At 42.4% G+C, this 208,245-nt stretch overlaps 1 protein-coding gene across 4 annotated transcripts; it reads left to right on the forward strand.

The window, feature by feature from the left end:
• Positions 1 to 13,310: 13,310 nt before the first annotated feature.
• Positions 13,311 to 190,481, forward strand: LDB3 (LIM domain binding 3). Of its 4 annotated transcripts, XM_033942036.1 has the most exons (9): positions 32,446 to 32,522; positions 32,620 to 32,750; positions 91,276 to 91,427; positions 116,804 to 116,879; positions 138,851 to 138,873; positions 148,689 to 148,892; positions 161,757 to 161,926; positions 169,952 to 169,988; positions 189,991 to 190,481. In XM_033942036.1, exons 2-9 carry the CDS (start codon positions 32,658 to 32,660, stop codon positions 190,085 to 190,087), a joined length of 852 nt encoding a protein of 283 aa, XP_033797927.1. In that variant the 5' UTR covers positions 32,446 to 32,522; positions 32,620 to 32,657; the 3' UTR covers positions 190,088 to 190,481. The 4 variants fall into 4 exon arrangements, with proteins under 4 accessions (XP_033797924.1, XP_033797926.1, XP_033797923.1 ...); XM_033942033.1 differs by lacking the exons at positions 32,446 to 32,522; positions 138,851 to 138,873; positions 148,689 to 148,892 and adding exons at positions 13,311 to 13,368; positions 132,096 to 132,532; XM_033942035.1 differs by lacking the exons at positions 138,851 to 138,873; positions 148,689 to 148,892 and adding an exon at positions 132,096 to 132,532 and having other exon boundaries at positions 32,391 to 32,502.
• The last annotated feature ends 17,764 nt before the right edge of the window (positions 190,482 to 208,245 follow it).

A 208,245-nucleotide genomic window follows, 5' to 3' on the forward strand; every position in this document is an offset into this window, starting at 1 on the left:
GCCAAAAAAAATGATGGGCCCCGGGTGTCACATATGCTAGGTACGCCACTGCAAGAAGGCAGTGCAGGCAAATCTCTCTTATGCATATTCATTGTGAATATCCTGAAAACCTGGCCTGCCAGTAGATCTCGAGGACCGGACTTGGGCAGCTCTGGACCTTTACTCCATGAAGTACACCTTTCCAACCTTGTTTTAATATGATATACTACTGCATTGCTGATACCCTGAGTAATCTACTATGCAAATAATAACTCATAGAAATGATTTCATAGGAACATTTTAGAAGATCATACCACAGATATTTTCCTACAAGAAATATAACAACTGCACCTAATCCTTATGCTAGTGAAGGCATGTGGCAGTAAACACAGTGGAATTCTGGCATAGACAAACCAAGGATCAAAATGATAGTATGATAGGGGAATGGGTACACTGGATATGTTGCTAGAACTAGATGTCCTTAGCATTTTCCCCATAAACACAAAGCGGAAAGAACCTTGTAGTTCAGTTAGGCTTAAACAACCTACATAATAAACATTGATACTGGAACGGAATAATTTATGATCTACATGTTAAAGTACTTAGGGGTCCTTTTACTAAGGCCCGCTAACCGATTTAGCACGCACCAATTGATTTAGCGCATGCTAAAGATTAGCGTGCACTAAATGCTAAGGCGCCCATTATATTCTATGGGCACTTTAGCATTTAGCCCACGCTAAATCGGTTAGCGTGCCTTAATAATAGGACCCCTTAGTGCAGGGGTGTCAAAGTCCCTCCTCGAGGGCCGCAATCCAGTCGGGTTTTCAGGATTTCCCCAATGAATATGCATGAGATCTATTTGCATGCACTGTTTTCATTGTATGTTAATAGATCGCATGCATATTCATTGGGGAAATCCTGAAAACCCGACTGGATTGCGTCCCTCGAGGTGGGACTTTGACACCCTTGCCTTAGTGGGATCATTCACTAATTCAAAGCACTAATGCCTTTAATACATGGTATTTATGAGGGGCTGCTGAAAAATGCTCACCCCAGGCAACAAATTTGGGGCAGTCTTCATCGAGGGCTATATGCTTAGTCCAGCAATTTTCTACTTTTCTCGTTCCGCATTTTTCCGACAGAACAAAAAATAAAGTGGAAAATCACTTTCCTCAATGGAAACTGCCCCAGCTTTGTTGGCTGGGCTGAGAACGTTTCAGCGGCCCCTTCTACTGTGGGGCCCACTGCATAAAATCATTCCTATGATTGCATAAAACAGGCTCTCTGCTATCATGCAGTAATGGTTTTAGTGTATGACTTTCTTGTTATTGTTTTAAGGAGCTTATAAACATGCCTGGGTGATAAGTTATTTTAGGCTGAAATCTTTTTTATCGGTGACATTCTGCTCAAATAGTAGAACAGATACAATTCCATTGAATAATATGAATTTTGCTAGAACTTTCATCAATGTACACAACTTGACATTATCAAGATGCCTGTTTTAACCATCCTGCTCACATCATTCTCTTCCCATCCCTTCTTTTCTCTCCATCCCACAGCAGGAAATGTGCTTCAGTTTGAGGCCAGCTCTTGTAATCCTCTAGCTAGCATATGTGCCAAGATGAAGCCTTATTCCTTAGCCCTTGTTCCCTTCCCCCAGTATTTTCCTCTCCCTCTACCCTGCTTCCCATCCTGCACACAGACCTCTACACCACCAAGGTGTGTATCATGTTGGGCAGACTAGATGAACCACGCAGGTCTTTTTTCTGCCATCATCTACTATAGAAACATAGAAACATAGAAAATGACGGCAGAAAAGGGCCACGGCCCATCTAGTCTGCCCACACTAATGGCCCACCCCCTAACTACCTCCATGAAGAGATCCCACATGCTAATTCCATCTTTTCTTAAAATCTGGCACGCTGCTGGCCTCAATTACCTGTTGTGGAAGAATATTCCAGCAGTCAACCACCCTTTTGGTGAAGAAATATTTTCTGGTGTCGCCATAAAATTTCCCACCCCTGATTTTCAACGGATGCCCTCTTGTTGCCATGGGTCCTTTAAGGAAAAAGAGATCCTCTTCCACCTCGATACGGCCCGTGACATATTTGAACGTCTCGATCATGTCTCCCCTCTCTCTGCGTTCCTCGAGTGAGTACAGCTGCAACTTACCCAGTCGTTCCTCATACGGGAGTTCCTTGAGTCCTGAGACCATCCTGGTGGCCATTCGCTGAACCGACTCAACTCTCCGCACATCTTTTTGATAATGCGGCCTCCAGAATTGTACACAGTATTCCAGATGGGGGTCTCACCATGGATCTGTACAACGGCATTATGACCTCGGGCTTACGACTGACAAAACTTCTACGGATACAGCCCATGATTTGTCTAGCCCTGGATGAAGCTTTCTCCACTTGATTGGCAGTCTTCATGTCTTCGCTAATAATCACCCCCAAGTCACGTTCTGCTACAGAACTTGCTAGGATCTCACCATTTAGGGTGTAAGTCCTGCATGGATTTTTGCTGCCAAGGTGCATGACCTTGCATTTTTTGCCATTGAAACTTAGTTGCCAAGTCTTTGACCAATGCTCCAGCAGGAGTAGGTCCTGCGTCATACTGTCGGGCATTGAGCTTTTGTTGGGCACTGTGCTTTCATCTGTTGTGCGGTTGCCTACTATGTTGCATAGTTTGGCATCATTGGCGAATAATGTAATTTTACCTCAAAGCCCCTCAGCCAAGTCTCTTACGAAGATGTTAAATAGGATCGGGCCCAAGACCGAGCCCTGCGGCACTCCGCTGATCACCTCCATCGTATCGGAGAGGGTACCGTTTACCACTACCCTCTGAAGTCTACCTCTAAGCCAGTCCCTAACCCATGTGGTTAATGTTTCACCCAATCCCATCGAACCCATCTTGCTCAATAACCTGCGGTGTGGGACACTATCAAATGCTTTGCTGAAGTCCAAGTACACGACGTCCAGTGACTCCCCTATATCCAGCTTTCTTGTTACCCAAAAAAGCTGATCAGATTTGATTGGCAGGACCTTCCCTTCGTAAAACCATGTTGATGGGGATCTCGTAGATTCTTCTCGTTCAGGATCGTATCCAATTGGCGTTTGATTAGTGTTTCCATAAGTTTACTCACTATCGATGTGAGACTCACCGGTCTATAATTCTCAGCCTCCGTCCTGCATCCCTTTTTGTGGAGTGGAATGACGTTAGCCATTTTCCAATCCAACGGGACTCTTCCTGTACTTAGGGAAAGATTGAAGAGCGCGGATAATGGTTTCGCAGGACGTCGCTCAACTCCCTGAGCACCCTGGGGTGTAGTTTGTCCGGTCCCATAGCTTTGTTCACCTTGAGTCTTGATAGCTCCTCGTAGACACTGCTGGGCGTAAACTTGAAATTTCGAAACGGGTCTTCCGAGATTTCCCTCGTCGGCAGCTGAGGGCCGGATCTCGGCGCCTCGCAAGTGAAGACCGAGCAGAAGTATTCATTTAAAAGTTTGGCTTTGTCGGAGTCCGATTCTACATTGTTCCCATCGGGTTTCCTAAGATGTACTATCCCATCTTTTTCGGTCACTAATATACCGGAAGAAGGATTTATCGCCCTTCTTGATGTTCTTCGCAAGGTTCTCCTCCATTTGGAGTTTGGCCTCCCTGACTGCCATTTTGACCGCTTTTGACTTGGTCAGATAGTCTTCCTTGGATTCTCGCTTCCCTGATAGTTTGCAGAGGATGAACACTCTTTTCTTCTTTTTTATGAGGTCTGAGATCTCCTCAGAGAACCACTGCGGTCTATTGTTTCTACGCCGTTTACTTACTGATTTGACGTAGCAGTTGGTTGCTTCGTGTAACGTTGATTTCAGAGTTGACCACATTATCTGTTTCAGCATGGTTTTGCAGTGCCCGATGGACGAAATCTCCCATGCTTTCGAAGTTTGTGCCCTTAAAGTTGAGGACTTTGGTTGATGTGCTTGACTTAGTGAAACCTTTCCTGAGGTTGAACCATATCATGTTGTGGTCACTGGAGGCCAACGTATCGCCTACCGAGACCTCTGTGACACTTTCTCCGTTGGTGAGTATTAGGTCTAGTATCTCCCAATCCCTAGTGGGCTCTAATACCATTTGTCTGAGTCTCTCTCCCTTTATAGAGGTTAATAGCTTCCTGCTGCCGCTGGACGCAGCGGAAAGTTTGTTCAAATCCACATCAGGCATATTGAAGTCTCCTAACAATACTGTGTCTCCACGCAAAGTGATATTCTCAATGTCTTTGACTAATTCTAACATGATTATGGCAGATAAAGGCCAAATGGCCCATCCAGGCCCTCTTTTACTAAGGTGTGCTAACCGATTAGCGCGCACATGTTAGTCTATGGACGCGTTAGCGTTTAGCGCGTGCTAATTCGATTAGCATGCGCTGATCAGTTAGCACACCTTAGTAAAACAGGGGGTTAGTCTGCCCATTCCCAGTAACCATTATGCTACCTTCCTCCGCTCCCCAGAACTCCCATGTTCTTACTTTTAACTCCTTTTTGTTTTTGGTTATTTTTTATTTTATATTTATGAAATTTAGAAATACAAATTAAATGTATTAGTTGATACAAACTTCAGAAATCAGAAAAGAACAAAGGAAAGCAATTCTAAAATAACAGACAGAACATGAGTTTTTATAAAATTATACAATGACGTACAAATGAGGCCAGATTCAGCAAATGCCAGAGAGGCAGAAGTGCTGTTGGGAAGATGTAGAGAACAGTAACTGACAGCATCTGAGCAGGGATGGTATTCATGGTCGCAGTGGCAGAGGCTTAGGCCCAAATTCACTAACCTCCTTTTGCGATCCGTGGCTGTGTGTGATCCGTGGCCGAGTCTTCCCGGCCAACTGATCCACAAAGCGTCCTCATGCATATGGGGGCGATCGGAGGCATGCCCCACACCGACCACACGGATCGCTGCAGAGCGATCCCGACGCATGCGCAGACCATCTTCTTTACCTGTAGTTGGTTGGCGCATGCGCTGGCCCTCCGTGAACAAGCACTTTAGTGTGAGCCTTCTATCTTAAGCCCCGGCAGAGAGCAAAAGTGCGGCTGTGCTGAATTATTGGCGCGAGGAGTTGCTGTATAGTGGCCAGTTACCGCTTTGGTGACAAACCAAACCACTGTTGTGTTAAATAATGCAGCGGGAGTTATAAGATCGGCACCGATGCTAGTCGCATAGGTCTTCCCTCTTTTTTTTTATTCGCATTGGTTTTTACAAGTAATTTTTTGGAGGCTTTACTTTTTGACTCTTACTTGCGAGCCCTTGGTTTTAACCCGCCAATTTAAAACAGGGCTGCACTGCGGCGTGTTCTGCCATAGTGCAGCCCCGCTTTAAACCCGTGGGTTGGGTTAAAACCATGGGCTCGCACTGCAGGGAAGGGCGGCAGAGTGCAGGAGAGTCGGCAGGGACGTGAGCGACTGGTCCTTAGCAGTCGTTTCTTTTTGGATCGGCCAGCCCAATCAGTGTTCCTTCTTCTTTTTAGTGAATTGCTGCCTTCCTGTTTGCATGCTATTTCACCTCATTTGCATGCACGGATTGGATCAGGTGCGGATCGGGTCAGGAGGAATTTTAGTGAATCGGGTCAGGGTCGCAACGTGGTCGCATACTGGTTGGGAAACGGTCGTTGGGCTTAAGGCTAGATTCACAAAGCAAACCGATCGTGTACGGCATGCAAAGTAGGCAGGGACCCGATTCACTAAACAAAACCCTGCAACACCAACTGGGCTGGCCGATCAAAAAAAAAAGCGACTGCTGAGGACCAGTCGCTCAAGCCCTTTGCGACTGCCCTGCCTTCTGCCGCCCTGCTTTCTAACCTGTCAGCCCCGTTCTCCTGCAGCCCCGAACGTGCCTGCCTGCCTGCCTACCCCGAACACGCCCCAAATTTTATTTTATTTTTGTTGTTTTTCCTTAAATAATTTATTGAAATTTTTGAATATACAGAAACAAAACAAAACAATACAAATAACAATAATACTAATAATACAAGATATTATAATTAGTCCTGGAATGTTATACAAGATCATAGAATTTTTTCCCCACATATTGTGAAATTTTGATATTCAAAAAGGATGCCATAAGTTATGATATTTCTTCCAGCTTCCACACCTAATAGCAAACATGTTTTCATATTTGACATATAACCGCAATATATTCCACCAATTAACATAATCCAATTTTGAAAAATCTTGTATAGTATAGATTTAACAGTTATCATTATTAAATTTGTTAATAATTGTCCTTTATAAGCTTCTAATTCAAAACGCAAACCATGAGCACCAAGAACAATTATATGAAGTGTTAAAGGTTCAGATATTGAGACTATTTTACTTATAGTTGACCATATTTTTCCCCAGCAGACATATAAGGACATGAAAAAATCTTGTGCTCTAAAGTTCCAACTGCTGACTTACACGACCAGCAAAGGTTCTGTTGCTTGGAATCTATTTTTTTGAATTCCCTGCATTAGAATAGATGACAGGGACGTCACGCAGTGGCATAGTGAGGGTGAGAGGCGCCTGGAGCAGTGACACCCCTACCCTGCCTTCTTTTCTGTCCCCACCCCATCTGCTCCTTCCTCGCTCCCTCCTGCCACACGCGGTGCACCCCTGCCCTTCCCCCCGTACTTCTTTAACGTTCCTGGCATGAGCAGCAACCCCAATCTGCAGGTCGCACTAGCGTCGGCTCTTCCTCTGATGTCATTTCTTAGGTGCAGGCTCATGCCGCGGACATTAAAGAGGTACAGGGAAAGGGAAGGGATGAACGTTCGCGTGATAGTGGGGGTGGGGTGGGGATGAGTGTGGGGTGTAGAGGTGGACAGGTGCTGGTGCCCCCACAAAGATGATGCCTGGGGTGGACCGCCCTCCCTTACTACGCCACTGACGTCACGTACAAATCTGTCAATGTTATGAGTGTCCGCACGCGTAAGGATACAACTGCTCAGAGAAGCATCATTCTTTGACGTGAAAGCTGAACACAGACAAAACAAAATTCCTGCTGCTTGAAAAAGACAAAACTCCAACCACAACAGAAATAGAAATAAATGCCATCAACTATCCCATACAACCCACCCTAAAACCTCTTGGGGTGATGATAGGCAGATGATGCACCATGAAACTACAAATCAACAAGACCATCTAGAAATCCTTCGCAATTATGTGCAACCTAAGTCAAATTTGAAAATTCTTCGACAGGGAACAATTCCAACTCCTAGTCCAATCCCTAGTCCTGGGACTTCTAGTCTACTGTAATGTCCTTTACCTACCATGCCCCGCAGGCATGATAAAACAATTACAGATCGTACAAAACAGCCCTCAGATTGATCTACACACGAAGCAAATATGACCACATCTCCACTGCATACCTAGACTCACACTGGCTCCCAATGCAAGCACGAATATTATTCAAATGTTACTTTCTACTATTCAAAGCCCTATAAGGTGCTGCCACCATCTATCTGAATGATCGCTTCATCCAAAACAGCTCAACTAGGCCAAGAAGAACTCAGACTCCATTTACTCACCCCCCAATCAAAGGCACACTGTGCAAGAAGATGTAAGATGGCCTACTAGCAACTCAGACAGTGAAACTTGACTACCACCTTTCCAACTTAATAACAACGCCTGATTACAAAACCCTCCGAAAGGAAATAAAAACCCTGCTATTCAGAAAATTTTGTCAAGACAAGCTAATGCAGTACCTTAATTATCTCAGGTACTGATTACAGTACCTAACTCCGTATCTCTCCTGGTAATGTCCAGTTGACCTCTTTTGTAATCTGTCTAGAACTGCAAGGTTAAGGCGGAACATAAGTCAAGCAATGTATTGTAATTGGTCCTTGAAAACTAACGGTAAGTAATTTTGTTTTTATTTTTTATGCAGTAGTTATCCTAACTTGAGCAACAAAGGAACACGCAGTGCTCAGTCATCTTTAACATTGAGACAGGTGCAGGAGGAACTAGCGGCGTGCCAGCAGCTCTGTGGGTGTTGTGGATGCTTGAGCAACCCCACTATTGATCAGACTCCATTACTCTGACAAGAGAGCAATCATTTGCGTTGTGTGTAGCACCCACAATCATTTTGAAAAGTTGGCTCCTATGGTCAGCAGTGGACCAGAAAGGGGAGACAGGGGATATGCTGGATGTGGGATGTTAGGGAAGGGGAGATGAGCTGCTGCTCATCTTGGAGGGGGAGGGAAAGTATATGCAGAAGAGGAGATACTCTCCACAAAAGTGGAGGGGGGGGGGATGAGAGAGAAACGAGAGATGCTGCCCATGGTGGCAGAAGGGGCAACTATGGGGCATAGGAAGGAGAAGGGGAAAGGAGTGTTGGTAGGGCCTTTAGTTGCCCCTGTGGGGGACAAATGTCTGATGTTTTGCCTGAGATGTCTGATACCCTTGGGCTAGCCCTGTCACAAAATTGTTAAAAAGTTATTCTCTTTAAATTATATCAAATGCCCATTGAACCCAATATCATGTCTCTGACACTGACCAATCCAAATCATCAGTAAGCACTCAGCAGAGTCGATAATCCTATGTGTGCAAAGCATTTATGTTTCAACCATAGAAGTAATGCATGTAATTATGTGCTTCAATTTCAAAATTTCCCTGTGCATCTTTTTTCTTAATGAAAAAAGGTAATTTCATGAAGATGACATGACATCTATGCATATAGAAATGGAACATATATGCACTTGTTGTGGCTTACACAATTAGATTAGGGGGCACACATATAGGCCAATAAAGAAGAAGGGTATGGAGTGGGTATGTACAGAGCAGGGCACATAGGGGGTTCTATAATTTAGGTACACATTCCATGTATAAATATTTAGAACACTAGCAATATGCACATACATATATGCCAAATTTTGCCTAAGCACTGTTCTGTAAATATGCACCTATCTTGCACAGCCTCTACAGCCCCATGATTCACAGCAGTCAAGTCTAAGGTGACAGAAGATGAGGAAGTGACCCAATGTTCAGCGATTCACTTCCTGTTCTTCTTCCTGCAAAATCTATGCAGATATGAGGGAAAGGCATCTAGGGGAGACCTGATGCTGACTGCATATGTGCTATGGCAATGGCAAGGGGGGGAACAAGGTGAATATGCCATGGCGAAATTGGGGGGGGGAGCAAAGCTTGCATGTATGGCTTGGACATTGCCACCGTTTGCTGAGCTTAGTAGGAGTTTTGGCTGCTGATGGACGAGGTCTTTAGCTGGTGGAGCTTGAGGATCCCTGGCAACTAAGGCATTTATATTTTGAGTTGGGGGGGGACACAGGGGGCAGAGAGTGAGTGAAAGAGAAACTTTTGTGCCCACTCACTTTGGGCTCAGGCCCATCCACAGCACTGCTGGACAGATTTGAGGAAGGTCTTCTGCACCACCCCAGCAAAGTCTTTGATATTTTCCTGACCTGCTGTATGCTCTATAATCTTGTCCAGGCCCACAGCCTATATTCCCTCTAAGCAGATCACGAGAGCAATTGCTCCTACATTCTAGGAGCATCATAAGAACATAAGAATTGCCGCTGCTGTGTAAGACCAGTGGTCTATCATGCCCAGCAGTCTGCTCATGCGGCGGACCTCTGGTCTAAGACCAGCGCCCTAACCGAGACTAGCCCTATCAGCATATGTCCTTGTTCAGCAGGAACTTATCTAACTTTGTCTTGAATTCCTGGAGGGTGTTTTCCCCTATAAAAGCCTCTGGAAGAGCGTTCCAGTTTTCTACCACTCTCTGGGTGAAGAAGAACTTCCTTATGTTCGTACAGAATCTATCCCCTTTCAACTTCAGAGAGTGTCCTCTCGTTCTCCCTACCTTGGAGAGGTTGAACAACCTGTCCTTATCTACCAAGTCTATTCCCTTCAGTACCTTGAATGTTTCAATCATGTCCCCTCTCAATCTCCCGAGGGAGAGATTGAGAGGGGACATGATCGAAACATTCAAGGTACATAGATTTTACATGGTCGCTCACAAAAATACTTGCAGATCTGGAAAATTATTGTTTTCTAGAACTTGTTGCTCACTCAAATTTTTTTTTTCTAGAACTAGCAGCTCATACGAAAAAAAATTTGCACCCACCCACCCAATCCTTAGAGGGAGTACTACCCACAGACTTTTTTTGGACAAGCTTCAGTTAAATACTCAAGAAAGAAGCTGCCCAGCAGGAATCCCAAAGACTCTAGCAGGCAGAGGCAGCAAGAAAATACTTGATTTTCAGTCATTTCTAATAAATACATCAGAGCTAATAAGGGGGCCAATCCACTCAGCAGGAGATTCAAGGTTGTCTCCCAGCCTGCCCCACCCTCTGTTCCAACCTGCCCATCATTCTGCCCAGCTCCACCTATTGCTCCACCCCTGGCATAGTCGATCGGCAGCCAGAGGCAAAATAAATTTCCTCCCCGTGCTTTTATGAAGGCCTTTCTTCCTGCCATGGCATGGGAAAGCAAAGCAGAGGAAGATCCTGGTCCATCGACGGGAGGGCGGGAGAAGACCCACAAAAGCAGGAGACTTGGCAGATCTGTATATATTAACATTTTCATGTGCAGTCTGGTGTCACAAAGCTGATGAAGACCGCCGCAACCTTTACATTCAAACTCTGCAGCAAAGTGGGATTGCATCAGGTCACTCTTGCTTCAAAAGAGGCCCTATAATTTTTCTGCCACTTCTAAGACCAGCCTTGTACCTCTAGAAAAGCAAGAAAAGACATGTAAGCTGGATATTCAGCAAATGAACTTAATTGACAGCTATTATAGTAATTGGACACAGTAAAAGAAAAAGCCAAAAAGTGGCTGAAGACAATTGTAGCTTTAAATAAAATTCCACTGCAATAGGCACTCCAGTAATGTACAAGTATATACAAAAGAAGAAGTATTAAACCAGTGAGACAGTCCATAAAACACAAAGTGAGGTAATTGCCAAAAGAATCAGATTCATCAAAGTAAAAGCTCTGGGTTTCCTCTGAACTGCATTCTCCACATCCAACTCAGGGGAAGATTCTCAAAACTTAACGTTGCCTGTAATGTGGTCGCTAAACCTGCTCTAGCCGGTTTAAATGTGCATGTATTTTAGCAGCAGATTATCAAAATGGCTTACCATGGTCTTTTCTGAGCTTCCTAGCAGTCTCTAATTCTGCCATGCAAATGGACTCATCAATATTTAAACGAGCACTCTGGGCAATTCTTCATCATTGCTGAGTGATTCTCCAAGCGTGGTGGCAGCTTTTAGTGACCAAAAATCTGCAACTGGTCCAGGGGTGCCGGCACTGTGAAAAGGGCATCTCTGGCGTGTCTTTTAACAGTAGTATAGTAGTTGAGCTTTTTTGGAGGGGGGAACTAAAGCATGCTTCTTGAGTGTGTGCATTATAGGCATGTCTTATGTGCCCACTCCCTCCCACAGCCAAGCAAACCACCCCAACCCCCTCCATTTGCTGTTTTTCTCTCCTTCACTTATCCATTTGCTGGTTTTCTCTCCTTCACTTTCTGCCATACATCCATTTATAGCATTAACTTTTAAAATTTAACATGGAACTTTCTTCCATTTTTCTGCTTTCTTCGCAAAATCTATCTACTTTTCCATGTCTTCCCTTCCCATCTATCCTTGTGTAACATCTTTTCCTCTTTCTTCTCCCCTATTCCATTAGAAGCATTTCTTATTATCTCTTCCCTGCCGCACCCATTGCTATGTACCATCTCCTCCCTCTGTCTCCCCTTCCCCTCCATTCCTGTGCACTATCTTTTACCTCTCCCGTAGTCAGACAACTTTGTCTTCCTTCTCCCCCCCCCCCCATATGGTCTGGCATCTTTCTCCTTTCCTTCCCATAGCCTGGAATCTCTCTCCTCTCCCATGGTCTGGCATCTCTCTCCTTCTGTCCTCTCCTTTCTATGGTCTGGCATCTCTCCTTCCTGCAGTCTGGTATCTCTCTCTCCCTTCCTTCTCTTTCAATCCATGTTCCGGCATCTCTCTCTCTCTCCTTCCCATTCCAGTGGTCTGACATTCCTCTTTCCTTCGCCCTTCTCCGGAATATGGCATCTCTCCCATCTTTGAGTCATCTCTCCTCCCTCCCAGTGTAACATTTCTCCCTCCCTCCTCTCCACCATTATCATGTCCAATAATTCTCCCTCTTCCCCAGGTATACCACCTCTCTTTCCCTCCCACTCCACACCTATGTCCCCAAATTTTATTTTTCTCTTCCCTTACCCACTGGCAGCATCTCTCTTTCTCTCCCTTCCTAACCCCCAGCCCATGCAGCATCTGTCCTTCTTGCTTTCTCAACCCCCTCCCCCCCACAGCCCGTGCAGCATGTTCTTCCCTCATTCCCAACCTCAGCCCTCCCCTCTCAGCTGGATCCTATGGAACGACCTATCTGCAGTTCCTGACTTCGCCACCTACCACCTCCCTGCCACTGAAATTTAAAATCTTTGGGCAGCTGATGGCGCAACGAAACCAGTCTCCCGCTGTTGGCCTGCCCCAAAAGAGTTCTTTCTGCAGCACTTCCTCCTCCCAAGTAGGCAGGACACTGCAGAAAGAACACTTCTGGGGCAGAACGACAGCGGGAGGCTGGCTTCGTTGTGCCATCGGCTGCCCGAAGATTTTAAATTTCAGTGGCAGGGAGGCGGTAGGTAGGGGAGTTGAGACTCAAAGAGGTTCCTGGAGAGGGTTACAGTACAGTGTAGTGTCAGGTGCACAGTCACCGCAGGCTGCATATAACGCCCAGGCAGGCCAGATTCGGTCCGCAGTCTAATGGTTAGTGCAGTGAGTTTAAAAACCAGAGGAAATGGGATCAAGTCCCACTGCAAGTTCCTATTTCCCAGGTATAAAAACATAGGCCCTCTTTTACAAACCTGATTGCGACTGCGGCCTGTGGCAATTGCACTGAAGCCCACTGGGAATTAATGGGCTTTAGTGCTGTTGCCACACGGCAGTCGCTAGCGCAGCTTTGTGAAAAAAAGGGGGTTTAATTTCTGAGCTCATCCGGAACAGAAAAACAACTACATACGTGTATAATAAATGTAAGAACTGCTATGGTTGAACCACAGAAAGGCTGTACATCAAATTCATTATATATGAACAGAATGGCTGAAGAGAATGGAATGGGTGGATATCTGCAAGCAGCTCATCTGAAAAAAAAAATAAAAATGGAACAGATTCATGAGGTCTGGTCTTCTTAATTACTGTTGATGAACAAGAAGTATGAAAAAGCAATATCCCTTTAAGAAGACCACATTCAGCAAACTCCCCCCCCCCCCCCCCAGGAGGGTGATGTCACTGGGGATACAAAAAGCATATAAATTTGCAGCCGGAGCGACAGGAAAGCTACAAGGGCACAAGAGAGGACCCGCTGAGCTGCTCCCAGGTAGAGACCGTAAGCTTACTATTGCCATCTGTCTAACAGTATTAATCCTGCTCCTCCTAGTAGCACTTTACTACTATGCGAACTTCTTGCATGCTTCGGTTTTGAGAATCTTCTCTCTTTTCTAGGTTTTACTGTGCAACTCCACCCCTAGAAATGACCATCCCACTGTGGTCACTGACACGGCTGTCAGTGTCATGCTGTTTCTGTTTCATGCCTGTGCCCGCTGGGGATGGGGATTAATAGACCTGAATACGTCAGCTAGGACTTCAGACCATTTGTTCACTAATCAATCAGGGTCAGCTGTTTTTACAAACTGCTCTGGCCATGCAGAGTTCAACATGGGCTGGTGCAACTAGAAACTCATTTTCTGCCCGCACACTGTTCCATCTCCATCGCTGTGTGTCTGCTTCGTTTGAATTCCAGCTACGTGTAATGCGTTCAGACTTCAGGGTTTTTTGTTTGTTTATTTTAATTTGAGGCTAATGAGCTGAAATATAACTATAGTATTTTTCTGTACATGGATTCTGTAGTTTGAAAAATTATTTTCACCATTAATCATTGTACTAGGGTTCTTCAAAAGGTTTCCACACTTTTTTTAAAATTTTTAAACACTGTTTATTAAATATCTCAAAAGCAAATTACATCACTTTTCCACATAATCACCCTGTTTTGCGATACATTTTTTCCAAGCGTCCTGCTAACTTCTTAATGCCATCGGAAAAGAATGTTTTGGATGAATGTTTAAAAAAAAATAAAAATAAAAGTGCACAAACTTTTAAAAGATCCCTCGTGTTAGTTTTGTGGAATAAGATCCTTTAAAAAAAAAAAAAAAAAGCCAAAATCTAGGGCTCCTTTTACGAAGGCGCATTAGGGCCCTAACGCGCAGAATGGAGCGCGCTAAAATGCCGCATGTGGTAGCCGCTACTGCCTCCTTTTGAGCAGGTGGTAGATTTTCGGCTAGCGCGCGCTAATCCGGTGCATGCGCTAAAACCGCTAGCTCACCTTCGTAAAAGGAGCCCCTAGTGTCATTCTTGAAAAATACAGAGGTGCTTACTTAGAACACTATTCTTGGATTTCTTTTTCCAGTATGAAGGCTAGTACTAGCTAAGACTTCTTTCCTCCTCTTATTTATTTGTCACAATAATTCTAGGTTGCTGATTTTCTTTATCTCAAGCCTCAGGATCTTAGAAAATAACCCCTGGATTCCATAGGGTACCCAAAATTGGGTGCTGATATTTGATCACCGATCGAAGATAGGAGCCCAACTAAATTTGACTAACAAAGCAAATGTTGCCAATAATTGAGAGCTAATCAGCATTAATTGTCACTAATTAGCACCCATTTGGATGTGTGTCCATATCTTCCTATGCACTATTCTATAATAACAGGCGCCCAAATCCCTTGGCTAACAACTCAAAAATGGGTGTGGCCTTACGAGATAAATGGGCAGATAAGGGGCATTCCTAAAATTTTTCATGCAGTGTTATGGAGCACCAGAGATGTGCGCCCAAATTGGCTGCTGGGAATTAGACCTGGTTTCAGCAGGCATTGGCACTGTGTGCTATTTTGTAATGGGCTTATCCAAAAATTAATGGGTGTAGATATAAGACCTTCTTAGATAAGACCCTAGCATTTCAAGCTGGTAGGCAACAATCTTGGTTAGGTAAATGTATTCAGCAAGCTATGTTATCCTATTGCTTTTTTCAGAAATTAATTAAGACCACTTTGTTCGATAAGTTTATTACTTAATGAGAGTTTTATTATTGAAATTCTATTTTACAAATATTTGTATTTTTTACTGCATTATTGAATTTCGCCGATTGTCCAGCTCTTTTTAGTGTAAACCGCCTAGTACTTTTGGTTATGGCGGTATAAAAGAATAAAGATTATTATTATTATTATTATCTTTCAGTGCCCATTATAATATAGCAGGGGCATAGCCAGAGACCTGATTCTGGGTGGGCCAAGGCCCAAGGTGAGTGAACAGAAGAACCCTGCCTCACCCCACTCCACAGGCGATTCAGTCTCTTTTCCCTCTCCCTTTCCTGCCTACCTGCAGGCCATCTGGTTTCTCAAACACCTGCTACCGCTGCTGCATATTTTTTAAACATCAGCTCGTCATCAGAGCGAGCAATGATTGCAACACACTGCTAGTGCCAGCCCTCCAACCTTCCTTCTGATGTACTCCTGCCTATACAGAAACAGGAAGTTGCATCAGAGGGAAGGCTGGGGGCGGGCACAAGCAGTGTGTATCAATTGCTGCTGGCTGCTGACAAAGATCTGCTATTTAAAGTACAAGGAAGGGATAATTGTTGGGAATTTTCAGCTGGCGGGAATTGGAGATCCCCTCTAGCCACATCATATGGGTGGGCTGGTGAAGGGGCAAAAACATGCGAGACAAACACGCGCCAACATTTGATAGCGGACAATTGAGCGCAAGACTTCAGCGTGCCGCTCTAAAAGCTTATTTTAAAGGGCTCTGACGGGGGTGTGGGGGGGAACCCCCTACTTTACTTAGTACTGTTCGCGCTGCCATGTAGGGGGGGGTGTAACCCCCCACATTATACAGAAAACTTAACTTTTTACATATTTTTCGGGGAAAAGTTAAGTTTTCTGTATAATGGGGGTTACAACCCCCCAAAACCACTCCCCAACGGCAGCACCAACACTATTAAGTAAAGTGTGGGGGAGGTTCCCCCCACCCCCCCTCGGAGCCCTTTAAAATAAGCTTTTAGAGCGGTGTGCTGAAGTCTTGCGCTCAATTGTCCACTCTCAAATGTTGGCATGCGTTTGTCTCGCGCGCTTCTGACTGTGAACTGGGTGGGCCTGTGCCCAAACTGGATATACCAATATTGAATAGCATTGAGCACCATGTACTGAATCTGGGCCTAGATGTACAAGTTATACCTATTAACCTACGCGATTTTCATGTGGCTAAGCCCTTGTCCTAGTCCTAAATCCCATGAAATCATTCCATAATTTACTGGGCAAAAGGACCCCAAAGATTACCATTTCATTTTAAATGCCCTGAAAAGGAATACTAACCTTTTTAATTCCACATAACCTTTACTTTGTTTTCTTGACCAAACATACCGTACTGGACTGGTCCTCATAACCTATATAGCATGCTCCAAATATACCTACCAATTGGCACTTCTACCTCTCACCAGCCATCTTTTAGAGGATGAGGCTTTCTGCCTTCTCCTCCTCAATTTAACGGAAGAATTTAACCATGTTCACTTCAAAGCAGCTTTAAATACATTTACCTTCACTTTAGCCTTTGGGGAAGCATAGGAGATTGTCTCGGGAAGGAGGGATCCAGGATTACACCAACATCATACCATATTTTTGGAACCTGCTTTTATTTTAAGCGGGCTATGTCTTTTATGTACATTAATAAATAAATACCTCTAGCATTATACAACAAGTTTATTAAAAATGTGATTAATCGCTTATCATGAGCCCTAAGCAATATACAATAAAAATAAGGGAAATACATGTAGTCATAGAAAACAGACAAGATGACAAAGACCATAACAGACATACTGGAACGCTGGGAAGAGGGTGAACTACAATGTTTTGAGGAAAGAAACATAACAAGGGAAGGACAGCAGGAGGAGGAAGAAAATGTAAGATATTTAGAGGTCAAAAGTCGAAACAGGAGAAAATAAAAAATTGAGAGTTTGAAGGCTAGATGGAATTAAGACTCAAACGCGTCCAAATTTTAAAAAATTGTTTTGTTAATCGCTTTTATGATCTGCTTATTCATAATTTGTTATTATTTGAAAATTCTAATAAAAATATATTGACCTAAAAAAAAAAAAGACTCAAACGCGTAAGGGCTCCTTTGAACTTATCTTTCTGTTTGCTATACTGTAATTTATTTTTCTTTTGCTATTAACTTCTTATTGTAAGTGACCTTGATATGTCCTGCTGGATGTTGAAAAATGGTATCACAAAATCAAAATAACTTTATTAAGGAGTCGTTTTATTAAGCTGCATTAAGTAGCTAATGTGGAATTATCAACGCAGTAGACAGTTGCACAGGCCCATGTTGCTATCGACTGCGCTAAAATAAGAGCCTTTGTAGTAAAAACACCATGCCTGCTGCCTATCATGGGAGTAGACCAGATCAGGACGTGACAGGGGTAGAAAAAGGTATGGCCAACTGTGACAACTGGCGCACAGTTCTTTCCCATACACTCAAGAAGCGCCAGGGTTCGGCCCTCAGCTACAGACAAGGGTTGGCTCAGTTGACCCGTTTAGTAACTTTGAGTTTATGCCCAGCAGTGTCTACGGTGAGCTGTCAAAGCTCAAGGTTAACAAAGCAATGGGGCCGGACAACCTGCACCCCAGGGTGCTTAGGGAGCTGAATGATGTCTTGGCGGAGCCACTGTCCGCGCTCTTCAACCTCTCCCTTAGTACAGGCAGCGTCCCGTTGGACTGGAGGACGGCTAACGTCATTCCACTCCACAAGAAAGGCTCAAAGATGAAGACAGCAAACTACAGACTAGTGAGTCTAACATCGATAGTGAGCAAACTAATGGAAACTCTAATCAAACACCAATTAGATAAGATCCTGGATGAGGAGAATCTACGGGATCCCCGACAACATGGATTTACTAAGGAGAGATCCTGCCAATCCAACCTGATCAGCTTCTTTGACTGGGTGACGGGGAAGCTGGATATTGGGGAGTCCCTGGACATCGTATACCTGGACTTTAGCAAAGCATTCGATAGCGTACCACACCGCAGGTTACTGAGCAAGATGAGTTCTATAGGATTAGGTAACACATTGACGAAATGGGTTGGGAGCTGGCTTGGAGGTAGGCTCCAAAGGGTGGTGGTGAACGGCACCCCCTCTGAAATGACGGAGGTGATTAGTGGAGTACCACAGGGCTCAGTCTTGGGCCCAATCCTATTCAACATCTTTATAAGAGACTTGGCAGAAGGGCTTCGAGGTAAAATAACATTATTCGCCGATGACGCCAAACTGAGTAATGTAGTGGGCAAATGCACAACAGACGAAGATTCAGTGCCCGACAACATGATGCACGACCTACTCCTACTGGAGCGATGGTCTAGGACATGGCAACTCAACTTCAATGCCAAAAAATGCAAAGTTATGCACCTGGGCAGCCAGAATCCATGCAAGTCTTATACCCTTAATGGCGAGATCCTAGCAAAAACGGTAGCAGAACGAGACTTGGGGGTAATCGTCAGTGAGGACATGAAGTCTGCCAATCAAGTGGAGCAGGCTTCGTCCAAGGCAAGACAAATCATGGGCTGCATACGAAGGGGTTTCGTCAGTCGTAAGGCGGAAGTCATTATGCCATTGTATAGATCCATGGTGAGGCCCCACCTGGAATACTGTGTGCAATTCTGGAGGCCACATTATCGCAAGGATGTGCTGAGACTGGAGTCGGTGCAAAGAATGGCCACCCGGATGGTCTCGGGACTCAAGGATCTACCATACGAAAAACGGCTTGACAAATTACAGCTATACTCGCTCGAGGAGCGCAGAGAGAGGGGAGACATGATCGAGACGTTCAAGTATCTTACGGGCCGCATCGAGGCGGAGGAAGATATCTTCTTTTTCAAGGGTCCCACGACAACAAGAGGGCATCCGTTGAAAATCAGGGGCGGGAAACTACGAGGTGACACCAGGAAATTCTTTTTCACTGAAAGAGTGGTTGATCGCTGGAATAGTCTTCCACTACAGGTGATTGAGGCTAGCAGCGTGCCTGATTTTAAGGCAAAATGGGATCGGCACATGGGATCTATTCACAGGGCAAAGGTAGGGGAGGGACATTAAGGTGGGCAGACTAGATGGGCCGTGGGCCCTTATCTGCCGTCTATTTCTATGTTTCTATGTCTATGTATATCCCGACTGGCTGAGGGAGTGAGACTGTCCTTCAAAAGGAGGCAATAAGTATATCTATATTGTTGGTAGTCATTAGCAAAGCACATTCAGTGGTAATGCAGTGGTACATCCCCAATCCACTCCTATACATGACCCCACACCTCCCAATTAGCTTCCCTATGAGCCTCTCACCGCTGATTGAATCTTCATGTCCTCCTATATCCCCAATAGCATCACCAAGTCCTTCCCTGCAACACTCCAACCACCTGACACACATACCCACCCCCTACCAGCAAAATCCACCCACCTGAGCCCAACCCTCCACCATCCCCTTCCAACCTGGGACTTACCTGGGAGTCAGCATTATTGGCAATTGTGGTCCTAGATGACAGTACTTCCCCTTTGCTGCTGCCCAGGTTGGCATAGTCATTCAAAATGGTGCCAATGAACCCTAATGACAGTCTTTCATTTCTACTGCTAGGTGTCAAGGATAGAGAGAGGGCACATACTGGATGGGAGGAGGGGATAAAGAAAAAAGGGCACATGCTGGATTGGGGAGAATAAAGAATAATGAAATACTAGAAGGGGTGGCAAGCTTTAGGTCAATACAATGAAAAGAGGGAAATTGAGGACTGGATAGTAAGAATGAATTTAATCTAGATAGAGGCAGAAAATAAATTGAGAAGAGAGACCAGAAAAGGAAGGGGAAAAGAGAGGGGAGAGAGAGATGCCAGAACATTGGGGAGGGGGGGGGGAGGAGACAGATACCAGATCTAGAGGCCTGGGCAGGAAAGGTGGAACGAGACAAATACCAGATCTGCGGGGATGAATGGAGGAGAGAGAGATGCTAAGGGAATAGGAGGTTGGAGAAGGCATGAGATGGGAAATGGGAGAGCTAGAGCATGAGAAAGGGAGAAGGAAAATTGGTAAGTAGCTGAAAAGTAAAAAGGACAAGGGTGAAATTTGAGTGGTCGGAGAGGCAGAAAATTAAAAAAAGACAGGAAGATCTAAAAAGGAAAGATTGGTATATCAAAAACAGAAGTAGTGACGGAATGAAATAAGACAGGAGAGACGAGAAAAGACATATGGACAGCAACCACTAGAAAGGGAATTAGAAGACATAAGAAAGCAGAAGAGACAAAATGAGACCAACATGATGGAAAAATAAAATGTGCAGACAACAAAGGTAGAAAAAAAGTGTTTTATTTTAAATGTATTACCTGGATATGTTAGCTTTGGGATAAGTGCATCACAGATATTTGTATTGTGTTCAGTGACTTACCAGACAACTGATGGGGAGTAAGGGGTGGGGTTGGGCAGTGGGCCTGAGCCCAAAGTGGGTGGGCACTAAATTTTCTTCCCACCATGTCCCATTCCTCCTACCAAATGCAAAATATAAATACCTAAGTTGGTGGGCTTTCCGAAGCCCTACGCAAAAGAGCTCTTTCTCTTGTTCGGCAAACCAGAACTCTTCAAGCTCTGCAGCTGGTGGCAGCTCAGAAACACTGCCACTAGCTGAAGAGCTTAGAGATTACTGGCTGCCAGACTGGGGGAAGTGATCTTCAACTGGCAGGGTTTTGGGATCCAAGGGAAATGGCTAATGTTTGGTAAACCTGGGCCTGGGTCGGGGGGGGGGGAGGGGGGAGGGAAATGGCTAATTTTTGGTGGACCTGGGTCTTGGATCTGGGGGTGGGCTTATGTGTGGAAGTAATGGGAGTTGGGGATATTGGGGGGAATGTGCAGAGAGAAGAGAGGATCAGGGACCCTCTCCTTAATTTCCTCCCTGGGTCCAAGCATGTCTAAAATCGGCCCTGGAAGAGGGAGAGTGCCACTCCAACAGAACATTTGCAACTGGCTCTGCAGCATATCACATGTAATCTGTGCCACGTGGTACAATCAACATCTGCCCTGTACGGTAACAACAGGACAGACGCTGGCTACTTCTTTTGCGTTTACCACAACGGCTTTGCAGTTACAACACACTTAGGGCTCCTTTTACAAAGGTGCGCTAGTGGTTTTAGCGCACGCGCTAGCCGCTACTGCATCCTTTTAAGCAGGCGGTAGTTTTTCGGCTAGCGCGCGCTAATCTTGTGCGGGCGCTAAAAACACTAGCGCACCTTCGTAAAAGGAGCCCCTAGTTTTGTGGTATATGTGCAGTAACCGCAAACCTATAGTGGTTCAGTTAAAGGGCCCCTCAACTAATATTATTATTAATTTTATTTTTAGTATTTATATACCACTAACATGGTTTACATTCAGATATTCAAGCATTTTTCCCTATCCGTCCGGGTGGGCTCACACTCTACCTAATGTTCCTGGGGCAATGGAGATTAATTAACTTGCCCAGGGTCATAAGGAGCAGCATAGGATAATATAAATATCCTTCTCACCCAGGGTTTTATGACATGATCACATGCGCCGTCCATTTGCAGTGAATTCCCTATGGCCTGAATTTTGACAGTGATTTCCAAATGCCCATTTTCTCACAGAGCTTAGCTAGAACTCACCTCTTCATTCTAGTTTTTGATTTCATATTACAGAAAAAAAAACCATGTTAGAATGTCCGAAAAGAACAGCTGATCTTTTGCAGTCACAAACTGCAGTAGGTTTTCCTGTACTCCAGTGAGCATACCTCCTAATGATCTATCTTCAGCAAAGCACATGGCATAGCAAATATGTTGTAAAATTACCCCCTTGCTATGTAACTGTATAATGAGCTGCCTTTTAAGTGCCAAGAATGTATGCAAATGATATGTGGCATTTCCATGCATAAATGACCTCTTGCAAAATATCGATCAGCATAAAAGCACACGCATTGTTAGCATGACGCATGCTTTCACTGTGGGTGTGCACGTGAGTAGTGTGTGGGTAGAGCATGGGTGATGTAAGTACACATGTTAATTATAAAATAAGGGATACGGACTTGTATACTGCCATTTTGTAGTTATACAATCACATTCAAAGTGGTTTATATACAGGTACTCAAGCATGTTCCCTATCTGTCACGGTGGGCTTACAATCTATATAATGGGCAGTGGCATGGCAAATGAGCTTCAGCGTGGATAAGTGTAAGGTGATGCATGTCGGTATCAAAAATCCCATACACGAATGCAAGATGTCCGGGGTGGTACTTGGAGAGACCACCCAGGAAAGAGACCTGGGAGTACTGGTTGACAAGTCAATGAAGCCGTCTGTGCAATGTGCGGCGGCGGCGAAAAGGGTGAACAGAATGCTAGGAATGATCAAGAAGGGGATTACGAACAGATCGGAGAAGGTTATCATGCCGCTGTACCGGGCTATGGTACGCCCTCACCTGGAATACTGCATATCCAGCACTGGTTGCCGTACATGAAGAAGGACAGGGTACTACTCGAAAGGGTTCAGAGAAGAGCGACTAAAATGGTTAAGGGTTTGGAGGAGTTGCCGTACTGTGAGAGATTAGGGAAGCTGGACCTCTTTTCCCTTGAAAAGAGGAGACTGAGAGAGGACATGATAGAAACATTCAGATAATGAAGGGAATAGACTTAGTAGATAAAGACAGGTTGTTCACCCACTCCAAGGTAGATAGAACGAGAGGGCACTCTCTGAATTTAAAAGGGGATAGATTCCATACGAGATACGAACATAAGGAAGTTCTTCTTCACTCAGAGAGTGGTGGAGAACTGGAATGCTCTTCCGGAGCCTGTTATAAGGGAAAACATGCTCCAGTGATTCAAGACAAGGTTGGACAAGTTCCTGCTGAACCGGAACGAACGCAGGTAGGGCTGGTCTCGGTTAGGGCACAGGTTTTTGACCTGGGGGCCGCCGCATGACCGGACTGCTGGGCGCGATGGACCACTGGTCTGACCCAGCAGCGGCAATTCTTATGTTCTTATGTACCAGGGGCAGTGGAGGATGAAGTGACTTGCCCAATGTCACAAGGGGCAGTATGGGGTTTGAACCTACAACCGCAGGGTGCTGAGGCTGTAACTCTAATTTACAGGGGAAATTCTATAAATGACATTGAAAATTATGCACCAGTAAAAACTGGCATTCAGTGCTATTCTATAAAGTGTGCTCTGGGATAAGCTCTCTTTGGGGCTCATTTTCAAAAGAGAAAAACATCCCCAAAACGGCATAAATTGGCACTTGGATATATTAATCACCAAAATTTCCAAGTGCTAATTTTTGAACTAATTTTTTTAGACATCATGCAGGGCATTAACCCTCCAGTATGTCTAAATGTTAAGGGGGGGGGGGGTGTAAGAGGCATGTTTTGGGTGGAATTTAGGGCTACTTAGCACTTTGACATCTTGCAGAGATAATCAAACCTTTCTCGAGACATCCAGGGTGTGATTTAGGTGTTCAGAGTTAAATCTGTTTTAAAAGTGAATAAAGGCCAAAAAGATACCCAAACTGATCAGATGACCACTGGAGAGATGAAAGTATGCTCCCACCCCACACACACACACTTCCCCAATGGTCACTGACCCCCCCCCCCCACCCCCCAAAGTTGTAAATGAAACAGTACATACCTGTCTCTAGAACAGCAGCACCTGGTATGGGAAAGCCTAGTAGAGACACACAGGTGGCTTAAGTAGCCTGGTGAGCAGGCTAGTGAACCATAGAGATGACCCAGGCCCATAAGCCACTCTACCCACTGCATTTATGTGGAAAGCATGAATCCACCAAAACCCACCCAAAACCTACCATATTGCCATATAGGTGACACCTGCAGCCATAAGGGCTATTGGAGCGGTAAACAGGTAGATATCACAGGCTTGGGGGTAGTTTTTGAGGGCTCACCAAACACTAAAAAGGGGTTCTGGTGAAATATATACAGTACCTGGCACCCTTTATGTTAAGTTTGCAGAAATGCCCCCTAAGGTGCCTCACTGCCCTGTTGGGATGTCTGCGTGGCCAGTCCATTAAGATGCTGGTCCCTCCCGCATCCAAATGGGCTTGATTTGGATGTTTTGATGTATTTGGATGTTTTGATGTATTTGGATGTATTTTAAAATGTCCAAAATGTTAAACATCCTGAGGGCCAAGAAGTCCAAAAAGGTCATAAAAAAAAGAAATAAATTGGATATTTAATGGATTTCAAAAATGGATGTTTCCCTGCCCCGACTTTTGGACGTCTTGTGGGAAATATCCCAAATCATACTTAGACACACTAATGAAACTTTCCCTCCACATAGAATAGCGTTGAGCACTGAATTGCATACTCAACTTTCGGCATAAGGACTTTCAACAGTCAATGAAACCTGGCATAAATCCCGGTGTGCATCTTGGGCATAGATACCCGCAATTTTGTAATACTGCATGCCTCTTTTGTGAATGATCTTAACCTGCTCATGCCTCTTCCATGGCCACACCCCTTGTGAGTTGCATTCAATCCAATTTAAGTGTTCATTGTTTCAGAATAGCATGCAGGCAGGAGCCATGCACAAATCATAATCAGTGTCAATTAAATGCTTGTTATCTCCAATAATTAAATCATTGGAGCCCATTAACTAATTATTTTGTGTGTGGATTTGGGATTCATGCCCAATTTGGTTGACTTTTATAGAATCTATGAGTATGTCTATATTTGCAAAATTTAGACATGCTTATTTATACCAGCTTTAAGTCTGCCGCGAATGTTTGTGCCTTATATTATATTACATTACATTACATTAGAAACTTCTATTCCGCCACTACCTTGCAGTTCAAGGCGGATTACAAAAGAATTATGGTTGGTCTGTTACAGAAGGAGATCAATTGACATGGCTAGTGAAGGTAGTTTTGGGGAGTCTCGGGAGGAAGAAAGGAGGAAGGAGGAATTTGTGATGTTAAGACTTATTCAGGGATTTCTTGAAGAGTATGGTTTTTCTTTCTTTTCTGAATATATTAAAGTCTGTTCAGCCACATTTGCTAGTATTTTATAAGAAAACTAGATGCCTACTTTTCTTTATAAAGTAAGCTTAAAATAGTTGTGTTTTGGTGCCTTAAACTGGGTGCCTGGTTATAAAATTACCTTCTAAATGCATATACTGTACACTGTTCTTGTCTGGTTGAAGTCATTGAATCAAACGGTTTAGCTGCAACAGAGCAAATATCCAATTTAATGAAATGAGCAAACTACAAATTATTTTTATTATAAGCAGAAGCTTTAATCCAAGAAACTGAGACACCTGAAGGTTTATTACAACAATCAATGGACATTGACTGGGGTCGGGGCAGCTTATCCTGTTTCTTTAAAGATACCCAGTTGCACAATGGAGATATGAGTAGCAAAACCTATTCATATTTGGAGGAATAGGCTGCACCTTGATTTAACTCAGCAGAGGCATCTAGCAGGCTGCTGGAAGCTCCTTTCTCTAGAGCAGGAGAAGGGAACTCCGGTCCTCGAGAGCCGTATTCCAGTCGGGTTTTCAGGATTTCCCCAATGATTATGCATGAGATCTATGTGCATGCACTGCTTTCAATGCATATTCATTGGGGAAATCCAGAAACCCCGACTGGAATACGGCTCTCGAGGACCGGAGTTCCCTACCCCTGCTCTAGAGCTTACGATCATGTGGAACATAGGCCTGCCATGAATAGCAAGTCCCGTTGGTAACTTGTTTCAGGATCATCTGGCCACTAATTCATATGCTCAAATCTAAACAGATATGTATAGAGCTGGACCTCCAGATGTGGTCTAAACCTAGGCCATCTCAAGGAACTTTACACAGGCCAAGGCACTTACAATGGGCAAACAGAGCAACTCAGCCAACATACTTTCATATTTCTTACCCTTGAGCTAGCATACCTCCACCTCCATTTGACAATTTTTAAAAATGAGATTATAATTCACTGTGAATGTACTATACAGTTTTATACTCTTTTGTTAACTGATCTGAACTGAGAGGTAATTGCAATATATAAATGAATTTTTATGTTATGTTTATAAAATACTCATATACATGGTAATTCTGCTCCTGTTCCACCTAAACCACTCCCTCAGAATGACTGTCTGCTGCACATATGAGTGACCTTCTCTATACCCATAATTGTATGCCTATATTTGATTACCCAGTTTCATAGGATTCCTTTCTGCATTCCTTTATTTTTTTACTCCTTCAATATATATTTTTTTAATCCACATTTTCTTTAATATTACATTACATTACATTAGTGATTTCTATTCCGCCTTTACCTTGCGGTTCAAGGCGGATATCTATATATTTATTGTTTGAGTTTGATTATGCTTTAATTTATCATTAATGTATGTTTCCATATGATCTGTTGTTGACTCCTGATGCAAGCTGCATTTTAAAAACACAGCCAAATCGAATTGCATTTATACTGCATGACCAATTAGAACTGAATAAATATTGCTTGCTGATTGGAAAGCTGCCTAGCCTCACTTTTTGTATCTTCTGTGTCCATATCTCCGGGAGGTCCACATCTCCTCTTCTTTTCACTCACATGTGCTAATATTGCCATTGGTGCATGGCCATTAACAAAAACACGGCTTTCTGTGTGTAACAGGGAAATAAAGAAGTTGGGATAGCTACCTTGATGAGTGACTTTTTGGCACTCATACACATTGTCAGTTGCTGTATCTTTCTCTTTCTCCTCAGATCAGGTAGCGGGAGAGAGAAATTCTGCTTCTCCCAGCATGCCTAGAGACAGGCATCACAGCAAGCTTCAGGCACTGAGAACAGCATGAATGCCTATACAGGCTACTCAATGAGAAGCACAAAAATACAGGATATCATTTCATTCAAATATCTAAACTTGAAACACCATTAAACTTATATCCAGCAAAGGCTGTCCTCAAGTAGTGGCTTCGCGGTAGTAATGTGAAATGGATAGCAGAAATGCTTTTAGCTCTCTGCATGGATAATTCACCCCGATCCTGAGGAAGAATTTGAAATGTGTCGGGGGGGGGGGGGGGTCTGCTCCAGATCTTGCAGTGCAAGCTAAGTTCCAAAAATCTATGAACCTTTATTAAAAAATGTATGAACTTTATATAATGAATCATAAGTAAAAAGGAAAAAGTTAATTGCCAGTTTGGCTGTGGGACTAATGAGGATTGCAGCCGCAAGGTGTTAGGCTACACCACTGGCAATCTGAGGATCCCACTAGAAACACGGCATTACTGTGTAGAATATTGCCATTAGATATCTACGCTCAAGAGTGAGACTTTTTGTTGTAATCCCATGCAGTGAGGCCAGCAAATTAGTAAAAGGATACATTAGTGTGCACTAACTCAGTTTTGTGAGTAAAAAATAATTTAAAGTATAAAAAAAAAACAACTAAGCAAAACAATATGTATTATCTACATAGCCAGATAATACATATAAGCCTCTTGGTTAGTTACACTTCTTTGGCAATTTGAGGAATGTAGCAGTGTATCATCATTCTTTTTCAAGTTCTATTATACCAATATTACTGGGGTGCCCTGATTTGGGGCACTTTATAAAACTAAATTAAATACAAAGGTCCTTCAAAAAGTTTTTGCACTATCTCATTTTTGTGGGAACTGTTTGGGGCAGGAGAAATGGTAAGAGGGCATGTGTCATAGAATGTCATGTGACTAGTCAATCAGGAAAGCCAGCTCACCTTGCAGGTAGTGATGTAATTTGCTTTTGAGATAGTTAATAAATAGTGTTCAAAATAATAAAAGTGTGGAAACTTTTAGAAGATCCCTTGTAGCTATTAGAAGAACTGCGGTAGCAAATTTCAGTGATGTCAAAAGCATTGGTGCATGAGAACATTTTTTTTTTTTAACTAGATGGAAAACAGTGGCCCTTTCAAACATGTTCAAGACAAAATTAGAAATATTTGCAATTTGATTTCAAATAATCTTTTGTAGTGTAAGATCCAGAACTGTGAAACAATCTATCCTTAGATCGTCATCAAATCTATGAAAAATTTAAAATATGTTTAAAGTCATGGATTTATGGGGCTAGGAAGGGGTGAAGGAGATTGAAAGGGGTTATTTTATGGGAGAGAATGCTATTCTCAAGGGCTAGAAGAAGCATAAAGGATATATTAGGGAAAGAGAGGCTAGGTGATGGGGACTGAGGCTGGGAGGGAGCAGTAGACTTAGAAGGGTGTAGGGGACTTAGAAGGGTGCAGGGACTTACTGGATGAAAGATAATACTGCTCTAAAGAGCTAGAAGTCCAGAAAGCAGCAGTAAAGGGAAGATGGGCTGGGTGATGGGGATAGGGCTGGGAGCAGTACGAGAGGAGAAGAAACTGGCTGTGAAAGTGAGAGAGGAGCTGAGAAAGGAGACATGATTTGGGAGATATGAAGAAGAGCAGGCAGAGGGAATACAAGCTGCGGAGGAAGAGAAGCTAGATGAGATATAGACTAGATATGTGTATGGGAAAAGGGACTGAGAGGTAGCAGGAGAGGTCTTGATAGACAGGAGAAAAGAAGGTGAAAAGGATGAGAAGTAGCATGAGGGGTTAAGACTAGAAGGAAGTGAGATAAAATAAGGTATAGAGCAGGGGTGCCCAATAGGTCGATCGCGATCAACCGGTAGATCGCCAAGGCAAAGTGAGTCAATCGCTGAGCCCATCCCGGGCTCTGTGATAGACTCACTTTGCCTTGGTGATCTACCGTGCTGATCAGCCTTCCTCTCCCCAACGTCAATTCTGCCATCAGAGAGGAAGTTTGTGCCAGCCAATCGCTGCCTGGCTGGGCCGGAACTTCCTCTCTGAAGGCAGAATTGACGTCGGGGAGAGGAATGCTGGTCGGCCTGACGCAGGGAAGCTGGGAGAGCTTGGGGCGGCGGCAGCTTTGGGGACTGTTACCTGATTGCGGCGGCGGCTTGGGGGCATGTTCCCCGAAGGTGGCAGCAGTGGCTTGGTGGAGGGCAGGGAGAAAGAAGGAAAGAAGAGAAACAGAAAAAAAGAAAGGGGTATGAAGAGAGAAAAAAAGAAAGGGAGGCAGGGAGAAAGAAAGGGCAGGGAGAGAGGAAGAAAAAGTTGGGGGAGGGAATGAGGTCTGGAGGAGAGAAAGCATACAGGCTGAAAGAAGGGAAGAAAGATTGGATGCACAGTCAGAAGAAGAAAGTGCAACCAGAGACTCATGAAATCACCAAACAAAGGTAGGAAAAATGATTTTATTTTCAATTTAGTGATCAAAATGTGTCTGAATTTATATTTGCTATCTATATTTTGCACTATGGCCCCCCTTTTACTAAACCACAATAGTGGTTTTTAGCTTAGGGAGCCTATGAGCGTCAAGAGCAGCGCTGGGCATTCAGCGCAGTTCCCTGCGCTAAAAACTGCTATTGTGGTTTAGTAAAAAGGGAGGGGGTATATTTGTCTATTTTTGTATGGTTATTACTGAGGTGACAGTGCATAGAGTCATCTGCCTTGACCTTTTTGAAAAAACCCTGGAATAGGAATGATAATTAACATTTTCTCAGCGTACAGTGTGCTTTGTGTTTTTTTTTAATTTTATTGTTGGTAGATCATTTTGACTTGGTCGTTTTAAAAGTAGCTCGCAAACCCAAAAAGTGTGGGCACCCCTGGTATAGAGGTTATGGAGAGACAAACATGGAGGAAAGAGAAATGAAAAAATGAGAGGAAGACTAGAATACAGTTCTTAAAAGAGGAATGTGAAAACAGAGAGGAAAAAAGAGAAGTCTAAGAATAAGCAGAGACAGAGAATAAAAAACTATAGACACAAGGTTGGAAAATTGTTTATATTTAAAGATTTCTGTACTAGCTGGGCTAGGTGAAGGGTAGAGAGTAGCTGGTATTTTGCCCTTCTCCCCCAGCCCTACAGTCACCAGGATAAATTAGTTGTTTTACTGGATGGACATGGTGGAATAGGTGGATGTCATGTGCTCTGAAAATCTCATTCAAATTTCTTCTCTTTGGCAGCTCTATAATGGAGAGGATGTATAGACAAGTCTCAATTAGAAAGAGGAAACCATATCCCTTTTTCCACAAAAGGGGGCAAGGGATACACTATCTTCAAACTATGAGTTTCTTGGTTTCATTTCCTGCTTGAATCAGCTATTGAGTCCTGGCTTCCTTTCTCACTCCTAGTTCTGCTCTGCTGATCACAGAGCTGCCAGAATGGCTGACTCTCTTGGCAGGAGATTGAGGGTCTACCTCCAGCCCGCCCCACTCTGCCCATTGTGCTGCTCAGCTTTGCCTGTTGTACTACTCAACCCTTCCCATTGGTCTGCTCCTGGCACAGCTGATTGGTGGTCAGAGTCAAAAGAAGTAGTCTTCCCATCCAGTAGAAGCAGGAAATGCCTTCATAAAACATCATTTCCTGTTGTGGGATTAGTGGTAGCAGGAAATGATGAGAATGCAGGAGAAGGCCCACATAAGTAGGAGACTCCCACTGAAAGTGAGAGACTTGCAAGTTTGTGATCAACTCCTGACTGAGTTTTGGAGTGTGTGAATTATGTGGCTACCCAAAGTACCATGAATGAAGGGGTAATGCTATAGTGATGCTCCCTCCCATATCCTTCTAAATCACAAGGGTAATATATTATAACAGGGTACCTAACATAAGAGGCTAAGTAGGTACCTATCTCAAGCCTACTTTTTTTTTTTATTTTTTTACAGCATAAGTGGCAGAGAATACACATACATGTAAGCCCTATGGTATAATGCTCACATCTAGATGTTATCCAGAACACACACAAATTATAGAATATTATAATTTACACACATGCTTTATCCAATCTCCACCCCACACCTCCTGGGAAATTACATGCCATCTAGATGTGGTAAATACTTTTATGCTAGTTGGTATTCTATAAGAAGTGATTTAGGTAGTTCCTTATAGAATGTGTGCTGCACTGAGTACCCCCAATAATTTTGAAGAGTTGGCTCATATAGATAGGATTGTTAACTCTGGATTTTTTTTTCATGCTGTAGAGATTTATAAAATAACTGTCCCAAAGCCAGATGGATGGTTAAAAGGTCTGGATATTGTCCACAGTGGAGCTGTCTATGGCTCTCCAATCCTCCCCCTCTGCATTTTTTTCTCTGCTGCTTCTGGGGAGATGACATGAGAGAGAGAAAACACCATACATGAGAATTGGGGATGGGGCAGGGAAAGCAAATGTGGCTTGGGCCAAGTAGGGTTACCATATGGCTCCCTATGGGGGGGGGAGTGAGGGGGGGAGAGGAGATGTGAGAAAAATAAATGGGACTTTATGGTTGAAGGTCCCATGAATATATTGCAAAGGGTCCAATATAGTGTTAATCCACCCCTGGCTTTACACGTGGGATTAAGAGTCATTCTGTTCAGTCCCGTATATTTTATGTTTACCTCATAAATGAAACTGCTGAAATTGTTCTCACTACTTAACCAGTGGCTCTTACATGTGTAAGATTTTAAAAACGTGGCAGCTACAGCTACATGTGGAAGTTGCAACATTGACACGTCCATGTGGAAGCTCCCAGATGTGTGCCATTCTTTTTTTTTTTTAAATGTTTATACTGTATTTGTAAAATGGCTGCTCCATCTGCATAGGATGGAAATACTGTACATGTGCGCTTCTGCAGGTAGTTTAGAAAAGGATCTGCATCAGCAGCAAATCTGAGCAGTTCCCAACTTTATTTCGATTCCTATATTCCATATAAGATGGGGCTTACCTTTTTATTTTTATTTTTTACTTTTTTCCCAAGTGCCTCTTCTCATAAGAAATAAAACATAGTAACAAAACATAAAACATAGTAACAAAATGGCTTCAGGGCAGTATAGCAAGATATAAGAGTAGAGTTCCCCTTATATATCAGACAGAAAGACTAAGCTGTAGTGGTTCTGAACACAGCAGTTAGCAAACATGAATAGCACAGCCAGTACATAACAGCCAGCTCAGCTGATAACATGACTACTGTGCTTATCTGTTGCAAAATAAATAAATAAAAGTTCATAATTAATAATAATAAATAAAATTTGGTAGGATCAGTGTATCAGAAATACTGTGTTCATAAGTTGTGATCTAAGACGACATGAAAGTAGGTATCGGAAATTGTTTATAAGGAGAATATTTGTTTTAGCTCAGTGGGGTTTTTTTTTTTTTTGGGGGGGGTTTATCTCTACCCCCAAAACCATTTTGTTCTGTAGCTGTAAGCTTGAGGAGGGGAGGTGTAACAAGCCTGGAAAAAACCTCTGGTCTCCCAAGGGGCTATATCGGATCTCTGAGTCATGGAGTCCTCACATAGTAGGTGTTTGGTTACATGCCTTTTATGGGCCCAGCTCAGCTAGGATATCGGTATCTACATTATAGCTCTAATCTATTCTTAGGTGCCACTTCAAGCAGACACAGCAGGCAAGGCAACAATTATCATTGTGTGTTCTTTGTGCTTTTTTTTTCAACCTCAATTTCTTTTAGTTCTTTTATTTTTTTTTAAACATCTTTTATTTTTCCCCTATCTATTTTTTTTAGAGGCCTTTGGTGGCTGGTGTGAGAGTTACTAAAAAAACATGTCTTACTCTGTAACTCTCTCTGGACCTGGACCATGGGGCTTCCGACTGCAAGGGGGAAAGGACTTTAACATGCCCTTGACTGTCTCCAGAGTAAGTGCAATGACAGCAGTACCGTGTGCGAGTTATTTGTTCAGAACCACTATGCTATGTGTTTGGGAGCATTTAAGTGCTTGATATTCCTCTGGGTCGTTGGTGCTGAAAGGCTGTTGAGGTCAGTCGCTGTAGGATAAGATGACCTTTATGACAAAACTATTTCTCCTAGTATCAGCAGTATTAGCCAGTGCCTCTGAGATTTTGCACAGGTGGCAAAGCCAGGATAAATATTTAGGAGAATCATTGTTGGTGAGGACTCGGGAGTATGCAGCGTAATATTTTATGAATTATACAATTTTCTCAATGAAGTCATTTGGCTGCATAAGATTCTGCTTATAGATTTATGTTTTTATGGCCACAAAGGTTTTTGTTGGGGTTTTTTAACACGGAATCCAGTGAAGTAGAATGTTAAAACTAGTTTTATCATAATGCCAGAAGGTGGTAAATGATTATAATATTCATATTACTTAGACACACAGAACTGTGTGGGTGCATAGATCTATATAGGTATTATCCTTATTTGACTTTCTATATAATAACATACATTTTAACTTGGTGTTAAAATAGGCAAAAATCATCCCATGGTACCTGAAAACAGATCAGTTTGCTGCTTATAAAAAATGTTTTTACATTAATAGCAGGATTGTGGGATAGTAGAAGAGAGTGGGGCATAATGCTATCTTTCCTGACTCTCTAATAATATTTAGGAGATGCTTCTAATAAAGCAGGCTACATTTGCACATCCAAAGAACTAACCCCCCTTTTGCAAAACTGCGTAAGTGTTTTTTAGCATAGGCTGGCGTTCTGAATGCTCTGCGTTGCTCCCGACGCTTAAAGGAACTCTATGAGTGCCGGGAGCAGCGCAGAGCATTCACTGCTTCCGCGGTTTTGTAAAAAAAGAGGGGGGGGGGGTAAATTATGAATGAACCTTTTGTTTCTAAGCAATGTCAATATGCTATACTCCAGTCAGTCTCTGGCTTTTTAAATTTAGACTGCTAGTAAGTTTTACAAGATGGCTAATCCACAGGGTCAACAGTACTTTTCTCAGCCAAGTGACTTCAGGGGTAACTGTTCTTCATTAAAATCTTTTTATGCGTCATATAGCAAGAGATGTAAGCTTTAGAGAAATCAGTTCTTATCAGTCTATGGATGCTTGCTTCAAAGGCTCAATAATTAATGGACGGTAACACAAAAATAGCACAGTATTTTCATGTATTCCATGTCTGTTTTATGTTAGTATGGAGACAGTTGACTTTGATAGTTGCAGTGTGTCCTAAAGATGTAACCAAAAGTGTTACGAAAAGGTCTTTTTCTCCTTCAAAATTATATCTAATATTTTTATTTTATTTTTAATTTTAAAGAATTTTTTTTTTAATGTGTCTTATCGTGGCTACCAGGTATCCTTTCTGCAATATTCAAAGATCCTCTCCTTGTAACAGAAATCTCTGTGACTGTCCCCTTATCTCCTCCCAGCATCTGTCACCACCCACTAAAAGGGGCAATCAAAGCCCACATATGCACATTTCAAAATGGATAATATATGGCCATATCTTTATTAGATGACCTAACAAGGGAATCTAATCCTTCTGCTCAAGCCTCTCTCTTTGCAACTTCAGATGTCATCCCAGGTCTGAAAGGCTTCTTGCCAATTGGTATCCCAGGGTCACCACCATAGCAAACCTTGTTCCAGCAGCACAAGCCTTTCTGATATGTCTTAAGTATGCAGTCTTGCCTCTGCCCCAATGCAGGTTTTCTCCAAGGCCCTCCTTGGATTGCAAGGCCTTACTGACAGGATTCTGCATGAACTTGGAAGCAACCTAGATGAATTGGCACAGACTGCCATCCAATCTGTGGTCAAGCTCATGCTGGTCATTTTGGCCTCTCTCTCGTCATCCCTCAGGGCTCAAACACCCACCCCAATAGGAAGAATAATAAAACATTACATGCGAAGCCCCATTCCTAAGTTAGCTAGACAGAGAAGATCTACCAAAATACACACTAACCCATAGTCTAATAAGGTTAGGTAGGTGGGAAAGAGCCATCTGCTCTGGAAAGGGCAAAGGCTGAAGGGGAAGGGGGGATATGGGCCTCTCTGTCCTTTAACCCCATAAGTCTTTGCCTTTACTCCTCTGGAGCCAGCCAATGATAGTCCTAATGATTGGTCACATAATCAGGCTGATTAGTCACATAATCATACATGGCATGGTCCTTCCAATCAGGAAATTACTGGTTTGGCCATGTGTGCTCCAGCTACCATTTATGGTCTTCTCCCATCCCCCAGTTGGGTATTGTTTTTATTATGTGGCTGCACAACAAGGGACAACTTAGCATTTCAGTCTGCCATTCTCCTGCTGCTGGGTGGGGGTATCATAATGACTGAGTCATGTAAGCCCTAGGGACCTCTCTTGGGGACTGTTCAGGGCCATGGGAGCCCCATTACCAGCGATCATGGAGAGGCATGTTGAGCAGCCTGTTTCTTGCTGTTTAGCATATAGGAATCTCCTTGTATCCTGCAAAAGCAAAGCTACAAATTAAAACAATCTGGAAAATGCATTAGGGGCTACATCTAGACTGGGTCCTGAAACATTATTCTTCAAAACAATTTGCTACTGATTCTGAGAAACAAGAATGCAGAATTAATTGGCCAGAGGTGTATATGGTTATTGCTCATCTCATTCAAATTCAACCAGACATTACAAAGTATTGGATAGAATTGTTCTGTTTACTTCAGCACAGCATTATATATGTGGATCTCTAAGAAGCTCTCGCTGTAGCTGCAGAGTGCATGCTTTTTGTCCTTTTTGTAAATTCATTTAATTTATACACAATCAAAATAAATTGTTTAGGTATTTTTACAATTTGTACAAAGCAACATTGTATACAATAATTTCCAAAATCCAGCCTACCTGTCACTCTCCCCAATCCAATACCCTCACCATACCAATTGAATGTCAAATAACAACCAACAAAGTATTTTCATAATCATATCCCTCAACTGCTCCCCCAAATGGGTTTTCTGCTAGTTATAGTGCTCATATTTGGGTTTGCTGGGAAACAATGATCATAACATGATCAAATTTGAGCTGATAACTGGAGTGATGTCACTAAAGAAATCTACTGTATCTGCATTTAATTTTCACAAGGGTGATAAAATGAGGAAAATGGTTAAAAAGAAGTTAAAAGGGTCTGTGTCAAAGGTCAGAAGTGTAAACGAGGCGTGGATGTTGTTTAAAAATACCATCATAGAAGCACAGACCAGATATATTCCAAGTATTAAAAAAAAGGTGGAAAGAAGAGAAAACGAGAGCTGGGGTGGTTAAAAGACGAAATAAAACAGGCTATTACAGCCCCCCCCCCAAAAAAATATCCTTTAAAGAATGGAAAAAAGATCCCAATGAAGAAAATGAGAAGAAACATAAGCACTAGCAAGTTAGATGCAAAGCAATGATTAAGAAAGTTAAACAAGAATTTTATTAGGTACATTAAAAGCAGAAAACCTATAACGGAGTCCATAGAACCGTTAGATGATCAAGAAGTAAAAGGTATTCTCAGGGAGGTTAAAGCCATAGTGTAGAGTGGAGGGGCTTCCTGTAATAATAATCCCTTATATAGCTTAGTTTTCCCCCATGCGCCCCTCTCTCCTACCCTTAGGAGCTTTTTTTTTCTTACATTGTTTCAGGCGCTTGCAGATATTTTATGGCCTTATATTGCATTAAATCCTTCAACTGACCATATTGGAAGATCTTTTTGTATTCTAGTCTAGTTCATATTCCTCCATTGGTTCTGTGAATTCTGCTACCTTGAATGCATCTAACAGCTGCCCTGGGGTACAAAGGCCCCTAGATTCCCATTTCTTATATGAGTAGTCTTCATGGCCCAGTTGGAAGCACGCAGCATATGTTATCAGGATTGATGTTAAAAAAAAAAAATAAAAAAGCCTCTATCCTGCCGTAGCTTGGCTCGCAATGGTTCCTTGAATGTATGATTGGTTAATTTTTGTGTTTTGTAAGTCAAGGACTGATAATTATGGTATAGCCCAAAAGGATCTATCCCCCATCATCTTTTGCACTTAGTCCACCTCTTCATTGCCTTCCTTTTCTTCCATTGTATTTATTTTAAATATTTTTAGCTCGCTTATCCAACAATTCTAGGCAGGTAACAACATGACATATATAATATTGGAAATTGACTATTGGAAATTCGTGAAGATATTGGCACCGCCATATGTAGATGCTCAAGAGGAGTGGTTTGTTCTTTGGAAGAAATTACTGTATGTGCTTGCCTGTCTGTTTTAATATTATGATTGTATTTTATAAACCGCCTAGGAATAGGCGGGTAAGACATTTTTAAAATAAATATATAATAACAATAAATAAAACATACAGTAAAAATATTCAAAATAAATTTAATAAAATATTTAATAAATTTAATAAAAATATTCAAAATAAATTTAATAAAATCATCAAAATAAAATCTTTTAAAATCATGCCCACTATCTCCTCCATGTACATCTCCTCTACATACCCGCTTGTCACTTGACAAAACAACGCTCAAAGCTGTTTTCAGAATACTCTACCATATATGAGGTGCTACCCAAATGTTCAGGGAATTCAATTGTTAAAAAAAAATTTCTTACTGAAACTCCTAGTTTCTACCGTCTCCTCCGAAGTAGTCCCCTTGAGAATGTATATAGCGATCCTAGCATTTTTCCCATGAGTCCATGCTTCTGTGGAAGTCATCTTGGGTGAGTGCCTTGAGGACCTCCTACGATTCTGCCTGGATCTCTTCAATTGTGTTAAAACAACGCCCTTTCAATCAGTTTATAGTATGTTAAAAACCCCAGATAAAGCAGGCCCCAGATATTCTGTAAAACATTGGTAAAATTTATTAATAAAGTCGAAACTGGGAGCCTTGCCATGTGGTATGTCTTTAATAGCCCACATTGTTTCATTCAGACATCAGTTGGGAGAGTCAATTCGTCTCTCCTGGAAATAGGTGGGGTAACCTTTTCTCATAAGTACCCCCAAAGTGCACATGAGAGCCTGAATAATGGACTCCTGTTCATAATCTATGTACTGTACAACACAATTGAAGACAAATTTCAAGGCTAATGGAAGTGAGAAAGTATAATCACAGTCTTAAGAAAAGCTCAGTGCTCCTAATTTTACATTTTTGTGCTCTTATTTCTCCCTAGCCTGACACATACACCTTTAAATCATTGGTCTCACTTCTGATTTCCTTTTGTTCCCTTGGTGTTATGGCTTCCCTCGCAGTGTGTTAGTTTAAAACGTGTGTAACCAGGCTTAATCAATGGGAAAAATCTCATTTTTGGCTTTCCGCACTTCAGAAATAAGCATTACCCTCCAACTTGTATGGCCCAAATTACTAAGCATGGGCTAGAACAGTGGTCTCAAACACGCGGCCCGGGGGCCATATGCGGCCCGCCAGGTACTATTTTGAGGCCCTCGGTATGTTTATCATAATCACAAAAGTAAAATAAAGCAGGTTCTTGATCATATGTCTCTTTAGCTATAAATTACAATATTATTATTAAGACTTAGCCAAAAGGAAAGATTTATAAACTATAAAGAGTTTTCTGTCATGCAAAATTGTCATTTCTTTAATAAGACATTAACTATTTTTTCTGAGGCCCTCCAAATATCTAGAAACCCAAAATGTGGCCCTGCAAAGGGTTTGAGTCTGTGACCACTGGGCTAGAAGTAATTTAATAATGTATCAGATCTACTCCCTTCCCTTACATCCATGACCACCATTGCACTGACAGATTCTTTACTGAGCTGCACTTGTTTAAGACTTCTGTTAAATTTATTGCTTTAAAGTCTTGGTGAAGTTTATCTATTCTGATCACTGAGTCAAACAATGTGCTCTGCTGTGTGTTATAAAATATTTAGGATAAGAGTTCTTCCTGGCAAGAAGTTGCAACTGCAACTCAAAAGCTTTCATTTGCTTAACTGTTCCTTTTCACACATGCCCTAAGCCAACTATAAGGAATTCTGTCTGAGACTGCCCCATATTTAACCCTTTCAGGACCAAGGGACATATTTGTCCCATAACTTTAAAATCCTATAAATTTTGATTGGGATAGTCTACAGTTCTAAATTTGATATGTACGGATTCCATATGATACTGCCTTTATGTAAACAAACTGGTTCCGACATTCATTCATTAGCGTCGTTGCCAGATTGACGAGAAGATTCACTTGCCACACTGTCCATAAGCCAGAAGTGTGATTTTTTTTTTTAAAATAATGATATTTCACAAAAAAAATCAATTTTTTGGCATCTGCAAGCCCTTTTTACCATAAAAATGTCGTCAAAACCACAAAAATTGGCCTACGATCCTTATGGTCCTGAAAGGGTTAAGGGTGTTCAATCATTTCATTTTTGCTTCATAAGTATTTTGTGAACATCTAGCAGACATACTTGGCAGAACTTTGTGCAAATTGTCTAAACCAAAATGTAGAAACTGGCAAAATGTTGGCAGTTTTTCATTTGGTTTAGTTATTTTTAGGGCTGTATCCAGTAAGTGTGATTTGGGTTATTCTTCCCAAGGTGCATCACTTTGCATTTGTGCCCATTAAATTTCATCTGCCAATTGGATGCCCAGTCTTCCATGTTCCTAGGGTCTGACTGCAATTTTTCACAATCCGCATGCGTTTTAACAACTTTGAACAGTTTAGTGTGATCTGCAAAGTTAATCACCTCACTCGTCGTACCGATTTCCATATCATTTAAAAATAAATTAAATAGCACTGGTCCCATACAGATCCTTGTGGCACTCCACTGTTTATGCTCCTTCATTGAGAAAAATGACCATTTAACCCTACCCTCTGTTTTTTATCCGATAACCAATTCCTAATTCACAACTGAATTTTACCACCTCTCCATGACTCTAATTTTCTCAGGAGCCTCTCATGAGGAACTTTATGAAAAGCTTTCTGAAAATCTAGATACACTACATTAACCGGCTCACCTTTATCTACATGTTTATTCACACCTTTAAAGAAGTCAAGCAAATTGGTGAGGCAAGATCTCCCTCCGCTGAACCCATGCTGACTCTGTCTTATCAAATCATGTTTGTTTACGTGTTCCACAATTTTGTTATTTATAATTGTTTTTACCATTTTGCCCAGCACTAAAGTCAGGCTTACTGGTCTGTAATTTCCCATATCTCCCCTGGAACCCTTTTAAAAAATCAGTGTAACATTGACCATCCTCCAATCTTCAGGTGCTACAGACGATTTTAACGACCTACTGATCACTAAAGCAGGTCAGCAATTTCATGTTTGCGTTATTTTAGTACCCTGGGATGTATACCATCTAGTCCAGGCGATTTATCACTTTTTAACTTGTCGATTTGGCTTAGTACATCTTTCAGATTCACCGAGATTTCTTTCAATGCCTCTGCATCATCACATTTGAAAATCATTTCCGGTTCAGGTAGATCTATTACATCTTCTTCTGTAAAGACCGAAGCAAAGAATTCATTCAGTCTCTCTGCTATGGCCTTATCCTCCCTGAGCACCCATTTTGCTCCTTGATAATCCAATGGTCCCACGAGGAAGGGAGGAGACAGACATGACCTGACCGAACCACAATGGACTGGACCATGGGAGGGATGGAGGGAGGGAGGAAGTAGAGAGAGAGATATGTCCAACCACAGGGGGAGGGAGAGAGGGAGGGAGATACCTGACTACAGGGGGGGACAGGGAAAGAGATATCCAACCGTGGAGGGCGGGGGAGACAAAGAGAGAAAAGTCCACTCACAGGGGAGGGAGGGGGAATGAGAGATCTGACGAGGGGGGAGGAGGAGTGAGGGGGGATGGAGGGAGAGGGTAGGAACACAGGAAGATTTTCTGAGAGAAAGAGGTGCAGATGGGGGCAGATGTTTGAGAGGGCTAGATTCTGAAAATAGGGATGGTAAAACAAGGGAAAATAAAAGAAGAAATATAAACTAGATAAATTTGAAAAGAAGGAAGAATAATAGGAGAAAAGTTGATAATGAAATATGGATATAGGGTAGGAAGAGGAGAAAAAAAAAAGAATGAATAGACGGAGCAAAGGGAAGTGGAACAAGATAATTAGAACGATAAAATCACTAGACAACAAGAGTCAGATTATTTTATTTTAATGAGGGGGTAATGGGATTTGATATACCACCTTTCTATGAGACAATTGTGCTGAAATCTGTCAGTTTTTAGAGTTTATGTTTGCTATGTATATATTGTACTATACAGGAGGAAATGTGAGGGGGCATTTTATGTAATTAATGGTGTGATTAAAAAGTTTAATTGATGTACAGCCTTAGATTATTTTAAATGGTGGAAATGTAACAAAAGGTATGAGCGTTTTGCAAGTTCCATGCCTGGGAGCATTAAAAGGCCCCAGGGTTTAATTTCAGTACCTTATAGTTGTCATGACATGGGCTACCAGACAAAGAGAGAATGCTAGACAATGAAGTGATGCTTTCTGTTAAATTGCAGAGTGTAAAATGAATTTTTGTCCAAATTATAATGCATAAACTCATTAGATTAGCAAGACATTTATAAATCTTCAAACCTTTTTTGGAGTTTCTTTTTTTAAAATTCACAAACATGATTATCATATATAGAAATAGAGCAAAGATGAGAACATGGTTACTCTAAAGCAGCAGTTCCCAAATTTGTCCTCGAGGACTACCAGTCAGTTGGGTTTTCAGGATAGCACTAATGAATATGCATGAGTGAGATTTGCTTATAATGCATATTCATTAAGGCTATCCTGAAAACCTGACTGGCTAGAAGTCCTCCAGGACAGGACAAGGTTGGGAACCATTGCTCTAAAGTGAATTCTACATTTTGTTGGCTTTGCTGATGTTGTCACTTGATGCAAGTTACTCAAATCTGACTTCCAGTGTGACTGCTTGAGTTTCAGGGAGGTCCAGGTAATGTGTTGACACAGGAGGTCTAGTCAGTCAGAGTGACAGGTGAAAACATTTCCATGTGTTAGTGCAATGAACTCTGTAGGGCATGTGTCCTATCTCAGTGGTTCCCAACCCTGTCCTGGAGGACCACCAGGCCAATCGGGTTTTCAGGATAGCCCTAATGAATATGCATGGAGCAGGTTTGCATGCCTGTCACTTCCATTAAATGCAAATCTCTCTCATGCATATTTATTAGGGCTATCCTGAAAACCCGATTGGCCTGGTGGTCCTCCAGGACAGGGTTGGGAACCACTGTCCTATCTAATACTAAGTGGCAGGGGAGGGAGGTGAGAATATGTAGAAGTGTGATTCATTGTTTTAAGGTTATCTTTCAGTTTTATGCTCCTAGCAATAATAACATCAATAGAAGAACTCCAAGTGGATAAAAATTTTTCATAGAAAGTTGTTTATATATATATTGTGGCTTTTAGAGCCTCAGTCCCACCACTCCACCGCCTCAACTAACTTTCATTGCGGTGAGCTTTATGTGGTAAACTGAACTCCTCATTGGCTCAGCTATTGAAAAACTATTTTTCCTTTTTTCAGAGAATTTAAAGTGCACCGTGCTTTGTGCTACAAATTTATATCTCTAAAGTGCAAATGCTTATCAGTATTTCATTTTTCATATTCATTAGTACCAATTTATTAAGATTTCAAGTATAGAAATAAATATTAAATAGTTAGAAACTTAGCTTCGCAGCTGTTTTCAAAGTTATTCCTTTATCAGTCTTCACTCATTATCAGAATAACTCGGCTTGGGAGGGTTAGACCCGACATGTTTTGCTGTTTCAAGGGTCCTCCCAGAACTGCTAGAACGATCCACCTCACTTCAAATTTTTAGATCTACCTCACTTTCAAATCTTTATCTAAAAATTTGAAGTGAGGTGGATCAATCTGCTATACTGGTTTTTGCTTTTAGTTTTTCCTAAATAACTAAATTTAGTAAAGGTTGTTTACAGTAGAGTCTCAGTTAACCGGGACTCTCACACAACCATCAAAAAAATTGCTGGTGGAAAAAAAAATGTCCTCCGAAGCACCAGTGACAGCATCCTGAGCCGCAAATTCTCCCTTCCTCAAACCCCCATGCCCCAAAGCAGCTACAAACCCCCTCCCTCCCGCCCCGAAGCACCAGCACAGCAGCGGTCCTGAGCCACAGAGCCTTCCTCTCTCCCTCCCTCAAGCCACGAAGTGGCAGAAGCAGGCAGCAGTTCTGAACCGCAAACTCCCTCACTTGCTCGCTTCTTCCATCTCTCTTTCCAAAGTGCAGCGGTCAACAGGAGGCACAGGTTGCTTGTGGCCAGCCCCGGCAGGGCCTTTCCTCTGGCGCGTCACTTCTGACACATCAGAGAAAAGGCCCTGCCAGGGCTGGCCATGAGCAGCCTGTTTTGAGGCGCTTCAGGTAAGGAAGAGACAGAGGGAGGGAACGAGGGGGTTCACGGCTTAGAACCACCACCTGCTTCTGCCACTTTGGGGCTTGAGAGAGGGAGCGGAGAAGTGCTTTGCGGCTCAGGACGGCTGCCATGCTGGTACTTCAGGACAGGAGGGGGGATTCATAGCTGCTTTGGGGCTTAAGGGCTTGAGGGAGGGAGGAAGGTTTTTAACACACTCTCAATTAACCAGAAAACCAGTTATTCAATATCCACCAGTCCCCATGGGTGCCAGATAACTGAGATTCTGCTGTATTTTTTTTTTTTTTGCATTCAGGCAAACTGGGAAAATCCCTTCTCTTCAAAATCACAGGTCTTTGGAACGACCTCACCACCCCGCTGCGGAACCTGAGCTCCCTTCAGTTATTCCGCAAAAAACGGAAAACCTGGCTTTTCAGCAAATTGTAGCTCTATCCTTCCCCCCTTTCTCTCCCCCCTTCTACACATAAGTTCATGTAATCCTTTTTCTTCTTCTCTACCCACTATTTTAAGTTCTTGTAAACCGTGTCGAGCTCCATTCTCATGGAGATGATGCGGTATATAAACTTAAGGTTTAGATTAGATTAGATTAGATTTTAGTTCACAGAATTGCAACTTTAAGCCGAACAATATGAAATTTACTCCAAGTTGGGAAGTAACCCTCTTTTTTACTAAGCCCAATAGCTCGGGCCAACACATTAAATGCTCCGCAGTACATAGGGACTGAATGGGTGTTGGAGCATTTGCCACTCAGCACTCTCTCCCGCAGTTTAATTAGGGATGCCAGATTTCCTCTTTGAAAAAAAAAAAAGAGGATGCCTGACCCTGCCCCGTTCTGCCCCCAAGCCCACCCCCTACACGAACCTCCGCGAGCTCAAAGGCCACATTTGGAAGCGTTTGCGCATGCGCAGATGTCGATACAATGACATCACATGCCTGCGCGTGTGTGTATGACATTATCACGGTGATGGCCGTGCGTGTGCAAAGGCTTCCAGATGCAGCCTCTGAGGTCAGGATTTCCAAAACCCAAGCAAACTGCTGGGTTTTGGAAATCCCTCCGGGCGCTCGGACAGTCCTCTAAAAAGGGGAGATGTCTGGCAAAAAGGAAATTTAATTAAGAACCCTTCTCAGAATTATAATATATAGCTCTGCCTTGTATCAGCTCTGAAATCCTTTTGGTCACCATACATCCCTAAATTGTAGCCATCAAATTGATCTAAAAATCCATTTAGGCATATTTATGCCCATAAATATATCAAGAAATGATAGTAATAAAAGCTCCCACAAAATTTAAGTTCATCTTTTTAGGGACAGGCATAGGATTCAAGAGATTGCTGTTTGTTCATTCTCTTTCTTCATCCTTGTTTCTCAATATGTAGCTGAGCTTTGTCTCTCCATGGCCTTATATTTATTTATATACTGCCTTTTCCATGAAGAGATTCACTCAAAGCAGTTTACAATTCATTGAATAGTAATCAGGTGCAGTACTCCCCTGAAATTCACGGGGGTTCCGTTCCAGGAACCCCTGTGAATTTCAAAAAACCGCAAATGCAGTTTATCGCCTGTCAAAAGGCAGGGGAGGCAGGAGAGGGCAGCTGGAGTGCCAGCGGGTGAAGAAAATCACTAGCGGTCTGCTTCGAGCGCCTCTTCCTGTAGTAAAGTCGGGCTACACCAATCAGGAGCTACTTTGACACGCAGCTCCTGATTGGTGTAGCCCGACTTTACTACAGGAAGAGGCGGTGGGAGCAGACTGCGAATGAGCGAGTCAGCGATTCGCAAACCGCGAATTCGAGGGGGAACACTGTATTCTTTTTCCTGGCAGGCTTACAACCTAGCTGTTGGGAGCTGGGGCAATGAAGGGTTAGCCCCCTCTTTTACTAAGGCGTGCTAGCTGATTTAGCGCACGCTAAATATTAGCGTGCATTAAACGTTAATATGTCCACAGAATATAATGGATGCGTTAGTGTATAGCGCATGCTAAATCGGTTAGCTCACCTTAGGTACCGGGGTAGAAGGAGCAGGTAGGGAATGAACGTTCAACCTAAGGTTGCTGAGGCAGCAGTTTTAACCACTAGGACAGTGGTTCCCAACCCTGTCCTGGAGGAACACCAGGCCAATTGGGTTTTCAGGCTAGCCCTAATGAATATGCATGAAGAAAATTTGCATGCCTATCACTTCCATCATATGCAAATCTCTCTCATGCATATTCATTAGGGCTAGCCTGAAAACCCGATTGGCCTGGTGTTCCTCCAGGACAGGGTTGGGAATCACTGCACTAGGACACCTTCTCCACTCTGTTTACTTTTCTCCTGCAGCTCCATGCCTCCCCTTCAATTCCTCCATTTTTTAAATTTTTTAAACCTGTCATCCACCACCTTCTCCTAATCTCTTCCTATATATTTTTTTGCTTCTCAGTCTTGCAGGCTTTAGTCTCCTTCATACAAATGTCTCTTAATTGTTCTCATCGTCTCATGGAAGGAAAATCAGTCATACTAAAAGCATTCAGAAAAATATAGAAATAACAATTTCCTGATACCAACATTTATAACTAGATGTATCGCAAATCTAGGCCTCCCATGATTCACCAAAATGAATTTTCAAAGTGCTCAAGAATATCTCTCAATGACTGTAAAAAATAGCCTGTAACCAAATGGTCAAATTTTTTTTTTAGGTATATTAATCTGTTGTATCAAATGTAAAAATGGAATGCAAATAGCTTCCAGGTCCTTTACCCTTCCTTAGCCTTCATCACTTGCTTTCTCTCTAGCTCTCTTAGACTATGCCAAACTAGTCTGTTGAATACATTAGGCATCACCAGTGCTACCATTTAATTTAATCCACGTAGTGGCAGGGCTGCTATTTATGTCCCTATGTAGGCCAGGATATAAAGAGAGAATACATTACAAACATCGATTGGTTGAACATTCTCCATAACACAGTATATGAACACAGCACTCTGATGATAGAGGCTTTTTCAATCATAGCTTGAAATCTTAAGAAACAACTTTGTATTACAAAAGGATAAGAATTGTGAAACTGTAGAATCATTATATCATAATACTCAACCCTGTTCTTAAGGCTGTTGGGAATTCAGTGAATGCTCTGGTTTGGGAAATCTATAAATGAAGACTCTTACAGGTGTAATTTAAAATTACTGAGAGCTAAAGCACTTTAGCTTTTCCAGAAACATTTCATAGCAGAGAGCCTGTCAGAACATAGAAAGCGCAGATTTGAGAATGAAATGACTGTTTTCGTATGAAAGAGTTGAGTCTCTGTTGGGAGACTAGTTATTACATAGTTGTCAGGTCACGCATAGTAGTTATTGGCTGGATGCGCTCTCACTTGCAGGTTTGAACTTTGATACAGCTGCTGTAATTCAGGGGGCATGATGTCAGGTTTTGGATGAAAGCACAGGATATTAGTGTCCAAGGCTGGAAGACTGCTGGAAATGAGTGACTCATCTTTGAGCGGCTTTATTTATCCTGTTGGTGCCACCAAGACATAAAGGCTGCTTTGATATATAGCCATGTCTCTAGACAGGTGGCTCACAAAATGTCAAACCCTTCCTCCTGTCCATCTCTCGCCATCTTCCCAAACAGAATAATCCATCATCAACGTGTGATTTTTGTATTCCAAATATCTATGCACTGATTGGAAGTATTAAAAGGCATAGCTGTGAATGAAGGCTCTTTAAACCATTAACACCAGTTCTGAATGAACTGGAAATGCAAAGGGGCAGGAGTAAGCTGCTGGGTTTGGGGGGGGAAACACCATGCAGCTAATGTTTTAAAACATCTGATCTGTGTAATTCTATGCCCCTTTCTAAAATTGTGGTAATTGTATTGCATAATATACCTTTCTCTGTTATAGTTTCTCCCATCATTTTACTTAAGAACATAAGAATAGTCTTTCTAGGTCATCAGATCCAGTGGTCCATCAAGCCCAGCAGCCCATTCTCACAGTGGCCAATCCAGGTCCCTAGTACCTGGCCAAAACCCAAGGAGCAGCAACATTCCATGCTACCAATCCAGGGCAAGCAGTAGCTTGCCCCATGTCTTTCTCAATAATAGACTATGGACTTTTCCCCCAGGAAATTGTCCAAACCTTTCTTAAAACCAGCTACGCTATCTGCTCTTACAACCTCTGGCAATGTGTTCCAGAGCTTAAAATATTTCCTCCTATTGGTTTTAAAAGTATTTCCCTGTAACTTTTTCGAGTGTCCCCTAGTCTTTGTAATTTTTGACAGAGTGAAAAATCGATACACTTGTACCCATTCTAATCCACTCAGGATTTTGTAGACTTCAATCATATCTCCCCTCAGCCGTCTCTTTTCCAAGCTGAAGAGCCCTTGCCTTTTTGGTCTTTCCTTATATGAGAAGAGTTCCATCCCCTTTATCATCTTGGTCACTCTTCTTTAACCCTTTTCTAGTGCCACTATATCTTGCTTGAGATAAGGAGACCAGAACTGAACGCAGTACTCAAGGTGAGGTTACACTATGGAGCAATACAAGGGCATTTTAGCATTCTTAATACTTTGAGGGCTCCTTTTACTAAGGTGCGCTAGCGTTTTTAGCGCATGTACAAAATTACCGCTCGCTACACCGCACAGTACGCTTCTAGAATAACGCCAGCTCTATGCTGGTGTTAAGGTCTAGCGTTCGTGGCAATTTAGCGCACACTATTCCGCGCGTTAAGGCCCTAACGCACCTTAGTAAAAGGAGCCCTTCATCTTCTGGCTCACAAATTATTTTCAGTCTTTGGTTAAAGTTTCAGGAGAGCAGACTAGATGGCAACAAACAAAAGATATACTGCAAGATGTGCATGTCATTCAGATATCTCTAAAGCCAGCTGGGTTCTAGCTTTCCATATTTAAAGCACCCTGAAAAAAGACCAGGAAGCTATTTTGAACAAATGTGCTATCTGCTTAACACCACTGGAATGCTTGCTCAGGCCTGTATAATGCTAAAAAAAAAATACTGCCTCCTCAGATTCCATCATCTCTATACTGATATAAGTACCCTATAGATGCACTATCTTTAGTAACCTCTTTCTTAGATCTATAGATCGGTGTTATGAACCTAGATTGAAAGAGCAGGAAGAAGATTCGAGTGTTAACACCAGAATTATACTAAATCGTCTTTAATGCCAAGTGGTTCCTGAATTCCTGGCAGAACCTAATTCTAAAGTGAGAAAGCCCAGTTCAAATCCCACTGCTGCTCCTTGTGATTTTGGACAAGTCACTTACCTCTCCTCAGCTTAGTTTGTAAGCCCTGCTGGAACAGGGAAATACCTACTATACCTGAATCAGTGGCATAGCTGGGGAGGTTAGCGTCCGGGGTGCTGGCGCTTGGCATCGTCATGCCATGTGCCCCTCATGTACCTCCTTAAAATGTTCACCTGCATGAGTAGCATCTTCCACCTACTGCTCGCACTGGCCTTGGCTTTCTTCTGATGTCACATCTTAGTCCCCCGACCAGGAAGTGAATCTTTTAGGTGCCTCCATAGTTGGAAAAATGGCGTCATTGCTGGAGGCACCTCTGTTTGGTTTTTTTTAATGTGAAAATAATTGATTTTAAATGATATGGTCAATTACCGAGCCAATTAAAATCAATTAAGCCAATTAATTTAGGCAGTATTACAATGCCTATCACCAACTAACTTAGTGCGCCATTTGTAGAATCTGGATCTGAGAGGCTAAGTTTAGCAGCCAAATTGTACCATGCACATAACAGTCTTATCTATGGCCACTGACTGCGGGAATTAGCTGGCTTGCCTCTGAAAATCAGCCCCTTGATGTTTAAGAAATAATCAACCCGTATGTTGTTAAGGACCTAAAATCATTATAAACTGTTTTGTCATAAAACGTACTTTAATCTTTCTCAAAAATCTGAGCTTAAGGGCAGTAGTGTAGTGAGGGTGAGAGGTGCCCAGGGTGGTGGTGCCCCTCCCCCACCCTCTTCTTCACCCCCCACCCCTACACACTCCTTCCCTGCCCCCCCCCCACTGCACGCATGCACCGCTTCCCTTTCCCCGTACACCTGTAACGCCTGGCGTGAGCAGAAACCTGCTGTCGTGCCTGCGTGGGCTCCCCCCCCTGAAGTCACTTCCTAGGCAGGGGTCCAGGAAGTGATGTCAGAAGAAGAACTGGCACAGGCACGACAGCAGGTTGGGGGTTGCTGTGCCAGGAACATTACAGAGGAACGGGGAAAGGGAAACAGTGCATGCGGGTGGCAGCAGGGGGGCAGAGAGGAGGACGGGTGTTGCGTCCCTATGAAGACAGCATCCGGGGCGGACCCCCCCCCCCCTTTACTACACTATTGATTAAGGGACATCATAGCATTTGAAAGATTGGATGAAAACATGTGCCTGTATGAGGAGACACTAAAAAGTTGTCAGCCCAACCAAGAAGAGAATGATGTGGAGCCATGAAACTTACAAGTTATTCTTCACTTTTCTTGGCACTGTTCGTTTCATTTCATATCATTGAAACAAAAATTGTCAAGAAAAGTGTGGAATAACTTGTAAGTTTCATAGCTCCACATCATTCTCTTCTTGGTTGAGTGCAAACTTTTCAGCGGCCCTTATATGCATATGATCTGAAAGAATATGTCTAAAAGGAATAATAAAAAGTGGTGATTCCCTAACCTGTCCCAAGGGACTCCAAGTCAGTTGGGTTTTCAGGAGGAGAGTAAACAGTAGAGTGCCACAGGGATCTGTACTTATATATAAATGACCTGGAAATTGGAATAACAAGCGAGGTGATTAAATTTGCAGATGACACTAAAAATTTCAAAGTTGTTAAACTCATGTGGATTGTGAAAAATTGCAGGCAGACCTTAGGAAATTGGAAGACTGGGCATCCAAGTGGCAGATGAAATTTAATGTAGATAAATGCAAACTGATGCACATTGGGAAGAATAACTCAAATCAAAGTTAACAGATGCTAGAGTCCTCCTTGGGGGTATAGCGCCCAGGAAAAGGTTCTGGGTGTCATCGTAGACAATACGATGAAACCTTCGCTCAATCTGTGGCGGCTGCCAAAAAAGCAAACAGGCTGCTAGGAATTATTTAAAAAGTGATGGTTAACAAGACTAAGAATGTTTTTATGCTCCTGTATTGCTTCATAGTGTGACCTCATCTGGAGTATTGCATTCAATTCTAGTCTTCTTATCTCAAGAAAGATATAGTGGCAGTAGAAAAGGTTCACAGAAGAGCAACCAAGATGATAAAGGGGATGGAACACCTCTCGTATGAGGAAAGACTGAAAAAGTTAGGGCTCTTCAGCTTGGAAAAGAGACAGCTGAGGGAAGATATGATTGAAGTCTACAAAATCCTGAGTGGATTAGAACGGGTACAAGTGGACCGATTTTTCACTCTGTCAAAAATTACAAAGACTAGGGGACACTTGATGAAGTTACAGGGAAATACTTTAAAAACCAATAGGAGGAAATTTTTTTCACACAGAGAATTGTTGAGCTCTGGAGCGCATTGCCAGAGGTTGTGGTAAGAGCGGATAGCATAGCTGGCTTTAAGAAAGGTTTGGATATGTTCCTGGAGGAAAAGTCTTTAGTCTACTCTTGAGACAGACATGGGGGAAGCCAGTGCTTGCCTTGAGATTGGTAGCATATAATATTGCTAATATTTGAGTTTTTGCCAGGTACTTGTGACCTAGATTGGCCACTGTGGAAACAGGATACTGCTTCAGTGCTTGCCCTGCGATCGGTAGTATGGAATATTGCTACTATTTGGATTTTTGCCAGTTATTGTGACCTGGATTGGCCACTGTCGAAACAAGATACTGGGCTAGATGAACCATTGATCTGACCCAGTATGGCTATTCTTATGTTCATTACATAATACCCTTTAATGCATGTCAGAAAACAGTAATGCAATAGCCCCTTTCAGCTCATCTAGTCCTTAATTTCCTGAGATCTTTATGGGTAGAACATTGCTATAGAGCAGGTTTGTCCATCCTATAGCCCATGGGACAGAACTTAACCGGTCAAGTGCATTTTCTTGGCCTGCAGAAGCTCGAAATTATGGTGAAATACAGATTCTTACTCTGAGACCCTGCTTCTCTGTTGTGGCTGATCTATTTGTGAGCTTGAGCCGCACAGTACCGGATATTCAGGCTGATCTCCCAATTTCACGTCTCATGAGACTTTAAAATGCAAGACCAACCCAAACTTCCAGTACTGTGCAGCTCAAGCTCAAAGAGAGACCATTTATGGTGGGGAAGCAGGGATCCTGTGATAAGAATTGGCAGCTGAAGCCACGTGAGGGGAAAGAGACTTGTGAAATCAGGGCAGGGAGTTCATGAGAGAGAGGTTGGGTGAAAACTGAAGGAGGCATGGGAGAGAGAGAAAAAGAGATTGTTGAAGGAGAGGGATTTACAAGAGGAAGGAAAAGAGAATGAGAGAGACTGGGTAGGGTTACCATATGGCTTCAGAAAAAGGGCGGATTGAGACGTCCAGGTTCTACTTCCATTGTTTTCAATGGAAGTAAAACCCAGATGTCTTAATCCCTCCTTTTTCTTTCTTTCTTTCTTTCTTTTTTAGATTTCCTTACACATCCAGGGTGGGTAGGGGGAGGGAAATGTATTCTGGTTACTAAAATTACTTAACTATAATATTGTAATTACATAATTTGTCTTCTTTCATTAGTTATGGGGGGGAGGAGAAAAAGATTGTTTATGTATTAATGATTTATTTAAATTGCCTTCTTTATAGTGTTTATGTTTAAATTAACTGTATAAAGTGGAAATGTCCAATCAGAATGGTGCACAAAAAAGTGTCTTTCAACTCATCTGATAAATCCAATGATCTTTATTCATCCAAAACAATTCAAACATCCAAAGCAACTCAATGACTCGACATGATCATGTTTCGGCCATCCGGCCTGCATCAGGAGTCTACAAATTGTATATATAAACAATAATAAGTGAATAGACATAATTATACATGAAAACATAAACAGCAAATATGAAAATATAAAAATACAAAGATATAATGTTAAAAAACAGCAAAGAATAAAACCAAATAACATATCAAAAATACTGGTGTAAATTAACTGGATTACACTGTCAAAGTTTGAAAATTAATAAAGATTAAAAAAAATAAATAAGTAAAAAATTCCTCCTTTTTCTGAAGCCATATGGTAATCCTAAGATTGGGTGAAGGCTGGGGTGTTCATGAGACACAAAGAGAAATAATTTTAATATGTGTGCGCACACACACACGCGCTTTAGCCTTCTGAATGTTACAAAACTTAAAATGTGGCACCCCCCCAAAAAAAAAAGTTGGACAAGCCTATTTTCAGAGTCTGCATTCAGTACTGAAAATACCATAGGAGTCAATGTGCTGTTAAATGAGATCTATGTGTTTATGCACATATTAGCTTATTAAAACTCTAGCAATCCCCAAGCAGCCCCAGCAATTTCCATTGTTTAACCTGAAGCTGCCAACTCATAGCTGTCACTGGATTTCCTACAGCTGTTCATGGGTTACAAGCAAATAATAACTTCTAGTCTTCTATGGTTTTATATTGAGGGAAATAGAACAATTTAGAATCATTTTTGGGATCTTTTTCCTTACGAGCTTTAGGATAAATGTGCATTTAATAAATATTAAATAGCTGTTAAACCCAGTGTGCTTTGATGTTCAGCTCTGTGTCAAAAGGGCAATTGGATTTTGAAATGACTCTGTTTTGAGGCCTATGAATCCAACAGTTGGGGGCTTGGCAGATGCTGGGCTAGTTAGAGTAATATTGGAGAGGGGGGATGCTTTTGACCTGCAAGTATCTGAGTCAGAGAAATCCAAGATACTAACTGCAGTCACATTCTGATATATTTATTAGAGAATGACACGGGGAAAAAATCTGTCCCCGTCACTGCACCGTCCCCGGCCCACCATCCTCTGCACCGCCCCGTCACCGCCGTTCCCTTCACCGCCCCGTCACCGTCACCGCCATCCCTTTCACCGCCCCGTCACCACCACTGCCACCCCATTCACCGCCCCGTCCCCGTCCCCGCAGCATCCATATAAGCCATGAAGACAGAAGAGAGTCCTGCACTGAGAATCTGTTTCAGTGCCTCTGCCCTGTAGTAAAAACAGAACATAAAATAAATCAATTGACTTGTCCTCCCTTGCAATGACGTGTCCCCCATGTTCACCTATACCTCGAATCAGGTCAATTGTGCACACTAAAAATGCAGGAGGATCTGGAACGTGAGCGCAGGCAGGCAGTGATACAAAAACAGCAGACACCCGACCGATTGCAGTGTTCCGCCATCTCTCTCCCTCCATCTCACCTTAGATGTAGAGTATGCCGGCTTTCTTTTTCGCCCAGCCGCACGTGCGGGTGCTCATTTGTTCAATATTCTCCTCTGACGCAACTGGAAACAGGAAGTTGTAAGAGAGGAGAAGATTGATCAACTCGAGCAGCCGCGCAAGCGCGGCTTTTTGAACACGTGCGGCTGGGTGAAAAAGAAAGCCGGCATACTCTACATCAGTGTTTTTTAACCTTTTTACACCCGTGAACCGGCAGAAATAAAAGAATTATTTTGTGGACCGGCAAACTACTAGGACTAAAATTTTAAAACCCTGTTTCCGCCCCATCTCCGCAAGCTCGGTCACCTCAGTAACTATAGAAAAATAGACAAATATAGTGCAAAATATAGACAGCAGATATAACTTCTCAAAACTGACACATTTTGATCACTAAATTGAAAATAAAATCATTTTTCCTACCTTTGCTCTCTGGTGATTGATTTCATGAGTCTCTGGTTGTTTTTCCTTCTGTCTGTGTATCCTTTCTTTCATTTCTTTCTTTCTGCACTCAGGCCCAAGAATTGTCCCTTTCTATTCCCTCCCTCTTTCCTTCCTAGGTCCTTAGTGCCCCCGGTGCCTCCTTCCCATGTCCTTAGTGCCTCCTTCCTGTCTTTAGTGCCCCCAGTGCCTCCTCCCCATGTCTTTAGTGCCCCCAGTGCCTCCTTCCCATGTCCTTAGTGCCCCTTCCTGTCTTTAGTGCCCCCAGTGCCTCCTTCCCATGTCTTTAGTGCCCCAGTGCCTCCTTCCCATGTCCTTAGTGCCCCTTCCTGTCTTTAGTGCCCCCAGTGCCTCCTTCCCATGTCTTTAGTGCCCCTAGTGCCTCCTTCCTATGTCCTTCTCACTGCCTTCTACACTTTGTCCCACCCCCACCCCCGAATCCTGCCTGCCTACCTTTCTCCCTCCCTAGCCAAAGCCAGCCTGCTGCCTCCCTGCCGCTCAAAAAAAAAAAAAGCCTCCTTCCTTTTCCCCTGCTCTTACTGCCATGCTCATGCTGCAGCTACTAAAGCCGACAGGAAGTCTTTCCGACTCAATTCTGAAGTCGGAGAGGACATTCTGGGCCAGCCAGAATTGCCTTATTGGATCAGACCAATGATCCATCTAGCCCAATGGCCTGTCCTCACGGTGGCCAATCCAGGCAAAACCCCAAATAGTAGCAACAATCCATACTACCAATCCAGGGAAAGTAGTGGCTTCCCCCTTGTCTGACTCAACAACAGACTATGGACTTTTCCTCCAAAATATTGTCCAAACCTTTCTTAACACCAGCTACGCTATCCGCTCTTACCACAACCTCTAGCAATACGTTCCAGAGCTTAACTATTCTCTGAGTGAAAAAATATTTCCCTGTAACTTTGAGTGTTCCCTACTCTTTGTAATTTTTTACAGAATAAAAATATTGATCCACTTGTACCCGTTCTATACCACTCAGGATTTTGTAGACGTCAATCATATCTCCTTTCAGCCATCTCTTTTCTAAACTGAAGAGCCCTAACCTTTTTAGTCTTTCCTCATACGAGAGGAGTTCCATCCCCTTTATCATCTTGGCTGCTCTTCTTTGAACCTAGTGTTGCTATATCTTTCTTGAGATAAGGAGACCAGAACTGAATGCAATACTCCAGGTGAAGTTGCACCATGGAGCGATACAGAGGCATTATAACATTCTTAGTCTTGGTTACCATCCCTTTTTAAATAATTCCTAGCATTTTCTTTGCTTTTTGTGGCCACTGCCACACACTGGATGAAAGGTTTCATTATGTTGTCCACAATGCCACCCAGATCTTTTTCTTGGGCGTTAATCCCCAAGGTGGACCCTAGCATCTGGTAACTATGATTTGGGTTATTCTTCCCAATATGCATTACTTTGCATTTGTCCACATTAAATGTCATCTGCCTTCTGGATGCCCAGTCTTCAAATTTCCTAAGGTCTGCCTGCAATTTTTCACAATCTGCATGCATTTTAACAACTTTGAACAGTTTAGTGTCACCTGCAAATTTAATCACCTCACGCGTCGTTCCAATTTCAAGATCATTTATAAATAAGTTAAATAGCACCAGTCCCAGTACAGATCCCTGCGGCACTCCACTGTTTACTCTCCTCCATTGAGAAAAATGACCATTTAACTCTACCCTTTGTTTTCTATCCGATAACCAATTCCTAATCCACAACTGAACTTTGCCTCCTATCCTATGACTCTAATTTTCTCACAATCTAATTATAGTGTCTATGTTAGAAGTATTTAAATAAATGCTAGAGAAATATGAAGAGAAGAAAGAAGTGTACTGTGAATACTACAGGCATACAAAAAGGCAACATAAGACTATGCAGACATATGCAGACTAGGATGAGTTCCAAAACGTAGGGTTCCATAGTGTTGGTAGAACAGAGTTGATTTCAATTGTTTCCAGAAGGAAAGGTAGGGATTTTTCTTCAATGAATCCTTGAAATATGGAGTTCCATAGATTAGAACCATCATATGAAAAGGCTCTCTTTCTAGTTGATTATAGTTTTATATCTCTCAGGCCTAGGATTTCAAATTGGTCATGTTGAGATGATCTTAGAGCTCTATTAGGTTGATATCTGGCCAGTTTCTTGTACAGATACTCAGGAAGATGAAGATGCTAGGCTTTGAAGACTAGACAAAGCAGCTTAAATTCAATTCATTTGGTTATCGGCAGCCAGTGTAATTAGAATAGGGATTTGCTATACCTTTTTGTAGTACATTTGAAGTGGTTTATATAATATGGACCTGATTCTGGAAGTGGCACCTGCTGCGTGTCAATCACCAGCAAACACACATCCAGAATCGTATCTTTTTAAACAACAACAACAAAAATACAGGTGCCTTACATGTTGTCCAGCATTTTAAAGGCTTGCATTTAAGGTACAGGTCTCACGCCTACAGAGGCACATAGGGATGCCTACGGACGCCTAAGTCCACTTCCACAAAAAAACACGCCTCTTAGGTATCTGTAGGAGTCCCTATGTGCATCCGTAGATGCGAGACAGGTGCCTAAGAATTATGCCTGCATTAAAAAAATAACCCATATGTGCCTTTTGATTCATTAGACAGCGGTAGGATGCCTACTGCTGCCTAACTTCGGGATGCCGTATGGAGAATTTGGCCCTATGTGTGGGTACTTTTTCTGTCCCTAGTGGGCTCACAAACTTTTTATGTACCTATGACAATGCAGGGTTAAGTGACTTGCCCAGTTCCCCAACTTCTCAGCCCTATATTAACTGTTACACTGCTCCTCCACTCTGTACAGACACAGAAGACTTAATATTATGAGTGCATTCTGTTTTTGTATATTAGTGTGTTTCCTATATGACAAATGTAGTTCCTTTTTTTTTTCTTTTAATATAAATTAGATTGTAAACTGTTATGCTTGAAGTACTTGTATATAAACTGCTTCTAGTGTGGTTGTAAAACTACAAAAAATCCCTTTCCTTTTGCTATGTTATTTACATTTAAATAGTGGTATAATAAGTACTAAATAAATAAATATAGACAGACCATATGGATCAGAGGTAGGCAACTGCAGCCCTGAAGGGCCACAGTGCAGTGGTATTTTCAAGATTTCCACAATAAATATGCACGAGATTTGCATACAGTGGAAGCAGTACATGCAAATCAATCACATGCATATTCACTGTGGAAACCTTGACAACACGACTAGGTTGTGACCCTCAAAGACTGTGATTGCCCACCTGTAACGTAGATAGAGAAGATGGAATAAGGGTAATTAAATTAAGAGAAGTCAGAAAAGATGCATAAAAATGATCTCAGCTAGGATAGGAATGAATAAAGCAAGTGCTACTACAGCAGTGGTCTCAAACTTTGCAGGGCCACATTTTGAATTTGTAGGTACTTGGAGGGCCGTAGAAAAAATAGTTAATGTCTGCATGTTCCCCCCTTCTTTGCAGCATCCTCCAGCTTCCCCCCTGGCCTCCCAGACTTAGTTTCAGCTAATTATCGCAGCCTGCAGAGAGGATCACCAGTGCTGTAGCGTCCTTGCAGGCTGCCATCGGCCTCCGCAGCATTTTCCCTCTGCCGTGGTCCCGCCCCCTCCTCTGACATCAGAGGCAGGATCGCGGCAGAGGGATCGTGCTGCTGAGGACGACGGCAGCCTGCAAGGATCGCTACAGCACCGGCAATCTTCTCTGCAGGCTGCAGTAATTATCTGAAGGCAAGAGCGGGAGGCCAGAGGGAAAGCTGGAGGACGCTGCAAAGAGCGGGCAGCACTAATACAGACAGCACTAGTACAGATCGTGGGCCGCAAAATAGTACCTGGTGGGCCACAATTTTGAGACCACTGTACTACAGTATGTGCAGCCGTTTTTGTGTGTGTGACTAGCTGTTGCTGCATCCATTAAAGGTCTGGGAGAAGAACCAAGCTTGGTGACTTCAGCCAATTTGTTATACTTTCCTGCCTAATACACTATTACCATAGATATGTTATTTCCGCAGTTTACATGTAGATGTTTGTTTTATGTCTTTTAGCATGACAAAATAAATCGGCTACAAAATTAATAGGCTGCTGTTATTGTTGAAATTGTGTTTGATGGGCGCCTCCTAATATTTTGATGGAAGAGCCTTTGCTTCTGTTTTATTTGAGGTCTGGCTTACTGGTGATGACAGGCGAGTTCTGTTTTTAGCACTGAACTGAATGTCAGATATTTTCCTAATGCAGGAAGCTTAAGATATTGAGTCTTACGAGCCTAATGATAATAAATATATACCATCATTAATCATATTCTTTCTCTAATAGGAGTAACAGTAATGACAGTTAATATGGAAGAGGTCTTATTTTCACAGTGCATTAGTTAAGAGTATGGAATGTGGTGACTCTCTTTGATTTCACTGTGCAATATTCCCTCTGTGTCCTTGACCAAGTCCTTAACTTTCAATGGTAAAATGTATGAGGCATGAGTATTGTATGTGAATTATTTTTAAAATTCTGTGTGCAGTATAACTAATGTGACCATTTATTTTTTTCATCAAAATGGGACATCTATTAATTTTCAGTCCCGCCCTAGCACAGCCCCAACCCCACCCCCAATTTCTTCAATTCATTTTTCATGTACACACAATATCTTATTAATTCATAATGGTAACCATAAATTAAATTTAAAAAACCCCACAAAGCACACTGTATGCAGAGAAAATGCTAATTATCATTTACGAGTCGTTTTTTTTTCAAAGATGTCAAGGCAGATGACTTGAAAATATGCAATGTCATCTTAGTAACTATAGAAAAATAGACAAATAAAGCGCAAAATATAGACAGCAGATATAAATTCTCAAAACTGACACATTTTGATCACTAAATTGAAAATAAAATAATTTTTCCTACCTTTGTTGTCTGGTGATTTCATGATTCTCTGGTTGCACTTCCTTCTGACTGTGCATCTAATCTTTCTTTCTAGCTCCAGCATGCTTCCTCTCCCCCAGACCTCATTCCATTCCCCATCTCTCTCCATCCCCCTTTCTTTCTGTCTCCGTCCCCCCTTTCTGTCTCTCTCCCTGTCCCCCCTTTCTTTCAGAACTGGACGTATGGTCACCTTACTTATGGTCACATTAATTATAGGCTGTATTGACTCTGGGAAAACACAATCTCTCCCCAGCTTTCAACAAATAGGCTTCAATGCACCTACTTATAAGTACGCACCTACTTATAAGTACTCACCTTACATAGTCTCCTAAGTAAGTGTCTAATCTAGGCGCCTATTAAGTAGGAGCCTAGATTGGAGCCTATGTAAGATGCGTACTTAGAAGTTCTTACTTATAAGTACGTACTTACAAGTGCGTACTTATAAGTAATGGAAGGGGGGAAGCTTCACTCCTATGCTACACAGAAACTTGTAGCATAATGTATGGTAATGGTATCATTAGCTCCTATAAGAAATGTAAAGCATAGGACTTTGAGCTCCATATAGGCTTCAAATAGATGTAGTTTAAGTTCCAGAAAGGCTTTAGCACAATACATGCTATTTAGGTCATCCAATCAGCTTTCTCTGGCCATCCCACAGATGTTATTTGAGAGAGGTTTTTAGAAGTGATTCCTTGCTCTAAATAACACTCTTTTTATCATGAAACATTGCTACAATCAGCACATTCTTCTAAGCAAACAGAAAGCCCATAACTTCAATTGGCCAAGCTTAAAAACAGAATAAAACCCAGAACAGACCTGAATGTGACTTCTAATTCATTGCAAATGGAGGTATGGAGCTGCACAATGATGATCTCATTGTGACATCATCAAAGTGCACCTGCACAAGTAAAAGACAGGCCAAGAGTTGAACTCACAACCTCTGGAAGATCAGTACAGCGCTTTTACTCATTGAGCTACAGCAACTTCCACTCCAGTTTTTCTGACTCCCCTGTCATATCATAATTTAGTGATCTGCTAAGGTAAAATCTGCTTAGCTATCATCTCACAGCTAGCCGAGACAAGAGACTGATAGCTCAATGGCTTAAAGCTCTGTTTTCATTGTCCCAAAAGCTGGAATCTCAAGTTGGTTTCAATAAATGTGATGTGGATTCAAATACTGCTGTTTTGTATCACATGCAAACTCAACTTTTGGAATTTTTTTTTCTAATATTGCTAATGTTGTGCTGTTTGAGATGAAAATTAGATGTGATTGGTCTGTAGCTTATAATTTTTATTAAAATGAGCATTTTGTCAGCTGAAGAACATGAGGGAGTCAAACCCAGACCAGGCTCATACCCTAACCTTCATTCTAACCACTGTGCTACAGAATCAGCCATAAAATCATAGCAATTCTAAATGGATTATACTGTGCTGTTTTAGGCATCCTTGGGGCACCCAAAGAATGCAGAATCATTCAGTATTTCTCAAGCTGTCAGGGTAGGAAACTGACTGAAAGAAGCCACCAAGTTAAGGCACCTGGTTCATCCTCTCCACCTCTCATTTAATCTCATGTTCTCAAATATGCTAGTTGCAGGCTGTGAAGCAAGAGAAATGCCAGCTACCCTGTTTGCCACTCCCCCCCCCCTTCGTAGCCTGGGCCTCATGGAACACTAGATAAGACAAAGGCCAATGTGACTAAGGAGCTGAAGTGGTGCTTATTAAGGAAACACTAATGCCTAGCTGCTACTCAATAGAAATAAGCACAAGGTGAAAAATGGTATAAGATTTTTATTGCACAGTCCAGGAAAGCAGCAACTGCAGTTCGATGAGATAGATGACAGGTATGCAGAGTATGGCATTTGTAGGTCCAAGTTGTTACTGTGGTAGAATTAGTAAGGTCCTAGAATCTGCTCCTGGTAGGAGAAGGCAGGCTGAAGAAAAAGGAAGATGGATTAAGACAAATTAAGAGTTGATTGGTGAGTTTTAAGCTGTTTTTTTACAAAGGTGTGCTAAATCCACACATGCACTAACTACTAATGTGTGCATAGGATAAAGTGCATGCGTTAACCTTTATCACACACTAACGGAGCCTAACCCATGCCTAAATGGTGCCGCTTCAGCGCGCGGTAAAATTTCTTTTACCATGTGCTGAAGCGACACCGTTTAGTGTGTGGTAAAGGTTAACATGTGCATGTTATCCTATGCACATGTTAGTAGTTAGCGAATGCATGGATTTAGTGCACCTTTGTAAAACTCACCTATTGACTGTTTTTTTTAGAAAATCTTCTATAACTACACCCTTCTGAAGGAAAAAAGTATGAAAGATGTTAGTATTGTGAAAATGTAGATAATTCATCACAAGGGCAAACCATGGTTTCAGTACATCATTCTTATCTATTCTGTCTTTTTTAGTATTTGAGCTTTGTCCAGGTGCAAGCTCTTGTGCTGAACCCAGTTTGAACAGACCTGGGAACTGGAAATCAGGAGAAAAGGGGGAAAGGTCAAGACATATATGGAAAAATAAAATGCAGCACAGTCTCAGAATAACAGCAGAAGCAATAACAGAAGCAAAAGAAACACTGTTCCTTTTTTTATAATAAGGATACCTAACAATTATGACTCTAAAAAGATTTACCTTTAGCTCTACGAGGAAAAGCACTACTATAGGTTCCACATATTCATGTAACTTGCATATCCATTTTGCTGGCACCAAAGTTTCAAAGAGCATGGGGTTTTTTTCAGCCAAGATTCCTGGAACCAATTATTATCATCACTAATTCTCAGACCTGCTAATGACCCTGTGGAATGGAGAAAATTGTGGTAGATTTCAGGGGGAAAAAAGTTAATGGAGAATCACCAAAAGAAGTCCAAAAGGAGTCCAAAAGATGAAATCAGTTCTGCCTGAGCTCTTATCTAATAAAGACACCTAAATAGCTAGCAATATATCATTCTCACCTAGATTTGTTCCTGGAAAGATGAAAAAGGTTAGACAAACATCAAAATTGCAAATTACTATAGCTGCTAATGGTCCTTTGAAATGGAGAGTTGTGGCAGATATAGGAATGAAAATGTTAAAAAATAATTAAGAAAAGTAAAGTCTCAAAGATAAGCATTAACACAGAATAAGTGTCCTAAAAGAGAAACACTGCTCTGATGGACCTTCTTATACTAAGCATGCCTAAGTAGCATCTGATGTCATAGGCACTGTTTGGACTTCAAACTAGAAAACTTTCAAATCTGATTGGGTGTGCTTTAGGTGTGGTTTGGGCAAACACACCTGTCCTGACTTTTAATCAATTCCTTCCCTTCTCAAAGCTTTTACTAGATGCCATTTGTCATCTGCTTAGTCTGTAGAGGCACTGTTACCAAATTCTAAACAAAGTTCCCTCTATAACTCTATGCCTTAAGGGGCTACTTTTATCTTTCATAGGGCAGGGGTTCAAGTCTTGAGTGCGGTTAGCAAATATTTCATATTCATTTTTCTACCAGAAAACCTTCAAACTATTTGGCCATTCCTTTGCTTAAATATATTTGAGTTGATCTTTAAAATGATCTGTAGCAATTCTCAGATGTCTAAAGCAGCCTGTTCTCTCTTCCTAACCCCCCTCCCCCACCCCAACATACACTCTTCAAGCATGAAACCACAAACAGCCAAGCTGAATATACCAAAAGTAATGTCTCTAGGGTACATCTCAAAAACATGTACCTTCCTTCAATACCTGTCCAAGCCCTCTGAAGTTTTAGTAAACTTTTCTATCTGTTGCCCTGTGCAGATATTGCATAGAAAGAAATCCATTCCTACCACAATGGCTTGCAGCAGAGAGAAGGTGAATGTATCTGATGCACCTGTGCCTGCAAACTGCAGAATGCTGATGAAAAACAGCAAAGTCCACCACTTATGAGAGCTGTTAGGATGCTGTTTAAATGAGTAAAGGTAAGGGTGGGATTTGAACCGGGGAGCTTCAGAAGATGGACAAGGTGCAACAAGTAACATTAACCTGGTGAGCCATAAATGGCATCTTTCTGTCAGGGGAGATGTTTCCTCCCATAACAGCTTAGGATGTCCTAGCCATGGGAAGGAGAAAATAAGTTTGCCTGGAAAGGGAAATGTGCTGCTAAAAATGGCAAAGTCCACCATCTAGACTTTCTTATGACAGCTAATAGGAAGCTGTTAGGAAGTTGAGATTTGAACCAGGAAGCTTGAGATGAACAGAGTGTGACAAGGCGCATTAACCTGGTGAGCCAAAAATACTTTCTTTGTGATGATTGTGATATGATAGCTATGCAGGTCAGTCAACTATTATATGAAAGGACACTGAGATCCACCTGAGTAGAAGCTGATGTAGCTCTATGGGTTAAAGTCCTGTACTGATCATACAGAGGTTGTGAGTTCAACACCCAGCCCATCTTTTAATTGTGGCACACTACCTTGAAGGTGCAGCTTGATGATCTCACAATGAGTTCAGCTTTGTGAAGCTGAAAAGCTCCATTTTGCAATGAGGAAAATGCATGTTAAGGTCTGTATCTGAATTTTCTCTTTTTAAGCGCTGAGAAATGAAGTAATATGTGCAATAATATGATATGTTTTTTTATGTTCTTTCTTTGCTTTCAAGAAAGAGCTGATTGCAGCACTGTTTATTGAGAAAAAAGGGGGTTCTTTTTAAGCAGGAAAGCCAAAGGTGGTGTAATGAGTAAATCATATTACTGTTTGAGCAGAAAAATACTATGTTTTCCATGCAATATGTTTTGTATTGATGTGCTCTATTGATATGGTGGCTTATTAAATCTATTAGGAGGGAGAAAGAGGTAAAAAACTCCATATTCAAACTCACTATAGGAAATGTCATTGCGAAAGCTGAAAGCACGCCTAATCTGTGTCTATAGGAAGTCTCCGACTAAAAAAGCTGAAACTCCATTGAAATGAAGCAAAAACTACACTTAGACCAGCTTTTCCTTCGCTTTAAACAGAGCCCAGTGTCTGATGAGGTGCAGGGGCGGAGCAAGCTCACATGCCATGCATCAGCCAGAAAGTTGAAATTTTGAAAGTAAGCCTAACCTTAGCCTAACTTAAGCCTATCTTAAGCCTAACATATGCCTAACTTAAGCAAGACAGTTGATTTTTCTTCTCCTGCACTGGGCTTTAAGCAGAGCCCAGCATCTGATGAGGTGCAGGGGTGTAGCAAGCTCATATGCCATTCATCAGCAAAAAAGTTGAAATTTTGAAAGTAAGCCTAACTTATGCCTAACCTAAGCCTATCTTAAGCCTAACATATGCCTAACTTAAGCAAGACAGTTGATTTTTCTTCTCCTGCACTGGGCTTTAAGCAGAGCCCAGCGTCTGATGAGGTGCAGGGGTGTAGCAAGCTCATATGCCATTCATCAGCAAAAAAGTTGAAATTTTGAAAGTAAGCCCATCTGAAGCCTAACTTAATTATAACTTAAGCAAGACAGCTGATTTTTCTTCTCCCACGCTGGGCTTTAAGCAAATCCCAGCGTCTGCCTAACTTAAGCATAACTTTTAATAGGTGGGGGGGGTGAATACCTAATATATAAAAGGCAGTTCTCAGTGTCAGCCAAGTTCCCTTTAAAAACCTTGCCTTTTTTTTCTTCTTTCAGCCCACATTTTTCACAAGTGGAAAGTGTGTGGGTTGAGATCCTTTAACAGCAAGCACGGAGATTTCAAAATGAATTTCCTGTTCTTGCCTTTCAGATCTACATTGGCCCCACCCCCAGTCACATCTCTCTCCATAGCAAAATGTATGCAAGCTGTCACCAGTGCACATACTTTTTCTCACTGAAGGCCTAGGGCAATTCCAAAAAGGAGGAGTAGCTTAATGATTAGTGCAGTGGCCTGTGACCCAGGGGGAACGAGGTTCAATTCCCCCTGTGGCTCTGGGTCAGTCACTTAACCCTCTATTGCCCCAGACACAAAATGTAGATTGTGAGCCCAGAAGGAACAGAGAATGTACCTGCATATAATGTGTACAGCTGGTAGCACTTTAGAAATGATTATTATTTACTAGTGTTTTAGCCCATTACATTAACGGGTGCTAGTAAAGCCTCCTTCCCTCACATGTTCCCTTCCATAGTTTGTCCCACCCCCCACCCTCCGAAGCCAGCTTGCCTGCCTGCATCCCCCTGTACAGTAGAATTCTCCCCCCCCCCCCGCTAGCAGCACCTCTTCCCTGCTCCCCCTATCCAGCAGCACCTATTCCCTGCTCCCCTGGTCCCTGTTCCCTGCTTCCCCGGTCCAGCAGCACCTATTCCCTGCTCCCCTGGTCCCTCTTCCCTGCTTCCCCGGTCCAGCAACACCTCTTCCCTGCTGCCCCTCACTGCCTTCCATAGTGTGTCCCACCCCCCACCCTCCGAAGCCAGCTTGCCTGCCTGCCATCCCCCTGTGCAGTAGAACTCTCCCCCCTGACCAGCAGCACCTCTTACCTACTCCCCCAGTCCAGCAGCACCTCTTCCCTGCTGCCCCTCACTGCGTTCCATAGTTTGTCCCTCCCGCACCTTCCGAAGCCAACCTGCCTGCTAGCCATCCCCCTGTGCAGTAGAATCCTCTCCCCCCTCCCCTATCTTCGCCGTGCAGCCGACCCCATTGACCTTCCCACCGTGATACAGAGTGCCATATGGGCTAGTGCTGGGACGGATCCAGTCTTACCAGCATGTAATTTGCATTAATAGCAGCCGGTGCAGGCCTAGGGATTCTCATGTGCCGGTGCCCTGTGCGGAGCGGCATGTGGGGCCCGGAGGAGTTCGCCTATCCATTTCTCCTCCGTCCCGATCATCCGTTTTTCCTCCCCCTGTGGGCGGATTTGAAGCTTCCGTTCGGGACCCTCCCACCGCTGACAAACCTCGGGACTCCAGCCGCGAAGGCAGCACTTTAAACACGCTGCTTCGCGGCCTTCTACTGGCGATTTCCTCTGCCGCGTCTGTCTCCGATTATGTCATCAGAGACGCGGCAGAGGAAATAGGCAGGGAAGGGTGCGAAGCAGCGTGTTTATAGTGCTGCCTACACGCTGGAGCTGGGAGGCGACGGAGAGGGCAGGGGGTGCTAGCGGCCGGCAGCCGCCGCTGGACAGGTGGAGAGCAGGGAAGGACGCGCATACCACTTGTCTTGCCTCGCGTGAGGCCAGACGGTAAGCCGCGCATGCGCACTTCCTATGTGTGCTATAGCTCACGGAAAACGGACGTACGCATAGGAAGTGCGCATGCGCGGCTTACCGTTTTATTATATTAGATTTATTCAATATTCTATACCATTCTCTCAGGGGAACTCAGAATGGTTTACATGAATTTATTTCAGGTACTGAAGCATTTTCCCCAGTCAGTCCCGGAGGGCTCGCAATCTATCTAATGTACCTGGGGCATAGTTCCACAGGTAAATATATCTCAACCTGCAAAAATCCGTTTGAAAATTTCCCCCTATATAAGTCACAACTTTAGCACAATCCTTTTTCTACTGTTTTGAGGAGAATTTCATAGAAAAAAAAAATGGAGCCATGTTTAACCTCCTTGGAAAGATGTGACACACTCCCAAGGCACTAATTCAGTCAGTCTTTAATTTCTCTGCCTTTCACTGAGGGTATTCTAGCAGTTTCTCATTCACTTAAAGCAAGCAAATATTTCTTAATTTCTATTAACTGAATTGTAGATAATGTGGTACACTACAACATCAGTGGCATAGTAAGGGTAGGAGGCACCTGGGGCAGTGGCACCCCCTACACCCCCCACATACCCTCCTCTCTGCACTCCCACTTCTTTCGTGCCCCCCCCCACTCCTTCTCACCCCCGATTCCACACATGCACGCTCCCTTCTCCCCTTAATTTTCACCAGCGCAAGTGGCTTCTGCAAGCAGGCTCCTCGTGCCAACGTGGGATTCCCTCTGATGCCACTTCCTGGCCCTGTGACCCGGAAGTGATTCAGAGGGGAACCAGGCTGGCACAAGCAACAGGTAGAAGTTGCTCGCGCTAGCAAAGATAATACGGAGGTACAGGGTGGGTGGGGGGGGGGAGAGTTGGCACAAAAGTGGCATGGTGTGACAGGACTGGGCGGAGAGATGCCTGCGCTCCCACCAACTAGAACCCCGGACAGTCCGCGCCCCCCCTACTACACCATTGACCATGATACATATCAAGTTACCAGTTAGGGCGCATGTGGAAAATCATTTTCGATGAGATCTATAATTCTCATCCTGAAAATAGCAATTTTTGAACTGAAAATAAATTAATTTTTTTTTGTTTTCATGCTCAGTACATATTTCTTGAGATACTATTAAAAAAAAAATAAAAAAAGCAAAAAGCACAGAAAGGATGGTTGTGTGGCACCATTTCTAGAAAACTGGCCACACAGATATCCCAGCGGAGCAGAGGGGCAACCTGGTGGTCAATGTAGTTGACTTCATATAAAGGGAGCAAGGTACAACTTCCATCTTATTTTGTATTGTGAGCCCTCCAGGAATACCTACAAAACCTACTGTACCTAACTGTACTTGAAACCACTACAAAAGGTCTCAGGTCTGCAGGTATCTCCTGTCTGTAAGAACAGCTGGTATTTTGTGGGGTTTAGAAGGCCTACAATTTCCACCACAAGTATACTAGTCAGAGTGGAATATGGACCTGGGCTGCTTTCTCTACAGTCTATTACACTGACCAGTAGCCTGCTATAATAGGAATGGCCCTAATATCTGAAGCTGTCACAGAGTCTAGTATATATTGACACTGTCACACCTTTGAGGGTTAGGGAGGTAAGTGACCACTGGGGTGTTGAGGGGTCATGGTTTAATCCCTCTAGTAGTTAACAGGTCAGTTAGGGTACCTTTTTATGACTTAAATCATGATAAAAACTGGTCCAGATAAAAGCATCTCAATTTTTGCCCTAGTGGTTTTTATCTTGTTCCATTATCCCAGGAAAATGTCAAATTTATGCCCCTCCCCCAATCACACCACCAACACACCTCCAATACCCACCCTTGTGATTTAGATGAACTGTAGAGAAAATCATTTCAAATCTGAGTTTCGTAAATGACAACTTGGATGTTTTCCCATGAAAATTTGCATCTCACAACCCTCCCACGACAGCGAAAATGGCAGGAGGGATGCCTACTCCCTCCTGCCTGGTCGAATACCCCCACACCATGCCCCCTCCCAGTCATGCCCCCCCATGCACCACCGACTCTCTCGAACCAATCCCCTCCCTTTCCCCCCAAAAAGGCAGGAGGGATGCCTACTCCCTCCTGCCATGCAGAACACCTCCGCGCTGGTGGCAGGAGAGAGTGGGCATCCTTCCTGCTATTTTTTTTGGGGGGGGAGGGTTGGGGGACAGTGGCTAAAACCCTATTTTTTGGAATTGCCAAGCAAAGTTAGTACATCAGTCACTTGGCTACTTTGCATGGGGTTTTAGCTCATTTGCATGGCCAGATCGGAAATTAACGCTCAAGAGGAAAAACACGTGGTGGGCCGTTTTGTGAATCGGGTCAGTAAAAGTGATCAACACAAAAGCTATGAAAACAGGTTTAGCGACGATCGATGACTTTAGTACATCTTGCCCTATATCACTTGGCGCCTAGTTCACCTATGTGTGAAAATACCAATTAAAAGTGCTTTTGATGTGCATAAGTGCCATATAGTTATAGGAGCAAGCTTATAGAATTGTCCTGTTAATGCCTAGCAACTAAGGACTAGATGCACAAAACTCTTTGATCATATACCGATGGTCGCTAAAAGCGACCGACAGAATTTGCCAACCTGATTCTCAAAACGTCTCTCCAAGTGGTTTTCTGTGCAGTCGTACATTCTCCAATTCTGGCATGCAAATGACCTCATTACTATCAAATTGAGGTCATTAATATTAAAACGAGTCATCTGATTGATGGCCTAACAATGCATGCCATAATCGAATCACTAATGCTGACCCGAAAAAGACTACAGGTCTGCCTTTGTAACATGCGCAATATCTGCCCCATAAAAAAAGTCAAGCTACACCCCCCTTGACGCCCTCCCCCCATGACCCCTAGAAGAAAAGTAGAGGCAGGAAGGATACCCACTACACTTTTGTAAAAAAAAAGGAAGGGGGAGGGGTTAATTATTTAAAAAGCTTAATTGGTGCCAATTGCCAATTGGAGCAATTAGCACCTCATAATTGGCTTAAATTACAGTTAATTGGATGGTGGGCTCCTAGTTCAAAGCGCCTACTAGAAAGTAGGCTTAGGGCTAGATTCACTAACCTTCTATCAGTGTCTGATCCGTGTCAGTTTGCAGGCAGGCCAATGAATTCACTAAAGGCCTGCAAATGGGGGCAATCGTTGGCACGCCCCCCACCGATAGCACGGATCGCTAGAGAGCGATCCTTGAGCATGCGCAGATCATCTTCCATGCCTGTAGATGGTCTGCACATGCTTTCAGCAGGAAACTTTTTTTTTTCTTTTTTTGCAAGCCCATGATTTTAACCTGCTCTAAGCCTGTGGGTTGAAACTTCATGCTTGCACTGCGGGGAAAGGCAGGAGAGTTGGGGCAGCAGGAGAGATTCAGAGCGAGAGCAGGAGATCAGGGCAGGCAGGAGATTGGGGCTGAAGGCAGGGCAGTCGGAAAGGACCTGAACTGGACTGGTCTTCAGCAGTCGCTTATTTTGGATCAGTCAGTCCAGTTGGTGTCTCTCCTTTTTTTTTTTTTTAGTGAATCGCATGTCGTTTCCCCTCATTTGCATGCACGGATCGGCAAAGAGGATAGTCTCAAGAGGCAAAGAGGGGTCTCAAACAGATCGGTACACGATCGGTTTGCTTAGTGAATCTAGCCCGTAGTTAGGGGGTGGATTGTGGGTGTGTTTGGTATGCAGGTGCCTGTTTTGGATTTAGGCACACTCATTTAGGCCAAGAAAACCCTGGCAGAAATAGGGTGCACTTAAGGTTAAGATACCTACCGACGCCTAAGTCCAGTTTAGGTGCTGCTAAGCACATTTCTATAAATGGTACCTAACTTATGGTTGACATATGCTATGTGCCACATTCCTCAGCGCTTGTATTGTAGGCACCGTTTATAAAATCAGGGCTTTAGTAACAGAAAAATATAAACAAGCTATTTGAAATGATGTGATATATTTGCTACACTTAACTATATGGATTTTGTAGATTACAGTAGATTCTTTTGATAATGTACAAATGGCCTAGATTCACAAAGATGTGACACCTTAGCGACCCCGGCCTGATTCACTTACCTGTCTTCCGACCATCCTCCGATCCGTGCATGCAAATGAGGGCAACGAAATGCAAAATAGGCAGGGAAGCGATTCACTAAAGAAAACCCTGCAACACCTACTGGGATGGCCGATCAAAATAAAGTGACTGCTGAGGACCAGTCGCTGAAGCCCTTTCCGGCTGCCCTGCCTTCTGCCGCCCTACTCTCTGCCCTGTCAGCCCCTATCCTGCAGCCCCAAACACGCTGCCTGCCTGTCTGCCCCGAACCCTGCCTGTCCATGGTTTTAACCCGCGGGCATAAGAGGGTTAAAACCACGGACTCCCAAAAGTTCCTCGATCGCCTTGCAATGCGGGGAAGGGTGGGAGAGTTGGGGCAGGCAGGCAGGGTGTTCGGGTTCAGGGCTGGAAGGCAGGCATATTCGGGGCAGGCAGGCAAGCAGCACTTATGCTGTGCTCAGTGTTACAAAATAGAAGAACAAAAAACCCCCCAAAACCAACTCCGATGGCCCGGAGGTCCCGTGCATGCTCAGACCATCTACAGATGGTCTGCACATGTGCGGGGATCGCTATAGAGCAATTCATGCCTGCAGATGGGGACATTCCTTTGATCACCCTCATCTGCATGTTAGAGTTTGCAGAATTCATCGGACCTGCCCGGATTGGGCCTGGATCGGGCCCGATTGGACAGGTTAGTGAATTCTGGCCAATGAGGGAGAAGTAAACTTCCATTAAAAGAAGAAAAATGCAGTTCTGTTCCTCAGGACCAGCAGACTTGTCTGATAATGAGGATAACCTTATTATGCAGAATTAATCATTTCTCATTAATTATTTGTTTGACTGCCCTTCTGTCCATCAAGGTGATCTATAGATTACTGAAAACACATCTCATGCATTATGAATCTTCTGCTTGGATATCTAGACAACCAGACCTGTTTCCTGTCTTTGAGAACTGGGTTTGCACACTCATTAAGGCAATGGATTAATGCATCTAGCACTAAAGGATATTAACTTGATGAGATAAATATTTTGTTTAGATTTCCTTGGTTTAAAATGTGAATTTCATGCTTCTTTTTTTCCCCTCTGACTTCTGCAATCACCCTTACTGTTCTTAATCTCCTTTGTAAGCTACTGAGATAAGGGTATCGTATTCCTCTGTTTAATGCATATTTCATGTATTCAATTTTCATCTTTAGATTTATTTCAGAATTTTTGCATGACAGCACCACTAAGAAATTTATTGGTAGTCCATAAAGAAATTGGTCGTGTTCTTCAGTTATAAATATCTCTTAAAATAAACATAACTGAATATAAGAACATACAGCTCCTTATGATCTTAACCCTCCATTGCCCTAGGTATATATCTTAAATTGTGAACTCACTAGGGACAGAGTAACAGCATATGGTATATGTAAACCACTTTGACTGTACCCGTAGAAAGACAGTATATCAAATCTATGACCCTTTACTTTTCCCAATCAATATTCAAATGCCGCCCTTGATGGGTTTGTTTGTTTCTTTTTATACTAGCTACAGATTTGATTTCATCTATCCACCATCTGGATAGTGTGTACAGCAGTGGCCACCTTTGGCTTTCTAGGGAGTGTCAATATTTAATCACTAGCCATATAGCTATGTGGTTTAAGTTAGGGCAGTCTTTTTGTTGGCTTAAATTCAATCCAGATTGCAGTATGACTAGCAACCAATATGGTCGACTATCCATAGGCAGAAGGCCAACACTCTGCTCTCACAGCATCTCAACGCTAACTGGACAGTGCGGAGGCAGTGTGAAAGAATTTTCAGTGGCACTATGTCTGAAAATTGATGGATAGAGCACTTATCCATTTAGCGTAATTTGCTATATAGAGATGTGCTTTTGAATACTGACCAGAGAGCTAATAATGGAGCTTCTTGCTTGGCTGTAACAATAATAGTCTAGTTAAATAACATCATAGCAAGTGCAACCGTACAACCATAAAGTAAACCATCAGAGAGGATAAGAAACGTATCCAAGGAATCTTGTATATTCTGATTGTTGCTAGACACACTACTAGATTATTTATATCATGGTTTTCTGTACGGCAGTCAAAGTGGTTTACGTATTATCAGTGGCGTACCTAGCATATGTGACACCCGGGGCTCATCATTTTTTTACACCCCCCCATCTATATGAAAAATATGATTTTTAGTAACAATCTACATATCGCACAACAAGAGTGTACGTAGGAAAATGCAGCATCTTAAACACTGCAGAACACCAACACATACATTGTAAAACTAAACAACCAGATCCTGCACAGTCAATTGATCCTGTACAGTCGATGCTATCAGAAAGCCATGTCCCTTTCATACACACAGACAGATATACCCTCGCCCAATATGGAATAATCACAAACTAAAAATAGAAATATGTAGACAAAAGTTAAACTGAACTGCCATGAAACCAGACTCTGCATACAATGCAACACCACAACACCACAAAAACAGTAATACATGTCCTCTAATACTGTGCAAAATATAAAGACAGTAGATGTAAATTTGAAAAAACTGATACATAACAATCACCACTTTACAAATTAACAAATAAAAATAAAACAAATAATGAGAAATAAGAAAATACCATTTTATTGGACTAATCCCTGTAAGCTCGGTCCTCATCCCCACAAACCACCTGATTCCATCCACACAAGCCTTGAATTGTTTTATACTGAATTTATTATATTAAAGTATAAAAAGAAACAATATTCTGTACAATTGTCAATTTATAAATCAGCGTCTTCCCACTCTCTCTTCCCCATTTCCCTTCAGCGTCCTCAGCCCACTCTCTCTCCACTTTCCTTCAGCACACGCACATAAAAACAAGCAAGTAATTTATTTATTTATTTATTCGATTTTTGTAGCCCATCCTCCCAAAAGAGCCCAGAACGGGTTACAATGAATTTTCATGTCATTTTCATTCTATTCATTCATAGAAATTAAAGTCTAAATAATGCCAGTCACATAACAAAACATGATTTTCCAAAAATAATTCCCTGCACAGTCAAGCCTGCAAGGATTACTAGATGTCTTTCAGCAGCTCCCCTCCCTCCCTCCCTCCCCCTTACCTTCGTGGCCAAGTAAAAATGATCTACCAACAATAAAATTTTAAAAACACAAAGCACACTGTACGCAGAGAAAATGTTAATTATCATTTATATTCCGCGGGTTTTCAAAGAGGTCAAGGCAAATGACTTTATGCAAAGTCACCTCAGTAACAACTGTACAAAAATAGACAAATATACCCCCTCCCTTTTTACTAAACCACGATAGCATTTTTTAGCACAGGGAGCTGCGCTGAATGCCCCACCCTGCTCTCGACACTCATAGGCTCCCTGCACTAAAACTGCTATTGCAGTTTAGTAAAAGGGGCCCATAGTGCAAAATATAGACAGCATATATAAATTCTCAAAACGGACACATTTTGATCACTAAATTGAAAATAAAATCATTTTTTCTACCTTTGTTTGGTAATTTCATCAGTCTCTGGTTGCACTTTATTCTTCTGACTGTGCATCCAATATTTCTTCCCTTCTTTCAGCCTCCTGTATGTTTCCTCTCCTCCAGACCTCATTCCCTCCCCCAACTTTTTCTTTGTTTTATCCTGTCCCCTTCTTTCTTTCTCTCTCCATGCCCCCTTTCTTTCTGTATGTCTGTCTTTCTCTCTCTCTCTCTCCATGCCCCATTTCTTTCTTTTACCCTGCCCCCTTCTTTCTCTCTACATGCCCCCTTTCTTTCTGTATGTCTGTCTTTCTCTCTCCATGCCCCATTTCTTTCTTTCTGGATCTCTGTCCCCCCCTTTCTTTTTTTCTGGCTCCGTCTCCCCCCCTTTCTTTCTTTCTCCCTGCCCTCCCCCATGCCACCGCCATTGGGAAACATACTGCTGCCACCACCTCTGGGGAAAGGCTGCCACTGGCCATCGGAAACAGGCCGGTGCCAAATTTGCCCTGCTTCTTTTCCCGCGGGCCGACCAACTCTCGCTGCCCGAAGTCAATTCTAATGTAGGAGAGGACGTTCCGGGCCAGCCAGGCAGCGATTGGCTAGTCCAGAAAGTCCTCTCCGACGTCAGAATTGACGTCGGACGGCTAGAGTTGGTCGGCTCGAGGGGAAGAGAAGCAGGAAGGGAGAACTTGGCGCCGGCTTTTTTCTGATGACGGCAATGGCAGCCTTTCCCTGGTGAGTGGCCAGCTGTGCACCCCCTTGGGCCATGCACGTGGGGCGGACCACCCCCCCCCCCCCCGGCTCCCCTTGGTACGCCACTGCATATTATATACAGGCACTTTCTCTAACCCTAAGTGGAACCACAATCTAAGTTTTTTTGTGCCTGGGGCATGCAATGGAGGGTTAAGTGACTTGTCCAAGGTTACAAGAAGCTACAGTGGGAACCATATCCAGTTCAAATATAATACACCCTTCCTTTTCTTTTTCTATTGTTCTTTCACTCTAATTATAACATATACCATGATAATTGTTCATGCAAGGAGGAAAAAAGCCTCAGATCCCCATCCAAAGACAGAACAAATCTTGCTTTAGGACTAGAAAGGGTAAGAACCTCATAGGCTTAAAAAAAAAACCTCCTTGCTTGTAAATTACTTTAAATTTCTGTTATCTTCCTTCCGTATTTATATATCTAAATGTGATTATCTTCGGAATATTATAATAACACAGTTCAGTTCAATGTCTATCAGCCGTTTCTACTAAAATAATTATCAGAAACCACAGGCAAAAAAACTTATCTTGATGGTCTGCAGCACTCCTTCTTTGAGTCTTGCTGCTACACTGTATAACTTCTGAACCAGGTAAGCATCCTTCAATAACTTCCTCCGATGTTGGCCAGCCACCGTTTCGCTGTGAGCTGCGTCAGGGTGGATAAACGTGTTCCTCTGAAACAGAAATTCTGCTTTATTAAATCTGGTAACCACAAAATTTTTTTTCAATTCTCTCAAGGTGTAAATTAAACTTACTACACTTTAGTGCTCAGTACTGTGGCAAAGATGGCCGCATGGCTTACCAGCCTCAGTTTACATGTCCTGTGATGTCAGATATCTTGACTTCACTGGTTCTCCTGCTCTCTCGTTCGTATCTAGTTAATCGTCAAAAATATATGCCATCATCTCTATTCAGCTGTTCTAATGGAGACTGTCGGTTACATGTTACTGAACTAAGTTTCCATAACAGTTTCAATTCTGATGTTAAAGTGATTTTTTTGGTCACAGTTTGTTGGTCTAGATCACTGAATTCTAGTTAGGGGTTAACTTAAAAAAAGAGATGCCACTCAACTTTCAAGTTTAGTCCATCGAGTTCCTCTATTTTCATATGGTAAATCCACTCTTGTTCCCTTTCAATAGTGAAAACCATACCCAGATTCCCAGGTGCACAGCCCACTTCATTAACCATTCAGCTACTCCTCCTTCCATTAGCAAAAGATAAGTCAATAGAGCAAAATTAAGGTCTAGACTTGGCCAAGTACAAAAGTCAGTAAGTCCAGGCAAGATAGGTTGCAGGAAAAAGCAAGTCCCAATCCAAGACATGTAACACATAAAAAGCTACAGGAACATGGCAAAGTCAAACCACAATAGAAATTACTGTTGAACTTAGAAATAGGACCACAATTCAGAACTGCAGAATTTCAATGAATTGAGCACACTAGCATAGAAGGACTGATCTATACTCAATTTCCCTGTCCTGTCCCTGTTTGTTTTGACACTGTCCCTGCCCCATTCCTGTAAGTTCTGCCTAAACCACACAAGCCTCAAACAAATGATTTTACAGTGTTTGAGGCTTTTGCAGATGAGGACAGAGCTTGCAGGAATGGGGCAGGGACAGGACGGGAAAATGAGTTCCTGCGGGGATGGGGAAAAATTTGTCCCCGTGTCATTCTCTAATCTACACCAAGTAATCAGGGCTGGGCTTCCATTGAATCAATCGTGATGCAGGATAGAGCAGAAACAGATACCTAGATCCAATCAGGAAGCAGAAGGAAAGACCTACCATATAGATAAAGAGATCAGGTACAATTCAGTGGTTTTCAACCAAGTCTTCAGGCCATACCTAGCCAGTCAGGTTTTCAGGATACCCACAATGAATATGCATGAGAAAGAATTGCCTACTGTAGCGGTAATACCTACAAATTAATCTCATTGTGGGTATGCTGAGAACCTGCTGGTGGGTATATCCGAGGATTGGGATGCGAACCACTGAGCTAGATGAAAGGCACTTAGCAGTAGAAGGCGGATAGCTCTCTGAGAAAAAGAAGAGCCTGAGCTTCAGTTCTGGTGGAGGCTGCATCCTGCCAGCTCCACAGACATCCAAAATACCTCAACACTCATTCTGAAACAAGCATAACCTTATGCCTTTGTACTATTTATGATTAATACACATATATGTAGCCTTTATTGCACTATTATTTATATTGCTGTGTTCATTCCAGTAAATATAGGGAATTTGGAAAGCAACAAAAGAAAAGCTATCCAAGTTTTTTTTGTAGGCTGAAATAATCAAAGTCCATGTTTACAAGTTCAACAGATGCCCTGAGCTAATAGTACAATGTCTCCTAATGTAGCAAAGGGTGACCCGTAAAATGCGCGCAGTTCAATGGCACGCCAACACTTCCACCCTGACATTTGAGCGCAGGAGAAATGCGTGCCGCCCCCTATGCCTTTCCATTAGCGCTCTGAGGGGGGTTGGGGGGATCCCTCCAACACACTCGCATTCCCATTGAGAGGGGGTGGGGGAAACCCCCAACTACATTTAAAACTCCCGATCTCCTCCCAAAGCCTTCCCGTTTCCGCTCTTCTGCTCTGAGGGTGTGTGTGGGGGGGAACCCCCCACCCCCACTGCAATCCCGCTCTCGTTCAGGGGGATGCCGATCTTGAAAATTGCCGCTAAACCCCCCCAACTACACTTATAATTGCGCCCCGTAAACCCCACTCCCTTCATTCGCGCACTTGTCGGTACACACATTTGATGGAGCTGAATTGTCAGGGCACAATTGTCCTGTGTGCTATTGACGATGTACCGTAACAAAGTGTAGAAATTCTGAGAGAGTGTGCACATGGAAATTCAGAGAGTGTGAATGTGGGATTCTTAATGGTTTTTCAGTGGTTAGAGATAAGATTTCAGGGAGAAAGGACCTGTTTTATTTCAATGGAGTCAAAAGGGAGTTATTTTGACTAATTTTTGGTTTTTTAGAGTAACTGAATCTAGTGAAATTGATGGATGTGAAGTGAGAGAAGGTATTTTAAGTCTATTGGCGAGATTGTAAAGCAATTTCTGAGTTTTTAGAAAAATGTTTTGGTGAAGAGTAACGTTTGAGAAAACTATAAAAAAGGAATAAGCATAGAGTTGTCAGAAAGACTTTCTGCTGATCCTGGTTCCAGTGTATTTTGACTGCGTGGTGGCTTCCAGCGTTAAGACTACAGCCCAGTGTCAACTGCTTCCGGTGCTATCTGCTTCAAGAGTCCAGTTTATAGAATTTAGAGATAAGTTAAACAAAAAGGTATAAGAAATTTTCTGAGAATATTTACCTGAATAATTTCTAGGTTAAATTTTATGTTATGCAATAAACTGTTAACTTATATCTGTTATTTAAAGTGTCGGTCTCTTTCCTTGCTGGTAGTTTGCTAGAGAGTATACGTACCTTGAAGTTCCTAAAACCTCAGTAGCAATTTGGTGGAAGTGAGCCTTGTCTTGGGGATTTCAACTCAGAATAATAGACCATTGTGACATATTTTCTAATTCTGTGTGATAAGACAGGGTTGCGCTGAAACTAAGGGGTGCTACACTAACTTAGGACCAGAAGAATACATTTTTTCCAACCCTCTCTGGTTCCCTTGAGCTGTAATTCATATTACTAAATCACTCTACAGAGAACTGTTGCTAGGTTAATTTGCAAATGGAGAGCAGAAGAAGATTATGGGCCAAAGTGTTTCAGACAATGAGATACTGGTCATGTCCTTTGGGAGGCCTCTTGTTCCTTTTTATCATACATGACCCTGTAAGAATGTGCAATGTGATCACCCAATGAGAAATTGCTGGACTTTTCCTGGCTGCAATTCAAAAAAAGATACCAAGTCATGCTTTTCTTATGCAAGGACTGATAAGAAGGCAGCAGACAGATTTTACTATGTATGCACTGTCACAAAATAGCCTTCTGCTAACTGTACATTGACAGTTATCCATGGTACAAGGCAAGAATGCAAAACAGGGTTACCAACTTGCTACCCAGATGCCCCTAAACCTGGTATTTAGCCCCTGTCTCTTGACTTGCTGGATGTGGGGAAATCTGTGCCCTTGAATCAGCATGAACCATCTCTAGTAATTTCTCATAGAGCAGCTATTAAGCTTAAATCCATGGGGGGAGGGTCTGGAGGGTAAATGGAGAAACATTACATTTTCTTTTTTTCAGATCCATCACATCCAGAAAATTTGCAACTCAAGCCAATCTGCCTTGTCTATTACACTCAGGTAGCAGGGCCTGGGATAGGGAAACATTCTGTTCTGTAAAGAAAGGAAGAGAAAGTGTAGGCCACTTACTTCTGGAAGCTCTGACTTGGTTCTTATATCTGGCTCAACATTACCCCTGGTACAAGGTAGAAGCAGTCATGTTGGGTTCCTTTTTTTTGCCAAGTTGGTCTGAATGCTGGACATGGACAAGCCAGTGGGGTCTTTGAACTCTGAGGAGAGGCAAAATAAAAAGATGGGGAGGGATGCCTGGAGCTCCATCATGCCTAAACTGAGGAGAGGAAGGAACATTGAGCCTCAGGTGGATTCAGGACCTAGGCAATAATCCTGCCACCCATTCAACCTAACACAGCTAGGTCTTGAGAACTTGCTCAAAGAGCCATAGGAACGGAATGCTTTTAAGTTGAGGGGGCAAAAGCTCCGCCTCTGACCACACCCCATAATAGTACTAATTGTAATACAATTTTTTCCATTCATTTTTCAAATATACACATAATATAATCTTATTAACAGCACATAATGGTTGGTTAACCACAAAATTAAACTACACAAAGCACACTGTATGCTTCTCAACATGCATTCCTACCAGAACACCTGGCCTTGATCACACATGCAGAACACAGTTAACCCCTATGCAAATACAGGACCACAAGCTAAAAGTACTAATATACACATATGAAACCCTATGATGCCAGACTCTACATGCAGTACAACACTAGAGAAATAGAAATTAATTTCTTCCTGAACAGTGCAAAATATAGACAGCAGATAAAAATTCTCAAAACTAACATTTCAGTCACTAAATTGAAAATAAAATCAAGTTTCAAGTTTAATAAGAATTTGATATACCACCTATCATACTTCTAGGTGCATCTGGTAGTGCTTTAGAAATAATTAATAGTAGTAGTAGAAAAAAAAAGGGTGACTAACAGGACTAACTGGGACAAAAGGGTTGGAGGTAGGAAATCCATCTTAAGATAGTAGAGCAATCCAAAAAAGGGTAAATACAATAGGAAGGGGAATCTCATCTGAAAGCCGGAGCAAGGAGGATTCGTAATGATAAGACAGGATAGATTTAAAGATTAAAGGCATCTTTGAAGAGGAATGTTTTAAGTTTTCCTTTAAATTTTTCTGGAGAGTTTTCATTGCGTAATTCGGTGGGTAATATTCCTTACCTTTTTTGTCTGATTTTATTTTTATAATCATCTTTTCCTTTTATCTGTGCTCTTAACTGTGTATCCAAGGTCTTCTTATCCATTTGCTGTTTTTCTCTCCTTCTTCATTTTCTGCCCTACATCCATCTTTGTTACAAAAGCATACAGGGACTTATGTATATAGACATTAGTCAGTAAAATAATTATGATATTAAATGAGAGACTGACTGTAATAGTAATAATTACCAGTGGGGAGAGAGCAAATGACTTCTAGAAAAATGATCAGAGAAGTGAAACTCTGAAGGGGAGGTGGAAACCTCCCCTTAGGGAAAGAGTTTACCGTCCAGTCATTGCACTTGCTTTACAAAACATCACTCTCTGACCACTGGTAAAAACTTAGTTGTTTGAATAATGCTTGAAAAATCGACATAAAATGTTCAAAATTGTGTTGCACAAGGATCTCTTGTTCATTTGAAAAATGATACCATACACTTATCTGTGCAAACTTTAAGGCTTGTGGTTGTTAGGACTCTTGGGGGTCTCAACGTGGCCCCGTTTCGAATATCTGCTTCAGGAGACCCAATATTCCACCCTTTTTAACCCTCTGTATAACCGTATCATTCCAAGAGATGATCGTTTACCAAATTCAGTTTGGAAGATCATTTACCAAAGTCGTTTGGAATCTTTGAATTTGGTAAACGATCATCTCTTGGAATGATACGGTTGTACAGAGGGTTAAAAAGGGTGGAGTATTGGGTCTCCTGAAGCAGATATTCGAAATGGGGCCACGTTGAGACCCCCAAGAGTCCTAACAACCACAAGCCTTAAAAGTTTGCACAGATAAGTGTATGGTATCATTTTTCAAATGAACAAGAGATCCTTGTGCAACACAATTTTGAACATTTTATGTCGATTTTTCAAGCATTATTCAAACAACTAAGTTTTTACCAGTGGTCAGAGAGTGATGTTTTGTAAAGCAAGTGCAATGACTGGACGGTAAACTCTTTCCCTAAGGGGAGGTTTCCACCTCCCCTTCAGAGTTTCACTTCTCTGAGCATTTTTCTAGAAGTCATTTGCTCTCTCCCCACTGGTAATTATTACTATTACAGTCAGTCTCTCATTTAATACTACATCCATCTTTGGCATTACTTTTAACATTCAAATGCCTTCCATTTTTCTGCTTTCTTCTCAAAATCTATCTACTTTTCCATCTTTTCCTTTCCCATCTATCCATGTGAACCTTCTCTTCCCTCTTTCTTCTCCCCTATTCCTAGCTATCCATAAGAAGCATTTATTCTATCTCTCTTCCCTGCCATACCCATTGCTGTGCACCATCTCTTGCCTTTATCTTCCTCTCCCATGGTCTGACATCTCTGTCTTCCCCTTCCCCCCTCCTATGGCCTACCATCTTTCTCCTCTCCTTTCCACAGCCTGGCATCTCTCTCCTCTCCCAAGGTCTGGTATCTCTCTCTCCTTCACTCCCTCTTTCCTTGGTCTAACATATCTCTCCTTCTCTTCCTCCCTTCCTGTAGTCTGGTCTCTCTCTCCTCTCCTTCCCACAGTCTGGCATCTCTCTCCCTTCCTTGCCTTCCATTCCCTGGTCTGACATCTCTCTCTCTCACCTTCCATCACCCTTCTCTGGAATCTGACATCTCTTCCTTCTTTGAGTCATCTCTCCTCCCTCCCAGTGTAACATTTCTCCGTCTGCCCTCTTCACCATTATCATGTCCAACAATTCTCCCTCTTTTTTCCTTTCCCCATGTATACCATCTCTCTTTCCCTCCCACTCCATGCACCTACAGTATATCCAATAATTCTTTTTCTCTTCCCTCCACCACCGGCAGCATCTCTCTTTCCCTCCCTTTCTAATCCCACAGCCCATGCAGCATCTGTACTTCCCTGCCTTCCCAACTCCCTCCCAGCCTGTGCAGCATTTGTACTTCCCTGCCTTCCCAACCTCCTCACAACATGTGCAGCATATGTTCTTCTCTCCTTTCCCAACCCCAACCCCCCTCAGCAGGATCCTGTGGCATGACATCTTCAGCTCATGACTCCCCCACCAATTGCCTCCCCAGTCGCTGTAATTTTAAATCTTCGAGCATCCAGTGGTGGCAATGAAATGAGCCTACTGCCATTGGCCTGCCCCAGAATTTGTCATTCCAAGCATACCACCTATGCGAGAAGAGGAAGTCGCTGCAGAATGATGACTTCCAGGGCAGGCTGATGGCAAATTACTACAGAATGCTACATAGAAAATTCTAGCTAACAGAATACTTCAGTGACATATGGCAGGAATAGTGTTAGGGGAGTGCAACTAGGGCAATTGAACCCTGGTCAGAGAGAGCCCAAAGCCACCTGGAAGCTAAAGAAGCCCAGCCTGGGCTTTGCGGTCCCCAGTTATATGTAACACCAGCTCTAGCAGGATACATATTTCAAATCTGATATATTCTAATCACAAAATAGAAAATAAAATTATTTTTTCAACCTTTTGTTGTTTTGTTATTTTATTCTTCATATCATGTTCATCTCAGGCGCAGGTTTCAGTTTTCTTTTGTTATCTCTTAACTCACTTGCCAGGTTTTCCTGACCATTTGACACGTCCAGCACCTTTCTTCTGCGTTCTTATTCTCCCCCATGTCTAACCATCTTTTTTCTGTGTTCATATACCCTCCCATGTCTGGCATTACTCCTCTGTGTCCATATACCACCCTCATGCAGCATTTCTCTTTTTGTCCCTGCTCCTTTACTCCTATTCACGCCCACCATCTCCCCTCTTTTTGTATATCTCCCTGTGTCCAGCTTCTCATCTCTCTTACTCCCTTACACTAATGTGCCACTCACACTCTTTTTCCTCCCTTCCTCCACTATGTTCAATGTTTAACTCACTCTTCCTTCATCCCCTTGGTTCAGCTGTTCTCTTTCCCTTGCCTTCTTTCTCCTTCTCCCTGCAGATCCTGAACCTCTCTGCCTTCCCTCTAGCCCCCTTCCCATGCGTCTAACACCTCTATCCCTTCCCTTCAGCATCCAGGTGTGGGTCTGGTACCTTTCTTTTCCCTCCAGCTCTAGTCCCTCCACCACATGGGCCCAGCACCTCTTTCCCTTCTCACCCCAATCCCCAGATGAGATCCAGCACCTGCCTCTCTTCCCTTCAGCTTCAGCTGGTTCAGCAGCCCAAGCAAACTACTTCCCCCTTTGTGGGTGCAGCAGTAGCCCCCCCCCCCCCCCCCGATTTTGGGTCCAGCAGTCCCCTCTCACAATCGCGGGTTCAGCAGCCAATCTCCCTCCCTATCATGGGTCCAACAGCTCCCCTCCCTCTGGATCGCAGGTTAAACAGCAAAACCCACCCAAAAAAACCTGCAACTCCCCTACCGGATTGGTCCCTTTGCGCCTCCCAGCCCCGGGCCTACCAGCATCTTAGAAGCTTCATCGACCGAAGAAGCAACATCGCAGGCCTGCTCCGAGACCTTCCTCTAGCTGAGTTCCTTCTTCTGATGTAACTTCCAGCACTGGACTCTGAATTCCTTAAGTAAATCTTTTTTTATACAAAACTCAAAACAAAGAAGATAAATGAATTTACAATTCAGTTGCTTTTAAGGAATCTTGCTTTCTACAAACAGTCCAATACACTACCAGCACGTCCCAGGGACTGGATAGCCAGGAATGCATTCAACATATGTTGAAGATAATGTACACTCCTCCCTCCGTATTTGCGGGGGTTAGGTGCAAAGCCAGCCCACAAATAAGAAAAATTAATTAATAACTTTAGAGCCAACTCTGACCCACCTCCGCCTCCAGGACCTCTCCACACTTTACTTTTAAAGCCTGGTAGTCTACCGATGAAGCAAGACAGGAGCTGCTGCCCCGTGCAGAGCCATGAACAAAAATGGCTACCATGAGTTCCCACTGTAGTTTCCCTTAGCTACGCCCACAGTGGCATTAGGCGGCCTAAAGCGCCTTTGGAGGTGGAATGCACATCAAAGGTAGGCACTGGAAATGTTGGCCTGGAAAACCTTGACCTACATTTCTGGCTCCTACCTTTGCCAGAGGTGCCATTGTGTGATTGACACGCGATCAGTGGCCGTTAACAACAGCACCAGTTACAGAATCCAGGCCTTATTGTATGTGGTATATTATCCTTCTAGAATAGACCAACCAAAGTGTTTGTTTTACAATTCTAGTTCTATTTTGAATGTTAAAAAAGCACGCTATTAATTTGCCAAGTAATTTATATATGTAATTGGCAGTATTCTATAAACCTTATGCACACTTTTATGTACAAAGTGTGAAAATCTGTGTGAAGGATTATAGAATGAGGGGATGGTGGCTGAATATTGCCAGCTGTCATAATAGCAGTGGCTTTTGCTACTTTATACATATTTCCAGTGTTAACACTTCTACAGATAACATTAAATATAAATGAAGTAGTTAAATATCACAACCAGCTAAAAAAAAAACAAATAAATAACTATGACTATTGGGTTTAAATATTGTACCAAATATTGTTTCGTTTTTAGAATGAGCAGCAATTACTCCACAAGTGGGTAATTCAATGATTGCTTTTTAAATCTTGATTCAGTATAAATCATTTTTCTAGGAGTAGCAATCAATTACATACAAACAACCTACCTATGGTATTTCTTCCAGTGCTTGTGTCTGAAACGACATGTACAAGAACAGATGTTCAATGGACTTATTTATAAAATGAGGCTTTCCCTCTTAAAATGGATCAGATAAAGCCGATTCAGCAGAAATTTAATGGAAGGGGAGGGAAGCATATGATCTTGTTGAGAGATCTGGAAAAGTCTGCGTGCTGTTCTCATGTGGAAAGCTGGTATAGCTTTACAGTGGAAGACTGAGCTGTGTTACACTATAAATACATACAAGTTATAGAAAAGCACTAAAATAGATTAAGCCTGAAAGATTCTTAGTAAGGATGACAAGGCCCTCCCTCCTAGGATAGCAAGGAAGGTGGAAGTTATAATGCATGGCTGAGTTGAGAGAGTAATTTTCACAGTGTTTTATATGGGAAATAGAGACTTATTCATGTAGAAAGGACCTTTAAAAACTGATCTTCCCTCCGTCACTGCTGTTCACAGGAGTGTAAGGGTTGAGTTTGGTCAGAGGAGAGTAGATTTTGAAATCCCTGCACATGGTTTCACATAGATACTTTGTAATTTACATTCGTAAGAGAACACATACATGCAAAAATATCATTAAAAATTGCACCTAAGGGGACAATTCTTTAAATGGGTGTCTCCATTGAAGCTCCCCGATGAATACCTAGTAGAAGCACTTATCAGCACACCCAATATTCTTGCCCCTGCAGTTATACCAGCTATTGAGCTGACATAACTACAGGTGAATAAATGCTGCAGAGACATGCATAACTTACAGTATTCTGGAGATTATGTGCATAAATGGGAGACCCACCCATGTCCCATGCTTCACCCCTTTGTATGCCCCCCCTAGTATTTACACCCTATGGGTAGGGTTACCAAATGGCTCCACAAAAAGAAGGACAGATTGAGATATCCAGGCTTCATTTCCATTGCTTTCAAGGGAAGTAAAAGCCAGATGCTTCAATCCATCCTTCTTTTTTTCTGGAGCCATATGGTAACCCTACCTATAGGGTTCATTTTCAAAAGAGAAAAATGTCCAAAAATGGCATAAAGTGGCATTAGCTAAAACATCCATTTTTGAAACACATTTTGTAGATAAGGGAAAACGGTGTCAGGTCAAAAGCGCGCGGGAGAAAGGCGCGCGCAGACAATTGAGCGCAGCGTGGAGGCGCGCACCGCAGAAAATTACAGTTTTTATGACTCCAACGGGGGGAGGTGTGTGGGGGGCGAACCCCCCAGTTTACTTAATAGAGATCGCGCCGCATTTTACTGAAAACTTCACTTTTTCCCTGTTTTTAGGGAAAAAGTTAAGTTTACAGTAAAATGTGGAGGGTTACAACCCCCCAAACCCCCCACAACGCCGGCGCGATCTCTATTAAGTTAACTGGGGGGTCTCCCCAACAAAACCCCCCGTCGGAGCCCCTAAAAACTGTAATTTCCTTCGGCGCGCGCCTCCGTCTTGCGCTCAGTTGTCGGTGCGCGCCTTTGTCTTTAGCGGGGTTGTCTCACTCCTTGAGGGACGCAATCCAGTCGGGTTTTCCCCAATGAATATGCATGAGATCTATGTGCATGCACTGTTTCAATGCATATTCATTGGGGGAAATCCTGAAAACCCGACTGGATTGCGGCCCTCAAGGAGGGGCTTTGAGATCCCTGGGCTAGACCTATTTCAATAATGAATATGTGCCAAAAAGATACCCAAACTGACCAGATGACCATTGGAGATATGAAGGCATGCCCCTCCTCCTTACTCCCCCCCCCCCAATATGTGAATGAAACAGTACATATCAACTTCACATGTTATGGCCAGTTCTATTAGAGCAGCAAACAGGTCTCTGGAGTAGCCTAGTGTAGTGGACTGCAGCGAAGGTGACCCAGGTCCATATCCCACACTAGCCAGTACACTTGTGATTGAAAGTGTTAGCCCACCAAGCCCAGCTAAAACCTACTGTACCGAGATGTAGGTGACACCTGCAAGCAGAAAAGCTATTGTTGAGATACACAGTTAGGTACAATGGGTTTTGGGAGAGTTTTGGAGGATTCCCTATACAATGTAAGGGGATTATGGTAAGACTAGTCTTTAAGCCCGTTACATTAACGGGTGCTAGAATCTCTCTCCCTAGCTGTCTTTCCATGGCCCTCTTCTGTTTCCCCCCCCCCCCCCGAGCAAAGCTGTCTGTCCCCAGCACACCTCCCCCCCAAAGTAGCCCCCTTTCCCTCTCCCTATTTCTCCATGGCCCCTTCTGTCTCCCCCCAGCACACCCCTCCCCCCAAAGCAGCCCCCTTTCCCTCTCCCCCTGGCTCCCGGTATTGATCCCCTTCTTACCCTCCCCTCCATCCCGGCGTCTTCTGGCCTGCTCCTCTTCAAAGCAGCCTGCGATTGTGGTGGCCGGCTTTAGCGAACCTCGCAGGCTGCCCTCCAACTCGGTAGCACGTTCCCTCTGACGCGATCCTGTGCATCAGAGGGAGCGTGCTACTGAGGTTGGAAAGTGGCCTGCGAGGTTCTTTAAAGCCGGCCAACATCGCAGGCTGCTCTGAAGCGGATCGGCGGCAGCGAGTGAGGTGATACGGCGAGGACACGGGCAGGCAGTGAGTGAGGGCGGGCGGTGACGCGCCAAGGCAGGGAGAGAGCACAGTCGCACGCCTTCAGCCCCCGCATGCGCCGTGAGGTTAGAATGTTGCCACAGAAGCACACCTCACAGCGCCACACCGCACAAATTTTCGAGAGCGCATGCGTGCTCTAGCATTTTATTATTATTGATGTATACCTGGGATCTTTTATGTGAAGTTCAGAGCAGTGTCCCCTGCTCTGCTGCTGGTGCTCTGCTGGGATGTTTGTGCAGTCAGTCTGCTAAGAATGCTGGCCCCTCCTATGTCCCAATGGTTAATTTTTGTGCATTTTTAATTTGGACTTCTTTTTCCTCAAAAATAGTTCAAAAAAGAGAGATACACTGAGGACGAACACATCTAGGAAATGGCCATTTTCAAAACAAAAAGATGCTTTCCTGTTTTGAAAATGGCCATTATCTCTACTGGATTTTTGGATGCTTTTCCCAAAACATCCAAAATCGGATTTAGACATCATATTGAAAATGTCCCACCATGCCACTTAAGTATGCCACTTTGCAGGATCCTGACATTAACAAATGTATGCACGCACAGTGTCAGTTTATCAGTGTCAGTATTCCAGTTTTTTGGCCACTGCCAGTATTTTCCCTGGATGTTCAATGCTGGGCTATGTCCGGGCACTGGCATTGAATATCTGGATTTACGCGGCTGCTTATCTCTTATCCAGTTAAATGTGATATTCAGCATTTAAGTGCCTAGCAAAACCAGATAAATATAGGACTGCGTTTTATGCGATCCAGTTTTTCCCGTTAGTGCTGGCATTCAGCAGCACTAACTGGTTAAATGCCTCTGATTATGGATGGATTGGCCTGCAGAAGTGAGTTAACCAGCCAGTAACCTCTCCTGGCCCCTTAATATCAACTCCTAAGAAGACAGCATGACAATGACCTAGGGCATTGTGTATTTTGGTGAGCGTGGCTATCAACTTTTATGTGCTATGGTCCTCGCAGAATCCAACTTGTTGAGGATGAAGTACTAATGTGTTTTCTATACAAAAAAAAGAAAACTAAGAAGTAATTTCTCCAGAATTCTGCATAGTAGTGGCAAATTCGAGGTAGGCCAGTATTCAGAAATTGGCAAGATGAACTAAGGGCTCTTGAGGAATGGTGTCACTATCATGTGCTTCCATACAGATGGAACATACCCCTGAGTGAGACTAGTCTGAAAAAGTAGAAGGAATAGAAGAATGAGATGCAAAATCATTTTGAGGACAAGTGGGGCAGGCCAAGGAAAGGGGAGAGGAGATGCTGGGTTTAAGGTAGAAGAGAATCTTTTCATTGAGAAAGCTCTGAGATCAATGAACATATCCTACAGAGCAGTCAGCAGATAAGAGGTTGCTGAAACAGTCGACAGGTTGTGAGGTTAGGTAAAGAAAAAGATGGGAGAATGTTAGTAAAAATGTGAGAGTATTTTGGGCTTGTATACTACCTTTGGTCAGCAATAGGATTTTGTGGTCTCTCTGTTTCCTATTTTTACAAGCATTGTTTGATGCCCTTTTCTGACTTCCTAAAAAAATAAAAAAAAGTGGAACATTCTAGTCTTTGTTTCCTAGAATCAAATAATGAACTTACTGCACTTCACTCAACAAATGCCCTGCTTCCTAGAATTATTCCTTGACCCACATCTGACATGTCATTGAATGCCCTGAGTTGAAAAGCAGCTGATATATGGGACAGAAATATTTTATGTAATACCTGCATTGTTTAATTTGAAGCTGAATGTAAAGTTACAGTCACAGTTCACAACCCATTTAGTACAGCTACAAAACAGCGTAACAAAGGATTAAAGCCACCTGCTTTTAAGCTGCTGAAAATGTCAGTCCTATTCTTAAATATTTGGATTCTGATTTATATGTGCTCTAATTTCATGTCTCTTTTCAGGCCTTTGTCTCTTCTTAGGTGGCCTTTCTGTATATCACAATTAGACATGACCAAATAAACTTGAGACTGAGAAGTGTTGCTGGATAGTTATAAATTCAGTAAAGATCCAGTGGCTAAACCAAAGGGAGATGTAGAGGAAAGGAAAGTTAACGCTGAGGAAATTGATTTGCAATTGAAAGTAAAGAAATCTTGTCTTCAGATGAGGAACAATATCTCTTTAGCTACCAAGCCAGATTAGCAATAGTGTATGGTGGCATAAAAGAGTGCTAAATCAGTGACTTTAGCAAAAAGGATGTGCTCAAGGTCAAACTAATCTCAATGGCTCCACATGAAAATTAACTCTAGGTCATAGTTATCCTTTGTTCAGTCTATTACTAAGAGTTACATCACAGGATTTAAATCCTAATCCCAGTCATCAGAAAGTAAAGCAAAGTTTGGACTGTTTATTTATTTTTAAAATTTCTATATCGTTCTTTTGATGATGGAGATATGGGGGTTCAGGACTATGTACTATGGCAGGAATTGGGAAAATGGGTTAAAAAAAACAGATTGTAAATTTTACGACTCATAGAGCAGGAAATATATTGGATTTGATCTTTTGGGGAGTGTGTAGTGCAGTGGTTGGAGCTACAGCCTTAGCACCCTGAGGTTGTGGGTTCAAATCCTGTACTGCTCCTAGTGACCCTGGGCAAGTCACTTAATCCCCATTGCCCCAGGTACATTAGATATAGTGAGAGCCCGCCGGGACAGTTAGGGAAAAATGCTTGAGTACCTGAATAATTTGTAATCTGCATAGAATTGTAGGATATGCAGCAAAAAATGAATATGTCAGGAAAAAATGTTAGGTTGGTCTGATCATGTGTTAATTAGTTTTGTGTTGTGGACACATGATAATGGTTTACAGCAGGGGTAGGCAATTCCGGTCCTCAAGAGCCGGAGCCAGGTCAGGTTTTCAGGATATCCACAATGAATATGTATGAGATGGATTTGCATGCACTGCCTCCTTGAGATGCAGATCTATCTCATGCATATTTATTGTGGATATCCTGAAAACCTGACCTGGCTCTGGCTCTGGCTCTTCAGGACTGGAATTGCCTATCCCTGGGTTACAGGATGAAGGAAAGAGAAGATTGATAAAGATTAGATCAGATTTTGAGCTGTGTGATTTAAAGAGAGAAAGGAAGTCTACACTCAGGGTAGACGGACATCAGTCAGTAGAGGATATGGTGGCAGCATGAAATTCCTCTTTTATAAGAATTATTGGATGTAGTTGTCCCAGAAAGGAAAATCTTGGTTACGTCAGGATATAGGTTGTGTCTATGGAAAACAGCACCCCTTAGACAGCTGAGGCAAGAGATGAGACAGAATGAATGGCTGTGGAGGAAAACTGGTGATGTGGATGATTGTGAGAGCTATCAGATTAACGGCCCCTTTTACAAAGCCGCGCTGCGCTAACGGCCCCGAAGCCCACAGAGATTTAAAGGGCTTCGGGGCTGTTGCCACGTGGCAGCCGCTAGCGTGGCTTTGTAAAAGAGGCAGTTAAAGGAGGATATATATGTCCAACCTTCACCAGCCACTGCTTCAGTGTTGATTTATAAGTGATGAAGTCACAGCCTCCTTTTCGGCTACTGATGCCTTCAGTTCTTGTTCATGCACAAACTGAGCATGTGCACGACAGACAAGGAGCATGTGCACTCTTTGTCTGTCTGCTAGTCTATTGATCTTCCTAGCTTTATATATGATCTCACGGGAACACTGCAGATGACAGGGTTCACAGATACACTGCAATATATCCATGGGAATAGTACAAATATATGTACAGTTTGTGATACAAATACTTCATGTGTCATGTGCCAACACCAAGCAGGCAGAGCTCATAGAACAGCTTACTCTTAAGACATCCATCTGTACATACCACTACTCCTGGTACCATAAAAACTAAAAAAAAATATACATCAACTGAGAAGAAAATGACCCAAAACCAAAACAACTTTTTTCATGCACATACCTGGAAAAAAACTGGAGGGCAAGAATGAAACAGGTAAACACAAATAACATACTGCTGCTATAAAAAATATTCAGTTGATTGACTAAGAATACATTATACACTTGCTTTGTTGTTAACGAGCTTACATGATGATTCCTTTGCTATAAGCTTGCCAGGTCTTAATTTTCATTCTTTTACATCTTGTACATAGGTTATAGTATCATCAAACTAAAATATAAATGCTGGTTCTATCTAGTGTGATTCTGCAACCAAAGATATGAACTAGTCAGGTGAGGCCTGGCATTAAGGTTGGATGAGAATGATTTCTGCTGTAAACAACAGATTAGGAATGCTTCAGATTTAGCTTTGGAGAAGGCTTTCTATCCAACCAGCAGGACATGAAATTGTACAAACATCCTAGGGAAATTGGATTGGAGAAGAATTTGGCGATAACTGTCTAATTTATTTATTCCCTAGATCACACCTGGCAGCAAGGCAGCCCAATCCAATGTTAATCAGGGTGACATGGTGGTGGCCATCGATGGAGTTAGCACAGATGGCATGACTCATTTAGAAGCCCAGAACAAGATCAAGTCTGCCAGCTACAATCTGAGCCTCACCCTCCAGAAGTAAGTTGAATCGTTTCATCTGTGAGGAAAATTTCTCAACATAAGGAATCATAGGAAGAGGAGTAGATAATGTTTATTTGTGTGTGAACAATATGGCAATTCAGAGTATATTTCAAGTACACTTCTCCCTCCGTATTCGTGGTTTCCATACCTGCAATTTCGATTATTCGTGATTTTTCAGCCACTGACTCCGCCCCCCAAGAAATGTTATCACTCACTTTTTTTTTTCCGTTTAGTATTCTGCACAGTACCCTGAAATTGCTGGTTGGCTGTCCAGAAATCGCTGGTTGCTTGCCTGCCCTGAAATCGCTGGTTATTCACGGTTTCATTAGTAAAAATGATGACGTTTGTTTAAAATCACAAATAACATATAAAAAAGTTATTCGTGTTTTTGTCATATTCGCACCTATTGGCAGCCCGCATCCACCGCAAATACGGAGGGAGAAGTGTATGAACTTTCCAACTATTTTAGTGAAAATAACTGTATGAAAGTTGAATGCAGTCTGTCAGACTAAAATGTCTGTAAAGTTCCAGTAGTTATATATACCTAGTTGTTGCATTTTGTTGTGGTTGGGATGATTTGCCCATTATGATACTTTTGCTCAATCATGCAGAAACAAAGTTTTGTTTTCTAATTTTGTCTGCTGCTCCCAGTGTAATTTAGTGGGCATATACCCGTGTTTCCCCGAAAATAAGACTAAATTAAACTAAACCTTAAGGGGCTCATAATCGAAAGAGAAATATGTCCAAAAACCGGCCTAAGTCGGCACTTGGACGAACATTTCTCAAATACGTCCAAGTGCCGATACTAAAAATGGGTTTTGGACGTATTTCTGAACGACCTAGGCCTTCATAGTGTCGCTGAACGACCAAAGCTAAATGAGGCATTTCGGGAGGGACATGGGCTGCCTTAGAGGGTGGGAGTTGGGCGGGACATGGGCTGGCTTAGACTTAGTCATACAGCATGTATAACTGAGTTATACACTCGACGATCTACGGAACTTGGAAGTTGTGACTTAGACCATGTAAAACATGGTCTATGTCACAAAAACCCACCTAAACTCACCAGTAAGCACTGAAAACACATAATACAGACTCCCACACACTACCCCAGTGATCACCGACCTACCCCCCACCCCCATAAAAATATTAATCACACCTTTAAAATTCAACCTCCAGACCATCATCACCTGGCCATCTGGCATAGGATAGCCTAGTTGTCCAGCATAGATGTGGCCTAAGTCATTTGGGGGTGAGTTAGGGACCCATAGAGAGGAGGACCCATGCCCATAAGCCCCTGTAATCACTGCATTGATACTTAAACATGTGCACTGTCCTATACACCCCCAAAACCCTTTTCTACTGGCATATAAGTGGCTCCTGCAGTCATAAGGGCTATTGGGGTGGTAGATAAGTGGGTCTAGGGGATTATGGAGGTGGTTTGGGGGGCTCACCGTGACCTATAAGGGAGCTGTATTGAGGAGAAGTCATGGCACCCTTTTTGTGAAGTTCACAGCAGTGCCCTGTAAGGTACCCCATTATTTAGGTGGCATGTCTGGGTGTGCAGTCCATCACTTTGCAGACCCCTCCCACGTCCAACAGGGCTTGTTCTAGGCATTTTGGACTTGGACGGAAAGTTGGACGAAAATGTGGTATAAAGATAGACGATTTAGCAGCTTGGACAATCAGATCGGCAGGACGTATAATTAGACGATTTTCGAAACGAAAAAAAAAGTTGGACATATTTTTCGAAAATGTGTCTTAAACTGTTTTTTACTTTGGACGACTTGCGAGATGGACGTAAACGGACTTAGATGTCCCTTTCGATTTTGCCCCTCCACGTTTGTATACCGCATCATCTCCATAAAGATACAGCTCGACTCGACACTGTCTTATATTAATTTTGGGCCTAAAAAATGCACTAGGGCTTATTTTGGGGGTGATGCCTTATTTTTTTGTGTGTGTACAACTATCATCTCTCACCTTTCATAGCAGTCTTAAATTAAGGGGCTCTTTTACTAAAGGATTCAAGGGCAAGTAGGATGCACACCTTCTCGCAAATCACATTGAGGGATACGAGTAAACAAGGTTTCTCAGCAGGGAACACCTGGCTTGGCCTCCGCGAGTGTGGGTCGCCGGACTAGATGGACCTAAGGTCTGATCCAGCGAAGCCATTTCTTATGTTCTTATGATGTTAAGCCCGTAATGCACAGTTAGTGCATGAAAACAGGCTACCACACAAACAAGTTAATACGTTTTGTGGTATTTGTCCTATTTCCATGTCCTGTTTCAAAAACATTGTTGGAAAGGGGTATAGTGTAGGCAGAGTAATGTGGTATGCAGCCTGGGGGTTCCTGTCCATATGGCAAACCAGGAGGGCTGTACTCAGAAGAGAGCTAATGACTCATCAGGCTTCCAGCTGGACCAATTAGCATTGAGAGAGAGGTGAATTTATTTAGAGAGAGAGAGGAGAGACACAACCAAGGAGAAGAACAGCAGGTCAGGGTTACAGAAAGGCTGAGAGAGGGCTCTCTAAGGGGAGAGAGCAGAGCAAGGAAGAACCATGTCAGCTTGTAGCCATCCGTGGAGTGAGGAAAGAAAAGCTCTCCTGGTAAGGGGTGGAAACTAGAGTTGAGAATTCTCTGTTGCAAGGGGCTGCAGCTTGGAGTTAGGCAAGTAGGGGGCAGTGCTTCAGCAGGTTACTGAAAAGAAGGTTCATTGCCTGGGATAAGGGAGCAGACTTCCCAAGGCAGTGGCTGGGACCAGAGAGTTCAAGCTACAACAGGGAGGAGTAGTTAAGTGTTGTGGGTTCTGCTCCCACTTTACACACAGGAGCTCCATGAACCAGAGTAAGTCTCCAGACCATTTTTAATTTTGAGCAAAAACAAAAAACTAACTGCAGGCAACTATGTACGAGATGCAGGCAATTTTTATTATACCAAATATTTCATTTATGCAGTTAAAAATATCACCTTATAACAAACCAAAGGACCTGACACGGTCCGTGTTTCGGAAAACACTCCTTCTTCAGAGGTCCATGGTTCCTAAGGTATAAAATAAGCTGCATAAAAGATATAAAACAACCGCCTATCTGTAATCCTTCTTCACTTGGAATGTGTGACTCAAAAATAGTCGGTTGTTTTATACCTTTTATGCAGCTTATTGTATACCTTAGCAACCATGGACCTCTGAGGAAGGAGTGTTTTCCGAAACACGGACCGTGTCAGGTCCTTTGGTTTGTTATAAGGTGGTATTTTTAACTGCATAAATGAAATATTTGGTATAATAAACATTGCCTGCATCTCGTACATAGTTGCCTGCATTTTGTTTTTGCTTTGGCTGGCGGTACTGCAGTTTTCGTTGGATTTTGTTTTTGTGTTGCCTAATTTTGAGCACCATATACTGAATCCAGCCCTATTAGCAAATGGTAAGTGGAGAAGAATTTATATTTAGTGAAATAAATATGAAACTTTACCTTGTAGGAGATATGCAGAACCCACTTATCCATGGACAGATAGTTACATCCTAGCTACATCAGGATCTGAATTTATTAAGTGGTAATACAGCTTATGTTAATGCCACCTGTGAAAGAGACGTGGTTTCCACATGAGGTATTACCCTCCATGCCTCTATTTCTGTATGGAATCTGGGTTTGGTGTCACAAAATGACTCTTGGAAGGGGCGATGTAACCTAAGTGCTCAGCTTTCTGCTGACATCAAAGGTCCGTACATGTTTGTGAAATGCCTGGTTACATCTCCCCATAGCAGTGAAGGGGATGTAATCAGATTCAGTGTGGTAGGTTATGTGTTAATGCTCATAGTCAGCCAATCAGGATTAGTTTTACTGATGTGGAAAATTTAATGCGCACTAGTCTTTAAGTACTGCAGCGAAGGAGTAGGCTAATGGTTAATGCAGCTGACTGTAAACCTGAGGAACTGGGTTCAATTTCCACTCCAGCTCTATGTGACCCTGAGCAAGTCATTTCACCCTCCATTGCCCCAGGTACAAAACCTTAGATTGTCAGTCCACTAGGATGGAGAAAGTGCCTGAACACAATATGTAAATTGCTTTGATTGTACCATGGAAAGGCTGGAATGGGACGATTCAGTTCGGCTGTTTTATCGTGGGACGTTTCATTGTAGCTGCGCTGAAATAGCTGTGCTGAATCGATAATGGAGCACTGTGGGAGAAAGATCCATCACAGTTACTGCCCTCTTCTGGCCTCTCCACTCCCTCCACATATGTTCCCTTTTTGAGGTTGTAATGAGATGAGGGTGCGGAAGAAGTTTGGATAGCGAATCTGTGAGCTGAAAGTCATTCCATGAAACTCTCAAACCTTCCAAGTGGTGTGGTTTCTTTTCATCTCCATCTCTTTGCTGCAAAGGTTTCTGTAGGTTTGGCAGAGACACACTGGAAAAAGGGGGTGTAGTTTGAGGGTATGTGGGGGTTCATTGCCCCCCCCGCCCCACATGAGGCGATTGAGACCCCACAGCTTTCCTTACCCAGCGTCCCGTCCTCCAATTCTATAACAATTCATTGTAGCTGATTCAGTGATGAAACTGCCGCGCTGATTTGGCCATGTTGAAATAGCCGCGATGAATCGTCCTAGACCCGGAAAGGCAGTATATAAATCTAAATAAAAATAGCAAGCCTCAATATATAAATATAACATTCCCAGCTAATAGAAATCATGCAAAACAACTCAAAAAAGCAAATTTGCTTTAGAAATCCAGAGTTTTATTTATTTATTTTATTTTAAAAATTTCTATACTGTGTAAAACTAAATGGTTTACGTAATTTACAATTTTATATGGAGAGATAAATTACTTAATAAACTGTGATAATATAATCAAACAAATGCATACTATAGTCACAGTTGTACTCAATAAAGAAATTTTTTGTGAAAATCTCAGACCCTAAACCCGTGACTGGTGATATCACCAAACTGGGATTCATTGGGGGACCATCATCGTTTTTCACTGTCCCCTTACCATCCAACTAGATATTAATATATAGATACAGATTAAAGAAACTTATCTGTCAATCGGATGGTTTGATCCCATTAATGATCCTCAGCGGTGAATAAATTATCGTGCTTGTAGTGTACTAAAAATAACTGCTGTTACTCCTCCTTATTATGTCCATGTCCCCCCGACTCGAGTTTCGAGAAAGGTCTTCCTCAGGGAAGGACTCTGTTAGAATGAGCATACAGAAAAATAAATAAATGTGAAAATACTAAATGTAATACAATTTAAAAAACCTTAACGGGAACCTCAAATATAATTAATCTTATGAGACAAAAAACGTCTACCTCTATCTATTAACAAATATCAATCTCATACCTGTTACTAGCTCCCCATACCAACATGGGGACGAAATCTGGAAAGGAATGAACTCAATACCCGAAAAGCCAACCTTAAATAGAGATTTTAAGAGAACGCCGTCTTAACGGAAATGATGTCATTGGGAGGAAATGGAAACAACTTAATCACACTCAAAGAGACAACCATTCTATCTCATGATTCAATCCGTTAGGAGTCAAGGTACACCATTCGTAAATGAACCTTTGTTCTTTTCTGATCAAACATCTTGAAAGATCACCATTGAATTGTTTAATATGTAACAATACGGTGTATCTTAAATCATGGATTGTATGCGATTTTTCCAACCAGTGTGCAGTGAGGGGAGCTGAAATTCTTTGGTTGCGAATACCGCTGATGTGTTCAGATATTCTGACTTTGATTTTGCGGGAGGTTTGACCTATGTATAGTTTGTGACAAGGACATTTAATGCAATAAACTACTCCCGCAGAATCACAGTCAGTTCCGGATTTAAGTGTAAAATTTTTTTGCATTGCCCCTGGGATATTGATCTGGGAAATATCCCACACATATTGACATAATTTGCATTTACCACAAGCATGATGAGGGAGACCTGAATAATTTTTGTTATATTTTATATTTTAATTTTTCTCCTAGGTTAGAAGCCCTGGAGAAAGCAAATTTGGGTTTATCTTTTAAAACTCTATGATATTGCACTATCGGCCAGTGTTTGAGAATAATGTGTTTTATATCAATGCTGTTGTTAGAATATGGTATTACACATACTATCTGTTGTTGATGTTTAAGTTCCTTATATTCACTGTTGGTTGTCATAACCCATGGGCGATGGCAATTTTTTGCCCTTTTCCAAGCCCTCATAATAATTTTATGAGGGTAACCTCTTTCTGAAAATTTTTTATACATAATGGAGGCTTGAATGTCGAAGTCCTCCTCAGAGGAACATAATCTCCTCAAATGGAGGAATTGTCCTACCGGTATACTGTTTTTCAATGGGCGGGGGTGAAAACTCCGATATTGTAAGAGTGCATTACGATCTGACGTTTTTCTGTGTAAAGTGGTGGATAGGGAGCCTTGTACAATTTTAACTGTTATGTCTAAAAATGAAATCTGATTTCTGTCATAATGATAAGTGAACTTGATATTAGAATCAAGGGAATTAATATCATTCATAAACATTTCTAAATCTTCCAATCCACCACTCCACACAAAAAATACGTCATCAATAAATCTCTTCCAACTTTTAACATATCTGAAAAAGGCAGATTTGTACACCAAGGACTCCTCAAATTGTGTCATATAAAGGCATGCCAATGTGGGTGCAACGGAGGAGTAACAGCAGTTATTTTTAGTACACTACAAGCACGATAATTTATTCACCGCTGAGGATCATTAATGGGATCAAACCATCCGATTGACAGATAAGTTTCTTTAATCTGTATCTATATATTAATATCTAGTTGGATGGTAAGGGGACAGTGAAAAACGATGATGGTCCCCCAATGAACCCCAGTTTGGTGATATCACCAGTCACGGGTTTAGGGTCTGAGATTTTCACAAAAAATTTCTTTATTGAGTACAACTGTGACTATAGTATGCATTTGTTACGTAATTTACATACATAATAAAATAAGCATACAATCAGTCGCTTTTAAGAGTGGAGTGATATAGTCAATTTTTGATGGATATATTTTATATCAATTGTAATCACTTGAGGTCTTTGTGTCTGATGCCAAAGTAGAGGGAATTGCAATAGTCAAGATAACTGATCACTAGGGAGTGAACCAGAGCATTAAGGGCGGTGAGGTGAAGAAGACTGGATAATGAACGGATCATGCACAATTTATGAAAGCAGCGCTATTTTAGTCACTCCCATAATAAATATAACTCCGTAATCCCTGATATTTCCTGTCTGTCGGTCTTGAATAAAATTGTAAACTCTGTTAACCCGGGAATGACATGTCTGTGTACAGTGCTGCGTACGTCTAGGAGCGCTATAGAAATAGGCTGTAGTGGTAGCTGCTAACCTGGTCGCTTGTCAGTGAATTCAGCAGGAAATCACCAGGAAGAGGAGATTTAAATATTAGTTCTAGGGTCCTAACTGCTGTCGATTATACAGTAATATGAGCAGTTGGACAAAATTTTAAGGTTTCAGCAGTGTATTTAGCTCCTAATAAGTTCAACCATACATAAATGAGCAGCTTAAAATATTTGCATGGCAAATTCTTCCAGGGTTTTAATTTTTTTAAGTTTTGAAACAGATGCAGACATGTTTGTTTCATTTCCTTCTGCCCTCCTCTGGGAAATGTTGCACAGGAGTGAGGGTCAACAGTGATTGCTCCATGACTGAAGTTCCACTGTTGATGTCTGCTGTATCCATTAGTACTCCTGGCTCTGCCCTATTTAGCTTCTGAGAACCAGGTTTTGTCGTGTTCATATAATGGAAGACTAAAATCTCAGTAAACACATGGAACTGCTAAAGCAAAAGTCTTGTAAGAATCAGTGCTGTAATATTTCTCTAAACACTTCCATGTCTCTTTGCACATTAGCACTGGAGCGAAACCTTTGCACCTGCCAAAGATGATAAAAATGGAATTTAAAGTATCGAGAGAGAAACACTGTAAACAAACATTGGTACCCCAGGAGACACAAACATCTATAAATGTTAACATAATTTAATGGTGCTTGTGTTGAGGTATGTCTGATTTTACTAGGACATGTGAGGTAGGAAAGGGGTCTTCCTTGATTGATCACAGTGATTGATGACTTGGTATTCTATGTCCAGTCACCGCTCACCTTACTGAAAGATGGTTCTGTTTTTTCTCTGGACAGAGATTAAGATGGTTCTGTTTTTGCTCTGGATAGAGATTTGATTTGTATCTGGTATAAACATTAGTCTAGCTGTCAGCCCCCACATACCAAGCTCCATTGGCAAAGCAGGACATCCCTATGTAAACCAAAGACTGTAATAGTGATACCACATTTGTTGGAGTCTCCAGCTAGAGAAAGCAGCACATAACAGGCTCATGTATGTGATCATTTCCAGTATGTGTGGGTGCCTCCTCCCACCTTGATCTTTTGTACGATTTCATTGCAGCTAACTCTGAAATAATCAAATGGGCCTGGGATAGGCACGTGGGATTTCTCGGAGAGAGAAAGCGATAATGGTTACTGCGGATGAGCAGACTAAATGGGCCATTTGGCCTTTATCTGCCATTATGTTTCTATGTCTTAGTTTGGAAAAGCTGAGAATAATCATTTCAAGTTTTATATCTTTTCTTTGTTTTCTACAAAATAGTTATATTTTTTTGAAAATATGTATATTAGACTATCAAATACGAATTAGAGGGCAAGGGAGTCATATTTGTGCGACCACTGATTCAAATTGAAACGCATGCTGGGTTGTTTTTTGGGGGTTTTTGTTTGCATTTCTTTGTTTATCCTTTCACTGTCTCTATGCACAAAAAACACTGGATGAACAGAAAAAGACCATTTATACTGTAATTCTATATTATCATGTGGCATCTCTGGGAAAACACTTTCTCTTTCTCAGGTTCATCATGTTGATCCAATATCTGCAGGATTTTAGAATTACCCTGTTTCCTCTATTGCTTTTTTTGTATGCTTCTTCAGTTCACTGGTTAAGGATTTTTAAAAAAATGTAATTTACTCCCCCTTTTAGAAAGCCATGTTATGATTTTTTTTAATCACCAGCCGTGGCGGTATTAGCTCCAACGCTCATTGAATTCCAAAGGGCATCGGAGCTAATATCGCCTTGGCTGGCGATAAAAAAAGCCTAATGTAGCTTCATAAAAGGGAGTTTTAGTTATGTTTCGAATAAACCTATTGTACTTTAGCTCAGTGATTCTCAAGCCTCTGCTGGGAGACCAGCAGCCAGTTGGATTTTCAGGATATCCAGGGCATCACACTTAAATTAGCATTTCAGCCTTACCTAGTTGACATCATCAAGGCACTTAAAGAACTACAGATGAAATTGATTGAGCTCTCAGTAGATGACATTTTAAAGCCATTATTTGAAGCTAAGAAAGAGCCAATTGAAATATTAAAAAATGCAGTAGAATACCCATGCCTTCGGGAACGTGCCCCCAAAAATGCTTTTTTGCTTTTTAACCACTTGTTGTTGCAAATCTACATTCTCATACCTAACCCAAATCAAGACACCCTTAAGGTCACAAATATACCCATCTAGATAATCAATTGAAACTGCAGACCTCCATACTTCAACCAAATATTCAAATGCTTTCCAACAAAAAGCAGTCACAACAAAGTCATTAAAAGGTTAGTTAACTTTAAAATTAACAAGTAGTTTTAATTTTTTGAAATTATTAAGTGCATAGTAGGTTTGTTTGTTTTTTTGCAAAATAATGTACATTTTTAAGTATATCTATTTGAAGATTCTTGAATGTGGCCTTATTTGATTACAGTACTCCCCCGAAATTCATGGGGGGTTCCATTCCAGGACCCCCCCCCCCCCGTGAATTTTGAAAAACCGCAAATGCGATTTTTAGGCAGGAAATACAGGAGAGGGCAGCTGGAAAGGCAGGAGAGGACAGCTGGAACGCCAGCGGGTGAAAAAAATCACTCGCGGTCTGCTCCAACCACCTCTTCCTGTAGTAAAGTCAGGCTCCTGATTGGTGTAACCCGACTTTACTACAGGAAGAGGAGGTCAGAGCAGACCATGAATGACCAGGTCCACGATTCGCGAACCGCAAATTCGCGGGGAAACACTTTTCAACATGAAAAGGTTTTCCACTTCTGCTCTTTTTCCCTATTTGTCCCAGAGGACTCACAATTTAATTATGATCTTCAACTCATTGATTTCTACCAGAGATGCTGCCTTGCAACAACCTGATGAAGAAAATCTGGCCCTTTAACTTTCAGGAAAAAAACAGGATGGTAAGAGAGTCGTTTGCATACCACCTGGAAGACTGTGTAGTAGTAGCTAAGGTAAATGACAATAGGAGAGAAGGAATACCAGCTAATAGATGCTGGAGAGAATTTTCTGTTATCACCATAGAAGAAGTCTCTGATCTGCCTAAAAGATTATCAAAAAAATTTTGATACATAGTTATCTGTCCACCCAACATGCTGGAGCATACTCCCTCTAGTTTCTTGTTATAGTTGACAGATCTTATTAATGAATATTTAGCAAAGGGCATATATTTTCTTTTTTTTATGCATCCCAAAGTTATTCAAGGAGGAACGCCCCCCCTCCCCCAAACAATCTAGTACAGCACTGTGAACGTTCAAATGATTACAGTAGACAGAAAACAAGGGTTAATTATCTATTATAAACAACGTACTCTCCTATCAACAGCAACACTGTATATGAATATTACGATCCCCTCAGAAATCTTCCTGGCTCTGTATCAAACTGCAGCTTCTCGGTGAACTTGTTCCAAACCGGCTTCCAACATAATAATAAAAGTGAAACCAGTACGAGGTGAAAGAGATCTTCAAGCAAGGCCTAGAAGAAAAGCTCAGACTAGAAATAGTAAGATTTCCTTGATAGTAGTAGCCAGCATTCATCATAGTGTTAAGAGGCACAAAAGTCATGAAAGGAAGTTTTCGGCCTTTTCTTTACTAGAGCCCATGAATTTGAGCCCCTCGATGGGGATATCTTTCTCCTTTATGGCCTTCTGCACGCAGAGCATATAGGGCATATATTCAACAACAATATCATCCATTGCACTGACTCCCATATCTGAGGCCTTGGGATTAGATTTATCTAAAGTAGAAAATTTTAGACCAGTCACTGGAATACCATGGCCTGCTAAACAGAATTCTGCGTTAACTCTTAATCATCAGACTTCTTAAATCAGACTGCTGCACTTCACAACTCGCAATATGGCTTCAGGACTATCCACAATACAGAACCTTTACTGTTAGAATGAATATCAAAGGCAAAATCATATCTAAGCAAAGGCCAACAAGATGTTTTACTGCAGTTCAACACCTCAGCCACTTTCGAAGCAGTGTAGTACTAAAATAGTTTACAGAATTCTTGGGAAATAGAACGTATGAGGTAAGAAAGAGTAATAGGAAGTCCCAGAGTTGGAATGCCTTCTGTGGCTTACCACAAGGCTCTCCATTGTCTTCTTCTTTATTTAATGTGTATCTAAGAACCTTGGGCATGAGTTTCTGCTTTTCCCAGATGCACACATTTTCTTAGGCAGATCATATCTTCCTTCTTTGTGTAGCCAAAAACTCCTTCAATGAGACCCTACAATACTTAGCAAAACTTATTGAATATCCAAGTACCTGGCCACAGAAGAACTTCCTTAGACTTAAGAAACTGAAGACTAAGGTGCTTTGGTTCGGTGATTATAACTCATTTCCACACAAGGATCTGGTGTTAGCTACAGGAGAAAAAAATTTAAAATTGAAAGAATATCTAAAGTTCTTGGCATTATCCTAGATTCCTACCTAACCCTTGGAGACCAGATTAACTCCCTGGTTAAAAAAATTTTCTTCAGACTTAGACAATTGAGAGCGATAAAATTAGTCTTAAGCCAGACTAGTTTCAGAATAATTGCACAGGCAGTTCTGCTCCCATATTTGGATTAGTGTAACTCCTTGTACTATGGTATCACAGAGAAAGAACATGACAGGTTACAACTACTCCAGAATACAGCAGTTAGATAAATTTACCACCTAAGTAAATTTGAGAGGGCTAGCCAATTGCTGTTAGAATTACATTGGTTGCCAGTGAAAAAAAGAATCCAATTAAAGATTGCTTGTATGGCCTTATATGGAGAAAACTCTAATGGGGGTAATTGGCAGTTTTCTATGTAAAGGTGGGGTTCCACCCCCCCTAACGGGAGTGCAAACATTTCTAAATTTAATGGGAGGGTTACCACACCCACCCACACCCTCAAAGCGCTTACAGTAACTGTTTTAATCTAGCGCATAAGTCCTGCATGTGATTGTTGGCGTGCGTTTGTCTCACGTGGTTATGACTAGTCACCTTAAGGAATAGTTTCAAGTGGGATGGAGAGCAAGGCACTCCTCTCATCCTTGTACTTTATTTTATTTAACTTTATTTTTATTTGAACTTTTGAAAATAACATTATGAATGAGACAACACCTGAGCAATAGTAATCACAAACCAGACACACTCCAGTAATTATGGCACTTCTAGGCAGCTGCATAGCGAGAAAAATAGGTTCACAGATTTGTGGTCTCTAGAGATCAATAGCTTATATCAGAAAATTTTCCCTGAGGGTCACTTCGATTGAATTCTCTAGAGACCTTCCAGATTTCCCGATATCGATCCACAAAATTTCATTTAGCTTTTACTGCAAACACAACTTTTATATCAGAAAGGCATTTCCTGGTCTTTATTCAAGGACACGGTGAGCGAGGCACAAAATCTGTATATCCTCAGATTCAGAAAAGGGTGCAAAAAGAGCCGAACAAAAGACCTGGCGTGGATAACTAAAGAAGTGAAGAAAACGATAGGGGATAAGAAGAATTCTTTCAAGAAATGGAAAAAGGGCAAAACCGAAGAGAACTGGAAAGAACACAGGAAGTATCAAAAAGAATGTCACCTTGTGGTTAGAAAAGCAAAAAGAGAATATGAAGAGAGGCTAGCCAGGGAAGCATGAAATTTCAAACCGTTCTTCAGATATGTTAAAGGGAAGCAGCCGGCTAGGGAGGAGGTGGGACCGCTGGATGACGGAGATAGGAAGGGAGTGGTGAAGGAGGAGAAAGAAGTGGCGGAAAGACTAAACATGTTCTTTTCGTCAGTATTTACAAAAGAGGACACATCTAATATCCCGGAACCTAAACAAATCTTCAAAGGAGACCAAGCAGAAAAATTAACATCCATGGAAGTAAGCCTCGAAGACGTAAACAGGCAGGTAGAAAAATTAAAAATTGACAAATCACCGGGTCCGGATGGAATCCACCCTAGAGTACTGAAAGAACTAAAGGAGGAAATAGCGGAACTAATACAGCAAGTCTGTAATCTATCCTTGAAAACAGGCGTGATCCCAGAGGATTGGAAGATAGCCAATGTTACGCCCATCTTTAAAAAGGGATCGAGAGGTGACCCGGGGAACTACAGACCAGAAAGTCTGACCTCGGTCATGAGGAAAATGGTGGAAGCACTGATAAAAGATAGCATCGAGGAGCATCTAGAAAGGAATAAACTTATGATAACAAGCCAACATGGCTTCTGCAAGGGAAGATCGTGCCTGACAAACTTATTGCACTTCTTCGAAAGAATTAACAAACGGATGGACAAAGGGGACCCCATAGACATCGTATATTTAGACTTCCAAAAAGCCTTTGACAAGGTACCCCATGAACGCCTACTTCGGAAACTGAAGAACCATGGGGTGGAAGGAGACGTAAACAGATGGATCAGGAATTGGTTGGCGGGTAGGAAGCAGAGGGTAGGAGTGAAGGGCCACTACTCGGACTGGAGGAGGGTCATGAGTGGTGTTCCGCAGGAGTCGGTACATGGACCGCTGCTATTCAATGTATTTATAAATGATCTAGAAACAGGGATGAAGTGCGAAGTAATAAAATTCGCAGATCACACCAAACTATTTAATGGGGCTAGGACTATAGAAGACTGCGAATATTTACAAAGGGACCTGAACAAACTAGGGGAGTGGGCGACGAGATGGTAGATGAAGTTTAATTTAGAGAAATATAAAGTCTTGCATGTAGCAAACAGAAACCCGAAGTACAGCTACACGATGGGAGGGCTGTCATTGAGTGAGAGTACCCAAGAAAGGGATTTGGGGATAATAGTGGACAATGAAGCCGTTGGTACAGTGCGCAGCGGCCGCTAAAAAAGAGAATAGAATGCTAGGTATAATCAAGAAGGGTATTACAACCAGAATGAAAGAAGTTATCCTGCCGTTGTATCGGGCGATGGTGCACCCGCATCTGGAGTACTACTCCACAACCTCTTCTGGGAGACTTGGGGGTAATAGTGGACAAGACAATGGAAGCCGTTGGCGCAGTGCGCAGCGGCCGCTAAGAAGACAAATAGAATGCTAGGTATAATCAAGAAAGGTATTACAACCAGAGCGAAAGAAGTTATCCTACCATTTTATCGGGCGATGGTGCGCCCGCATCTGGAGTACTGCGTCCAATATTGGTCGCCGTACCTTAAGATGGATATGGCGATTCTTGAGAGGGTTCAGAAAAGAGCGACACGATTGATAAAAGGTATAGAAAACTTTTCATACGCTGAAAGACTGGAGAATCTAGGGCTCTTTTCCCTGGAGAAGCAGAGACTTAGAGGGGATATGATAGAGACTTACAAGATCATGAAGGGCATAGAGAAAGTGGAGAGGGACAGATTCGTCAAACTTTCGAAGACTACAAGAACGAGAGGGCATTCGGAAAAATTGAAAGGGGACAGATTCAAAACCAATGCTAGGAAGTTCTTCACCCAGAGGGTAGTGGACACCTGGAATGCGCTTTCAGAGGGTGTGATAGGACAGATTACGGTTTTGGGGTTAAAGAAGGGATTGGATGATTTCCTGAAGGAAAAGGGGATAGAAAGGTATAGATAGAGGATTACTATACAGGTCCTGGACCTGATGGGCTGCCGTGTGAGCGGACTTCTGGGCATGATGGACCTCTGGTCTGACCCAGCAGAGGCATTACTTATGTTCTTATGAATCAGTCTAAAAAACTCATGTATATTTAACAGGATTGCTGAATTGAGTGGCAAACCTTTTTTATAGAGAATAGCATACCCTTAAACCTAGAGAATGACACGGGGACTAATTTTTCCCCATCCCTGCAGAAACTCAATTTCCCCGTCCCGTCCCTGTGAGTTTTGTCACTGTCACTGTCACTGTCCTTGTCTCTGCCCCATTCCTGTAAGATCTGCTTTAACCATACAAGCCCCAAACACTTAGGATTTTAAAGTGTTTGAGACTTGTGCCGATGAGAACAGAGCATGCAGGATTGGGGCAGGGATGGGAAAAGAACTTGCCAGAATGGGATAGGAAAATGAGTTCCCGTGTCATTCTCTACTTAAACCTGACTGTCAAATCCACCTTTGTTCCAATTATAACGTGAGCTATTTTAATTGTCTGCACAATCCCCTACAGGACTGTGTCTAGTACAGATTTTCTTTTTCACTGTTATTTCAGATATTTTCTCTATCTGCTGGTCAGAGAAACACAACTTTGTACACTTAACATATAATTAACTTACTTAGCTATCAAGAATTGGTTCTGTTCCATTCTTGCTCACTGACCTTATCATCTTGCAGTATTTTTGGTGACTTAATCATTTCCTTGCCAAGGGCTGGTACCCAAAGACTATTTGTCTGTGAGATCACAGCTGTCATGTTTATTGGCTCTTTTATGTCAGCCAGCCCCTCTAATAAGCTTTACTACAAATACGAACCCGTGACCTTTCTGTGCTAAATACCACGCATGGGGCAGGGGAGACTGAATTACTTTGTACGCCTTAAAATATATGGTCTACACATAGACACAAGCAGAAATAGATACTGTAGCATATTTTTGCTTTATACAGAATATATGCTATGGGCAGTGTTTCTCTATCCTCTCCCAACCTAGTCAGTTGGGTTTTCAAGGTTTCTATAATATGCACACATTAGATCTCTGCAATATATGAAAATGTATCTCATGCAAATCCGATTGGATGAGAGTGCCTCCAGAAAGTTGAGAAGGAATGCGATAGGTTCTTTTCTGAGGTATGCACAAGGATGCAGCATATAGGGTTTACCATGCTCACTTTTTTCTTTTTTTTTTTTTTTGGGGGGGGGGTATTTTTTTATACATTCTAATTGTTTTCACAGGCCTGGCATGTGGCACTGAAGTTTGAAAGCGAGACAGGGACAGTCAGTGGGGCCCGAGAAGTTTGGATGGTGGCTTGGGCCAAGTGGAAGTAGAGTATCACTTGAACAGCAGTGCCTACTCATATACAATCAACTACACACTCAAAGAATGAGTAATGTTAATGGTAGCAGCCCCATTTTCCCCCCATCTTGTCATAGTGTGGTCCTGGGTCTATAGTAGGACAAACCCACACTGCTCCCTGTGACCCTGGGCAAGTCACCTAATCTCCCCATTGACCCAGGTACATTAGATAGATTGTGAGCCCACCAGGACAAACAGGGAAAAATGCTTGAGTACCTAAATAAATTCATGTAAACCATTCTAAGTTCCCTTGGGAGAACAGTATAGAAAATTGAATACATAAATGTTTGAGGACTAGGACTTGGGCCACTCTAAAGTGAGGGCTTCTACCCCTCAATGGCTAATGGGAAAGTCCTCTGAATGTTTTTCTTTTCTGAAAATGAGCCCACTAGTACAGCACATGGCACTGCCACCAGTTCCAGTGCATCATATAGAGATGGCTTGGGGAAATCCACTACTTATTCCTAGGATAAGCAGCATAAAATCTGTTTTTCTACTGGGATCTAGCTAGGTACTTGGGACCTGGGTTGGCCACTATTGGAAACAGAATATTAGGCTTGATGGACCTGGGGTCTGTCTCAGTATGACAATTCTTATGTTCTTAATATGAGACAGTATCCTGACTCAGATCCATAAAGAACACTTAAAGATAAACTTTCCACTTGGGGGACATAAGCACATTAACATATTCCAATGATGAAACACAAACTCACAGCAGCCATTTTAGATAGTGTCTCTGCATGGGGCAGGAGCGTAGGAAGATCGCTCCTGCCTCAATTCACTGCTGGACCACCAGGTCTTTTAAAGGTAGGCTTTACAGGTCTGGAAGGTTGGAAGTTTGTGTTGGCTGGGACAGGAGGCAGGAGGGATCACTTCAGTCCTGGCTCACCACTGGACCACCAGGGCTTATGGCAGGCCCAGGGGGAACCCTGTAAGGCATCGGGGAGGGAGGGAGGGTTTTGTGAATGCTAATTCACAAAAATGTGAATACAGAGGCATGAATGGGACTTGTTGGTTGCAATTGATGCAACCGCAGATAAGTGAATTTGTGCTTCACAAATGTGCAATCTCAGAAACATAATCAGTTTTGTCCTTAACACTGTCAAAATGACTTGTTCTTGATGGTTTGGCTTTTTTTCGGGGGGGAGGAGGGAGTTAAAAACCACTGAGAAATTAAGGGACAACCCTTCTTAATCGCTACAGTGGAGGACTGCTCAGTAGCAGCTGGCCACTAAATCCTAAATCTGCTTGGGAGCAGATGTAACTCTCAATGTTTTTAGGACATAGACATTTATTCCCCTTCTGAAATGGGGACTAAGGGCCAGATTCTATAAATGTCACCACCTAATATACTGGTGCCTAACTCGGATGCCTAGTGATAAGTCAATCACATCTCTGTTGTTAGTTGTTGGAGGGCACCTGGACTTAGGATTTTAGAGGCGTTGCTCTGAGTTCCGTGCGGGACATTATTTGGTTAATTTTTAATTTTTTTCAGTTAACTTCAATGGCATGGTCTGCCATTTAAGCTAATTACACAATTTGAGTAGATTTTGGTTAGGCGTCCTCAATGTAGACACCATTTACAGAATCTGGCCCACAATGTTTATGAACTTGCTGTGCACTTGTTTATTATTGCTTGTTTATTCATTTCTTTCTGTGCCGCTCTTCTGTGGAACAATCGGGCCAGATTACACACTAAAATAAAGTGTGAAGGGAAATAGAATTTTTCTTAGAAAAGAACACCAGAAAAAAATGAGTAAAGAAGAAAGAGTAGGACATAAAATTGGGTTCAGTCCATGATCAGCCTTTGAAAGAGTAGTGGGAACTAGAGAGAATTTTACTGTTAATCTATCCTTTTCCTCTCAAAAATAACTATAGACTACAGCTTCTGAGGTACTCACCCTTTGCCAAACGAAGAGGCTTATGTACTTTTGTGTCAGGCCAATTAGTACTTAAGCCCCTCAAAGTTAGCTGCCTACCAGTTGAGATTAGCCTTGTCTTCATGTACCCTCTAACATAGTGTTCTTCAACCGCTGGTCCGCGGACCGGTGCCAGTCTGCATGAATTTCCTGCCGGTCCACAGGGCCGGCATGTGCATCGGGCCCAAGAAAGTGTTCTTCAGCCACCGGTCCGCGGTGTTATCTGTGGGACAGCTCCCTCTTCCTCACTGCTGCATTGCACAAAGCCGCTGGCAGTGGCTGCTACACGCATCCTGTGCCTGAACCGGAAGCCTTTTCTCTGACGTCGCAACATAAGAAGCAGGCTTCCAGCGCACGAGGAACCGCTGCCTGTGGCTTTGTGCACTGCGGCAGTGAGGAAGAGGGAGCCGGCCCGAAGATAACACCGGGGGCGGCATAAAACGGCCAGGCAGGAACAGGCCAGAAGGTAAAGCACAGCATGGAGGGAGGAAGACAACAAAGGTAGGGGGAATGATTTTATTTTTTAACTTAGTGATTGAATTGTGTCAATTTTGTGAATTTTAATCTGCTGTCCATATTTTGCACTGCTCAGGAAGAAATGCATTTGTTTCTTTTTCTCTGGGGTTATACTGCATGCAGAGTCTTGAATATTAGGGTTTGGTTAGTATATATTAGTACTTTTAGTTTTTGGTCCCATATTTGCATAGGGGTTATCTGTTTCTGGTAGGAATGAATATTGAGAAGCATACAGTGTGCTTTGTGTAGTTTAATTGTGTGGTTAGCCATTATGTGTTGTTAATAAGATTATATTGTGTGTGTATATATGAAAATGAATGGAAAAAATAGTGGTACAATTAGTACTATTATGGGAGCGGGGTTTAGGGTAGAGATGGGCGGGGTCTGGCCCACGACTTAGCCCAGTGTTCTTCAACCGCCGGTCCGTGGACTGGTGCCGGTCCACAAATTAATTATTTTATTTCCGCCAGTTTATAGGTGTCAAAAGGTTGAAGAATACTGCTCTAACATATAATCATACTGCTGATAAGATTTAAAACTACTGATGTACTCATCTTTGTGGAAATAACTTGATCCCTTAATAGTGTATACTGATTAAAGAGTACTTTGTTATTTTAAGACTGCACTCAAAACCCCCTACCCACTATCCCATTAAGCCTTGATTGAATATAACATTTTCTTTGATTACTGTCTTGTCCACTGTAGATTTCCACCTGACTCGCTGCAGGAAAGCAGTTTCGTAATCATTTGTTATTTCATTATTTTTGTTCTGTTTTGTTGTTCATGTGAGCTTCTGGAAATGAGCTTCCTGCCATGAAGGACTGGGAGTTAGTTTGCTTTGGCGCCCTGCCAGGGGTGTTTGATTTTTATTTTCTATGACTTTGTCTTCTGTCAGCTCTGTGATATAGCTCAGGGATATATTATATACCTATTCCCCATGGTATAAAGAGATGATTGAGAGATATTTGTATCATTCCAGGCCCTCTTCATGGATAGGACTTGCTTGAGGCAAATACATAGCACATCATTCTTCAGATATACTCCCGAACCAAATTTTAACAGATTGCTAGTAGTACTTCAATTTGACTTCAAAAAAAGCTCTCTATGACATATTGAGATACAAGCATTAAAGGTATTTGATTTATTTATTTGATTTTTTAGCCCATCCTCCCAAAGGAGCTCAGAATGGGTTACAAATCAGGCACTCAAGCATTTTCCCTATCTGTCCTAGTGGGCTCAGTCTATCTAGTGTACCTGGGGCTGGTTTCGGGGAGTCCTGCCAGCTCAGCTGATGGGGGATTTCCCTGGCAGGATCAGCTGAACCAGCAGGGAGATCTGATTCCTCTCTCCCTCCCTCCCTCCATCACACTCACCAATCCCACAGCCCCCTACACAGAGACTCCCACCTTACACCCCTACCCCAACATCTCCTGACAACCCCTGTCAACCCCCACACCTCCCTTACCTTTCCTCAGCACAATCAACATGAGGTATGCCTACTCCTTCCTGCTGCTAGGCCTCATCGAACCTCGCCATCCCACTCCAAACCGCTGCAATCCCCAAACTCTCAGCACCCCACCCCGACACTCCCTGAACATCCCGCACCCCCTACAACATCAACTCCATACCTTCAATGACAGTCTGGCGGGACGGATGCCAACTCCCGCTGGCAGGCATGCCTTCATAATGGTGGCCTTCCCCTTCCTGATGTATCCTGGGATGCACTGGGGAGGGGCCTAAGATTAGCCCAAATGCCTAAGACCCCTCCTATGGGAGGGGCCTTAGGTGCTTTGGCCAATCAGGGGCCTTAGACCCCTCCTAGGATGCATTGGGAAGGAGAAGGCCCACCATTTTGAAGAGTTGGATCTGTCAGTCTGAGGGAGGAATTGGGAGTCTTAAAAAAAAAAATTTGTATGTAGATTGGGTGGGGGATGGAATCTGAATTAGCAAGCCTTACTTTCCTGTCAGTGCCCGAGCCAAATGTAGTTCAATGAGGTTTGAGAATCAGTTGGCAACGATAGAGAATCCCCCAGAGTGGTCGTTTAAATATTAATGAGTCCATTTTACTACCATTGTAATAGTAATGACTTTGTTGTACTACAGTTGCATAGCAGAGTTGGAGCCTGCTAGGAAGCTTGGAAAAGGCTACTGTGAGCCGTTCTGATAATTGGCTGGTAAAATACTGGCACACTAAACTGGCTGGTACCGGTTTAGCAATCATCATTAAAGGCACATTTGAGAATTAAAGTAGCTTATTCAAAGTGTGTCAGTGACAGTGACTAAATCATATTTTGATGCTCTAATGCAGTATTCTTCATTGAAGGTCCAAGAGCCAGTGGCAACCCTACTATATTAAGTGTGGCCCCGTGACTCTTCCTCCCTCCCCACGTTTTGTTACTAGCAATGCATCCATAGTAGCAATAACGTATTAAGGGGGAGAGCGGGGGGGGGGGCGGTCCGCCCCGGGTGCCAACCCTGAGGGGGGTGCTCCCAGCCTTGCTGTTCAGTCCCCCCCACCCCCGAAGGACCGCTCGCCCCCCTGGCCTCCCTGCACCACCTATGAATCAGCCTGCAGCGGGATCGCGATGTCGGCAATCCCTGAGCTTCTTTGGCGCTGCTTCCTGCGCTGCGGTCCCGCCCCTCCCCTCCTCTGATGTCAGAGAAGGGGCGGGACCACGGTGGAGGAAGCAGCTCCAAAGCAGCGAAGGGATCGCTGACATCGCGATCCCGCTGCGGGCTGATTCAGGTGGTGCAGGGAGGCCAGGGGGCGAGCGGGCCTGCGGGGGGGGAGGACTGAACTCAAGGCCGGGAGCACCCCCTCAGGGCCTGATTCAGGTGGTGCAGGGAGGCCAGGGTGGGCGAGCGGTCCTTCGGGGTGGGGCGGGCTGGCAGGCGGGCAGGCAGGCCTTCAAGGGGGAGGGAGGGGTGACAGGCAGGCAGGCCTTCGGGGGGGGACAGGCAGGCCTTCAAAGGGGAGACAGGCAGGCATGCCTTCAAGGGGGGAGTCAGACAGGCAGGCAGGCTTTCAAGGGAGGGACAGGCCTTCAAGGGGGGGACAGGCAGGCCTTCAAGGGGGGGACAGACCTTCAAGGGGGGGATAGGCCTTCAAGGGGATCAGGCAGGCAGGCCGGCCTTCAGGGGGACAGGCAGGCAGGCAGGCCTTCAAGGGGGGTGCAGGCCTTCAAGGGGGGGTGCAGGCCTTCGGAGGGGGGGTGCAGGCCTTCGGGGGGGGAGTGCAGGCCTTCGGGGGGGAGTGCAGGCCTTCGGGAGGGGAGTGCAGGCCTTTGGGGGGGAGTGCAGGCCTTCAGGGGTGGGATGCAGACCTTTAAGGGGGGGGACAGGCCTTCAGGGAGGGGGGCCCTGGTGTAGAAATACACGGAGGGAATGAGGGGGTTCAAAGAGATGCGCATATGCTGGACTTTGGGTGGGAAGAAATAATGGGTCTGAAAATAGAGAAGAGGGAGAGATGATGGACCATAGTTTTTAGAGAGGGAAGGAACAGAAAGGGAGAGAAGTTGGACATAAGGGATGGTGTGGAGGGGGGAATAGAGATACTGGATAGGAGGGTAGTTGGGAAAAGAAAGGGAGAGATGATGGACCCTGGTGTGGTGGGGAAGGAGGGAGAGATGCTGGATGAAAGGGTAGTTAAGAAAAGATAGATCTGTGGAGGGAGACGAAAAAAGGATAGATGCCAGACCTCCTGGGGAGGGAAGGGAAACGGGGAGGACAGAGATGGCAGATAGATGGTTAGCATGCAGAAAGAAGGAAGAAGGAGACCCTGGCAAGCAAGTTATCAGAAGACAACCAGAGCCTTGGTTAGGAGAAGCCAAAGGGGGGGGGGGGTGAAAAAGCTATAAAATAAACCCACCAGGATGTTTAAAAAAAAACAAACAAACACCCAATTGGGCAGGAAAGTTGAATCGAAAAACCAATTCAATAGGCTGAATCAAATCAAAAAAAATTTTTTTCTTGAATTGGGCAGCACTAATTTGAACTACTGTCTTAGACTTTAGGACCTAGGATTAAAGAGAGATGGCATCCTCAATACTTTATAATGCAAGTGAAATGAGGATTTGGTCAGACTTTTGAAGGGTCTGCAGAAGAAAAATATTGTATAGGCCGAGGACATGAGACAGCAGGAAACGGGAACTTTTCTTCCTTCTATTTTTGTGAATGGCAAGGCTGAGGATGTCAGAGAGTTCAATTAAAATATGTGCTTTATAAGAAAATATAATAATGTGTTTTATAAAGTTTATAAGCATTGCTGGCCTACCCGTTGAGGTGTTCCTAATGGTGGTGGTGGTGGCGGCGGCGGCAGCGTGTCAATATGTTGAGAGGAAGAGGTGGTCTGGGAAATTCTGCTGAGCAAACTCTGGGCCCATTTCCACCCCCCAGTTAGTCTACTCCACTCAATTGGTTCACACACTGAGTGGGTCTTTGGGTGTTGTGCCTGGGTAGTTGTTTTGGGATCTCTTCTAGTGGTTTGTCAGTATCTCCTTGTGGTCCAAGGAAGGAAACTTTGTTAACCTTAGAATTGACCTTCAGAATATGTTTGTAACAGTGCTGCTTGTGTGGCATTAGACTATGTAGTGATCGAAAGAAAAAAACAGATCTTTGCACATTTTTGCACTATATGGTGGGTATATGAGGAGATTCACATTTCCTGCACAGCTAAGTCCTTGTGAAGTTACCTTGTTCTTTCTGTATTTGACATCTAGCAAGGTCTCTGTTTGGAAGGAAAGAACTAAGCTTAAAAATGAAGTGGCCAGAAGTTATGGTAAAAGCAGATAGCATTGATGATTTTAAGAAAGGTTTGGACAAATTCCTGGAGGAAAAGTCCATAGTCTGTTATTAAGATATGGGGGAAGTGTCTGCTTGCCCTGGATCGGTGGCATGGAATGTTGCTACTCTTTGGGTTTTGACCAGGTACTAATGACCTGGATTGGTTACCATGAGAATGGGCTACTGGGCATGATGGACCATTGGTCTGACCCAGTTAGGCTATTCTTATGTTATGTTCTCATCTGTAGGGGCCTTTGTTTTCACTTCTTATTTTAATGTATTTTTTTTCTGGGAACTTATCAGTGTTTCTTAGAATGGGAACAAAAATGGAAGAGAATTAATGTGTGTGGAATGGGTGGGGGGTTTACTAATTTCTTCAGCTAAATAATTAAATCCACTTCAACCAGACATAGGAAAACTCACGCACCATTCACACACCCTCCAACCAAAATCGTCAAAAGAAAAAAAACTGTTCGACAACCTCCAAACACTCGACCCCCAACTCTACAACCTACTGACCTCGACCACAGACTACAAAACCTTCAAAAAAGAAATAAAAACCCTTCTATTCAAAAACATATAAAACCGAACTAAAACAATCAGAACTGTCCCAAGCATCACCTGCAACTACTCCATATGTACTTCTGATGTCATGACAATTCAGACATAATTTATGTTATGTTTGGATTAATGGTTACATATATGAGGTTCAATAAAAGAAAATTTTCAGTGCCTGTTTCTATTATGACCATTTATTTTTCATGGTTATTACAAAAAATATTTTTTTTACATGGGGGCGGTGTCAAAAAATGATGGGCCCCGGGTGCCACATACCCTAGGTACGCCACTGCATAGTAGTTCTGTTTTCTGCCTCCATCATTCAACTCTATTTAAGCATGAGTTGCATATTGCCTAGACTCTTCCATTATTGTCGTAAGTTTGAGAGCAGGGGTGGGAGACTGGGCACTGAGCAGCTGAGACTTGCTGAGAGTCATGTGGTGCCAGAAGAAAACAGAATAGTGGCTCCAGAGGTGGCACACTGAAGAAAATCCCCCATCAAGCAAATATAGAAGGATTTTAATAAGTGGAGGAAAAACCAGCTTGAAGGGGTTGGAAGTGGAGACAGAATGGTGAAGGCTATTGATGGGAATAGGGATTGAGACTAGCTGGGGTAGCGTTAGTGGAGAGTGTTCTGGGGAGAGTTGCTGCAAAACAGGGATAGAGAATGTGTGGGGGCAAGTGGTTTAGGGAAAGAGAAAATGTATAAGAAGTAGACTTTATTTTACTGTAGTTATACAAATTGCTCACAATGCACTTGAGCAGCCAGACTGACCATATCTGAAGGGGACTCTTTCAGGCACTGGCGTAGTGAGTGGGGGCAATGGGGTGGACCTCTTACCCTCGCTAAGCCACTGTGCATATTCATTGTGGATATCCTGAATACCTTACAGGACTAGGTGTGCCTCAAGGACTAGATTGAGAAGCGCTGATGTAGAAGTACCTTTTTATAAGCTTTGTGTTGCCCAGGAGCGAATTAATTGCTCGAGTCTGATAGGGCCAGTGGATGTGCTGAAGATAATTCACAAGGCACTAAATCTAGTCAAGCAAGCCTGTCACAATTCTAACATGATTCTTTACTGTAAAAGATCAAACAATAGCTTTCAGAAGCTTATCAACCCAGTCGGGTTTTCACAGTATTCAAAATGAATGACATAGATTTATACAACCAGGAGTCAGTGTATGGAAATCTATCTCCTGCATAAATCATTGTGGATGTCCTGAATAGTTGACTGGCTAGATGTGCCTCAAGGACTGGGTTGAAAAACACTGATATAAATGATAAATATTAATATATATATTTTATTTTGCTTTCCAGATCCAAGCGTCCGCCTCCTCTTCCAACAGGCTCACTTCGTGTTGAATCTTCTGTACCTGTGATCCCCCATCAAAAGGTAATATCTGGATTCTTGTCTTCTATTATTTAAAGCAATCAGATATTCACTCATGTCCTATCTCATAGATTTTGTTATAACCATTCATTATACTAAATTGCCTTCTTTTTAAACACTCAAAAGCAACTACAGTAAAACTTTGGTTTGCGAGCATAATTCGTTTTAAGACTATGCTTATAATCCAAAACACTTGTTTATCAAAGCAAATTTCCCCATAAGAAATAATGGAAACTCAGACGATTCATTCCACAACCCCAAAACTTTAATATAAAATAATGTATGTGCTTGTATTGCATGACCTCGCTCGTTTAGAACAGTCACTACACTCTTGCAGCATCAGAGAGAGAAGAACCATCGGCTCAGTTGTGATGTGTGTATACTGTATGTACTTGTATTGCAAGACATTGCTTGTTTATTAAGCTTAAATTTAATAAAATGTTTTGCTGGTCTTGCAAAACACTTGCAATCCAAGGTTTTCCTATATATATATATATATATATATATATATATATATATATATATATATAGACATTTATTCTCACTTCTCCATCTTTCAGACTTTCTCATCTCAGTTGGCTGAGACTGTACTTTCCTATCAGATTTCATAAACTTAAACCTGGATTAAATAACTCTAAAACTTCCTCTAAGCTTATAGTATAGCAAGTCTTTATGCGGTGGGGCTGAGGATGACGTTGGGGGCAATACACATTATTTTTAGTATCTGTGGCTATAATATCAAAATCTCTTCTGCAATCCTCTCCCCAAGCACACAAACAAGTGACAGTTGGCATCAGTGGCATAGTAAGGGAGGGCGCTGTCTTGGTGGGGGGCGCAGGCACCTCTCTGCCCCACCCCCACATCACATTCACGCCATCCCTTCCCCCTCTCCCCCCCCCCCCCCAGTACCTCTTTAATATTTGCCAGTGCGAGCAACCTCTCTGGCCTTCTGCTCATGCCGGTCTGACTTTAGAGAATGACACAGTGGCGGTTTACCCGCGGCCACCGCATTTTAGCCGTGGGTCACCCGCCGAAAACGGGGAAGAAAACTAGCAGTCGCTGCGGCGATGGGGACAAGGCCATTCACCGCCCGCGGGGCGGTGAATGGTCTTGTCCCCGCAGTGAGGCATGAAGGATTGCGCGGTCCCCGCAGCTCACACCCGCCTGCCCAATCGATTCTAGTGTTTAGCCAGCTCTCTCCCTTCTCCTCACCTTAGTTTGTAGATTTTCTTTTTCGGCGACCCGCACGCTATCAGAGAGCCGCGCACCCGCTGCTGCTCAGTTTCGATCTTCTGCTCTGACGCAACCGGAAACAGGAAGTTGCAGCAGAGCAGAAGATTGAACACTGAGCAGCCGCGCATGCACGGCTCTTTGGGAAAGCGTGCAGGTCGCCAAAAAAGAAAACCTATAAACTAAGGTGAGGAGAAGGGAGAGAGCTGGCTAAACACTAGGATCGATTGGGCAGGCAGGTAGTGGCTGCGGGGACCGTGCGATCGCTAGTGTTCCCAGCTCAAATTGGAAGGAGGGAGTGAAAGGGAAAAGGATTCTGGGCCAAGGGGATGAAGTTGGAAAGAAAAACCCACAGCAGGAAAGAAAGGGAAGGACTGGCAGGTGAGCCATATGCTAGAAGCAGGGGGGGGGGGAAGAAAGAGGGAAAAAAGCTAGATGGGGTTGAAAAGAAGAGACACACTGGTATGGAAGAGGAAGATAGGGGAAATCTGGACACAGGAAGGTAACAGAAAGAGGGGAAATTATGTGCATGGGGCATAGGGACAGAGACATAAAGGGGACATGCCATGGGGATGGTATATGGACACAGGGGGGGCAATGACAGATACATAGGGGAGATATTAGAAATGGAGAAAATAGGAGCACAGAAGCGAGATGGTTTGTGGGGATGGGACAGGGCTCCAGTGGCTTGCACAAATTACATTGTAACGTGCCATGAAAATAAGAGGAAGGAAGGTAGATAGGCCACGCGAGAGGAGCTGAAGGGTAGTAGAAAGGAACAGATGGTAAAGGAGGGAGGGAAGGGTGGTGGTGGAAAGGAATAGAACAGACATTGAAGGAGGGTGGAGAGGAACAGACCCCCAAGGGAAATGTGGAAGACAGAGTGGGAAGAAGACAGATGCCAGACTATGCGGGAGCGGAGGGAAGAAGATGGGTGCTAGACCAATTGGGGGGGGGGGGTTAAGGGAGAGGCACAGTAACAGCAAATGGAAGACGCAGAGAGAAGACACACAGTGAATGGAAGGAATTCAATGAGAAGATGTGGAAAGCAGAAACCAGACAACAAAGGTAGAAAAAAAAAATTATATTTATTTATTTATTTTTTGCTTTAGGATAAAATAGTATATTAGTTGTGTTGATAAAAATTTATAAACAAAGCCCTGCCAGCTGAACATCTCTTTCTCTAGTTCAGCAGCAGGAACTTTGATTTATAAGAAAGGAATAAGCTAAATATTACAGTACTAAGGCTTATATGGATGCAGCGGGGACGGTGACGGGGCGGTGAATGGGATGGCAGTGGCGGTGACGGGGCGGTGAAAGGGATGACGGTGACGGGGCGGTGAAGGGAACGGCGGTGACGGGGCGGTGCAGAGGATGGTGGGCCAGTGACGGGGACAGATTTTTTCCCCGTGTCATTCTCTATCTGACTTCTCTCTGAAATCACTTCCTGGTCATGGGGCCAGAAAGTGACAACAGAGAAAAGGCCAATGCCGACACGAGCTGCAAGCTTGAGAAGTTGTTTGCACTGGCGAAGATTTAAAGAGATACCAGGGGAGAAGGGAGGGCTTGAGTGTGGTGTGGGGGATGGGGGATGGGGAAGGAGCAGGGGGAACAGAGAGGAGGGCGCAGGGGGGGGGCATCACCGCCTTTTACCGTCGTTTTGCCACTGGCTGACTGTACAGTAAAATCTGTGAATAGTAGTATCTGTATAGGCACAAGAAATGCACAGTGGAGAAATAATGAAGGGAGGTTAGTAAAGACTGGAATAAAAAAAATACTTCATTATTGGACCATCCCCAAGGTAGAACTATGAAAACAATGAGACATATACAGGACAATATTATTTTGGGCTCCTGCAATTAGTGCTGAGAAAACTGGCACTTATAGAATAGTATCTGGCACAATTATATAGGTAGGGTAGCATGTAAGGGCCTAAGTGTGTAATTTCAAGGGGGCATATGCGTGGACAGAGGATAAGAGGGGCAAAGACATATCTCATATTTACATGTGTAACTTACAAAATACCGTCCAGCACTGCTCCTTGTGATCTTGGGCAAGTCACTTAATCCTCCATTGCCCCAGGTACGTTAAGTAGATTGTGAGCCCGCTGGGACAGATAGGGAAAAATGCTCAAGTCCCTGAATGTAAAATCCACTTAGACGACTTCCATTGATAGGCGACATATAAATAACTAATAAACTTGGTAAGTTACACATGTTGCATGGTGCATTTAGGCACACACTATTACGTCTGCTACTGACCTGGCATAAATGGCAGTGCCTCTATGTAGGTGCATCAATTCGGGTTTACTCTAGTAGTCTATAAGCACATCTTGGTGCACAGATGCCGTTATATAATCGGTTCTCAGCATGCGGCATTGACACACCTAACTTGAGGCACCCGGTTATATAATTGCTCCCGTGGTCCATAAAAAGAAAAGAAGATGATGGCAAAATATATCAAATATATTCCTTGATAGAAACACAGAAAATGAGAACAGATAATGATCACATGGCCCATCCAGACAGGGGAAGGGAGGGGAAAAGGTCAGAGAGGATATTTATATTGGATCCTGGGCAGATTTTTGTACTCCTTGGTACGAGTGTGTCATGTTGGGATTAAAGGAGCCTGTTAGGGCTATTGTTCCTCTAGCTCAGGGATGTCAAGGTCCCTCCTCCAGGGCCACATTCCAGTCGGGTTTTCGGGATTTCTCCAATGAATATGCATGAGATCTATTTGCATGTACTGCTTTCATTGTATGCTAATAGATCTCATGCATATTCATTGGGGAAATCCTGAAAACCCGACTGGATTGCGGCCCTCGAGGAGGAACTTTGACACCCCTGCTCTAGCTGGTGTATTGTGGTGGAGGGTGATTAGAGCACAGAATCTCCTTGATCTTGCTTCCAGGTATAGAAAGAGTCTACTAGAGTTGCCAGGAGTCTTGATGTTGTATGGCAGCCATACAACCCCTTGATTTGTGTCCAGGGGTATAATGCTAGTGGATCTCCAGCAAAACTGAAATTTCTTCCTAAGTGCTCCAAGATCTGGTAACGTAAGGTTAAGAAGCTGAGATATGGACACATTCAAACAGAACACAGAAACCTTGCCAAACTGAAGCAAACATTGCCGTAGTTCTAACAAGGAGGTCTCTGGTTCTGATAACACAAATAAGACATCATTTCGGAATAATTAGAAGAACATACGCGTAAAACAATTTGTATATGCTAATGATGTTATCCATTGCCTGTCTCCTAGCCACAAACCCTGCCTGGTCTTCATGAATCAATTTTGGCAAGTATAATTGAAGTCTAGCCACCAGAATTATTGTCAGCAACTTATTATCTACCACCAATCTCCTCTAAGTAGGTATCTATGTCGGCCTCAAATGTTTCATATTCTGGGGTGTACAGTTGCTCAAAAAACTGGTAAAATCATGGCATATACCCTCCCTATCTGTAACCAAATCCCCTTGGGCATTGTGAACCCCTAAGATATGATTCCATGCCTGCAGTTTACACTGTTTTTATGCCAGAAGGTCTCCCCACTCATAAATTTACTGTCTAGTCCTCTGGAGAGCTAGATTAATATCTCCAGGATCTAGTTCACACAGCTCATGCCTCTTAGCTTCCAGAGAGGCCATAAGTTCTTTAGAGGTGGGATGACACTTGTGTTGCCTTTCCAGGCTAACAATAGCTGCCCAAAGGGCAGTTTTCTGCAATAGTAGTATTTTATGTCTGTGTGCTGCCCTGGAGAGCTGCATTTTATGTATGTGTACTGCCCTGGAGCATTTTTATATCTGTGTGCTGCCCTGCAATAATAGCATTTTATGTCTGTGTGCTGCCCTGTTTTGACACACTCCCACACAGTCACCGCCCCCACCTTACCTGTGTCATTAAAAAAAAAAGTAATCTTGAATATCATGTTCTAAATGTAAAAGGAATTGATTGTCTATCAACAGTTGATCATTGAATTTCAAATAAGTGGGCCCTCACTGAAAGCAAGGCAAAGCTATAACTAGCTTAATTGGGGAAGGGGTAAAACACGGACCTCACGGACCTCGCAGATCTAAAACTGCACGTCCTTAAAAATCTGAGGTCCGTGCCACTTGTAGTTAGTTTCTGGCTCTGACAGACCTCGATGACAATTTAGCGCTGACGGATCCGTCTCAGCATAGGGAGGGAAAAGTATTAGGATCCGTCAGCGCTAAAATGTCATCGAGGTCTGTCAGAGCCAGAAACTAACTACAAGTGGCACGGACCTCAGATTTTTAAGGACCTGCGGTTTTAGATCCGCGAGGTCCATCAGGTCCGTGAGGTCCACGTTTTACCCCTTCCCACTTAATTGGGGTGTGGTCTGACTATTGCCTGGGCTCAATGAGAATTTCCTGAACCCTCCTACATGCAAGACATTCCAGGAACCACATATCAATTCTAATATAAATGATGAGAAGAGAAGAAAGTGTAGTCCTGATTACGGGGGTGATAGAGGCTCCAAACATCTTAAAATTATTGGCTAGCTTTTAATTGTAAAAGGGAGGCCATATTTGTTTGTACATACGGAATTGCTGTATTCGAATTATCCCATTGTGGGTTGCATGTAAGATTAAAGTCTCCTCCCACTATCAAAGTACCTTCTTCAAATGTGACAAGATTCTACTCTAGCTTCTTATAAAAGGACTTCTGATCAGAGTTGGGGGCATAGAGATTGACTAAGGTATAGATATGGCCCTCCACTTCTATCTTCATTAAAATAAATCTACTACCAGGGTCTTTTTTAACCTCACCAAGTGTATGCCTTACGGATCTATGGATTACAATGCCTACCCCACAGGTTTTCCTATGTAAATTGTTAGGTGCCAAATATACTGCAGGGTATTGCTTATGAACAAATAAGTGCTCATGCTGTACTAAAAGTTGAGTTTCCTAAATAAATCCAATATCCATATGTGTACGCACAGTTTCTTTAAAACAGAGCTGTCGCTTGTGAGGTAAATTGAGACCTTTTCATCTTAAGAGAGAAATGTCAATACAGCTATATTACTTCATTAAAAAGGAATGATATACAACAATGAAAACCATACTTTAGATTCTCTCCATACACACTCCCTACAATCAATCACTCATTCATCCACCCTGCCCTCCCAACTACCCCAAATCACCCCAGAACAACCTCCATGATCCCCCCTCCCCAACCCATTTCCCACACACACAAACCAACAGCCATAGAATTGCAGGCCATATGGAAGAGGTGACTGACAGCTGAAAGGGGAGAGGAGGGATATATAAAGTCTCCGAACACTGTACAAAATAAAAAGGGGGGTCTATAACAAAGGCACTAGCCTATTATCCAAACCATTCGAGTTTTGGTTAGTCCTAAACCCGTTCATCTAGAGCAGTGTATCTCAAACTGTGTGCCGAGGCACACTGAGGAGGAAGAGAGGTGCCATCCAGCTGACTTCCCTATGCGGTACAGCGCCAGCGCTGCCCGATTCGCCAAAGGCCTGCATGTCTTCCCCTTCTCTCTAGCATCCTCTGGCTTCCCCCCTGGCCTCCGGGTCTCACCTTTAAAGCTAATTAGAGCAGCCTGCAGAGGATCGCCGGTAGGTAAAATGATTTTGTTTTCAATATAGTGATTGAAATGTGTGAGTTTTGAGAATTTATATCTGCTGTGTATATTGTGGTGTATATGAAAAATGAATGCAAAAAATTGCATTACAATTAGTAAAGGGGATGGGATCTGGGGCAGAGCTTGGGTGGGCCTAGGGAGGTCTATGGTTGGGGTACTCAGTTGATATTTGTTAGACTTAGGGGTTACTTAGCTTGAAGTAGTTGAGAAGCACTGCTGTAGGCAATCAGCTGGCGCCAGTGCCTCTCTTTCTCTCCAGCCCTCTTCCCTGCTGGCACCCCTTACTGGCATCTCAGGGCCCATCTGGAGGGCCTCTGCACATGCTCAGATGTGTGATGTCATCCTTGCACTTCTAGGTGCCTCAAGCCATGGCCACTACTTTTAGTGTACCCCATCTCAAGAAAGTTTTAGAGACACTGATCTAGAGGCATCTGTTCAAGTAGTAGATGCGGTCCGGGATCCATCCAAAGTTTTTGGCTTCTTGGAGCCACGACCAACTCATTGCCATTTTGCAAGGATTGATCACGTTGGGTTGTCAGATGCTTGATTAGAAGGCGAACTTAAAGTGTCAACTTATCCTGGAGAAACCCTCTCAGGTTATCATAACTAATGATGACATCACTTCCTCTCTTTGCATTGGTTTCTAAATATTTGTATGATAACAAAGTATGTGTAGTGTGCTTTTGGGGATATTTTGAAAAGTAGATTTTTGGAGACCGTATCTGGCGAAGGACGTAAAGAAGACTTGAAGCAGTCCAGAGGAGGGCGACGAAAATGATAGGAGGCTTGCGCCAGAAGACGTATGAGGAGAGACTGGAAGCCCTGAATATGTATACCCTAGAGGAAAGGAGGGACAGAGATATGATTCAGACGTTCAAATACTTGAAGGGTATTAACGTAGAACAAAATCTTTTCCAGAGAAAGGAATAAGGTAAAACCAGAGGACATAATTTGAGGTTGAGGGGTGGTAGATTCAAGAGCAATGTTAGGAAATTCTACTTTACGGAGAGGGTGGTGGATGCCTAGAATGCGCTCCCGAGAGAGGTGGTGGAGAGGAAAATGGTGACTGAGTTCAAAGAAGCGTGGGATGAACACAAAGGATCTAGAATCAGAAAATAATATTAAATATTGAACTGAGGCCAGTACTGGGCAGACTTGCACAGTCTGTATATGGCCGTTTGGGGGAGGATGGGCTGGAGAGGGCTTCAATGGCTGGGAGGGTGTAGATGGGCTGGAGTAGGTTTTGACTGAGATTTCAGCAGTTGGAACCCAAGCACAGTACTGGGTAGAGCTTTGGATTGTTGCCCAGAAATAGCTAAGAAGAAAAAATTTAAAAAATTTAATTTGAATCAGGTTGGGCAGACTGGATGGACCATTCGGGTCTTTATCTGCCATCATCTACTATGTTCTACTATGTTACTATATAGGTTCTCATATGGGCAATCTACTGGATTCTTCCAACAACCCTCTCCCAACCCCATTTCCTTCTTTGCAAACTGCTCACTCACTACTGGTATTATCAGAAAGAAGTATCCTGGATTCACCCTCCTAATTCCAATAGCCATCACCATAAGATCTAGCATAACTCACATGATTCAATTTAATTATCAATAGGCTCCTTTTATTAAGCAGTGGTAGATCCTTTTACCACAAGCCAGTGAGGTAAATGCTCCGATGCTCATTCAATTCCTATGAGCATCGGAGTATTTACCTTGCTGGCCCACGATAAAAGGTTCTACTGCTGCTTGATAAAAGGAGCCCAATGTTAGGTAATTACTTATATTTCTGGAGTGACACCTATGGGTGTTCATGTTCTGACTCTAAGGTACTCAGTAATGCCTCTGCTCCTCTCCTGCTAACCATGTCTGTACTGATTTGTATTGGTACTTCCTGCTTCCCCTCCAATTGACACAAACACAGCATGCACTGTTTAACTAATGGATTTTCTTTTTTATTCCTAGACGGCATCTGCTGGCTGTACATGTAGCCCTTGCTTTGCTCATTACTAATGTGTTGCTGTGCATCTGCTATCTTTGAATACTCCTCCTCCCTTCTGTCTCTAGCAGGCAATTGAAGCAAAATGCCCTATTCCCTTAATGCTTCCGCATATTTAAATTAGCATTGATACTGAAAATTAGATTGAAAAAAAAAAAAAAGCAATACACCAGACAACCAGCATCTTCTTGATTCTTGTTCACACCTTGGCAAAGAAGTTACTCTGCCAGAGCTAAAAGCCTTAAGTGAGAAAAGCAATGTCCGCTAAATGGAAGCACTAGTAAACCTGAAGTGACAGTCTGTGGAGAGGATTCCTGAGGTTGGGTCTAGGAGCACCCTCTGCTGGCTGGTTAGAAAGTAGCTTTAGGCTGATTACAGAAATAAAAACTGATCAACCTATCAGGAACGTCTTAATAATGAGCGTAACCCTTGAAAGTGAAAGAGTTGTAAAGTGAAATCAGGCAGAAAAAGGATCATTGTTTGACTTGTCCACCGGAGAGAGTTCCGGCAAAATATCATAAACTGGTTGCTCTTCTTGACGGCAGCTAGACTGGTGTTGATGGCTGCCTGGAAACAGCCTGGAACTCCCACTAGACAGCAAGTGCAGCTTAAAGTGGACTATGTTTGTCGCATGTCGAGAAATTACAGTGTTGCGCTCCAACAGACTTCGAAACTTTTTGAAGACTTGGAACCCCTATATACAATGGTGCACCCATCTGCGATGAACTTGTAGAGCGTTACTATATGAATATACCTTACATAGATATCATGCTGGCAACCCTGTAAGCAATGTAAAATGACATGTTCAGTTATTATAAGGCTGCTTAACTTGTTAAAATAAAGAAAAGAAAATAAAAATAAAAGGATCATTGTAGGGCCATCCATGCATGGGGCTCTTTTCTTTTTTTTAATGGGGCAGATTGTACGTGTGTAATATGCACAACATCTGTGCCATTGAAAAAAAAGAAGCCCTAACAGCAGTGACAGGAAGCTGCTTCCCCTGTCACTGCTGTTAGGGCTCTGCGCATGTCCATCGCTCACTGAGCGATTGATCTGTCAGATTTGCAGGCAAATGATTTGCAGCTCTGTGCAAATCATTTGCATGCAAAATTGGGAGTGCCGTCGATCACTCAGCCAGAATCGGTCAATGAATCGGCCAACAGTGATCCGGTCAGTATTACTGACTGACTTTAGTTCATCTAGCCCAAAGACTCAGAGGGATAATAGAGTGCCAACCATCCATTTAGCCATTGACCTGTTGATTGGGAAAACTAAGCAGATTAAAGACTGCATGACACTTTGGCACAGTGGATTTCTGAGCTCCTAGTTTGATTTCCAGCAGCCCTGTCATCCTCAAAATTATCAGACACTCATAATGCTACCAAATCGTTATTTGAAAAGTAAAACCCAAAAATGATAGAACAACTCAAAAACAATAACAATATAAGTTCTAAAGTGTCACTGTTTGACAGCTGTGGAGCTCATAAACTGTGATTAATATGAACTTAAATAAATAATTTAGTATGAAGGCCTGTGTGGATTGATAAGTCAATCGAACGTAGAAAACGTTCAATACTACAACCCAGCGCATCACACCATCATAGAGTCTTCACATGTGGTGAAAATCAAATAAATAGTGCAAACACATTTAGGCCTAGATTCTGTAAAGTGCGCCTAACTTTAGGCGTGCTATAGACGTCCTTGTAGCGCAACTTAAACCGGACGCCTAAAGTTAGGCGCACTTTACAGAATCCATGCCATAGTGATTAAATATTATATAAAAGTTTTTTACACAATAAAGCACTGACACAGTTTGAGAAACAGAATAACTGCACCGTCTTTGCAAAAAGTCAATAAGAAAGACTTATCTCAATAGGAAATCCGGCATAGGCAAGGACTCCTAAAGATGCTTCCAGTGGGATGGTCTATTTCAAAAACGCTGTTCTTCTGCAACAAACTTGAAAAATCACTCCAAATTGTAGATGGTTTAACTGAACTTCAGTTTCGGAGTAATAATCCTTCATCAGGAACCTTCAATTAATGAGAATTCATTGTGGAGCAGGAACAGAAGAGCTGAGATAAATCCAAAAGAACGCCCAACCCAGCATTAGCATTTAATCACTAAGGGCTCCTTTTACAAAGGTGCGTTAGGGCCTTAATGCGCAGAATAGCACACGCTAAAATGCTGTGTGCGCTAGCCACTACCGCCTCCTTTTAAGCAGGCGGTAATTTTTCAGCTAGCACACGCTATAGCGCATGCTAATCTTGTGCGTGCGCTAAAAACGCTAGCGCACCTTAGTAAAAGGAGCCCTAAGTGTGTTTGCACTATTTATTTGATTTTCACCACACATGTGAAGACTATGATGGTGTGGTGCGCTGGGTTGTAGTTTTCTACGTTCGTTAGACTTATCAATCCACACTGTCTTCTCACTAAATTATTTATTTAAGTTCATATCAATCACAGTTTTTGCGCTCCACAGCTGTCAAACAGTGACACTTTAGAACTTATATTGTTATTATTACCAAATCTTTTTATATATATATATATATATATATATATTTAAGTATTTTATTGATTTCAATATAATATCAAGTAAAACTTGTACAAAAAGCAAATTTAACCAAACATATTACAATCAAATAAATCCATACTTAACAAATTAAGTAGTTTCCAATAAAACTATTATGGTGAAATCAGCTCAAGTCCTCTTTAGATCCAAGAATTAGTTTGTGAGAAAAAAACAAGAAAACAACCAAAAGAAGTAAAAATATGCCTATAGATCGGGTTGGGAGTTACTATTTTCTTTTAGAGCTCAAGTTGAATTTTCTCCTTGACCAGAAGGGACATAGCCAGAAAATTAATCAAATGTTGAGGCTCAAAGAATACATATTTAATGGAATGAAACAGACAATTCACTTACAAGGATGTCTTAGATAAAAGGTAGCCCCCAACGAGGTGACCCCTGGTTTCAAAAGAAGAAAATCATGTCTACGTTTTTAAGTTTCCCTTGAAACATCAGGGAACATTTGAATTTTACAACCAAGAAATTCCTTCTGTTTATTCTTAAAAAATAGTCTCAAAAACCAAGATTTATCTATAGAAAGAGCTAGAGTAGCTACAAATGTTGCAGGTGTTACCACTTCTTTGTCTGACTTCTCCAATATCTCAGTAATATTCAATATTTGTTCTTCAGTAGGAACAGGTTGCTGTTGATGCAACTTTTTACTGGGAAGATAATAGACTTGAGAAAATGGTGGAAGATTATCTTCCGGAACTCCCAGTATTTCTATTAGATATCTCCTAAGCATATCTCTAGGTGTAATCATAGTTATTCTTGGAAAGTTTATCAGTTGCAAGTTATTACTACGCACCTGATTCTCTAATAGCTCCACTTTTCTTCTAAGATTTAAATTGTCTTTAATTATAGTTTCCTGTAGTTGTTTTACTGAAACCATATCCTGCCAAGTCTTTTGAAGTAAATTTTCTGAAGAAGTCATGTCCACTTTTAATTTTTCTAATTCTTCTGAATGGCAAATAAGTTTATTTTCAATCTTTTGGGAATTAGAACTAATTACTTTCCTAAAATTTGCTACCAAGCCCCAAAGGGCTTCTAGGGTCACCTCAGGAGGCCTATCCCCAAAAGAAGCTTGCACGGAAGTGAAGAGTCTCTCACCTTCCTTAAGGTATTCTGGTTTCTGTTCTCTCTGTTTCAATCCTCCTTCAGCTGTTAAATTTCCCACGGTGTCTTCTCCGGAGATAATCCTAACCGGGATCTCCATTTTCAAGCTCTCCGGTGTTAAATCTCCTGCCTCCGGGGAGAGTACTACCCATTCTTCTGGGATTTCCTGACCCCTGGGAGAGCTAGCCAACTGTGGTGGAGGAGGCGGTGCTCTGACATCCGGGCTCAGAGTGGTATCTGGCCCAAGAGGTATCCCGTCAGTCTCACTCACTCACGGGATCCTCAGCGGGCTGGCTACCGGACTCTCCGACGCAGCTCCCTGCATCCTCCTTAGCAGCTCCTCGATATTGCCGAGGGAGGGACCCTTGGAGCGCCGCGAGGCAACAGCAATGCTCCTGCCTCTCCTCTTCGGCATTGTTTCAAAGAAAGAAGTGAATCCCGGCTGAAAGCAACCATTACCAGCAGGAAAACCAGGTACTTAGGAGCGCTTCGGTCGGAGCATTAACCCGATCATTCAGGCAGCGGCCATCTTGGATCCTTATTACCAAATCTTTATTTGACAGAAGCAAGCAGGCTTTGCAATACATTTCATCAATGGGAAGAAGCATAGTTTAGGAAGCTAGTGAAACCGAGGCACGACTGACTGGCATTTCTCCAGGTCTTATTTTATACTAGGACAAAGATCCTAGAGACTGTCAGTCAACATCACGTCAAACTGCTTGAACCATTCTTCTGTATTAATTGGGAAATGCTAGTTTAAAAAGTGAGTTTTTAAAGCTGGTCTAAATTGTTTAATTTCCATTATAAAATTCAAGCCTAAGGGCTCCTTTTATGAAGCTGCATTAGCGGCTTTATGGCACGCGACTTTCTATCACGCGCTAACGCCCACGCTAGCAAAAAAACTACCACCTGCTCAAGAGGAGGCGGTAGCGGCAAGCGTGGCTGGAAGTTTAGCGCACGCTATTGCGTGCGTTAAACTGCTAACGTGGCTTTGTAAAAGGAGCCCTAAGTCTGCACAAATACACCTATATTTTGGCATGCTCATTTATGCCATGTCAATAGCAGGCATAAATAAAGTGCCAAAAAGTGGCACTTATAATTTTCTATAAGTTATGCATATAATTGGGTGTGTCTCCAGTGCTCCTCCCCCTAAGAACACTTCTTTGCATTTACATTCTAAGGTAATTGTATTAGCGGACAATTGCTGAAAATAATTACATAAAACCCTAAACCTGATATGAGGCAAAATTATCAAAATGATTAAATAATTGGTCATTTTGGCCTAAATTTTATATATGGCGCACAAAAATCTGGTGCCAAAAAAGTGCTATTCTATACGTCGCACTTAAAGTAAGGCATGTTTTATAGAATAGTGCTTACCACAGAGAGCTATGAGTAAGGGCTTCTTTTACAAAGGCGCGTTAGGGCCTTAACGCGCAGAATAGCGTGCTCTAAATTGCCACATGCGCTAGTCCCTACTGCCTCCTTTTGAGCAGGTGGTAGATTTTCGGCTAATGCTCGCTAATCCGGTGCGTGCATTAAAAATGCTAGTGCACCTTTGTAAAAGGAGCCCAAAATGTAGGTGCAGCCATTTGCACCAACGAAAATATGGTACAAATGCCTGTGCCTAAATTTATTTTATAATTGTGCACGTAACTTAAAGCCATGCCCCCATTCACCTATGACTCGCCTATTTCTGCGTCCCTTTTTAGACTCGCATGTAAAATTTAAGCATGGATCCTTCATCTAAATTTACGTGCATAATTTGTAATTGATTTTAATTAGCACCCTTAATTGTGTATTCTAATTATTGGCACTAATTAGCTTGTTATTCAGTTAAATTTCTCACACAATTTTTAGTGCTTTAGTAGAATTTGGGGTTTATACCTTAAGAGTGAATTAACTGAGCAATTGGGTTTTACAAAAGACTTGCGTTGCATGCTAATGCTGCTAGTTCATGTCAGTTTTGAATGTTTTTGTATTAGATATGCAGCTAATAGAACAAATGCATCAAACATCAGCAAATTTTTGTGACAAGATTATGCCAATGACAATGAGGAATTTGAATCTCGTAGACACAAGGGGCAATTTTCAAACCATCCCACATAATTGCAAAATCCACTGACTCTGAATATCAGCCACCAGAGACCCAGCTATTCAGCACCGATAGCCAGATATGGCCCGACAGCAAACATCTTGGTGGTAGTCTTAATATTGAATGGATGCTTTGCAAAAGCATAATTCACAGGTAGTTTTTTCATAGAAAATTTGCCAAAATATAGGTCATTATAAAAGTACACATTTCTTGCGTCTAGCCATCCTATTGAAAATTGCCTTCTAAATATTTTATTTAGAATTCATTTTATTGAACAGATTGTAAAAGAGTGGATAGAGTTTAAATGTGTACAGTTAGACCAGAAAAGATCTGCAATTAAAATTTCTGTTTGCTAATAAACATGTTCCTTTCTAGGATCCCTATAATACTAAACATACAGTAGGAATATCATGATAAACATTTGGCTTGAGAGAGATTTTGGAAGCTTAAACACTAACTAGCTTGTGGCCTTTTTATGCAACAGTAGCCTTGCCATATTGTATATGTACTCATGCAGTTCCTAACTTTTTATTTTATTTTTTTTTGGCATGCATGCATACCCTTTGTTGCTTTTTTTTTTTCATTTTCCAGTCTGCATGTGTGCTGTTACAGGACCACACTTTGGAAATCAGTGGCAACCGAACATCCTCCAATACATTTACTAGCAACCCTTCAGGGCTCATGGGGGATACTATGACAGCAAACGGAATGCTTTCAGGCGACCTCAGCAAGCAGGAGATAAGCCAATCCCATAACTCTTCTTTTTCAAAGACAACTTCAGTTAGAACTTCTCTGTCCTCTCAGTCTCATGTGATGACATCGAACTCTTCCATAAAGAATAACCCAAGTCCAAAAATAAGCCCAGTAGCCACTGATGGCAGCAGTCCTGAGCACCAACTTAGCCCTATACCGAAAAGACAATATAACAATCCCATTGGCCTTTACTCAGCAGAGACTCTAAGGGAAATGGCGGAAATGTACAATTTAACTCTCCAAGGAAGGGCATCGGAAGTTGAACATCGTAGACGGTATGTAAGTTTTAAATTAATGAATTGGCACTATAGAAAATCATATTCTGGAAAGCAAAGGTACAATCTAAAAGGAAGCCCGAGACTATAGAATAAATGGATTAGAAAAACGCAATTGCGTGCTTATGGCTGTAAAATTCTATACATGCAAATAATAAGACAGATGTGGTTATCAGAAAATTCATAATCAACTATCAAATGTCTTCACTTTCACTATAGTGTATATAATAAACTCTTGGTCCTTGGTGCTATAAAAGACAGAAGTTGCACTGTATATCCTAATTTCCATGACACAAGGTATTATGGTAAGACTTTCATTAAGACAATAATGTTTTAGAACATGTTGGTGTTTCAAGCCATTAGCTCAAACTGTTGGGGTTAAGAAACTGGGATAAAAAATATTCTTCATTAATCTAATAATAGTCTGATTTAGTAATAGCAGGATTATGATTATTAAAATTCTTCATTGTACAGAACTGTTCAAGTTATAGAAAGGCACAAAAGACATTCAAAATATGAGAAGAACAATGAACAAAATACATGGCAAGCAATAAAAATATAGACTGTGCACAGGCTTATAATAATACCCTTTCCTGATTCTCTAAAGCTTTTCTCTCATTTTGGGCGAGATATAATAAGCATTTTCCCCATAGCCACAAAATGGGATAAACGCTTTGGTAACTTTTAATACATAGAGATCTAAGAGTAGATAAGCATGATACAGCACTTTACAATTGACACTGGCCTCTTTAAGACCTGGGAATATTGAGACACATGTTAGCAGCAAAACGGTCCTGGGAGTATGAATAATGCTGCTAATTCTGCATGTGAAGTTGATCACAAGCGGCGTTATTCATGATCTTCCAAAATGAAAGGTCAAAGCAGATGAGTTGGCCAACTAGAGAAAAAGGAGCTGCAGTGATAATAGACAGCACAAACACAGAAGAGGGCCAAGAAAATAAAGGCATAAAATTGAGGTGAGAGATAGAAACTACAACTGAGAGTGGCTGTTTGAATAAGAGTTTGGAAAGCAAATGTCAGCAGCAAAAATATAACTAAAAGAGATTCCGGTCATAGACATGCATTTATTAACCTGTAATTTCTTAATGATGAAGAGGGCCCACTCCTAATAATAGGAGCAGAGGTCCGTATCATTTGTCAATGCATGTTGCAGCTTAATTTCATTTCCTCAAGTCTTGTAGACTGGCTCTTCTCTTGATTCCTAAATGTTCTTGTGTAGATTGAGCTGCATGTGATTGGCACAGTGAAATAAATCATAACATGGATATATCATTGTGGTCACCTGTGCCTTTCCCTTGCAGCATTAATACGTATTATAGCAGCAACAGAAATAGTACATCAAGAATTCATGTTCAAAAAAGTATTCCACATTCAGTGGCATAGTAAGAGGGGTGCGGTCCACCCTAGGCGCAGTCTTCCTAAGGGCGCAGCACCCCTTCTTCTCTCCACCCCCTCACCCCACACACGTTCCTCTTCTTGCCATGTGTACGCACCCCTTGCCTTCCCCTGTACCTTTTTTTACTTCCTCGGCGCAAGACTGCTGCCCACATCGACACTCTCGCCTAGGAAGTGATGTCAAAGGACAAGCTGACACCGATGTGGGCATGCTGCTCATGCTGGAGAAGGTAAAAAGGTATGGGGGAAAGGGAAGAGGGGGTGGCATGAGGTGGGTGAGGAGGGCAGCAGGGGGGGGAGGGGAGCCACCTCCCTGGGCGTTGCTCACCCATACTTCGCCACTGCCCACATTTACCAAAACTACAATTGTATCTCTAGTAGAAATGTAATATGAATTATGTTGGCATTCAAAGCCCCAACCTCTCTGGGCCTTCAAAAAAATAAAAAAATAAACTTGAGTTGGGCCATATTCTATAAATGGTGCCTATATTAGGCACTGCTAGGTGCCCTAATTGCAGCTGCCTAGCGACGCCTAAGTTTGGGAACCATACCTAATTTTTATTTTTTAATTGGCTTAATCAGCGCGGTAATTGACCAAGCCTGTTTTCAGTCAATCAGAAAAAAAAAAGAAACCCATTAATTAAACAATTTAAGAGTATGGTGCCAAACTTTTAGGACACCTAATGACACCTAAGTAGAGGCGCCCTCTCACGTCTAAGGATGCCTATCTCAAAGAGTAGATGCGGTTAGGGGCGAAGAATAGGCATGGTTGAGTTGGGCATTGTTAGGCAACTGACATAGGTGCTGCCAAATTAGGCAAGTGAAAAGCTGGCCTAATGGAGCAGTGGTTGTGTCTAATACACATAGCAACACCTAAATCCACTTAGGCGCTGCTAGGTGTGATTCTATAAATGGTGCCATTTAAAGAATCTGGCCCTAAATGCTTTCCTGCTCTTCGGTGTTTGAGTCCTCCCTCCCCTGGCTTTCCTAGTGAAGTTCAGTGGGTTTCTTCAGGCAAAAGTTGTAGTCCTTTTCTTTTGCCACATTTATTCTTGAGTTGGGAATAATTCATGAGTGATTTAGCAAAGCAGGTCTTCAGTGATTTTGCTGTTCCCAGCAGTGTATGATTTTATGCCAATACGCATGTGTCTGTATGAGTACATGTATTTGTTTTCAGAGATTGCTACTTTTGTGTGTTAAGCATGTGTTACAAGCATGTTCATCATCTTTTTCATGTTTTAAAATATGTATTATAATCTCTAGTTCTGTAAAGTTACTCTTAAAACAACTTTTTGAGGTTAAATTTTTAACAGACTGACTTTTGTAAGAAGGCAAGTACTTAGATGTCCAGTCAAATCTTTTGTAATCCGCCTTGAACTGCAAGGTATAGGCGGAATAGAAATCCGTAATGTTTATAAAACACAAAGGGGCCCTTTTACTAAGCAGTGCTAAAAAGTGGTCTGGCCTATTCCCTGTGTGAGTCTTTATCACGTGCTAAGGCCACTTCTAGCACTGCCAGGAAAAGGCATATTTTTCTATTTTGGCAATAATGGTCATGTGCAAATTTTTCTATTAGCACATGACCATTAGCACTAACACCTATTTTGTAGGTGGTAAAGGATCATATGCTAACCATGTGCTTATTGGTTAGCACATGCCAATATAGCTGTGCTGATTCGCACAGATCATGCTACTCTTTTCCTCCAGATCCACCCCAGGGCTAAAAAATAAAAATGCATAAACAGCCACGGGACATCTAAACACACCTAAAATTAGTGCATTATAAACTGCAGTAAACACACATTAGTGGTAGTGCCATGAGACTACTGCTGAGGTTGCTGGCAATGTTTTGAACCCAGAACTGGTAATGACAGGCATGACTGGGGATCACTTCAGCCCTAACCCCACTAGACCCCATGCTTGGTGGGGCCTAATGTATTAATGCCCTCCTGTTTCTTTCCTCCCTTTTTCTCCCTTCCCATCTCCCACTTTTCCCTTTTTATTCCAGTATGTCTATATGTCTTGTCATCCCCCCCCCCAACTTTTCTTTGTTTTTTTCCTTTTTTAATTTTAAAGTTTTATTTAATTTTAACAATACTCTGATAATTGTAAACCGTTTAGGTATGTTTTTGATAAACTGTATATCAAAGAACAAATAAACCTGGAAAATTAGGAGTTGTGATGAAAGGGGCTTTGAATGGAGGAAATGATTGGGACTCTTCGAGAGGAAAGTTATAGTAGGAGGGGCTTCATGGTTAGCGTGCAAACTAATGCCTGATCCCATTAAATTGCAATCTGGGAACTTTGAGTTACGTTAGCAGCAAAACGGTCCTGGGAGTATGAATAATTCTGCTACCTTTTATGTGTAGCTGATCACAAGCAGCATTATTCATGTACTAAGGGAGCTGTTAGCCTATGATTCTGAGCCACTTGCATGCTAGCGACTCCTTTTACCTAAGGCTAGAAAATGTAAGCATAGCAAGCAAAGGCAGCGGAATGCTTTTTTGTTTGGGAGGGCCTGAAAGCTCCGCCCAATATCCACCCCGACCTGCCCAATCTCCGCCCCTATAATAATACTAATTGTATTACAATTTTTTCCATTCATTTTTCATATATGCTTACAATATAATCTTATTTACAACACATAGGGCTCCTTTTACGAAGCTGCGTTAGGGCATTGACGCGCGGAATAGCGCACACTACATTGCCGCACACGCTAGACGCTAATGCCTGCATTGAGCTGGCGTTACTTCTAGCCGCATAGCGTGCGGTAATATCCTTCGTGCGCTAAAAACACTAGCGCACCTTAGTAAAAGGAGCCCATGATGGTTAACCACAAAATTAAACTACACAAAGCACACTGTATACTTCTAAACATATATTCATACCAAAACACAGATAACCCCTAAGCAAATATGGGACCACAAACTAAAAGTACTAATATATAGAAATGAAACCCTAAGATGCAAGACTCTGCATACAATGCAATACCACAGAAACAGTGACACATGTCCCCTTTTCAGAGGTGCACTCGTACTTCTTGCTGAGATGAACTTTGGAATCTGTGTTGGCCATCGTTTTCCCCTTCCTCTCTGGACTTTCCAAAGTCCAATCTATATCTCATGATTGGTGAGAGGGTGAACACCAGAGCCTCCAGGCTGCTTTCTGGGGTTATGCCATCAGTGGCAAAAATATACCAGAGGCCTCAAAGTAGGGTCTTTACAGAGGAGTGATTTCCTTTTGCATGCTAAAACTAGGAAAGGTTTAGTACATAGGGTTCTTAGTTGACTAATACCAATAATCAAATTCAAAAGACAGTTTCTAAATGTTTAATCAGAAAAGGAATTGAATCAATATGAAAAAGCATGCCAAGTTCAAAAACATTCAAACAAATTGAAAAACACCCAAAGGGCGTCAGTTCTCAATCCAGCACGTTTTTGAAGAGTAATGTGATCCTTCTCTTGTACAGTGAATTCTTAATGCAAGATATTTGGCCTTCAGTGTGATTTAGCAGGAGACCTGAAATGCTATATATCCACAATGGAAAAATTATTGTGATCCTTTACCATTACTGAGTTTTTTCTGTGTTCATCATCATAAAAAATAATAAAGCACGATAAAAAAAAAATTCTGGGTCAATATTCAGCCAGACACAAAGACTCAGATATCAGTGTCGGGCTATATCCAGACACCTGCACTGAATGTACAGGTTTTTGGCGGTGCCCAGAATTTATGTGGATACGGGCTGATATTCAGTGCCGTACCCGCATAACTAACTGGGCAAAGTTAGGACTGTTTAAGCGGTACTACTTACCCAGTTAATTGTGTGGACACTGCTACGGAGTAGCATAGCTCCACCCCTGAACCGCCCAAACACTATCCAGGGAGCCCCAGATTCTATAAAAGACGCCTGAAATTAGGTGCCTAGATCGGCACGCCTAGGTAATCTAAGTGCCTTATGTAATTATTCAATTAATTGGTGCTAATTGAAAAGTGTTACTAAAAAGCAATTAATTAGTTGGTAGTTGCCTACCATTTCAAGGTAAGTGTTTACTCCAAGGCACTTACCAGAAAGTAGGTGTGGTTAGGGGTGGATTCTGGGTGTGGTTTGACTTAGGCGCACTCATTTAGGCCAAGAAAACCCTGGCATAAATGGAGTGCGTCTAAGTTTTCAACACCTTTAAGCGCCTAAGACTGCTTAGACACCACTAGGCGTGATTTTATAAATAGCGTCTAGTAGCTGATTGACATTTGCACTCGCCACCTACAGGTTAGATGCTGATTATAGAATCGGGGTCAGAGGGGATAGTCAGTTGCACTGCCTAGGTAAGTGTCACTGAATATCCCCTCACAGCCCACTTGCATGATTTACGAAATCTAAAGAGCAATAACATTAATAAGCCGTCTCTCTTTCTCTTCTCCTGTTTGCTTTGCCCCTTCAAGTTGATGTGCGGATTGGTTGGAGATATGTCAGCCAAAAGAATCAATATATGATCGTACGATATTGGGTAGATTAGAATTTTAAGGAAGGGCAACCCCTGTTCCCTGCCCTGTACTATCCAGTTTGACAGTTAGATTGAAAATTGTCAGTTGCGCATTTATCCTGAAAATCATTCTGCGCTGTCATATACTGTGTCTTTCTGAACCATGCTTCTAAAACAAATCTATTGTGACATGTCAGCCAGAGGTTCCTGTTGCTTCAGATCCTACTAGATCAGCTATAATCCCCACATTCTTTTGTCCGTTAATCACATACAGTTGTCAGATACACAGCTGCTGTCTTTTCCTATTTATAGATGAAAAGAATAGGCCTTGTAAGCCCCGGTTAATACTTTTTGCCCTTCAGCTCTGAAATTATTGTTGTCATTTTTATTTATCCTTCCTCTTCCCTCCTCCTCCTAGGTCATGGCCAACCCGGATGCCAAGTTAGTATCAAATGCTTTATGTTTTTGCAGTGTATTTTGAACTTGTTGGTGCTACTGGCCTGAACCGAGTTGTTGTTGCTTTGCTTGTAACTGGACAATATACGAGGAGCTTCATGTGTATGATTTGCATCATGATTTGTTGTGTTGTGGATAATGATATGCATTCCTCCTGCTGGCAAATGATTTGAAAGCCCTAACCACAACAGAGAAGCTATATTTGGTGGCCTGAGTTTATGAATGCGGACTCTGCTGTTTGGAACCCCTTCGCGCATCTTTTTGAGCATGCCTGGAACATCTTGGGCTCCTTTTACGAAGCCGCGTTAGCAGCTTTATCGCACGCATATTTTTAGCGCGCGCTAACCCCCAAGCTAGCTGAAAAACTACCGCCTGCTCAAGAGGAGGCGGTAACGGCTAGCGTGGCCAGCAAATTAGCACACGCTATTATGCGCGTTAAACTAACGCGGCTTCGTATAAGGAGCCCCTTATATTGAAATGTTGTTAACGAAGCCTTATCTGATTTTGGGGGGCATCATAAAGATGAAGGTGTTAATCGGAGTCACTCAATGGGCTGGGTCTGTGTTGCAAGCTGCTTAAGTCTGCATTTGTTACTGCCAAATTTTAAAAAAAAAAAAGTAAAACAAAAACTACTAGAAAAAAAAAAAGATGAAGGGATATCAAGAAAAAAATCCCCAAAGCTTACTGTATTAATTTGTTGGCTTGTTAGCGCATCTAAAAAAGCATTAGGGGTCCTTTTACTAAAGTGTGTTAAGCAGTTACATGTGCAAATTAGCATGTGATGTTATCACATGAATGTGATTAGTGTTGCATGATAACACAGGCCATCACTCCTTTTGGTACCTCAAATGTTAGACCTGTTTCTGGGTATATTTGACTTGCTTATTCCAAAAATGGCACCAGGTTTCTCCTATCAGCTCTAGTTTTTGAGATACAGAACATGTGTCATATACCACTCTTCACTCTGCTCGCCCATTAAAAAAAATCAAGATATTTTAATGTAGTGTTTAAATTATATCTTTTAAGCATGAAGAAAAGTGTACAACATGAAAATCTACTCATTTCATACCAAATGCACAAGTTTATGATACAGACTTTTGAGTCATGTGACACACAAGAAGCTCCTTTTGTATGACTTCCGAGAGTGGGATCTGCCAAGACAATCCCGTGTAAGATTCCAACAATAGTTTGCCATCATGTGTGCATCCCCTCTTCTTTGGTATCTGGCTTCTATTGTCTTTATGTCTTGGTGAAATCTTTCACCTTGCTCTTCGCTTAAGTCACCAAGGTTCTCTGGAAAACGATCTAAGTAACACTTAGATAATAGACTTTAACACTTATGTTGCAGCCAAGTCCGTTTAAAAGAAAAAAACATATCCTCTACTAATTGTGTGTAGTTGTCTGCCTTCTTGTTGCCAAGAAAGTTTTTCACAAGAACACATGATTCGATTTCATTCACTGATGCTATGAAATGTGGGTCATTTATAAGTTGTCTAATCTGTGGACATCGAAAATTCCTATTTTCATGGTAAGTCCAGGTAACATATGCACTATGGGGCTCATAATAATAATAATAATAAAAACCATCTAAAAAGTGGCCTAAATGGGTACTTGGGCGATCAAAAAACCTGATCGTCCACGTACCCATAATCAAAGCTGGTTTTAGACATATCTAAAACCAGCTTAGGCCTTTCCCCTGCCTCTAAATGCACAGAGAGAAAAGAGGCATTTTTAGAGGAGAGGAAAGGGCGGGCAGTGGGTGGGAGGTGTGCCGACCTAGACCTAGGCGTGCAACAGGTATAACCAAAACATTTGACAGATTGCCTAGTCAGCACTTATACATTTTGAGTTAGACCAAGTCAAAACAGGTATAAGTGCCGAAAAAGGGGCCGCTGAGCTGAGCTGATGTGTCATCTCCCCTGCCGCAATAGCGATACCACCAAGTGCCGCCAAACGCAGCACTTGGGATCGCTAAAGCGGCAGGAGAGATGACCCATCTCTCCTGCAGCGATCTACCACTCCAATAGGGCCAGGAGAGAGCCCTAGCTCTCCTGGCCCCGCTGGCCCCGCTGAGTACGATCGGGGCAAGAGGGAGCCCAAGCCCTCTTGCCCCGCGGCACCCTGACCTTCCCCGACTCAATGAGGCAAGAGGGAGCCTAAGCCCTCCTGCCCTGCGATCCCCAAACCCCCCCCCCCTGGGCTGAATCTGTTGGGGCCAGAAGGGAGCCCAAGCCCTCCTGGCCCGGCGATCTCATAGAAACATAGAAATAGACGGTAGATAAGGGCCACGGCCCATCTAGTCTGCCCACCCCAATGACCCTCCCCTACCTTTCTCTGTGAATAGATCCCACGTGTCTATCCCATTTGGCCTTAAAATCAGGCACGCTGCTGGCCTCAATAACTTGAAGTGGAAGACTATTCCAGCGATCAACCACCCTTTCAGAGAAAAAGAATTTCCTGGTGTCCCCGTGCAGTTTCCCGCCCCTGATTTTCCACGGATGCCCCCTTGTTGCCGCGGGGCCCTTGAAAAAGAAGATATCTTCTTCCACCTCGATGCAGCCCGTGAGATACTTGAATGTCTCGATCATGTCACCCCTCTGCGTTCCTCGAGTGAGTACAGCTGCTCCTCGTACGGGAGATCCTTGAGTCCCGAGACCTTCCGGGTGGCCATTCTCTGGACCAACTCCAGTCTCAACACATCCTTACGGTAATGCGGCTTCCAGAATTGCATACAGTATTCCAGGTGGGGTCTCACCATGGATCCAGCCAGGAGGGAGCCCAAGCCTCCTGGCCCGCGAACCCCTCTAACTCCCACCCCCCACTAAAATACAGGCAGGAAGGATCCCAGGTCCTCCTGCCCTAGATGCACTCCACCAACAACCCCCCCCCGAACTCCCGATCGACCCCCCCACCCTCACCCCCCTTCCCCGTACCTCAAAAAATGTTGGACGGACGGACGGGTGCCAAGCCTGCCCATCCGGCAGGCCAGCCAGCGCAGGAATGGGGCCGGATTGGCCCAGATAGCTCAAACCTCGCTCACAGGTGGGGCCTGAGGCGCCTGTGCCAACCAGAATAGGCCCAGGAGCCTTAGCTCCTCCTGTGGGCGGGGCCTTAAACACATGGGCCGGGTTTGGTCCATGTGCCTAAGGCCCCACCCACAGGAGGGGTCTAAGGCACCCGGGCCTATTCTGGTTGGCCCAGGCGCCTCAGGCCCCACCTGTGGGCAGATGAGCCGCCTGGGCCAATCCGGTCCCATTCCTGTACTGGCTGGCCTGCCGGACGGGCAGGCTTGGCACCCGTCTGTCCAGCCAACATTTTTTGAGGTATGGGGAAGGGGGGTGGGGGTGGGGAGGTCGTGGAGTCGGTGGGGGGGATCACGGGTCGGTGGGGGGGCTGATTGTGGGTTCAGGGGGGCAGTCGTTGGGGGGTTGCGTCGAGGGCAGGAGGGCCTGGGATCCCTCCTACCCGTATTTTAGTGGGGGGTGGGGGTTAGAGGGGGTCACGGGCCAAGAGGGCTTGGGCTCCCTCCTGGCTAGATCGTGTGGTGGGGAGGAGGGGTGGAGATCACCGGGCCAGGAGGGCTTGGGCTCCCTCCTGGCCGGATCGTGTGGTGAGGGGGGAAGATCGCCAGGCCAGAAAGGCTTGGGCTCCCTCCTGGCCCCAACGGATTTGGCCCGTGGGGGGGGGTTGGGGATCGCGGGGCAATAGGGCTTGGGCACCGTCTTGCCCCGATGTCGTCGGGGGGGGGGGATTCTGTAACCGGTGTTGTTTTTGACAGACACCGGTTACAGAATCCAGCTTTTAGGCGAAGTACTGGCTCCTCCTTCGTCTAAATGCCCTTGTTTTGGACGTTTGGGACTTAGGCTTTTTATAGGTTGATTATATGGTATAAGTTTAGACTTAGTGGTGGTCTGGGCGTTTAAACAGCTGAATGTAGAGGCAGGCCATTATTTTTAAAAAAACTCCTTTTGGACGTTTTTTTGATAATGGACATTTTCCCTGCTTCTACTTTCAACGTTTAAGGCCTTAGGCCAAAAGGGGACTTAGATGTTTTTTTTTTATTATGCCCCTCCACGTATTCAATACAAGGAACCATCTTTATTCAAAGCCTTTACAAATTGTTTCATCAGGCCTAGTTTTCTATGTAGTGGTGGCAGTATAATTCTACTGTATCTCATGCTACCAAAGGTTCATTGATTTACATTTTGTCCTTCAACCACCATATATTCCCTCGGAGGCCAATCTTTGTTTTGTCTGGCTCTATTATTAATAAATTAATAAATTCAATCATATCTAAGAAACTAGAGCTGATGCGTTCTATCCAATGGAATTTTCTGAATCAGTATACAGGTAAAAAAAACCAAGGCACCAAGATTTTTTTGTTGTTGGCCTGTGTAATTTGCACATTAACTGTATGCTATGTTCTGGGACAGAAACTAGGCTTCCTCTTCCCTTCTCCTTAGGTCATAACCAATCTGGCTGCCAAGTTAGTATGAAATGCTTTATGTTTTTGCTGGTGTTTTGGGATTGTTGGTGCTTTTTGGCATGAACCAAGTTGTTGCTCTGTCTGATTGCAACTGAACAATATATGAACAGCTTCATGGGTGGAAAAGAGGCATGGATGTCTCACTGCAACTGGATGGTGTTATAGACAAGTGGGCTAACACATTTTTCATACCTGAGGTGGTTGGTCCAGTTGTCCTTGTGGCCAATCACATGCAAAATTTATTGGCTTTTAGCTTAGTCCACTTGCTATAAATATTGATGTTGATGACAAATCTAAAGGCCTATCTTCATCCTTCCCAATCTATCTGCTGCTTTATGACACTATAGCAGAACTGATTATGGGTCAAATGGATCAACAATATTGAATGGGTCATATGGATCACAATCAGTGCCCATGATCCACTGACCCATGATAAAATTATATTTATGTATTTACCTGCTTTCTTGAACTTGCCTTGCTTTCTTGAGGTTAGTGACCCTGATGATCACTGTAGTGTGTGCTTGTTGGGCTGCAGCTGGGGGAGTTGTGTGCTGCAGCTGGAGGCCTGAGCTCTGCTGCCTGCTGCACAATGTACAGAAGCTGCCAGCAGCTTTGGGGGAGACAATTTACCATGGATCCGCAAAGCTGCAGTGGGAAATGTCTGCACAACTTAGCCAGAAAACTGTGATGAGACAACTGAGCAGGCTCAGCTCAACCTCAATGCGGACTCCCCCGTAAAACCAAAACGCCGGTTCTGTGCACTGGTGGTTGAGGCCGAGGGTGGCTCAGTGCGACTGTGAAGGACTGGACTGACTGCAGTTAGGAATCCGATTGGTGATCTGAGCTGACATTTGGGTGGGCCTGGGCAGTTCAGTCCTGTGTGTAAGAGTAGTGAAATGTCAGTCAAGATGTCTAAGAATGACTGTAACTTAGTCACGAAAAATAGTAGGGAGGTTTGTTCTATCAGAACGTTGAGAACTAAGAAGTCAAAGTAGTTGGATACAGTGCTAAATAAAGACTCCTCAATGCAAAATAAATGAATGAATTGAATATCTAACTTGGAAAATAAGTAAATTGAATTTTCACATGCACTCAGAATTGTGTGATCCGACCAAGAGCCTTAGCTCCTATAGCCGAACCCACCACCCCATCACTGTGTATGACTTAAGTGGAAAAACTTAAAGTGAACATGCTGTTCAAACAATAAAACTATTTTCGAATGAAGAAGTAAAGAAATATTTTCCACTTCACTTCATATATGACTACAAGATTGTTTGCCCAAATCACACTACTACCTGTTGTTTGGCATTTAAGTTGCTTACATTATCTCCTTGAAAAAGAACCTCGAAACATGGTCCATGTTGGGACCTGTTGAAACTTCAGAAAGCTAAGTGGGAATGTTTACTCCTCCTTTTGCCATCAAAAATAGTTTTATTGTTTGAACAGCACGTTCACTTTAAGTTTTTCCACTTAAGTCATACACAGTGATGGGGCGGTGGGTTCGGCTATAGGAGCTAAGGCTCTTGATCGGATCACACAATTCTGAGTGTATGTGAAAATTCAATTTACTTATTTTCCAAGTTAGATATTCAATTCATTCATTTATTTTGCATTGAGGAGTCTTTTTTTAGCACTGTAAGAATGACTGTAAACCATCTCAATTGTGGACATCAGACAGTTTGTATAATGCAATTCAAAATGGTTCTGTTACTCTCAAAGAAAATGCAGACAGCAAAGCTGAATGTTGGAAAACATTCAGATTGGTTGAAACTGCAAACAGTGAGCAGATTTTTGGCTGGGTGGCCTGCATGGATTGTTCGAATTGTCCACTGTTTGTTGAGGTCAGCTGAAGGATCGATTAAATAGTATGGGACAAGAAATATGGCACCATGTGAAGTCATGCATTGTCGTCAGTTTGTGATCAAGGTTCCCGATACAAATATTTCACCAGGGGATAGAGCTGCTGTGAAGAGTGCTGAACTGCATCTACCTCATATTTGTTGAGGCTGGACTATCATTTTCTGTTGCCGAGTGTACGGTTTGGAAATCATGTGCCCAGCAAATGATTTTAATTGGCAGCAATTATGGAAACATAAGTGTTGTTGATGTATTTTATGGATGCATAACAGTAAGGGAAGTGGTCTTCGAAAAAAATTAAGCAATGCCCTGAGAAGGTCAGGAAAGAAGTTACTATTAGTTCTGTCCATAAAGCTGTGTTGTTCTGCACAGATATGATGACTGATGACATCAGCAAGAATTTTTACAGCAATTTCACTGTGTTTTGAGTGGTCTGATTTCTGAAGAGACACAGGCATTCCCTACTTCATTTTGCATATGAGTTTTCTAGTACTTGTGGAATATTTTCATACTTAAGTTAGAGGAAATTGGAGTTTTAGGTAAGGATAAGTTTTGTTGGTTTTTTTTTAATTATGCAAGCAAAAGAGACTCAGGGCTTTTCCTAAATCCTTAAATGTGACCATAAGCAACAGTAAATTTTCCTGCAGCAATGTGCATGTGGGGGTGCAGGGGGGAAAGATGTAGTGCACTGTTTAGCTTAGGGCCCTATCTTAGGGCCTATATATTATAGGGCCTTATACTAAGTAGGATAGCATTGCATAGGGTTAAAAACTGCGTCACAGGTAGACATGGCGAGTTGGCCATTGTTTGTACCGACTCAACTCGACTATGGCAAGCTGCTTATTAGCAGAGTTTGCTGACACTAATGTTTAGTGCTTGGTGGGAATTGAATCCACTGCTGGAATATAAATTCTTATCAATAAAGCCTATTGTGTCTGCTAGGGTTTGTGAGAAACCAAATTATTTACTGAGATTCAGACAGAACATCTGCTTTCACTGCTTGGGAACTTTCACAAGCTGACCTGTTTTTCCTCTCTATGAGCAGATGTCTCGTGTTTATCTTATTAGTTTCATATTTTGGGAACATGTATCATCTTATGCTTTGTGTGTGTGTATAAAGCAATCCTCTCAGCGTGGCTGGCTTGAAATTCACCTGTGGAGTATGAGGCTAGAAGATGCAATCATTTATCATGGTGGTGTTTGGTTTCTTTACTTTGTAAAAACTCTGTACTTTCTTTCTCTCTTGCTAATACAGCAAATGCTGTATTCAATTGTAAGAAATAGCTAGTGTGGTCAATTTTGTCTTACCCTGAGAACCAGTGGGCTGGTGAATTGCTTTGGCTCCGACTTCTTGCTGAAGTAAATGATATATTGACCTTGTCTTCTCACAGACAGATTTGGAAAATATGCATTGATAAATCAAGACCATAGTAAGGGATAGGAATATTTAATTTTAACGTAGGAAACAAGGTATAAATGAGGGTGTGAAACAGAGTGGTTATCAAACAGGAGCATAATAAGAAGCATCTCTTTTTTATTTTAATTATTTCAGTCCCTATCCTACCCTTAAGCTTTTTTGATGCCCTGGGTCACTTTTATGACATGCATGAATTATCAGAAGAGAGTAGAAGATGGTTGGTTTACAATGCCTAATAAAACTTTATCCAGGCCTCTTCACGCATTGAAGTAAATCTATTTAATCATAAAGCATGTTTAGTTACCTTTTGCTTGTAATATTAATTTTTGGCATTTTAAGATCCCTGAAGAGCTGATATTCCCTTAGTCCTATGCATGTAGCACAAGAGCGTGCCGAAATCATGTGCAGTCCCCTGCATGCTCTGTATGTAAGTGTTTGCATACTGTTTGAATTTCACTGCTATACTACTTCCTCTCTTTACCACCTGAAGGCATTTCATCATCAAAAAATAAGTAGACTTTTATGGAATCCACAGTGCTAAAAATAAGGCTTAATTGCTAAAATGACTTGAGATACATGGTGAAGGAGAATTAACATGAGATAAAAGCTAGCTCTTCTGAAGAGGTCCTCTCAGCACAACGTTGGAAGTATCAGGCAAACATGCCTCTGTGTTTTTAGCACCCTTTAATTCATGCAGAATGCTGTCATGTGACAAATTTATGTCTTAGGTAAAACTTGCACACCTTAAATAATTTACAGGCTATATGCTGGCATTTTTTGCATAGTCATTTTCAGGAGGAATTGTGATAGTGTGATTAATTTTAAAAAGAAGTTATTTTTGTAGCAATTTTTCTAACACAAATATTTTAATAAAATGTTGACCAATTGTTAAATAACCAGGATTTTCACAACATTTTGTTTTCACTTCTCAAAAGTGATATAATTTATCCCCCTCCTCCCCCCTTTTACAAAACTGCATAAGCGGATTTTAGCGCCGGCCTGCGCTAAAAACGTTTCTGTGGTTTTGTAAAAGGGGAGGTTAATGAAGGCCCCCATGTAACCTTCAAAATATTTTCTTCTATCTGTGCCCATTTTTGTGAATTGATCTACAGAATACAAATGGTTTATTGTTCTTCATAGATCACCTCTTATACGAGTCAGCGAGGAGGTTTGCAAATAAAATACAAAATTTAACACATATGAAAAAAACTATAATTTCAACATGAAAGAGAACCCCCCCACCCTCCTAAGAATCTTGAATAAAGACTAAAATTAAGAAAAGTATACTAGAATGGTGTACCGCGTGCCACTACTGCTGGTCATAACCTCTCCTGGTCTCCAATTGCTAAACAGAAGAAATGTGTTTTCAGTGAGGACTTAATTTTCAAGAAAGGTAACTCAGTCCTGTCCCGTAACTGAATTTTGCAAGTTGCCATAACCAGGAATTTTACATACTCCATAAAAATCTTACCAAAAAGGGCCTATTTCATACAGTAGTTCTGTAGTTTAAATGGTCCTGAAGGTTTATTTTGGAAGCTTCTCGTGACCTCATGTAGGCCTCTAATTCCCCCAGCCCTGATGCAGAATATAAATCAATAAAAGAAAAAAAAAAAAAGCTCCCAGATCTCAAAGCCCTAGTAGTCTAGTGTGCTACAAACACCCTCCCTCTTCTCCTTGACATAAGGCACACAGTAAAAAAAAACAACTTTACACCAAAGCCATGTCTCTTCAGATTACATAAAAACATCCATAAATGAAAAACAATAATTGGGTTGTCAATTAGAATTCCTCATGGTGTGGCTAGCTAACATCCTATTTTATGGCATAGGGCACTGTCATACGAGATCATACAGCTGTACTGTGGAGAATGTCTCTCCAGCACTGTTAGGGAAGTCAAATTCATATTCAATAAGTTGAAAGTTTTTTGGGATGAAATGCCTTGGCCAAACACCTACACTTCTTTGAATGTTTCTTTTGCCACCTGCTTATATTCTGTTCTCGCTTCCCCTTTTCGTCAAACCTCACTTCACTTCCTCTCAGCTCTGAGCACCATGACCGCTTCAACCCCAATCTGCTGAAAGACTCTGCCCTGTCTACACACAAACCCATCGAAGTGAAGGGCCCTGGAGGCAAAGCCACTATTATTCACGCTCAGTATAATACTCCAATCAGCATGTACTCACAAGATGCTATTATGGATGCGATTGCTGGCCAAGCGCAGGCTAGAGGCAGCGAGATCACTAGGTAAGAACAATTTTAAAGCCTTTTGTCTGTTCTACATGATCAATAGCTATTAACTAGGGTTTCCATTCAGATCGTGGTATATGCTACCTTGAAAAACAAACTTAAAAGGGAAATTTGGATTTTCAGAATGTCTTTTCCAAGCAAAGTTCAAGATGGCTTACAGCATTTTACAGGCACAAACTGACCGATTATCAAATACAAAGGAGCTGTATAGTTTTTGTTTGAAGATCAGGTTATTTATTAAATGAATAAAAAGTATGCACATACCTTCAGTTGATTCAAATGAGTGCATAAAGTGTGTACATTAGTCATGTGTCTACATTTTTTTTTTTTTTTTACAATTCAGAGGCTATTTTACTGAAGAGAGGTAACGATTTGCAGGGTCGTCCAACATACAGTAGGTCCTCAAGGGCTGCAATTCAGTTGGGTTTTTAGGATTTCCCCAATGAATTTTCATGAGGTCTATTTGCATGCTTCCGTTGTATGCAAATAGATCTCATGCATATTAATTTGGGAAATCCTGAAAACCCGACCTGGTGAGGGCCAAGGTTGGCCGCCTCTGCTTTACATCTGTTGAGGCGGTCTTAAGTGATCTGCTTTGTCTGATGTGGTAACAGTTAACATGCGGTAACTATAGGGTGCATTACTACCTATCCCCTGCCCCGTTGTACACTATGGAGTGTACAAATAAATTAATGCACACTTATAAGGGGTTATTCTATAATTGGGCACTCCTATATAGGTGCCCTAATGCCATACAGTAAAGACTATTCTATAATGGCATCTGGACATCCAGCTTCTGTTATAGACTACTAGTGTAACCTGACAACGGCCTGCCAAAAATCTAGACAACTGATTATTCAGCCGGCGAAGGACAGCAGGTTTTTTTTTGTTTGTTTGCATCTGGTACTAAAACTTTAAATTCAGGGCTGAGCCCTGTCTAGACTTCGACCAGCCATAAAGGGTCCCTTTTATACAGCTGCGGTAGTGATTCCTGGCACGGCAAATGGAAAGAAGCCCATTCAATTTCTGTGGGCTTCGTCTCATTTGCCACGCAAGGAATTGTTACCGCAGCTTTGTAAAAGGGGACCACAGATAGGACAGTTATTTATGCCAGTAGGTCTGAATATCGGGACCTAACTGGACTCTGCCCCTGGAACATTCTCAACATAGCTGGCTTTAGATTTTGAGCTAACCAGTCATTTTTAGCGAGGAGGGCCAGTTAAGTGCCACTGGAAATGACTGGGTTGCCACGACCAAGTGATTTAACTAAGGGCTCCTTTTACAAAGGCACGCTAGCGGTTTAACACGCGTAATACCACGCGCTAAACCGCCGGCCGCGCTAGCCGATACCGCCTCCTCTTGAGCAAACGGTAGTTTTTCAGCCAGCGCGGGGGTTAGTGCGTGATGAAAAGTCACGTGCTTTAACCTCTCTAGCACAACTTAATAAAAGGACCTTTAAGTTACGGCTCTTTCCAGCCAGTTACCTCACTTTGAATATCATCTGGTAGGTGCCAACAGTTACACTAGCTATAGACCTGGTGTAACTGCAGGTGCCTAAATGCCACAAAGGTGTGTGTAACTTACAGTACTCGTTAAGGTTCCCATGTCCATACTCCTACCCTACTCCAACTGTGTGAACACCGCTCTTACATTTATTTACCTGCTATGCCATTTTTGTGCACCCTTATAGCATAGCGGGTACACTTACCCACCAAAATACCAAAAGAATTCTTCATATACTTGGGGACCAATGGTGCATAAATGCAGCACTCAGTTACAGAATTGCCCTTCACACGTAGACAAATTCTCAAATATTGCACCGCTTAATTTACAAAATCCCCCCAAAACTTATACACATTTGAGCGTTTAAGCTGCACCAAGAATTTGCATCTTATATTACTTAATGTGTATGGGATCTTCAGACTGCGGCTGCAATCCACATTAGTCCCATTATATCTACTCTGTCTTTTGCTTCTAATTATTCTTTAATTTTTCATTTTATAATATCGCTAAGAGCTTAAATAATTTCTGACTTAGCTTTGCAATATATGTTCTTTAACTGACACGTCCTCCCCTGTTTTTTTCCAACACGTTTCGTATCCTTCCTCAGGGTCGGGGAAGACTCTAAAAATATAATAATACAAAGCATACAAAAATTACACTTCTGGAGGCTGTTTTAGGGGAAAGACTCAGAGTCAAGACTAGGACAGGGATTCAACACTAGGTTAGATAAGTTCCTACTGGAACAGAACATATGTAAGAAAGGATAGACTCAAATAGGGCACTGGTCTTTGACCTAAGGAACGCCACGTGAGGGGACTGGCCCAGCAGCGGCAAATCTTATGTTCTTATACTAAATTATGCTGCAGTCCAAGTGTCTATACCCATAACTTTAAATCAAAACACAACATTGCTAAACACTATTAGCATTACTGCTACTCCGTTCACTCGGCTGCTGTGAAGCCAAAGATGGCCGCAACGTCTAACTCTAAAGTGGAGATTCCCCCTTGATGTCACTCTCTCAGGGAGCCAATAGCTGGCCTGAAAAATTGTATTTCAAAACTCTTAGGCAAAATTTTGACAGTTAGGGCTCCTTTTACTAAGGAGCGCTAGTGTTTTTAGCGCACGCACAAGATTAGCGCGCGCTAGCTGAAAAATTACCGCCTGCTTAAAAGGAGGCGGTAGCGGCTAGCGTGCGCAGCATTTTAGAGCGCACTAAGTGTTTGCTAAAACCACTAGCGCGCCTTTGTAAAAGGAGCCCTTAATCTACAGAAGCCATCCAGTCCCCCATTTTGTTTAACCCGTGGGGCATCTTGGTGTTTAGCTGAAACATCCACCACAGCTCTTTAATATCTTCACATCAAGACATAGCACACATTAATAGAGGGGGCTCAAAATATACTTGAGTAGTTTATTTATTTCCCCTGTCCAAATTGTGCCTTCTGTCTATCCCCTCCCCTCCCTCAGCCCCCTTTTTTTCAATGGTTAAATGTAGGCACATCAAGGAAATTTATGCATTTTTATGCGGGATTGAAAATCCAGTTCTACAACTCCAGGCATTATATCTATTTCTTTATTCCCAATAGCTTACCTAGCAATTTTTAACTCTAGGCTCTCTAGGGATTTTGGTTCTGTTTGGCTCTATTTGCTGTGTAGCTAATTGTAATACCCCTAAGGATGGTTGTGTAAGCAATCTAAAATCATTTCATAAAAGGTTTCCCCTGGCTAATTAATTTTTTTTTTTTAAAAACAACTCCTCTGTATTTTTGGAGATAAGATCTATGAAAGCATACTCCTCAAGAAGGCTGGATTGAATCTTCAGCAAGAAGTAGATTCATTGGTGTCAGCTCTAAGCAAGAGAAACACAGGCATGCTCTGCAAATAAATTATACTGTAGATTCAATAGTAGTTTCTGTTATTTGAGGAAAAAAAAGTGATTTTGAAGTCAGGAAAAAGTCAAGGCTCAAAAAAGAATTGGCGGAGCTGAAAAGAACATAAAATCAGACTTGGATACCTATTTTCCATGGACCAATCCCATTCCCTTAATGTAAGAACATTTTGAAAGCTTTAGTGGGCTATTGTTGGGCTGTGGACTTCCTATCTAATACAGAATTCAAGGGAGGTTAATATCGCTTCCTAAAATAACCTGAGCATCCCCATTAAAGACATTTGTGTAAAAAAAAAAAATCTAGATATTTAAATAAGGTCCATATATATAAAATTTAATAATAGCATGACCTGATCAATTTGCAAAAAAGCTGTAACCTATTTTATTCCAGATCTGGAAAAGAGGATAGACACTTATACTAGAGCTTCTTCTTTTTTAAGTTCAATATATTTTATTATATAATACTTATAGATACAATCAAATCATAACAGATTACAATATACATAGGAACCAACAATCGTCCTATACAATAACAGTTATATAATACATCAGAAAAAAATAATAACACAATTAAAACAAAGCACAGATAAAGGTAGCGCACTAGCACCTACCAATAGATAATACCAATAATCAACATATAACAGCATGGATGTACATTAATAAATTTCAACACAATAAATCTGCTATATCACTATATTTTATGAGAGGTTTCCATATCTTACGATATGTGTGCAAACTACCTCTTTTCAGCGAAAGACCTTTAAAATTTAGCTACGAGACATAAAGAATTCCACCAAGTAATATATTCTATCCTCGTAAAATCTTTCCAATGGCTAAGAATTGTTTTTATTGCTAAATTTAGTAAAATTCACAATAATTTAGCCAGCTCATCTGTGATCGGGGCCTTTAGATCTATTCTGGCCAGCAGAATAACATTTATGGTTAGTTGTTCTTGAATGTTAACAAACAAACAAATGGACTCCCACACTTGTTTCTAAAAGTACTGTAAATGCTCACATTGGAAAAGTGAGTGAACTAAGGTACCTGTATCTTTGCCCCAGGACCAGCATTTATTTGATTCATCCTTTGATAACAGAACAGGACAATACCTTTTTCTGTAACAATATTAATGAATCTGATGTGTATAAGACCCTGAAAGATATGGCTAAAAACAAAACTCCTGGACCAGATGGCTTTACAGTGGAATTTTATTTGGCCTTTAAGTCCTTGTTACTGCCAAAACTTGCATCTATTTAGAGCTTCTTAAATAAGAAAGATATTCTGGTTTTGTTTTGGTATTTTCAATGCAGAGCCTAGAGGGGAAAAAAATCACAGTGATCATCCAGTCCCTTTGTAGTTTAGGGAACATAACAACATAATTGCCGCTGCTGGGTCAGACCAGTGGTCCATCGTGCCCAGCAGTCCATTCACACGGAGGCCCCCAGGTCAAAGACCAGTGCTCTAAATGAGGCCAGCCTCACCTGTGTACGTTCCAGTTTAACAGGAACTTGTCCAACTTTGTCTTAAATCCCTGGAGGGCGTTTTCCCCTATAACACTCTGGAAGAACGTTCCAGTTTTCTACCACTCTGGGTGAAGAACTTCCTTACGTTTGTAGAGAATCTATCCCCTTTCAACTTTAGAGAGTGTCCTCTCGTTCTCCCTACCTTGGGAATTTGTCATGTGAGAGGTACATTTATGGAATAAAAGCTATAGCTGGTTGAAGCCTCTTAAGATGGAGCAGGAAAAGGTAACCTGTACACACAGAGGGACCCAGGAATATCAGTACTATCCGTGGTGAGCCACACCATTATGTAATGTCAGAACCAGACTAAATAAATAAATATTTAACAAAAAAATGATGGAAACAAACTGCTACAGTGGCTATTCTGAAAATATTTGCAAAATACAGTATTTAAAATTGTCAAAATTCTTGCTAAAAACAATTTGGGAGAAATACAATAAGCGGTGTCTAGGTTAGGAACTTATAGGCATTCTAATCACATGGACCTAGCAATGCCCTAACTAAAATTCACACTTAAGTTAATTATTTTTTAATGGGTTAAATGGCATGGTAATTGACCAGGCAATTTAAATCAATTATTTTCATTCTTAATTTAAGTTTCATGTGAAAAACAGCACAGCGTCTAGCAAAGCCTAGTTTGGAAAGTACGAGTGGCTAGGGGTAGAGAATAGGCATGGTTGGCTTTGAGGTCTGAGGTAGGCCTAATATACTAGTGCCTACCTCAAGGATGTATAGCAATGCCTAAGTCTGCTTAGGCACTGCTAGGCATCCACTATAATAAAACCCTTAACACACATGCGCAGTTGAAACTTTGTGAGGCCGTGATCCCTGATCCGTGCCTCCGTGTTGCTGCATGCGCAGTAGGAGCCTTCGGCAGTTTGCGACGTGTGCGGAGGTTTCCCCAGCAACGTTCTTGCCCCGATCTCTGATGCCGGCTGACTTCTGACAACGCATCTCCTTCTCACCCCCGAACCAGAAGCGGCAGCAGCCGCGAGGCATTTACTAGACAGGCCCACTTCGATAATATAAAGCGGGCCGGCCTACCAAAAGCCCTGAGGCTGCCCAGCCTAGCGGATGCTGGACAGTGAGCAGGTAAGGGAGAAGGAGTACTAATAGACAGGGAGGGGGAGGTAAAAGGAATGGAGAAGGGCTACTGCTGGACAGGGGAGAGCAGGGAAGGGTGCTGCTGGACATGGGGGATGTAAAAGTAAGGGAGAAGGGAAAACAGACAGGGGGCAGAGAGAAAGAAAGATAAAAAAGACAGACAGAGGGCAGAGAGAAAGAAAGAAATGCCTGTCTACACATTTATTCTAGCACCTGTTAATGTAACGGGCTAAAAAACTAGTGATTCTATAATAGTTAGGTGCCATTTATAGAATGGTAGTCCTCCATAGCAGCTGAGAACTCTGAGTTCAATAGAAAAACATCTTGAAGAAACAAATTAATGTATTTTTGTTTGTTTCTTTTCATTATTTTTTATTGATTTTTTTTTCAACAATATTGCAGTATAATCCAAAGCAGTAATAGAAAAACCAAGAAATACAGAATGATACAAGAAAAACCAAAACACCCTCTCCCTTCCCAACCCTCAACCCAACCCCCCAACCTACCTCCCCCCAAAGGCAGAAGTGCAAAATAACCACAAAAAATAGTGCAAAGTAGAAACATTGGAAAATCCACAAAAGGCATATAAAAGGAAATTCTTTAAACAGTAATCAGGTCTCCACAACCCGAAAAAATGAACTCAAATAGAGTTCAACCTTCTTGAGTAGCATCATAACTACCATAATGTTTATTAGTCAATTTCTTCAGTTCTGCCAAATGATGTAACTTAGAAAGCCAGTTCTGTAGCGTAGGACCACAAGATTGCTGCCACTTAGCGACAATGACACATTTAGGGCTCCTTTTACAAAGCCGCGCTAAACCGCCAGCCGGGCTAGCCACTACCTCCTCCTCTTGAGCACGTGGTAGTTTTTCAGCCAGCACGGGGGTTAGCGCATGATGAAAAGTCATGCGCGTTAACCCCGCTAGCGTGGCTTTGTAAAAGGAGCCCTTCGTTGCCGCCAGACATGTGTTTTAAACAAACCTGCCATTTGCGAGCACTGACAATTATGGAGGTCCAGCAAACAAGCTTTATAGGGTCCAAGGAAAAGGTGGTTTTCAAGCCCAGACCCATGGAGGTCACAATCATGGACCAAAAGGATTAAAGTTTCCCAAAGGACCACCAAATGTGAAAAAAGTCCCTATGTCCTACAAATATTGCCAACAGACATCAGTAGCAAAATCAGGGAATATAGCTTTAATTCGTTCTGTGGTATAATACCCACGAGTTAGGAACCTTATATGCATTTTCCTTCAATAACACACATACAGAAGTTTTATGGACCTCTTCCATTCATTATGAGTCATTTCATAACCCATCCTTCCCTGGGACATAAAATTATACCTGTGAAAGGCCCGCTGACTTAAGAATAAGACAGAAATAGGTCCTTTCAGTTTCTCCAGGGTCACAAAAAATTAATGTATTTTATATCAGTTGTATAAACATAAAGGGGGTCCCTTTACAAAGCTGTGAAACGTACTAGCACAGGGTACATAAAGACCTCACACAGTAGTTTTATGATCAGCACGTGCTACCCATGCACTAAAAAATTGAATTTATTTTTTAGTGCTTGGGGTGAAGAGTAGACAAGTTCAGTGCTAATCAGCATAGCTACATCACCATACACTAACTGATTAGCACATGGCCCTTACCCCCTACAAAAAAGGGCTTATGCGGTAATGGCTATGCGCTAATAGGGAAATTAGTGCATGGCCATTAGTGGTGTGGTGAGGGGCAACCTGGACGGTAGCGTCCCTCCCCTTGGCTCTGCTCCCCCCTGCCGCATGTGCCCCCCCTCTCCACGTATCTCTACTTGTCCACCGCCATGAGCAACAAGAACTTCAACATGTTCCTCATGACTCGGTCGTCTCTCCCACTGATGTCACTTCCTATGTGCGGCACCTGGAAGTGACATCAGTGGGAGAGACAACACAGTCACAAAGAGCATGTTAAAGTTGTTGCTCACGGTAGTGAACTGGAGGGTAAGAGGGGGGCGCACGCATGTGGCGAGATGAGGAGTGGGAAGAGGCGGGAGTAGTGTCCAGGGCAGACAGTCCCCCTGATCCCCCCCTTACTATTCTACTGCATGGCCATTAATAAGAAAAATGGAAAATGGGGCCATTTTATTGCCAAGCTAAAAGTGGTCTCAACATAGGGAAAGACCCACACTAAGGATAGCACAGGCCACTTTTTTAGTACAGGGCCCCATAGATTTTCTGAATTAGTAAGTTTATTGGTTTCGAGGATTCTTCATACTGATTTCCCAATAAATAAACATTATAAAATTTGTCACATCAAAAGGACATTGTCTGTATTATTTTACCGAGAGCCCTTTGCCCTGATCCAGCCAGACAAGTAAGCTCTTCCCCCAGCATTCCGTTGGAAAAATCAATATGCTTGCTTTTAAATATCATCAGAAGTAGGAGATCAACTGCTTTTACACCTAAGCAGCACCAAGACCAGCCGCCACTTTCGAGAGCTTTTGTCCCAATCCAGCCAGACGTATATGCTCTTCACCATACAATTTGTTGGAGAGATCAATCTGCCTGCTTTTAAATATCAGTGGCATTGGGAAAACAACTGCTTTTACACCTAAGCAGCAGCGGGTCCATCCGCAACCACCAAGAACCCACAGACCCGAACCTGCCAGGAATGTGACGCTGAAACCGTGGATTGAAGACAAAGTTTTATTTTATTTTTCTTTCCAGCTTATGATTTATCTTTAATCTTATCTATTGTTTTGCCTTTTGTCTTTGTTTTGTTCTATTTCTATCATTTAAATTTCTCCAGAATTCTACTGTTCAACGGCTCCCCCTTCTGCTTCTATTCCTTTCTCTCCTCTCTTCTACCTTCCAAAGTATTTAGATCAATGCTGTCTTGTTAAAATGTTTATTTTATTTTTCCTCTAACTCTACTTTTCACTTCTCTATTACCCTCCAGGTACTTTAGTTAGATTGTGAGCCTTCGGGACAGTAAGGGAATTTTTCAAGTACCTTTCTTATTTCTAATCTTAATGTATATTTTCTGTAAACCGCTTAGAACCTAACGGATGTAGCGGTATATAAGAAATAAATTACATTACATTACATTTTATTTATCACCATTATTATTTTATCACTTCCTCGTCCTTTTACTATGGTTCGGTTACTGTTTTATCGTGCGTTAAACACTAACGCGTCCATTATATCCTATGGATGCGTTCGCGTGTGTTAGCATTTAGCGTGAGCTAAAACGGCTACCGTACCGTAGTAAAAGGACCTCATAATGTAAAAGTACAAAAGAATAGATATTTATTTATTTCCTTTTAAATTTTATAAACCACTTAAATCTAAGCATTGTACATATCAAACTTACATCATTATAAAAACAAACAGCATGATATCAAGTAGTTACAGAAATATAGGAATATTTATAATTGGTGGTAACATTTCAATAAAATACCATCACAAATTTAAATCATTCATCCTCAACCTTTCTCTACCCTTAAGATTGGAAACCACCCAAACCGGAGAATTAAATCCCATTAGATTTTTTAAAAAGCATCTACAACTAGTTGTGTTTTTAAGAATCATATGATCCCTACATACTCTCAGAGTTAAAAGGTGATAGATTCTGTACAAACGTAAGGAAGTTCTTCTTCACCCAGAGTGGCAGAAATCTGGAACGCTCTTCCAGAGGCTGTTATAGGGGAAAACACCCTTCAGGGATTCAAGACAAAATTAGACAAGTTCCTGCTGAACCACAGCATACGCAGGTAAGGCTTGGCTAGTCTCAGTTAGGACCCTGATCTTTGACCTAAGGGCCACCGCAGGAGCGGACCGCTGGGCACGATGGACCACTGGTCTGACCCAGCAGCAGCAATTCTTATGTTCCAGGGAGGGAGTTCCATAATATGACAGCAAGGGAACTAGTACAACAATAAACTTACCTCAAATTCCTCATGCCAGGATATAACATAATAAAAATGTGCCAGTTCCTTGTGTGCCAGCTGATATTTTGGCCAAACTCAATATGACTAATTTAGGGCCCCTTTTGTAAAGCCACAGTAGGGATGCTGCTGTGGTATGTGGTAAATGCACCGAAGCCTATTCAATTCCTACTGGCTTCATTGCGTTTACCAAGGCAGCATCCCTATTGTGGCTTTCTAAAAGGGACTCTTACATACCAAGAACCAAGAGCTCATTATAAGTCATGGTGCTGATTTGTGTGTGTTACAATCAAGCTTCTTTCTAAAGTCCATGAAAGCTGCAAATTTAGCAACTGTAGGTATGTGAAGGACTTAATATATTCCCTTGGTTTGCTCTGATTGAACACAACAGAAAAGGTTGATTATAAATATCAGTAACTGATCAATAGATAGGAAAGCTTAAATTTAGTCCTAAAGCAAATGACAATTGTGATTATATATGAATTCTCTTATTGATCTTGTATCAATGATGATAGTTACACTAGAACTAGACAGAGTTTGAAACAACAAGAACCATGCTTTCAGTGCACCTTTGCCAAAGAAGTTCAATGGTCTCTTGATCTTAACTTGATGTGAATTATTGCTGATGGTAAGTTGATCTGCCAGATTACATGGGCCAAATGTACTAAGCACACAATTACATGATCTTGATCTGTCCTTACCATTTTGGAGGCACAGCCCATAGAAGTCTGCCCAGCACTGGTCTTATTCCCCAATCACTAGAGTTCTCATCAAAGTCCTCCCCAGTGCACCCAGATCTGCTTAGCCTCTTGCCCTTTTATTCCATAAAGTAAAGTAGATATCTACTTTTCTTTATGGAATATTCTTTATTAACCCGCTAATTTTACAAAACCGAAAAAAGCAGTTTTTAGCACAGGCAGGCACGTTGAATGCTCTGCGCTGCTCCCGACGCTCATAGGAACTCTATGAGCGTCGGGAGCAGCACAGAGCATTCAGCGCATCAGCCTCTGCTAAAAACTGCTTTTTTCGGTTTTGTAAAAGGGGTAGGGGGTAAGTGCTCTGTTATAGAGCTACCCATTAAAAGTTCTGTGTTGGTCCACTTGGGTACGTAGAAATAGAAGATAACAAACACATTATAGGTCAGTGGTCTCCATCTCAAACCCTTTGCAGGGCCACATTTTGGATTTTGTAGGTATTTGGAGAGCCTCAGAAAAAAAGAGTTAATGTCTTATTAAAGAAATGACAATTTTGCATGAGGTAAAACTCTTTATAGTTTATAAATCTTTCCTTTTGGCTAAGTCTTAATAATAATAATATTGTGATTTATAACTAAAGAGACATATGATCAAAAAACTGTTTTATTTTACTTTTGCAATTATGATAAACATACCGAGGGCCTCCAAATAGTACCTGGGGGGGGGCCACATGTGGCTCCCGGGCCGCGAGTTTGAGACCACTGTTATAGGCGATACCTTTTGGGGGGATTAACTTAATGCTTGTGAGAGCTAGCTCATTTCATAAGGTTAATAAAAGTGGTTCATTTTGCACTGAATATAACCCTCAGAAGCTCTTCACAATTACAGTCAGCCCTGTATAAAAGTATCATCTACAATATGAAGTCTTTTTACTAAGGCGCGCTAACCGATTTAGTGCGTGCTAAAGAATAACACTAAGGGGTCCTTTTATCAAGCCGCGCTAGCGGGGTTAGCGCATCGGACATTTCATCATGCGCTAACCCCCGCGGCTGGCTAAAAAACTAGCGCCTGCTCAATGCAAGCGTTAGCGGCTAGCGCGGCAGGCGGTATTACCCGCGTTAAACCCCCAACAGCAGCTTGATAAAATGACCCCTAAATGCTAAGGCACCCATAGAATATAATGGGCGCCTTAGCGTATGCTAATGTTTAGCACACACTAAATCGATTAGCGCTCACTAAATCAGTTAGCGCGCCTTAGTAAAAGGACCCCTATGCTTATTCCCTGTTTCAGTCTATACCGATTCTATAATGGTTACATGTATATATAAAAGTAATGCATGCACATTGGAGCGGAAAGTGTTTACAGAAACTGTTATTCCTCATATGCCAACAGTACTTTTCACGTAGAGAAAATATTGCATGAAAAGAACAGCAGCTGGGTTTTCCAACAGTATATGTAAGAATGAGTGAAAAGGCCACGTCTTGCTCTGTGGAAAATATGCCTACCACGATTGACTGTTGGCCTGACCCAGCATGTGATTTAAATTCTTATTCCGTTTTGTAATATAAAATCTTTTACACAAGCAGTCAAAGTCAGAGAAAACAAAAGTTTGGTCTTTTTTTTTAAAAAAAAGGAATCGTAGGTATAATGGGAAAACCGAGCTGATGTCAAATTGTCAGGAAAAAAATTTAAAATCAGTCATTTAGGGCTCCTTTTACTAAGGTGCGCTAGCGTTTTTAGAGCATGCAGGATTAGCACGCGCTAAACCCACGCTACGCTTCTAGAACTAATGCCAGCTCAATGCTGGCGTTAAGGTCTAGCGCGCGCTATTCTACGCGTTAAAGCCCTAACGCACCTTTGTAAAAGGAGCCCTTATTGTATTCTTAGGTGACAGTAATTTGAAAGGGCCAGTACTCCAAATTTTAAACTTCTTTTGTCTATGGTACCCATTTTTTCACATATTTCTTGATATATTTGTTCACCTTCACCCCTTGTTGACAAACCATTTATTATTCCTGAATAAATAATGCATTTTCTTTGCTCTTTTAAAATCTGCTCTTTCCTTTTGGATCTCCATTCTACTTTTCTCCAGGAAAACTATTATTTGGAAGCTTTAAGTTTTGCAATTTTTAATAGGAAAGCCTGATTTGGAATGAGTGTGTGTGTGGGGGGGAGGCATGTTGCTCGTAGCTCATTTTAAACTGTATCTTTCTCTGCCTTACAGTAACCTCACTGTTAAAGATCCTCATGTAGACAGTGCTTCTCCAGTATATCAGGCTGTGCTTAAAACTCAAAATAAGGTTGACGAAGAAACAGATGACTGGGCACACCGTGCCGCCAGCCTTCAGTCCAAATCTTTCCGTGTCCTTGCCCAGATGACAGGAACTGAGTTCAGTAAGTAACACTATTAAGCTTTAGTTTAAACAGTACAAAGTGGAGGGCTCACTACCCCAAGGAGACATTGAGGGCTTCAAATAAAGGGTGCCAGAAGTACATCTCACCATAACCCCCCTTCTAATTTAGGGCGAGCCCTCCAAAACTCCCCCAAAACCTACTATACCTACCTGTCTACAACCTCAGTAGTGCTTAAGGCTGCAGGTGGCACCTATGTACCAGTATAGTAGGGTTGTGGTGGGCTCACTCTTTACACCATAAATGTGGTTAGAGTAGCGTATTGCTCTTAGATCTGAGGTTTTCCCCTCCCCCCCCTGTGAATGAGAATGGGAAATGACAACTATTGAATGATCCTTCAACTGAAGGTGGGATTTAATGCTGTAGAGCACTGCCACCCCCCCCCCCACCACCACCACCATAAAAGTCAGAATACAAAAGGTACAAACCTGCCTCCAGAACATCAGCACCTGGGATAGGAAAGCCTAGTAGAGCTGCAAAGTCTGGGGGTGGGCTAGTGAACCAGAGAGGAGGACCCAGGCTCATAAGCCACTCTAACCACTGCATTCATGGTGAAACATGTGCGCCTCCTTAAAACCATTTTGTACTGCCATATAGGTGCCACCTGCAGCTATAAGGGCTATTGGGGTGATAGACAGATTGGGTATAGTAGGTTTTGGGGGCTCACAATGACCTATAAGGGAGTTGTGGTGAGATGTTTATGTGGCACCCTTTTTGTGAAGTTCACAACAATACCCTGTAAGGTGCCCCACTACTCTGTTGCCATAACTGGGTGTCCAGTCCATCACTTTACTGACTCCTCCCATGTCCAAAAGGTCTTGTTCTAGGCATGTTTGACTTGGACAATTTTTGGGATGAGAATAGGGTATAAAGATAGACGATTTAGCGCTCTGGATGATCAAACGGCTGGACATACAAGTAGACGATTAAAAAAAAAAAAAAAATATATATATATATATATATTTTGGACGCATTTGTCGAGAATGGACTTTGGAAGTTTCCAACTTTGGGTGACAAGCTACTTAGGCCCAAAACGGACTTAGGGCTCCTTTTACTAAGCTGCGCTAGCGTTTTTAGCACGCGCTAACTCCCGTGTTAAGCAGAAAATAATAACACCAGCTCTATGGAGGCATTAGCGTGTAGCGCACGTTAAAACTGCTAGCGCAGCTTAATAAAAGGAGCCCTTAGACTTTTTTTTTAAATTGTGCCGCGCATCCATTTTTGAAAAAACAAGATGTCTTGCAGTTTTGAAAATGGTTATGTTTGGTACTGCATTTTTAGGCGTGTTCTGCAAAACATCTAAACTTGAATATATGGTTTATTATTATAATTTATATCCCACCTTTCTCAAAGCGGGTCACAACAAGGTACAAACATAGTCACAATCACATAGTAGGCCTATGAATCAGTGTGCATCTAAATCCTATCATCTAAATCCAAAAGAATTCTGAACCCATTATGAACTACACCCCAAATTAGAGGAAGAGAAAGATTTCCCCACTAGATGGGATAAATTCACAAAAGACACACTCAATCAAATAGCTCCTCTTCAATCATACAAAAAGAACACAAGGGCATCAAAAGAATGGTATGACGCCGAATTATTAGCACTCAAACAAGATCTCAGAAAACTGGAAAGAATATGGCAAAAAACCGACAAATTGGAAGATAAAATTAAATGGAAATGAAAAATGAAAAATTACAAAAATCTGATCAAAGAAAAGCGTTATAACTGTTATGCACAGAAAATAGGAGCAGCCAACACAAACAGCAGAGAACTATTCAAACTAGTAAACAAATTAACAGACACCACACAGATACTACAGAACCATCATGATCAAATCCCAACGGTCGCCACCCTAGCCAACCACTTTAGGAAAAAAATCATCGACTTAAGAGCCTCAATACCCCCTCCTCCACCCAACCTCGAACTCAATCTCAAATCGCAGAATAGTGAGTCCAGTGGCGACATGAGCTGGAATCACTTCGAGCCCCCAGATTGGAACAATTTCCTTGCACTCTTCAACAAATACTCCAAATCAAATTGTCTACTAGATGAATGTCCGTCTCAGATCATGCAAGATGCAATACCAGAATTTAAAAGGGATCTATTTAACTGGGCAACATACTCTCTCAATAACGGAACTTATCTGGAAAATATGGGAAACATCCTAATCACACCCATACCCAAAGACCAGAAGTTCTCTCTCCTAAACGACCACCAATCAGGTTTCAGAAAAGGATTCAGTACTGAGACAGTCCTAGGCTCTCTCCTTAACCACCTATACGACCTTTTCAACCAAGGTTCCAGCGCCTTGATCCTACAGTTAGACTTCAGTAGCGCCTTCGATCTCGTGGACCACGAAACAATGCTTAGGTGCCTAGACAAAATGGGACTATCAGGAAGAGTATGGACCTGGTTCCAAGGATTCCTAACCAAACGGTCTTATCACTGTGGTGCTTTAATTCCAAGACATACTATTTGGAGGCTTAAGGCTTGCCCCATCTGTCTTCAACTTGCCAGTATTAAGGAGGAGCTCTGCAAACTTAAACAGGAATTGAATACAATTAAAGCAGCTTCCATCACTCCACAAAATCATACCAACTTACCACCTCTACCTCAAAGAATAAAACAGCCCAGGAATAAATGGGTCACAGTAGGCTCAAGAAGACTGCGACATGTAACACAGAAACATCCACCTTCACTAATATTACCTCTACAGAATTCCTTCGCTCCACTAGTGCACTGCGATACTCAGGAAAACAGAAGGGAGGTGGAACTGGAACCAATGAAGGAAACTCAAGAGAACAAGAGCACCCTAAGTACAAATAAAAAAGCCAAAAACAGAAAACTATTACTGTTGGGGGATTCCATCATCAGAGGCATTAACCTTGGAACACAGGGCGAGGAGTCCAAAATAGTGAAATGTCTTCCAGGATCCTCAGCTACCAGGAGTTCCAGGCAAATACTGACTATAATTAAGGAAGAAACTAAGGATTTTAACACTGATGTTGTTATCCATCTGGGAACAAATGACCTGGCCAACAACTCCACACTTGCAGCACAGAAAGCTTTTCGGGAGCTTGGTGAGGGCGTGAAACCTTTTGTAAAGACTTTAGCTTTTTCTGAAATACTGCCTGCATATGGAAAAGGAGAGCAAAGAATGAAAAACACAGAGGACTTTAATAGATGGCTCAGAGCCTGGTGTCATCAAGAAGGCTTCAGGTACATAGGAGGATGGGGAAATACATGGAAGGACAAGAAGCTATATTGCACTGATGGGCTACATATTACTACAGCAGGAAAAAGAAACCTTGCAGAGAAATTTAGACAATATTTTTCTAGGCATTTAAACTAGAAGGTGGGGGTGGTGTATGTACGAAGGACAATTATAGAGACCACCCCCGGCAAAAGAAAAGATGTGATAGTAGTAAAGGCTGCAACATAAGCAATATCAGCAACTCATTTCTTAGTATTGCAACGGAAAGTGAAACGACACAAAAATCCATACGAAAAAGGAGATTATCGCTGGAAAGCGATGACCACAAATGCTCGCAGTCTAAGCAACAAAGTTCATGATCTGCAAGCCCTGATATCAGAGGCAGATCTAGATATTGTTGCTATCACAGAGACATGGTTCAGTGAATCACATGGATGGGATGCAAACATACCGGGATATAATCTTTTTAGGAAGGACAGAGATGGTCATAAAGGTGGAGGAGTAGCTCTCTATGTAAAGATCAATATCCAAGCGACCGAAATGCAAGGGACCTGGGGAGAGGAAGAAGCGATATGGATTGCTCTGAAAAGAGAAGATGGAACTTCTATCTACGTGGGTGTAGTCTACAGACCTCCGACTCAATCGCAGCAAATTGATAAGGATCTGATTGTGGATATCCAAAAGTTTGGAAGGAAAGAGGAGGTTCTGCTGTTGGGAGATTTCAACCTGCCGGATGCGGACTGGAATGTTCCGTCTGCGGAATCGGAAAGAAATAGGGAGATTGTGGATGCCTTTCAAGAGGCTCTACTCAGACAAATGGTGACGGAACCCACAAGGGAAAAAGCGATATTGGATCTGGTCCTCACAAATGGAGAGAGTATCTCTAATGTTCGAATGGGTGCTCACCTGGGTAGTAGCGATCATCAAACGGTTTGGTTTGATATAACGGCTAAAGTGGAGAGCGGCCGCACGATACTTAAAGTCCTAGATTTCAAACGTACGGACTTTAATGCAATGGGAAAGTACCTGAAGAAAGAGCTGTTAGGATGGGAGGACATAAGAGAAGTGGAAAGACAGTGGTCTAAGCTGAAAGGAGCGATAAAAATGGCTACGGACCTTTATGTGAAGAAAATCAATAAAAACAAGAGAAAAAGGAAGCCGATATGGTTCTCCAACCTAGTGGCTGAGAAAATAAAGGCGAAAGAGTTGGCATTCATGAAATATAAAAAAAACCCAAGAAGAGGAGAGCAGAAAGGACTACAGGGTGAAACTGAAAGAAGCCAAGAGAGAGATACGTTTGGCGAAGGCACAGGCGGAAGAACAAATGGCTAAAAATGTAAAAAAGGGAGATAAAAATTTTTTCAGATATATTAGTGAAAGGAGGAAGATAAAAAATGGAATTGCTAGGCTAAAAGATGCTGGGAACAAATATGTGGAGAGTGATGAGGAGAAAGCAAATGTGCTAAACAAATACTTCTGTTCTGTGTTCACAGAAGAAAATCCTGGAGAAGGACCGAGATTGTCCGGCAAAGTTACACGAGAAAATGGAGTAGATTCTGCGCCGTTCACGGAGGAGGGTGTTTATGAGCAACTTTAAAAACTGAAGGTGGACAAAGCGATGGGACCAGCGGGATCCATCCCAGGATACTAAGGGAGCTCAGAGAGGTTCTGGCGAGTCCTATTAAAGACTTGTTCAACAAATCTCTGGAGACGGGAGTGATTCCTGGGGATTGGAGGAGAGCGGATGTGGTCCCTATTCATAAAAGTGGTCACAGGGATGAAGCAGGAAACTACAGGCCGGTGAGCCTCACTTCAGTTGTTGGAAAAATAATGGAAGTGTTGCTGAAAGAAAGAATAGTGTATTTCCTTGAATCTAATGGGTTACAGGATCCGAGGCAACATGGCTTTACAAAAGGTAAATCGTGCCAAACGAACCTGATTGAATTTTTTGATTGGGTGACCAGAGAGCTGGATCGAGGACATATGCTAGATGTAATTTACTTGGATTTCAGCAAAGCCTTTGATACAGTTCCTCATAGGAGGCTGTTGAACAAACTTGAAGGGCTGAAGTTAGGACCCAAAGTGGTGAACTGGGTCAGAAACTGGCTGTCGGACAGACGCCAGAGGGTGGTAGTTAATGGAAGTCGCTCGAAGGAAGGAAAGGTGACTAGTGGAGTCCCTCAGGGTTCGGTGTTGGGGCCAATCCTGTTCAATATGTATGTAAGTGACATTGCTGAAGGGTTAGAAGGAAAAGTGTGCCTTTTTGCAGATGATACCAAGATTTGTAACAGAGTAGACACCGAAGAGGGAGTGGACAATATGAAAAAGGATCTGCAAAAGTTAGAGGAATGGTCTAATGCCTGGCAACTAAAATTCAATGCAAAGAAATGCAGAGTAATGCATTTGGGGATTAATAATAGGAAGGAACCGTATATGCTGGGAGGAGAGAAGCTGATATGCACGGACGGGGAGAGGGACCTTGGGGTGATAGTGTCCGAAGATCTAAAGGCGAAAAAACAGTGTGACAAGGCAGTGGCTGCTGCCAGAAGGATTCTGGGCTGTATAAAGAGAGGCGTAGTCAGTAGAAGGAAGAAGGTGTTGATGCCCCTGTACAGGTCATTGGTGAGGCCCCACTTGGAGTATTGTGTTCAGTTTTGGAGACCGTATCTGGCGAAAGACGTAAGAAGACTTGAGGCGGTCCAGAGGAGGGCGACGAAAATGATAGGAGGCTTGCGCCAGAAGACGTATGAGGAGAGACTGGAAGCCCTGAATATGTATACCCTAGAGGAAAGGAGAGACAGGGGAGATATGATTCAGACGTTCAAATACTTAAAGGGTATTAACGTAGAACAAAATCTTTTCCAGAGAAAGGAAAATGGTAAAACCAGAGGACATAATTTGAGGTTGAGGGGTGGTAGATTCAGGGGCAATGTTAGGAAATTCTACTTTACGGAGAGGGTGGTGGATGCCTGGAATGCGCTCCCGAGAGAGGTGGTGGAGAGTAAAACTGTGACTGAGTTCAAAGAAGCGTGGGATGAACACAGAAGATTTAGAATCAGAAAATAATATTAAAGATTGAACTAGGCCAGTTACTGGGCAGACTTGTACGGTCTGTGTCTGTGCATGGCCGTTTGGAGGAGGATGGGCAGGGGAGGGCTTCAATGACTGGGAGGGTGTAGATGGGCTGGAGTAAGTCTTAACAGAGATTTCGGCAGTTGGAACCCAAGCACAGTACCGGGTAAAGCTTTGGATTCTCGCCCAGAAATAGCTAAGAAGAAAAAAAAAAAAAATTTAAATTGAATCAGGTTGGGCAGACTGGATGGACCATTCGGGTCTTTATCTGCCGTCATCTACTATGTTACTATCAAGTGGTCCATGAAGGAACTTACTCTAAACCCTGGAAAAGCCCTTCGGGAGTCCCACAAGGTTCCCCCTTATCTCCCACCCTATTCAATATATACATCTCCTCCCTAGGTCACTTATTACAAAGGCATAACCTAACTTATTACATATACGCAGATGACATCTCCATATTAATACCAATAACAAATGTGACACCAGCCTACTCAAAACAAATCTCATCCATCATGACCGAAATAGAAAAATTGACTTTAAACTTCAAACTGAAACTAAACGCAGAAAAGACAAAGATTTTCCTAGCTAGCCCAAACGAAAAAATCTCCGCAACCACAATACATGTAAATGGCCACGATCACCCAATACTAAAAACCATAAAAATACTGGGAGTCACCCTGGACACCCACTTGTCTATGACCGATCATATAAACTCAGTGACCAAAAAATGCTTCTTCATCCTTTGGAAACTGAAAACCATAAAAAAATACTTCGACCCGCTATCCTTCAGAATATTGGTTCAGTCACTGATTTTATCCACCCTGGATTACTGCAACATTGTCTACTTGGGGATACCTAAAAAAAATGTGAGAAAACTGAGAATAGTTCAAAATACGGCCATCCGCTTAATATTCGGACTAAAGAAAAGTGATCACGTTAGCCCATTCTATAAACTCCTTCATTGGTTACCAATTGAAGCAAGAATTCTGTTCAAATTCTCCTGCCTCTGCTACAAACTAATCTGGGGATTGGCCCCCAGCTACCTACTACCACACTTTGAATTCCACTCCTCTACCAGACCTACCAGAAACCGTAACTTCTTTACCTACCCAAATATCACAGGCTGTAGATATCGTACATTCTTAGACAGAACATTCAAATTCCAAGCAGGTAGACTGCACACTTGGCTAGGCTACTTCACCGATGCCGCCAGAGAATCCTATAGTGTCTTTAGGAAAGAATTAAAAACCACCCTGTTTAAGAAATTCATAACCTAACCAGACCTCCCCCCCTAAGAAGCCCGTTCAACCTCTTCAGCCAATTTTCCACCTTTAATTGTTACCAGTTCATTCACTGGTGCCTGTCCTCCGTTAATGGACCACGATAACAAATTAGTTCCTCACCAACATTCTTAAGTTATCTTTATCATCTTTTCAGTCTTACACCTTGTAACTCATGGACCATGCAATCTCCTTTCTCCTATCCTACTTATGCTCTCAATTTCCGCCGATTGTATAAGTTACTCACTGTGAAACCGTGTAATTCACTGACCCTGTAATTTTCCTAGAACTATCACAAGATGTTCAATGATATACTCTGTAATTCGCTGTCTGTACAGTTTTTCTTCATTGTGAACCGCCTAGAAGTCGCAAGATTGTGGCGGTATATAAGAATAAAGTTATTATTATTATTATCTTATCTTTATCCACAGTGCAAGATCCAGATGAAGATGCTTTGAGAAGATCAAGGTAGGCAACTAGCAGCAAGCACTATGGCCTTTTAATTAATGGTAACAAATGCCTAGTGCACTAAAAAAGATTAATGAAAAAAAATAAAATAAAATTTGTATTTCATTTTCTTAACTCATTTACCCAAATGTTACTAAAGTTAAAATTGCTATTGGCTTAAAAATTGGCAATGTAGTATATTATCTAAACAGCAACTACCTGGATTGGCATTTATGTACCAGAGTGGATTGGTGGTGGAGAAAAATGTGTGTTGTAACATAGTTGTGACTAAGTAATGTTGTGGTAATGTTGAAGTCAAATGAGCAATTTATTTGGATGCTACAGCAGCTAATTAGCAGCTCCCCCACCTCTCCCTGCCTCAATGCTGAGCTCAGCTAACCCAGCAATTTTAAAATTATAATTTAAAATCCATTCAGACCAAAAAACTCAACACTTTGGAAGTAATGAAACCTTTCCATTAGGTTAACAGAATAGTTTTATACAAACAATGTCTGAATCTTAACTTTCAAAAGATGGTAAGCTATTACAATCTTGATAGTACCCTTGTGGGTTGGCAACCGACACCGACAACCATTTCCAAAACTAAAAAAGCGACTTTTTCTTTCACTAGAAGACATACACTGCAATCTTTTTGCTGTCAACAGCACAATTCCAAGAACTAACAAAGCTGGGAATCACGATAGGGCTAAATAAAGCTAGAAGATAAAGTGTTGCGTGACTGCGATTTATGTAAAGAGAATACAGTGTATGCAACTAGAGATGATAGAACTGCTTTTGTTTGCTATTTTTGATTAATTTCACTGTTAAATATCCGATGAAGGACTTTTATTTGGAAGGGAGTGTTTTCATTAGGATAAATATAGGCATTGCATTCAAATTGTTACTTTTGCTACAGTTTTTTTAATTAAATTTACTTATTGAGATTTATTAACCACCTTTATAAAAAGAATCGTCCACGATGGTGTACAGCAGGTATAGCTTGACGAAAACAATTTTGATAATAGTATAACAATAGTAAACTGACCAAATATAAGCACAAATCCAATCAGTGAGGTAAATTTGGAGACAAGCAAATTGAATCCTAATAATAGAAATAACATGATACAATGTCAGAAACATACATATTCAAACAGCACCGTAGAGCGGGGGTGTCAAAGTCTCTTTTCGAGGGCCGCAATCCAGTCGGGTTTTCAGGATTTCCCCAAAGAATATGCATGAGATCTATTAGCATACAATGAAAGCAGTGCATACAAATAGATCTCATGCATATTCATTGGGGAAATCCTGAAAACCCAACTGGATTGCAGCCCTCGAGGAGGGACTTTGACACCCCTGCCGTATAACAGAAGTACAATAGATGTCAACAGGATACAAATGATACATCATAATAGGCAGTGTGAAGGAACTTTCCTATAAGATAGATAACATATCAACAAAACAAATAAAATCCCTTCATAGACAACGTATTAGATGATACATAACATGATGTCAACACGATAGAAATAGCACACATTATAAGAACATAAGAATAGCCTTACTGGGTCAGACCAATGGTCCATCAAGCCCAGTAGCCTGTTCTCATGGTGGCCAATCCAGGTCCCTAGTACCTGGCCAAAACCTAAGGAGTAGCAACATCCCATTCTGTCGATCCAGGGCAAGCATTGGTTTCCCCCATGTCTTAATATGCATGCATTAAGCATACATTTGATCCTCATAATTATGTTAATACAATACAATGAAACATCGTAATAGACAGCCAAGGGGGCAAATGCAATTGAGAAACAGACATGTAGACACAGACAGTCAAGAAGGGTAGAACAAAATTGTTGGAATAAATGACCTGTCTGAGCTCCCGGACAGACTTTGTCTGGATTTTGGAAAGCCCCTACAAGCTCCAGTTGCATCTGGAGGGCCTCTGAGCATGCCTGGATGATGTCACATGCATCCGCACATGCTCCAGGCCCTCCAGATGCAGGCCGGAGCTCGTTGCAAAGAGAGAAAACTTTCTAGGGCGGGCCTGGAAGGCGAATGGGGTGGGGCTGGAGGCGGAACAGGCAGGGTCATATGTCCGGGGTTTTCTTTTTTAAAATATGGTAACCCTGCTAAACAGAAGGCAGATTATATGCACAATTGAATAAAGTTTGTCTTAATTAATGGATGTGCAGTAAGGAAGTCTAGGGGTGCAGGGAGTAAACTGTCAGGCACCACATATATTAAAGGCCTGGGAGAAGAGCCAGGCTTTCACTTGCTTCCTGAAGCAAAGACAATCCTGAGTTCAGTGTAGCCCATTTGGAAGTGAGTTCCAGAGTGTGTGGGCTACTCTTGAGAAGGCTCACTACTGGGTATCACATCATGCAATTTCTTTTAACAAGGCTACAGACAGTGATTCTCTTTGAGAGGACTTAGAGGCCTCAAAGGCATATGGAGAACTAACTTATTCTAAATATTCTGGTCCATTTAATAAACAAGTGCATTTATTTAACTGATATATAACCATTAAGGGCCTGATTCTGTAAACAGTGCTGTTAGGCGACAATACGCATCCTACCGTTGCCTAACATAATTGCTTTAATTGGATTTAATCACCACAGTAATTGACCGCACCATTAAAATCCAATTTTAAACCCATTTTAAAAATTGCGTCTACAGCAAGGTGCCTAAGGTCAAAGTAGGCATGGTAAGGAGTGGAGATGACCTTAGATGCTGCTAGAGGCGATTCTCAAAAGAACTTAAGTGTCTGCAATATAGGCCAGTAAAACCTGTTCTGCATTACCGGCGCATAGGCTTTGTGATATATGCTGTTAGCCATGATTCTTTAAATGGCGCCTAAGTGTGACTGATACATGATCAATGCCTTTTTTGTAGGTAGCTGCCAATTTAGGTGCCATTTACAGAATCTGATCCTAGCTGAATCTTGGCTCATCATCAGGGCCGCCATCAGAAATTTCTGGGCCCCTTACTGAGCAATCCTATTGGGCCCCCCACGCACCCCTTCCCCCCCCCGACCCCCCTTCTTCCATGGGCCGAATACACACATACTTTTCTCTGTCGCCGCACTCTTTGACCAAAAGATTTGTAAGCCTGCCCCCCCCCCACCCTGGTATGCCACTTTCTGTACCTCACTCCCTCCCTATGACCAAAAATTATCCTTTCTTCTATTCCCCGTGTACACAACCATCTCTTTCCCTCCCTTCCTCTCTCCCAAGTCCATGCCTTCTGTGTCCAAAAACCCATTCTCTCCCCCACCTCAGCATCTCTTTCCCTCCCTTCCTCTCTCCCAAGTTCATGCCTTCTGTGTCCAAAAACCCATTCTCTCCCCCACCTCAGCATCTCTTTCCCTCCCTTCCTCTCTCCCAAGTTCATGCCTTCTGTGTCCAAAAACTCATTCCCTCCCCCACCTCAGCATCTCTTTCCCTCCCTTTCTCTCTCCCAAGTCCATGCCTTCTGTGTCCAAAAACCCATTCCCTCCCCCACCTCAGCATCTCTTTCCCTCCCTTCCTCTCTCCCAAGTTCATGCCTTCTGTGTCCAAAAACTCATTCCCTCCCCCACCTCAGTATCTCTTTCCCTCCCTTCCTCTCTCCCAAGTCCATGCCTTCTGTGTCCAAAAACTCATTCCCTCCCCCACCTCAGCATCTCTTTCCCTCCCTTCCTCTCTCCCAAGTCCATGCCTTCTGTGTCCAAAAACTCATTCCCTCCCCCACCTCAGCATCTCTTTCCCTCCCTTTCTCTCTCCCAAGTCCATGCCTTCTGTGTCCAAAAACCCATTCCCTCGCCCACCTCAGCATCTCTTTCCCTCCCTTCCTCTCTCCCAAGTTCATGCCTTCTATGTCCAAAAACCCATTCCCTCCCCCACCTCAGCATCTCTTTCCCTCCCTTCCTCTCTCCCAAGTTCATGCCTTGTGTCCAAAACGCACTCCCTCCCCCCTTTTGTGTTCCGCGTTTGCCTCCCAGCCCATCTTTGCAACTTTCTCAGCAAAACGAAGCTCAAGCCGCGAGGCTTGTCGTCTGTTTCCTGCCCGGAGCTGACAGAGGGCCCGGGCTCCCCCAGGGTCCTAGGCCACAGTCTAGGGGGAGGGGAGGTCCGCCCCACGTGGACAGGAGAGAGCTGGACGGGGGACCCGCGGAGTTCAATACATCTCGAGCCACGAGGCTCATCTTCTGTTCCTGCCTGCCCTGTCGCGCACAAATAGCCGACCAGAAGTATTCTCCAACGTCAGCGCTGACGTCAGAGGGCAGGCTTTGCTTAAGCCCTCCCTCCGACGTCAGCGCTGACATCGGGGAACACTTGCGATCGGCTATATGTGAGCTGCAGGGCAGGCAGGAACAGAAGACGTGCCTCGCGGCTCGAGATGTATTGAACTCCGCGGGTCCCCCGTCCAGCTCTCTCCTGTCCACGTGGGGCGGACCGCCCCTCCCCCTAGACTGTGGCCTAGGACCCTGGGGGAGCCCGGGCCCCCTGTCAGCTCCAGGCCCCTGAATGCAGGACTGGTGGTACTGCCCTGATGGCGGCCCTGCTCATCATACTTGATTGAATTATTTCCTAGTTGGGAAATAAGATAACCTGGTTATTTCAGGAAAAATGGACATGACATCCTGGCCCTAGTTTGTTAATACTTTGCTATAGAGCTAACAATTATTCTGGCAATAAGTCTAGAACAGTGATTCCTACCTGCAATCCTGAAGGGCCACCAACAGGTCAGGTCTTCAGGATATCCCTAATGAATATGGACTCAGCAAAGAAGTGGAATGGTATTTGTTGTAACAGGAATGGGGGCTGAATATGTTTGTATTCAACAAAGAAATGGACTGGGTGTTGTTATAACTGGAATAGGAGTTGTTTGAATAGGGATATAAGGTTTATGGAGAGGAAGTGAGGTCATGCAGTTTGATTTCCTGGTAGACGGTGCGTTTCCTGCTTGTCAGCTGATCCCGACTTGTGCCGAACCCTGGGTCCCTGCTCGAGTCATGCTTAGTTTACTGGTAGGTAAAAGGTGTTTTAAAGATTTTGGTGAGGTTTTAGTATGAATGAAAGGGAATGTATGTGAATTATTTTGTATTGTAGGTGAAGTTGTGATGTTGGTGAGCCTTGCAAACGCAGCTCCTGAAGACGCCAGGTGGCAAAACAGTCTTGTGTTGAGCTGAATGCTTTATGAATTGAAGAACAGGACCATCATGAGGACAGAGAAGCCTGCCGATTGTATTTAAGAAACTGTGATTTTCATGTGCTAGACTGTTGTGCAACTCTCAGTTTGAAACCTCTCTGACTAGATGATCATGGACTAATGAACTCATGAACCAACCAAGATCCAGTTTTGGATAAAAGTAATCAAAATGACTGTAGTGTGTGTGTGAAAGTTGGGAAGTGAGTGTGAGTGATAAGGATTGGGTTCACTGACTAAATTATTCTGATATTTATTAATAAATTAAATATTGGTAAGTTGTAAAAGTACTGTAATGAAATGAACTGTGGGAGATAAGATTAAAATTGAATTGATTCAGATACTACTTGTTTGAATTAAATATTTTAATAGCTGGTTTTAAGAATTTGAGTTAATTAATATGCATAAGACACATTTGCACATAATAGAGGTTATAGGCAAACAAAACCTCTTTCATGCATATTCATTAGGGACCTCCTGAAAATCTGACCTGTTGGTGGCCCTTGAGGACTAGAAGTGGGAACCACTGGTCTAGAATTCTAGGTCTGAGTAACTACTGTGCAATAGTTTTTATTTGCCAGGTAATTTCCTAAAGTTTAATTAAAATATCCAGAAACAAAACTGAGAAGGTCTCAATGCAGGTAAAGTACTTGGTGGCCAATCTTAGATAATGGATTTAAAAGAAAAATAGCTTTTTAAGGATAGGGGGGGCGGCTATCATCATGGACTGCCATTATGAACACATCTTAACAGTAGTCCACATCAATATCTTCCTCCCTCAACCTTCTATACTATTTCAGCAGTGAAATTTTAGAAGACTGCTATTTGAAATCAATTACGATTCTTCATTTTCTAACTGGTTGTCACAAGGACCAAGGGTCAGTCTGAAAGTAGTCATGGAAGAAAACACATAAGGAGATTATTGTTAGTACCGTACATGAACTCAAAACTATTTTTTTGCAAAGTGTGTCCACTTGACATACTAATAAAATTGAAACATACTTTTTTGCACACTTATCTTTTGTTGTAATTTTGTCTTTGTTGTTTTTTTTTAATCAATAAGGAGCCCAAAATCATCAACATGTGGGAGCATGTGGTGCAGTGGTTAGAGCTACAGCCTTGACACCCTGAAGTTGTGGATTCAAATCCCACACTGCTCCTTGTGACCCTGGGCAAGTCACTTAATCCCCATTGCCCCAGGTACATTAGATAGAGTGGGAGTCCACCGGGACATTTAGCGAAAAATGCTTGAGTACCTGAATAATATGTAATCCGCATAGAATTGTAGGATATGCGGAATATAAATTATTTTAAAAAACAAAACATAACGAATAAGGGCTGGCTTAATCGAGGGAACAGGTGAAGCTCTGGTCCAGAACACCAGTGGAAAAAGGGTGCCAAATGCCTAGGCCAGCGATATCACCAGCCTTATAGGTTAAGCCAGTAGTTCTTTCCACTTCCCTCCTCGACGCAGATCTAAAGCATCTTCCCCTCCTTCTGCCTTGATGCCAGCGTCTCTTCCTCGGCCTTCCTTTGCACTCCTGGACCAGCAATCCTGTTCTTCACTGGCAGCAGCAATGATAACATGCTGCCTGAGTCGTGCTGACTCCGTTCCTCTGCAGCGTACTACCCATGTGTAAACAGGAAATTACATCAAAGGGACAAGACGCAGCAGAGGGAAGGAGCCAGCTCAACTCAGGCAGCGTGTTATCATTGCTGCTGCCAGTGGAGAACAGGTTTGCTGGTCTGGGCTTACAGAGGCCGAGGAAGAGGTGCTGGACCTATGTGTGGGAGGGAGGGAGGGCAGCAGAGATGCAAGCCTTTGGGTGAAGGAACAGAGGAGGGGAGAATGCCACCTAAAAAAAACCCAAAACAAACCAACCAAAAACAAAGGAGACATAATATCTTTCTTACTAAAAAGCAAAAAAGATATTCATTCACTTACAAGCTACTACAATAACTTACTGTATTCATTAAAAAAAGCCTCTATTTCAGAAGGATCAATGTAAATATAATTTTGCTTGCAATAGGGGAGACATTCTAGACAAGTGGGTAGTAGCCCAATTGCAGCGTGCCATCTACAGAAGGAATCCAGTCCTGATTTTCTCTGACTCTGCTCTATTTCAGTGCGCTCTCTTGCTCCACCTACAATTTTTCCCTTCTGCACGCGTGCAAGCATGAATATGTTTGTTCTGCTCCCTCCTTTTTATTATTTTAGTTTTATGTCCCTTTTGTCCAGATTTCTTGTGCTCCGAGCGATTATTCAGCTCTGCCTGCTGTGACTGGGCACGGCCAAGCTGGGCCAAGCGGCCTTACCCAGTGCACACAAAACCTCAGCCGAGCGGTTGCGTGAGGTTCTATTGGTAGCTTGGTACTGGAATAATAAAAAACAGATCCAATGACAGAGATGCAATTTCCTGGTATAATTTATTGATCAAAATCGAAAACAAACTTTCAAACAGGCTTTTCCAGGTCTGTATCATCTGGTATATCATTGCAGCATTCAAAACACATACAATTGTCAGTTCCAAGCCCACTATCTCAAAAGAGAAAAAAAAAACTTGGCCCAACTGTAAAGTTTTCTTCAAATAAAAATTTCAGCCTTCTCTTAATCTAGTACACAGTCCAAATTTTATCCCAGCTCTCTTTAACAGGAAAAGATTAGCTTGTCCATTCCTTATGTAATGGGCAACTCAGTTTCTTCTATCTCCATATTATAAGCAAGGTCCTCATCAGCCATCTCATTGTCTTGCCCAAACACAGACTCACCATTCTCTGTGGCTTATATCTCACCAACCTCTGCCTGGGCTGGTAGCCAGGAAGTAGACCGTGGCTTCCTGATTCTCTGGACTGGCAATCTGTGGCTTGCAACCTGCTGACTGCCTCTGGCTTATTGGGTCGGGAGCCAGTGTGTACTCTGGGGCTGGCTCTCCAACTGCTTCTGGAGCTAGCTCCCCTGCTTTGAGAAAACTACTCCCTTTTCTTTCACTGCAGGAAGCTGATTAGTCCTCCCTGCAGGTGTGTTAGGGTAGCCTGCCCTCAGAGAGCTTCTCACCTGGCTTAAACCAATTTGAGCCTGATTGGGAGTGGCTTGTATTCCAGCCCTGCTCTTTCCTTTCCATGGCTCTATGCCTGCTGGGAGATGTAGTCTTACCACTTGTTTTCTTATAACTGGCTTAGGTAAAGCTAAACCAGACCTGTCTGCTTTAGGCAGGGCTTTAGAAGGTTTCATTGATGGAAGGCTTGGCTTGTAGGTATTCCTAGGGGCTGCTTTGGGACTCTGCTTAGCAGGCTTAGGAATACTTTCAAGGGTTTTAACCCCATTTCCTTTCTCTGGCAATGTTTCCTCGCTAGGAACAGGGACAGCCCTGTGACACTGCGTGGAGAACTCACAGACTTCGGTCTGCAGCTGACAGTGGGTACCTCTTAGCCAGCCTGCATCTGCTTCTGACGAGTTTGAGTCATCCCTATTTCTTCTACTGCTGGACACAGTTCAACACAGGCTGTTGGGCATACCTAGGAGACTCAGCTGTGTCTCACAGGAAGCCAGCTGTTTTCTGCACCGCCTCCTGTTCCTGAGCACATCCATCGGTCCGCAGGGGTGGAGGTGCAGTCAGGCATGGAGTCTGACTGGCAGCCTGAAAATCTGAATTATGGAGGCATTCTAAGCATGAGGCAGTGCTTCTCTGATTCCAGCTACTGTGAGAGAGCTGTGGCAGGCTACAGCACATTCCAGCATTTCAACATAGGTCACAGTGAGTAAAAGCTGTCACAGCCTGTGAGATGAATTGAGAGAAGGGGGCCTGAATTTTGCAGTTTTCAAGATTTCTGCATGTCCCCCTATGTTCTCCACATGAAAAATCATAAAATTATCATTTTTAATGTTTGCTATGTATGAAAAATATCACAATTTTTGTGTGAATTCCATAGCAGCAGCCATCTTGGATTTTTAGCCATCTTTTTTTTTCAAAAGTTCCCTGCTTCTCCAAAACTGAAATTTTTGCCTCTAAGCTTGTTGGGATGGAGTCCTTGGGCTCTCCTAATGTGAATTATTGCTAGGATTGCACAAATTAGGCACTTTTGGAGGATTTATGTGCCATGTATTACATGGTCCAGCCGTGAGTGGTGACAGCACAAAGCTTAGCCTCTCCCCTGATTCAGCAGGCAACTAAATGCTTGGCTAACCTGGCAGAGTGGCTTATTTTGTTTTCAGGACTCGACACATCTGATGGTTCCATGTGCAAGGCTGCAGACCCTCTGCAGCCTCAGAACCACATTCTTCCATCATCTCAGGGCGACTCTGCATCCTAGGAGCCAGAGGACTTTGCAGGCATATTTATGGAATGCATCTTGCAGCAGGCGTTCTTCCCCTGTGCAGTCCCACTCTGCCTCTGATCTGTCTCTAAGCAATGTTGCTTCTGTGAGCATGTCTTCCTCTCAGTCCGTCGCTGTTCCTGCGCTGCCTGATCCTGAGCTGGGTGATCCTTCAGGTGATGACCAGCTTGCTGGTCCTTTATTCTCCAGTGCAGTGCATCCATGCACAGGAGATCAGGGACTGTATTCTGGTTCTTTGGAGTCCTCAGGAGTGGCTTTGCTGGATCTTATGTCTGAGTCTCTGCAGGAGCTGATTTGATCACTCAGCCGGCTCTGTCCACATTTTCCTCCTGGCTTTGTGGAGTGCGCTCTCATTCTTCCGCCTTTCCCTGGTACCCTGATCAGAGCAGTATGTCTCTCTGGAAGGAGCTCTTATGATGGACCATGTCTCACTTCTATTTTCTGGCACAGCCTAGAATGTATTTTTGAGTTGTACAGGTATCTTCCAGCACCTCTTTTACCAGGGCAGGTGGTGTGGTTCTTATGGATATGCGGGACTACTGGGTTGATGGTGTCCTATGGATGCTTTTGCTGCATCTGCTTTAGGCATTAAGGCAGCTTCAGTGGCATCCTTTGTTGTGCGCACCTGTCTGTCTCAGCTGAGATGCTGTGGAGACTGAGAATGTGGAGCTTCCTCCTCACCTTCTTTTGGCTTCTTATACAAATATTGGCTAAGGTGCCAGCATACTCCGTTCTTGCTTGCTGAATGCTCTGGATCTACCACTGAGTTGCTCATTTCACTTACAAGGCTCCTTTGGCTAACCTTTCCTTTATGGAGTGGTTTTGGTTTTGCAAGGGACTGAATGACCTCATGATTTCTGTGGTGAACATAGAAACATAAAAATATAATGGCAGATAAAGGCCAAATGGCCCATATAGTCTGCCCATCATCAGCCTACCATCACTCTATAGCAGACCCAAATTCTTTAGAGGTTCTGATTGCTCTTATTGTTCATGGCTTTGTGTGCTTCCACACATACAACTGCCACATCTCCTTGGATTTTCACAGAGCTCCCGGCAGCAGTACTCTGGCACTTCCAGCCTTCTGTCTCCCATTTCGCGCACAAAGACACAATGATGCCAGGCCGAAGTATGCCCCTCTATAGTTAGCTGGCCTGGGCTCATCTTTCGTCCAATCTGTGGGTCTTAGACGTTCTTTGGTCAAGCTTCACATTGGATTTGCCTGACTTCTAATGGATTGGTTGTGGACTCTCACCTCAAGTTGACTTACCACAGCGCTCAAGGGACAAGTCACTGCATAATGCTTGCTGGATATTCAAGCTATAGAGCCGGGGCCACCCAATTTCTCCACCTCGGGTGGCTACTCCATATTCTTCTTCAGGCCTAAAAACAAACAAACAAAAGGCTCCAATGCTTGAGGGCCTGTCCTGGATCTCCAGCCTATAAATGCAGCTCTCATGATTCCATGCTTTCACATGGAGACAGTGTGATCTGTCTATTGCAGTGGTGGCCTCGGGAGAGTTCTTCGCCTCTCTGGATTTCACAGAAACTTACGTGCACATGCCAATGTTTCCAGCCATACCGCACATGCTTGCAGTTGCATGTTTAAAAAAAACAAAGAGAAACAATAATTGCCAGTTCTCGGCTCTCCATACCTTCTATGAGGTGATGCTGGTAGTGACAGCTTATTTACAGAACATGGGTCTACCAGTTCACTCTTACTTGGACAACTGCCTGATAAGAGCTCCTTTGTTCGTCAAGGGTCACCATAGAGTGGATCCAGTAATCCCCATTCTTGAGGGCCTTGGTTGCATTGTGAGCTCTGGACGGAGCAGTCTGACACCCACACAGCCTCTGGAATATCTGGGTATTCTGTTCGATGTAGGCAAACTGATGGTAGTGATGTTCTCACAGTTTCTTCCTTCTTATAGGAACCTGCTCCATCAACATGGGGCTGTATTCGGGTCCTAAGAGCCCTGGCAGCCACGTTGGATGTGGATCCTTGGGCGAAAGTGCTAAGGTACCCTCTCCAGCATGCCTTCCTTTCTTGTTGGGCTCCACACAGGACTACATTACAATCCAGTCTTCCCTGAAGTCTGGAGACTCAAGCCCACATAGCTTGGTGGCTTCTCCCAAAGTCGATCTTCAAGGGTTTACCACTGCGGATTGATTCCTGGGTTGTAGTGATGACAGATGACAGCTTTTGGGGCTAGGGAGCCCACTGTACTAATCATACCATCCTACGGAGTTGGAATCTCTTCCACTGGACATTGTTAATTGACAGGCTGGAGCTGGAAGCCCTGCGGCTGGTGCTGGTGCAATTCCAAAAGTTTCTGGAGGGTCAAGTGATCGGAGTTTTCTCCAACAATGCAATGGCAGTAGCCTATGTCGCTTGACGGGGAGGTGCCAAGAGAACCTCTCTGGCTCAGGAGGCTCACCTTCTCTTTCTGTGGATGGTATGTCCTGTGCAGGCATTTTCTTCAGCACAAGTGGCAGGAGTCGATAATATACCAGTTGACTCCCTCAGTAGACAGGCTTCGTATCTGGGCAAATGCGAGCTGTCCTCAGTAATGTTCCAAGCCATTGTGCAGTGCTGGTAGTGGCCCCACTTAGTACTCTTAGCAGGGCATGACAATGCCTCAATTCTTTAGTCAAAGATCTGAGCCTGACAGCCCAGTTCTTGAGGCTCTTGTGCTGCCATGGCCTCAGGGGATTCCCCTGCATGTCTTTCCTCCCTGGCCCATGATAGGTTGAATCAATCAGTGGATAGCGATCCTTCCAGGCCATGGCTCCAGAGTGATCTTGCAGGCTATGGTACGCAGATCATCTGTGTCTTCACAGAGATAGCAGCCTTCGGTTCTGCTCCCCTCTGGACCTGCTTTCTCAGGATCCGGTCTCTATGGAGAACCTGGGTCACTTTACTCTTATGGTATGGATTTTGCGTGTGCAATTTTAGTGCACACAAGCTATTTGGAGGTAGTTCTTGCCATGCTTCTCCAGTCTATGCAGTTGACTATGTCTGCCTATGCTGGGGCATGGCAGACTTTCCAGCATTGGTGTGACCAGGAACAGTCGGAGCCTTATTCTACTCCAATTTTGGTGGTTTGCCTTTCTTCCAGCTGGTCTGGATGCAGACCTCACTGTTGCATTCCTTCATCCACAAGAGTGGCTGGGCTCTCTTGTTTCAGAGCCCGGGACCGTCCTTAGTCTTGGGCAAGGGGCTCTTTGTACAAACCGCCAATGAAACCACTGTTCCCTTTGTAGGACCTCAACCAGGTGCTGTCTGGCTTTACCACGGCTCTCTTTGAGCCTCTTCAGGATGCTCTATCAGGGTTTCCAAAGCTGGCATTGTGCTTGTTGCAGGTTTCTGGGTCTCGCTGCATCTTATCAGGTAGAAACCGACATTTCAGCCATCATGCGGTGGCTTTCTTTAGGTTATGCTCTCCCTCTTAGCCTTGGCTTTTCTGGTTGTCTTTCTAGTCACTGTTTCTTCAGGGAGCCATATCTCTGAAATTCAGGCTCTTTCTTATTGAGAGCCATTCTACCAATTCTCGGTGTCTGACATTTCATGGACACGGTTCCTTCTTTCCTGCTGAAGTTAATTTTGTATTCCATGTTCATCAGGAAGTTCATTTGCCTGTTTTTCAGTCTACTGGTTCCAGGCCACAAGATCACCTTTTGAAGACACTTGCGGTGCGCAGGGTGCTTCTATGTTACCTGGAGGTCAATAACAACCTTTGTCACTCTGATCTTCTGTTTATGTTGACTCATTCTATTGAGTGAGGTGCTCCCATTTCCAGGGCCACCATTTCCAGATGGATCCGTAGGGCCATTTCATCAGCCTATATTCTGGCTGGGACTCATTAACGTGCATTCATCTAGGACTAAGGCTTCTTCGAGGGTTGAAGTTAGTGTGGTCTCCCTTGAGGAAATCTGCATGGCAGCAACGTGGTCCTCTTTGCATATGTTTGCCAAGTATTACAGTGTGAATGTGGCAGCAACACTCTGCCTTTGGGTCCTCGGTTTTTCAGTTTGACGCAGTTAGCTTGCCCTGGCATTTAGGGACTGCTTTGGTATGTCCCACTTGTCTAGAATGTCTCCCCTATTGCACTGGATAAATAGATTATGTATTTACCCTGGTAAGCTCTTTTCCAGTAGATAGGGGAGATATTCTTGACGCCAGTCCTGCCTTCCTGTGCCTGCCTAATGTTCGTTTATGCTTTTCCAAGTTGCTTCTTGGATGTTAGTCAGCCTTTAGGCTGGGAAGAGTCTTGTCTGTATGTCACTGTTTTATGCAGGGGTTGTTTCTGATCTCCTTTGATGCATTTGTTATTTTCATGTTTATTTTTGAGCAGAACACTTGTTTATGGTCTTCATTGCCATGGGAGTTTCTACTTCACGCTCATAAAATGGCTCTCAGTGCTTAGGTGCTAACTGTAGATGGAGCTAGAGAGCATACTGAAGTAGAGCAGAGTCACAGAGAGAAAATCTGGATTGGATCCCTTCAACAGATGGCATGCGGTCATTGGGATACTACCCATTTGTCTAGAATGTCTCCTCCTATCTACTGGAAAAGAGCTTAATAGGGTAAGTACATAATCTCTTTTTATCCCTGATAAGAGGTAAAATATCTACACAGAAAATGTAAAATAAATACAAATAAATAAATAGCACCAATAGCTAACTCTTATCTAACTTTTAGAAATTGCTACCTCTTCATTTGAGTTACCCTAGAAATATCCAGAAAAATGTTTTGTTTTGGATGTTTTGGTCCACAATAACACTTATCTTTCTTTCCAAATGTGACAACCAGAATGGCCCCAGAGATTATAATATCCTGTGAGGACTCAAGGAACTTGCTTAAATTTGTGATTGAAAAGTTATTTCCTTCTTGGGACAACTCTTATTGCAAGCATATAATCTACATCTCTACCTTCCCTACCCAGTGATCCAACTGGATATAAAAGTAGACACTGAGGCCCAGATTCTATAAAAGATGCCTTAAATTTAGATCGGTATGCCTAAACAATCTAAGCCGTCTAAGTTACCTCTTTTACAAGGCCTCAATAGCAGCTGTCGCTGCTGTAACTGCCCCGAAGCCCAATAGAGATTTAAAGGGCTTTGGGGCTAGCGTCTTTGTAAAAGTTGTGGTGGTGGTGTTGGGGGTTAATTAAAGCTTACTTGGTACCGATAATAAGCAAGTAACACCTCATAATTGGCTTAAATGAAAATTAATTACTTTCCAGGCACCTAACTTGGTAGGCGTCTACCACTTTCAGCTAGGCGCCTAGTCCAAGGCACCTACTAGAAAGTGAGCATGGTTAATGCTGGATCATTGTTGTGTTTCGTGTGTAGGTACCTAAATTAGACTTAGGTACCAGTATTTAGGCCAAGAAAGCTGACATAAATAAGGGGCTCCTAAAGTTTTGATGCCTACCAGTGCCTAAATCCAATTTAGGTGCCTAACTTATGATTGGCATGTGCTATGCGCCACGTTCCTTGACAGCTATGCTTTAGGTGCTGTTTATAGAATCGGGGCCTGTACGCATATAAATAGTAGTAGACCCATCTAGTCTTCTTATTTTCACTACCTACCATAATTGGATGTTCTCTTTACTTTCCCACTGCAAAGGATCTGTGCTAGCTTCATAACTTCTTGAACTGCAGTGCTAGTTTTCTGTTTATCCCTTCCCATCTCTACTAGGAAGCTGTTCCTCTAAGAAGAAATATTTCCTTATGTTACTCCAGAATAGGGTTACTATATTTACGAAGTCAAAAAAGAGGACCCATGACCTAGCCACACCCTACCCCTGGCCCACTTCCCACTAATCTTGCCCCTGTCCCGCCCCCCAAACTTTCATCACTCTCGCTTCTGCCCTGCCCTACCTTTCACTCATTTCCTTAATCTCCCCTTCCCATCTTCTGTACCCTTTTCGTGCTTCTCTCTTTTCCTCCCTCCAACCCTCTCCCTGCGGGTGCGTCTCCCTCCCTCCCACCAATTCCCCCTCATGGGTGCTTCTCTCTCTCTGTTCTCTGCAGGTGCTTTGCTCTCTCTCTCTCCAACTCCCTCCCCGGTGGGTTCTTTTCTCTCTCTCCCTGCCTCCAACTCTATCTCTCTCCCTCCCTGCAAACCCTCCCCCCTCCCCTTGCAGGATGGTGCTTCTCTCTCCCCTCTCTCCCCTCTGTTCCCCACCTACCTTCTTGCTGAAATTGAATCTTTGGGCTAGTTGACAGAAGCAGTCACCATCGGCCTGCCCCAGAAATTGCCTCTTTGAAGCATCCCACCTAAGCAGGAACAGGAAGTCGCTCCAGAGTGAAGGCTTCTGGGGCAAGCTGACGGCTGCAGGCTTACCTTGCTGCTGACTGGCCAAAGATTCAATTTCAGCAGAGCCAGAAATAGGTGGAGGACAGGGCAGTCAGGGTGGTGCTCTAGACACTTTCTCCCCAGGGGAGAAAGCCATCTAGACACCCAGACAGTCCTCTAAAAAGAGGACATATCTGAGTAAATCTAGATGTCTGGTAACCCTGCTCCAAAGTAAAATCTCTGCCAGCCTCATATCTTGACTTGTTCTAAAATATTTCTATCACAATATGCTTCAATTCTATGCATTATATACAAGTAGATATAACTGACAAGTGTATTGTGGGCTCAATTCAGATACCTTTGTGCATTGTGTATTTCCTGCATTGTTTTGTTACTTTTTTTTTTTTAAGAAATATGAGATTTATTTTTACTGTTGGTCCAAAAAAGGCTATAAAATGGTTTACAAACTCAAACATTATGGTCTCCTTTTATCAAGCTGTGTTAGGGTTTTTTATCACAGGCCGCTGCAGTAAAATCTCAGACACTCATAGAATTCCTATGAGCGTCGGAGCTTTTACCGTAGCAATCCACGATAAAAAATCTCTAACGCAGCTTGATAAAATGGGGCCTACATTAGTTAAAACAATCAAACATCTAAAATATTATTTAAAATATGAAATGCATTTAATGTAAGAAAATAAAACCTTCAATAACTAGGCTTTGTATAATTAACAAAGGCCTGGATTCTCTAACCGGCTCAGTAAAAAACAAACAAACACTGTTTAAATGATGTTTTTAACTGAGTTTCAAGGCACCTACCGGCACTGGAATTGTGCCTACGTAAGTACTTTAGGCAGCCTAATGCCACTATGTGCGTGGCTAATGCCAGAAGTGGTGCAATTCACATAAAAGGTAGGCACCAGATACGTAGGCCTGAAAACCCTGGCCTACATTTCCAGTGCATTCCTTTGCCGGAGGCACGATTCTGTACCCAGCGCCATCGCATGATTGAAATAGAGGGTAGGAGTAAATGGACACTACTCTGACTGGAAAGGGGTCACGAGTGGCGTCCCGCAGGGGTCAGTGCTGGGACCGCTGCTGTTCAACATATTCATTAATGACCTGGAAGTAGGGACGAAGTGCAAAGTTATAAAATTCACGGACGACACAAAACTCTCCAGTAGGGTTAAAACTATGGAGGAATGTAAAGAACTACAAAAGGACCTGAACAATCTGAGTGAGTGGGCAAATAAATGGCAGATGAGCTTCAATGTAGAGAAATGTAAAGTTTTGCACCTAGGGAAAGGAAACCCGATGTATAATTACACGATGGGGGGGGGATGGTACTGGGGGAAGGCAAACTGGAAAAAGACTTGGGGGTTTTGGTGGACAAAACAATGAAGCCGGCGGCACAATGCGCAGCGGCCTCAAAGAAGGTATCACAACCAGAACAAAGGAAGTTATCCTGCCACTGTATTGGGCGATGATGCGCCCGCATCTGGAGTACTGCATTCAGTACTGGTCGCCGTACCTTAAGAAGGAAATGGCGATACTCGAGAGGGTCCAGAGAAGAGCAACAAGGATGATAAAAGGCATGGAAAACCTTTCAAATGCTGGAAGGCTGGAGAGGCTGGGGCTCTTTTCCCTGGAGAAGCGGAGACATAGAGGGTACATGATAGAAACTTATAAGATCATGAAGGGGATAGAGAAGGTAGAGAAGGACAGATTCTTCAGACTAGCGGGGGCAACAAAAACAAGAGGGCACTCAAAAAAATTGATGGGAGACAGATTCAGAACAAATGCTAGGAAGTTCTTCACTCAGAGGGTGGTGGATACCTGGAATGTGCTTCCAGAGGAGGTGGTAGGACAGAGTACGATATTGGGTTTCAAAAAGGAATTGGATGATTTCCTGAAGGAAAAGGGGATTGAAGGGCATAGTTAGATGGTTACTATACAGGCTTTTAAATGATTAGGGAATAAAATGTTTTAGGTAAAAAGATCACTTACAGGTCATGGACCTGGGAGGGCCGCCGTGGGAGCGGGCTGCTGGGCGTGATAGACCCATGGTCTGACTCAGCAGAGGCGATGCTTATGTTCTTATGTTCTTATGACACATGATCGGTGACCTTCTTGTAAGGCGGCTGCCGACAAGGGCATCAGTTATAGAATCTGGGTCAAAATGCCTAAAGATCATTTATTACTCTAAGATCAAATGGTATTGGGGGGAAAAATCTATATAGAGGATGCCAACCTTTAGGTGCCAATAACGCACATAAAAGACCGGAATTGTTTCAACTTCTATTTATTCTGGAACAGGTAATGTTCAATAATACATAAACATCTATTTAATCTATTTAAGTTTCTACCCACTTGCTGATCAGTTCACAGTACATTTGGATGTCATCTTTAGAACATACTTGTTTAATGTAAGAGGCTGGATATAAATATTGAAAAGAGTTGACAAAAAGTATGGTACCCTATGGAAAAAGCTGTTTTGTTTGGGGGTTTTTGGGCGGAGAGATGCTTTCTAGTTTTCAAAGCTTCTTCCTCAATATACTTCACTTGTAAAGCATTACTAGAATCACAGATAGAAAGATGTACATTGTTGCTGATTTGACAGATCTATAATAATAATAATAATAACAGTTTATATACCGCAATACTGTTAAGTTCTATGCGGTTTACAATAGATTAAGCGAGGTACAAATTGATTGAATTTAAGAGGGGGGAAGAGGAGAGTTAAAAGGTCTATAGGTCATTATTATCAATGATCATTCAGTTAAAGGTTATTTTTGTAAGTAAAAATAGTGCTACATCGTACTTCCTTCACAAAAGATGTAATACACTGGAAAGTTAGTTCATTGGCTTTTCTCAATATTTAGAAATATTCCCCCTAATATTCAGCCAACGGTGTAATTCCTTGAAATTCAATGCCAGGCCCTGGCCAACATGTAGCTTGCTAAGTCAATATTCAGCCCATGCCCACATAAGCCAAACCAGTTAAATATAAGACTGCTATTTATATGGGTCAATTTAAGCGGTGCACTTATGCAGTGAGGGGCTGAATATTAGCATTTATATCCCAAATCTACCCCTGAACACCCACAAGTTAGCTGCTTTTCAGTTTGATGCTAACCAGTTATTTTCAGCAAAGATAACCAGTTAAGTGCTGCTGAAATTGCCATGAACAAGTGATTTTAACTGGCTGGCTAAATTATTTTGAATATCGGCCAGATATATTTTGCAGTGAACTAAGGGCTCCTTTTACAAAGGTGCACTAGCGTTTTTAACGCACGCACCAGATTAGCGCGCGCTACCCAAAAAAACTACCGCTGCTCAAGAGGAGGCGGTAGCAGCTAGCGTGCGCTGCATTTTAAGGCCCTAGCGCACCCTTGTAAAAGGAGCCCTAAGTTGTGAAACCGGTTCAATATCTTTTGATCCCATCAGTCTGACTCTGCCATTATGATCTCAGATATAATATCCAATACAAACATTTGTTATTCCTACAGTATGCTAATCAAAATGCAAAGTAGGACATTGAAACTTAACCAAGAGAAATCCTGTCATGATGAATAATTATACTACAGTATGAAACTCAACCACAATGAAACTAGAATTTTTGCATTGTGACAAATGTGCAGTGTATAATTTCGAGGCAACAAATGAAATGGTTAAAGTTGTCAGAGCATGCACAAGATCCAATATGGCACACATTTGAAGCATTTATAGTTTACGCAGAACCGCCTAGAAAGAGAATGAAATATCAGATTTGAATAAACTGTAATTTTAATTCATAATTCCGGCTGGTTCATACTGGCAGGGTCACACCGGAAGGCCCAAAATGTCCTACTTTTCTGTCAAAACACAGAAACAGAGAACCTGGTAGCTGATAGATTGCAACACTCAGCTTTCCTGTACATAGCAAGGTCAGCATGATGCAAAATAGGCGGGATTTTGTTTTAATCAACAAAAGCAGTCCTATCAAAAGAAAGTGCTAGAAGAATAAGAAGAGCCATAGAAGCCTGTCTCCAAATGTTCTTAACGATGGCTTTGGCTACTCTACTTTCAGTAGTCAAGGTGATGTTGATCCAAATAAATTGCCAAATGGCCATAGTTGTAGGCAGGGGAGTGGAGGTCACGTTCCCTAACCCCTCTCTTTCTCCCTCCTTTCTCCCTCTTTCTCTCTCTTTCTCCATGCCACAGGGAAAGGTTTGAAACGGAACGTAACAGCCCACGCTTTGCCAAATTGCGCAACTGGCATCATGGCCTTTCAGCACAAATCCTTAATGTTAAAAGTTAAATGCCCACATGTAACAACATGTTTATATGATAGGGAAATACACTACGAATGTACTGCTGTACTGAGAGATAGAGTGTTAGATTGTGTATGTATGTGTATATATCTATATATTTATAAATATCTATAGATAGATAGATAGGTATACACATAATACAGTATAATCTAATATATTGGGAGTTGGCCTACAGTGCATTTCTTTGACTGTTGTTCTTCTGCAAACCTTGTATCCCTCCATTGTCACCCTATAGAAAGAGTATAATTTTCAGCATTGTAAACAGATTCTTTCTGACACTTGCTCAATCTAAACCTATACATTGAAATTTGGAGTGTTGGTGAGGAAAAAATGAGAGCTGCTGTACTGTGTCCTTTAAATAAAAAAGCTGAACTATGAAAACTTGTCAGATTGTCATTGGTGGAAAATGTACTTTGAAGGGAAGGTTGTTGCAGTGTGAACATGTAGATCTAGGAAGTAGAGATGGAAGTCTTATGGTATGCTTTTCCTTATTTCTTAGCTAAATATGAAGGGCCTGATTTTCTTTTTCTGTTTTATGGTAAAAACAACCTTGATAACAGGGCTTATGACATCTGGAATTCAGCTGTTGATGTCAGGGTAAATATGTAGTGTAAATATATATGGGTAAATATGTAGGGTAAATATGTAGGGTAAATATAGTTAGATTCATCCTCTTGTTTTTAGAAAGACAGTTCCCACTGAATGTTATGCTTTCATTGAGTGGAGAGTTTATACATTCACTGATTCAGCCTCAAGGGGGGGCAGCACTTGGCTTTCCTTGTTCGCATACGGAACTGAATGACCACCTGGCTTCTCTGGACAAGGAGAATCAGTCCTGGTATTTCAGCTCTGGTTTCACAGCATTCTGGGAATTTCTTGGTGTCGATTTTGAAACAAGTTGAAATTACAGAATTGATTCTCTTTTTTTATAATCTGGAGTCAGGAAGTCATCTTGGTTTTATGGCATTGTTCATCGGTGTTTTCCAGTCCAATTTTGAATGCCCATACCTCTTTCATGTCAATCATTTTAGTGAGGAGGGAAAAGCCTCAGGTCCCTCCCTTTCCCCTACAGAGATCAGGTGAAAGGTATATTAGGGTGGTGAACCTCATTGACGTAAAAAAAACAAAAAAAAACAACCCTCCTCTACTAATAACACTGATAGCTCTGTATAGTGCAAAATACAACAAAATAAAAAACAATTTTCTGTACTTTATTCATACGGAAGATCACCACACCGATGGTGGCTAGCGTTTTGCAATTCTTGCTGCCTCAGGGAGTGAAACAAAGGATCTGCCCAGTAGTTAATCACACTACAATAAAAAAATCCTTGTTGAGAATAATCAAATACATAAAGTTTTCAACCTAAGTTTGTGCAGCTCATACCTTTGTATGGAAGCATCACAACCAATGTCTTCCTTGTGATCAAATATGCTACCAAATATACTTTCTTAATGTAAATTGAATATTCCTGACATGGTCTGTGTTTTGGCTGAAAGAGCCTACATCAGAGGTACATGTAGTGTCTAGAAAAAACATATATAAATATTTAGACTCATAAGTTTAAATATAAATATGTATTGATTTAAAAATGTATTAAATAAAGAAATAAATACAATGAACGTATAATTAACTAATAATTAACTGTATGATGTCATATCTAGGAAGTAAAAAAGTTTATTAACTCCTCTCACTCTTTCTGCTGCAAATGTAAATGTTGCCCACATAAAACTAAATGAATAAAGTTCAAAAGAAATTTTCAGAAACAGTTTTAATTTAAAAAAACAACAATAGTCTCTTCCATCTCTTTGCCTCAAAAAAATTTATTCTATTCCAGTTTTAGATTCAAGCCATCTGATTCTTCATTTTGTAGCATATAGATCCAAAATTGTTTTTGCTGAGCCAAATATAGTTTTTTGTCATGGATTTCTACAAGAACAGGATCTATAACGCAACAACGTAACTCTACAAAGTTATGGGTGTACAGTGGTACCTCGGAATCCGAACGCCCCAGAACTCGAACAATTTGGAATCCAAACTTTTTTTTTCATCATTTTTGCCCCGGAATCCAAACGCTGCTTTGGAATCCGAACTTAGCTTCCTGACTCCCCTCTGCAAATCCTGCATTGATGGCGACATCTTCAGAGAAGGAGACAGACCGCCGGCCCATCAGGAGAGTCCGATCGAAAAGTGACACCCCATACCACACCCTCAACCTGGGTGCAGATAGGATGACTTGGTCTTTGCCAGCCTTCTCTCGCTTTCCCGTCTACCCTCCTCCCCTTCCTGCACATCTTGCTGCGGATCGTCCTTGCTCCTTTGTGTGCCTCAGGCAGGTGAATTTTTAACACGTTCGGGGTTTCCTACGGGACTGAGGGAAAGTGTCATTGAGCTTTGGGCATGATATGCAATGCTTTTGATAGCCCAAGTGGAGAATCTGCTGCAGGGGGCATTGATTGAAAGAACTGAAAGTGAAAACAGGAGGAAGGGGAGGGACAGTTGAAATGTGGGTGATTCATATAATGATCTTCTAGGCTATGGGTGAATTTACAATAAGATCTCTCAAATTAGATTAGAGAGCTGATTGCTCTCAAAATACTATTTATGCAGCTGCTATAGAGATCTCCTGAAAATTTAAACTGTGTGTTTACTGTTACATTTATTTGAAAATCTGGGTTTATGGGACCAAGAAACGGATTAATCCAGTTTCTATTATTTGCAATGGGAAAAATTGTGGAACTCAAACGGGGTTCTGGAACGGATTCAGTTCGGATTCCATGGTATCACTGTATTCTAAGCAATGGTAATACTAAAGGGGCTTGTAGTCTATTATTATTAGTAGCTGATTTGTCACAGAGGACAGGTTTGTATTGAATTCAGTTATAGAAAGAGCACATCTGTTTTCTATTCTTTTGCTGTGCAGTTGACTGGACTATAATGCAGGAATTACAAATCATCAAATAAGCAACAGACCTCTTTTATTCCAAAAGTACTAACTAAGCAAGTATTGTGATATATTGCAGTAACTGGACAATTTTTCTTTTCATGTAAGGTCAACAAGGGAGTAATTTTTAAAGGAGCAGCTTCGTTTTAGGTGCCAAGAATGCACATAAATGCTGGTATTTTTGTTGGTTATGTGTAAATGACCAAGGCCTAACAAACAAAAAAGCAGCTGGATAGAAGTACAGATAGAAACATAAAACATGATGGCAGATAAAGTCCAAATGGCCTATCCAGTCTGCCCATCCGCAGCATCCACTATCTCCTCTCTGCTAGAGATCACACGTTCCTCCCCTTAAGATGACCCCTTTGAAACAAGCACTTCACCCCTTCATCAAGCCCCTTCCAAGATCAGCACCCTCTGATATAATCCCCTCCCTACAGACTCTCCCAAAGACATTTCTCCCCTCCACCCCCCCCCCTTGAATAAATTCCATCTTCAAGCCCTCTCCTGAAGCAAAATCTCTTCCCATTATCTACAATTTAAACATCTCCCACCTCCTCCCAAGATTTACCTAGGGGTATTCCTGGCTATCTGGTGAACAGAATAGAACTGTTCCTCTCAATTCCTGCTATGTGGCTGCCTGGGTTCAAAATGTCCACTATGGCATAGAAACATGATGGCAGATAAATGGCCCATCCAATCTGCCCATCCGCAGCAACCATCATCTCTTCCTCTCTTTAAGAGATCCCACGTGCCTATCCCAGGCTTTCTTGAAATCAGACCCAGTCTTTGTCTCCACCACCTCTACTGGAAGACTGTTCCACACATCTACCACCCTTTCTGTAAAAAAGTATTTCCTTAGATTACTCCTGAGCCTCTTAACTTCATCCTATGCCCTCTCATTCCAGAGCTTCCTTTCAAATGAAATAGACTCACTCAACTCATGCGCATTTACGCCATGTAGGTTTATAAATGTCTCTTTCATATCTCCCCTCTCCCGCCTTTCCTCCAAAGTATACATATTGAGATATTTAAGTCTGTCCCTATATGCCTTATGACGAAGACCATGCACCATTTTAGTAGCCTTCCTCTGGACTGACTCCATCCTTTTTATATCTTTTTGCAGTAGTCATGTATTACTACTGTTAGGGGTCAGTCTACTAAATAAGGGCATTTGAGGTAGGGGTGGGAATTGGCTCAGGAGATGGCTGGAAGGGGTATCAAATCAGGGGAGCAGATCATATAGAGAGGCTGGAACCAGGGAGGGACTGTAAGATAGGTGAAATTATTGTTTGGCACAGGGCCTGTATCAAGCTTCAGAAGATAAAAGGATGCATCCAAGCTGTCTGCCAAAGGATTTGATATGGACCTTCATGCTAATGACTTGCCCTGAGTAGTAAGTGCAGGACAGATGCTGGCCATACTCCTTGCATGCATCACATGCCATAAGTTTTGTACTTAAGGAGCTGTAACTGCAAAACCTACTGCATTTTGGTAAACAAGCCCCTAAGAGAATAAAATAGCAACATCTGTAAGAGAATTTGCCTTGTTTTTAAAAATTGTCACAAACTCTCAGTCAAGATGTAAACTAGGGCCATTAAACCTAACCAAAAGATACAGATTAAAAGAAGTACAGTGTAAAGGACAAACAGGCGGTAGAATGCTCTCAGGTGTAAGATCAGGACATTTTGAATTACAGAAACCAGGCCATCTAAATTCATCTAGAAAATGTTCTTTAAAACAGTGGCTTCCCTAAAGCTCCCCCTTGAAGTACGTTTTTGAATACACAAGGAAATAACTGTTCTTCACTATTTTGTTAGTTTTATTCTGTTTATTTATAATTTATTTTTAGAACTGAAGATTGATTTTAGTTTGGCTTAAAGGTGTTCCTCTCTTACTACTTTGATCTTAATGGCTCCCTGCCTCTGATACCACCATGTGCTGCTTTGGATAACAGCTGTGAAATTATTTATAGTAAAACACTCTGACATTATATTTCTGGCTGCACCTTAAGGGCACACCAGCATTTATAGGGCACCCATAACTGATATACCATGACCCAAAGGTCAAAAACTACTTATCCAAAGCCATAAATAACAGGAGGAAAAATGGGCAGAGAAAATTCTAGAAACCTTGCACAATTTTCCCTATTGCTTCAGGTTTAAAAAATAAATGCATGCAATAAAATAAAATATTAGGAACTATCTCCCCTTCTTAGCACATTAGAATGATCCATTACTATTCCATTGCATAAGCAGCTATGTAGACCGTCAGCCTGTCTGCTCATCTGATAGATCAGACTTACCTACTTTATAATTTAAAAAAATCAATATATGTAAATGTTATGGGAAAATAAATAAATTCACAATACACTGAAAAACCTTTTTAATGTAAAAGCTGGCATTGGAATATGGGAGTTTGCAAAATTTAACATTATCATCTAGGAGCAGCAATTACAATCAAAGGGTATCTGTATGAGACAAGGTAAAACATGATGGATCTCATGAAATGTAGATCAATGAATGGATATTTAGAGCTCCTTTTACTAAGGTGCGATAGCGGTTTTAGCGTGCGCTTAGCGCGCGCTAGACCTTAACGCCAGGATTGAGCTGGCATTAGTTCTAGCCACATAGTGCGGGTTTAGCGCGTGCTAAAATCCTGCGTGCGCTACAAACGCTGTTGCAGCTTAGTAAAAGGAGCCATTAATCTTGGATTTTGGTCTGTGATATCTTAAGCTCTTCTTTGCTTGGAGATGCGCAGTTGGGTTGCTCCGTGATGGAGGCGTTAAGTATCATTCAGTGGCTTAAATGAAAGCATTGCTGTTGATCTTTGGATGGCAATTTAAGTTAAGGACTGGAGGAGTAAATCAGATAAGATGTGACATGTGGGCATTACAAGATTTATCTCTGCTAAGCTGCTAAAAGTTACCCATTCTCACTCAGTCGTTTACATCAATGAAGATGTGGCCAAGGTGGCACCTCTAGGAAAACACACACAAAACAGAAAGGCCTCCAAGGTAAATCTGCTCGTCTGGTTATGACTTAGGGAGACCCAGTTTCTGCTGAGGTCTGAGCCAGCTTGTGTCCCAACTAACCTCTTTCCCTCGGTCCTATTAAAGCTTCCATTCTTTCTCCCTTCTTCCCTGGTGACTAGGCTTGCTATAGGAACACTGGCTGCACGCAATGCATGCGAAGACTGTGCAAATGACCTCTTCCTATACGTTGCAATGAAGCTCATATTCTTATAGATATTTCATGTGTCCAAAATGTGCAACTAAAATTGTTTTTTCATAGAGGGAGATTTAGGAGGAACATGATCAACATGGGCTTCTGCTAAGACGGGTTATTTTCTCACAAGTCATGCTATTTTAGGGTCTCATTTCATAAAATAGTGCAACTTATGGTAAAATAACCCATGTTAACAGTAGCCCACATTGATAACTTCCCCTCTTATTTGCATTGTATGATTTTTTTTAACATGGGGTCATCATTACTAATGAAATGGTCATTCTATTAGGTAATGTGTCAGGGTTGTCCTATACAAAATACTTGTTTAGTGTGTAAAGTCGACTGCAAAAGTTAGTTTGCACTAAAGCCAGCTCTGTCTAGACTTGCACAGGACACTACAGTGCTTTATCATGGAGGGTCCTGGGTCTGAAAGACTCTGAGCTGTTCTGGCTGTCTCCCGCCTCTAAAACTTAGACTTTTTTTTAACAGTTGTGATCATCACAGAGCTCAAGTAGTCCTGACATTTGCATTTCAGAAGTGTTAAGCCCTAAGAATACATTTCATTGTTGTTCAGATGGACAGGACATTAGAGTGTCTCATGTACTGTTTGTTTCCTACAAGTTGAGCCGTAATAATGAACACAGAAGGATGATTCAGTGTGAGTTTTCATAGTCTATTAATACTGTATATTTTCAAAGGTAGCTTCACATATTATGAATAAGTGCTTTAAAGGCAAGTGAATATGAAAGTTATTGGTAGCCCAAGCACATTGGGGAGCAATTCTATATACAACACCAAAAGTTAGGTGTGGAAAAGATCAGCGCCAAGCCGCTATTCTATAAAGGATGCCTGACCTTAATAGAATACCGGCATGTCATGCAAGTCACACCTAACCTTAGGCACAAGACTTACATCTGTTTTGCAATATTCTATAATTTGGCACCTACCTTTTGGGAATGCCCATGACCTGTCTGTGCCCTTCCCATGGCCACCAACCCTTTTGGGATGTGTGGGGGAAAAGTTAGGCGCCAAGGTATAGAGTAACATACAGGGGAGATCCACATGCAGCTTCAACCAAACACCAGTTAGCGACAATTAAATGGTCAACTGGTGCTCATCCCCTCATTAAGGCCCTCTTTTTATCAAGCCGCTTTAAAGTTTTTTTATTGCTGGCCGCTGCGGTAAAAGCTTCAACGCTCATAGAATTCCTATGAACATCGGAGCTTTTACCACAGCGGCCGGCAATAAAAAAAACCCTAACGCAGCTTGATAAAAGGGGGCCTAAGTTGCAGGCGGATCTCGGATCTGGGTGTAGATTCTGGTACCTAACCGTCGGCATTAGAATCTGGGGGAGTGCTTATTGGCAGGCAATGAGAGAAAGAGAAGAACACCTTTTTGCTGTTTCATCTCATCCTTTGGGCTTGTATTTGCTACTGCTTGTTCTCTGTGTAAATACTGTAGGCTTGCTCTGCCTTACTATAACATAGTGGCTTTGAGTCCCTGCCAGCTCTGGCTTATCTAATATCTGTTAGCACCGCCTTGACATCTTCTCTTGCCTCTACCATTTCTACCTTCAAATCCTGGAACCAGTTTTTTGGGTGATCTCTTCTTCCTCTGGTAGCTGGGTAGGGGAATCCTCATCTTCCATATCCGATTATGTCGGCGCCATCTTTTTTTTTTCTCTAGCTGCACGCTGCCCGATTCAGGTCTCTATTTATCTCCACTTTCAGCTGTATATTGGTATTTTTCTAATTTCTTTTGCCTTTCCATCTCTTCCCAAAGCTTACCACACAAGTATTTTTTTGTAATTCACTCTTGGAAAGCTATTCACTACATCACCCTCAACAGGCCCAATGGAGCTCCTGGATTAAACAGCCATTCTGTGGGTGATGTCACTTCCTTCTCTCTATAGTGGAATTATTAACTATCTGACATGGAATTGAAGGGCAATATTTAAATAATTCACAGCCCCAGCAACATTCGAGTAATTCTTTACCATGCAGTATCAAAACAGTGGCCATGCTATATTCTGGACCTGGACCTGGGTTCAGCTCTCCTGCTGCCAGAGCAGGGTATGCTGTGGAGGCAGCGTTCGCAAACGCTGGAGAAAGGGAGTCTAGGTTTACTACATAGTACAACACCTAGTAGCTAAATTTAGGATAGAGGTGAATGAAAACCCATGGCACCAATTCCCAATCCCAACTCCAGTTCTGCCTAAGTTAGAAGTCCAAATTAGGAAACTGCTAAAGTATCATCCCTCTCCCCTCAAAAAAGTTAGCTTTATAAAAAAGATAAACCATAATGGAAAACATTAAATATTTCTCTGTTCTAAAGGTCACCACTTCTTTGCTTTTAACAAAGGAGCAAAAGGTAAACTAGAAGGCACTCAGAGCAAGATTTAAGCGAAACCTTTTAATGCCGTCCCTGATTAATTCTCTCACTCTGAGCTGACAGTTCATTTACAAATCACTGAAAAGAAAGTGACAAGGGAACCAGATGGACCTTAAGATCTAAAAGGGTCATTAATTGCTTTTCCTGTTTCCTCCTGCCCCAAACCTCAACCCCTGCTTATTCTTTCAGAGGTATTGACAAGTAGACATATACTTAAAACTTATATAACATTGACATTATAAAGTACACTTCCCCCTCCGTATTCGCGAATTCCATATCTACGGATTCGCTTATTCGTGGTTTTAAACCAAAAAATTGCATTTTCATTTTTCAGGCTATTTTAAGCCCTGAAATCCCCCCCTTAAGCCTTACTTGGTGGTCTAGCAGGTTTTCGGGTCAGGAGCGATCTTCCCACGCTCCTGCCCCATGCAGATCGCTCACAGGAAATAGCTCGAGAGACTACGGGAGCTCAAGGCAGCCATTTCCTGTGAGCGATCTGCACGGGGCAGGAGCGTGAGAAGATCGCTCCTGCCTGAAAACATGCTAGACCACCAGGTAAGGCTTAAGGGGGGAGAAGCTTTCAGAGCTTAAAATAGCCTGGGAAGCGCGGGTTAGGAGCAGAACCAGCCCGAATATTATTTGCAGTTTTTTAATATTCGCGGGCAGGCTCTGCCCCTAACCCCCGCGAATATGGAGAGGGAAGTAAAGAATTTATACCTGCTCTAGAGCACATATAAATGGTAATAATAATAATAATAATAAATTTATTTATTTATTTTTTTAGTTCAATACATTTTTATTATAATTTGAATAATACATAATGCAATAATACAAAGGAAAAAAAGGGGATCTCCAAACAGAATACATGATCAATCATACATAATTCCTTTTTAAGCCCACTAAAAGGGGAGACATGATACCATTTCAACAGAAAAGTATAAGAAAAGATAAAGGAAATAATTCTCAGTTTACCTTCACGAACCTTGAATCATTCCTTACTATAATAGGGATTCTTTTCTCCTCTTATTTCTTAGCAATGAAACTTAAAGAAAATTAAGCTGGTTTCTGTTCTCGATCAACTAAAAATTGTTGTAATTGGATGGGATAAATTTATTTTTATATACCGCCATATTCGAGAGTTCTAAGCGGTTCACAACAACTGGATAAGATACAAACAGTACAAGTTATTTAAAAAGACAGCAATTGAAGGCATCTAGTGGAAGAAATACATAAATTATAAAATGCATGCAGTATAAAAAAATGCGGAGAATTTTACAAAGCAAGATAAAAATATGAAAAAGTATTAAGACACCTGAAGATGCCTTCCATACAGGCAGTGGTGTAGCGAAGGTAATAGGCGCCTGGGGCGGTGTTGCCCCTCCCTGCCTTTGTCTCCGCCCCCCCAACTCCATTCCCGATCCCACCTGCTGCGTGCACTCCCCTTTCCCTTCCCTTCGCCCGTACCTTTAGTTGAATTTATTGCTTGTGGCGGTCAACAACGTGCTCCTCGCGACCCCGTTGGCTCTCCCTCTGATGTCACTTTTTATTCGCAGCACCTATGCGTTGACCACCGCGAACAACTTCAACTAGATGCATGGAGAAGTGAAGGGGGGCCTACACCCCCATGAGAGGAGGAGGGGGGCCTGCACCCCCACCAACATGGCTCCCAGGGCAGACCGCCCCCCCACTGTACTAGGCCACTACATACTGATATCCACCATCTTCTACCATGTGTACTTCTAGGCAAGACCAAATTTTATAAGAGACCATTTTGCACCTAAAGTGGTTTCCCTCTAATTCTATAAATGGAATGTGCAGTCCTGCATGCAATTGTATAAATAGTTGTAGTGTAGTTCTCATGTAACTTGGCCCTTGATCGGCAATTGGTGATAGCTATCATCAAGTGGCCTTAACTTCCATTAATTGGTACTTATTTGCAGTTACGCTTGTGAGATATGACCCTATTCTGTTAAGTGCACACATAAATTGTCTAGTGTAGGGGTCAGCAACCTTTTTACATCAAACAGCCAAGTTATCCAAAATGTTTAACCCAAGATAGACAAAGAGCTGAAGGTGTAGCTTCTCTCCCCTCCAACCCTTCTCAGGTCTCTGCACCTCTCATCCCTCCCTCCCTCCCCCCCAACCCATAGCCAAGGTTTTCCCCCTTCTCCAGGCCCCAACCCTTTAATCTTCCTCCCAACTCCATGATTACCGGTACATCCCCCCCAAGCTTACCGAGATAACTGGTGGTCCAGCAGGAGTCTTTGTGGCATGAGCACAGCCCTCTCAAAGCGGCCGTGACCTCTCTCGACACCTCGCAGTACTACAGGAAATGCCGCAAGAAGTTGTGGCAGCTATTTTAGAAGGCAGCCACGAGGAAGCAGGAGCAAGAGGGCTATGCTCCTGCCACAAAGACCCCTGATGGACCACCGGGTACCTCGGTAGGCCTGGGGAGGATCGTGGGATTGGGAGGGAGATTAAAGGGTCGGGCCTGGAGAGCCACAGATTGCCAACCCCTGATTTCCAAGTTTATTAAAATTTGATAAAACGCTAATCAAACATTGTAAGCGTTTAACAGTTAAAAAATAAAAATGGGGAGCAATTAACTAACTTATTAATGACAGAACAATACTTCCATTGGTAGGGATGGTAGGGAGAAATACAATTTTAAAAGAAAAGAGAACAATTAAGGTTAAAAACAAGAGGGCATTCGTGTGGGTGAGGTATGGATGTTCTGATTGTTTTAGTATACACTTTATAGAATGCTGTCAGTTATACACTCAACGTGATGCATTTACATGGCGGAAGTGGTCATGCCTTCAAGAAATTCCTGAAACAATCCTGACAAATGATCTACTCTTTACAACTCTTGAAATGACAAATGATCTACACTTTACAACTCTAGAAAGGACAAATGTTCTTCCATTGTACAACTTGAAAAACAACAAATTATCTTCCTTAGTTTCCCTTTCTTCATAAATTTCTACCTACTCCTCTCCACTTTTTACCATTCAAATACTGACAAATGATCTACTCTTTACAACTCAAGAAATGACAAATGTTCTTCCATTGTAACCTCCATTCATAAATCTTTTGTAATCCGCCTTGAACCGCAAGGTAATGGCGGAATAGAAATCTCTAATGTAATGTAATGTAATGCCTAAATGCTGGCATGTAAACACAAACTTATGTTAGTATTCTGTAAACCCCTTAATTGTCGGAATAGAATTTGTGCTTCCTGCATGCAATATAGGCACCTAACTTTAGGCATCTTTATTAAATCCCTTTATGTGCAAAAATGGTTTGTAAAATGATCCTCTTTAAGTGCACAGCCACCGCAGGCATGATTCACTAATGCTTTCCTCCCACCCTGTGTCTATGAGTAAATGAAGCTTAATAAACCAGTCGTTAATGAACGGCTTTGAGGATTAACGTATATGTCTGTATATAAATATTTTTAAAACTCTTTAATACTAGGCCTTTTGGAAAAAATAAAAGCCTCAGTATGCTTGTCTGTGATGTGCATCGTCCCATGTTAGGACTTCCAGCTCTACCCTGGAGATTTCTCTAGACATCATACCAGAAACCATCTGGTATGCTGGAGACACAAATAAGTGAATGCTGGAGAGCTAAAACTCATGAAGACTCCAGCAGCAACATGCTGGAGGCTTGGAGGGTGTAGAATCCTTTCCCCATAATTTGTTATTTCTGTGTTTGCTTTTGTTAGCTTCTCTCTCTCTCTCTTTCTCTTTCAAACCTTCACAAACTCCCCTGCCATTATTAATCAGGAGTACCTCATATATCCACAGTCAGTTAAAGCCATGACATTGGTGTGGGGAAGAGGGTGGAATTAAATACCAAGAGGCCTAATGCTACTAGAAGCCTGTCACCCAACTGCTTGTCACCTAAGTCTGATTTCTGTCTTTGTGCACTGCTATATTGGAAATAAGCTGCATTTCTTATTTCTAGCTTTTAGAGTGATATATATATATATTTTTGCTTAACATCATTGCATGAAATTTGGTTCTTGGTATAGTATCCCAATTTCTCTTATTTTTCAGCAGAATGACACCTCTAATGCTCTCTATCCTATTTCAGCCTAGCTGTGCATGGGTACCAGCTGTGATATTCAGTTTCATCTGTGATGAACAGTGTTTGGTCTGCCAAAACTTTAAAGGAGATTGCAAGAAATACAAAGCTATGTTTGAATCCTACAGGTTGAATGTCAAGCCATGAATCATATCTATTTTTTTTTAACTATTTTCTTGTTGTGTGCTAAGCAATACACTTCTCCCTCCGTATTTGTGGGGTTAGGGGCAGAGCTGGCCCATAAATATGGAAAAATGGCAAATAACTTTTAGGGCCAACTGACCCTCCCTTGCCTCCCTCCCGCCTCCCAGACCTCTCCATACTTGATGGTCTAGCGGTGAAGCATGGCAGGAGCAGTCCTAAGCTCCCACCCCTTGATGAGCAGTGAACAAAAATGGCTGTCGTGAGTTCCCACTGTAGTCTCATGAAACCACGGGAACTCACAACAGCCATTTTTGTTGATGGCTCTGCACGGGACAGGAGCATAGGTAGATCGCTTCACCGCTAGGCCACCAGGTACGGTGTGGAGAGGTCCGGAAGTGGGTGTGGGTTAGAGTTTAGAAAGTCATGAATAACTGAAGTCACAAGTCTTGAACCCGCAAATTTGGAGGGAGAAGTGTACTTAGAAGTCCTTTTCTTAAGCTGCATTATCCCCAGCACAGGACTTTCCCACATACTGAGGCCACTTTTAATGTGGCAGTAAAACTGCTTCATTTTCCATTGTCCCTAATAATGACAATGCACTATTTTCTAGGTGGTAAGAACTCACGTGCCACTTCTGCACTAATTGGTTAGCATGCAGCAATTTATTTAAAATATTTATAGCCTGCATTATCCCACAGTTCTAAGCAGAATACAAATTATTAATACATGCACAAAGTCAATACCTTGTGATAAGCAACACATGCACAAGTCAGTTTATCCTAGGAAATGAGAACTTGTGCAACTTTATATATGTTCTAAAAGATTGACCAAGAAAAATAAACCAGGAGAAACAAGTCCACCACATCCGTGAATGATGAGCCACAAAAGTGGGGTATTACAACAGGCAAAAGAGCTACCAGTCAAAGTAGTGATAAAAAGCAGTCTTTATTTGCAAGGATATTAGTGGAGGGAGGCTCAACATGGCTGTGAAGCCTGCATCAGGAGTCAGTCCAACCCTACATGCATGGCACATAATTATAAAAAATAAATACATCAAAAACCATATCATAAACATAAATACATAAGGGGTCCTTAGTAAAAGGACCCCTAAATATACCAAACAAAAAGGTACTGAGAATGGAATAAAGTTAAATGATGCGTACATGAAACTAACGGCCTCTTTTACAAAGCCGCGCTAGAGGCTGTGCTGCGCTAATGGCCCCGAAGCCCATAGAGATTTAAAGGGCTTCGGGGCTGTTGCTGTGCGGCTTTGTAAAAGAGGCCGTAAATATATTAAATGAAAATCAACAAATTTAGCACACATGAAAAATATCAAAATATATTAAATGAGGAAGAGACATCAGATCGACATACCTTGTTGAGGATCCTGATTTCAAGCTACTGTATATCCAGTAAATGGATCATCTCTAGCAAGCCCCCTGAGCAAATGTTGGTATATCACAATTATTTGTCATATATAAGAAAACAAGACTCAAAAACAGCATGAATGGTCCCTCGCATCCAAAATATAAAACGGCAGCAAATGTGAAAAGCCACAGAACATATGTGTAAATTAGAATAAAAATACTGAGCACAAGAGCAGTATAAGCCAACTTGATTGTAAATGCAGAAGATAATATATAGAATTGAAAGAAATAAAACAAAAAAAGGTAATAACGTTTTATTGGACTAACTTACCCCCCCTCCCCTTTTATGAAATCACGTTAGGGTTTTTTATCGCTGGCCACGGCAGTAAAAGCTTTTACTGCCATGGCCTGCAATAAGAAATCCTAACACAGCTTCATAAAAGGGGGAGTTAGTGTATTGTTTGATTGGCTTTCGAAAGTGACTCTTCTTCCTCAGATTAGAAATAGGCAAATGTTGACAACTGTCAGTAAATGCAAGTGAAACATCAAAACATTTCAATGATAGTCTCACAGGAAGAGGGGGGTTGGGTAAGGTGTAAGACAAAAGGAGTAGGGTTGGTGAGAGACAGACAGACATGGGGTAGATGAAAAACTGTTAACATCACTGAATTACAAAAGCCTCCGAAGAGATATAAAGACCCTGCTTTTTCAGAACTTTGGGCCCGATTCACTAACCTGCTCGATCGTGACCCGATCCTTGTCCGATCAATTCACTACAGGCTAATATTTAAATGGGGGCGATCGGAGGAGCACCCCCCACCGACTGCACGGATCGCTACTGAGCGATCCCGAAGCATGTGCAGACCATGTCTTTCCCTGTCGATGGTCTGCACATGCTCTCTTCACGCAAGGAAGACACTTTTGCAGGCAGGGAGGGGGGCAATCAGCCAGAACACGTGAATCCTACTAGGCCTGAACCCGCCCTGACTCTCCTCCTCTCTGCTATCTTCCCTGCAGTGCGAGCCTGCATGTTTAAAGCGGGGCTGCACTGCGGCGTGTTCTGGCTCGGGGCAGAGAGCAGGGCAAGATCGGGGCAGAGAGTAAGGCTGGAAGATCGGGGCAGAGTGCAGGGCAGCAATGGAGCAGGGGAGTCGGAAGGGATGTGTGCGACTGGTCCTCAGCTTCTTCTGTTGATCGGCCAGCCCAATTGGTGTCCCAGATTTGTTTAGTGAATCATGTCCCTGCCTACTTTGCATGCCATTTCCCTTAATTTGCATGCATGGATCAGAGGAGAGGTTAGCGAATCGGGTCAGAAGGAAATCGGGTCGCAAAGGGGTCACAAACCGATCAGTGCAAGATCGGTTTGCTTAGTGAATCGAGGCCTTTGTTAAAACAAGTTAATACTGTACCTAAGTTTCCCATGCTTCTGAATAAGTCTCAGTCTTGTATTTAGTTCCTAAACCTGTAATGTTTCTGGAAATGTCCAGCATACGTCTTTTGTAATCCGCCTAGAACTATGAGGTTATGGCGGAATAAAAGTCAGTAATGTAAAATCAAAAATAATCCATGACCTGTAATATGATAGGAAGCCAAGGTCGTGAATCCTGTTTTGTGTGTGTCAAAATATCATTTTAGAACATAAGACTTGCTGCTGCTGGGTCAGACCAGTGGTCCATCGTGCCCAGCAGTCCGCTCCCGTGGCAGCCCTTAGGTCAAAGACCAGTGCCCTAACTGAGTCTAGCCTTACCTGCGTATGTTCTGATTCAGCAGGAAGTTGTCTAACTTTGTCTTGAATCCCTGGAGGGACGTTCCTTTCAGTATTCTCACCATAAAACCACTGATGCAATGTTCTAGTTTGTCGAAATGTCATCCCACAGAAGTGCTTTCCTGGTTGGCGTTGCAGTTTTTAATATAATATCTGTGTAAATTAATCCTAGTTTTTAGTATCTAGCTTGTTTTGCATTGAATGATATATACCACGTTGGAAGATGAGCATGTAAAGGATCGTCTTATGTTGAGTGTTTTTCCCATATGAGTGACTGTGGGGACCTGTGAAATGTGTTGGCAAAGTTTGAAGTTTGATATATTGCAGGGATGTGTACCATTCTCTTCTTTGTGAGTTTCTGTTGGGAGTGTGTTTTTCAATTAGTTTTTGTTTTAGATTAGGTGGCTATTGGAAGGCCAGCATGGGTGGAGCTGGGAATATTTCTTTCAGTAATTCATCCTCCTGTAGTAATGGTTGTAGGTCTTTTATAATTGTTCTCAGTTTTTCCAGCTCTGGGTTGTGTGTCACCTCCAGGGAGATCCTTTCTGTAAATGCAGAAGAAAAGACAGCCATTGAGTAACTGATGCGAGATTCTACAACCATGGCAGACCATGTACCCAGATGGGAGTGTATAAACATAACAAACACCATCTCCAACTCGTATAATACTATGGTGGAGAATAAAGGGACATGCATTCATAAAACTCCCTCAAATATGTAGCCTTTGTATCAAACGACTTAGGATATGATGTGTTGCTGTAGAAAAGCAGACCCTTAAACCGATAAAAAGGCACCGATGCCAACGGCTATATGTCATACTTATATAAACACTAGGGTTGTGTGTTACAAAAAACATGGTATAATAATCAAGTACCTTTGCAAGTTCTAATTATTCTGAAAAAAAACAAAAGGAATTGACCCCAAAATATCCACAAAGAAGAAAATCCAGAGAAAACAAAAAAAACTCTGTGGAGTGACGATGTTCCTAAATGGACTTTATTTGAAAGTGTCAAAGTTCCAAAGGTACACTGAAATCATCCGCATAAAATAATTTCATCCACATAAAAATAAATCATCCACATAAAAGCCTTAAAGAACCTAGTCCACTAGGGATAGAGGACCCAACACGGTCCGCGTTTCGACAAAAAGTCTTCTTCAGGGGTCCCTGGGGATCCTATAAAGGTGAATACGTGGGAAACAATTGTGTGGTGCAATAGAAAAGGACCCCCAGGGACCCCTGAAGAAGACTTTTCGTTGAAACGCGGACCGTGTTGGGTCCTGTATCCCTAGCGGACTAGGTCCTGTAAGGCTTTTATGTGCATGATTTATTTTTATGTGAATGAAATTATTTTATGTGGATGATTTCAGTGTACCTTTGGAACATTGACACTTTCAAATAAAGTCTAATTATTCTGCTTTGGAGGCCTTCAGCAAAACAGTATCTAAAGCCAAATGTCAATATTGAAATTGCTGGAAAATATGTGGAATGCTGAAGAATACTGTAACAAGGATACTCTTTCTTCATTCTCAACCCAAAGCAGAGGCAACAGAACACTTGTTTGAATGGAGAGGTTCACAACCCAATGTCTATCCCCCCTTTCCAAGCCTCCCAGTTGCTGGTACTGTGTAGGGTAGCAAATTGGCCCTGGTAGCTAACCCAATTTCCCTACCTTGACACAAAGCACACATTCCTTCTTCAGTTTCTAAACTGAATTTTGAACAAACAGTTCTTTGTGTGGGAGTGGACATCATCAAGAAAGTATTTCAAACAGCAAGCAAATTCCAGGGTAAATCATGTCATCTTTTGCTGTTCTAGTTGAAGATCATTTTTTGGCAAATATGGAGGGGGAGATAAAGATCAGCTAGGTAGAGCTGGTTGAATGGAAAATAATTTAGTTTTACGAGGGGCTGCTGAAAAGTTCTCAGCCCAACCAACAAAATTGGGCTAGTCTCCATCGAGAGCTATACACTTAGTCCAGCGATTTTCTACTTTTATTCATTCCATATTTTTCCGATGGAATGAAAAAAGTGGAAAATAACTGGCCTAAGTGTATAGCCCTTGATGGAGACTGCCTCAATTTTGTTGGTTGGGCTGAGAACATTTCAGCGGCCCCTCGTATTGCTGACACAGCCACTGTCGTAAAATTTCTGTTCAAACATCTTTACATCTATGGAAAATATAAACAAATGTTTGCTATAAGAGAACCCATAGATCATGTA

Source organism: Geotrypetes seraphini, chromosome 4, assembly GCF_902459505.1.
Source record: "Geotrypetes seraphini chromosome 4, aGeoSer1.1, whole genome shotgun sequence".
Taxonomy (NCBI): domain Eukaryota; kingdom Metazoa; phylum Chordata; class Amphibia; order Gymnophiona; family Dermophiidae; genus Geotrypetes; species Geotrypetes seraphini.

Bases quoted from the DNA above. Each gene is read 5' to 3' on its own strand.
- LDB3 (XM_033942033.1), top strand. From the start codon at position 32,658: ATGTCTTACTCTGTAACTCTCTCTGGACCTGGACCATGGGGCTTCCGA. The intron at 132,533-161,756 runs GTATGTAAGTTT...TCTGCCTTACAG, and splicing joins GAAGTTGAACATCGTAGACG to TAACCTCACTGTTAAAGATC. The intron at 161,927-169,951 runs GTAAGTAACACT...CTTTATCCACAG, and splicing joins GATGACAGGAACTGAGTTCA to TGCAAGATCCAGATGAAGAT.